Source organism: Rhineura floridana, chromosome 3 (assembly GCF_030035675.1).
Source record: "Rhineura floridana isolate rRhiFlo1 chromosome 3, rRhiFlo1.hap2, whole genome shotgun sequence".
Classification (NCBI taxonomy): Eukaryota; Metazoa; Chordata; class Lepidosauria; order Squamata; family Rhineuridae; genus Rhineura; species Rhineura floridana.
In genome coordinates this window covers 111014139-111302496 of record NC_084482.1, presented here as the reverse complement: position 1 = coordinate 111302496, position 288358 = coordinate 111014139, and the positions used below count along the sequence as shown (strand labels likewise).

Here is a 288358-nt window from a genome sequence, read left to right as displayed (position 1 = left end):
CTTAGACCCCTTACGTTTTTGGGAACCAGGTCCCAACAGGGTCATACTTCCAGCATCCAATGAGCCATTCAGCATGAAAGGGGAATGTATTAGCCACTGAGAAGAGTCTTCTAATTGGCTTCCTTGTACTTTCCTGATGATTGGAACCAATCAGAGTGAAAGGAGATGAGTCATCCATGGAGGAGCAGGAAGCAGTATTCAAGACTTGCTAGATCGTTCACAATCTTAGAAGGTTGTACAACCTTAGGAGGGGTATGGCTCAGCCTTCCTTGTTAGGTGGGGCAGTTACATTTGTAGGTGGGGCAGCCACATGTCTAGGTGGGGCATTTGGGGGAGGGTTAGGCACATAGCACCAAGCTAATCCTCCCCCTCCCACTGGTGGAGAGAATATGAGGATGGGGCCTTCGGAGTGGAGGGAATGTGAGGGCGGGGCCAGAGGAAGGGAAAGGCAGTTACCTTCCTTGTCACTTCTCCATCCAGAAAGTATGTTAACTTACATGAATGAAGTTTAACTGTTGAACTGTCTCACCTTTTTTGAGAGATCCACAGGAATACTAGACTTAAAAACTTGACTTTGCCTATAGCTAGAGTCCCCGTTCACCTGCAGTCTGTCCCTGTGTTCTGATTCTTCATGAATGGAACTTCTTTTATAATTACAGTGAGCTCCTGAGCTTGGCTTTGATGCTGCATTAGGTATCTCAGCTTTAGATTCCATTTGAAAAACAAACTCGCCGATACTAGAAGTTTAGGGAAGGACAGAGAGAAAATAAATACTATAGTGTGTGTTTGTTAACTTCTCCTTGAGAGTCCTTCCTTCTAGTCTTGTTCCTGGCCTTTAGATTTTCCTTCCTGTTGGACAATCAAGGGAAAACGTTTAAACTGGTTGCTATATAAAAGATGAACTAAGCAATTGGAAACTAATTGTGGAAAGCAATTGGATTTTTTTTTACTGGTTGCAGGATTGATTTTTCTGTCCAGAAACCCTGAAAAGGCCTTATGCTTAGCTGCACATATTGGGGAAATCAGAAATTAGGTCTGAGTTACAGCGTAGGTATCTAGCCAGCCAGTCAGCCAGCTAACTGTAGTGTACACAGTAATATTCCTATTCATCTAGGGCTGTTTTCATCCTTTGCTATCAAATAATCAGGAAAACTAAGGAAACATAGCCACTATGATTGTGAATATAGTGAGTGCTTTAAAAGAGTAAAGGGTGGGCATTTTTTCAGATCACTTTAAGTTATCTCTTTATTTCATCCTTTAGCAATAAGCACCCAATCCTGCTCTATTCATTATAATAACTGCAGAATAAGCAAACTCTTTCTTCTTACTGTAGGCAAATAAACATGCTTCTTTATTGCTGGCTTGGTAGATCGCAAAACTGAAAATGAAAATGAAAAGCAGAGCAAAGGAAAGACCAAAGGGTGGAGTCTAGCCCATAATACAAAGTCCTAATATTTAATTCTTCAAAGGTCATGTTACTATACTGACTGTTGTTTTCAGGATCACTTAAGTAATTATAGGGTGCAGGTCTGGCACCACAGTTTGGGCCCTGGCTAAGGGCCCCTGGGTCCCAAGGGGCTCCTGAAGGGCCCCTCCTTAGGGTGGATGGGTAGCACTTGTTTCTGTGATCCGCAACAGCTTTGGCTCCCGACCCTGCCATGGATCACAAGAGGGAGCTCCCAGACACCCCGCTACTACTGGTCAGGCCTGCAACACTCACCTGCATGCCCCACCTAGCTCTCCCTTGACATAAATGGTAGTTGTGCTGAGGGTGCAAGGCTGCTATCAACCAAGATGGCAGCCAAGGTTTCCCTAAGGGGCTAATGCCCCTGCCACCATCTTGGTTGATGACAGGGATGCACGCGCATAGCACTCATGCGTGCCATCAACCAAGATAGCAGCGGAGGCATCAGCCCATTAGGGAAGCCTCAGCTGCCATCTTGGTTGATGGCAAGCATGCGCGCACAGCGCGGGCAGCATTCACCAAGGGAAAGGCAGGTAGGTGGGGCATGCGTGTGGGTGCCGGGGCCTAGAGCAGGCTGGTGCCCAAAGGCCCTGGCATGCCTGGCGCTGGCCCTGATAGGGTGACTGTGATAATTCACCCTCATTCAGGAAAAGTCTTGAGTGAGCAGACCTTTGGGGGCTCTTCAAGATGAGGCTTTTGTTGTGCACTTACCCTGCCTTATTCACTGAATTTTTCAGAGGGTCCCATTCTTAAATTGCTCTTGTTCTTAAAACAAGCAATCAATTTTTAAATGGACATTGTCATTGCCTATCATGTCACAAATTAAAAAGACAGTTTCCCCAAAAAATCCAGGGTGGGTGGGCGAAGCACTGCTTTAGGGGGGTGGTGCCCCAATTGTCCCCCCGCTACCGGCCTGGTGTGGTTGTGAGGGGCATGGCTGTGAGGGGATGTGGCTGTGACCCAGATGAAGGGACCAGAGCTTAGAAGATTACTTTTAAAAAGTAATAAATTATAGTTACAATTACATGGCCCAAAAAGTAGTAATTACCATTTTAATTACAACTGTTCTGACTGTAACTGATTACTTTACTTTTTTCTCAAAAGTAATCACTACAATTACATTTCAATTACTTTTTAAAAAAAAATGCCTACAGGGTGCTGGCCTTGGCTGCTGCACATCTAAGTAGCCTAAAACAACATTAAAAATAAACACACACATACAGAGGTAGTAGAATAATTCTTTCTATCCGTAAGATAGCAATGGTGGTTTCTCCACTGGTAAGGGAGGTGGGGAGGGAGGCAGAGGCCACTACTCAGATCTTTGCACGTCAAACAAAGTGCACCCCCCCTCAGCCAGCAAGCATCATCTCTCTCACTTAACCACCTCCCGGACCCGCCCTGCCACCAACTAAGGGACGCTCACTCAAGCAAACATTTTCTCTTGAGATGCAAAAAGTTTAAAAACTGCAAAAGCAGCACAGTAGGCAGAGAGGATGGTGGAGGCCACTTTGTGTGCCAAGTGCAAACACAGTATTCACACACACACACACACACATGTTGTAATCTTTCACTTCCACAGTTCTTTATCTCCATTCTGCTGCTGCCTCCTTCTCCTCCTTTATCCATGTTCTTGCCCTCCAGATCCTTTTTCCCTCCACTCCATTCTTCACCACCACCATCCATTTTTTTAAACAACTGTTTTCTCCACTCCACCCTGTCTCACTCTCCACCTCCTCCCTCGTCGCCTCCTACCTACCCACAGAGCATGAGGGAAGAGCAACACTGCACAGAAGCCCTGTTTGAGGCTCATGATTTTCATCGACAAATCAGAGGAGTAGAAGACTTCCCCTGCTCCCCCCCCAAGTAGTGCCCAAAAGTAATTCTGGAAACATTACAATTACTTCTCAAAAGTAATAAAATTATTCTTTGTTCTATTACAATCAAAATGTAAAGGAATTACCCACTCATTCCTCAAAAAAGTAGTGAATTTCAAGCTCTGGAAAGGACCCTGCACTTTTGAATTTGCCACTACACTACTCCTGAGGCCACAATTACAAGGACTTGGCTTGGTGCTGTTCCTTGTAGTTCTGAGATTAGGCATTTTGAGCTTCAAATGGGTCTTCGGCCAGTTTTGTTTTGCATGCCAAGCTTTGTGATCAACCTTACCTAGTGCTTCTTTCCTGACATAATTTTTTTTCTAAGCTACACATCCCTTTCTTGCTTACACCATTTGCAACTGATTATATTACAGTGAAGGCATTACAGAACATTGAAGACAATTTTGTTGAAATGTAAAGATAATTTATAAAGAATATATATAGTCTTTATACTGAGAAGCTTGACAGGAGGCTTTCTTATAAAGAGTAATTAAACATATATGAGTAATTTGGGGAATGGCGGAAGCTCAGTGGTAGAGTATCTGATTTGAATGCAGAAGGTTCCAGGTTCAATTCCTGGCATCTCTAAGGAGGGCTGGAAGTGTCCCCTGCCTGAAACTAGGGTTGCCATATTGCCTGGTTAGCTGGGTTTTACACAGATTCTTTGCATGCCGCCCGGCTAGCCCCTTAGGTGGCCCGGATTCTCAGCTTTAATTTTTTTAAAAAATTAAGTTTCTAGGTGGTCCGGTTCTCGAGATATACATAAAAACATCAGCCCCCCCAACTGTTAAATCTTTCTTTAAACATTACTGTACTATAGCACTTCATAGCTTTAACCCCGCCCATTCAGGATTGCAGCCAATCAGTGAAGCCAGGATTGTGTTTCTGTTTCATTGACCTGAGGCAGTGTCTAGAAAACAAAATGGTGGTTCCCCCCCCCCCCATTTATCTTAAAATCTCATAAATTGGGTAAGTATATACATTTCAGTTTCTTTTCCTCTTGTGTGCAGGAGTCAGATCTCAGGTAGTGTTTTGAAAACCTTCCCAATACTTGCTTTTGTAAAAGCAATGCTAATCCCATATGCCCAGAGTAAATCCCATTTAATTCAATAGGACTTACTTTTGAGTAGACATGGTTATGAATGTGCTGAAAATCAATGCGACTTTGGAGTGAATGTAAAAAAGAATTGTGTTTGTGTTCTAACTCTCTGTTCTCTCCCCAGTCCTATTTTAAAGCAAGTAGGCAGGGCTTACTTAGGTATTACAGTTTTTATTCTGTAGGAAAGTAATACTGATTTTTTAAAAACTAATACTGATTTTTCTGCAATGACCAACAGGTTTGACAATAAACTATTATATGGGCTATATGTATTTATACATCTGCAGTGTGTGCGTGTGCATGTATGGAGTCTTTCCAACAACCCTGTGAGGTAAGGTTGGAAACCAAGGCAGCTCACAACAAGAAATAAAGCCATTTAAAATCCAATAACCATAAAAACAGTTGCAAAACAGCGTAAAGTGGCATGATTCAGAATTTTGGGTTGTGTGAATGAAGTTGCTTATCACTTGAGGTTGCATTTCTGTCCCTGTTTGAGTAAGCCCCACTGAATACACTGGGACTTGCTTCTGAATAAATAAACCTAGGGTTGCACTATAAATATCTTTACAGTTTGTGTAAATAATAAATATATTTGATAGTCATGCTTATATAAATATTTCTTCATTTATCATATTTTTGGGTTTTGGTTAGGAATCCTGACTGGTTGTGAGATGCTTAGTTTTCTGCCTTACTCATAGGAATCTTGTTGTGGTTGGTATGGTATTGCATTTAAGAAATCACGGTACGAAATGACCTAAATCAGTATAAGGCAGATTCCTTGGTTCCTAAAAGTGGGAAGAGACTCAAGGGCCACAGTGACTCCAACATTTATTTATGTATTTTTATTTACAACATTTATATACCGCTTTATTGTAAAAAATCTCAAAGCGGTTTACAGAAAGAATTAAAACAACAAAATTATTGGCAAAAGCGTTAAGGACAGATACTTAAAAACATTCAAAATAATAAAACTAACAATGAGTTAAAAACAGATTTTAAAACACAATACCTTCCACATGCCTGGAGAGGCTTGCCTCAAGAAAACTGATTTTAGCAGGTGCTGAAAAGAGGCGTCTGCCTAATGTCAATAGGCAAGGAGTTCCAAAGCATAGGTGCTGCCACTTTACAGGACTGATTTCTTACAAGAGCAGAACAAGTACTATGTGGCACCCATAACATGGAAAGCACAGCTTGAACTTGGCCTGGTAGCAAATCAGCAACCAATGCAGATTTCAGAGCAGAGGTATTATGTGCTGATAGGATCTCACTCATGTCAGCAATTGTGCTGCAACATTCTGCATTAACTGCAGTCCCCAGGTCAGGTTGTGCTGCATGGGAATTTCTGTGACCTTGGCTGACTGCTAGGATATTTTTAGTTTGGGTTTTTGGTTATGAATCCTCACTGGTTGTGGGATGCGGAGTTTTCTGCCTTATTCATAGGAATCTTGTTGTGGTTGGTATGGTATTACATTTAGGAAAGTGATACTGCCTTTTGTGTTGTTTTTTTCCTATTTGCATTTCACTTATCTTTAACCTCACTCCGTTACAGCCATAGAAGCAACAGCAGCATATGCAAGATAATTAACTCCCATTAGTGATAAGAGCAAGAATTTATAATTATTATTTCAATTAAAACAAGAGGCTTATCAATACTTTGAAGAGGACCAGATATTTATTTTCTTTCTGAGCCCAGGATTGGGTCTTTCATGATGCCCGGTGGGGGGGGGGGAGCAGGAGAGTAGTCGATAAGACAGACATCCTGGCATTGGTAATCTAATTAGCAAGGTATGTGTGGGGTTGTTGCACACTTCCAGGCCCAGTTTCATTTTGAGTATGGAGGTGGAAACTCTGTAGATGTGGTTGATCAAAGGGAGAATAAATTTTGAGTTAAGCAAAGCTCTGCTTTTATAAAACCTAAGAAACATACAGATACTTTGAATGGCTGAGTGCCTGCACCAATGGAATACTGGAGGAACTTGTAAAACTTGCTGCAACAGTATTTAGAACTGAGCATGTGGTGTGAAAGACTCCTTTTCCTACCATTTTGGCTTCTTGTTTTTCTCCACCCACCACATCTTTGAAATATATCGTATATGGTTAACCATACTGCTGCCCTGACTTACTTTATGTTTGTTGCTATCTTGTGTTTTTATTATGTTTTTATATTGATTGTGTATTTTTATTGTTTTTATTATATTTGTAAGCTGTGTTGAGCTCTGTTTTTAACAGCAGAAGGGCAGGATATAAATCCTCTTAATCAATCAATAAATACTCCATAGTGTTGGAAACTAGAGTCTAGGCATTTAAGGCTGAAAATGTTGCTTTTTAAAAAAAAGATTTCTCACATCTTTGGTGGTAATTCCTAGGCACAAAAACAATGCATCCTTGGAAGAGGGTGCAATGCCATCAGCCCTCAAGGAGGCAGTGATAAAGCCCATTCTGAAAAAGTCCTCCTTGGATCCCCAAGAGTTGAACAACTTTCGACCAGTCTCTAATTTACCATTCTTGGGCAAGGTGATAGAGCAAGTGGTGGCCAAACAGTTACAGACACACTTGGAGGAAGCAGATTATTTAGATCCATTCCAATCGGGCTTCAGGACTGGACATGGAACTGAAACAGCCTTGGTCGCTCTGGTGGATGATATGAGGAGGGCGTTGCATAGGGGAGAATATTCCTTCCTCGTCCTCCTGGATCTCTCAGCGGCTTTCAATACCGTTGACCACGGTATCTTGTTAAATCGCCTAGAGGGTTCGGGAATGGGGGGCACCGTTCTACGGTGGTTCCATTCCTATCTCTCAGGCAGGTACCAACGGGTAGCATTGGGGGATGAGGTTTCAGACCCTTGGCCTCTTAATTGTGGAGTGCCACAGGGTTCTATCCTCTCCCCCATGCTATTTAACATCTATATGAAGCCGCTGGGAGCCATCATCAGGAGCTTTGGGCTGCAGTGTCATCAATATGTGGATGACACTCAGCTCTATCTCTCATTTAAGTCCTCACCAGAATTGGCTGTGGAGACCATGTCCAAGTGCCTGGAGTCCGTAAGTGGATGGATGGGCGAGAACAGGCTGAAGCTAAACCCCGACAAGACCGAGGTGTTGCTCGTGGGTGACAAGAGAAGGTTAGGAGATATCGATCTGGTCCTTAATGGGGTGAGATTACCCCTGCAAGACCAGGTCCGCAGCCTGGGGGTTATTCTTGACTCCCAGCTGTCCATGGAGGCTCAGGTTTCGGCAGTGAGTTGGGCGGCTTGGTATCAATTACATCTGATACAGAGGCTGCGACCCTACCTTCCTGTACATCTGCTCCCACGAGTGATACATGCCCTGGTCTCCTCTCGCTTGGACTACTGGAATGCGCTCTACGTGGGGTTACCCTTGAAAACGGTCCGGAAACTGCAAATGGTGCAAAATGCAGCGGCACACTTGATTAAGCGTAGCCGTCGCCGGGATCACATCACCGCGGTGTTGATGGACCTGCACTGGTTGCCAGTGGTTTACCGGGCCCAATTCAAGGTGTTGGTGTTAACCTTTAAAACCCTATACGGTTTCGGCCCAGTTTATCTGAAGGACCGCCTCCACTATCACCAATTAGGCCGCCTTACAAGATCAGCCTCACAGGACCTCCTCTCGGTTCCACCAGTCAAAACAGCTAGGCTGGTGCGGACCAGAGAGAGAGCGTTCTCGATTGTGGCCCCCACCCTCTGGAACTCTCTCCCTTACGACCTTCAACATGCCTCCTCCCTGTCGAACTTTCACCAAGCTTTAAAGACCTGGCTATTCAGGCAGGCCTACAGGAACTTGGGGGTGGAGTAGTAATTTTGATGTTTTAATTGATGTTTTGATGTTGGATAAATTGATGATTGTGTTTCGATTATACTGTATTTTAATTATTGTTGTGAGTCGCCTAGAGTGTCCATTAATTCGGACAGATAGGCGACCAAGAAATAAAATTTTATTATTATTATTATTATAAAACAACTGGACAATCCAAATATTAATATGCAAATATTTGCATAATATGCAAATTAGCCTGTGGGACTGGAATATGGCAACCCTACCTGAAACCCCTGGTGGGCCACTGCCACTCAGTGTAAACAACGCAGAGCTAGATGGATCAATTAACCTAGTAAAAGCAGCTTCCTGTGTTTCTGTTATTAGAAAGCACATGCATGGGAAAATAAATCATAAAAGCATATCTAACATTAAAAAGCACAACAATTTACCTGAATAAAAGTACATCTGAAGGGCTAGTGATATCTCATTAAACAGCATAATGATATTGCACAGGCTAAGCTCCCAAAATGTGAATTTAAGCACAGGCTTACAGAGGGAAAGAAAAGGACAACTGTTGCAGCATTCCTAAAAAATTTGATGCTAGGCTTTTGACAGTGTTCCCAATGGAGGGATTATCATAGCTGAGGGGCAGCCACCAATAATATCCCTGTTGCCCTCGGCCTAATTTCATGCAGCCCTTGGCGTAATTTTATGTGGGTGGCAAAGAAAGGAAGATTGAGAAAAATAGGGCGGCAGAAAGAAAAAGAGAAAAAAGGGGGTGGCAGAAAGAGAGAGAGAGAAAAAAGGAGTGCCTCCACACATTTTCTGGATTGCTCTACCCACTTTGCAAGATAATGTTCTCTTTTACAGAAAAAAGGTGCCCCAGCCCTGAATGGGTTCTTTTCGTCTTATCACATGGACCACTGATGGCAGGGACATTGCTAGATACTTAAAGGAATCAGGCACAGGCCCCAAACACAAATGTGCTAATTTAAGTCTACATAATTATTTATGCCTCTGGGAAATCAGGACAGTGGGTAGCTGAGGTTTCATCAGTGTGTCCCGATGCAATATAAGCAAATTATTATTTTTTAAAAGTTTGCAAAAACGGAGCGGAAAGGAAAGAAGATCCAGGGCCCATCCTAAAAGAAGCAGGGGATCAGGTGTCCTGGGCCAGCCCCTAATAATGCCCTAATTGATGGTACCGACAATAATGCAGGATGTGTGCATGTGAAATTCTCATTCCCAAAGGCTTGCATGTATGTGCCCAGCAGGTCTTTTTAAACTTACTTAACATAGGAAGTCCTTTCCATGTCATATAATTACAAATAGCATTTGAACTCCCCTGCAATGGGGTGGATGCACAAACAGTTACAAAACGATAAGGAGTGTATTTAAAGTACAGATATCCTTTGTAAAAAATGTCATGCTAAGGTCTCATGTCTTTCTGGTTCTCATGTGCCAGTGAAGCAGATAAGATCTAAACTGCAGCACTCAATTGCTAGATGCTTGCTTACAGACCCTCCCTCCATCCCTATGTGAATTCTCTCTGTGGTGAAAGTTTACTTTGGTGGGGAGGGTTAGACGGGGCAAGGGAGATGAGCTGGAACGACAATAGAGCCATAAAGATCCACTGATAACTTTTTGTTTTGCTCCCTTTTATTACAGAAGAGAATTACGTTTGGAAAAGTTTGTTTGTGAAAAACACATATTTCTTTTGTGGTCCTACTACAGAGCATCTCCTCCCCACACACACACACACACTGTTCTACAAAGAAGGGCACACACAACTTTAGGTTGGCCTTTTGTACCTTTCCCTTCCTGGCTGGATGGCACAACTCCAGTACAATGTCCAGTAAAGGGACCTTCCAACTCTTAGAAGTATATCCAACGCCACTTTCTTCTTGTAAGAAAAATAGCAATTGTCATATAACAACTAAAGGCTAAAAGTGTGTACAGTATTGCACTGGGAAGAACAAGCATGTTCAATTCATGAAGCTTACCAGGTATAGTCTACCTCACAAGGTTGTTGTGAGAGTCAAACGTGTGTGTGTGTATAGACTAAGAGTGTGAAGAAAATGCTTGTAGGTCATGTGTGAAAACATCTTTAGAGCCAAAAGGCATCTATATGAGCCTGCCTCCCTGTATTCAAGGCTTCCACATCTAGCCCATGCTTTCATTGCAGTATTCCACGAGTCTAAAGTTCCTTCCCAGTTGTTTATTTTCATCCCAAATGTCTCTTCCCTCCATTTATTTATTTAAAAAAAAATTAAAACCAAACTGTACATCTCTGCTCCAGATTTTTCAGTTGAGGATAAAGTATCTTGGCTACACTTACAGTTATGCTAATTATGCTGCAGAACACCGCCCTTAGCAAACTGAGGCCTCTGATGTAATTATCAGAGATTATCAAAGGAAGTTTCAGGATGTTATCACTCTGCTCCCTGTCCCCTGGGATCTTTTTAAATTCCCAATAGCTGTATATGAGGGGCTGTCCTCATCTCCTGATCTTGTTCATGTTATCAGCAAGGAAAACAAATTAAATATATATGGCCTTGTTTACAGAAATATGGCATATTTCAGCTAAAACATATGAGCAGTACAGGCAGAGTTGGTCATGAAAGAAGCAGGGTTCCAATATATTATTGTGAACGTAAAGAACATAAGAACATCCTGCTGGATCAGGCCAGTGGACCGTCTGCTCCAGCATTCTGTTCTCACAATAGCCAACCGGAGGTAGAGACACACTTACTATTTTAGCAATTCCAGTAGTTGACACCAATTGAACCCCACCCCTTTTTAATGTAAGACCTAGTGGGATCAGCTCCAGTGCATTTTTTAAAAAATTCAGCTTCAAACAGATTTCACAACTGATTGGCAAATCAACCCATTGCCCCTCCAGGTGTAGCCAATGAAAACACTTTCCTGTAGGTGGCTAGTGTGTGTGTTCATAGCCCAGATGGGAAGCCCACAAGCAGGACCTGAGCACAATAGTGCTCTCCCCTCCTGGAGTTTCCAGCACCTGGTATTCAGAAGCATACTGCATCTGACCGTGGAAGGAGAGCATAGTTATCATGGCTAGTAGCCATTGATAGCATTATCCTCCATCAGTTTGTCTAATCCTCCTTTAAAGCCATTCAAGTTGGTGGCCATCACTTGTGGGAGCAAGTTCAACAGTGCCACGTGAAGAAGTATTTTCTTTCATCTGTCCTGAATCTTCTTTCCTTCTTGTTCCACTTCATGGCTCCTTACACACTAGGGCCCTTTAGTGCTGCTGAGGGATTGTTCTTCTGTAGTTAGCTAGAAGCAGGTCTATTATTGTGGTTCCATAGAGCACTTAATATATTTCTGTGTTTCCTAGTAGAGCTCCACAATTCCATTCCCATGGCAAAGGCCAAAGTGGACAGTATATTATTGCACCGGCCACAGCAATTCCTAGATAAAGAAGAAAGTGTGAACATTTGCTTGTCATTTTAATGTTTTAAATCGGGGAAAAAGGCAGACCTGGGCTACTGAAAAATTATGGAAGGAAGGGGATACACTACAAATTATGTAATGGTGGAGATACAAGAAGCTCATTATTTGTAAATATTTTCTTTGAAAACTTGTGCTTTAATTTTTAAAATGAAATTAACATTTTAAACATGAAGAAAATCACAAATCTAGGCTGTTGAAATCAATGGATGGAAAAAGACCATGTTGTAGGACATCCAATGGCAGAGATGCAAGTTGCAATGCAGGTTCAAAATCCTGCCAATAAGCTGTTTGGCAGTCAGTGGTGGATAGTGCCCACTGGGACTGGTTGAGCACCAGACAGGGAGACCAACAAGAGGTTGACTGGTTGTAAGTAAGAAGGCAGGCAGATAGGGGCTGGCTGAGGGCAGACTAAGTTTGATGGGATAGTGCCTCAATTTCCCTGATAGTTCAGACTCAACAATTGGTAGTGAAGTGAAGGGCTGAATCCAGTCCTCAGCGTCCTTTCCTGAGCAGGTGATTTGTGGAATGTTTCATGGGTGCAGGGCAGAAAATGGTGGTGGTGCAATGAGGAAATGCAGAGCCTGCAGTGCAGAATGGTGGGGCTTCACCAGTGCCATCACCAACTGGATCATGAATGACTTTTAAAGATACAGAAGACTTCTTGGAGTCTGGGCATGACAACCACGAGGTCTTCTGTATCTTTAAAAGTTGTGCAGGGGGAAGGGAGAATTCCACCTTGTGGTTTTTCTCATTACAATGTTGCAAGAAAACCTGCACTTGGCTGAATTTTCTCTTCTCTTAAAGATACAGAATCATTCTCAGGCCCTGAGCCTGGCAACCCTAATCTGCTGCACCTCAGGTTCAGCCTGCGCCAGTGGAGGCAAAGGAGCCATCTGCCAAGCAATCCCAGTGCAAACGCGGCATGTGGTGAACTGGGGCTGACAAGGTTGCTACTGATTCCATCCTAGCTCAACTGGACATGCTTGAGGCTGGGCCCAGCATGGCCAATACGAGAACACCTAGTGCGGAAACAGGAACAGCCCCCACTTTGCAGTTCTCACAGGGGCCTACAGTGGATGGTGCATTGGGTGAGTCTGCTTTAACTGTACGCCAATGGGGTTGGCTGCAGTGGAACTGGCCCCACATGGGGGTTCCCGGGGGGGGATGTGGCAGACCTGGCCCTTTCCCCCCCAGGCTGGGGCAGAAGTGGACAGGCAATCAAGGTGCTCATCGGGGATCAAGGGCAGCTTGCCACAGCAACAACCTCCCTTATTGGAGGCCTGTGAACAGGTGTGGCAGTCCTCTTCAGGAACGTCGATGGAAGGGGGGACTCTGTCCTCCTTATCTGCCACCCTTCCTGCAGAGGCAGTTGATCCTCTTGGCTCTATCAAAGATGGTGCTATACCTTTTGGGGAGATGTCTGCCCCATTAGGTTTTCACTTACTGCCCGCCACCAAGGAGAAAATATGGAAGGGGAGTATGTGGACCTCTTCTTCCTTTTATACAGGGAGCTGGTTAAAAAGGATAAGGACAAGGGGGAGGATATGGAACCAAATAAACCCAAGCAGAGGCACATAGAGTGCACCTGGGCTAACTGGCTGCCTGCATACCTAACGTATAGGGGGTAGTGATGCAGAAGCAGCCATAGAAGGATTCAGTCCTTGTTAAATATCTGGACATAATCTATCAAGGTTATTCTGAGTTCCAAGGGGTGGCCTGGCTCGCCTACGATGAGGCGTTTCGTATGAGGGCAGTTTTCAATACTTCCCTCCCCTGGGATAACAAAGAGGCAGACCTGTGGCTACAGTTCATGTCACATTCCAGGCCTGTGGCTGGCAATAGGACAGATAGCGGCCACCTCCTGGCTAGGCAGGTGGCAGCAGCTCCTCCCTGTGGGCCTGCAGGGCAGGGGGTTCAACCCCACCTGCTTTGCTGGGAGTTCAGCTCCTGTGGCTTCTGCGGTCAGAACTCTTGCAGATTCAGACATGAGTGTGCAATATGTTTGGGGCCGCATGCCTGCACAAGTTGCCCCAGAGGCTGGCCCTTCAGAGGCAGGAACTGGGACACAGCCGGGCAAAGGAGGCAGGGATCTACGGGTACAGCTCAAGGAAAAGGTCCCCAGCCCAGTTAAGCTCATGGAGCTCCAACATTTGCTCAGTCATTACCCATTATTTCAGGATGCACAATTTTTGTTGGAGGGCTTCACAGTTGGTTTTTGGATCCAGTGCTCGGGTCCCAGGCGTGCCTTTATGTCACGCAATCTTAGGTTGGTGCTGGGCATGGAATCAGTTGTGTGAGGAAAAATTGAAAAAGAGAGGAAGGTGGGCCAAGTGTTGGGCCCCTTTTTGGCACCACCCATCCGCTCACTCAGAGTCTCCCCGCTGGGCATTGTCCCCAAGAAGGCACCAGGAGAATTTCGCCTCTAATCTGTCCTACCCTCGGGGCGAGTCTGTTAATGTCTTTATCCCAGAGGACCTGTGTTCCATCCGCTACACATCCTTTGATTGTGCGGTGTGGATAGTAGGAGCTGTGGGATTGGGGCCCTTATGGGAAAGTGTGACATCAAGTCTGCCTTCCATCTCCTCCCTGTCCACCCACAGGATTTTGAACTGTTGGGCTTCACCTTTTCGGGCGAATATTATGTGGATAGGGCATTGCCTATGGGCTGCTTGATCTCATGTTTGGTTTTTGAGCACTTCAGCTCATTCCTGGAATGGGCAGTTAGGAGATGGGCAGGCCTGCAATCAGTCATGTGCTATTTAGATGATTTCCTGTTTGAAGGCCCAGCAGATTCTGGGGTATGTCAGGTCTTTATGGACCATTTCGCTGCACTGTCAAAGGAACTCTGTGTTCCCCTTGAAGCCGAGAAATCAATTGCTCTCACTTTCCTGGGCATCAAGATCAATACCTTGGACCAGTGTTGTAGGCTTCCTCAAGACAAGCTAGTGGCCCTTCAGGAGAAAATCTGAAATGACTCATGGTGCCATGGCAACTGGCCACAAGGCTGGGTGCAGGTCGGGTTAACCTGGGAACTTACTTTCTTAGAGTTCTTTCCCATTGTGGTACACCTCTGGCCAGACAGGTTGTGGAATTCCTCAGTACACTTTTGGTGCGACAACCAGTCACAGTGCATGTCATCAACACCCTGTCTTCGAGAAACCCCAATGTCATGCGTCTTGTGCGGGCATTTCTGCTGCAGTGTCTTCACTATAATTGTTTTGTTCCTTGCATGCTATGTTCCAGGTATCGATAACACAATTGCTGATGCTCTATTATGGAACCAGATGGAGAGATTTCGCCAGCTGGCACCATTTGCAAGAGCTCAGCCGGACGTTGTCCCCCCAGCACTATGGGAGTTTGGAGGAGCAAGTCAGAAAGGGCTATAAGCCTGTCCGTTGCGCCCAGAACCATGGCCAGCTATCGGAGAGCAAGTAGGGAGCGATCAGTTTTCAGGGAGGCCAGGGGCTATGAGCAGAAGGGGCCCATCCCCGTGGAGCATCTTATTGAGTTCTGCGTGGAGGGGATAAGGAGGGGCCTTTCGGTTAAGATCATCCAAGGTAAGCTCTTCAGTGTCTCTTTTCTGGCCAAGGCACAGGGCTTTCAGGATTACTCTAGTGACTTTCGGTCCGCCGAATGTTGGAGGGTTGGTCTCGTGAGCACCCATGCCCCCCCGGATGCTCCCCTCCCCTTTTCCCTGGAGCTATTGCTGGGTCTGCATGACAGTGGAAGGACTTATGTTCTTCCCCTTATGAAGTGCTGCTATATCATGCAGCTGCCCCCACCCTATTTTGGGGGGCCTTTCGAATCAGGGAGGTGGTGGCAGGTTCTAAGACTGACTACTCCCATTGGCCCTTCTTTTGTCCAACTTCAGCTGGAAGGCCGAGCGGGCCTTTCTGCAGCTCAGATGGTCCAGGACAGACCAACATCATAAAGGACGCCTGATTATATTAGCCTCCTCCCAGCAGGAAGAACTCTGCCCAGTAACAGCCCTGTGGCGGCTTGGGGCTGCAGTCAGGGTACCTGTTTACACACAGGGATAGCCTGCTCCTCACCAAGTATAAGTTTTGGGCAGTGGCGAAGGCTGTGCTGCACAACTTCGGTGTGGACCCCCATAATTTCGGGACTCACTCATTCCGGATAGGTGTGGCCTCTACAGCTGCCCACCTGGGCTTTTCAAAAGAGATGCTACAGGCAGTGGGCAGATGGCACTCTAATGCATACAAAGCTTATGTTAGACCACTCACTGGGATCCATAAAGCCAACCGTTGATCTGTTATTCCTCTCCTCCTAAGTTGATGTTGTTTGTTCTGACAGGCCACTGGAAAGGAACGGAGCAGGAGTGCATCCTCCTCTGCTGCTGACACAGTATGGTATTCTGGGCAGGCCGCAGAATGGCAAAGTCGTTTCGGTACACAGCTGGGACTTAGCCAGTGGGCCTCAGTCTAGTGGCTCGGCCGCTGTGGGATGCATTGGGATGGGCTCCTCCCCGCATTGTTCCAGCCGGCCTTAGAGCAGGCTATGCCTCAGTTTCTTGTCATCCACCTGGGGGGAAATGATCTGGGTTTGTTGAAGGGCAAGGTCCTTATTGAGCAGGCATGTAATGACTTCTGGGCCACTGAATGTCACTGGCCAGGGGTGCACTTAGTGTGGTCAGACATCCTGCCACGTAGGAAATGGAACTGCATTAGTGACCCCAGGGGGATAGACAGGACCTGCAAGGAAGTTAACAGGCAAATCCAGAAGGCTCTAAGGGGCTCTGGCAGTTTTGTTATTCATCACCCAGAGATAAAACACAATAGGTTGGAACTGTTTCGACCAGACAGTGTTCATATGAGCGACGTGGGTAATGACATCCTGCTGACGGACCTGCAGAGGGGATTACACAAGATTCTTCTCAGGTGTGGGGTAAAGGGAGACTAAGCTGAGGCTTGTCCCCCTCTTGTGGCAAAGAAGTGCGGGGAAAGGTTAAAAGGGGAAGTGCAGCTAGGTGACACCTTTAAGCACCTTTGGGGGTAATAGGCGGTCTGGAGGCCTGCAGCTCAGGGCTATATGGCCTGGAGGCAGAATACAGGCTGCCTTTGGGGCCAACATGCCTCATACGCTCAGAGTTTCAGGGCACCGAGGGGTGGTGACACGGGTTGGACCCCCTACGCACCTTTAGGGTGTGGCCTGAGCTGGGGTCTGGCACAGGGGCAGGCCCTGTCTCAGGCAGAGTTTGGTTGCCCTACAGCTGCAAGCAGGCTTTGCCTGGTACATCAGGATGTTCCCACACGTAATTTCCCTTCTGCAGGTTCATTATTCTAATTGGATTCTGTTTAATAAAGCGGCCCATTATTTTAACCCAATAGCAGTTGTCTGTGTCTTATTTTGGCACTAGGCCGCAAATGCTTCTTGCATACTTTCTTCCAAGTACAATTTGGAGTTTTGAAGCAATGAATTCTAAATGTCCTGACCATGAAGGCCCAATTTCCATTAGGTCTGTGCTACTCCAAACAGTTGAGGAAGTGATTTTAAACACCTATTTATAGAATGGAAGGTTTGGGTTAGGCTATAACTGTCTGAATTAGAATAAATTGTTTCATAGCAGCCAGAAACCTAGTATAAACAAACATTGAACTCATTATCTTAATTGTTCACCCCTATGCTCTATCATACATCACTGAACCAGAATCCTTAACCCCTGCATTTAACAGCATAATAGCGAGGATGTTGTTATTATAACTGCTAATTCCAGCCCACTTCTCTGACCACCCCATAAAAAATATCCTTGAAAGGGTTTATTTATTATTTGAGTTAAATATAGAGAAGGAAGAGAAGAATGCAGTTAATGAAAAAAAGTATGTGATTGGTTTATATTCTCAGTTATATTGTTGATCTAAATGGTTATTGGCTGTTTTATGATGGTGATGAATATTAAAAGGGCATCTACATGTTTAAGAGTCCCAGGCTATGGTCTGAAGACACAGGAGGCCAGCACCCTGCTGAAACTAAGCAGCATCAGGTCTGGTCAGTGCTACCTTGGGTTTCTATCAAGAAAAGAAAGGCAGGGTATAAATGTAATAAATAAATAAATAATAAGAGCTTTTACCAGGGGTTGCCACTAGTGGACATTAGCTGTTAATAGTTATGGCAAGTAATAGATATGCATCTGATCTTGCCTGGACTCACTGTTTATCGCACATTGGTGCTGATTTTTGGAGGCATCTGTAACTCATCATTAGCCTGTGTCTTTGGCACTGGAACAGCTGTGGACTGGTCTTGAACAGAGTTTGGAAAAGTTACTTTTTAAAACTACAACTCCCATCAGCCCCAGCAGGCATGGCCACTGGATTGGGCTGATGGGAGTTGTAGTTCAAAAAAAGTAACTTTTCCAAGCTCTGGTCTTGAAGCAAGTTACCATGTTGGGGGGGAGGAGAATTACCATTTGTAGTGAAGCAAATCATTACCTTGCTTCAACGTAATGCTTCACACACACACACACACACAAGGACTGAAATGGACTGTTACAGAGTTGATCATGTTGTGCCCTCTCTTGTTCAGTTGGCAGGGATTTATTCAGTCGGAAAAGAGTTGGAAAAGGTTCAGAAGAGGGCAACCAGAATGATCTAGGGCATGGAGCGACTCCCTTACAAGGAAAGGTTGCAGCATTTGAGGCTTTTTAGTTTAGAGAAAAGGCGGGTCAGAGGAGACATGATAGAAGTGTATAAAATTATGCATGGCATTGAGAAAGTGGATAGAGAAAAGTTCTTCTCCCTCTCTCATAATACTAGAACTCATGGACATTCAAAGAAGCTGAATGTTGGAAGATTCAGGACAGACAAAAGGAAGTACTTCTTTACTCAGCGCATAGTTAAACTATGGAATTTGCTCCCACAAGATGCAGTAATGGCCACCAGCTTGGATGGCTTTAAAAGAAGATTAGACAAATTCATGGAGGACAGGGCTATCAATGGCTACTAGCCATGATGGCTGTGCTGTGCCACCCTAGTCAGAGGCAGCATGCTTCTGAAAACCAGTTGCCGGAAGCCTCAGGAGGGGAGAGTGTTCTCGCACTCGGGTCCTGCTTGCGGGCTTCTCCCAGGCACCTGGTTGGCCACTGTGAGAACAGGATGCTGGACTAGATGGGCCACTGGCCTGATCCAGCAGGCTCTTCTTATGTTCTTATGATTAAAAGCCTCCCATATGCTTTTAATCAACTGCTTCTTCCTATGCGTCAGTATTCAGTGATATCTCCCCTACCCCATTAATTTTTTTTCAGTCGTGCTGCCCTGTTACTGTGTGAATGTGTTACTGAATAACCTAACCAAAACATGGGGGCGGGGGGGAGGAAGGAAATAAGCACTGGATACCAAGGTATTGAAAGCAGCACTTGATTAAAAGCATATACGATGCACAGGAATATCCAGGTGGGCAAACATCGTAACTGTAGGAACAAGTTTCTTATTCCTAATTACAGGGAACAAGGAAATCACATTCCTCATCCAGAGAGGAAATATTGCATGCCTAAATACATCCTGAAGTGACAACCGTGTTTTCTGTCCCTCGACACAGCCTGCTCCTCTGTAACAATTTGTTTTGGGGAGTACCAGAACCTTCTCTGAAGAGGATTCCTCCTATGGGGGCATAACAGTTACAATATCTTAAGACAGGGGTAGAAAATCTTTTCTGGCCAACAGGCCAGATCCTTATCACCCCACCTCTGGATGTCCAAATTTGACAGGTGGGCAGGGTTACCCACCTGTCAGTCACGCCTGAAGCCCCAACTGTCGGGACTTGAAAGCGCAGTGTTGGCCTATTTGAAAGCCCTTTTGCAAATAGCCCTGAGCTGCTCTTTAATTCTCTCAAACCCAGAGATTTAAAGAGCAATGAGGGGTGGTTTGCAAGATGGCTTTGAAACAGTGCCACACTGCACTTTGGCTGCATGTACCTGTTCCCAGCAGGGAAAAAGGACCATCCAGGCAAACCGAACAGGACTAAACCCTCTGCTCAGCAACTGGCTGTTGGCTGCAATGATCTGCTTCGCTAGTGCATTCCCCATAGTATACACTGACAAACTAGACCTCAGCAGGATTGAACCCCAGCCTCCCAGCCATCAGCTGATGTTACCCAGTGATGTCAGTTGATGGACAGGTGGGCATGATTTAGGGAAAATGGCCTCACATGCCAACTTGGACCTCTGGTGGGCCAAGATTGGCCCACAGACCAGAGGTCCCCCCCTTGTCTTAAGAGATGTCCACATTTGGAAAGGTTCAGTCTCTCATCTTGATTCAAAATGGTATCCAATTGTAGGCAAACAGACCAAAACCTGCTCCTTGATCTCAGGAACTATTATGCAAATTGTGTTACAACATCTTAAGAGCTATCCAAATCAGTGCAATTTTCACAGGTTTGGTCTGCCATCTTGATCCAAAATGGCACATGATGGTATCCACACATAGATACAAAATCTGCTCCTTGATCTCAAAGACCATAATGGCAACTTTGGTTTAAATTGGTGGAGTTTTTAAAGGTGCAGTCCACCATCTTGGTTCAAAATGGTGTCCAACAGTATCCAAACATAGATGAAAAACTGCTCCTTGATCTCTGGAACCATCATGCCAAATTTGATGATGATGTCTTAAGAGATGCTCAAATGCAGTAGAGGACAAGCAACTTTCCAAAATATATAGTGGATGATGATGATAGAGCATTTCATTATCCTCAGAGCTCTTGTATTTTAAAATGTAGCACTAGTACACATAGCATATATAAGCCTGTGTGTGTTGTTAGATATGAGAACAGCAGCTCTGCTCCTCTCAACTCAAGTACCATGTTCTCTGCACATCTCCTATGTTCAGAACAGTTGAAGGGTGGGTGTGAATCATGGGTGTGTTTATGGGGGCATGTTCAGTGTAGGAGAAGCCAAGCCAGTGCAAAAGGAAGAGCAAATAGTGTCTCATGTTTTGTGGATTTTTGAGGGGATATCTACTGATATCTTTTGCAGGTGTCATAGGGGGTACTGTTGGGCACACTGGTGCTCATGAGCATCATGTTGGTGATCCCTACTTCAGAAGCTTGGGATCAAGGCTAGGAATTTTGGATGCCCTTTGTTGAAGTAGTCAGCAATGTGGGACACAGCAGCGGGGGAGAAAAAGCAATACCATCATCCATGTATTGCATAGTTTTATGTTCCAACATTTCACTTCTCCCCTCCCCCATGAGGTATTATATTAGTGGGATAATATGCATTGAATGGGCACACACAATACCTCAAAAGGGTGATATGGAGGTGCCCTAACAAGAGAAAATGGATATCCCTTTCTATATTTTTGTGAACTTCCCTGAAGGTACCTACTTGACAACTGTTAAAGATGGAATGTGGAATGAGATAGACCACTAGTGTTACTCAGTACACCTGGAGTTATTTATTATTACAATCTCTCTAGGAAATCCTAGGCATAATCTTAGGCTGATGCAATACAAAACAATAAACACATCTCAATTTATCTTCCTATCTAGCTTCTCCTGAGTCCTTGAAAGAAGAATACAACACTAGTCACTGCCTGAAAGCAGTGGGTATAGTACTGAGTCACAATGTTGCAAAGCTGCTTGAATTCAGGAGTGCTGAACCATTCTACCATAAAGCACTACAGCTACTTGGGGAAAAAATGCAGCGGACACATCCAAGCAAAGTACTGGAATTGGGAGAAAGCACAAGGAAAACTGGCCTTAGGTCTTCTTTTCCTCCTCCTGTCTTCATGCTTGTGTTAGAAACAGCTTTAATCTGTTTGCATGTTTGTACTGAGGGGGCGATGGAAATTCTTTGGCCACATTTCCCTGTACTTTTCCAGTGGCTGCGCTCATGGCAGCTTTGCAGAAGTCTCCCGCCCAGTCCTTCTACAAACTTCTCAGGGCAAGAACTACTGCAAACAATGTCTGCTTTGGAATACCCTCTGAAAGTCCTTGAGCCACCCCTCCCTCACTTGATTACAAGTAACTGAATCAAGAGGGAGTAGCAAACGAAACAGTTTATTGTCCCAGAGTCAGATGCATCAGTCTTTTCCTTAATCTTTTCCAGCCAGTCAAGGGCAGATTAAATAAAAGGCTTGGGGCCTTTAGCTCTGTAATCCCTTGCAGCCTAGATGCAAGAACATGGATCAATGGAGGCAGAGATCAAAGGGAACACAGAATAATGAAAAGGAAAGGTGCAGGGAGTTATTTATTTATATCCCGCTTTTCAGAGTTACTGTTGTATCCCATTTATCTGTGCTTCACATAAAAAAAAGATCAAAATATGCTAACAAGAAAACACAAAGAATAGCAAGTCAAAATACATTAAAACCAGCAGAAAACAGACAATCTAATCAGAACATGTCTTTTGGAATAAAAAAAAATGTTTTCAGCATATATGGTAAAGCAGGGGGAAAAGATATTGCTGGATCTCCTGAGAGGAAGAGTTCTGTAGCTGTGGTGCCATCACTGAGAGGGTCTCGTCCCTGGTACAGTCTCACCACTGCCCTGACCTACCCCTGCCGTGTTCTGGCAAGTGGCAGTGACTTCAGTGTCAGGAGGGTGGCTCTATGGCATTGCCCCAGTGGGCCGGCCACTGCTGTCACAATCTCTCAGCCTCACTAACCTCGCATGGTTGTTGTGGAGATAAGATGGGAGAGGGGGAACTTATGCATGCTGCCTTGAGCTCATTGGAGGAGAGGTGGGATATAAATGTAATAAATAAATGAATGCAACCACTAACCTTCATGTGATACCTAAGCAGGCATGCACATTACAACATGGCTTATGTGTATCCTGCCTTCCCACTGTTGACTACAATCATCTTCCAATTTGGGTCGCACTGGCCAAAGGAGCCAATTCTGGCCAGTCCTTTACAGTTTTGTCTTGATAGCAGCTCTGTAAGTGAGCTAGTGAGAAGAGAAGGCAAAATCTTCCAGTGTCAGTCTTCCATAAGAATAGTTTCAAGATGGGGTTTAGAAATTCTGGCACCCTGGGAGAAACAGACCTCCCTGCGCTCACAGCTATTCATTTATCACATTGGTTACATACTGCCTTTCCAAACTCTCATGTTCCTTGCTCTCCACTTAGATAAGTTGCCTGGATGCAGCAGCTGCTAGCAGCAATGCTTCTCTTTTAGTTCCAGCATGTTTGCTTGCAGAACCTGGCAAGCTCTAATGCTGTTACAATGTAGGCAGAATGGAAGGCCCAAAGTCACATTAATCTGGTCTGCTCTTGCCACTGCCTTTTAAGCACTGCCCTAGACATTTGCTTAGTTGTGCCTAGCAATGTGGTGAGCTCTGCAGTGTTCGCTTTTCAGGGATATTCAGGGCAGGTACACAGAGATCAGGAAACTTTTCTCAGGCTGTAAACACACACTAGTTGCCAGATCAAAGTGTTTCCATTAGCCATACCCAGAGGGGGAATGGGTTTATCTGCCAATCAGTTGTGAAATCTCTTAGAAGGGAATTTTTAAAAAAACTCATTCAAGCAGCTTCCACCTGGTTTTACAGGGAAAAGGGGTGGGGCTTGACTAGCATTATGTGCCTCTGTTTTCAGAAGAGAGAGGTGGGGCAGCACTGGAACCGGTAGAACAGTGAGGGCTTATCCATATGGGAGCATTACTTTATACTAAAGATGCTGTTTTCTATTTGCACTGGCCACAGTAAGGGCTCAATGTCAGCTGCAAACACAGTGTTTTCTATTCACACTGAGGGGAAGGCTCAATCACACATTTTTGTTATGACCACGCCCTCTAACTTAATATTTTCAGTCCCTCTGGTTACTTGGTAACTGAGCATGCTTAGTTTGTAATACCAGCTGCAGTAGGTTTTATTTAAAACAACAACCCGGAAGTGCAATTATTTGTATTTTCTCTGATACAATATAGCTGAAATACAAATCTTTATTTGAGTAGTGTTATGCTTTTGCGTACAAGTTAGGGGGAAAAGAAAAATAAGGCACCATTTGCAGCAACATAAAAAAGGCCGGCAGAACGGAGAACAGAGGGAAGTTGCTTGTCAGCCTACAGGAAATGAAATGAAAGAAGGGAGGAGGAGATAGTGGGCATGGAGAGGGGAATTATTGACACACCCACCTAAAAGCGTTGGAGCAAAGCATCTGCAAGCACTAGAGATACGGAGTGAGTTCCCCCCCCTTTTCATATTATGAGAGGATTGGGTTAGTACTGATTTACAGGGGAAAAACTGTATGCTAGCTTCTGTTTCCCGGTAACATCATGTGAACCATGTGAATTAGACGGAGATGTGAGTAGCACCAAACACACAGTAAACCACCATTTAGATGAGCCTTGAGTGGGTTTCTACCTTCAGATATAGTATAAAATGTCAGTGCCAGGCATATGTGAAGAAAAAGATGCTGCAGAAGTCACATGGTATCACAGAAAGGCAGGAAGTCCTTGTTTCCTATTTGAAGAGTTTTATTTATTTGCCTTCTCATATATCAAGTGGAACAGTGCTTTATTTTGAACCAGTTTGATTGTTTTACTGAACTATTATTTGCCTACAAATTTCCTACCTTGTGTTTTTGAGTTTGATCTGTGTGGTGTGTTAGTGTGTGTAATTATTGTAGGAGATTGGGATCACATTCACACCATAGATTTATTCCATTGTTATTCACTTTAATCAGTCATCATGGCTTCCTCCAAAGAATCCTTGGAAGTGTAGTTTGTGAAGGGTATTGAGAGTTGTTAGGAGCCTCCTATTCTCCTCACAGAGCTACAGTTCTCAGAGTGGTTTAACAGCCAGCCCCTCTTTCCAGACAACTCTGGGAATTGCGGCTGTATGAGGAGAATAGGAGTCTCCTAACAATTTTCAGCACCCTTCACAAACTACACTTAGGCTGTAAACACACTAGTCACCAGATCAGAGTGTCCATCAGTCACACCTGGAGGGGAACAGGTTGATCTGCCGATCACTTGTGAAATCTCTTTGAAGCTGATTTTTTTTAAAAATGCACTCAAGTTCCTACCAGGTTTTACAGTAAAAAGAGGTGGTGTTTGACTAGAGTTGCGTGCCCGTTTTCAGAAGAGAGAGGAGGAGACACATTGGAACTGGCAGAACAGTGAGTGTGTTTTTACCCTTACAAGATTTCTTTTGGGGAAGCCATAACGACTGTTAAAAGTGGAATAATAGTGGAATAAATGTAGAGTATGAATGTAGCCCTAGTATGTGTATATGGTTTTTATTGTGGAATGGCTCTGTTTTGTTTTCTGTATGTTATCTCTAGAAAAATCTTTTGTTGGATTCATGAAAGAGAGAGAGAATGCAGAAAGTGAACTGGTAAAAGACAGTCTAAGCTTTTAAACTGCATACAGAGCTCTGGGCAGAATAAAGTAGGGAAGACTTCACTTGGGGTGCTAAACAACAGACAGAAAATAACGAAAAGATATCACATTGTCTACATTCCAAGTTGCACAAAAAATAAAGGTAGCCATGTCGGCCCATAAGAAAAATGCCAAAATCCACATTTGGGCAATACCATTATTAGTTCAACAAAAATGTCACAAAATAGTGTCCAAGCTTGAGAGTTCTCAAGAACATCAGGCTAGATGGTAAAACAAGCAAGCAAGCAAAGAAACAAACAGGACCTAGTTGTAGAATGACTTTTACCTCCTCCCAGACTGTGACCAGATGCTTCAACATCAGCCAACGTCCTTTCCATCCCTTTCCTTTGTTTGCAATCAAGCCTGATGAAGAGTTCTGGAGAACTCAAAAGTTTGCACCCTATTTTGTGGCCTTGTAAAACTATTGCCCTAAAGTGGAGATTGGAAGTATATATTTTGCATCTGTCTGCAAGGCACTTTTTCATATCTCTGTTAGAACATTGCCATCTTGTGGGAATTGAGAAGAAAACATTTTGTTGTATACAAGTACACAGAAGATAACTAGGATACAGGGAATTATGGCTTATGATGATGATGATGGTAAGGATTGTGACAGCTGTCATAGAATTTGTTTCCCTCTCTACAATGATCATTTGCAGAACGATCTGTACAAGAAAAGGTCTGAGGGTTGTTTTACATAGTAACGTTGATTGATTTGATTTTAGATATATGGCCTGCTTTTTCAATTTCAGCAAGTTCCCAAAGTGGTTGATAAACCACATTTAAACACTGCTACAAAAAATAAGCCCAAATAGCAAGAACTGAAAATAATAGTATCAACAATACATTTAATAAAAGGAGCAGATAATACAATTTAAAAAATATAAACAAGAATTATTGGCAGGAGAAAAAATTCAGTGTTTGCTAAAAACTTAATAAGAACTTTAAAATTTCAGCTGAGACAGTCAGCTTTGGTTTTTTTTTAATATGTGAGGAGAATGGTGTGTGGAGTGTGTGTGTGTGTGTGTGTGTTTTGGGCTTAGACATACACAAAATCACAAATATTAATGCAGGCACCTGCAGTTAGAAATGTACAACTTTTTATACACTATCATAATTTGTTATTTATAAATCATCGTAGTCATATTTCCAAGGCAATGTTTACCATTTAAACATGACATTGTATAATGAGGCTTATACTTTTTCTAACATAAAAAGGAAATTGTTCTTCCAGCCAGCAGATGCAATCCGTGAAGTGACTCTAAGAGCTTATGTACACAATTGTCCAAAAAAACAGTCCGACGACACTGCATTCACTCCACAGTTCATATACCACACAGTCCACAAAAAAGGTAACCTATATAACAGTGCATTACCCTGTCCTCACCACTGTAATGTAAGGATACTAAGGCTGACGCCCCATACTGATTTAACTGGGAGTAGGCCACATTGATTGGAATGGGACTTACTTATGAGTAGAAATTATTTGTTTAATTTATGAATTGCTTCCCATGAAAACACCTCAAAGTGATTAACTATAACAAATATCAACAATAAGAAACTATCAACAATAAAAGCAATTTCAAATCCAATACAGATACTGACTGGGATAAAAATCCCCATTTAACCAGCTTGTAGACCTGTATAGGATTGCACTGTAATCATTCTTTCTGATGGTGATGGAAGCCTTACTGTTTGTCACTCCCCTGGCCTTCCCACCCGTCTCCCAAAATCTTATACAGTGTTGTTGTTGTTGTTGTTGTTATACAATGCCTTTCGGCCAAATGCCCTCAAGGCAGCTTACACAGAAAAATAAACACAAGTATAAAAATACATCAATGAAAGCAATACAATTTACAAAAATAAAACTAAATAACAAATAACATTATTAAAGGGGAAAATGTCCAGGAAAGAAACTCAGAATTGAAGGCCTTGTCTTAAAAAGACATCCATCATTTTTCCTGCAATGTTTTGCATCTCAATGTCACAATGTGCCAACTCCCACAGCTTGAGTCCCGACGCCCACCAGCGGTGTGTGGTGGGAGCCAGTGAGGATGAAGCTGCGGCTGGGGGAGGACACGGGGCTGCCAGGGGAGGAACACAGTGCCATGGGTGCAGACCGCACCGCCAAGGAAGAGGAGATGGTGTTAGCGGGGGCTGCAGCTCCCAAGAGGCAGGAGGGCGACTCTGGGCACTCGGCGGGCTCTGGCAGCCCGTCGAGTTCCATGCTCTGCACTTTGTGCAGCTGCTTCCACTTCCAGTCTGAGCGCGGTTCCCTACCGCTGCCACCCGAGTCTCTCACCAAAAGCCCTCCAGCAACGCCTCCTCCTCCTCCAGCACTCCCAGTCCTGCTGGTCCTCACAGACTTTGGAGCAGGAAGAGGCAGCAGCGGTGGCTTCCTTACCCGAAGATAATCCCACCGAGGAGGAGACGCAACCTGCTGTAGCGGCAGCCACCGCCTTCCTCCTGCCAGTGTTCATTACTACACTGCATAAACCAACACATTCAAACCATGTACACACACAAACTGCGTAACAAAAGGAAGGAAGGAAGGAAGGAAGGAAGGGAATTGGCCAGCATGCTAACATTTTTCAGGGATATTCTGCCTTGTACCATCCAGATGATGTTGGACTCCAATCCCCATCAGCTCCAGCCAGCATGGCCAATGGACATAAATGATGGGAGATATTGTCCAAATAACATCTGTTGGGTCCAGGTTGGCAAAGGCTGCTCTAGATGATGAGACTGAAGAAGCCCATGATCAGGCCCCATGTGGTCCCGAAGATGATGCACTCTCTAGGCAAAGCTTGAGGAAAAGGCTGGTAAGCAACAATAACATGACAGTCCATTTTTGTTATTCAGAAATGAATCCTCAGGAGATCTAAATGATTTATATGGAGAGGAAAGTCCTGATATTGGAGTCTAGGGCTTGATTGGCTATCTACATCTCTCTATAAATTTCTCAGTTTTTAAAGGCAGCTTCTGTTTGGGCTGAAATAATGCTATAGTTACCTCCTGTGATCAGCAGGTGGTGCAGTAAGTAGGGAATTCACATTGACAGCCTATGGAGAATTGAGGAGAAAACAATTGACTGCTCCTCATTTCAGGCATAGTTAGAAATTTATAGTGCCTGGTGAACATCCAAGTGATTCCTGGATAGTGGGGCATCTTGATGTTCAATCACTTGTGCATCAATCCCTGTATTTAAAAAAAGAAAGTTGGGTTGGGAGGGAGAGGAGGCAGGCATAAGAAAATGCACATCATCGTTTTCAATATAAGTGGGTAGGGGAGGGGAACCAGGAGGCTGCCATTCATGTTTTGGAGGGCAGAGGGAGATACAGAGTGGGGAGACAGTTATGTCATCGGGGGAGATGGAAGCGTAATAGGGTGTTGGTTGCCCCCAAACTGTCTCCCCATTCAAATAGTCTGGACAGCTGTGGTGACAGTTCCTCTGGGTTGAAAATTCTGCTTGTGAATGCCAGGTCGGTGAATGGTAAAACAACAGCCATTCAGGATTTGATCCTGGATGAGCACGCCGACCTGGCTTGTATCACAGAGACCTGGTTGGATGAAGCTGGGGGGGTTAATCTCTCCCAGCTTTGCCCGCCAGGTTTCTCCATGCAACAGCAGGTGAGACCTGAGGGACGGGGAGGTGGAGTTGCAGTGACCTATCGTGATACCATCTCCCTGACCAGGTGCCCTCTCCCACAGTCTTCAGGGTTCGAATGTGTATACTAGGATGGTCCGCCCCAGACGCTTGATGGAGCCCAAAGGATTCCTGAACGCGCCGGGTGATTTGGAGCTTACTGAAGGACACCCGGTCGAAACCCTGGTGATGGAGTGGAATGAGGAGATCACTAGGGTAATAGACCGGGTGGCACCGAAACGTCCTCTTCCCCTGAACAGAACTCAGACTGCACCCTGGTACACACCACGGTTACGCGGTCTGAGACAGGAGGTGAGACGACTAGAACGCCGATGGCGGAAGTCGCGCGCTGAAGGCGATCGAACACTGGTTAGAGCGGCAATAGCGGCCTACCAGCGGGCAACAAAGGCAGTAAAGAGGCATTTTTTTGCTGCCTCTATTGCGTCGGCAGAGTGCTGTCCCAGGAGGTTGTTCCAAGTGGTCCAAAGCCTGGTCGGTCCAGTTGCGCAGGAACCTATGGAACATTCAAAAGCCTCCTGTGACACATTTGTAAAACACTTTGCCGATAAAGTCGAGCGCCTAAAGGGCAAGATTCCATACGTCGTGGTTACAAGTAGTGGTCCAGAGGCGGCCAGTTGCAATCTGGTCTGCTGGGATCGGTTTCAGCTTCTTCTCTCTGATGACGTGGACAAGGTGCTCTCTACTGTGAAACCAACCACTTGCTTGCTTGATCCTTGCCCTTCATGGCTCATTGTAAGCTGTAAAGAGAGACTGGGCAAAGGGATCAGGGCAATGGTAAATGCATCCTTGGAGGAGGGTGCAATGCCATTAGCCCTCAAGGAGGCAGTGATAAGACCTATTTTGAAAAAGCCCTCCTTGGACCCCCAAGATTTAAACAACTTTCGCCCAGTCTCCAATTTACCATTCTTGGGCAAGGTGATTGAGCGTGTGGTGGCTAAACAGTTACAGGCACACTTGGAGGAAGCAGATTATTTAGATCCTTTCCAATCGGGCTTCAGGACTGGACACGGAACTGAAACAGCCTTGGTCGCTCTGGTGGATGATATGAGGAGGGCGTTGGATAGGGGAGAACATACTTTCCTCGTCCTCCTGGATCTCTCAGCGGCTTTCGATACCGTTGACCACGGTATCCTGTTAAATCGCTTGGAGGGATTGGGAATGGGAGGCACTGTTTTACGGTGGTTCCGTTCCTATCTCTCCAACAGATATCAACGAGTAGCGTTGGGGGATGAGGTTTCAGACCCTTGGCCCCTTAATTGTGGTGTGCCACAGGGCTCTATCCTCGCCCCCATGCTATTCAACATTTATATGAAACCGCTGGGAGCTATCATCAGGAGTTTTGGGCTGCAGTGTCACCAGTATGCGGATGACACGCAGCTCTATCTCTCGTTTAAATCCTCACCAGAGTTGGCTGTGGAAACCTTGTCCAATTGCCTGGAGTCCGTAAGTGGATGGATGGGAGAGAACAGGCTGAAGCTGAACCCCGACAAGACCGAGGTGTTACTGGTGGGGGATAAGGGAAGGTTGGGAAACTTTGACCTGGTGTTTAATGGGGTGAGATTGCCCCTAAAGGACCAGGTCCGCAGCCTGGGGGTCATTTTGGACTCTCAATTGTCCATGGAGCCCAAGGTATCTGCAGTAAGTAGGGCAGCCTGGTACCAACTTCATCTGGTACAGAGGCTGCGACCCTACCTTCCCATACATCTGCTTCCACGAGTGATACATGCCCTGGTCTCCTCTCGATTAGACTACTGTAATGCGCTCTATGTGGGGTTACCCTTGAAGACGGTCCAGAAATTGCAGCTGGTACAGAATGCGGCGGCACGCTTAATAAAGCAAAGCCGTCGCCGGGATCATGTCACCCCAGTGTTGATGGAGCCACACTGGTTGCCAGTTGTATACTGGGCCCAATTCAAGGTGTTGGTATTAACCTTTAAAACCCTAAACGGTTTTGGCCCAGTTTATCTGAAGGAACGCCTCCAGTATCACCAAATATGCCGCCAAACAAGATCGGCCTCACAAGACCTTCTCTCGGTCCCACCGGTGAAAACAGCTAGGCTGGTGCGGACCAGAGAGAGGGCCTTCTCGGTCGTGGCCCCCACCCTCTGGAACTTGCTTCCTTTTGACCTTCGACATGCCTCCTCCCTGATGGCTTTTCGTCGAGCCTTAAAGACCTTGTTATTCAGGCAGGCCTACGGGATTTCTGGGGTGGGTTAGGCTATTATGTTGTATTACTAACGGGTGGTTTAGATGTATTGTTGTTTAATATGGTGACTGTTGTATGAATATGTTTTAAATTGTATTTTATATTGTGTAAGTCACCCAGAGTGTCTGTTAAGTCAGACAGATGGGCGACTAACAAATAAAAATTTTTTTTATTATTATTATTATATATTTGAAGTTGGGTGGCCGGGACAGAATAGGGAATCTGTTGGTGTACCGCCCACCCCGCTGCTCAACAGTCTCCCTTTCTGAGCTAGCTGGGGTGGTCTTGGGGTTGGTGTTGGAGTCCCCACGACTTGTGGTATTGGGTGACTTCAACATCCATGCCGAGACTGCTTTGTCGGGAGTGGCTCAGGACTTCATGGCCTCCATGACAACCATGGGTCTGTCCCAAGTATTATCTGGCCCCACTCATGCCGCTGGCCACACTTTGGACCTTGTTTTCTGTGTGGGTTGGGATGATGGTGATCTTGGTGTGGAGGAACTCTCTGTAGTACCGTTGTCATGGACAGATCACTACCTGGTTGGGTTTAGACTCACTGGGACTCAGAACCTCTGCAGGGGTGGGGGACCAATTAGGATGGTCCGCCCCAGGAGACTGATGGATCCGGATGGTTTCCTGATGGCTCTCGGGGATTTTCCTGTCACCTCGGCAGGCGATTCTGTCAAAGCCCTGGTTGACCTCTGGAATGGGGAAATGGCCAGGGCGGTGGACACGATCGCCCCGGAGTATCCCCTCTCATGGAGTGGAGCCAAACCAGCTCCTTGGTTTACCAGGGAGCTGGTGGCGATGAAACGAATAAGACGGGGACTAAAGCGATGTTGGCGGAAGACTCGGAACAAGTCTGACCGAACACGGGCTAGAGCCTATTTGAAGGCCTACTCCGTGGCAGTGCGGGTAAAGAAGAAACTTTTCTTTTCTGCCACCATTGTGTCTGCAGGGAGCCGTCCAGCGGAGCTGTTTCGAGTGGTCAGGGGTCTTTTACATTCAGGCCCCCGAAAAGGGTAATATAGACCACTCAACAGCCCGCTGTCAAGAATTTGCACAGCACTTTGCAGATAAAGCTGCTCATATTCGCTCTGCCTTGGACGCTAAAATTGATACAGTCTCAAGGGATGTAACTTTGGCTCCTGCTTGTCCAATAACAATGGATTCTTTTCAATTTGTACAGCCCGAGGATGTGGACAAGATCCTTGGAGAGGTGAGAGCCACCACATGTTTGCTAGACTCTTGCCCTTCCTGGCTCATTAAGAGTGCCAGAGGGGGACTGGCCGACTGGGTGAGGGGAGTGGTAAATGCCTCTTTACAACAAGGCAGAATTCCAATGTGCCTAAAAGAGGCAGTTGTAAGACCTCTGTTGAAAAAGCCCTCCCTGGATCCCTCTATAATGGGTAACTATCGGCCAGTCTCCAACATTCCATTTCTGGGTAAGGTAATAGAGCGTGTGTTGGCTGCCCAGCTCCAGAGATTCTTGGATGAAACGGATTATCTTGACCCATTTCAGTCTGGTTTCAGGCCCGGCTATGGGACAGAGATGGCTTTGGTCACGTTGGTGGATGACCTACGCAGAGAGCTGGACAGGGGGAGTGTGTCCCTGTTGGTTCTACTGGACCTCTCAGCAGCTTTCGATACTATCGACCATGGCATCCTTCTGGGCCGCCTTGCCAGGATGGGACTTGGGGGCACTGTGTTGCGGTTGCTTAGCTCCTTCCTGGAGGGACAAACCCAGAAGGTGGTGCTGGGGGATTCCTGTTCGACTCCTTGGCCATTGACATGCGGGGTCCCTCAGGGCTCAGTTTTGTCCCCCATGTTATTTAACATCTACATGAAACCGCTGGGTGAGGTTGTCCGGGGGTTTGGGGTTCGGTGTCATCAGTATGCGGATGACACCCAACTCTATTTCTCCTTTCCACCTAAAGCCAAGGAAGCTGTCCTGGTCCCAAACCGGTGCCTGGCATCAGTGATGGACTGGATGAGGGCGAACAAATTGAAATTAAATCCAGTCAAGACAGAGGTGCTCCTGGTTAGTCGAAAGGCAAATCAGGGAATAGGGATTCAGCCTGTGCTGGATGGGGTTACACTCCCCCTGAAGACACAGGTTCGCAGTTTGGGTGTGCTCCTGGACTCAGCTTTGAACTTGGAGGCCCAGATCTCTGCAGTGGCCAGGACTGCTTTTGCCCAGCTAAGACTGGTGCGCCAGCTGCGGCCGTTCCTGGAGATGCCTGATTTGAGTACGGTGATGCATGCCTTAGTTACATCCCGTTTAGATTACTGTAACGCGCTCTGCGTGGGGCTGCCTTTGAAGACTGTTTGGAAACTTAAACTGGTACAAAGAGCTGCAGCCAGAGTGCTAACTGGAGCTGGTTACAGGGACCATACAACCCCCTTGTTGCGACAGCTCCACTGGCTGCCAGTTTGTTTCCGGTCACAATTCAAAGTGCTGGTTTTGACCTATAAAGCTCTATACGGCCTAGGTCCAGGCTATTTGTCAGACCGTATCTCCCCATATGAGCCTGTCTGGGCATTGAGATCCTCAGGAGAGGCCCTTCTCTCAGTCCCAACACCTTCGCAAGCGCGATTGGTGGGGACGCGAGATAGAGCCTTCTTGGTGGCTGCCCCCAGGTTCTGGAACTCTCTTCCTAGGGAAGCATGAATTGCCCCTTCCTTGCTATCCTTCCGTCGGCAGGCAAAGACTTTTTTATTCCGACAGGCTTTTGGATTAGAAGATGTTTAAGATAGGACCTCATAAGGTCTGTTGTATTGTTCTATGGTCCTATTCTTAATGTTTTAAATTGTCTTAGTATTTTAAGTGTATGTTTCATGATTTTAATGTTACAAATAGTTTAATTCTATTTTAATTGTATATTTTTGTATGTTTTTTACCTATGTGTAGTTTTTATTTGTAAGCCGCCCTGAGTTCCAGTTTTGGGAAAAGGGCAGGGTAAAAATAAAGAGTAATAATAATAATAATAATCGTTCAAAATGACAACAACTTAGAATATGTACAAGCCTAGGCAGGGAGCACTTGAGCACCCAAATGTGCATAATGTATTACAATTGCATTTAGAAGCTGATGTTGAAATGGGGGGGGGGATTTGGTTAGCATTTGAAAATGCACATTCATACTTCAGAAGATGAAACTACAGATGCATGTCTAAGAAAGTCCTGTGCAGTGGGATGCTTAGAGACTCAAGTACCAAGCATGTGATTTGTATAATAGAGTAAGACTGGATAAAAGAAAGGATGTGTGTGCTCAGTATATAATGGAATATAGCTGAACAAGGGTATTTGTGGAAGGAGGAGCATTGCTGCCCTACTGAAAACTATCTCCATGGAATCCCAGTAACATTTACATACCTACAGGATATGCTGCCATGACTAAGAAGGCAATGCATTATTTAGTTAAGGTGTTTCATTTTCCCTGATAATGCAAGAGTGACTTGATTTCTAGAGGGGAAAAGTGTATTTATCTATCCAGTCTATGGCAAGATGCATGCAGACAGTGGTCTACACACAAAAAACAAACATGTATTGATTTTGACTTTTAAGTAAAGGTTATATGGAAAAGCCTCTATATTTCTCCATTCTTTTTCAAAGATGAGCACAGTCTCCCTGAAGGCTACCAGAAATGATACCAGCAGGGCTGGCCTCAATGATAACCAGTATGTAGTTGGTTTAGGCAACAGATTTCAGAGTCTCTTGCCCCCACCCCCGTCATAGAAGCATAGAATAGTAGAGTTGGGAGGGGCCTACTATAAGTCCATCAAGTCCAACCTCCTACTCAATGCAGGAATCCAGCTTAAAGCATACCCTATAGGTGGCTCTCCAGCTGCCTCTTGAATGCCTCCAGTGTTGGAGAACCTCCACATCTCTCTAGGTATTTGGTTCCGTTGTCATACCACTCGTAACAGTTATGAAGTTTTTCTGATGTTCAGCCGAAATCTGGCTTCTGGTAATTCGTGCCTATTATTCCTTGTCCTGCACTCTGGGATGATCAAGAAGAGGTCCCGGCCTTCCTCTGTGTGACAACCAAAAGAAGAGAAGACCAAGGGGGAGATATGATAGCACTCTTCAAGTACTTGAAAGAGTGCTATTATATCTCCCCCTCAGTCTTCTCTCCTCAAGGCTAAACATGGCCACTTCTTTCAGTCTCTCCTCATAGGGCTTTGTTTCCAGTCCTCTGACCATCCTTGTTGCCCTCCTCTGAACGTGCTCCAGCTTGTCCGCATCCTTCTTAAAGTGCGGGGTCCACTCCAGAGCTGGACGCAGTACACTAAATGAGGCCTAACCAGTGCTGAACAGAGGGGAACTAGTACTTCACATGATCTGGAAACTATACTTCTGTTAATGCAGCCTAAAATAGCATTTGCTTTTTTCTAGCCACGTTGCACTGCTGGCTCATATTCAGCTTGTGATCAACAGCAATCCCAAGATCCTTCTTGCATATGGTATTGCTGAGCCAAGTATCTATCCTAAAACTGCACAGTCGGTTTCTTTTTCCTTGGTGTAGAACTTTGCACTTATCCCTGTTAAATTTCATTCTGTTGTTTTCAGCCCAATGCTCCAGCCTATCAAGATCGCTTTGAATTTTGTTTCTGCCTTTCAGGGTGTTAGCTATCCCTCTCAATTTTGTATCATCTGCAAATCTGATAAGCATTCCCTGCATCTTCTCACAGAGCTTGGGACTTTTAAAAAGGAATAAATTACAATTACAGGGCCTCAAAAAGGAATAAATTACCATTACAATTACAGTTGTTCTGAAAGGAATTGATTACTTTACAGTTACTCAAAAGTAATCACTACAATTACACTTGGGTTACTTTAAAAAAAACTTAGAGTGCCTACAAAGTGCTGACCTTGGCTGCTACACACCTAAGTCTAAAACAACATTAAAAATAAACACACACACACAGAGGGGATAGTAGAATAATTATTTTTATCCATAAGATAGCAGTGGTGGTCTCTCCACTGGTGAGGGAGGTGGGGAGGGATGCAGAGGCCACCATTCAGATATTTGCATATCAAACCAAGTGCAACCCCCCCCCCACACACACAGTCTCAGCCAGCAAGCATCATCTCTCTCATTCAACCACTTCCCAGACCCGGCCCTGCCCCCAACTATGGGACACCCACCCAAGCAAACATTTTCCCCTGAGATGCAAAAAAGTTAAAACACTACAGATGCAGCAAAGTAGCTAGGGAGGGTGGTGGAGGCTGCTTTGTGTGCCAAGTGCAAACACAGTACTCTCTCTCTCTCTCTCTCTCTCTCTCTCTCTCACACACACACACACACACACACACTTGTGTGTTATCACCTTTCACCTCTACAGTTCTTTATCTCCATTCTGCTGCTGCCTCCTTCTCCTCCTTTATCCATGTTCTTGCCCTCCGGATCCTTTTCCCCTCCACTCCATTCTTTTCCTCCACCTCCTCCCTCATCGCTTCCTACCCACTCACCGAGCACAACAGAAGAGCGATGTTACACAGAAGCCCAGTTTGAGGCACATGATTTTCATGCAGAAATCAGAAGAGCAGAAGACTTCCCCTGCTCCCCCCCCGAGTAATGCCCAAAAGTAATGCTGGAAACAATTACTGCTTAAAAGTAATAAAATTATTCATCATTCTATTACTATCAAAATGTAAAGGAATTACCCACTCGTTCCTCAAAAAAGTAATGAATTACAGGTAATTCATTCTTTGTAACTAAAAGTCCTGGGCCCAGGACCTGTGGTACTCCACTTGTTACTTCCCCCCACTTTGAGGAGGAACCATTGATAAGCGCTCTTTGAGTACAATTCTGCAGCCAACTGTGAATTCTCCTGATAGTTTTTTCATCCAGCCCACATTTAGCTAGCTTACCAATCAGAATATCATGGGGCACTGCGTCAAAAGCTTTGCTGAAGTTGAGATACAGTAGGGCCCCGCTTTTCGGTGGCCCGCTTTTCAGCGTTCCGGTAATACAGCGGTTTTCAATTAGAGTAAGGCCCCACTCATACAGCGCTTCTTCCGCTTTTACGGTGTTTTTCAGGTGTCGGGCGTCATTTTATTGATGGAGTTCTGCTTTTCAGCCAGTTTTGCTTTTCGGTGGGGGTCTGGAAAGTAACTCGCCATATGAGTGGGGCCGTACTGTAAATTATGTCCATAGCACTACCACAGTCTACCAGGGAGGTTAGCCAATCAAAAAATGAGATAAAATTAGTCTGGCAGGATTTGTTCTTAACAAATACATGTTTGTTGTCGTTGTTATGTGCCTTCAAGTCAATTACAACTTATACATGTTGGCTTCTAGTAATCATTGCATTGTTTTTAAGGTGTTTACAAATTGACTGCTTTATAATCTGCTGCAGAATTTTCCCAGGGATTATGTCAGGCTGACTGGTCTGTAGTTGCCAGGTTCCTCCTTTTCCCCTTTCTGGAGATAGGGACAGCACCAGCCCTCCTCCAGTCATTTGGCATTTCACCCAACCTCCACAGTTTTGCAAATATAGTAGAGGGCTTGTTCACACAGTGACTTACTGTGAGATTGGTGCTACTTGCATTGCCGCTTAATTCGCATGGTTCACATGACGTTGCAGGCAAGCAGAAGCTAGAATGCAGTTTTCCCTTTTAAATCCATATCATCCCAATCCAATTGTAATCCAAAAAGGAAAGGAAACACTGTCTCAGCTTCGCTGCACTCCTTGCCCTATTGCCGTCTCCCTCTCTCTCTGCCACCCATAAAAACTGCCTCAGCCACTGCTTACTTTGCCTTTCTCTCACTCCCCCATCTAATCAGTTTCATATAGTTTCATGTCAATTGCACCCCAAAGCTCTTGGCTTCAGCTGGGAGAGGCGTGCAATTGACAAGAAACAATGAAACTGACCAAAAAAACCCTCCCCTTCTCCATTAGCAATGTCAATACTCCGGAGGGAGTAAACATGTAAAATTGGGGGCGAGGCCAAAAGGAATCAGTGATACTAAACCTTTCGAGAGGAACACTGACTAGTGTGAATGGAAAACAGCGGATTGGAAGGTAGGAAGTGTGAACTTTGCAAATTATTGTGATGGCAAAAGGTACCTCTTTAATACAAAGTTCAGCTCCCATGTGAATGAGCCCAGAGAATGGTTCTGAGAGTTCTTCAGCCAGTTCCTTCAAATACTCTAGGATGCAGTTCATTGGGCCCTGGAGATTTGAACTCATTCAAAGTAATTAGGTATTCCTTGACTATTTGTCTATCAGTCTCAAGTTGTAATCCTGCCCCTTCAACTTAATGTTTGCTAAGAGGGTCATAGACCCTCTTTTGGGAGAAGACTGAGCCAAAGCAGGAGTTGAGCACTTAGTTTTAGTTTAGTTTAGTTTAAGTTTAATTTCATTTATAAACCGCCCATAACCAATGGCTCCCTGGGCGGTGTACAACATAAGATAATACAATAAATCAACAAAAATCACGAAATATAAAAATACAGATACATAATAACAATAATGTAATATTAAGATCACTAAACCATTAAAACATTAAAATACTTTAACATGAATTAAAATGCCTGGGAGAATAGAAAGGTTTTAGCCTGGCGCCGAAAGGATAACAACGTAGGCGCCAGGCGTACCTCCTCGGGGAGACTATTCCACAATTCGGGGGCCACCACTGAAAAGGCCCTGGATCTTGTCACTACCCTCCGAGCTTCTCGATGAGTCGGTACTCGGAGGAGGGCCTTAGATGTCGAACGAAGTTGAGCACTTCTGCCTTTTCTTTGTCATCTGTTATCATTTTGCCATCCTCATTGTGTAGCTGTGCCACCATTTCTTTTCTCTGTCTTTTACTGTTCATATACCTGAAGAAAGCTTTTTTTGTTGTTGCTTTTGGCATCCCTTGCTAACTTCAGCTCATTCTCAGCTTTAGCCTTCCTGATGCTATCCCAGCAATTCTGTGCTGCCTGTCTGTACTCTTCCTTTGTGGCCTGGCCTTCCTTCCACTTCCTGTATGTTTCTTTTTTGTTTTCAGATAATCTCTAAGTTTTTTGTGAAGCCACACAATTTTGTGAAGGCTTCATCTTTGTATTTCCTTTATTTAGAAAAAGATATCAGGGACCCCATTTCAAGTTTCATTCAGGCAAACAAATTTCAGCAGGGAAAGGCAAGATTCAAAGCAAGGCTCAAAAGCTTGGTTATGAATATATTTACATTTAAATCTGGAGGAAAAAAATAACTGCCTCCATGTATTTTAAAAACATTTGTTGTGTGTATGTTTTATATATATCTTAATAACCAGAGTTGTAGGTGCTTCTATGGAATAATCACATGTAATCAGAACCACCAGGGACAGGAGCTACCCCCGCCCTCCATTAATGCCACCAAACCTGCTGAGGGGCATCATTTTGGTCTTCCTCTTTAAGCATCAAAATTACTAAGGTTGCCATCCTATACATGCAAGTAAGGGGGGACATGTTAGAAGTGTATACAATTATGCATGGTGTGGAGAAAGTGGTTTTTATCCCTCTCTTTCATAATACTAAAACTTGCAGCCAGTGCCATCCAATTAAGTTGAATGATGGAAGATTTGGGCTGACTTGGAAAGCTCTAAAAGGTGGTTAGACAAATTGTTGGAGGATAAGGCCATCAATGGCTTCTAGTTATGATGGCTATATATTACTTCCTGTATCAGAGGCACTTGCTGTGGAACAGAGGGAAAGTGCTGTTGCACTTTGGTCCTGCTTGTGAGTGTTTGGTTGGCCAATATGGAACAGAATGTGGGTGTGATGCAGGAGGGCTCTTCTTATGTTCTTGTTATACAGACTTACCTGGGGGAAAGCCCAAATGAGACAAGAATTATAGCCACCCTCACCAGTTATATGAATTGTGTGTCCAAGTCCATGACAGTTCTTCCTACTCTGAAGGGCCCCTCATACAGGTGGGAGAGTAGTGCTCCCCTGCCACGGATTGTAGGGAGGGAGCTTCCAGGCCATCCGCCCGTTCGCTTGCTCCACCTACCTCTCTCTCCTTTCTTCTGCAGCTGCTTGTGCTGAGCATGCAGGGCTGCCATCAACCAAGATGGTTGATGCCCCTACCACTTGATGCCCCTACCACCATCTTGGTTGATGGCAGGCATGTGCGCGCACGTAGCATACTGTGCATGCATGCCATCAACCAAGATGGCAGCAGGGCCACCAGCCCCCTAGAGAAGCCTCCACTGCCATCTTGGTTTATGGCAGCCCTGTGTGTGAAGTGCAAACAGCAGTAGGAGACAGGAGAGAGGTAGATGGAACAGGCAGGAGCCGTGCGCCTCGGCAGGCTGGTGCCCAAGGGCCCAGTAATGCCTAGCGCCAGCCCTGTGTGCTGGGATCCTTATCTTTTGAATCCTTAGTAAGAAAGCGTCATTCAGACTCTGAGTGACTGCCCCTCCCCCCTAATCTACTTGAACAGCTTTAGTCCCTCTCTCTTTCCTTTCTACCACATTAGGAAACCACCTGAACACTGGACAGGTAATGAGGAAATGTATGGCTTTCACATGAGTAGTGGCTTTCACTTATCCACCAAGCTCCCTGTATCTAACTCACCTTATTCTGTCTGCCTGAGGATGATTTCTTGGGATCTAGGGTTTCTTTTAAAAAAAGCAGTCTTTGTGAAAACAAACAGAGGTTACACTGCTGAACTACAGTTTTGCTTGGGACACTATGATTGTATTAATAAACTATATATCTTATTAATCAGTTTATAATAATCAGTATGTTAAACAGCTTATAATAATCAGCAGGTAATAAAATTTGTGCTGAGCTGAAACAGGAGGGACATGTTTCGGTGCCTTTTTTTTTTGCACCCCTTTGTAAAAATGTACAAAACTATTTGCAAGGGGGTGGCTGTCAAGGAGACATCCCCATTGCTAAGATAACTGGGTCAATGCACTCTTAGCCCAATCCAGCAATATGTGTTTTACTTGTTGGGGCAGAATGTGGATAGCAGTATGCATTCATTTGTGCTTCTGAATGCACACATGCCATTTCAAATGGTGAACATCTACATCTGGGTGTTTGTGCTCAGTGGCATTATTATGTAGCCAATTCTAGTTGGTTACATGGCATGGTGAAATAATCATGATCAATGTATGATCCATGGTTGGCTATGATCACACAGTGAAGAAATACTGTGTGTAAAGTGGAGGGTAACGGCGTAGAAGTAGCAGCAGATTGGGAAAGAAAATAGCTGCAAATGGACACCACAAAAATAGTGTGAAACAGTAGAATTTAAGGTTATTGTTTTTAACACCCTCCCCCAAACATCAGCTTTCATATGAAAGCTGAATTTGGCACAGCACTAAACAAAATACAAGAGACATTGTAATTTGCAAATTACAGCATGTGGTTTACTCCTGGTATGAGTCACACTGAAGAAACCAAACAGATCCTGAATGAGGCTACATAGAATAGCTACTCCACTCTAACCATCCTTGTAAAAGGAAATGTGTAGAGCCCGTTTAAAGATGTCTTTGGGACAATATAATCTTGTAAAACACTAAGAACAATGGGGTCAATGGAGGGGCAGGGAGGACCACTGGTGGGAGCAAGTGGAAAACCCAAAAATGGGGCATTCCAAGGGCAAGCGGGGCAGAGCCATCCTGGGATCTGCTGGATTCCCAGCTGGTCTCACTGTTGGCATTGGGCCCAATCCAAGCCTGATTGCTACACACAGCCTGGAGATGGCACAGCGATGAGCCCTGATGAGCCCTAATTGTTCTGCATTCGCACACACACACATACATCCCACCATGGGCACCATGAGTGGCAGGGCTGCAACTGTGGTGGTGATTCCACTGTTCTGCAAAGCCCTGCCAGTGTGTGAGTGCATTTGTGTGCAGAGGATTTTGCCCTAAGAGATGCATTTAAGAGATGCATTTAAGAGATATTTCTCATATTGTTTCAAAAACTGTGGATTTGACAGATTTGGCTTTAAATACAAACAGAATAAAATTTATCCCCCCTCCCTAGTTAAAACAATGTTATGTGTGTCCCAGAATATTGCTCACACAGCAGGAACAACTTTGGCCCATAAGAACAATTCCAAACTCCACATTAGGGCAATATCTTCATTAGACTAACCAAATGCCACAAAATAGCGTGCAAGCTTTTGAGTTCTCCAGAATTCTTCATCAAGCTGAATGCTTAACAAAGTAGAGGTGGTGGTGATGGAAAGGAAGTTGGCAGATGCTGAAGCCACAGAGTCTGCATTTGGTCACAGTCTTAAGAAAGAACGTGGGAGGAGGTAGCAAATTGCTTGAAGACTTCTGGATAATTTGAAAGCTGCTGCTATTTTGTGACAGTTTGTTGGACTAATAAAGTTATTGCCCTAACATAGAATTTAGTAGTTTAACCAGTTTTGGATTCAATTCATGTGACCATTGTGATGTGGCTGAACTAATGATTCACTCATCTGAAACATTTGCCATGAGCACACACCACAATTTGGCATGCCACTGCTGTAATGGCTGGCCAAGCTGCAAATTGTATTCATGAGAAACAGTTCAGATAGCCCCTTCTCCACAAGTACAATGCCAGTTGGATTCAGCAGTCAGCTCCAGATTCAGCAGTGGTGGTGGGAGGACTGGAACATAATGGTTCAAATGGAAGGCCCTCCACGAGTTGTCCTTCTTCCTTGCCACTGTCACCATTGCATTTTAGTTGCTCTTTACCTTGGGGCTCAATCCACACCACTACCCAGAAGGAGAGGGCAAGACAAGTAGATGCTGCTTCTTGCTCCCATTTCCCTTTGTCACAGTTCAAATGCTGGAGGGGACAGGTGAGCAAGTAGCAACAGAAAGGGAGGGAGGGTAGGAGGCTCTAGGAGTTATCAGTGCCCCCCCTGCTTGGACATGGACCTTGGCAGCTGCTTCAAAATGCCAACCACTTATGACAGGCACATAGCTCCAGTCACTTTTTTTTGGGGGGGGGTCAACATTGCAACCACCAGGGCAAGCTTCAGAGAATGTCAGAGCCAGACATTCAACAAGGCTTCCAGTTTTTAGTCCCAGGGATGCATGAAATAAGAAGACAGTACTTTTGGACAAGCAAAAAGTGTCTTTGCCTCATCAGTAAATAGCTCCCCAGCCCTACAAGGGGTTATTAGAAGGAAGGGCTTTGGGTAAGTCCCAGAGTTTCCAACTCCCCAAATTTAACTATTTGTCCTTGCTGATGGGTCAGTGGGTCAGTTATATTTGGCTGTCCTGATCTGATCCCTGCAGAACATCCAAAATGTAGGAGTACCCTCCCTTTAAAAGATACTGCTCTTAGCACTACAGAAATATATATTAGGAAGGCTCTCATAGAAGCCTTTGCCATTCATACCTGATGCAGAGTCTACAGCTTTCCAGTATTTACTTTCTTTTTCAAGAGAAACTATCCAGAATGGGCACTATAGAACTCAGTGCCTGGATTTGTGATATTTCCTGGCATCACTCCAGAACTTCCTGCCTCTCTTTGGACTCTATTTCAGAATTCGCTGCTATCACTGCAAATAAAATAAACCATTTGCTCTTTCATCTGGGGACCATATTGCACCAATTTCTAGTCTGCTAAAATGGTTCAAGATGCCTTCATCTCAGCTGTCCTAAAGGCAAACACTCTCTCCCAAGCTCCTGAAAAACCTGATGTCTCCTCCTATAGCCACACTGGGCTATTATTGCTCTCCTTGTTGTTACTGTTTGAGATGCCATCAAAGTTCAGTCATAGGCATTAATACACTGAGCCAATGGTTTATCCTATTTGGAACTCTGTCATTGTGATTCTACAAACTCTCCTTCCACTTAACATTTTAAAGAACATCAGCACCCTTATAACATGCTATATATATTTTAAAGTTTATTGGAGGATATGGAAAATATACTAATTTTTATGTCGAAAATGGACAACTGAAAGCTGTGACTAGATACAGCTCCAAAGTCATTTTATTCAGTCCATGATGGCCCTACTAAAAATCTTTAAAATATTGTTTTGAGTTTGGGGGTTAGAATGGATGATTCCTGTGGGTCCCCTTCCAGCCTCTGATTTGGAATCCTGTGCCTTGGGGTGAGGAGCTGGCTCTACTGGCCAGATGAGTTTCTTTTGTTAAGCTAATAGAGTGGCCAGTTTGCTAATGGGTCTTTCAGGTGCCCAGCAACTAATGAATGGGCTGGGAAGACCCTTTTGTCATTGAAACTCTTCAGGAGAGCCTTCCCCCCCCTCCTGACGGCTAGCAGAGGTTTGTGCTTTGAGTGTGTTTTGAGTGTGTCTAGAGAATGGCTGGAAACTGGAGGCAGGCAGAGGGACTGGCTTTCCGCACCATGGCTTTAGGATGCCTCCTGTAACACTGATGGAAAAGCTGGATATTGGACTGCTGATGCCTTGAACCCCTCCATCCTAAGCTCAGGTTGGAATGTGTGTAAATAAATAAACCATATTTCATAAAGACATCACAGTCTCCACTGACCTTCTTCCCAAGGAAACCAAACCCAGGGCAAGTACAGGGACCCCTGGAATCCCACCGCTCAGAGATTGGGGAGGCGCGCAACACTGGTGTTAGAAGTGGGATTGAATTTCCTGGGAGAAGCATTGGGGGCAAGGTGTGCCTGAGCCAAGATGGAGGGGATAACAGCAACCCTCCTGGAACAGATGAAATTGATGTTCCAGCAACAAGCAGAACAAATGGAGAAAGATCACCAGGCAGACCGGCAGCAGAGGCAACAGGAGCTCCAGGAGGACCAGGAGCAGAGGCAACGAGAGCGCCAGGAGGACCAGCAGCAAAGGCAAAGAGAGTGCCAAGAGGAACGGGAGCAACGAATGGGGAAGATCATTGGAAGCTTCTTGGGAGAGGAAAGGGAGACCCTCTGTGAGGAAGTGAGAGCCCTGCCTGATCAGATGCTACAAGGGGTCAAGAGTGACCCAGGAGTCCAGCTGCAGAGTACCCACACTGGGGTGGCTAAAGAGATCCAGAAAGTGGATGGGCAGCTGGAGGGATTGGACTGTGAGGAGTTGCAGTCACTAGTGGAGGAAGAAGTTTTGATTGTCTGGGAGCCTGCCAGGGGGGAAGACAGCAGAAAGCTGGAAGTAAAGCCCCAAGAGTTGAAGGAGGGCAGGCTGAAAAATGAAGAGGAAGAGGCTGTGATGTTCCTATATTAATGTATATATGGTAAGTGTTGTTGTTTTAGAAGATACATGGTAAGTGGAGTGAAAGAGGAGGGGGAGTGAATGGGCAGTAGAATGCGAGATGATTGGCTGAGTGTTTAAAATGGCTGAATGTATAAAAGGAAGAGTGAGAGTGGAATCAGGGGGGAGAAGAGAACTGAGTGGGTTGGTTGGTGGGGTTTAGAGAGTTGTTTGCCAGGAGGGAGGTGGAGTTCGGATTAGTATTGAGTAAAACCATATGCTTATGTGCCTTAAGAAGAAATCTTGTTAATCTTGTTAGCTTTGTTATCTGTAATAAATACTTAATTTGGTTTACCAAAGGCCTGATCCTTGGCTGGGGTTTCACAGACCAGAAGGGAGGGTAAGGTAATGACCAAGGCTGAAGGGGAACTGTAACAAATGGTGGCAGCGGTGAAGAGAATAACAATACCAGTATTCAGAGTCTCTGGGAATACTAGTATTGGGACGTTACTGGTGGTTGCCTAGCAGGGGGATCTGTTGAGATCTGTGCTAGAGCGGGGAGAGAAACCATAAGAGAAAGGACAGTCCAGAGTGGTGGAGTCCCTGGTGGTGCCTAGAGACAGGCAGTAGCCACGCGCAGGTAGGAACCTGACAGGGAGAGCCAGGGAAGGACGCCTCACAGAGGCCTTGGAAGAAAGTGGAGTACAGGCTGGAGAAGTGATGCTGCTGATAGATTTCTCTGCTCCCTGTGTGCCTGCTGTTGAAGATGTAGTGCAGGAGGAAGAAAAGGCCTTGGAGAAAGGTGAACTACAGGCTGGAGAAGAACAGCTGTTAATGGTGTGTGTGTGCCAGCTGTGGAAGAGAAAGTGCAGGAGGAAAAGTTGGAGGCGTGTGTGCAAGAGGAGCTGCCAGTGCCTGGAGAGATGGGTGAGACAAAACCCCCAAGTGACTTTGTCCCTTGGGTGCCCCATAATGGTCTTATAGGGTGGGATGCAGCTCCTATGATGGGTGCAGTCCCTGGGCAAATTCCAGCAGTGAGAGGCATCCAGCGCCCTGTGAGTTTGGAGGGCAAGAGAAACTGGGAGGGTTACCTGCCTCTGTTTGGGCCCATGATTCACACTGGAGATGGTGAGGGAGAACAGAGAAGATTTCTTTCTGCCAACCTGGGTGGGCTATAGGGTTGCCACGCTCAGGGTCTGAGACTGATCCTGTATCTTTAGGAGAAGAGAAAGTCAGCCAAGTGCAGGTGTTCTTGCAACACCGTAATGGGAAAAACCACAAGGTGGAATTCTCCCTCCCCGCTGCACAACTTTTAAAGATACAGAAGACCTCTTGGTTGCACTTGGCTGACTTTCTCTTCTCCTAAAGATACAGGATCAGTCTCAGGCCATGGACCTGGCAACCCTACCTGTGGGTCCCCTTCCAGCCTCTGATTTGGAATCCTGTGCCTTGTGGTGAGGAGCTGGCTCTACTGGGCAGATGAGTTTCTTTTGTTAAGCTAATAGTGTGGCCAGTTTGCTAATGGGTTTTTCAGGTGCCCAGCAACTGGTGAATGGGCTGGGAAGACCCTTTTGTCATTGAAACTCTTCAGGAGAGCCTTCCCCCCCCCTCCTGACGGCTAGCAGAGGTTTGTGCTTTGAGTGTGTGTTGAGTGTATCTAGAGAATGGCTGGAAACTGGAGGCAGGCAGAGGGACTGGCTTTCCGCACCATGGCTTTAGGATGCTTCCTGTAACACTGATGGAAAAGCTGGATATTGGACTGCTGATGCCTTGAACCCCTCCATCCTAAGCTCAGGTTGGAATGTGTGTAAATAAATAAACCATATTTCATAAAGACACCGCAGTCTCCACTGACCTTCTTCCCAAGGAAACCAAACCCAGGGCGAGTGCAGGGACCCGTGGAATCTCACCGCTCAGAGATTGGGGAGGTGCACAACAATATTGATTCCACACTTTAATGTCACATTATTAATATATTTGTATGAAATGGAAATTGACTGCCTTCAAGTCGATTCCTACTCATGGCAACCCTATAAATAGGGTTTTCATGGTAAACGGTATTCAGAGGTGGATTGCCATTGCCTTCCTCTGAGGCTGAGATATAAAATGTAAATATTCATATTTCTGTGTAATGCTGCATTTGAGCACGTGTGCTTTACTACTAGCTAGTGCCAAATTTATTATGAAGCTGACCTTATCCAACCTAACAAATCAGAGTGGCCTTTTAGAATACAAAAGCTACCCATTCTTATTTTAGACAAAAATGCCACGTACCTGTTCATACATGTGGTGGTATGACTGAATTTCCTATGTATCAAGGGTGGGAAACCTTTTTCAGCCTAAGAACTACATTCCATTGTAAACAACCTTCTGGGGGGTTGCACAGCATTGGTGAGCAAGGGCAGAGGCACAAGTGAGCAGAGCAAAGGATGTGACCCTTATCTTATTGTACAGTAGGCTACATTCCAGCCATGCAAAACACACACACACATACCTCCCTCCACCATCCAGGCAAGCAAGAAGCATTCACAGTTCAAGGGGAGACATTCTAGCCAAGCAAAGGCAGTCAAGGAAAGGGCATAGAGCAGACTCAGCTAGAGATGTGGAAGATGGGATATAGCCCAAGGAGGGTATGTGGCCCAGGCACAATCCCAGGGGCCACAGAGAGAGGCCTGGAGGTTCCCCACCCCTGCTATACATGAATGTCCTTGGGTTTATGCCTGCCTCTATTTACCGGAAGGACGCAGCAAGCCCTGAACTGGAAGTACATATGTACACAGTTATACACAACTGTATGAGGACCACAGGGACTGCCTATAAAGTATGTCACATGTTTATAGGCCCTTTTAATCACCACCCCTTTTGTCACTCCTTTCCTCATTTTATCTCCTCTCTCATGAACACGTGGCATACTTTATAGATGGACTTGTAGCCCTTTTGGAATTGCCATGGTTGCAGAATTGCAGTAATTCTGTGTAACTAGATGCACAAGCACTTCTGGTTCACACATTAATTTTTCTGTATGAAAGTGGGCCAATATAAGCCTGAGGACATTAATTTATGCAAAATTCAAGAGTAGCACCACATATGTGAACCAGTACTTTTAAAAGACCTGTATGAGTGTGAGAATTGCATCTGTCACATGCATATATATATAGAGAGAGAGAGAGAGACAGACAGACAGACAGACAGATAAATAGATCATGATTTCATTTATATCCCATCTTCCTTCCAAGAGCTCATGGTGGTGTACATGGTTCTCCCCCTCCCCATTTTAGCCTCAAATCCCTGTGAGGTAAATTAGGCTATGACTGGCTGAAGGTCACACCATGATACCCTTTGGTCTCCCAGATCATTTTCAAGATGCTATTCTCTTTATATTATCTTCCCTTTATCTTCTTTCTTCCATTTATATTTTAAAAGACTAAAAACTAGAGAACTAAGATATTTCACAGAATCCTCTGGGACTTTCATACTAATTTTTGTTTTTTCCTTTAGACATTCTGTCCCTAACTTATTTGGGTTTTTTGTCAACTTGATCTTTCTACTGAAAGCAGGCTGTTCCCCTAAAGAGCTCTCTGAGGATTAAGAACAGTTTTCAGAATGAGCACATTTGTAAAATTGCTTATACTATAAAAATACTCCAGTTGAGCTTGATATCTGCTTCAGAACTTGATGTTTTAGTGTGGCAGGACTTGTTATTTGTAACTCTCTAGCTATTAATATTAGGCAGGTGCATTTGGTGTGTTGTTTTGATGCTTGCTAAAAACCTTTTTGTTTAGAAGTGATTTTATTATGTACATTTGTTTTTAAAATCTGTTGATTTTCTGTATATTTGCATAATTGTATTATATGTGCTTGAAATGAACTAGTTTGGTTTGGTTTTGAACTGAATTAGTGCAAAAATCTCTGAACTACATCTGAAAGTAGTTCCCATAATTACTGGGTGAACTGAACATGAATTGTTTTGGGGTAGAACTTTAAATGATTTCTAGTTTATCTCCTAGTTCATTCTCCTACATGAGTTTTTTCCCACCCTTATGAGTCTTTGGGCCTTTAAGCTTAAAAATTAAAATTGTTGGGGGGGGGAATGAAACAATTCGCATTCCATTGTGTGTGTTTTGATGTTTTAGTGTTCTTAAGTTTTTTTATAGTTCAGTACAGCAACTTGTAACATTCTGAATGCTGAAAAAATAGCTGAGGATCATTTGGATGAATTTGAATTGAACTGTGGAATCAAATGGTAATCGAACTAGTTTGATTTGTAAAGGGATTAATTCCTTTTTGGATGCATTGAACTAGAACTAGAACTAGTTCTTTCTTACAATTATCTTTCCAACCTCTGGTCTACTGTTCTTAAAGTCTGCTTTTATTGCTATTTTAATTAATATTTCATACCACTTTGCAATTCTTTTGATTAAGATTTTTGATTCAAATCTTCTAAATAAAAATAAATAAAATAAGAAATGAATACAGATTCTGTGACATTGCATTCATGGACAGCTAAAAACAAGTATGACTTACAAGAAGTATTCATTCTAAGTCCATCATTTTGGGCAACGTTTTAAATGAACTCAAGTGTTAAAGGGCTCTGAATAAATATTTAGTATTTATTATTTCAAATTTTTTACCTGCTCTTCCTCCCCAAAGGGAAGGGACACAGAATGTCTCGAAATAATAGCATTAAAATAAAAACAATTCAAAACAACACTGTAATATACTATAGACACCAGTTAACACCAGCAGTATGAAAACTTCATAAAATGATTGGCCTAAAGCCTGGATAAATAATAATAAAAGTCTTTACAAGTTTCCTGAATGCAGGTAAAAAGGGGGACTGTCCAGTGATTTTCCCTTGGGAGAGAGTTCAATAGCCAGGGCACCATTGATAAGAATGTCTATCTCAGGTCCCTGATCTTCAAGCTATTCCTAGTGATAAGACCACAAGCAGGTCCTCTCCCTCAAATTGCAAATTTGGGGTTGGAAGGTACTGGTGAAAACACTCTTTCAAGTACCTGGGTTGCAAGCCATTTAGGGGTTTGTACACTAGTACTAACAACTTAAACTGGGTGTGGTAGCTCACTGGAAGCCATTACAGTACCCTGGACATAAAGGTGATATGATCTTGCTGCGCTGTACAAAAACTGGGTAGCAGCATTCTGCCCTAGCTGCAGCTTCAAGGGTAGCCCCATGTAGAGTGCATTGCAGTAATCTAACCAGGAGATTATTAGAGCATGGATCACTGAGGTCAAACTCTCTAGGCCCAAGAACAGACATAGCTGGTGAACCAGCTAGAGCCTCCAACAACAGCTTAGAATGAAGGAGTACCCTCAAACAATGTACTGCTGTCTCAGGGAGAATGCAATGCCATCTAAGACAGCCTGACATCCCAGTTCCTGAACCTGAGTACCATAGACCACAAGGACCTTGTCAGGATTTAACTTCAGTTTATTGATCCAGATCCAGCCCATCACTGCCTCCAGAAGATGAACAGCCTCTCTGGATTCTGGAGAGCTAGAGCTGGGTGTCATTCACATACTGATAATATTTCCCAACAGCTTCCCATAGATGTTAAACAGCTTGGGGAACAAGATGGATTCCTGAGGGACCCCATAGTTCAGCTTCCAAGTTCAGCTTCCAAGTACATCAGAGTTCACTTTTCCTTCACCTGAAAACTCAGAACTAGAGACATCTGTATTGGAATATTTATACCTGGGATAGGATGAACCTTTGAATGAGGCTGTTTCACCTGAGTCAGGGTGCAATTTTCAGGGAATGGACTGAATTACTCCTGAAGTGGCAATTACCTTCTTTCAGGCATTGTGTGTGTGGGTGTGTGGGGAAAGGCTGGTGGGCTGGAGGCACCATGCACTATTCTGGGGCTCTGGTACTGTTTCCGCTCATCCATCGCAGTACCCATGATTCCCTCCATGTGGAAGTATGTTCCCATAAAATACAAGAAAAATACAGATATATTTCATTGTGATCTCTCCACCAAAGATTTGGAAACAATTGTTTTTGTGATCTATATGGGAAATGAAGAAACTCATAAGCAGAAAGAGAGGAAACTGCCTGATTTCTTTGGTCCTGATCCAACCAATTTGTGAAAGTCAAAGGTGATTTAAGTAACTATGTTCCAGGGTACACTTGATCTATGAGAAATGTACCCTGCTAACTGGCTCTGCATTTGAGTTTAGTAATACTGAACTCTGCCTAGGAAAGATACTCAGGCTCAGGAAACAAAGACATTTCCTGGGTTTTACAGTCAAGCTATATTAGCCTGTTGCAGCAAAATTAAAGACATAAATAAAAATACCTCAAACCAATAGAAAGTGGGATGTGTTTAAGGATACAACAAGCTGTGAACAATCACACTTAAATTGGGTTGAATCCCTGTCAAGTGGAGGGTGGGACTAGGGGGGCATATATAAAGGACAGCATGGCAGGAGAGGGGCTCTTCATCTTTCTCCTTACTGTGCTTTTCTTCTCAAAGTTGCTTCATCAGCTGTTTTTGTTTTTGTTTTTAGCTGGGGCTACTTCCAGACATAGATCCCCATTGGGAAAAAAACAGCTAGAGAGAACCAATTTTAACGAGGAATGTGTGGGCAAGAGGAGGGTTCACCTCTCTCCTTCCTTCATTCCACCCACCCATTGCCATGTTGTTTTTTACATACACCCCCATATACACACACAACCTAATAGGGAATTCTAATTATTTCACTCAGATCTTCCACCATCATTTCTTGCTTGACAGACTTGTTTGTGGTCAGAGTCTTGTGAGACTTTTAAATACTCATTTATTGTGGCATATATACTTTTGTTTTGAAAGAACCTGTGTTCTTAGTGCTGCACACATGACATTTATAGTACATACCTATTGTGAATGCTAAAAAGACACTCGCATAATGTTTTAGAGCCATCTATGGACCAACAAATTATGGTACAAATACCTTACGTTCAATGCATGGTAGCAAACTTCTTAAAGAATCTATTGCACTGTGCTGGAAAGAGCATTACCACAACCTCCTTAATCGTAACTCTGTCATGGCTGATGAGGTCTTCTTGCAAATTCCACAACAAACTAGAGATGAGCTTGCAGTATCCCCTAATTTGGATGAAGTCAGTAAAGCCATCAATCAGATGAAGAATAACAAAGCTAGAGGACTTGATGGGATTCCTGCTGAAGTCTTTAAAGAAGGTGGGGCTGAATTTACACAACAACTTCATAAGCTCATCGAAAAAATCTGGATGAGGGAGGAGATGCCAGAAGACTTTAGGGATGCCATAATTATCACCCTTTTTAAGAAGGGTGATAGAACAGATTGTGGGAACAATCAAGGTATCTCTTTTCTTGCTACCGCAGGCAAAATCCTTGCAAGGATCCTCGCAAATTCCCTCCTGCCGATCTCAGAGGATGTCCTCCCCAAATCTCAAAATGGTTTCTGCCCTTCCAGGGGGACAGTGGACATGATCTTCACTGCACAACAGCTTCAAGAAAAATGCCGGGAGCAGAATCGACCTTTATATATGGCGTTTATCGATCTGACTAAGGCCTTTGACACTGTGAATCGAACCGCTCTCTGGACCATCATTCTGAAAACTGGGTGCCCTGATAAATTTGTGAATATTTTGCGACTCCTTCATGACAACATGACAGCAACAATTTTGGACAACAATGGCTTTCAGAGAGATCCATTCAGAGTCGGATCAGGCGTAAAACAGGGATGCGTCATTGCTTCTACCTTATTTGCTATCTTCATTGCTATGATTCTACACCTTATTGAGGGGGAAACTTCCTACTGGTGTGGAAATCATATATCAAACAGATGGAAAGCTTTTAAATCTCAGTAAGCTGAAAGCAAAAAGTAAGGTAATGTCAACCTCTGTTGTAGAACTTCAATATTCTGATGATAATGTAGTCTCTGCACATTCAGAGAAAGATCTTCAAACTATCCTAAATGTCTTTGCAGAAGCATATGGAAAGCTTGGGCTCTCACTTAATATTAAAACAACCAAAGTGCTTCATCAACAGGTGCGAACTAGCCCCTCTGTAGCACCATCAATCCAGTTTAATGGTGTAATGTTGGAGAACATTGATCATTTCCCCTGTCTCGGCAGCCATCTATCTGTAAAAGCTGACATCGATGCTGAATTTCAATATCATCTGAGCTCTGCGAGTGCCCCATACTCCCGAATGAAGCGTAGAGTGTTTGAGGATTGGGATATTCGCAGGGAGACCAAAATGCTTATTTACAAAGCCATTGTACTACTGACCTTACTGTATGCCTGTGAAACATGGACCATTTATAAACACCACTCCCAACTGCTTGAAAGATTCCACCACCACTGCCTCCAGAAAATTCTGCAAATTACTTGGGAACACAGACGGACTAATGTTAGCATTTTGGAAGAAGCAAAGGCTACCAGTGTTGAAACAATGACCCTTCAACATCAACTTTGCTGGACCGGCCATGTTGTTCGAATGCCTAATCACCGTCTTTCAAAGCAGCTACTTTACTCCCAACTTAAGGATGGAAAACAGAACACTGGTGTACGGCAAAAGAGGTTTAAAGATGTTCTTAAAGGGAATCTAAAAAAATGTAACATGAACATCGAGAACTGGGAAGTCTTGGCCCATGAACGTCCCAAATGGCCATTATCAAAGGTGCTGTGGACTTTGAAGAAGCACGAATATAGGGCGAACGGCACAAATGAGCTAAGTGGAAGGCACATTAAACAAATCCACATCGCGGCCATCTTCCATCTGGAAACCCATGTCCTCACTGTGGGAGACTGTGTGGATCCAGAATTGGCCTCCAGAGTCACTTACGGACCCACTGTTAAAGACCTTATCTTGGAAGACAATCTTACTTGGCCACGAGTGATCGCCAATGATACTTTTGTTTGGAAAGAACTTGTGTTCTTAGTGCTGCACACATGACCTTTATAGTACATACCTAGTCTGAATGCTAAAAAGACACTCGCATAATGTTTTAGAGCATATGTATGATATAGATACACATTTCAGGGCATCACAGTTGGCCACGGCAGCAGTATGCACCAGTTTGGGAAAACGTGTTTTCTTACAATGTAGGAAGCGTCTGTGATAGGGATGCATCTGCTGGTGTAGGTTCTTACCACCTAGTTAGCTTCTATTTTTCCAGAGGAGACTTTTCCCTACTAGGTAATTTTGGCATTTTACACACACACATACACCCCCACACACATACACCTATCTGTTGCTAAATGGAAATAGTTGGATGTTGTCATATCCTATAGGAAACACTAACATCAACATTCAAGATCCCTAGCCAGCTTTCTTAGTACGTATGATCCAGTTTAATGATTCAGGCCCAATTGCTGCCCTGAGCTCCTACCTGCCACCCTGAGCTCCTACTGAGAGGAAGGGTGGCATATAAATCCAATAATAAATAAATAAATAAATTCATATCTTACTGATATGATCTGGTAGCTATACATTGCATTGGTAATATATCACATTGTATAATAATATGGCATTGTGTCATATTGAAATGATTAAGGTATTTTAAGATGGATTGATTCCATAAAGGAAACAACAGACCTGAACTTACAAGATCTGAACAGGGTGGTTTATAACAGATGCTATTGAAGGTCACTGATTCATAGGGTTGCCGTAAGAAAGGTGGGGTATAAATGTAATAAATAAATAGATAGATAGATATTCACTGTATTTACTATTGTACTTTGATATATAATGTGAACCACCTTGGGAAGAACTTTATTCTTGAAAGACAGTTTAGAAATGTATTAAATAAATAAATACCATTAGTCTGAAGTTGAACAGTAGTCCCCCAGAGCTATTCAATGCAGGTAGAAGTGGAACCACAGCAATACAGTGCCTCCAACCTCCAGGGTTGTTCCAGGAAGATACCATGGTCAATGGTATCCAAAGCCACAGTGAGATAAAGGAGAATCAACAGGGTAGCACTCCTCCTGTTTCTGTCTTGATGAAGGGTGACCAAGGCTGTTTGGATACCATGCCCTGGCCTGAAGCCAGATTGGAATGGGATTAACTTCACAGCCAATGAAAAAAGACAATAAAAAAATTACAAGACAAGCTTGTGATGCCCTAATGGTGGTCCCCTGCATGGACCTAGATGTAACTTGAGAAGGGTATATAGCCAAAATGAAAACCTTATCAATAGCCTGGAGATGAATGTATACTTTAAAAAGATGCAGGAGGATTATTTTAAGCCAGGACTCAAGAGACTCAGCCCCAGAACCTGTGACACTAGATATCAGTGATTTCAAAGGGGGGGGGAACCTACATCTGTCTCATAGCTATTCTCATATTAGCATGACATTTTATCCCCACATCATGAAAGTGTGATAGTTTTGCTGTAAACCAATTGCCAAGCTTAAAAATAATAATAATAAATGGAGATGTATGCTACAGAACTGAAGAGCTGGAGTACATAGTCTTCAAAGAAGCATTTAAAATATAGGCAGAGTGATCCATAAAATGGAAGTGTGTTGCAGGTAGCATTGGGATGGAGTGGGACATGTTGTTCTTCATTAATGATGTCAAGCACTACCACTAGAGGATTGTGGTGCTACTCCAACCATACTTCATACAGTACTCCAATGCCTCCACCAGCATTTCCCCAGTATAATATATTGTGCTATGAGTGTTCAGAGACTGTAGCATCCACCAGATGGTCATGAATCTGACTCCCAGGCAACAAGTGAGCAACAACATTCCTTGGTTGTTTTTTTAAAAGACCAACTCAAGAAAGCTCCTGGATAGGTTTTATAAGCAAACAACTCAGCTGATTAGCATCTCAAATACACAGTACAACTGCCAGGGAGTCCTAAGAAATTTTTTAAACAGTTCATAAATTTTCCCCAAGCTATAAGATTTGCCTGCTTTTCTGATGTGAGATCAACAAGGGTGCAGCATGGCAAGGACTGTTTGCAAACTCTAGTTGCCAAATCCAGAGTATGACACAAGTATCTGAAATATGGAAGACATTGATGGTTTCCATCATCCACCACCACCATATAAATTATGATGACTTCTGGAGAATTTGAAAGCTTGCTCACTATCTCTTGTGATGTTTTGGTTGGTCCTAATAAGTGTATTGTAATTTGTTTATTTGTTTGTTTGTTTGTTTGACAATACCTGTAGTTAAAAAGAGAGAAAGTCCTCAATAGATGACTGATGAAACTCTTAAAATGGTTAAAGAGAGAAGGAAAGCACAAGCAAGGGGAGATAGAAACATGGTCACAACCTTAAATGCAACAATACAGCAACTAGTACGTAGAGACAAAGAGAACTATTACAATAGTTATTGTATAGAAATTGAAGAGGACAACAAAAAGGGAAGAACAAGAGCCCTATTCCAAAAGATTAGAGAAATGAAAGGGAAATTTAAACCACGAGTAGGGGTGTTGAATAATCAACAGGGGAACACACTGACTGACCGAGATGAAATAAAAGGAAGATGGAAGCAATACACTGAAGAACTCTGTAAAAGATATGCAAGGGTGACAGATTCATTCACGGAGGAACCATATGATGAAGAACCAGAAATTTTAGAATGTGAGGTGAAAGCTGCTCTTAAAATACTTGGAAGAAACAAATCACCAGGAACAGATGGCATACCAATAGAGTTGCTACAAGCTACTGAGACTGAATCTGTCCAAATTGTGACAAAATTTTTGAGAAATATGGAAAAGTAAACAATGGCCCACAGATCGGAAGCGTTCAATATATATCCCAATTACAAAGAAAGGGGATCCCAGGGAATGCAGTAATTATTGAAGTATTGCCTTAATATCCCATGCAAGTAAAGTAATGCGCAAGATTCTACAACAAAGGCTCTTACCATATATGGAGCAAGAAATGCCAGATGTCCAAGTTGGATTTAGAAAGGGAAGAGGCACCAGAGATCATATCGCAAACATATGTTGGATAATGGAACAGATCAAGGAATTTCAGAAGAAAATCACCCTGTGCTTTATAGATTACAGCAAAGCCTTTGACTGTGTAGATCATGAAAAACTATGGAATGCTTTAAAAGAAATGGGGGTGCCACAGCATCTGATTGTCCTGATGCGCAACCTATACTCTGCACAAGAGGCTACTGTAAAGACAGAATATGGAGAAACCGATTAGTTCCCCATCGGAAAGGGTGTGAGACAAGGGTGTATTTTATCACCCTATTTGTTAATCTGTACGCAGAACATATCATATGGAAAGCGGGATTGGACCAAGATGAAGGGGGTGTGAAAATTGGAGAGAGAAATATTAATAATTTAAGATATGCAGATTATACCATACTATTAGCAGAAAGCAGTAATGATTTGAAATGAATGCTCATGAAAGTTAAAGAGGAAAGCACAAAAGCATGACTACAGCTGAACGTCAAAAAGACTAAAGTAATGACAACAGAAGATTTATGTAACTTTAAAATTGACAATGAGGACATTGAAGTTGTCAAGGATATCAATACCTCGGCACAGTCATTAACCAAAATGGAGACAATAGTCAAGAAATCAGAAGAAGGCTAGGACTGGAGAGGGCAGCTATGAGAGAACTAGAAAAGGTCCTCAAATGCAAAGATTTATCACTGAACACCAAAGTCAGGATCATTCAGACCATGGTATTCCCGATCTCTATGTATGGATGTGAAAGTTGGGCAGTGAAAAAAGCAGATAAGAGAAAAATCAACGCATTTGAAATGTGGTGTTGGAGGAGAGCTTTGTGCATACCATGGACTGCAAAAAAGACAAATAATTGGGTGTTAGAACAAATTAAACCAGAACTGTCACTAGAAGCTAAAATGATGAAACTGAGGTTATCATACTTTGGACACATCATGAGGAGACCTGATTCACTAGAAAAGACAATAATTCTGGGAAAAACGGAAGGGAGTAGAAAAAGAGGAAGGCCAAACAAGAGATGGATTGATTCCATAAAGGAAGCCACAGACCTGACCTTACAAGATCTGAACAGGGTGGTTCATGATAGATGCTGTTGGAGGTCGCTGATTCATAGGGTCGCCATAAGTCGTAATCGACTTGAAAGGCACATAACAACAAATTTATATACAACTTAGTCATTAGCAGTTCTAAGTGGTATTCATAAAAATAAACCATACACAGAATAAAACAATAACAGTCACCATAAAACTGAAAATAAACCCTAACACTACCTTAAAATGCCTGCTGGAATAAGAACATCTTTGTTATGTGCCTTAAGTTCAGCAAGGAGGGTAATTTGTCTATGGACTGCCTGACTATGGATTTTGGAATTTCACTGTATGATATATAAAAGTACCAACTTGGAAGATAAGGTGACACTCTTTATTAGACTAGCCTTCTCTTCTGTCAGGATTGTTTCACACATTGTGTAAGGTCAAGGAATCAAGCTGTATGATACATGTGTTTGTTGCATTCATGTTATACATATTTATTGTACACTTCAGTTGTGTATATATCTTAAGATGTAATGTAGGAAGAAGCTCTAAGAATGCAGCAAGATTCACAATGGTGTGTGTGTGTGTGTTGAATCTACACTAATACATCCTGCACATTCTTCAGGTAGAGGAACGGCCCTTGGGGATCTGAAGACTGAAGAGCTTGCACGTGCTCAACATCTCACAAAAAGTGCCTGTCACTTCTTTTCTAGGCCTTCATCAGAAAATACAACAAACTCTGTAGATTACTTGGCGAAGGGGCCCAGAACTGGATGGATAAACAGCCTTCACTTGGCCCGCTAACAATGGGAAGCAGCCAATGCTGAGACACACACTTAAGAGCCCAACTCGGGCCTGTGAACCATTCCACAGCTCTATTGTTCGACCAAAACAAAAAAAACCACCACCCTTTTCAAAGAATGTGGTAAACAGCGACTCCGCCCAGCAAACAAAGCAGCCCTTTAGCAAAACGTTATCTCTGCGATAAGGGGTTGAATAAATCCCACGTCGACGGCCCTGTCAGAAACCCACACAGCCCCCCCGCATCCCACTCTTGTGTGCAGGCAGGGAAGGCTAGGTGCCAACGGGCACGGAGGGGGCAGGGGCGGGCAGGCACGCGCAGTGATTTTAATATGTGGAGTCAATTTTAAGGCACAGGCCTCCCTTCTTTAATAAAAACATGAGTCAGCGGCTGGCGTGGGCAGCGGATTTTCTAAACATCCCCTCATATCCTGAGAAAGGGGAGACAGAGGGAAGGAGGAGGGAAAGGATGGAAGCCTGGGGAGGGGGAAGAGGGAGAGAGGGACGTTTTTGGTTCCTCTTGTTTTTATTTTGTTTGGAACTTTCGCAGAGGCTCCGCTCACCCTTTCCCGCCCAAATTCATCAAGTGAAGTTCTGCTTATGTCAGTCTCCCCCACCTTGGGCTGACTGAGGTGTTTGTTGTGTCTACCAGCTGAAACTGTTTTCCTCTTCCTCAAATCTTCCCTGTGTGTCTTCCAAAAAGGAAAGGATTCAGTCTCACCCCTCCCCTCCTTTTTTTTTTTAAACACAAACACACTCCAATTCCTGGCGTCTTGTTCTAAAGAAAAAAGCTCCAGAGCTACGAGAAAGCAACCCAGTTAGTCTTGGATGCTGGCGAATGCTCTGGGGGGCAATAAAATGCACTAGAGGCAGTAGGCGCGCTGGTCAGCGGGGACATCCCCCCCCCCTCCCGCCTCTCCGGGGCTGCAGACAAGTTCTCCCTCCCGGCACGTTTTCAAAAAGACTGCGCAACTCAGCCGAAGGAAGCTTTCTTCGTGTACTCAAGGCAACCGGAGAAACTTCAGAAGAAGGATAAAGAGAAGTGGGGACAGAAGAAGAAGAAGAAACCCCAGCAAGTTCTGGGCATTCTTTGGCGAAAGCAGTTCTGCCCCCTGCCAAGTAAGGTAAGCCCTACGCGGTCTCCTTTGCTCTAACAGTTAGCCTCCTCTTCGCTTCTCCAGCCTGAAAGCGAGCTGCAAGTGGAAACTCTCTGTTTAACAAATCCAGATGTGGAGAGAGCCCGCAGTGCCGTTCCTTTTTCTTCATGTCAGTTTCCAAAAGACCAAACCCAGCCAGTTTCCTTTGCAAACGCCTGGATCCTTCGCTCTCTTTGCCCCTTGCTTTCTTTTCGCTGCTTTCCAAAAGGCATCTTGCACAATATATCCAGTGCGGGACCCCTTACTGTTTCAGGGGCTGTCTGCCGCGACTTGCAAACAAAACGGGGAAAGAGTTGAACTTTCAGCTCAACAGTCACAGTGAAGACGGTTCCGGAGATTTTCTCCTTTTCTAGCCGCCTTCCCACACCAATCCCCCGTTTCTGAGATGCCCCTCCAAAAAGCAACGGATACTGTTTTTTAAACGAATGAACTGCAGGATCCAGAAAAGAAAAAAAGGGGGGGGAGAGAGGGAAGCCTGTTGCTTCTTCCAAGGGCTTAGAGGGAACAACACTGCTCTGGCATCTCCTTTCTCCCATCTGTGTAACAGGCAAGCAGTTCTAAGCTATGGGATATGCAGAGTGCTATGACTGGATCTACTTTTTGTCAGCAAAGGAAAAGTCCGTGATCCTGATGTGTGGAAACAACTTTCTGGTGCTCAAAATTACTTGGAGCTTAGTGTCATAGGCTGCAGATGATTGGAGAGAGGAGAAGCTTTCCCCGTAATTGCCACTGTAACATCCATGTAGAACACAGGAAACTCTCTTACATCACATCAGATTATTTGTCCATCTAACCCATTTTTAGTCAACTGTGATTGGCAACAGCTCTCCAGGGTCTTCATCTGCATACACATTATACTTTTAAAGCATATTGAAAGCACATCCCTCCTCCCCCAATGATCCTGAGAACTGTAGTTTTACAGAGCTATAATTCCCAGCACTCTTAATAAAGTACAAAGTACAGTTCCCAGGATTCTTAGGGGAGGACATGCTTTCAGTGTATTTTTTAAAAAATAAATTTTATTGGTAAAGCAAAAAGAGAAAGGGAAACAGAGACCATAGATTTCCATGACATATTCCTAACAAACCTCTGAGTAGATCATGCGTTCAGTGTATTTAAATGTACGGTGTGTACGCAACCTCAGGACTTTCACACCACTTGCTTCATAAGTCTCCCTTTCTTTCTGTTTTGTAGAGAGAAAAACTGGCTTTACCAGTGACCTATAGCTCCTTCTAGGCATCCCCAGTTCTCATATATAGGTCTAAATGAACTCACACACTGGTGCTTCTCATGATGTAAAATGGATGCACTGTTCAATAAGAGGCATAATCTCTTGCTATCATACTTTGTATCTCTTGTCAGGAGCTAAACCAGTTAAGTATAAAGGAAGAGGCCGTAGCTCAGTGGTAGAGTTCCTATGTGCTTTGCATACAAAAAGGCCCATGTTCAGTCTCTGGTTTCTTGGCTGGGATAAACTCCTGCCCAAAGCCCTGCTTTCCAAAGGACCAGCTGGTGTTGTTAAAACTGAGCTAGATGGACTGATGGTCTTGACTTGGTATAAGGCAACTTCCTATGCAGCATAGTGGTTTAAGCACATCAGCGGTTTGCCAGAAATCCTCTGCTCACCTGTTATAACTCACTGGCAGGTCTTAGACAAGCCAGTCTGTACCTCAGCCTTATTGTGTATAATATGGCAACAGTAATACTGACCTGGTATACAATGTTGCCAAGAATATATGTTATTTAGAGAAAAGTACATAGACAACATCAGGTGCGGAGGACAATTTTCCCTGAGATGTAGCTTGTCCCCTTGTTAGATCCTTTTATTTTTAGACCCCCTGCTTCTGTAGTTTGATTTTGTAGTTTTTACTGTCTTCATAGTCCAGTTTAAAAGCTACATTTTTACTGAGAGTGATTTGCAGCTATGATCACAAAAGATGCTTAGCACTGTCTGTTTGAGATAGAAGTTCATTGTGATCTTTATTGGAAACAAAGTTTCCATTGTCACTTTCTTGAGTGCCTGTATTGTGGTTTCTTTATAATATTACAGTCATGATAATATTGTCTACAGTCATGATAATATTGCCTTCTTTCAAATTAATAAAAATTAAAAAGCAAATAGGATGAAATCTTACAGTGTAGCATACAGAAAAGTGTATGCTGTAACATTGTCTTTATGATGTCATCTACCTTTTATTTTGTCTTCTGAAGAGCAATTGGCTGTTAGGAGAGTGTTGATGACCAAGGTACTATTGTTGCACTTTTGTGTGAAGTCCTTGGAGCTGCAGGAATAGACACAAGTTGAGCAAGACAATAGTTGGGAGTTTTAATGAGTTTTAGACAAAATACCAAGTAGTTTCTCTAACAGTACTTGTGATGCTGAGGATCCAACACTATAGGATGGGAATAACCCAATCCATAGTCAATACACTGAATAGGAGCTCGAGCTCAGGAGACTGAGCCAGCAGCCCAAATCCAGTGGCAGAACAGGGCCCACTGTGGAGCTCAGAATCAGGAACAGGAAGATGAGAAATCCTTTAAGTTTTTGGCAGGTTACATGACTTGTGTAGGCAACAGCATTTTGGACCCTGTCAGGGGAATTGCTGTGTACATAAACAACTCAGGGCACAAGCCCATAACACAAATTTGCATAACATCTGTATATGCTAATTCATATGTATTGATGCTTCTGGAAAATTAATGTGGTGAGTAGCTAGTGTTTCACCAATCATCATTGTACTTTACCATGCACCCAATTGCCTTATAAACAACATTTTAAAAAGTTTTTTAAAAGGGGAAGGTGGAAGGGATTTAGGATCTGCTGCAAAAGACCTAGGGCTTGGTCCCCTGAGCCACCCCCTAATAACACTCCAGACCCTGGTCTGTTATAGCTGCTAAAAGCCAACAGTAATGGGCTTGATGGGCTAGGATAGTAAATGGTGAAAAGAGATGAATGACAGCAAGCAGAAGTTGAAACTACAAAAAGCCAGAAGTTATGCTGGTGAGACACTAATTAGGGATGGGTGAGAATTTCAATTCAGTTCGCATTTCAAGCAGAATCAATCTAATTCACAATTTCCAAAACAATATGAGAACTGAAACACAGCCATCCTGCAAAATTTGCATTTATTAGAATGTTGGGATGCAGTTTGCCAACTAAACAATATTTACAAAAATGCATATATTAGGGGAAAGTGTACATAAAAATGAATACATGATTGAAAATAACATGCAAAAAGGCATGAAATGATGAGAAATAGCTTGCAGAAATGTGTATGTTTGTCAAAACTGCCTACAAAAATGTATGTATTTGGAGAAATTTCTACTAAAATGGTGGAGAATTTTCATAATGTTTTTTTTTTAATTGCAGTTTGCTGCAGAAATGTAGAGAACTGAATTTAACTTTGGAAAAATGAGAAACTGAGAGAACTGAAACAGACATATCTTTCCATCCCTAACATCAATAGGCTCTGGAAAGGGGTGTTTTGTCTATGACTGATAGGGTTGTGATTTCCCTCATCTAAACAGGTGCAGTCTTGGAATTCTTTTGGACACAGACCTGCTTTCTGTGGTTGCTAGGGATGCTGGTTACCAGCTACATTTACTTAAGGCTCTGACCCTTCTCAGATAGAAGGGACTTTACTTTTGATCCATGCTTTTGTAACTCTAGACTTGACTGCTACAATAGTAGGGTTGCCAGGTCCATGGCCTGAGACTGATCCTGTATCTTTAGAAGAGAAAGTCAGCCAAGTGCAGGTGTTCTTGCAACACTGTAATGGGAAAAACCACAAGGTGGAATTCTCCCTCCCCCCTCCACAACTTTTAAAGATACAGAAGACCTCTTGGAGGCTGGGCCTGGCAACCAAGAGGTCTTTTGTATCTTTAAAAGTTGTGCTGGGGAACGGAGAATTCCACCTTGCGGTTTTTCCCATTACAGAGTAGCAAGAACACCTGCACTTGGCTGACTTTCTCTTCTCCTAAAGATACAGGATCAGTCTCAGGCCATGGACCTGGCAACCCTATACAATAGTGTATCTGTCCTTGAAGATGACCCAGAAGCTTCAGCTAGTGCAAAATGTAACTGCCTGTCTCTTTATGGATAATAGGAAGTGTAAACATATACAGCTTGTGTTGCATCATTTGCATCAGCTGTCAGTGTGCATCTGGGCCCATTCAAGATGCTTGTTCTCCTTTAAAGTCCTTCATGGCCTGAGGGCCACATGTCTAAGAGGCAGTCTCTTCCTATATCAGCCCCCTCCCAATAGTATTTCTTAACTGCCTTTGTATGCCGTCAGTACAGTGCTAAAATGTGAGGTGTGAAGCAAGTCTTTAGTTGCCTTGAGGAAGGGTTCAAGTCACAACAATCGATAGCTTTTACTTTGGTTGGCTATGTGCTAAGTACTAGCTGTTCTGTGGTGATTTGAGAGTTATTGGATACTGTTATTCTTTTTTATTGTATATTTTATTTTTCTTATTTTTTTGTTTTTTCAAATGCTACTTTATCTGTTTATAAAAGGTGTGGGAAACCTTTGGCCCATCAGAGATTGCTGAACTACAATTCATAAGAACATAAGAACATAAGAAGAGCCTGCTGGATCAGGCCAGTGGCCCATCTAGTCCAGCATCCTGTTCTCACAGTGGCCAACCAGGTGCCTGGGGGAAGCCCGCAAGCAGGACCCGAGTGCAAGAACACTCTCCCCTCCTGAGGCTTCCGGCAACTGGTTTTCAGAAGCATGCTGCCTCTGACTAGGGTGGCACAGCACAGCCATCACGGCTAGTAGCCATTGATAGCCCTGTCCTCCATGAATTTGTCTAATCTTCTTTTAAAGCCGTCCAAGCTGGTGGCCATTACTGCATCTTGTGGGAGCAAATTCCATAGTTTAACTATGCGCTGAGTAAAGAAGTACTTCCTTTTGTCTGTCCTGAATCTTCCAACATTCAGCTTCTTTGAATGTCCACGAGTTCTAGTATTATGAGAGAGGGAGAAGAACTTTTCTCTATCCACTTTCTCAATGCCATGCATAATTTTATACACTTCTATCATGTCTCCTCTGACCCGCCTTTTCTCTAAACTAAAAAGCCCCAAATGCTGCAACCTTTCCTCGTAAGGGAGTCGCTCCATCCCCTTGATCATTCTGGTTGCCCTCTTCTGAACCTTTTCCAACTCTATAATATCCTTTTTGAGATGAGGCGACCAGAACTGTACACAGTATTCCAAATGCGGCCGCACCATAGATTTATACAACGGCATTATGATATCGGCTGTTTTATTTTCAATACCTTTCCTAATTATTGCTAGCATGGAATTTGCCTTTTTCACAGCTGCCGCACACTGGGTCGACATTTTCATCGTGCTGTCCACTACAACCCCGAGGTCTCTCTCCTGGTCGGTCACCGCCAGTTCAGACCCCATGAGCGTATATGTGAAATTAAGATTTTTTGCTCCAATATGCATAATTTTACACTTGTTTATATTGAACTGCATTTGCCATTTTCCCACCCATTCACTCAGTTTGGAGAGATCTTTTTGGAGCTCTTCACAATCCCTTTTTGTTTTAACAACCCTGAACAATTTAGTGTCGTCAGCAAACTTGGCCACTTCACTGCTCACTCCTAATTCTAGGTCATTAATGAACAAGTTGAAAAGTACAGGTCCCAATACCGATCCTTGAGGGACTCCACTTTCTACAGCCCTCCATTGGGAGAACTGTCCGTTTATTCCTACTCTCTGCTTTCTGCTTGTTAACCAATTCCTTATCCACAAGAGGACCTCTCCTCTTATTCCATGACTGCTAAGCTTCCTCAGAAGTCTTTGGTGAGGTACCTTGTCAAACGCTTTTTGAAAGTCTAAGTACACTATGTCCACTGGATCACCTCTATCTATATGTTTGTTGACACTCTCAAAGAATTCTAATAGGTTACTGAGACAGGACTTTCCCTTGCAGAAGCCATGCTGGCTCTGCTTCAGCAAGGCTTGTTCTTCTATGTGCTTAGTTAATCTAGCTTTAATAATACTTTCTACCAGTTTTCCAGGGACAGAAGTTAAGCTAACTGGCCTGTAATTTCCGGGATCCCCTCTGGATCCCTTTTTGAAGATTGGCGTTACATTTGCCACTTTCCAGTCCTCAGGCACGGAGGAGGACCTGAGGGACAAGTTACATATTTTAGTTAGCAGATCAGCAATTTCACATTTGAGTTCTTTGAGAACTCTCGGGTGGATGCCATCTGGGCCCGGTGATTTGTCAGTTTTTATATTGTCCATTAAGCCTAGAACTTCCTCTCTCGTTACCACTATTTGTCTCAGTTCCTCAGAATCCCTTCCTGCAAATGTTAGTTCAGGTTCAGGGATCTGCCCTATATCTTCCACTGTGAAGACAGATGCAAAGAATTCATTTAGCTTCTCTGCAATCTCCTTATCGTTTTTTAGTACACCTTTGACTCCCTTATCATCCAAGGGTCCAATCGCCTCCCTAGATGGTCTCCTGCTTTGAATGTATTTATAGAATTTTTTGTTGTTGGTTTTTATGTTCTTAGCAATGTGCTCCTCAAATTCTTTTTTAGCATCCCTTATTGTCTTCTTGCATTTCTTTTGCCAGAGTTTGTGTTCTTTTTTATTTTCTTCATTCGGACAAGACTTCCATTTTCTGAAGGAAGACTTTTTGCCTCTAAGAGCTTCCTTGACTTTGCTCGTTAACCATGCTGGCATCTTCTTGGCCCAGGCGGTACCTTTTCTGATCTGCGGTATGCACTCCAGTTGAGCTTCTAATATAGTGTTTTTAAACAACTTCCAAGCATTTTCGAGTGATGTGACCCTCTGGACTTTGTTTTTCAGCTTTCTTTTTACCAATCCCCTCATTTTTGTGAAGTTTCTTCTTCTGAAGTCAAATGTGACCGTGTTGGATTTTCTTGGCAATTGGCCAGTTACATGTATGTTTAATTTAATAGCACTGTGGTCACTGCTCCCAATCGGTTCAACAACACTTACATCTCGCACCAGGTCCCGGTCCCCACTGAGGATTAAGTCCAGGGTTGCCATCCCTCTGGTCGGTTCCATGACCAACTGGTCTAGGGAATAGTCATTTAGAATATCTAGAAACTTTGCTTCTTTGTCATGACTGGAACACATATGCGGCCAGTCTATGTCCGGGTAGTTGAAGTCACCCATTACTACCACATTTCCTAGTTTGGATGCTTCCTCAATTTCATATCTCATCTCAAGGTCTCCCTGAGCATTTTGATCAGGGGGACGATAGATCGTTCCCAGTATTAAGTCCCTCCTGGGGCATGGTATCACCACCCACAACGATTCCCATCAACCCCAGCAACCATGACCAATGGCCAGGCCTGATGGAAGTTGTAGTTCAACAACATCTGGCAGGCAAAGGTCCCCTATATCTGGTTTATAAGCCACTTTGATTGTATGGATAAATAGGATAAACTGAGCCAACTGGGTAGTTTTTTTTAAAAAAAGTGTGGTGATGTTTTGCTGGGTGCTGCCCTTTGCCACACCCCCTACATCTGTTTGCTTGTTGCCTGAGCACAACCTAGCCACTTTGTTTCTATTGGCTCAAAGGAAAGGATGCTGTATGTGTATTTCCAGCAGTTGTTGCTGAAGGCACATTCACAGTACTTTTTAAAAACAGCTGTTTTATGCTGAGCTGCTTTTGCACAAAACAGCTGTATTAAAAATAAACATAACGTTGGCTCTTTCAGGAAGCAGAAAGAAAAATGGGAAAGAACAAGAAAACTGTCCTCAAATCCCTCTCCTCGTCCTGCCTTAGCTATGTGTACTTTTTGTGTGAAACATACTGTTTATGTTCTGCTCCAAACTGCACTGTGGCTTTCTGTGTTGTGGGGTGGGGAGGGTCTGCACATCAGAGGCACCCATGTATCTTTGCCCTGGTGATATGCTCCTTGGTGGGCTGCTGGCTCTCTACCTGGTGGGGTTGGGCACAACACCCAAATATGTTTTTATTGCTGAAACTGCCATTTTGTGCAAATTTGGTAAACCAAAAAAGATGTATTTCAAAATTAATTTGGAAATTCATCCTTCTGGCTGTTTTGCCCACTGTGAAACATATTTGAAACTTTGGCTTTTGTGAAAGTTCATTACTGCACTAACCCACGGACTAAACAATGTAAAAAGAAAAGAAAAAAGGTGAGTGTGTGTGCACAAGTAAACAAATACTAGAGCTGTGCATGTACCCCCCCCATCTGAATTGTGCCTCCAGTTTGTACATACAGATTAGGCCCAATCTGATCTGGGCAGACTTGGACTGGATCTGACCTGATTCAGATCTGAATCTGAATCATAATCTGGATATCACAAATATCCAGAAATCTCATTGACTTACATTGTAACAAAAAAAATGTTTTACTATTTTTAATTTTTTTTGTAAAAGTTTGAGGGTTTTAAAAAAATAGATTTGCGATACTAGACATGTGCAGGTAGCACCAGGTGTCATGGACTCTGCAGAGCATTCCTGGAATGATCAGGAAGGAGGAGATCTGGGAACCGGGGGAGGGATCCAGTGGGTTACAGAGGCAGGAGGCTAAAATAGAAAAAGGATCCAGAGCTTCAGTGACGGCTCTGCCCCCTTAGTTTCAGTTCCAACTGAAAAAATGCTGCTGTCGCCTATGAGCCTGGCCCCTGTTTCTCCTCTTCCTCCACCTTGTTGCCCCAGCTGCTGCTACCGCCTCCGCTTGGGGGGGGGGGGAAGAACTGGAGGCTGGACCAGAGACAGTACCCAAGGAAGATCTGCCTGACCTGCTTCTGCCTCTGTTGCCAAGGACACGCTGGCAGATGTGCAGACAGGTACAATTAGCACCCAGTAATCATCCTGTTCATAGGAGCATCCCTTTGCTAACCCAGTCCTGTTCAGAGATACCTTCCCCACACAAATAGAGAGCCTGCCCTGAGCCTTCTTAAAGAGTCTTAAGGGGCTTCTCTAGTTGCTGCAAACATCTTAGCTTCAGTAGTCATGCTCTGTACTGCTGTGTAGAAGTGCAGAATCCTGTGGAACCTGTAAGCTGATTGATGAAGCACTCCAAGCTGAAATTCCATATTAAATATAACAGAAAAACACACACCAGTGAGTCTGAGTCTGAATCTAACAGGGTTGGCCAGGATGTCTGGCAGGCATGGGCTGACAGCACCTGAAGAAAATATGCACATAAGGACATGAAATGTGGGGGCATAATAGCCCGTATAGAGGGGATTAACCCCACCAAATTTCAGGTGAGTAGCTCCAGGGGCTTTCATGCTAGAAAGATTTAAAATTAGCTTTTTCCAAGAAATATTTTTTTAAAAAAGACCTTGTCATATAGGGGGCAGATTGCCAACAGCAATAGTGAGTGTGGAAAAAGTAAAAAATACTATTTAATATTAATAATATTCACTGTGGCTAGCAATTGGAAATAATAACATGCAAATATAAGTTCCATGGATGTGATGGATAGTAGAGGTGTGCACTGGTCCAGAGATTCATCTAGTATCTGTGCTTTACAAAAAATCCAAACCTGTTTCTGGGTCGCTCACTGAATCTGTTCACTATGATATGTGATTCAGGTTTCAAGCTGCTGTGTATAAAACGAAGTTCTGTGTTCCCCATTCTCTCTTATGGGAAATCTAAAAATTACTATACTTTTTTCCCCTTTTGGCAGAAACACATCAAATTTCAAACAGAGCAGTGGATTATTTTTACAAAGTTAAATGAAGCTTTTAACTTTTTTGTTCTTAAATCCACTGCTGCTCTCTATTCAGGGCCGGCGCTAGGCATGACTGGGCCCTTGGGCACCAGCCTGCCCCAGGCCCACAGAGCTCACCCACACCTACCTCTCCTGCAATGGTAAATGCTGGCCACAGTGTGTGTGCATGCTTACCATCAACCAAAATAGCGGCAGAGGCATCAGCCCCTTAGGGAACCTTCAGCCACCATCTTGGTTGATGGCAGGCATGCAAGCAATGTTGTTAGCATTCACTCCAATGGGAGAGGTAGGTGGGGAGTGTAGGCAGGCGTTGCGGGCCTGCACAGTTGTAGGGGAGGGGTGCCTGGGAGCTCCCTCTCTGAGATCCACAGCAGGGTCGGGAGCAAACTTTGCCACAGATCACAGAATGGGAGTGCTACCCACCCACCCTGAGGCAGTGCCCTTCAGGGGGCCCTTGGCCATCGGCCAGGGCCCAACCTGACCACCCTCTGGTGCTGGCCCTGTCTCTATTAACAACAACAACAAATCATTCAGAGCTCTTCAGTGCTCTGCAGGCAGCAGACATCCTCATTTCTTACATAGCCCTTGGACTTAGAGACATAAAAAACATAGACATAAAAAGAGTACAGAAAAAAAGAATGGTGGGGTTCCAGGAGCAAAAACAGAATGGTGGAGTTCTGGGAGCTTGGTGTGAGGCCTAATCCAATTTGGGGTGCTTTCTTGACATTGTGATTTGACTCCGTGAGGGTGCAGGAGATTATCTCTCAATTCACCTCATTATTTGGCCCCAGCACAGAGAGGCTGCACAGCCCTAATGGATAATACCTCTTCATCATGGATCCAAATTGGAAAATTTGATTGAACCAAACTGGAAAATGTGGCTGTTATGTCTAAGGTACCTGACTGGGGGCCTGAAAATAACTAGTTAGGAAATGTTGTTCTGTGTCTGCTATGAAAAGATTAGCATACTGAAGGGCCATATAGTACCATGGATCTGGAGTTGGGTGGAGGATTATTTTTGGTTTGCACTGTTAGGTGAACTGACCTGATCTTAAGTGAACTGACTGATTTTCATTTCCTGGACTTGTATGTGGATCAAAATGCAGTTATTCTTCAATTTTCACACTTCCCTGAATTTTGCAATACAATTCTTGGCTAAAAAAAGAAGCACCAAAATGCCAAATTTGTTGACGTCTTTTAGGTTAAAATATGTACAAAAATGAATATTTTGTGAAAAGCACATTATTTCCCCCAAAGTATCCTGGGAAATGTAGTTTAAGGGTTCTGAGAATTGTAGCTTTGTCAGTGGTACACATTTCCAATGATTCTTTGCAGGAAATAAAGTGCTTTCAATGTGTTTTAAATGTATCATGTGTCATACTTCACAGTATGATGAAAGGGGGGAGGTTGTGAGAAAATAATGTGATGTCAGGTAATTATTTAACTGAACAGGCTATAACAAGAATTTGTAGCTGGTGACACATGGTTAAAAATATATAGTGTGACATCTTATGCCATGTTAGTGGGCACAACAGGATTCCTCTTCCTCTCTTTCCCACAGTCCCCATGTCCAACCCAGCCTGCTCCACAGAGCCCCTCAACTCTCTGTAGCGTATTTTGTGGATGCTCAGAGCATCTTCTTTGCATGCAGAAGGTCCCAGGTCCAATATCTAGCTTCTTCAGGTAGGGCTGGGTAAGACCCCTTCATGAAACCCTGGAGAGCTGCTACCAATAAGTGTAGACAATAATGAGCTGGATAAACTAATGGTATGGCTTGGTATAAGGCAGCTTCCTATGTTCCTATGGTGTGGCCCCACTCCCACCACCGCATTCCACATACAGAAGCCAAACAGACTCGTAATTGACTCTTACTTCAACACCTGTGACACGACAACTTTTTCCACCACAGCTGAGGGCAGCAAGTTAATTTAGGGGATGCCGGACAGGCCAAATAGTGGAGGACAGGAATGAAAAGTCCAGTTAGCACATGTGGAGGTCCATTGTGCAAGTGAGATGCCATAATCAAATATCACTATTAAAATTAAGGTTCTCGAATTTCAGTCAGTTTTTAACTATTGCCCTAAACATTTCTTATCTCTGAAATCACAGTCATAGAATTGCTCATTTTCACAGTGAAAATAGGAACCACAAAATATTCACAACAGATTTTTTTTAAAAAGGGTGTTCCCTCCCCCCATGCATGCTTGTGAATGAACAGGCATTAATCCACAAGTGTGAATATAATTCTCAAGGTTCTAGTTATTCCAGATTAATTAACACTGCATACTTGAAAGTGAGCTTGTGTGTGGTATAGGGCTGTTAATTAGCATTCTATCTAAGGGCTGGTTCATGCAATATTTTTCTTCTATATGTGAGCCAGGATGACCCAAATGCTTAAGATGTCATAGGGAAATACATAAATTCACTCCACTGATCAGGATATGACCAGAAATACTTCCTGTGGCAGTATTTTTTCTGCCACAATGACCATAGGAATTGCCACTGGCCTTGTGTGATATAACAGTTGGTTCACACATTACTTTTCTTCATGCAAGTGTTTTTTCTTCACAAGAAAAATAAAACTATTTGTTTCCAAAAGATGTTTTCCAAATGAGTAGATTGTGTACTAGTTCCATTGACTTCTTCCATACCCTCTGGCACCAGTGTGAAAGGACATATGATTTTATGGATTCCCAGCCACTGCTGATGTTTTTCACCCCAGGTTCACAAAACAGCCAGGGCAAGCTGTGACTGGTGACCTGGGAATTGAGTTTTTTTTCCCTTTAGCCCTGTTACAATTTCTGAGAATGTTCTCATTGATTTTAATGGATGTAGATATTGTTCTAACTTTGGAATTATTCTGGGCTGGCTTCTTCTAGCATATAAAAGTGAGGCAAAGGTTGGAGTCAAACACTGCTGGGAGTTTATCTCATTTAAACAGAGAGAAAAATTCCAAACATAATATTTTTGAGTGCACTGTTTCCTGAGATGCTGAAGAAGCTGAGTCTAGACAGTCTTTTTGAACTGATGGATAAATAGGGCATAATAAAGTACAAAGCTTATATTCTCCAGCTATCTCAGTGCAGTGATTGTTGCAATTTAGAGATCTCAGTAGATCTCATAAACTGTAATTCTGTTCTCTGTTCCTCTCATCCTTACACCAACATTGCTAACCTTGCTGCAGACACCATGCAATCCAAAGAGTCATTTCTAAAAGTACCGTCACCACCACTCCACAAGAATGACATCTAGTATAGTGCAAGCAGCTGGTAGCTGGAAGACGAACTTGGAAAAGGTTTTGGGCACAAATTGAAATATTTATGGTTGTGCAAGGGATTTAAATTCTGTCTGCTTGCATATTTCTGTTCAAGGTGCAATGCTGCTGAAAGATGTTCAGGGGTCTCTGGTAATAATCTGGATGCTCAAGAGATATACATCAGGCTCCATTCCAGCTTCAGTCTTCTAATCAGGCCTTATTTGTGTTCCTACACCATGTAAAGTGAGAAGCACAGCTAGAAGCAAAGCCTTTGCATCAGCTGCTTCAAGACTATGAAAACAAATCTCTGTCCAGAAGCATGTAGCTCCCTCTACTTGCTGGCTTTTGGGGATGGGAGATGGGTAAGAAAGGGGTTTGTAAGATATATATATATTTAATGGGCCTATATTCTTGTTGATGTGCTTATCATTTTCTTGCTTGGTTACTGTTCTGTGCTTGTTGTTATCTTGTGTTTTAATCTGTTTTGTTTTAATCATTTTTTTGGGAGGCCACCTGGAAAGGCAGCATAGAAATGTTTGAAATAACTAAACAACCTAGCTATATTTGTTTCAAACATCTACCTGTATAGATTGTTATCTTAAAAACCATGTTGGTTCCACAGTATGCATGAAACGAATTGGAGAGAAAGGAGAAGAATAGCTTCTTTACAAATGCAGTAAACACAATTTTCAATATCTTTTTTATATAGGAAAAAAACGGATTAGAAAGCAAACCTCCTATCAATGTAGTTATCCTCCATTCATCTCTAGTTTCCATGGACTGAGTAAGAGTTCTGGATGACTCAAAAGTTTGCTGTCAGCATTGTTTACATTTATTTGCTCCAATAAAAGCACTGTCCTATTTGCTCTATATTTGACAGCATTGTTTACATTTATTTGCTCCAATAAAAGCACTGTCCTATTTGCTCTATATTTGAAATGAAAGTTTACATTCATAAAAATCAAATGATAAAATGCCACTGGGGCTGCCTAGTCATAGGAATAGTGCTGTAAACTAAGTTGTAGGAAACCACCTGAAGATCAATTGCAAATTCATAATAATTTCAAAATAGCACAGGGCCATAATTCTCAAATACTGCCACTTCTATTATGATGCTAACAGGTAGGTTTTCAATACAACTTAAATTCATCCCAGGGTGCTGAGTTCATGAGCCATATGCAAACATACACACACACACATAATACTGTTTTAAAGCCATATTTATTTGCTCTTGAAAGCTACAAGAAGGGTATTTTGTCCAAAAACATATTATGGCGCACACCCCAGTCTCCAAGTGGTGAGAGACTTCCAGGGGTTCCAAGACTTACCCAGGGTTTGGTTTCCTTGGAATGAAGGTGACTGGAGACTGTGGTATCTTTAGGATATATGGTTTCACTTACAAATATATACAACCTGAGCATGTGATGGAAGGGCTCACAAGCATTAACATTCCAACAAATCCTGCTTCCATATTATACTTCTAGGGAGGCTCCCCAACACCATAGCTGTTTTGGAGAGTGGAACTCTCTCTTTTTCCAGCTGCCAGATCAGACTAAGTACCTAAAACACACAAGCTACCTCTTGGACCTAGCTGGGTGAGGGCAAAGAGCCTACCCGCCAAAAAGAACATCACCCCAGTTATTCTATGGCAACACATCTGCTCTTGACCATCCTTTGACTTGTAGATCGGGTACTTAACAGATTTGTCCAGACCTATTAGCTTAACAAAGAAACTGGCTTGACCAGTCAGCAGATGCCTTTACTACAAACTCCATACAGACACAGAATTACAGACTTGGAAGATACACACAGACATCATCCATACCATCCATACCAATCTTATAGCAATATACTTTCTTTTTTAACAAAAGTACAGGTTTTCATTATTTAGCAATATCATGAAATCCATGACAGTCTGCCTGATATGAAAAAAATGTCAAACCTATTTGTCACTCTGCTTTTGGGTTCTATGAACATTTCAATGTTATAAATGAAGCCTCTGTTGGTGTGATGGTTGTAATCACACATGGTTGCCCATATCCATGACTTTGTCTCTGTAAATAGTGCATTTTCTTTTCATTACACTGCCAAATAAACACAGATTCCACTAATGTTCTGTATTCAGAATAAATTATGCGTCATACATTTCACAAAATTTGTTTAGTTTGCACAGTTTCACCATTTTGTGAGTGTTTTCCCCCCCAAAATGCATAATATTTTGACAAGTCTGGGATGGTAAAGGGCAAAAACAAAACAAAACATCAACAGAACTGGGAAACAGTAGAGACAAGGAACAATGAATAAAGGAATTTTAACTCATGAGGATGAATTACACTTAAACCTCTCTTGTGTTATTTTTTCACATTTGAATGTTGTTATACTTGAGCAACATATACGGAGGATGATCTGGCAAGCAATGGGGCAATAGGATCATATAATTGCATAGGTATAGCAGAGGAGGGCATATACCAGGGATGGGGAATTGTGGCCCTCCAGATTTTGTTAGGCTACAACTCCCACCATCCATTGGCCATTGGGGCTAGGGCTAAAGGGAGTTGGAGTTTAGCAACATTTGGAGGGCACAGGTTCTCCCTCCGTGGCATAGACTAGAACTTAAAATCCACATATATAATTTCTCTCAGAGATACATACCATAAAACTATATGTATTTATCTTATCTGGAAGCCACCTTGAGTTACAGTTTTGGAAAAAGGGTGGGATAAAAATAAAGATAATAATAATAATAATTAATAATAATAAAATAATAAAATTAAACATAAACAGTAAACTCAAATTCAAAATCAAATGGGAGGATTTAGATCTATAGGAGAGAAGATCTAATAGCCTAATTTCTGTGCCTAGGAGAAGATAATCCTGGAATAGAGAAATTTCCAGTGGGATGGAGTGGTTTCTAATTGCTGATTCTTGTAATACCTTGCAATAACCTGGCCTCCACACTTGGATAAACCTTTCTTGTATCTGCTTGTTTAGCAGAAAACTATAGTCAGAAGATAGACTGCATGCTTAATAATGCTAATCATTTGTACAGGGCCATTTTTCTGAGCGCTACCTTCATTTTCTTGATGTTTGCAGCACTTCAAAGAGCTGTGACTAAATTCTTAATGCCACCGAGACACAGTAATTGGCACCAATTAAATTGCTACATTCATGTTTGAATTGCTTTAACTGGCGAGACACACTGTCTTATTTATACTGAAAGTATGTTTGTTTTGTGGTTTGTTCTGAATCAGGGCCAGGAGAAACTAAACCATCTTGAGCCTTTTTTTCTCTGAAGGCATATTCTCCCTTTGCAAACTGGACACCACCTCAGTTTCAGGGTATTCATTTTTTTATTGTATTTTATTTTGCCTTCAACAAGCTATAAAATAGAAGACTTGCTTGTCTGAAATGGTGTGCATTTTTGTGTGTGTGCTGTCACCCTTTCTTAAAGAACTGCAGATTTTCCCTTTCCAACCTTGGGAACTTTCCAAGACATAGTTTCAGCTAGAATTCTTTCAAGCTTGGGAAACCAGAGCATTAACTCTTCAGTCCCCAGAGATCTAAATCTCATATCTTGATTGAAACTCTCAAAGTATAAGAACATGAGAAGAGCCCTGCTGGATCAGACCAAAGGCTCATCTAGTCTAGTGTCCTGTTCTCACAGTAGCCAATCAGATGCCTTTGGGAAACTCCCATCCTGTTTAATATCTATATGAAGTTGTTGGGAGTGGTCATTAGGAGATTTGGAGCAAAGTGTCATCAGCATGATAATCAGTTCTGATTCCCTAAGACATCTGAATCAGGTGTGGATGAGCAAGCCCAGTGTCTGGATATACTGGAGGGCTGGATGAGGGCTAATAAACTGAAATGAATCCTGGTATGATAGAGATTCTGCCAGTGAGTGGTTTTACTGTCCAGGATATGTCAGTTACCTGTTCTGGATGAGATTGCACTCCATTTGAAGGAACAGGTATGTAGTCTGGGACTAATGGAGGCTCAAGTGGTCTCAGTGGCTAGGGATGCTTTTTTTACCAGCTTAAGCTGATATGTCAACTATGGCCATTCCAGGACAGGGATAGCTTAGATACAGTGGCCCATGCATGGATAACCTTGCAATTGTAGCAGTGCTCTATGTTGGGCTGCCCTTGTGTTTGATCCAGAAGCTGAAGCAGTCGCACCAATTTTATTTATTTATTTTTTATTAAGTTTTTATCCTGCCCTTCCTCTGAAAAAGAGCCTAGGGCGACAAACAAAAACACTAACACTTTTAGACGTCTTAAAAACAAAAGACTTAAAACATATTTAAAAATATATTAAAACAAAACATCTTAAAACATATTTAAAAAGCAACATTAAAAGCATCTTAAAAAGCAATTCCAGCACAGACGCACACTGGGATAACTTCTCTATTTGAAAGGCTTGTTGAAAGAGGAAGGTCTGAGGGAACTGCAATGCTGAGGGAACTGCACTGGCTGCCAAAATATTATTGGCTCCAATTTAGGATTTTGCTATAAGTGTATATAAAGCCCTAAACAACTTGGGACCAAGATATCTTAGGGATCACTATACCTGTTCATTCACTGCAGGGAGTCCTCCTTGTGTTGCTGCATGGGCTAGAGGTATATACTATGGTAGCTTAGACTAGGCCCTTCAGCACAGCAGCATTTGCACTGTGGGACACACTGCTCACTGAAGTCAGACAGGCTTGGATATTGTTTACAATTTGTCAGATGCTAGACAATGTTTTCTTTATCTGGCTTTCCCAGAAGGATGTGTTTATTCACAGGCAGTATTTGATGCTACCGGTTTATCCATTTTTACTTCTTTTATTTTTATTGTACAGTATTTCACTGTGGTATTATTGTGATGTTTAGTGGGTTTATAAATATGCCTAATAAATAAACAAACCCACAGTTTATGAGTGCAACTTGAGCGCAACAGCACTCTTCCGACTTGTGCTCCCCAGCAGCTGGTATTCATAGGCATGCTGCTCTTCGTTATATGCTTTCAAGTTGATTACAACTTATGGCAACCCTATGAATCAGCAACCTCCAATAGCATCTGTTATAAACCACCCTGTTCAGATCTTGTAAGTTCAGGTCCGTGGCTTCCTTTATGCAATCAAACATCTCTTGTTTGGCCTCCCTATTTTTCTACTCCCTTCTGTTTTTCCCAGCATTATTGTCTTTTCTAGTGAATCATGTCTTCTCATTATGTGTCCAAAATATCATTTTCATCATTTTAGCTTCTAGTGATACTTCTGGTTTAATTTGTTCTAACACCCAATTATTTGTCTTTTTTGTAGTCCATGGTGTGCGCAAAGCTCTCCTCCAACACCGTTTTTCAAAGCTCTCCTCCAACACAGTATTTCAAATGATTTGATTTTTCTCTTATCCACTTTTTTCACTGTGCAACATTCACATCCATAGAGATCGGGAATACCATGGTCTGCATGATCCTGATTTTAGTGTTCAGTGATACATCTTTGCATTTGAGAATCTTTTCTAGTTCTCTCATAGCTGCCCTCCCCAGCATTCTTCTACTTTCTTTATTGTCCCGCTTTCCATATGATATGTTCTGCGTATAGATTAAACAAATTGGGTGATAAAATACACCCCTGTCTCACACCCTTTCCCATGGGGAACCAATCGGTTTCTCCGTATTCTGTCCTTACAGTAGCTTCTTGTTCAGAGTATGGGTTGCACATCAGGACAATTAGGTGCTGTGGCACCACCATTTCTTTTATTTTAAAGCATTCCATAGTTTTTAATGATTTACACAGTCAAAGCCTTTGCTGTAATCTGTGAAACACAGGGTGATTTCCTTCTGAAATTCCTTGCTCAGTTCCATTATCCAACATGTGTTTGCGATATGATCTCTGGTGCCTCTTCCTTTCTAAATCCAGCTTGCATGTCTGGCATTTCACTCCATATATGGTAAGAGCCTTTGTTGTAGAATCTTGAGCATTACTTTACTTGTATGGGATATTAAGGCAATAGTTCGATAATTACTGCATTTCCTGGGGTCCCCTTTCTTTGGAATTGGGATGTATATTGAACTCTTCCAGTCTGTGGGCGATTGTTTTCTTTTCCATATTTGTTGACAATTTTTTGTCAAAATTTGGAGAGATTCAGTCTCAGTAGTTTGTAGCAACTCTATTGGTATGCCATCTATTCCTGGTGATTTGTTTCTTCCAAGTATTTTAAGAGCGGCTTTCACCTCACATTCTAAAATTTCTGGTTCTTCATCATATGGTTCCTCCATTAATGAATCTGTGATCCTTGCATCTCTTTTATATAGTTCTTCAGTGTATTGCTCCCATCTTCCTTTTATTTTATCTCAGTCAGTGTGTTCCCCTGTTGATTATTCAACATCCCTACTCGTGGTTTAAATTTCCCTTTCATTTCTCTAATCTTTTTGGATAGGGCTCTTGTTCTTCCTGCTTTGTTGTCCTCTTCTATTTTTATATAATAACTATTGTAATAGTTCTCTTTGTCTCTATGTACTAGTCACTGTATTGTTGCATTTAGGGTTCTAACCTTGTTTCTGTCTCCTTTTGCTTTTGCTTTCCTTCTCTCTTTAACTATTTAAAGAGTTTCTTCAGTCATCGATCCAGGTCTTTCCCTCTTTTTAACTAGAGGTATTGTCTTTTTGCTTTCTTCCCTGATAATGTCTCTGACCTCACTCCATAGTTCTTTTGGTTCTCTGTCAACTAAGTTTAAAGCCTCAAATCTGTTCCTTATTCTTCTGGGATGTTATTTAAATTGTATTTTGGCATTATGATTCTTTGTTGTTGTTCTTTAGCTTAATTCTGATTTTCAATACGATCAGTTCATGATCTGTACTGCAGTCTGCTCCTGGTCTTGTTTTTGCAGAAAGTATGGAACTTCTCCATCTTCTGCTACCAATTATATAATCAATTTGATTACTATATTGACCATTTGATGATGTCCACATGTACTGTTGTCTTTTTGGTTGCTCAAAAGATGTGTTTGCAAGAAACAAATGATTGGCTTCACAGAATTCAACATTTCTCCTGCTTCATTTCTATCTCCTAAGCCCATTTTCCCACAATTCTTAGTTCTTCTCTGTTCCCTACCTTTGCATTCCAGTCCCCAATGATTATCAGCACATTTTATTTTAGTGTGTGATCAATTTCTTCCTGTACGTCTGTGTAATATCGTTCCAATTCCTCTTCTTCTGCGTTTGCCTCTGGAGCATATGGTTTTCCATTCAATCTCATTGATATAAATTGCTCAGACCTTGCATTATAGTAATAATTGCTTTTGCTACATCACTTCTCACTATTAAAGCAACCCTGTTTCTTCTTAATTTCTCATTTCCTGCATAAAATATTTTGTAGTTGCCTGACTGAAAATGTCCCCTTCCTGTCCATTTTAATTCACTCATGCCAAGTATTGTAATGTTGATGTGTTCCATTTCTTGCTTGACATTTTCTAACTTTCCCTGGTTCATGCTTCTCATATTCCATGTTCCTATTATGTACATTGTACCATTCAGGACTCTCCTTTCGCATCTGTGCGCATCAGCCTCTGGGCTTCTATTCAGCTTTGACCCAGTGGCGTCATTAGTCACAGCACTACTCGTACTTGTCCTTTGTTCTTCCCCAGTAGCTTGGTGAGTGCCTTCTGACCTGGGGGTCTCATCTTCCAGCACTATCTCATGTTGCATTTTGGATAGTGTATTCATAGGGTTTTCATGGTCAGAGGTATTCAGAGGTGGTTTACCATTGCCTTCCTCTGAGTCTGGATGGATCTTAGTCTGGTGTCTCAGCTTTGACCATTGGGTACCCCTGCTAGGAGTCTAGCCTATTGGTCTAGACTCCTGACGGCATTGCTCTCAGCTTCTTCAACACTCTCAAACCCCCTCAAACTCCCTTACTGTTACTGTAGCCCCAGAGGCTAGCACATACATCTAATTTTGATAACTGAATAAACAAACAAATATAATGAGGAAAAGGAGGAAGGTTCATTGCTTAGTTATTAGTGTTTGATTTTGGTAATTTTACATTGATTTGTTTTTTTGCGCTGTATAATGCTTTATTACAGAGAAGAAAGTGTTTGCTTATCTATCTATCTATCTATCTATCTATCTATCTATCTATCTATCTATCTATCTATCTATCTATCTATCTATCTATCTATCTATCTATCTATCTATCTATCTATCTATCTATCTATCTATCTATCTATCTATCTATCTATCTATCTTTAAAGCCTGGATATATTTGCCCTGGTACTGGTGGAGAAAGGTAATGGAAGGAACTCTTACTTTTGTGCAGGAGGCTAAATTCCAACCACATAAAAGTCAGACCAGAAGTACACACACCAGAAGTAGCTTGCTTGGCGGGGTCAATCTGCAATGATGATTTCCTGGCAACAGTGTCTGCTTACTAGGGGAAAGTGAGGACATTGGTATGGTGCAGATGCACTGGCAGGAGTGCTGGATTGGCCCTACCAGTGTACCCATACAGCCCCAACTTCCCTGCCATGCTCTCCCTTCTGGTAAGCGACAGTGACGCCACTGCCAGGAAGCCAGCATCATGGTTCCATCTCACCAGTCAAACTGTTTCTGACACATGTAAACACACACACACATCCTTCATACAGGCAAGCAACAGGTATTATTATACTTCAAGGACACATTCCAGTCAGGCAAAAGCCCTCCAAGACAATTCAGACTACCAGGACTGGTGATGGGGGTGACCTGGGGCAAGAATGCAACTTTTGGGGGGTCCCAAGAGGCAGACAGAGAAGCTTAGAGGGCTACATTTGGTCTCCAGACCAGAGGTGCCCTGTCCAGATGCAGAAATGAGAAAAGTAGGTTTTTTTAAAAATTATAAATATTTTTATTCCACTGTTCATTCATATTTCCAGGGAGGTTTACCAGAGGACCTTGTTCTTTTGAAATACATAATTCATATGCTAGCTGGATTTACAAACCTTGAGTAAAGAGAAGGGGTTCATTGTGCTAGGCGCTGTGCATATACATAGTGAAAAACAGTAACTGACTCAAATAATTAACTCTGTAGAGTAATTTAAAGTGGAATGGGAGTTTAATATTTAATATGGAATGCGGAAAAGAATGACTCACTGAAACTCTTTTAACCAGAAGAAATGGATCTGGAAATGTACTCTTACTTCATTGTTCTACCCACTGAAGAAGACTCCTTGAAAAAAAATTATTCATATAATATATCTGTGAATGTGATATGGGGAAGTGAATGCTTGAAGAGAGCTGAATACTTAAACAGAGCTTACGTGTGTACAAGTTGTATGATCAAGAATCCTGAAAAAGGCAAAGTTCCTGTTCTGTTGTACAGATGTAGGCTTTGTTCAGACCTTTGGCGGAATGCACAGACATCAGTGGCAGATCGGGGTGGCAGGAGTGATATTTCTTGCTCCTCCTATACATGCATCAATATCCACAGTTGTGGTGTGTGCACAGGGTTTTAGAGCAACAGGATTCTCCTAACTCAAATCCTTTAGAATCCCTTCTTAGCTGCATTTACTTCAGCTCACAATATTAGCTATATTATTACTAGATAGATGTTCTTTTTTAAATCCATGATCAACATTCCCAACCTTCATTCTGCAATAAAGACAAAGAGCAGCTTAGCCACTGAGAGTCCATGCAATCAGGGACCCTGCTTTTCTGGGGTTCCCATTTGTACAAACAGAACCTACATGAATCTTGTACACATGTCACCCTGGGCTGCTTCTGGGAGGAAGGACGGGATAGAAATCTAATAAATAAATAAATATATTTATTTATAAAGAAATAAAATATAGGCTGTGTTTGGATTTTATCTAAGGAGCACACATAGTGGAAGCGGTGGGTCCAGCAGATCCAGTCCTATTCCCCACTATGTGTGGTCAGAGTAGCTATGGTTGTAAAATCTATACAGCCCTTGTGATGAATGCTAATCAAGTACCTTTTTAACCAGTTAAAATGCACTTCTTATTCTGAATAAGATGAGAACCCTGGTTAGTGTTAAGCAGTGTTAGTACCCATATAGATGTAATGTTAAATCATTAAGTTCGACAAGGTAAGGAAGAGAGTGAATTCATATTGAAGAGTGGAAGAGAGAAGGTGAGGGAGTGCACGTTCTTTATGTGTTTTATGCCTTCCCCTGAGAGTCAGCATTAACCCTGCACTGGGCTCCTCGAGATGACCTGTTTATTGCACATTCATCCTGATTTGTTTGCACAAAATTTGTGCTGAGGTTATGTGACATCACTGTTTGTTGAACATATTCAGTCCAATTTGTTTGTGTGGAACTTATATGATGTAGCCCCAATGTTGCCATTATCCCACATTTCCAGTGCACTTTACCATCACTTTCCTTACCACAAAAATGCCGGGTTGTATTGGAAGCAGGTTTGTTTGCAAGAGAGTTACATCCATTTTAACTATGAACTGAAATTTGCCAGTATATGATTGAATCATACTTGCAAAATAATGACAGTCTGGAAATGGCCATAGGTGTTGTTTTGTTTAAAGTACACAAAAATAATTTCCATTGTTACACAGATCCATTGTTACACAGAAGTTCTCCAGTTGTACTCAGATTAGTTTAGTACAATTCATGTTGAGAACATAAGATTTTTTGGGCTTGAGCAGGTGAATTAGCTTGACTTTAAATTCCCTTTTACTGTCTAGATTGACTTTGTTCTCATTCCTCTCATCCCTAGGTATTCTTACTGATGAAAATTCAGAGAGAGTGGATGTTTCCTCACAAACTGTTTCTTCTTTTCTTGACTTTAATCAGCTCCCTCCCTCTTTTCCTCTCCATCTGATCTATCTGTAGGGAACATCTGCAGCTGTTTGATACATAGGAGGATGTATGAATCTGCACCTAGTTTAGTCTTTACCACAGTGGCAAAGTTGAAGTGATTGTAACCAAGCAGCTGAAGGAAGCATCACTCCCACGTGCTAGTAGCATATTTGTCTCTCTCGCTCTCTCTGTTATTTCCTTATGTATTCTTTAGAAAAACATTTTCCTTTAATTCACAAAAGATGGGCCATAGTTTCCTAGCAGTTTCAAATTTATATGACAGCACAAAAACGTCTCTGTTTCTTTATATAGTAATGTGTGTTACCTTCACTTACTTCCAAGTGTGTTAAGCCAGCCCTACTGTGTTTGACCTTCACCCCCACCTCTCTCATTCTGCTGAGCTAGAGCCTAAAGACCTGCTCTAATGGCATCAATAATCTAGACTTCGTGCTCCAGTTCACCAAGGGTGACCCAGTCATACCAGAGCTTGGAAAAGTTACTTTTTTGAACTACAACTCCCATCAGCCCCAGCCAGCATGGCTACTGGATTGGGCTGATAGGAGTTGTAGTTCAAAAAAGTAACTTTTCCAAGCTCTGCGATATCTTTGACAGATTGTGTCTGTTGTGTGCATCCTCTAGCACAGAGATAGAGAACCTCTGGCTACTGGTGTCTGGTGCCCATTGGGAGGCCAACAGGAGATGGAGCCAGGGCCAATGACAGACAGAGCCAGCTTCTTCTAGATTTGTCCTCATCTTCTTCCCTGCTGAGTTCTGCAATGGCAACACTGAGTAATAAGGAGAAAACTGACAGCCAGTGCCAGCCCCTAGACTGTATGTAAGAAGACAGGCAGGTTGAGGCTGGCTGAGAGCAGACTGAGGTTGGTAGGGCAGTGCCCATTCATCCTAATGGATGAGCCTCCACTGCCTGTGTCTCTCTAGTTGTTGTTCAGTGCAACTCCATTGATTAGGCCTGATGTGAGTTGGAATCCAACATCCAGAGAATCGCAGGTTCCCCATCCCTGTGACTTTCCAGATGATTTCTATAATTGTGGTTGCTAGAAAAAGAGCTGCTGCAACCGTGGAAATTATTGCTGGCTATATTGGTGTGTAGCCAGTTTATACTAACTTTTTATCCATGTTATCAGAGGTATCCTCATGGCTCAGGGATGGCTCCAGACAGTTTGCATGTGCAAAGTAACTTTGTGAATCCAGGCAAAGCAGCTGTCCTGCTTCCTCATACCAGCTCTTCAGTTAGTGGGGGGAAAGGCGGTTGGAGTCTGGAGTGCAGACTCTGCTGATCCTACCAAGAGAGTGTGTCCCATGTCCTCAGAACTCTGACACATCTCAGATGGAGCAGAGATGCACACTGTCAGAATCACAGCCACAGACTGATCTATACGGAACAGAGGATGGGATCTTAGGGAACGGTTTTAGCAGTTTCATTTGGAGAGATAGCAAATCTGGAATTATGGGATAGGAGGTTTGTGTTAGAAGTGATGAACTATAGAAGAGGTCAAGTGATTGCATGTGATTTTACACACACACACGTGTGTGTGTGTATATATTTATATGTGTGTGTGTCTTAAAAGTGGACTGTAATAGCAGTGGCTACACTCAGTGCTTCCCTGCTGCACCCACCATTTTTTGCTCTCAGGTCCATTCTCACATAAGTCAGTCTGCATCCTCTGTGCTTGTCCCTTCCAGATACATAAAGATGTTTTCCCACAAACAGTTCCAAGATTTCTTGCTATTCAGAAGCAAGCAAATGCACTGTGGGCCTGTTCTTTAATATGAAGCAGAGGCCAGAGGAAGCATGTACAGTAAATGGGGTGAATAATAGCAATGCTCTAAGACTGAAGAATTATTTATAACACTGGCACCTTGCCAAACAGATGTTTCATTTTATTTTAAACTTAAACAACACAGGCAATTTCCCCCCCGCTGCTCCCATAGACCCCAAATGGAATGGGATGGGGGAGCATACTATGACTTGATCCACATCCTCTTGAACGCTTACAGTGGGGATGCTTTGTTCTCTCCAAAGAAATGTGGTGAATAAACTCATCAGACATTTGTATGGGATCACATGTGACTATGTCCATTCATATGCCCAGCTGTACACCAAGACACACTTCCAAACCTGTGACGCTGATCCACATGTATATGCACAACAGTGCAGAAGGCCCTGTACACACAAACTAATACTGAACTTTTGTGAACCTCAGAGGCAGTCTGTTTTTGTTATGAGAAAATAATTAAAATCAGAAATGCTGAGTCACACAACTGGGGCAATGCATAATACCAAAAAGCACCCATCATTGTTTCCGTAGTCATTTCCTCTATTGTAAATGTGTTGCTCATTACTAGCACTTGCCAAATGTTTTGAAAGGTCAAACCCAGCACTTAGCAATGAACATTTGGAAACTTGGGACCGCTTCACATGGATATCATTGCCTGTATTACAGACAAATGTATGTGTCTGTATCCACATGCTCTTAAGTGTGTTCTTGGTAAACAAAGGCATGCATTTACCTAGAGCTCACTTAAGAGCATATGGATATTGACAAATGGTACTTCATTGACTCCTTTTTACCTGCTATCAGGAACAGCCCATCGTAGTCAATGCTCTATGTGAACTGTCACCCTTCAAAGCTCCATAGACCACATGGCTGTCAGTCAAAACTGCTAAATCCCAAGAATGTGGCACTCAGCATTCACTCAGCTGGAGCTTTGAGACTCCATGAGGCAGGGAGATGGTGCATTTTCCCAGAATGGACAGCAGGGACTAATTCAGTCTGTTGTGAAATTGATCTTGGACATAGAACCCTGTGACACTAAGGGGCATTGAGCCTACTCTGTGAAGAAAAGAGCCATTTGTGTCAATCTGGATTATTCTATTGCCCCTGAAATTGAAGCGGGGGGTGGCAATAGAGGAGAAACAGGCACACCATGGACTTGATCCACAATTCTTTGCTGCTAGCAACAGGCCTGTAATGGGCATGGTACCAGAGATTATGTATCAGCAACTACATTCCAGTATATTATGAAAGCCTCTCAGCCCTCATGATTCAGTACCACATGTAGCCCATGGAACAAAGCTGTTTATTTTCTTTGTTTCCACTGCTAGCCTTTGTCTATAGCTAATGCTGCTATTTTATATTCTAGGCATTACTATATTTGCCTTGGGTTTTAGTTCTGAATTACAATACACAAATGAAAGTGTGTGTGTGTGTGTGTGTGAGAGAGAGAGAGAGAGAGAGAGAGAGAGAGATCTGCTCGCTTCTCTTTCCCCTTCCTCCACCTATAGGCTCACAGCAAATGTACCAATCACATACCCTGTGGGCCTAGACGCCAACCAAAATGGCAACATTTTCCTCTTTTTGATTGCACAGGGGTCCAAGATAGATAAGATGAAAAATATTATCACTCTACTGAAGGTGTCTAGAAAGAGGATCCCTGAGACTTTGTGTTTCAGTGTATGAATGCACAGAGACCACCAGCCTCTTGAGAACATCATTCTCAGTTTAGTTTCAGTTTTCAAACGTCTGTGTTTTATCGTAAATTGTTTATGCGTGTTCAAAGGCTCCCCATATGTGTATGCTGTTCTTGAGTTCAACTAGGGGATGAGAAAATGGCTTTCTCATGATAATCTGGGCTATGAGTAAACATGGTGTCATGGGATTCTGAAGACCCCAGAGGATAGATGTTGCAATAACGGATGTTTCCAGCCAAAACATAAAATAAAATGCTTTGATTTATTTAGATTGTAGAGTGGGAAAGAAATGGACTCAGAGAAGCCAGGTTGACAGGAAGAAAGATGGTTAGCACTTATTGCAAAGGCAGATTGTTCTGTCAGATGAGGGATTTTTACAGTTTACCTTGGCTTGTCCCAGGAAGAACTAATTGTTGCCAAAAAGTGTGAAATGCTTAGAACTGGTAATCAAACCAGAACCTGGCTTGAGACTTTAGTACATGCAAAAATAATACTAGGGCTCTAACAGTGCTTCTTCATTACACATGGGCATCTATGATCTCACTTAATGACTCAGATAAGTTTTTAAAAGAAGAAATAAAATGTATTATTTCTTCTAATTTACAACAGCTTTGCTTTGCTTGTTTGGCAGAGTCTCAGTCTAGCAAAGCATTGTGGGAAATCCTGAAAGAGCAGGCCAGCTAAGCTGCAGTTTCTAAAATAGAAATTATTTCAAGTAGATTGGAAGACGGCAGGATCCAGGTCCAAATTCACAATTTTTAAATGGAGTTAAATGAAGATTTAAATTCTAGCTTTTAGTGATATGTTTTCTATTTTTTCTATTGTGAATGTTGTATTTATGATTTTAATTTATCGCTGTTTTAATGTAAACCTGGAATTTGATAATAAATATTTAAAATAATAAATAAATTAGATGTTGTTATTCAGCCAGTAAAACTATTTATTTCTTATTTATTTATTAAATTTATATCCCACCCTTCCTCCCAGAAGGGCACTTTAGAACATTAAAACATATTAAAACAAAACATCTTTAAAAACATATTAAAACAAAACATCTTAAAATATCTTTAAAAAAACAACTTACAAAACATCTTAAAAAGCAATTCCAACACAGACGCAGACTGGGATAAGGTCTCTGCTTAAAAGGGTTGTTGAAAGAGGAAGGTCTTCAGTAGGCGCCAAAAAGATAACAGAGATGGCACCTGGATGGAGATGGAGAGGAATTCCAAAGTGCAGGCCCATGAGGTTGCTAGATGAACTTCCTGGACAGTTAGAGAGATAGAGAGTCCTGCTGTCAATTGGCTGGGGTTACTCAATATTGGTTCTTGAAAGTGCATATGGATCAAAGTTCTGCATTTCGTCCACCATCTTCTATTTCCTCCTGGCCACCACAATTGGCTGGAGAGGTCATTTTAACCTTTGTAATGAGCAACATTACTCTGCATTATAGACTTGGCATTGATCCATTTTTTTAATGGTTGCTGCTTAAGCTGTGGTTTTCAAAAAAACATATGTAAAAAGCATTGATCATGCCATCTTCATGTTTGTTAGTTCTTTGCTTATATATTTTCATCTTCCCTCTTGGACAGAGATTCTCAAGGGACCTAGCAACATTTTAAGAGAATAGACATCTGAAAATAGCTCAGTCAGCAACCAGTAATAGAACAAAAATAAAATCAAATGACATTAAAAGTTAGAGACCATAAAAACATATTTACCACTAATTAAAAGCAGTGAGGGTAGGTGCCTGAGAAATTGCCAGGAAGTTCCAACAGCAAGGCACCACAACTAAAAAGGCTGTGCTTTGCATTGCCATCCACCACCCTTCGGAAGGTCAGTGCATTTTGAGGAGGGCTCTGAAGAGGATCTTCATGGTTGATGAAGCAGGTGATCCTTCAAAACTGCAAGAGACTGTGCAAGACAGAGAAACTGAGTTGTATCCAAAGCTGCGTGAATGGACTTCTGCTCATACACCAGGACTTTCCCTTCCTCTCCTCTCCTCTGCATCCCTTTACATGATACAAAAATCTGCTTCAGAACTCTGGAGCAGATTTTGAGGGTGCATGGGTGGCTGCAGAGGGGGAGGAGAGGAAGTCCCGTCTGAATTTCTGAATCTGAATTCCCATCGGCAAAAAAGACAAAACAAAAATGCTGCTCTCGCACATTATAAGGATGAATGCAATAAGGATTGTAAACCATTGTGTACATTACAAGTATCAGACAGATGATTACACATAACACTGCAAAGGGATAAAGTAGGCTGTGGCCTATGAAAGTTCATTGGAGTCCATTACACATACACATTTAAGGTGTCACAGGGCTCTTTGAAGCCAAAAAATCCAGAGTCTTGAGGACGTCATTCAGGATTTGACTATACATTTATTTTTATTTTATTTATTTTATTATTTGATTTATATCTCGCCCTTCCTTCCAGTAGGAGCCGCATTACCACCAATTACAATGAACTAGCCTTGGCTGTAATGCTAGTTGGTTATAATTGATGGTAATAGTTAGGGGGCTCTGCAAAGTTGATTTTGGAGGTGGGGGCTGCAGAGGGGAGGTGGAAGTGCCAAATATTACCTCTGAGAGCACACCCACGACTTCTGTCCAACAGGCAGATAGTCGTACATGCTGCAGGCAGTGCAAATCACTGGAAAGCCCCTACACCCCTGCTGGCTTCTTACCTGCATAGTTTTGTTTAAGGTTTATTAAGTTAATGGGTTGGAAACTGTGGTTTAGTTGAGGTCAGGGAACAGACGGGCAGAGTGGGGGGCCCTGGCCTCCTTGCCCTGCTGCCGAACTCACTCCGCTGCTTAACTCGCCTTGATGCTTTGTCAGCTGGGGCCTTGACGCTTCGTCAGCTGGGGGCTCCCTCTAGCTCGTACAGCTGAAATTTATTTATTTAATTATTATTGCATTTATATCCCTATTTTAATTATTATTGCATTTATTTCCTTCAGAGTTGCACATGGTTCCCCACCTTTCCATTTTATCTTTACACTGACCCTGTGAGATAGGTCAGTGAGAGACTGTGTATGGTCCAAGGTCACCCAGTGGGCTTCATGACTGGGTGGGGATTTGAGCCTGGATCTTAGTCCAGCACTGTAACCCACTGGTGTTGGGAAACAGGACTATACATCTTCAGACTGTTGGGGGAGGGGTATACCAATTTGATTGGACCTTTGCAGAAAAGAAAGCAACACCTCCCTGTCTGCAGGGAGCTTTTAATGTAAAGGAATATTTGGAGATGTGATTTTGCCATGTACCATTTGTTTCAATTAACAGAGTCTAAAATTACAATTAGTGGGGGGGGTCATGAAATTTTCTGAACTTGCAAAGGGGGTCCTGTACTCATAAAGGTTGGGAAGCACTGGGCTAGCATGATCTGATAAATATAGAGTTGGTTTTGCACCTGGTAGATTCAATCCAGACTTCAGATGTGGGCTTATCAATTTGCCTTGGGCAAATCATGTGAAATAGAAAGAATAATGATAAACCTCAGAGAACCATGGCTAAGAATGGTTGAAAAATATCGTTGACTATTCTGCATAATTAAATGTTAGCCATATGGATAATTGTATATTAAAACATAATATACAAGGTTACAGCAGTCTTATTCATTTTTGACCATTATTATGTATCAAAGTGTTTTGCTGCTCTGAATGAACAGCAGATTATTAAACAGAAAATAGTCACAGGTGTAACAAAATAAAATTAACTTCCATTAACCTGGCCCAAAAACTATTTCGACTGTTGTGCCTAAACATATGCAGCCACTTTGGAGCATTAGCATTGACCTCATGCAAAATCATGGCAGACAGCAGGAGTAATAAACAAGTCAATTTGTGCATGTAATAAATCAATGTGATTTAGCTGTCTTATTTTATAATTCAATACTGGGTTCAGAAATCTCTGATTGGAAGGGAGGCTTGTGTTGGAACATATGCAGAGTGATGTCTTGAATTATTGTAGTATGTACAGTTATAATGTGTAACTGTGATGTGAGTGGCCAAATGAAGTGTGCCACATAAACACAAAATAAAATGTAAAAAATGAGCTGTATGCGCCCAGCATCTGCCCACACTTTGCCTATACTGAGGCTAGAATAATCTGCCCTTTGTTTACATTAGTGTTGAAAAATGCTGCCCCCCCCCAAACTGAACTAGTTACGCATCTCCCTCCTCTCATATCCCCTGTCTCTGGATTCCAGGTCATAAACTGCAAACTGACATCACCGATTGAAGGAAATTACTGTTACTGGGTGGTTTATCTGTTCGTGAGATGCAAGCATTTCTAAATTATGCAAGGCAGACTGAAAACGAGATTAGAAGACAGACAAGACATTACAGTTTGGACATAATATAAAGTGATGTGTAGAAGTGGATTATATCCATATTCTTCTCCTAGTGCTAACAACAATTCAGTGTAGCCCTAAGGCAGGAATGAGCTATGTGCCCACCTGCAACTCTTCCATTGAACTTTAGTGAATGTTATGGGAGAGATTTAGAATTCCCTTTAATGAAAGGAAAAGATATACGTTTCTGGCTCTCATTGACCCATGGATACATTTGAAAACTTATTTTTTAAAAACTGGAACGAAGTAAAAAGAAACACACTTTCCAGCTAGCTTGGTTTCTAAGGCTACGCCTCAAGACTGACTCACTTTTTTCACATTTCAAGGTAATAATTTTTTTTAGCATGAATAGAGTAGTATTAAATGTAATATTCTGAGCTACTCTATCATGTTTATGAAATAATGTATGTTAATTGTTGTTAATTGTTATTTGATGTTATTGGTGGGCTTGTGTTGGGTCCATATCAGGTGTTTAGGAGGAGTCTTAGTATGGAGGAACATGGATGATGCCACCCCACTGCTGTGCCCACTGGCCTGTTTGTGTTGTTTTTTAACGCCAGATCAGTACACAATAAGAGCACTCTCATCCATGATTTGATTGTGGATGAAGGTGCTGATTTGGTGTGCATTACCGAGACCTAGGTGGGTGAGCTGGGAGGAGTTGATCTGACCCAGCTTTGCCCACCTGGATACTCAGTGCAACACCAGCACAGGTTGCAGGGAATGGGGGGAAGAGTTGCTGTGATCTACAGAACTTCCATCTCTGTCACCAGGAAACCACTCTGTCTTGGAGCTGGCTATGAGGGCCTGCACCTAGTGTTGGACCAAGGAGACAGGAAACTAGGGTTGCTGCTGGTGTACCATCCACCCTGGTGCTCGGCAGCTTCTCTGACTGAGCTGGTGGAGGCCGTCTCAGCTGTGGTGTTGGAGGAGCCCAGAACGATAGTGCTGGGTGATTTCAATGTCCATGCTGAGGCTGCCTCTAGTGTTCCAGCTCGGGACTTCATGGCCTCCATGATGACCATGGGACTGTCTCAAGTTGTCACTGGCCCAACACATAGGGCAGGGCATACCCTGGACTTGGTTTTTGCTCCAGATGGAGGAAGGGGTGGTCTGGAGATGGGGGGATGGATGTCACCCCGTTGTCATGGTCAGACCACTTTCTGGTGAAGTTTAAACTTATGGCTCCAGTCCTTCCCTGCAGGGGTGGTGGACAGATTAAGATGGTCTGCCCCCGGAGACTAATGGAATCTACAGGATTCCTTAATGCCCTGGGGGAGTTCCCAGTAGATACAGCAGGTGACCCTGTTGAAGCCCTTGTCATGCTGTGGAACAGCGAGGCACATTGAGCTCTTGACACGGTGGCCCCCGAGCACCCTCTCCGGCATTGTGGAGCCCGGTTTGCACCTTGGTACACCTGTGAGCTAAGGGCAATGAAACAGGCTGGACGATGGCTAGAGTGCAAGTGGTGAAAGACGTGCTGTGAGACTGATTGGGCATGAGTAAAACATAACCATGCCTACTGTGTGATGGTGAGGGTGGTGAAGAAGGCCCACTTCTCTGCCTCCATCACATCCTCAAGTAGCCGTCTGGTGGAGCTTTTCCATATTGTCAGGGGTCTGTTGACATCAACTCCAAGAAATTGAGTTTTAGACCCTTCGGAGGCCCACTGTCAATTGTTGCCAAGGCACTTTGAGGGTAAAGTTGCTCATCTCCATAGCAGTCTTGATGCCCCATCCACATCTACTGTAGTCCCCAATGAGGTGTCCAGTGCAATGTCTGCTGCAACTTCTTGGGAACGGTTTCAGTTGATGCAGCCTGATGACGTAGACAAGGTGCTTGCGTTGATATGGCCAGCAACATGTCCTCTCCACCCTTGCCCTTCTTGGCTTTTTAAAGCTTGCCAAGTGGGTTTGACCAAGTGGATCCAGGGTGTGGTCAATGTATCATTGCAGGAGGGAGTGGTTCCAGCCGCCCTGATAGAGGCGATGATATGACTATTCCTGAAAAAGCCCATCCTGGACCCGTTGGTTTGTGACAACTAGCAACCTGTTGCAAATACCCCCTTTTTAGGGAAGGTGATTGAGAGGGTTGTGGCACAGCAACTGCAGGTACTCTTGGATGAAACAGATTGCCTTGACCCATTCCAGTCTCGGTTCAGGCCTGGTTATGGGACTGAATCGGCCTTGGTTGCTCTGATGGATGACCTTTATTGGGAGAAGGACAGGGGGAGTGTGACCCTGTTATTCTATTGATCTCTCAGCTGCTTTTGATACCATTGACCATGATATCCTTCTGGGCCGACTTGCTGAGATGGGTATCGGAGGCACTGTTTTACAGTGGTTCCGATCCTATCTCCAAGGTCGTTCTCAGAGAATAGCATTGGGTGACTGTCTTTTGGCCCCCTGGCAGTTGTGCTGTAGGGTGCCGCAGGGTAGCATCTTGTCCCCCATTCTGTTTAACATCTATATGAAGCCCTTGGGAGCAGTCATCAGGAGATTTGTGATGAGGTGTCAGCAGTATGCTGATGATACCCAGCTCTATTTCTCTGTAACATCTGAATTGGGAGCGGCCGTGCAAGCCCTTGACCTCTGCCTGGACTCGGTGGTGGGCTGGATGAGGGTCAATAAACTGAGTCTGAATCCTAGTGAGACAGAGGCACTGTGGGTTGGTGGTTCCCAAGCTGGGATCATTGGTCAGTTGCCTGCTTTGGATGGGGTCGTACTCCTTCTGAAAGAGCAGGTTCATAGTCTGAGGGTACTCCTGGATCCATCTTTGTCACTAGAGGCCAAGGTGGGTTCAGTGGCTAGGAGTGCCTTTTATCAGCTTCGGCTGGTAAGACACCTGCGGCCATTTCTGGACCGGGATAGCCTGACCACTGTTGTCCACACACTGGTAACCTCTAGGCTGGATTACTTTAATGCGCTCTATGTGGGGCTGCCCTTGAGGTTGGTCCAGAAGCTTCAGCTGGTGCAAAATGCAGCAGCGAGACTGCTCACTGGAGCAGGGTAGTGCCACTGCTGAAAGAATTGTACTGGCTGCCCATTTGGGGACCTGGCCAAGTTCAAGGTTCTAGTCTTGGTGTACAAAGCCCTATACAGCTTGGGACCAGGATACATGAAAGACCATCTTATCCCTTATATACCCAGTCAATCACTGCACTCTGCAGGTGAGGGCCTCCTGCAGATACCATCTTATCAGGAGGTCCATTCTGCACAACATAGGAAACGGACCTTTAGTGTGGCAGCACCTACCTGTGGAATTCCCTACCCTTAAATGTTAGACAGGCACCATCTCTGTTATCTTTTCAGCGCCTATTGAAGTCTTTCCTCTTTCAACAAGCCTTTTAAGTTGAGACCTTATCCCAGTCTGCATCTGTGTTGGAATTGCTTTTTAACATGTTCTTAAACTTTCTTTTTTTAAATGTGTTTAATCTTAGAAGATTTATTTATTTATTTATTTATTTATTTTCTTTATATCGCACCCTTCCTCCCAGCAGGAGCCCAGGGCAGCAAACAGAAACACTAAAAACACTTTAAAACATCATAAAAAGACCTTAAAATACATTAAAACAAAACAACGTTAAAAACATGTTTTTAAAAGCTTTAAAAACATCATTTTGTAAAAATAAGGTTAAAAACATTAAAAAACATATTAAAAGCAATTCTAACACAGACAGATGTTTTGATAGCTTTTTTTAAGTAACGTTTTTGAAGATGTATTGTTTTAATGTGTTTTAAAGTTTGTTTTAATGATGTTTTAATGTTTTTAGTGCTTTTAATAATAATAATAATAATAATAATAATAATAATTTGATCTGCCTTACACCTTGAACAATTTGCTTTGCTGCACCTTGATCAACTGAACAATGACCATCCTGCTTAGGAAGTATTTCAGCTATCAGTGCTGAACAAGTTTCAAACTCAATGTGTGTCAAACTCAATGTGTCAAAGGTATGTCAAATTCAATGGCATGGTTAATTATATACCTCCAATATGCACGATACTGATTTTATAGGACTGATTATTCATCCTGTTAAGAACAAGCAAAATGCATATTTTTACCAGTACAGAAATAACCAGTGGCTTTTAACTGCCCTGGTGTTTTTGATAGAAGCAGGGAAAATGTACTGGCCTGTTGAATGCCAATGTAAGTGGTCAGGAGCTGGAGCTGGTTAAGGCTGCCGTTTGGGGAATGCTAACTGCCACTAGTGTTGAGATAGTCCAAAACTGATCTGAGCTGTTTGCTACATCTGGCAGTGTGCTTTTCAGGGAGTGACGTGCCTGTTTCCCATTCAGATCAGAGTGTACCCCAGAGTGAAGTGACCTCTCTTCTCCTCTTCTAGCCACATTCCTTTTTTTTACAATAATAAACAGTGCTTTAAAAAAAACTTCCCATGATAGACTGCTAACTATTTCCCATTATGCAGTCTGTGGTAGAGGCAAAAAGGGGGACCAGAAACATTTCTGTTGTTACAGTATAAATCCTATAGGAATAGCAGTGGCTGAGGGAGATAAAATACAAATGGCCATGGAGAAGGGTAAGGGCTGTGTAAACACTGTGAGATTTCTTTGAGGTTTGTTTAGATATCATCATAGCTGGTCTGTGGATGAGTTATGAGGCAAAGGCTGACTTCTTGCATATATTTTTACATTCTCAAGATGGAAGAGGTTGAAAAATTGTGTGAACTGGAGGCTCAGGATGTTACTGTGCTTTTCAGGGCCAGGGTGGGAGAGTTTGGAACACAGAATTACTGAAACCTAAAACTGCTCACTGAGACCCTCTTTTTCAGCTCCAGATCAGTACTTTCCTAGTTCTTCTCATCCTTTAAATACTTTGGGTTTGGGTGGCAGCTGAAGCACATTACACAGGTGATTTGTGTACTGTGCTATTAAGCTGCATTGAAAAAGATGTTGCACTGCTGTCTGCTTCCATGAAGTGAGGAGTAGAGAGCTGAGGTGTACCCAGTCCATGGGGCACAGACACAGTCCTTCTACCACTGCACAGATGCTTTTAGTGGCAACTATTGATGCAGCCTAGTGATGAGCTATGGTAGAAATTACACCTGCCAAAATCCCCTCTTCTATAGAGCAACAGTACAAGTTCTTTGTCTTCAGTGAGTCTATTGCATCTGGTCTGAAGCCTTCCATATGTTTGGACTACAACTCTCATTAGACAGCTGTGCTGGCTGGGACTCAAGGCTGGCACCAGGCATGACTGGGTCCTTGGGCACCAGCCTGCCCCAGGTTCACAGCACCTGCCCGCACACCCCACCTACCTCTCCCATCGCTTCATGTTAACTGCTTGCGTGCTGCATTCTCATGCATACCATCAACCAAGGTGGTGCCAGGGGCTTCCCTAAGTGGGCTGATGCCTCCACTGCCATCTTAGTTGATGGCACGCATGCACACTACGGTAAGTGCAGGCACATGCCTGCCATCAACCAAGAAAGCGCCAGGGGTGTCAGCCCCTTAGGGAAGCTTCCACCATTATCTTGGTTGATGGCAGGCATGCACATGCAGGGCGCACAGCATTCCCAGCAACAGGAGAGGTAGGTGGGGCGTGCGTGCAGACTTATTGAAACTCACAGAGTCTGTCTGCGGGTGTGGGTGTCTGGGAGCTCTCTCTGCGATCTGCGGCAGTGTTGGGAGTTGACACTGCCATGGATCATGAAACAGGAGTGCTACCCTCCCATCCTAAGGAGGGGCCCTTCAGGGGCCCCTCTGGGCTGCAGGAGCCCTTGGCCAGGGCTCAACCTGGTTGCCCTCTGGCACCGGCCCTGCTGGGATTGGTGGGAGTTGTGGCCCACAATATCTTGAGGGCACCAGTTTTGGTTAGGCTGTTGTAAATGACAACCTTTATTGATAAGAATGGCTACAAAAATGGATTTTCTCTACGTATTTTAAAGATGCAAGTAGAAAGAGCAGAAACATAAACACCCACCCAACACGTGCATCTTGTTAAGACTGAAGGGTCAAGTGTGGGTCTGGACCACAGAACCTGCAGACCCTACTTAAGATATTCACAGCATCCATGTCACAGATTCATAGCTGATCATGTGTACATTTTTTCAAATAAAAGTGGATGTTATTTTTCCCTTTCTCTGCTTTCCTTTTGATGTAAGCAGAGAAAAGTGCATCAAAAGATACATATAGAGGTAGAAGGTTACACACTGTTTTGCAGTTCTGTTTTGGGTGGTGCAGTAGGACACAGATACGTGTGCATTTTCAGAATGTTGCATTGTTATCCCTGGACACTTAAGGACACACTTTACTTGGCCCTGCTGCACAGTTTCCATAGGATATAGCATTGCTTGCAAACACCACCATATTTTTTCACTGTGATCTCTCTCTCCCAGCCTACTTTAACTTCAGTTCACCATTTTAACCCTTTTGTCATCTCTTATTCATCCACAGACACCCCCCAATTTCCTGATATTCCTTCCTGTCTCCAGATGCAAATGTGTGATGATGTTAATTATTTGCATTCCATTTGGCGAGGTCAAATGTGTGGCATTTGATGGAATCCACATGGCTTTTGAATGAAACATGGAGTAAGCATTAAAGCCTTTATATGACTATGAGAGGCACTTTAGTGAGCAATAGAAAGATCTGTTCTCCATGGATAATGTGGTATATTGAAGGCCACGTAAAAGAAACAGGGTTAGTGCTCCCTTAAAAGAAGTGGGCCCCTCTCTTATTTTCTTTTTATCTCTTTCAGTTACCAAGTCATAACTTTACAGAGAAAGAGCTGGAAATAGCAACCATTTTCACAGGGATTGGAAAACCCCAATGTTTACTCAAGATCTGCATGTTTAACTCATTCTACCAAGTCAGATATACACCCACTAGCATTATAAGCACTACTTTACTGCAAATATAAATTCTGTTAAAATAAACTATGAACACCAATAGCTAGAGATATGAAAGGTTGTCTCAAATAACACTTTAACAATTGCCTCTTGCACTACTGTTGATTCTAAACTGCATTTTAATGTATATTTTCATATCTGATGCTAAAAAAGCATATTTAAACCTCTTTTGTGCTATGTGCAAAATGTGGATCTTGTTGATGTGGGAGAGAATGCAGCAAAGAAACTGAATGAATATTTTAGGCAACTTAGGTTCTGTGTGCACATTATTAGATAGATTTAGCATAATCAGTTTAAGCCTCATTTATGAAAGCTTCCTAAATCATGTCTAGTGCTGATTCCTGCAAATCAACAGTTCCTGAGATTCTGTAAGGTTTTGTTCACACCAACCAACACTCCACTTGTTTCATTTTTCTCTTTTCATGCCATTTTCTTTGTCATGCTGTGCCCTGTTTTATTCTGAAATAGCTTTTACTTTAACAGAGTCTCCTACTTCCGATATTATATGTATGGTGTGGTTTTTTTAAAAGGAGAGGTATATTTTTAGAGAGACAATGTTCAACCTCTTCTGGATGGGGTTGAACTTCTGTTAAGGGATCAGATTCAGAGTTGGTACTAATAGATCCAGCATTGCCATTGGATACCCAAGTGGTGTCCATACCACGCAGTGTCTTCGCCACCTACATCTGGTACATTAACTGCAACCCTTTCTAGACAGAGATAGCCACCATAGCCACAGCTGACTGGACTACTGCAAAATAGTGTACATAGGACTGCCTCTGAAGACTTATAAGACACTTCTGTTCAGTAGAAATCACAATGACTAGTTTGCTAACTGGGACTGACTATAGGGAAAATGTTTTCCCATTACTTTGATAGTTATACTGGCTGCAGTGCTAGTCATTACCTAAATGGCTTGGGATCTGACTATTTGAAGAACTGCCTTCTTCCACACAAGACTGCTTGAACCTTCTGTTTTTCTTTGGAGAACCTTCATATGAGATTAGGCAGGGGTGACTGTCAAAAGAGGGTCTTTTTTGGTCATGGTGCTATGAATGCCCTCCCCACATAATGTTAATCTGGCATTTATTCTGCTGTGCTTCTGGTATCAGAGAACCTTCTTTTTTGCCTAGGAATGTCAGCAACTTTAACAACTGTTTTTAGTTTTATGGCATTTCTCTGCAAGGTTTTATTGCCTTTATAGCAGCTATTTCTGTGCTTTTATTTTTGGTTTTTGGTTTTATGCTGTTTTATTGTAAATTTATCAATTGCATGCTGCCCTGGGTTTAGAAATTATCAAATGATCACAAGTCTGATTTATTATTTTTAAAGTATAGAGGTTGGCATTATTGAATCCCATGTCTCTTTACTCTATGAAGAGTCTTCATTCATAAATTCATAGAGGAAGGGACCATGAAGCTCCAACAAAAGTATTCAGATCTGTTTTTAGGTAATATAAAAGAATTACCAGATCTTCTGGCATACCAGCTCCTGTTTAAATTATTGCAGGATTTATCCTTTACATCTATTTTAAAATTGAGGCAACATATAGAATTTGTTCAAAAATTCAGATTGCAATTGAAATAAATTTAAGATGCCCTTGTTTTAGATCAGGATTATTTTCCAAAAGAGATGGATGCAGATACAACTAGAGTGCTTATATGGTATATGAGTGTGTTAAAAGCTAAGTAAACAGGAAGTAAATTCTTCATGTGAAAACACCTGGGAAAGCTGAAAAGAATTCCAAGGCTTTGGGAAAAAATGATGAGTAAATCAGAAACACATTGGGTTTTCTGGTAAATCAATTAATTCAAGCTGAAGTGATAGAATAAGAAAAATATCTGATGACCACACATAGTTTAAAAACACATTTCCCTCCTCAATGCTGAGCAGGCAACCAGGAGGCCAAGACACAATGTACTGGTTCACTAACATACAGTTCCTGAAGCCAGGCCTGGCGTAGTCTTTGAGAGTTGTGCTGATGCAGTATAAGACTTTGGCATGGGAATGGGACTTAGGTTTAGTACTTGTTTCTCTTGCCATCATAGAAACAAAACTGCCTTTTTGCACTATTCTGTCCATTCAATCCAGATTAGTGCTGACGCTAGTACCACTTATTTTAACTGCTTTAACTTTGACTGGTGCTGCTGCTGCTGCTGCTTATTATTATTATTATTATTATTCAGAGCTTGGAAGTAATTCATTACAAATAACGAATTACTTGTAATTCATTACTTTTTTGAGGAAGGAGTGGGTAATTCCTTTACATTTTGATTGTAATAGAACGAGGAGTAATGTTTCCAGCATTACTTTTGGGCATTACTTGGAGGGGGAAGCAGGGGAAGTCTTCTGCTCCTCTGATTTGTGGATGAAAATCATGAGCCTCAGACTGGGCTTCTGTGCAGCATCGCTCTTCCCTCATGTTCTGTGGGTGGGTAGGAAGCGAGGAGGAAGGAGATGGAGAGTGAGACGGGTGGAGTGGAGAAAACAATGGATGGTGGTGGAGAATAATGGAGTGGAGGGAGAAAGGAGCTGGAGGGCAAGAACATGGATAAAGGAGGAGGAGGAGGCAGCAGCAGAATGGAGATAAAGAACTGTGGAGATGAAAGATGACAATGCATGTGTTTGTGTGTGTGTGTGTGTGTGCACGCGTGTATGTGAATACTGTGTTTGTACTTCGCACACTAAGTGGTCTCCACCATCCTCTCTGACTATTGTGCTACATTTGCAGTATTTTAACTTTTTTGCATCTCAGGGGAAAATGTTTGCTTGGGTGAGTGTCCCTTAGTTGTTGGCAGGGCAGGGTCTGGGAGGTGGTTAAGTGAGAGAGATTATGCAGGCTGGCTGAGTGGGGGGGGTTGCACTTGGTTTGATGTGCAAAGATCTGAGTAGTGGCCTCTGCTTCCCTCCCCACCTCCCTTACCAGCGGAGAGACCACCATTGCTATCTTATGGATAAAAAGAATTATTTTACTACCTCTGTATGTGTGTGTTTATTTTTAATGTTGTTTTAGGCTATTTAGATGTGCAACAGCCAAGGCCAGCACCTTGTAGGCATTTTTAAAAAAAGTAACTGAAATGTAATTATAGTGATTACATTTGGGAAAAAAAGAAATCAGTTACTTTCAGAGCAATTGTGATTATAATGGTAATTACTACTTTTTTGGGCCATGTAATTATAACTGTAATTTATTACTTTTTAAAAGTAATCTTCCAAGCTCTGCTGTTATTATTTCAGCAACTTTAACAGCAGCTGCAAATGGTAGCTTCCCTCTTGTGCCAAATAGCAGTTCCATCAAGGGTAACTCTCATAGGGCCTTTGGCTCATGGAAAGTGTTAAAATCCCATATTTTGCACCACAGTCTAGATCCTGATCCCCACCATTCACCAGTGCTGCTGTTTAATTAAAAAGAGAGAGAAGAAGCTCACATCACCAAACAATACGTTTAAGTGTTGTTTGGCTCTTAGTTAAGCTAGCGCTATTGACATATTGTAGATTGGGGCTGAGGATGAATGACTAGTGGCTTGTCTAAATGTACCAGTTTATTTTATTTATGTAACAGAATTTATATATTGCTTGATGGGGGGGGGAACCTCTAAGCAGACCACCAGTTCATTGCTGAGGTACACTTTGGAGTCTGTAGATTGTTTTCATACTTAGCCACTGTGTTAAACAAGTACAACAGGTTTTGGTAGATTTTGTCCAGTCAATGTAAAGGAGGACATCAGCAGCATTTTTTATCTTATACAGTATTTTGAAAGTAATTATTTAGTCCAGTATCAGTTGCTCTCTATAATAAACTGAACATGGACAAGATAAGTTTTTTGAATTTGTAAGTTAGATTTGACTGAGGATGTATTTCTCTTTATGCTGTGACCTCAGACACATCATCAGTATGCTAGTGGATCAGCCTTTGTACCCATTGTGTGCACAGCCCTGGAGGGCAAAACACATGTAGAAAATCCAAATATTGTCACAAAACAACAGACATCCATAGCATCCCTGGAAACACCAACAGTGCCCACTGATCAGGGGCTGTGCCTGCAATTATGCCCATGTACTGCCCATGCGTGGAGGTAACCAATTGACACACCACAATGGGAACATTTACACACACACCATACAGGATGACACTAGAGTCCCCTCACTCCATCAGTTGCAGTGCCACAACTAGCAATGCCTCCAATAGTACCAGTTCACAGGAATCCCTACAGGCACAGTTCAAATGCTCTTATCCTCCTCAAATTTAGGAACATATGGCTATTTTAGGAGCACAACAAACAGAAAGGGAAGGAAGGAAAGCCCTCAAAATGCAGCACCCACATATCTCTTGGGGCAGGATGCTTGCAGAGAGCACACACAGTCTTGGGACAAGGGTTCAAGATCTACCCTGGGAGGGAAATACTTTTAATGAGGAGCCAAGGTGAGAGGTAGAGGTAACATGGACAGGGGTTGTTGATGTGGGAAGGGGGATGGCTATAGGTGTTTTAAAAATCATTTTTATTATTTAGTAACAAAACTACATAAAAATGAACATTAAAAAACAGAGAGGTACAAGTCATTGCTTAGGGGCTTACACAGTTCAAGATTGATGAACAAGACTATCCATAATTTACTCTTTCTTCCACAGTCAAAGAAAGGGTTTAAAAGGTGTGATAGTCCTTCTTGGCTCCAAGTTTCAGGTGTTGCCCTGTCAGTGGGGAAGGATGTCCATGGACTGAAGTATATGTGTTCCTCTCTTCTGCCTCCCATGACTCTGTTCCATTTCAGATGTTCCTCCAGTGTATTCTTGCTCATGGAATTGTTCCATTGGTGGAGTGTTCCACCAGTATATCTGTCATGGAGGTAGTGCATCTGATATTCTGCTGGCACAGTGTGGCTTCTGCCAAATCTTCAGCTGGTAAATCATCAGTAGATTTATTGTGGCATTAACTTTTATGGGCCTGCATCTGGTTACAGGGGCTCTAGGCTATACAACAGCATGACACAGTAAACATGTTAGGCTTTAAGGTGCCAGAGGATTCTCCGTTGTGTTTGGTATTTCCTGTTTGTCAGCCTTTTATCTGTACATTGGAGACAGCAACTCCCCACTTTTGTCATGAGCATGAAGACAATGACTGAGTTATAAAACACTATCATGGGCTGGATCAACATTTAATTCCTGAAAAATGTTGACAAGTCTGCTTGGAAGCCACATCCTGTGACCTAGACCATAAAATATGTGTGTGTGTGTGTGTGTTTTAAAAATCATAAATGCTAATGTTAGTATATTAACATAATGCCAGCCAGATTTGAGCTAGTGCTACAACATCCTGGTCCTACCATTCCTCCTTGCTGCAGTGGGAAATAGCTGTACTGTGCCTTTTTGCCATCCCCCCCCCATTAAAATAAAAAATGAAACCATGCATGCTGCAGTGGTGATTATTGAAGTGAAGAAATGCAAGCCCAAAGAGGAAATAAAGAGGAAAAACTAAAGGGGAAAAAATTAAAATGCTATGAAGAAAGATGCTGGTGTTCACCAGGATTATTTTTTTTTTAATGGAAAGGCTTTATGGGCCTGAAAGTGTGAATACTCAGCTTCTGGAAAATAATTAAAATTTGACAAATTTTTAAAAGGCTTTCACAATGGCATGAGCAGCAATGAGTAAGAGTATGTCTTTGGCCACCAATGATGCCATTGGCACCAAGCAGTAAATGCCCATGACACCCATGCCAGGTCCTTCCACAAGGCACACTAAATAGAAACAGAAGCACTAGTAGGGTGGGGGGCGAGGGCCAGGGGGAGGTTGCATTTCCCAGTAACATCAACTTGTGGTCTGAGTGCTGGCAAAATAGAATTTCCCCACGGCTGATGCACTGTCTGGAGGGAAAACATTTGGATTTCCTGTGCAGCTGAGTGATGACTGCACATTTGCTTGAAACAGTTGTCCGGAAAGATTTTTAATCTCAATTGTGCAGAGGGAGGGGTCAGACTGGGGCTACTTTGTGTGAAAAGAATATTTATTTTCTTTATTTTTCTAGCTCCCCTGAATCTGCAGGCTCAAATCGGTAATGAAAAAAAATATTTTAAGAATAAAATGTCATCATTAATAGCTGCCTTCCCCCCATATACAACTTTTATCACCTTCACCCTGAAAGCCAGCTTAAACTGATAGGACTCAACTTGGACTTTGGTAAATCTGCAGGGTGAGTGTTTCATATCTGGGGAACAATCACAGAGGATGCCACATGTGTTCTTGGCTGATCTTAGAGTCTAGCATGGGATACATGGTAGGAGATGGTATTGATGGTATGTTGAACTTAAGCCGTTTAAGGCTTTATTTATAGGCTAAAACCCAGGAAAGAGTAGGGAGCTAGTATGGGCATTCGATCACTGGTGCAATGTTCTTGTGCAAGGTGAGTTGTGCCAATTGCATAAAGAAGAGAGGAATCCAAATTTGACAGCAGAAGGGTTATGCAGGTGAAAGGTGCTGATTCCTCTCCACTGTCTCCTAGCTGATGAGAGAAGCATTCAGGGAGGAAAGCTGTGGGGAGACAAGCCACTGGTGAGCAGAGCGTTCTGCACTCCTCATCCATGCTCAGATCCACAAATACTTTTTCTATATGATACAGATCTGTGTTTAAATACACAGAGCTGCTGCTGTCTTCATGTGTAGTTTGGTCTAAAGGGATAAATTTGGTAGCATTTTCCCAAAAGCACACTCCCTTCCCAGCCAGACAGCTGTGGAAAGTGCTGCTGTTTGCTGAACAAGTTGACATCAAAGGGACATTGATAAGAACAATTAATTAATTCAAGAAATATGATAAGAAGATGGTGGAATAAGTTAAAAAAGAAGATGGTGGAATAAGTTAAAATCTGTAGTATTTTAATTTCTGCATGCTGGAAAGACACACATTTCATTTTGAAAAGAAAAACAAAAGTTCACCAAAACAGGATACACGTTCAGACAAATGATACCAATGGCCATTGGAATTCATTGATTCCTTCTGTTCCAGGCAATAGTCACAGCCAGATGGGGTTCTAGCCCAAGCAGTGGGAGAGGGAGCAGGATGTGTGTGCCAGGCACAAGTTTCAGATTCCAGCAAGGGAAAGTCAGACAAATCCCAGTTCTAGTAAGGAAATGTCAAAGATGGCAAGGGTCAAGTTCCAATGAAGCAAAGTTCAAGCAAAGCAAATAGCACCCTGGATAGCTCCATGTGATGCTTAGGCTGAAAGGTCATAAAAGCAAACTCAAAATGTTACTTCAATGGTAGACAAACCCACAGCCCTAAATAGAACTGCAGCTCTAGCCTCTTAATTTAAAGCCCAATTCAGCAACTGTTGACTCTGACAGTACAAGGGAAACTATGGTTCCCCTGGGGCTTCTGGACTGAAGTCCTCAGAGTCTGGCAATGTGAATTCATCAGACAAGAGAGGTGATGGCAACACAGGCTCCTCTTGTGTTAGATCATCTGGTGCAGTGGGAACACCTGGTGCTGGTTCTGTGGGCAAATCTCTCCCATTCAGATATTTCCTCTGAATCCCTGGGTTTATCTCCAGAAGATGGGAAGTCAGGCTCTGAGTTCATGACAACTTCCAAATAAGAATTTATTTATTTATTTAATTTGTATCCCGCCTTTCCTCCCAGCAGGAGCCCAGGGCGGCAAACAAAGCACTAAAACACTTTAAAACATCATAAAAACAGATCTTAAAATACATTAGAACAAAACAGCATTAAAAACATTTTAAAAAACAACCTTAAAAAAGGGTTAAAAACATTATTAAAAAACATATTAAACAATTCTGATACAGATGCAGAATAAGAATACAGTAGGGCCCCGCTTTACAGCACTTTGCTTTACGGCGCTTCGCTAATGTGGCGGTCTCCATTAGACGCAATTAAACTAAAGCCCCACTCATATGGTGCTTGTTCTGCTTTTATGGGTGTTGCGTGCCATTCTATTCAATGAGTTCCGCTTTTCAGCGGGGATCCAGAACGTAACCCGCCGTATGAGTGGGGCCCTACTGTACAACAAATTTCCAGTTGGCCACTGGAATGCATTTAAGCAAAGGAGATGGGTTGCTTGGATAGAAAATATTGTCATTCTGATGGACAAAGGACAAGATATGTCAAAGACCCAAACTTCTGGGTAACAAATAATGTTCTGTCAAAGATGAACCTTAGAATCATCAGCAAGAGCAAATGCCACTGCTGATGTTTAGGGAGGCTAGGAGTATTCTGGAACCGATCACACACTGTAGCCTATGCACTGTATGGTACACAGGCAATGGAAGACAAAAGCAAATCGAAATTCACTAATAGGCAAAAAACCTTGTGGTTTAAGAACATACGTATAGCCCACAGATATTTCTATCAAACTTTAAAAAGCAGGAAAATTGGGCAGCTATAGTGAATGCACCAGGGGAGCAGGCGACCTGACCTATTCTCTGAGATATTGTACTGCCCTACAAATTTGTCAAAATGCAAAGACAATTTGGGTTGGTCATTTGCATGCTTATTGGGTTCAGTGGGATTTACTCCCCTGTAATCATTCTTAGGATAGGTGAAGCTGACCACAGGGGATGGGATGGGGGGGAGGGAGGAGAGGAAGAGCAGAGGGAAGGAGGGGGAGGGGAGCAGGCAGGAGGGGGAGGGGAGAAGGACAGGTTTGATCATTTGCATGTTTATTGAGTTCAGTGGGATTTACTCCCATGCAATCATGCTTAGGACAGGTAAAACTGACCGGGGGGGAGAGAGGACTGAAATGGGCAGGGGAGGAGGAAGAAGGAAGCGGAGAGGGGAGGAGGAAGGGAGAGGAGAGGGGAAGGAGGGGAAAGGCAGGTCATCATAGGAAAGGTAAAACTGACTATGAAGGAGGAGGCGGGGGAGGGGGAAGGGGAAGGAGTGGATTGGAGGGGGCAAAGGAAGGGGGAGGGGAGGGCAGGTTTGATCATTTGCATGCTTATAGAGTTCAATGGTATTTATTCCTGTGCAATCATGCTTAAGATAGGTAAAACTGACCATGGGGATGAGGAAGGGAAGGGGGAGGAGGGGGAAGGGGAAGGAGGGGATTGGAAGGGGATGGGGAGGGAAGGGGCAAGAGGGAGGGGATAGGAGGGAGGAGAAGGGAGGGTGGGTTTGATCATTTGCATACTTTTTGAGTTCAGTGGGATTTATTTCTGTGTAATCATGTTTGAAAATGGAAATGGACTGCCTTCAAGTCGATCCCGACTTATGGCGCACCTATGAATAGGTTTTGCATGGTAAACAGTATTCAGAGGTGGTTTTACCATTGCCTTCCTCTAAGGCTGAGAAGCAGTGACTGGCCCAAGGTCACCCAGTGAGCTTCATGGCTGTGTGGAGATTTGAACCCTGGTCTCCCAGGTTGTAGTCCAACACTGACCAAGGGGAGGAGCGGGGAGGGGAGGGGGAGGGGGAGGGGAGGGGGTGGGTGGGTGGGCACTGGGCAGAGGGAAACATTGTGAACAGGAAAACATTGTGAACAGTATAATTGCTTTTCAGCGTTTCCTACTGAAATTTAAACCAAAGCTGTCCCTGGCCACATCCACACCAGGCCTTTATTTCACTTTGGGCAGTCATGGCTTCTCTGAAAGAATCCTGGGAAGTGTAGTTAGTGAAGAGTGGCGAGAGTTGCTAGGAGACACCCTGTTCCCCTCACAGATCTTCAGTCAGAGCAGCTGACTGTTAAACCAGTCTGGCCACTGGAGCTCTGTGAGTGGAATAGGAGTCTCCTCTCAGCACCCTGCACAAACTACACTTCCCATGATTCTTTGGGGGAAGCCATGACTGTCTCACATGAAATCAAAGTCTGGTGTGGGTGTGGCCCACTGATTAGGCAAGCCAAGCAGCTGTGAGTCTGGCTTTTAGAACACTGACAATTGGTTCTTACTGAGCAAGCTTGACACTATCATTCAGTTCAATGCAAAATCTATTAAACTAATTAAAAATCAGACAGGCATTTTTTTTTTACTTTTCAACTGCAGAAGATGAAGGCCAGAGTATGGGGCAAGGTCAGTAATAGGATAACAGGTACTCTGTGAACATGGCTGATTTTTAATGAATTTCAACAGATTATGAGAACTCTGACAGAAAAAAGATCCAAACGGGCTCTGAGTTTTTTTCCTCTCTTTGTAGACTTTGAACTCTCTATTCTCTCTGACTGTTTTGTGTATCACCATAAACGTTCAGAGGGTTGTTAAGTAAGAGTTTCTGAGTTCAGGACTATAAGTTTTGTAAAGTTTTGTTTTGAAATGAGCTTATGAGAAGCATCAGAATGGCATGGGGGTATTTTCAATTTAACATTGTGGAATGTGAAAAATCCATGCTAGCTGTAGTATAATGTTTAAAAATACCAGAATGATTTTATGTATATGTCTTCTGATTTTAAAGAAAGCAAATCCATATCTTAAAAAGTCAGAATCATTTTGTGCATATGTCACATGATTCTAAAGAAACTGTGAGTGTTAGAGATTATTCACACAACCATTTTGATATTATGGTGACCACAAGTTGCTTCTGCCTCAGAGTGGCATACTGAATAATATTATAATATAATCAATAAAAAGTACTACAACCAATTTCTAAATAAATAATGTGGCCTTGAATAAACCTCCATCTTTGAACTGTAAGATGGGAATAGTCATCTGTAAAATGGCAACAATAGGAACGTACTCCACAGATGTCTAATTTGCCAACTTGGGCACTTTGCAAAAAAAAATAGAAATGCTGTATAAACACTAAGTTGTATGATTAGTAGCAATTCTCACATGTACAGAGATGTGTTGTTGCTCAGAAGATGTGAAAATGAAAATGCTAGAAGTTGTATGTACCACATAAACCCCCACCCCAATGAGTTGTAGTGGTTTTATCCATATACACTCCATACATCCACTTTATCCAGCTAGTGAAAGTAAATTGGCCCACAGATGACACAGGAAATACAATGAGTGGTCACAAGATTATTCTTATCTCATTAAACTGGAATGTTGTAATGATCCTATACCTATCCTGTTCCAAACCTAAAGCTCAGGAATCATGAGCAACCCTTACAAACTCTGTTTGGATCCTCAGCAAGCAGCACACAGTCAACACAACCAATCTACAGTATAAAGGAAAATGGCATAGGCTGGCTATTCATCAACACTGATCTAATGTACAACCAGTCCAAGGATTTGCACTTTGCAGACTTGCAGACTGTGTGAGTCTGCTTCAATGTTCATAGTCAAAATGATGACAGCCTAAAAGCTGCTGGAACTTTTATGGCTACTTATGGATTCCCCTTGCTGATTTCTTCTGTTCACCTACACTGGTGGTCCTTGTCTGGGACTAAGGAAGGTGTTGTTTCTTACTAAGTCTAAAGGAAGAAGATGTCTTCTATAGAATAATTAATTGCATTTGTATCTCATTTTCTCCAAAGGAACTTGGGTTTTCTCCAGCTTTCTACTCATCACAGTTTGCTTTTTTAACAGGGCACTGACCGATATAAAACAGACTCCCATGATGCTACATCTGTTTCTGAAGATGCTCATCTTCTTGTTCCTCTTTCTTATAGGTAAGCAAATACATTGATAAGTGAGTCTGTATGAACTGCTCATGAAACTCCCAAAATGCACAGGATGGATGAAGAGAAAAGGAGGTGCAAATAGGCTGATTCACATGTTGAAACCTTAGCTGTGTACCTGCAGTGCCTACACAGGTACATTTAAAAGAATGGCATTTGTTTCTAGGATGCAACATGCCCATTTTCTTGTTCTTGTTTCAGGTAGGGCAGACCTGCACAACATGCAGCATAGTAAGACACAGACCACCACCCTATGTATAACAGCCACCAGGAACTAAATTTAGGTTTGATGCTAAGCAACTCAAGCGTGTCCAAAGTGTTTTGATATGCAAGGGAGAGGCCAATTATGGTGTTTACTGGCAGCCTTTGAAGTAAAGTTGGAGAACCTGTGGCTCATCATATGTTGTTGGACTTCAACTCCCATAATCCATGACAGAAGGCTAGGACTCCAGAAGCATCTGGAGGGCTCCAGGTACCCCATCCCTGCCTTAAAAGTTAGGGGCTTTCTAGAGCATGCACTGTTTTGATGGGTTTTGTGTTTGTTTGTTTGTTTGTTTGTTTGTTTGTTTACAGTTCTATATACTTTTGTTTGAATTTTGCATGAGCTGCCCAGAGGATGTTGTTAATGGGCAGTCAAATGTTAATGGGCAGTCAAACTAATAAATATTAGTTATTTTATTTATTTATTTATTTAAAATATTTATATACCACCTCTCATTAAAACAATACCAAGGTGGCTTGCAATAAAACAAGTCAAAACAACACTTCAAAACAATCCAGTATACAATTTTAAAAATCCAATAAAACATGTCACAAGAAATAGAGAAATAAAATGTTGTGGCGTGGGGTACTGCTGCAGAGGGCACCCAATCTTTTGGGAGATTTTGACGGGGCATACAAGGACTGCCATCAGAAAAGGGAAGTTGAAAATACTCTTGTGTGTGAGCAGAAGCACCCTCATTCTTCTCTGCAGCAAAACCAAATGATAGGGTTATGTTATTTTCCCCCAGAAAGTTTAAGGCAATTCTAAAGAAGGGTTGATTTTATTGGTTTGCTATACACTCTTCCCAATTTTTAAAATTTTTGATATTGCTTCAAAAATCTACAAAACCTGTTTTATCAGAAATGACAGTGGGATGAAAGAAATGTGTGTGTATAGTACCTTGCTGCTGTGTCCTTAAAAACAGCTTAATGTGCAGATATTAGCAGTCACTCTGAAAACAGTCACTCTGTGAAAAAGTCACTTGAAATGTTCATTGCTATTGGATGGGCTGTGTTCATCTTGGGCATTTGCAAGTAGGGATGTTTGAGGAATTCAGTATGAGCTGATATGCTCCACATCTCCTGGAGTGATATGCAGTTTGGAACACAGTTATAATTCAGATTTTGCACTTCTCCTAATTTTCAGCTCAATAACATACCAAGATGCATATAAAAATAGAAAATAGATTTAGGAATGTGTATTTTGAGAAAAATATGTTTAGAAACGCATATTTTGGTAGAAAATACATTCAAAAATATGAACTATGAATTTTCATGAGAATTTTTAAGAAGTGGAGATTACATGCAGAAATGGGATGGAATGGACCTGTGAATGAGCATATGTAAAACTGACACAAACCAAAACTAAACTATTTGTCCAGCTCTGTTCTGCAAATTATGTAGGTCTGCTGTAGTGTTCTCCCACCCCCTCTTCTACACAAATAGAAGTTTTTTAGCAGACATTCTCTGGCAGCTAGAGAAGCTGTCTCTCTGACATCCTTCAGGCAGGGGACCTGCAAAATAAAGATGCAGTGCGTTGGCACCAAGTGAATCAATATGAGCACCTCCACTTTCTTTTTTTTTTTTTTTTTTTTCCAATAATTTTTATTCAAATTTTCATAAAACATACAAGACGAAATCATAAAACATTCAAAGACAAAAAACAAAATCAAAAATAGTTAAACAAAAATAAAAAATAAAAAAAAAATAAAAATAAAAATAAAAAATAAAGAGTAAAATATTGACTTCCCATTTGTCAAAGATCAGATCAGTTATAAGTCTATAATATATAACAATCCTGTCTCTTAAGTCATATTATAAAATCACTTTCCTCCAATAGTTATCTTACTTAATCATCAAATCTCATAAACATTACTTTATTCTTTCCACAAAAAGTCAAAGAGAGGTTTCAATTCTTTAAGAAATATATCTATCAATTTTTTTTTTCCAGATAAGCATATCGATTAATCCATCTCATTACTAATTATGATAATCTTATTGTCATAACCATAGTCAAAATAAACATTTCAATTAATCCATCACATCAGAATCTGTTAGGTTCAGTAATTTCAGTAGCCATTGTTCTATTATCCCTATTAGTTCCATTTTCCATCTTCCATCTTCAGTAGTCTTGTTAAGTCCAGTAATTTCAGTATCCAATCTTCCATTATCAGTATTCCATAATAATCTTGCTGTCAAAGCCATAGTCATATAGTAAGAGTCTGATGGGAATTACCTCTATCCCAAATATTTTCTTGCCATCCATTCTGAATAGGTTGCTGAAATACTGCTGTAAAATCATATCTCTGTTCTTTTTTTCAAAATACACTGGGTCATCTCTTGAAAGTTTTTCCATTGTCACATGGCTGCAGTTAATTCCATAGATTTTCTCTATATTGGGCTCCATCACGTCATTCCAGTCCAGAAGATTATCCATGCCATTGATAACTTTATCTCTAGAATCTTCATTAATTTCTTCAGAGATAACATTGAGTTCCAAACAATAGATTTTATTTCTAAAGTCCATAGACTCCAAATCTTTTTCCTGTTCCACGTTTGTTCCAATCTCCGGGGTCTCCTCTCTCACAGGGACCCCTGTTCCAGTCTCCAGGGTCTCCTCTCTCACAGGGACCCCTGTTCCAGTCTCCAGGGTCTCCTCTCTCACAAGGACCCCTATGTCTTTAATCTCCTGTGTCTCCAAACAATAGATTTTATTTCTAAAGTCCATAGACTCCAAATCTTTTTCCTGTTCCACGTTTGTTCCAATCTCCGGGGTCTCCTCTCTCACAGGGACCCCTTCCAGGGTCACCTCTCTCACAGGGACCCCTATATCTTTAATCTCCTGCGTCATTTTACTCAATTCAATTTTCAACTCCTTACAACCCTGTCGCAGGTTTTGTTTCGTTATCTCAATCTCATCCATTATTTTCTGAAACATAGTTATTTCCAGATTCTCAGCCACTTTCTTAATTGCCATTTTAAAAGAAAAATATAGGAAAACCACTTCTTATTTCAGCAACAATTGGGTTAATACTCCAAACTTGGTGACATCACAGTATAAACAGAGCAGACAGCCTTATCTCTCCATAGTTAAGTAAACAAAATGCAGTTCCCAGGATCGAAACAATTAATGGCAGTCGTCAGAAAACAGATTCGTCAAAATAAAATAGACCAAAAAGAGAGTAGTCTCAGACAATATAATATTCTTCAAAATAAAAATCTGGAATAGAAATCCCTCTTCTGTGTATATCTTTAGAATGCAAATCCAGGACAGCTTTTTGCAACAAAAACAGAGATAAGCTATTAATTAGTGCGTAGCAGAGAGAAGTTATGGCTCCCCAGTGAGATGTCAAAAACCGATCAATCTGGCAAATCTCTTTTAAACAGCAACAATTTAAGTCAAGTAAAAGAAAAATATAGAAAGAAGGGTGCTTGCCTGTTAGTGCGTTCTCTCTTAGAAGATAAGGTGAACGTTCGCTTTATCAGATAGAGCTTGCTGTTGAAAATCCGTCCCACCTTCGTCGGCTGGACCTCGTCCCATAAATTAATGAGATCTGGTCGTCCCAACAAAAATAGGCTTTGAGGTTAATCTCTTCGTTTCTCCCTACCCGGGAGAAGTTTAATCAGTCAAAAAAAAAGAAAAAACTGACTGATATATCTGAATAAGCTTCTTTTGAGGCAGGAGCCCGTCTCAAAAGCAGGCACAGGCTAAGTCACCCTTCCCGGAAGTCGCGAGCACCTCCACTTTCTTTAAGCCCTGAGAGCAATACCAGGGCTGCTTCCTAGATGCCCACTACTAAACCATACTGCTTCAAAGTCTGCATTGCTAACTCTCAACATCCTGTTTTATTCCTGAAATAATTACACCGTTTATTTGTGTTATTTTATAAACGTACCAAGCATAGTGAGTTTCTGTTTCGGTATTTGCAGGGAACATTTTGTAAAGAAGCCTGATTTGTTGACAAGCTTATTTTGATTTGGGGAAAATATGTTTAAAAATCAAATCAGGATGGGTGTTTGTTTTAAAACAACAACAGAAGTCTTCACATATTTTGGGCCCTTTAACATTATATTTCATCCATTTTTGTTTTGTATTATTGCTGTTTTTGTAATTCATTGTTTTCAAGATTTGTAAGCTGCTTCTGAATGGAAAAGCAAGGCTTTTAAAAATGCCATAAATACATGAAATCATTTATGTTTTGGAAGTTCAGATTATTGAGTTCTGAAAGCCTGAGATTGGCCCCACTATGTGGAGAGGCAGCGTGGTAATAATATCTTTGCAGAAATGTTTCCCTCTTTCTAAGGCCAAGCTACAGTGCACATTTCTAAACTGAAGTGCTTTGCCTTCCTTCTTGATTGTCCTATGCAGTGAGAACTGGCTTATGGCTGAAAACAATGCTATGTTTTGCTTCCATGGCCAATGTAATACCTATGTGAGCAGAAGTACACACTGAGAAGGAGGACAGTGAAGTGGAGTATAGCACATCCTTCTTACATGGCTGTCTCCATTCACTCTAGTAACACTGGGGCCAGTGCAAGAGCTAGGAAGCTGGCTGCTCTGATGGGCTCATAGGAAGTAATTCAGGAAGACATTACCGACTTTATCATTTCCCAAAGATTTCCTGGCAATTTTATTTTTAGTTCTCCTGTGATTTTCCTCTCACATCCGAAATGTGGTTAAATCTATCTGTACAACCTGCTAATGAAATCAGATCATAGAAATAAGTGCTGTGGCAGACACATCACCTTTAAAACGTATGATACAAAACCGAAGTAAAGTCCAGCCCACTTCTGTGAAACAGAAATACTTTTGTTTGTAATAGCCCCCTGTAACTCAATTTGAAAAAAATATATGTGGTGAGTTCTAGGAAGGAAATGTATCCCCATTATGCTGGGGCTTTCTAGTGGCCCTGTACATGATGTCTGACTGAGCAATCTTCCTATATATTTTTATTTTTTATTTTTTTATTTTATTTATTAGATTTATATCTTGCCCTTTCTCCCAGTAGGTAGGGTTGCCATATTGCCTGGTTAGCCGGGTTTTACCCGGTGCCCGTTTAGCCCCTTAGGTGGCCCGGATTCTCAGCTTTAATTTTTTTAAAAAAAATTAAGTTTCTAGGTGGTCCTGTTCTCGAGATATACATAAAAACGTCAGCTGCCCCCCTGACTGTTAAATCTTTCTTTAAACAGTACTGTATAGCACTTAAGAACATAAGAACATAAGAAGAGCCTGCTGGATCAGGCCAGTGGCCCATCTAGTCCAGCATCCTGTTCTCACAGTGGCCAACCAGGTGCCTGGGGGAAGCCCGCAAGCAGGACCCGAGTGCAAGAACACTCTCCCCTCCTGAGGCTTCTGGCAACTGGTTTTCAGAAGCATGCTGCCTCTGACTAGGGTGGCAGAGCACAGCCATCACGGCTAGTAGCCATTGATAGCCCTGTCCTCCATGAATTTGTCTAATCTTCTTTTAAAGCCATCCAAGCTGGTGGCCATTACTGCATCTTGTGGGAGCAAATTCCATAGTTTAACTGTGCGCTGAGTAAAGAAGTACTTCCTTTTGTCTGTCCTGAATCTTCCAACATTCAGCTTCTTTGAATGTCCACGAGTTCTAGTATTATGAGAGAGGGAGAAGAACTTTTCTCTATCCACTTTCTCAATGCCATGCATAATTTTATACACTTCTATCATGTCTCCTCTGACCCGCCTTTTCTCTCAACTATAAAGCCCCAAATGCTGCAACCTTTCCTCATAAGGAAGTCGCTCCATCCCCTTGATCATTCTGGTTGCCCTCTTCTGAACCTTTTCCAACTCTAATATCCTTTTTGAGATGAGGCGACCAGAACTGTACACAGTATTCCAAATGCGGCCACACCATAGATTTATACAATGGCATTATGATAGCTTCCTAGCTTTAATCCCGCCAATCAGTGAAGCCAGGGTTGTGTTTCAGTTTGATTGACCTGAGGCAGTGTCTAGTAAACCTCATTGCAAGGCCAGAAAATGGTGGTTTCCCCCCCTGTTTATCTGAAAATCTCATAAATTGGGTAAGTATATACATTTCAGAATTTTTTCCTCTTGTGTGCAGTAGTCAGATCCTGGGCAGTGTTTTGAAAACCTTCCCAATACTTGCTTTTGTAAAAGCAATGCTAATCCCATATGCCCATAGTAAATCCCATTGAATTCAATAGGACTTACTTTTGAGTAGACATGGATATGAATGTGCTGAAAATCAATGGGACTTTGGAGTGAATGTAAAAAAGAATTGTGTTTGTGTTCTAACACTTTCTTTCCCCCCTCCAGTCCTATTTTAAAGTAAGTAGGCAGGGCTTACTTAGGTATTACAGTTTTTATTCTGTAGGAAACTAATACTGATTTTTTAAAAACTAATACTGATTTTTCTGCAATGACCAACTAGTTTAACAATAAACTATTATATGGGCTGTATGTATTTATACATCTGCAGTGTATGTGTGCGTGCGTGTATGGAGTCTTTCCAACAACCCTGTGAGGTAGGGTTGGATACCAAGGCAGCTCACAACAAGAAATAAAGCCATTTAAAATCCAATAACCATAAAGACAAGTATAAACAGTTGCAAAACAGCGTAAAGTGGCATGATTTGGAATTTTGGGTTGTGTGAATGAAGTTGCTTATCACTTGAGGTTGCAGTTCTGTCCCTGTTTGAGTAAGCCCCGCTGACTTACTTCTGGGACTTTCTTCTGAATAAATAAACCTAGGATTGCACTATAAATATCTTTACAGTTTGTGTATATAAATATTTCTTCATTTATCATATTTTTGGGTTTTGGTTAGGAATCCTGACTGGAGATGCTTAGTTTTCTGCCTTACTCATAGGAATCTTGTTGTGGTTGGTATGATATTGCATTTAAGAAATCATGGTACAAAATGACTTGAATCAGTAAAAGGTAGATTCCTTGGTTCCTAAAAGTGGGAAGAGACTCAAGGGCCACAGTGACTCCAACATTTATTTATGTATTTTTATTTACAACATTTATATACCGCTTTATTGTAAAAAATCTCAAAGCGGTTTACAGAAAGAATTAAAACAATAAAATTATTGGCAAAAGCGTTAAGGACAGATACTTAAAAACATTCAAAATAATAAAACCAACAATGAGTTAAAAACAGATTTAAAAACACAATAGCTTCTACATGCCTGGAGAACCTTGCCTCAAGAAAACTGATTTTAGCAGGTGCTGAAAAGAGGCGTCTGCCTAATGTCAATAGGCAAGGAGTTCCAAATCATAGGTGCTGCCACTTTACAGGACTGATTTCTTACAAGAGCAGAATAAGTGCTATGTGGCACCCATAACATGGAAAGCACAGCTTGAACTTGGCCTGGTAGCAAATCTAGTTTGGGTTTTTGGTTATGAATCCTGACTGGTTGTGGGATGCTGAGTTTTCTGCCTCACTCATAGGAATCTTGTTGTGGTTGGTATAGTATTACATTTAGGAAAGTGTTACTGCCTTTTGTGTTTTTTTTCCTATTTGCATTTCACTTATCTTTAACCTCACTCCGTTACAGCCATAGAAGCAACAGCAGCATATGCAAGATAATTAACTCCCATTAGTGATAAGAGCAAGAATTTATAATTATTATTTTAATTAAAACAAGAGGCTTATGAGTACTTTGAAGAGGACCAGATATTTATTTTATTTCTGAGCCCAGGACTGGGTCTTTCATGATGCCCGGTGGTGGTGGGGGGAGCAGGAGAGTAGTCGATAAGACAGACATCCTGGCATTGGTAATCTAATTAGCAAGGTATGTGTGGGGTTGTTGCACACTTCCAGGCCCAGTTTCGTTTTGAGTATGGAGGTGGAACCTGTGTAGATGTGATTGATCAAAGGGAGAAGAAATTTTGAGTTAAGCAAAGCTCTGCTTTTATAAAACCTAAGAAACATACAGATACTTTGAATGTCTGAGTGCCTGCACCAGTGGAATACTGGAGGAACTTGTAAAACTTGCTGCAACAGTATTTAGAACTGAGCATGTGGTGTGAAAGACTCAGCCAGCATTGCCAATGGTCAGGAAAGATGGGAGTTGTGGTCCAACAACATCTGGAGGCACACTGGTTGGGAAAGGCTGGTCTAGGCATTTAAGGCTGAAAATGTCAAGTTTTTTTAAAAAAAGATTTCTCACATCTTTTCCCAGTTTTTGGTGGTAATTCCTAGGCACAGAAATAAAACAACTGGACAATCCAAATATTAATACGCAAATAATTTGCATAATATGCAAATAATATGCAAATAATTTGCATAATATGCAGATTAGCCTATCTGGATTTGTGGAACTGGAATATGGCAACCCTACCAGTAGGAGCCCAGGGCGGTATATATGTCCACTGAGACATAAACCTTGTTTAATTTAATGGGATTTTCTCCTGAGAATGTAAAGAGGATTGCAACCTTAATTATCTGTTTACATTATATAATCATAATTGAACAAATAATGGAACTCTGTAGTTTTGCTGTAACATAGTACTTCAGGACCAGCACCAGGGTTTCTTCTTGGGTGAGATGTTTCTTCTTGCGTAAGAAACATTAGCTGGAGAAAGAGGTCAATTATTATTTTTCTTTTTAAATCATTTTTATTATTACATCATGCAAATAGATTGATATATATATTTAAATCATATACATATAAACATTGTATAATCCAAAATTTCTACCCTATATCATAGGTTAAGTATGTATTATCGAGTTTTTCATAAAGCTAGTCTTTGTCCTTGCTTACTCTTTAAATAATATTAATTTTGCCATAACAGCATATTTCCAGACTTTTTCATACTAATCAGTTACTGAGGGTATAGATGGTTGCCTCCACCTCTTTGCATAAATTATCTTAGCTGCTGTTAAACAGTAGTGTAGTGGCAAATACAGAAGTACAGGGTCCCTTCAAAACACTCCTCCCCCCTTTTTTTCTGCTGGGTTAAGAATGAGATCCTTGTTAATGCTTTCTCCCACAACAACAGGCATCCCTTGAAGCCCATAAGCATGAAAGGGGAGAGTGTTAGCTACTGAAAAGAGTCTTCCCAATGGCTGACTCATGTCCTTTCACTCTGATTGGCTCCAATCAGCAGGAAACAACAAGGAAGCATGCTAGAAGATTCTTCTCAGTGGCTAACAACGCTCCCCTTTCATGCTGATTGGCTCAAAGGATGCTGGAGACATAGAGAACCTTCTGAGACCCTGTTCCAAAAAAGGAAGGGGTCTAAGACACCCTCCCGAGATCCTGGACGATTACACCCCTGCTATTAACATGTATAATACTAATACTTTATGTTGAGATCCTACTGATTCATTTACATAGTTTAACAAAAACAAAGCTAGATGACAGGGAATTTATAGTTTCTCTTCAGAGCATATAAATCTTTCACCTTTTACTAATGAGGTCAAATTATTTCATATACACCAATGAATTTATTTTTTATGAAACGTCATTGATTGACCAGTGTTAGAACCACTTTACCATAAGGATTGCATTTGAGTTTTAAGGGTGTTCAAGCATTAATACAATGCATTAATGATTAATATGTTGCTTCCATTTCTGATCTTGCATCCTGAATTGATCAGTTCTCATTCTACCATTGTGTATTGCAAGTCTCTTGGAGATTTTTGGGTAACAAGTGACTAACAAGTTTAAACAACAACTTCTGAACTGTGGGCCTTTTGTGTCTCTCTGGTGATTTGTTTTTCCAAATAATTTCTTCAAGGATTGCCAGAAATCATCTCTCTGGAGATCTCTTCAAATGAACGAGAAGTCATCCTCAGTCTCTACAGTGATTTTTCCCTGACATGTTCAGCAAAGGATGAGGTATTCTGGAAAAAGGACAGCAAGCATATATTAGACACTGTGCTGGAAAAAAGGGGCGACACTTTTATTAACACCCTTACACTCAGGAATGTGACTGGCTACTACACGGGTGAATATTCCTGTACCTACAAACAATCCCCAGAGGAAAGAGCTATCTACGTTTTTGTACCAGGTACTAGTGATTGCAGTGCCTTGCTTCTTTTAAGTGTGCACCTCTGTGTGTTTGTGTGTGTATGCACGTACGTGTGGGTCTCTGGAAGACAAAAATATTTATTTATTTATTATTTGATTTATATCCCACCCTCCTCCCAGCAGGAGCCCAGGGTGGCAAACAAAAGCACTAAAAACATCTTAAAAACAGACTTTAAAATACATTAAATCAAAATGTCTCACACAGAGACAGTCACACAGAGGAGGGCCATGATCTCTTCTCGATTGTCCCAGAGTGCAGGACACGGAATAATAGGCTCAAGTTGCAGGAAGCCAGATTTCAGCTGAATATCAGGAAAAAAAACACCTAACTGTTAGAACGGTACGACAATGGGTATTGTCAGCATACCGCTGACACCTTGCCCCAAATCTCCTGATGACTGCTCCCAAGGGCTTCATATAGATGTTAAACAGCATGGGGGACAAGATGGTACCCTGCGGCACCCCACAGCACAAGTGTCAGGGGGCTGAATCACCAAATGCTATTCTCTGAAAATTACCTTGGAGATAGGATTGGAACCACTGTAAAACAGTGCCTCCGATACCCATCTCAGCAAGTCAGCCCAGAAGGATACCATGGTTAATGGTATCAAAAGCTGCTAAGAGATCAAGTAAGAGTAACAGGGTTGCACTCCCCCGGTCCTTCTCCTGGTAAAGGTCATCCATCAAGGTGATCAAGGCCGATTCAGTCCCATAACCAGGCCTGAACCCAGACTGGAATGGGTCAAGATAATCTGTTTCATCCAAGAGTACTTGCAATTGCTGCTCCACAACCCTCTCAATCACCTTCCCTAAGAAGAGGGTATTTGCAACCGGTCGGTAATTGTCTCAGACCAAATGGGTCCAGGAGTGGTAGGATCACCACCTCTTTCAGGGTGGCTGGAACCACTCCCTCCTGCAATGATTCGTTGACCACACCCTGGATCCACTCAGTCAACCTTCCTCGGCAAGCTTTAATAATCCAAGAAGGGCAAGGATTGAGAGGACATGTTGCTGGCCATATCAATGCAAGCACTTTGTCTACGTCATCAGGCTGCATCAACTGAAACTGTTCCCAAGAAGTTGCAGCAGACATTGCACTGGACACCTCATTGGGGACTACAGTAGATGTGGATGGGGCATCAAGACTGCTATGGAGATGAGCAACTTTACCCTCAAAGTGCCTTGGCAACAATTGACAGTGGGCCTCCGAAGGGTCAAAAACTCCATTTCCTGGAGTTGATGTCAACAGACCCCTGACAATACGGAAAAGCTCCACCAGACGGCTACTTGAGGATGTGATGGAGGCAGAGAAGTGGGCCTTCTTCGCTGCTCTCACTGCCACACAGTAGGCATGGTTATGATGTTTTACTCGTGCCCAATCAGCCTCACAGCACATCTTTCGCCACTTGCGCTCTAGCCGTCGTCCAGCCTGTTTCATTGCCCTTAGCTCACTGGTGTACCAAGGTGCAAGCCGGGCTCCACAGTGCTGGAGAGGGCTCTCGGGTCCAACTGTGTCAGGAGCCCAACATGCTTCGCTGTTCCATAGCATGACAAGGGCTTCAACAGGGTCACCTGCTCTATATACTGGGAACTCCCCCAGGGCATTCAGGAATCCTGTGGAATCCATTAGTCTCCGGGAGTGGACCATCTTAATCTGTCCATCACCCCTGCAGTGAAGCATGAGAGCCATAAGTCTAAACTTCACCAGAAAGTGGTCTGACCATGACAACGGGGTGACATCAATCCCCCCATCTCCAGACCACCCCTTCCTCCATCTGGAGCAAAAACCAAGTCCAGGGTATGCCCTGCCCTATGTGTTGGGCCAGTGACAACTTGAGATAGCCCCATGGTCATCATGGAGGCCATGAAGTCCCGAGCTGGAACACTAGAGGCAGCCTCAGCATGGACATTGAAATCACCCAGCACTATCGTTCTGGGCTCCTCCAACACCACAGCTGAGATGGCCTCCGCCAGCTCAGTCAGAGAAGCTGCCGAGCACCAGGGTGGATGGTACACCAGCAGCAACCCTAGTTTCCTGTCTGCTTGGCCCAACACCAGGTGCAGGCCCTCACAGTCAGCTCCAAGACAGAGTGGTTTCCTGGTGACAGAGATGGAAGTTCTGTAGATCACAGCAACTCTTCCCCCCATTCCCTGCAGCCTGTGCTGGTGTTGCACTGAGTATCCAGGTGGGCAAAGCTGGGTCAGATCAACTCCTCCCAGCTCACCCACCCAGGTCTCGGTAATGCACACCAAATCAGCACCTTCATCCACGATCAAATCATGGATGAGAGTGCTCTTATTGTGTACTGATCTGGCGTTAACACACACAGGCCAATGGGCACATCAGGTGAGCAACGAGGAACCCATCCATGAGAGGAGTGGGAGGGAGAAACAAGGTGTAGATAGCCTTGCCCTCGTCTTCTATGGTAATTCACCACCACCCCATGGCTATACTTCCCTCTACCCATGATCACTGAAATTGGAGTGGCATCACCCATGTCCCTTCTTACTAAGACTCCTCCTAAACACCTGATATGGACCCAACAAGAGCCCACCAACAAAACCTACCTGAGCCAATTATCCCAGTAGGCTTCTGTAAGAATTGGGAACAGTCAGACCCACTCAATATTTTTCACACAGGGCACATCTACCCCCCCCTCTGTCTCACAGCCAGGGAGGGCCAGTGTTCTGTCAGTTACAGACTCTCACTCTGAGGCATCTGGCGACTTTCTCCTATCATTCAGTTCACTGCACAGGCTCTCACCCTGTGCAGGAACTACATGTGAGCCATATGCCCTCCCCACTACCAATCTCCTCCAGATTGGTTAGTAAAAGAAAGAAAGAAAATAGAAGAGGGTAGCGCCCTAGCCCTCGGGACTCCCTAAGGAACTCCCCAAGGGACAACTCACTTTGGTCAGCATTTTATGCCTCCTGACTGAGCCAGGAGCTGATGCAAGAGGCTGCAAGATTAACTGCAGCCTCTCTCTGGAGCAGCACTTACCAGGGACTTCAGCTGTCTCAAAAGACAGCAACCCAGAGGAGCAAGCTGCAAGCACGCAGATGCTCAGATACTCACTCCCAGGGTAGGTCTTCTTCAGTTCCCCTAGTGCTGCAGCGGTTCCTATTTAAAAGAACGATGTTGAAGGAATGATGACAAGGTGATCCTTACTGTGTTGTGGCTTGGGAGTGTGAATGTGATGGATTTTATCTTTGTGCTGTATGCAAAGAACAAACAACCCAAACTCTTGCAGACAAGACAATGTGCTTCTAGTCCCACCCTTCCTCTCTTTACCATGCCCATTTAGCACCAGCCCTTAACATCTCTGGAGATGGCTCATCTTAAAGAACAAGGCAATTTAACTTAAATATATAGTACTATATATTATTTTGTAATAACTCCAGTCCAAGAAGAGAGAAAATGCTGTCTTGTCCAAACTACAGAGAAAATATTACAACAGTATTCCAATACCCCTAAAACTTATGCTGGTATTATTTATTTATTTATTTTATTTATTATGCTTGTATACCGCCCCATAGCCAAAGCTCTGTGGGCAGTTTACAGTAACTAAAAACAAATACAATTTAAAATACATCTTTTAAAAAACAATTCAAGACACAATTTAAAAATTTAAAACAATATAAAACACATGATAAAATGCCTGGGAGAAGAGGAAAGTCTTGACCTGGCGCCGAAAAGATAACTGTGTTGGCACCAGGCACACGTCGCCACCAAGATCATTCCATAATTTGGGGGCCACCACTGAGAAGGCCCTCTCCCTTGTTGCCATCCTCTGAGCTTCCCTTGGAGTAGGCACCCAGAGGAGAGCCTTTGAACTTGAGCGTAGTGTACGGGTGGGTTCGTATCGGGAGAGGCGTTCCATCGGGTATTGTGGTCCCAAGCCATGTAAGGCTTTATAGGTCAAAACCAGCACCTTGAATCAAGCTCAGAAACATACAGGGAGCCAGTGCAAGTGGGCCAGAAATATGTTCGGACCGTCTGGTCCCTGTTACCAATCTGGCCGCTGCATTTTGCATAAGCTGCAGTTTCCGAACCGTCTTCAAAGGCAGTCCCATGTAGAGCACATTGCAGTAATCTAATTTAGAGGTTACCAGAGCATGGACAACCGAAGCCAGGTTATCCCTGTCTAGATAGGGAAGTAGTTGGGCCATCAACCGAAGTTGGTAGAAGGCACTCCGTGCCACCAAGGCTACCTGAGCCTCAAGTGACAGAGATGATTCTAGGAGAACCCCCAACTACGAACCTGCTCCTTCAGGGGGAGTGCAACCCCATCCAGGACAGGTTGGACATCCATCATCTGGTCAGAAGAACCACCCACTAGCAGCATCTCAGTCTTGTCTGGATTGAGCCTCAGTTTATTAGCCCTCATCCAGTCCATTGTCGCAGCCAGGCACTGGTTCAGCACATTGACAGCCTCTCCTGAAGAGGATGAAAACGAGAAATAGAGCTGCATGTCATCAGCATACTGATGGTAACGCACTCCAAAGCTCTGGATGACCGCACCCAACGGTTTCATGTGGATGTTGAACAGCATGAGGGACAGAACTGACCCGTGTGGAACCCCATACTGGAGAGTCCAGGGTGCCGAGCAATGTTCCCCAAGCACCACCTTCTGGAGGCGACCTGCCAAGTAGGAGTGGAACCACTGCAATGCAGTACCTCCCACTCCCAACTCAGCTAGTCTCCCCAGAAGGATACCATGGTCGAGGGTATCGAAAGCCGCTGAGAGATCAAGGAGAATCAACAGAGACACACTCCCCCTGTCTCTCTCCCAACAAAGGTCATCATACAGGGCGACCAAGGCTGTTTCCGTGCCAAAACCAGGCCTGAAACCCGACTGAAATGGATCCAGATAATCGGTCTCATCCAAGAGTGGCTGGAGCTGGCCCACAACCACTCGTTCAAGGACCTTTACTGTATCTGGCCTGGCCATATTCACCCTTATTTGTTTTTCTCTTTACAGATATCTTCTGTCACGAATTCATTTCTTTTATTCTTTCTACCGAATATTATCCTTGCTATTGCATAACTAACTGGTTTCTCTGCACCTTCTTCCTATAGATCCCTCTTTGCCATTCCTACCTAGCACTCAAGAGGATGCATTTGTTTTCAGCACGGGCCACAGTGAAGACATTATCCCATGCCGTGTGACAGACCCCAGCACTACAGTGACTCTTTATGAAAAGAGGATTAATGACCCAGTCCCCAGCACTTATTATACACAACAAGGTTTTAAGGGATACTTTGATGACACGGCCTATGTCTGCAGGGCAACAATAGATGAGCAGGAGTTTGACTCTGAAACATATTATGTCTACAGCATCCAAGGTGAGCCTTTTAATAATATTTGCCCCATCTAATATGGGCAAAGGGGTTGGTTTGCGGTGTAAGAGCTACAATCTTTCTGCATTGAAATACAGCACCCTAGCTCTGTGCTGAGGTGGGATCCCACTAGGGGTGGGCAAGAATTCCACTGAATTTGGATTTAGCACCAGATTTTTCAATGGTCCATATATTCTCCATCTTTGTGGGGTGATCCTGTTTGCTCCAAACTTCAGTGGCTTTCACCGGACACACTGGGTTTCCCCCCTTGAATATTCCCTTGAATATAATGTGTTTTTTTTTATTTTACTTACAGCACAGCAGTACAGGTTTATCTCTCTGTGTGTGTGCCCCCTCCCTGCACTCAGATAATCAAAGTCCCAAGCACAAGGAAGCAAGCCAAGTCTCGGCCACTTTACGGACTGAGGGCTTGTTGAGGAGGAGGTGGGGGCACTGAAAGCTTCTTTCCTCCTTTCCTTTCCAAAAAGAAAAACAGTCGGTCTCTGCTTGCTAACATGAAAACTGACCACCCTCAGTCACAGTTGAGGTGACAGTGGCAGCACAGCTGCTTTCCTTTCCTTTATCAATAAAATATTGATATTTTATTTCAAAAATATTGATATTTTATTTCATTTATTGACATTTCCTTTCAAAATATTGATATTTTGAAAGAAAATATTGATATCAATATCAATATTTTGGGGGAGGGAAAAATTGGACAAGTAAAAGCAGCAGATAGTGGACAAAGAACGAACTCAAATCCATACTGCCTGTTAGGTGGACAGAATGCTTTTGAAGCAGCACTGGCCAATTGATCCCATCCCTAGATACCCATCCACTGAAGAAATGGGAGGGAAGCAAAATACGTAGCAGAGGAAGCCAGTCTACCTCCTTGTCCAAAATTCAGGACAACACCTTGGAATTGGACCTGTTCCGTGATCAGGACTGATTTACATGATTTGAAATTGACTATTTCCACATAGTGTTCAATGTGCTTTGCATCTTGAACAATTGTCTGATGTATTACTCCACTGTGTTGCAATATTGATTTTTCACACTGTTTGGGGGGACAGGGGGGAATTCCTCACATTATCATGACTTACTATGCAATGGAATAATCAGATAACAACCTCACCATGAAGCCAGCAGTATTGTGCACTGAATTTGGTACACAGCCTTTACACATTTTCAGTCATGTGAACTGGTCCTCCTGTAAATTGCTATAGTTTGGTTTCCTTTCATATCAATTTGAAATTTCTCCCTTTATAGTTTCCTCCTCTCCTACCTCCTTTATCAACATATCTATTAGTGCTGTGCAAACTATTGTGAAACAAGGGGAAAATATCTCTGTGACCTGCGCAGTGAGAGGCATTGAATTGATCAATTACACCTGGAGTTATCCTGGCCAGAAGGTAACCAAATGTGTGTGTCAGGGTGTTGGTGGTGCATGGATTCATTTTGACACTTCTTGTTATCTGGACATAACAAGTGTGATGGACTAATTGTCGTGCTGTCTTCACTAGAGTTGTGGGTCTGCATTATGGCAGACAGACAACCAGTTGAGTGTAATAATTGGGCTACAGAGCCAAGTGTGGAGTGGACACACCCTTCCTCAATCAGCATATGAATACCCCCAACACCATAGTCAAGTGAAAACTGATGCCCTCATTAGCATCAATGGTAGCTTATCTCTATATGGAAATAGCAGGTGGGGTGGGGGAGGAGTTTAGCTGGAACTGTGGTATGAAGGGAAATGGTTAAATCCTTTCTGCATATACGCTGTAGTCTGAATCCTAATCGCCTTCCCACCCTGTCATAAGTTATTTTGAAACTAAAAGACACCTAAAATAATGCACACATTTAACAACCTATCTAGTTTGGCCCTTATTCTCATCCTTTAAATCTTCCAGGCTTGGCTGTTCCTAGGTTGTGGAATTCCCTCTCCCGGAGAGATGTGTCTGGCAACTTCATTATAGTTTCCTTCGTATGCTGAAGATACACCTCTTACCTTGGCCTTTTACACTGTAGATACATGCTTTCAGGACCCACCCTATTCCTCTAATTTGTTTTTAAACTGTTTTTAATATTGAATTTTAAATTGTAGTAACCCACCTTGGGACCATATGGAGAAAGGTGGGTAAGAAATCAAATAAATAAATAAATAAATTCAAAGACAGTATATTGGACTTCATCAACTGTTAGCCTCACCCACTGAGGCTGTTTGCATGCTCTTATAGTAAAGGGACTTCATACCACCATCCTTCACCCAGAAATTTCACAGGCACGCAGATTTACTCTAGCACCATTATTTTTAAAGACAGAGACATGCACGACATATGGTCGCATGGTGTATCCCTGTATTTCCATAGGCCTTTTAATCTGTTTTTGCTTTACTTTCATATTTTCTGGGCTATCGTTTTTAAGTTATTGATTTATATAGGGTGATGCAAACATATTTTGATTATTTAATATAATTTAATTATTTAATACTTCATGAGCACCTAAAATAATGTAGCATCAAAATAGTAATGAATTAATTATTAAAGTGTCCACTCAACTTCAGACCCAAATGATCCAACTGTCAGATCCAGAATGGAGTGTTGCCTTCCCTTGAGCTATAATTGAGTCTGGTTTTTGCTTCATAATTACCATCATGGATATCCACCTGCAACTTACTTTCATGTGTAAAAATGTAGCATGGATGTTTTAATTTATGTTTACTTGGTTCTGAGAAAACTGTACAATTCGTCTTGCAAATTAGCAAGCTTCTATTTCCATTGCCATTGAGAGCTGCAGCCAGAGTTTTAACAGGGGCTGGTTACATGACAACTCCCTTGTTACAACAGCTCCACTGGCTGCCAGTTTGTTTCCGGTCACAATTCAAAGTGCTGGTTTTGACCTTTAAAGCCATATATGGCCCAGGTCCAGGCTATTTGTCAGACCGTATCCCTCTGTATAAGCCTGCCCGGGCCCTGAGATCTTCAGGAGAGGCCCTTCTCTCAGTCCCAACACCCTCGCAAGTGCGATTGGTGGGGATGCGAGATAGGGCCTTCTCAGTGGCTGCTCCTAGGTTCTGGAACTCCCTTCCTAGGGAGGCACGAATGGCCCCCTCCTTGCCATCCTTCCGTCGGCAAGTAAAGACTTTTTTATTCCGACAGGCTTTTGGGATTGAAGGTGTTTAGGATTGGGCTTTACAAGGCTTGTTTTATTGTTTTATATTATTGTTTGTATTATTTTAAATTGTTTTTAGATTTTTAAGTGCCTTTTAAGGTTTTAAGGTTGTGCATTGTTTAATTGTATTTTGATTGTATGTTTTTCTATGTTTTTAACTACATGTAGTTTTATTTGTGAGCCGCCCTGAGTTCCAGTTTGGAAAAAGGGCGGGGTAAAAATAAAGTTTCATTCATTCATTCATTCATTCATTCATTCATCCATTCATTCATTCATTGTTATCAGGTATTGCTTCTCATTCAATGAGGTGTCTGCAAAGTTGTTCATACTGTTTTTAATAGTGTTTTATTGCATATATATCATTGTACACCATCCTGATATTTTATAAATACTTTTATAAGTGGTGGTGTATAAATACTTTTATAAACAAATAATAAAAGAGAGAAGACATTCTGGTGCTTGAGCAGAAGAATGAGGAAAAGCATGCCAAGTTGCCTAATTCCTCATATTTTAGCCCACTGCCATGGTGTTTTCTGCTACGGACTTTCCAGATGTGCTGATTTGTTAGATAAGAAATAGATGCCAAGTACTAGCAAGGGAGGAGCAAGTGTCATCTGAAAAGCAGAGAAATAAGTTGTACATCCCTGAATGACTCTTATAGGTGTTCCTAAACCTATTTAGCTTTTAAACCTTTGGGCAAGGCCTTTGGCCATATTCCTACAAATAGCTATTTGGGTTTAACAAACCCTTAAGCATGCTTGAAAAACTCCTATACTGCTAAGTGCTACTTACATTGTGTATTCTCCTCACTGTTCTTTTGCAGGTGGGCAAGGAGGTAAAACCACTGACACATATTGTACCAGGGGTCAGTCACTATACTAGTTCCACTCTAACCATCCGCAACACAGAGGTGGAAGATGAAGGCCTTTATGTTTGTGAAGCCACTGATACCTATCATGGGCAAAAAGCAACACAAGACATCTTTATCAGAGTGATTGGTATGTTTGACAAAAAAAAATGCATTTCATCAGCTTAATGAGATTTAATTATATGATTCCTGATCTGACCCCATAACCCTATTTTTGAGCTTTGCTTATTTTACTGGACTATCACCCTGCAGAGGAATCACCAGTCATTTTGGGGTCTGTGGGCACCACTCCCCCAGTCACTTCTTATACCCCCCTCCCCAGGTCATACTGTCCCCACAAATGCACACATTTCCATGGAATTTGGATTAGAGTCAGATCCAGTAGAATTAAAATGTATACTCTTGAAATAGCATGATTTTACATGGGGTCCCCCCCAAACTACTATTAAATTAAAGTTTACACTGGTAGACTGCACAGTAAAAATCACAGATCTGGTGTTTTTCAGCAGCCCAAAACCATTGGCCCAAGACACATGTTCCCATGCATAGTCATTATTTTTACACAGAATGACAACAAACCCACCAATAAATCACAAAACACATCTGTGAATACAAAGATGACCTATGTTTTTATGGCAGTTTTGAGAGGAATTGTAAAAATTATGAGGATCCCTAAGGATCCATACCTCAGATCCATGATTTTGCACCATGGGGGTGGGTGTAATATGCAGTTACAAGAGGATCTGTTGTACTGTATCCAACATGCATGTGCACCTTCCCTGGAACTCCATTTTTCCCCTCCCTCCAGACTCCTGTGGCACCCCACTTTCTCCCCCTGCTCTCCCCTGGTTTCTCTGTCTTCTTCCCTCCAATCTCCCAACTCTCTCTCTTTTCATTCCTATCCACTTGCTCACTCTGCTTTCTGTTTATCTGCTCAGATTCAGATCTGAACATTGAAAAGCACATAGGTCTAAAAGGCCTCCAATCTCCTCCTTCAGCTCTATGTATTTTTAAACCACTACATCATGATGAAGGAGGAAGTGAGGGGTGGCATAAAGGCTTTATAAGCTTTAGGTGAAGTCCTCAAGGGCACAATTGTACCCAAAAGCACCATGTTGACAACTCAGACAAAGCAGGTTACCAAAGGACCTTTCTAGGGATTGAGCAAAGGTGATATATTGAAATATTAAATCTAGATCACAGTCCTCCTGAATTGGGATAGTCATGTTGATGTTCAAACTGAGGTTCTTTTATTTGAGAAAATAGATCCATACCTCATATTAAGGGGGCTAATTACTACTGAAACAATTACCCTTCCAAGAGCTAATTTTGGAGTCAGAACCTTGCTGCACACTTGTTTTTCCAATTGCTTTTCCCCACCAGCATTCACAGAAATTAAGCCTTCCTTAATTGCCATCCCACCCCCTGCAATCCACAAGAAAAGATGGCAAAGCCAAAAAGGTCACTCTGCTTCCCTGTGAATTTTCTCTTTTACTTTTTTTAAATCTAGAGCATGGCTTTGTGACCTTCCACACTATTCTGAATGACACTGTGTTTGCTGAACTGCACAAAAGTCACACCTTTCATGTGCTGATTGAGGCTTATCCAAGCCCAACCATCCTCTGGCTTCAGAATAATCAGCCCCTGACTTCAGAGAGCAACAGTGAATTTGCCATCAGCAGCAGGAATTCGTCAGAAACTAGGTAAAATGTCTGATGTTGGATATGCTATCAAAAATAGCCAGGGAGCTGTGACTGTGTTGCTCCTTCTGGATCTCTCAGTGGCTGTTGATACCATTGGCCATGGTATCCTCCTGGACTGTCTCTTTGAGGTGGGGGTTGGAGTTTTATGGTGGTTCTGCTCCTACTTGCAAGACCAGTCTCAGAAAAAGCATTGGGAGACTATGCCATATCCTGGCAAGTTAGTTATGGGGTGCCACAAGGTACTATTTTATCTTGATGTTATTTAACATCTATATCAAGCCATTGGGAACAGTTGTCAGGAGATATGGAGCACAGTGTCATCGCTATGCTGATGACACTCAGCCCTGTTTCTCCGTTAAGGCTGTGAACAAACTGAACCAGTGCCTGGACAGTGATGGGCTGGATGAGGGCCAATAAACAGAATCCTGCTAAAACAGAGATACAATGGGTAAGTGGCTCTCAGGTCTAGGAATTGGGATCTTGCTCTAGATGTAGTTGCACTTCCTCTGAAGGAACAGGTATGCAGTTTAGGGGTGCTCCTGGGACCATCTTTGTCCATAGAGGCCCAGGTGGTCTCTGTGGCAAAAAGGTTCTATACCAGCTTACGTTGGTGCATCAACTGCACCCCTTCCTAGACAGGGGTAGTTTGGACACTGTAGCTTGTGCACCAGCAACCTTATGTTTAGAGAGAATGTAATCTGCCAGGGCAGGCGAGGCCAATTTCAGGCCAAAACTAGGCCGGAACCCTAATTGGCATGAGTCCAGATAACTGGTTTCTTCCAAAAGTGGCTGCAGCTGAACCCTCACCACCCTATTGAGCACCTTGCCCCAAAAAGGGGTGTCAGTGACCAGGCAATAGTTGTCAGGTACCCCAGGGTCCAGGGAGGGCTTTTTCTCAAGCAGATGCACTAACCACCCACTCACCACAGCCTGCATTAGCAAGTCAGGATCTGTGAGGGTCAAGAGGGTAAGTAGTGGGACTACAACACAAAATGATGGGTTTCCTTTTCTGTATATAGTTTTAAAAGAATTCCTACCTTGAAAGAGAATACGTCTCTTTCAGCACGTGATGGCAATTTTCTGGATTACTCCAACAATATCATAAGAGTCTTCAAATCTAGCTTGATTGAAAGGAATAGATTTCTCTCTTGGTATAAATGTCACTTTGAATGTAGCACAGTTTGGGCTTCTATCTGTCCTGATTTTCTACTCCAGCATCTTAATTTCTGTAAGGTTCTCATTCCTCCAGGTATCATACTAGTCTAACCCTCGTGAGGGTGAAACAGAGTGAGGGAGGTTTATACACTGTCCGAGCATTCCATGAAGATGACTTGAAAGAGCTCTCCTTCTATTTACAGATTAATGGTGAGCATATTTCTTTGCAAAATTTATTTTGCGCTAGATAATTATTTATTGGCATGGAAACCCAGGCCATACAGTTTTAAACAAAGACAGCTGAAATGTCCAAGATAGGGAACAAGTATTGCCCACTGCCAAGAGGATTGACACTGCACTGAATTCTGTGCCAATGAACAAATGAGTCTTTTGTTGTTCTTGTAAATATGTTTTATTATTATGAACTACAAACACAAACAAAACCATATAACAGTAAACAAAAAGCAACTGAGAGAACAGCATTGATGACAGATGCACACTAATAAAATCATATGACTAGGTACGAGCAATAGCATTGCCATTCAGAGTAGTCCATATTTTACATCCCCGTGTCCTTCCCAGTTGCTGAAGAGTCACATGCAAAACAGGAGGATTAACCAAATGTAAGTGTCTATTGACCAAGCTTAGAACAGGAAACTACACTTTCTCAAATTGTTCATGCATAATCAAGTCTCTGACTGCTCTGCTGTGTTACATGAAGCTCTCAGAAACAGCTATCTTCCAGATCTGATGTGGACCATAAAAACATTTTTCATGCAAAATATACATCCATGCTTAGTCATGTTTAAATGCATTTACTCATTTACCATATATGGCAGCCCATCCATATGGAGTGCCTGTGATCAACAGGGCAGGTAGGTATGGCAGTGTTGCACATGAATGGGCCAGCCCATGTGGCAAGTGCATTTTCACATGGCAGGGCAAGCATATTAGAGCAATAGTTGTTGTTGTTGTTGATATTAATTGAATTTATAACCTGCCCTTCCAAAGGAGTCCAGGGCAGCAAATATAAACAAAAACAATTTAACAAGAAAAAGAAAAATATACTAAAAACCATTAAAAACATTCCAAAACACAATTACAATTAAAAACATTGTAAAACACAGTTAAAAATATTCTAAAACACAGCTTAAAAGTATTCTTTCATCAGTGATCTTCAGGATGTCCAATTCAGCCTGTGTAAAAACAAGACTGTTTTCAAATTCCTCCTGAAAGTTAATAGAAATGGAGACAGATGCATCTCACTGAGAAAGGCATTCCACAAATGAGGAGCCACCACTGAAAAGGCACTGTCACAGGTTATTGCCAACTGGGCAGCACCCAAGAAGGGCGACGCCACCACCAACAAGGCCTCACCTGCCAATTGTAGGGTCTGAGATGGTTGATACTGGGAAGGCGCTCTTTTAGATACTTGGGTCCCAAGCCATTTAGGGCTTTATATGCCAGTACTAACACTTTGAATTGGGCCTGGTAGCTTTCAGGACCAGTGACACATGATCCCATTGGGCTGCTCCACTTATCAGCCTAGCAGCCACATTCTGCACTAGCTGCAGCTTCTGGAACATCTTCAAGGGCAGTCCCACTTACAGTGCATTAGAGTAGTCCAGATGGGAAGTCACCAGAGCACAAATAACTGAGGCCAGGCTATCCCAGTCTAGGAATGTCTGTAGCTGGTGAATCAACCTCAGCTGGGCATAAGCACTCCTAGCCACAGAAGTCACTTGGGACTCTAGTGACAAGTTGGAATCCAGTAGTACTCCCAGACTATGAACCTGTTCCTTCAGGGAAAGTGCAACCTCTCCCTGAACAGGTGATACACCTAATTCCTGGACACAGGAACCACCCATCCACAGCATTTATGTCTTATCAGGATTCAGTCTCAGTTTGATGGCCCCCATCCAGCCCATCATTGCCTCTAGACACCTGTCCAACACCTTTACAGCCTCCCCTGATTCAGATGGAATAAAGAGAGAGAGCTGTGTGTCATCAGCTTGCATTAAATATTATACTGAGCCAGAACAATTAAAATATTATAACATCAAATAGGCTCAAAATATTGGAGAGAATATTCCAATGGACATATGGGAATATATTGGGGAAAAACATATAGATTTTCCCTGAATATGACAATTAGAGAAAATTGCTGTGAATGGATGAGTAGATGCCACATCACCTAAAATACTATTATCTTGTAATATCTGGAAATGGCAAAAAGAAATAGTTGATTTATTTCACATGTGGTGGAAATGTGATTGGGTATTTTGGAGAAAAATGAGAAATCATATAAATGAAATTATAGGTTATGACAGTCCATTACATGGTCTTTTTACTGAACTATGTGAAGAAATCTGTGAGCTCAGAACTTTGGCTTTCCAAAGCTTCAGATGGGGGAGCCTGTCATCCCTACCTGGAGATGCTGGGAACTGATGCTGGGAACCTTCTTCATGGAAAGCATGTGCTCTGCCACTGAGCTATTGATCTTTCTATTTTGCTCATAATATTTAAAACATCTACCATTGTTCCTTTCATTTATGTTCTGTTTTCAGAAAGACCGGAGGAAAATGCTGAAATTTGACTGAAACCCCTCTAATCATGTCCCTTTCCCTTTTCTAGACCCATTCAGTTCTACAATATCCTTCTGAGATGGTGTGTTCAGTTCACAATATTCTAAATGTGCAAGCATCACTGTATAAATACACTTGGGCATCATGAAGGTTCTGTCCCTGGCTTACATCAGCTGGAGGGGTATAGAAAACTGTCTGAGTTTTTGTTTTGTTTTTTTGCACTGACAAGATTCTTTAGAAACATAGATATTGGGGATCTATGAAGTATAGCATCACAGTTATGCCAAGAAAATTCTGGCACTAGTGCAACTTAGCCAGGGCAGAGGTCAAAAATGGGTGGAGGTAGGGGAAGGCTTAGTTGTATCCTATGTTCCCCCTGATCAATGTTATACCACCTCTTTCAGCAAACTTAAGCTAAAACACTCAAACTGAACTCAATAGAGAGCCAAAACCCTTACAGATAACTTCACCTCAGTACTCCAGAGACAAACATCCAACAGGAAACTCTATTTCACTCCTGCAGCAGAGAATGCAAGGATAAAGCTCTCCACACAGGTAAGCAAGGAAGTCCATGCCTCAAACTTTGAATTCTAAACCTGACATGACATCTCTTTCATGTTCCCCATTCCCAAAATATGGGAAACTGTGTATTGGTAAGCAACCCTTCGCAGCAGCAGGAGAGGCACATGTGGTGGGGTGGAGCTGCAGAGCCATACTCCCAACACCAGCGTTGCTGCAGCTTATCTGGACAGGCCTGTGGAAGGAGAAGCCCATGCCTGAGTGGCGAGTCAGGGTCACAGTGAGGTTGGGGCCATGTGGGTGCACTGTTGGAAGTGCTGGATTGCTGGCGGCAATCCTACCAGTGCAACTGCATGGCCCCAACCTCCCAACTGTCCCAGTTAAGGAGCAGTTATGCCAGTGTTGGGAGGGTGGCTCCACCTCTCCATATGCGTCACTACTGCTCAGCAGGTAGCAGAAATATGTCCCATATAGGGGACACAGCCTAAATATGCAATGAGGAAAAAGAACTACACATATACTCTCTCTCTCGGGAAAGCAACAGAAAGCATAGCCATTTCTGTTGAAGAAAACCAAGCACTCACTTCAGCCATTACTGCTGCTAGCCAAAAACTCATGACCTCTTTTTCTATGCAGGAGCAGGGCTTGGCACATGAAGAAGAATAAACCATAGCTGCAGTCAGAGTCTGGGATAGGTGAGTTTTGTCTCAGTAACTACATTTATTTATCACTGCCATCTCCAAATGGAGATGTCAGGGATCTCCAAAGAGGCGGGGGCTAAGACATGGGAACTAAAAGAGCACTTAGATCACAGCACGCTGTCTTACTCACTTCCATCTGCTGAGCATCTTGGCATAGGAAATATTTATTAGAATATAGTTATTACTGTTGGGTATGGAAATATTACTGACTTGATATAAAGTAGATATCGGTTTATTTCCTGATGACCTGACCCCAAACATTCCAGTGGCTAAGTGAATAAAAGCTCGATTGAACTGGAAATGTGCTCCCCTCCCATTTCCTTGTGCATATCTATACTCAATGTCTTATATGATGTTACCAACTGTATCACAAAATAATGCCTATGCTTCATTTACATGGTTGTAGACCTTGACACGCATACGCTTACAAATGTAGAAATGTAACCTGAGTGTATTCTTAGTTTAGCATTACCATTACTCATTACTATCTCTGTGTCTCTCTTTCCAGGCAGCCCTCCAACAGATGCAGATGCAAGCCAAGTTCCTGAGCCCAGGACGATACAGGCTGCAATCAAGCCCTACAGCACAATTCCCAGTGTGAATTTAATTGTTCCCTTGTGGAATTGCCACCATTGGCTTTCATAGTGTTCCTGTACCTGTGCAAGCTGCTCTACAGACAGCCATGCAACAGGTGCAACCAACCATATGCTAGAATAGGAATGCAGTAACAGTGAAAGCTGTCTGTCATGCAGCTTTCAAAGGTATGGGAACCCTGATGGAACAATGGGAAACCCATGCATCTGTCTAAATTTCAGAACTTATTCTGTCACTGTTTCTGTTCAATAAAAGCTTTGCTTGCTTTACAACTGTTTCTGTGTGATAACGAAGCTTAAAAGAAAGGGATTCCCCAACTTAGCAAAAAGGGTTTCCCTCACCTTCAGTATGGAGCTTTTAATGGGAGAGGATCTAGAGCAGGAATGAGGCACCTTTGGCCCACCAGATATTGCTGGAAAGACTTCAGCTTCTATCATCCCTTACTATTGGCCATCCTGACTGATGGGAGCTGGAATTCAGTAGCAACATCTGGGGAACCACAGGTTTCTCATCCTTAGCCCAAGGCATTTATCACTCCCACCAGAGCTTAGGTTCTGCACTCTATTCAGCCTCTAGCAAGGAAACATCCTAATATCTCACAACCCTCCTGGTTATTGCTGGTAAGCTATACAGTTGGACTGTATGCAGTGGGGGCTGAACAGATGGATAACAAGGCCTGCTGGGGCAATAAGCAGAGAGTGGCAAACCACATGACTGTGGTTGACCACATGTGGGTGACTAGTGTCATGAACCACTGCTGGTTCAGTCCCAGGACTCAGTTTCCCAAACCCAGGGCAATTGATTCTGGCAAGGCACAACCCGTGCCTCCCTTACCAGGGCTGAGTAAAACAACAACAACCGTGCAAGCTAGGTAGACTGCCACCACCTCTTAATCTGGTCACCCATTCTGGGCCAAGGGAAAACCCAAAGTGCCAGAAATAGACCTGCCAAGGATTCCAACAGACAAGAGCCAGACTACACTCCTTGTCGTGGAGCCTTAGGCAAAATATCCAATATACCGTAGTCTGTGGTTAATTGGCCAAGGTACTGGATTCAGAGCCAAATCCCCTCCTGCGATGAACACACACTGGTAAATAAGAAGTAGCTTTATTAAATAAAATATAAGTGTACAATAACAGCAGCAAAATAGTTAATTAAAACCCACACCCTTGAGGGCTAGGTAAAATACAGAGAGTTACAGTAACAAAACAAAATAACAAAACTGTCTAGTCTAGTCTATATTTACAAAGAGGAAAACAGTAAAATCGCTTTATGGTACTACATCTCCCCAGAGATGTATAGCCTGGATAGCGGATGGAAGATGGAACCCCACCTAGGTAGCATCAGCAACCGTACAGTGAGAAACAAAAGCTAAGGTCTGAATCCTATTCTTATGGGGAAATGCCCAGCAACAGCCAGGAATTAGTTAGCCAATCAACGGGCTTTCTGATGATGAAATATTTCTGGAGTTTTTGAGCCTAATGGTCACGCGCTCCCCAACCTTCCCAGGCCTGTGGCCTTGAATTACCAGTCTTCACTGATAAGCACGTGTTCTTGCTTGCAGCCTAATTAACTGACTTCAGCTGTGAAAACTGCAAACTCATGCCTCTCAAATGCCCCATCTCAGACAAGATGTCTTCCCCCACAATTCTTAGCCTCAAAGCCATTTTAGAAATCAGGCTTTCTTGACAACTAGGACAAAGGAGATAGGAAGAATGACAGGCATTTAGCCAGGCAATTAGTCCATTCATTACTTCCTCTGATTGCGTATGGCATTTCACTGTCTTAGCCTCTGACCTCCCAGCCTGTTCTGTAGGTTTTGAACTTGGGATCTCAAGTGTGTTGAACTTATGCTGATGTACAGGGCAGCAGTTCCATCTACTGTCTTCTTAGGCTTGGTATATACAGCTAGGTTCAAGGGTTGGGCAACTGGAAAGTTACAAAGGTCCTGTGATGGATGCTTTTCTGTCTGTTCTTGTCGCTGAATGGAGTGTGAGCTCAGAACTGTACTGCTGCCTGCCTGATCCTACTGTTATGGCCCATGGCATGATCACTTGCCAAAAGGTGAGCTACCAGAAAGATCATTAGGTCATTTCCTATGAATTTCCATTATTGATTGTTCTTAGTGGCTCCTTTCCAGGGACCCCGGAACTGTTTTCTGGGGGGGGGGGCTCAAGACTGGCAGGCAGGTTATGTCATGATGACCTACTTGCAGGTGCATTTTTACCTCTGCTTATTTAACGGGTTAAGTAAACAATAAATCTGTCATATTCTAGCACTGTCACAATCATAAATACACTGTTAATCTGTTAGAATTCCTGGTGTGGTCGCCATAGATTACAGAAGGGATTCTCATGCTCTGAAGACCTCTTTGTAGTAGCAGTGCAGGAAACCATTTTTTGCCAGAACTTAAGAACACTGTTGTACCACTGTCAATTTTGCCTGGTCATTTCAGGGGGGGCTCAGCCCACTCAAGCTTAGTCTCAGTGGGGGCTTGAGCCCCCCCCCCCATTCCGGGGTCCATGCTCCTTTCTCCCTCTCTGGCAAAAGACTCCTTCCCTTACCGAGACATTGTTTCCCCAGCAGAACTTGAAACCTTCTCATAAAGAGCCCAGAGGTTCTCCATTCTGTTTCCTGACTCCTAACTGAGCAGAACAAAGAGAGCTGTGTCAGCTGGTCCAGAGGAGATACAAGCGAGCCAGCTCTCAGAGATTGAATGAACAGGGAGAGCTAACAGGAGTTTGGCAGGGGAGGTCAAGGGGGAGGTCCCTAAAAATTTTTCCCTTGTACGATGCACCACATACCAGTGAGACTCTCCTATTTAACCTGAAGAAGGACAGGACAAAGCACAGGTCATTCCTGTACAAGTAAAAGAAAGAAAGAAAAGGCAGTAGAGACTATGGACAGGAAGGATGCTCCAATGGTGTTGACCTGCAACGTTTGTGCTATGCTTGTTTTCTTGTCTGAGAACAACAGGGCGTACACATGCAACAAGTGCAAGCTGGTAGCACTGTTGGAAGAAAAAATGAGGGGCCTGGAATGGAGGGTGGCCACATTGGAATGTAAGAGAAGATGAAGGGTTCTTAGATAGAATGCTGGAATAGTAAAAAGAAGTACAGGAGGTGGAAGAACAACAGCATGCTGAAGCAGAAGAGGAGATTGTAGAAGTGGAGGAAACTCAGCGGAAAAGGGTGACAGGAGCAGAAAGGCGAGAAGACATCCATCACCGGTGGAGCTATGGAATCGCTTTCCAGACATTTGAGGATGAGACTGGAGGACAGCCTGCAAGGGAAGAATTACAGGAGGCTGAAGTTCAGTCAAGCAAAGGCAATGAAACCACGCCCCATGACAAGAAGAAGAGAAGATTAGTAGCGGTGGGAGACTCCCTACTGTGTGGGATTGAAACCCAAGTATGCTGAGAAAATCCATGGAGTCGCCAGGTATGTTGCCTCCCTGGAGGATGGATGAGAGATGTGATAGAAGGGTTGCCATTGCTCATAAAGCCCACTGACAGATATCCCTTTCTTCCTATCCATGTGGGAACAAATGATATTGCCAAGTGGAGCTATGAAGAAATCACATCAGACTTTGAAAGACTGGGAAGGAAACTCAAGGACTTTGGGGCCCAGATAGTTTTCTCATCTATCCTTATGGTTCTTAGAAGAGGAGTGGAAAGGGAAAGAAAAATACTCCAGGTGAATGACTGGCTATGAAGGTGGTGCCAATGTGAGATATTTGGATTCTTGGACCATGGACTACGCTTCATGGAAGATGGACTGCTGGCAAACGATGGGTTGCACCTCACAAGGACTGAGAAGAATGTGTTTGGCTGCATCATGGAGAATTCATCTGGAAAGCTTTAAACTCAATCCTAAGGGGGAGGGAGACATAAACTTGGTGATAAAGACTAACAAAGGCTTATGCACAGTAAGAGAATTAAGGGAACGGCTCTAATATAGCCCAGTAATAGTCTTCATAAAAATGTAGGAAGGAGGCCGTAAATCCCATGGTCTTCGATGTCTGTATACTAACACCCAGAGTATGGGGAAACAAACAAGACAAATTTGAACTCTTAATACAGGAGAGTAAATATGACTTGACAGTAGGGATGGAAAGATTAGTCTGTTTCAATTCTCTCAGTTTCTCAATTTCCCAGTGTTAAATTCAGTTCTGTACATTTCTACAGCAATATGCATATTTTTTTTAATAAAAAATCCTCATGAAAATTCTCCACCATTTTAGTGGGAATTTCTCTAAATAAATACTTATTTATTACATTTAGATACTGCCCCATAGTCGAAGCTCTCTGGGCAGTTTACAGCAATTAAAAACAATAAAAACAAATATACAAATTTTAAAACACAAAAACAATTTAAAAACACAATTAATTTTTTTAAAAAACAATTTAAAAACGCATGTTAAAATGCCTGGGAGAAGTGGAAAGTCTTGACCTGGTGCCGAAAGGATAACAGTGTTGGCGCCAGGCACACCTCGTCAGAAAGATCATTCCATAATTTGGGGGCCACCACTGAGAAGGCCCTCTCCCTTGTTGCCATCCTCCCAGCTTCCCTCGGAGTAGGCATCCGGAGGAGGGCCTTGGATGTTGAGAATAGTGTACAGGTAGGTTCATGTTGGGAGAGGCAATCCATCAGGTATTGTGGTCCTAAGCCATGTAAGGCTTTATAGGTAAATAAACACATTTTTGTAGGCAGTTTTGACAAATGTACACATTTTTGCAAGCCACTTCTCATCATTTCATGCCTTTTTGCATGTTAATTTCATTCATGTATTCATTTTTATGCACAGTTTCCCCTAATATATGCATTTTTGTAAGTGTTGTTTAGTTGGCGAACTGCATCCCAAAATTCAAATAAATACGAATTTCAAGGGATGGCTGTGTTTCAGTTCTCATATTGTTTCGGAAATTACAAATTTGATAAATTCTGCTTGAAATATGAACTGAATTGAAATTCTCACCCATCCCTATTTGATAAGTATAACTGAAACTTGGTGGGATGACTCCCATGACTGGAATACAGCAACTGCAGGATATAACTCATTCAAAAAGAACAGAAGGAATAGTTAGGGAGGCGGAGTCGCACTATATGTTAAAAATATATATCCCTGCACAGAAATACAGGAGGATGAGCTTGGTAGCTCCACCGAGAGTATCTGGATTAAAATAAATGGGGCAAGGAATAAAAAAAAACATGGTAGCTGGAGTGTATTATTGACCACCTAATCAAGGAGATTATGAGGATGAAACTTTTGCAAAGCAAATTGCCAATTTTTTGAGGAGACATGATGTAGTAGTAATGGGAGACTTCAATTACCCTGATATCTGTTGGGAGACAAATTCTGCCAAACACGTCCCCTCCAAGAAATTTCTGCCTTATGTTGGAGATAAAGTGGAGGAAGCAACTAGAGGGTCAGCTAGCCTTGACTTGATTCTTACCAACAGAGATGACTTGGTAGAGAAAGTGGCAGTTATGGGAACTCTGGAGGAGAGTGGCCATGCTATACTAGAAATCTTGATTTTAAAGGAAGCAAAAGCTGAGAGTAGTCATACAAGTACCCTGGACTTCAGGAAAGCTAATTTTAATAAACTCAGAAGCAAGGTTCGGTGGCAAGCAACCCTAATGAGAAAAGGAGTCCAAGATGGATGGGAATTTCTAAAAGAGGAAATTCTAAAGGCACAATGGAAAACAATTCTGTCAAGGAAAACAGGGAGAGACAGCAGACGAAGCCAATGTGGCTTCACAAGCAGCTTAGAGATTACCTGAAAACAAAAAAGGACACATACAGGAAGTGGAAAGAAGGCCAGGCCACAAAGGAAGAGTACAGACAGGTAGCACAGAATTGCAGGGATGGCGTCAGGAAGGCTAAAGCTGAAAATGAGCTGAGTTAGTGAGAGATGCCAAAAGCAACAAAAAGCTTTCTTCAGGTACATCCATAGTAAAAGACAGAGGAAAGACATGGTGGTACAGCTACTCAATGAGGATGGCAAAATGATAACAGATGACAAAGAAAAGGCAGAAGTGCTCAATTCCTACTTTGGCTCAACCTTCTCCCAAAAGAGGGTCTAAGACCCTCCTGAGAAGTTGAAGGGGCAGGATTGCAATTTGATATTGATAGACAAATGGTCAAGGAATACTTAATTACTTTGATCGAATTCAAATCTCCAGGGCCCGATGAACTGCATCCTAGAGTATTGAAAGAACTGGCTGAAGAACTCTCGGAACCACTAATGGGTAAAGTCAGATGACTGGAAGAGGGCTAATTTCTCTTTCTTCAAAAAGGGCAAAAAGGAGGAACCTGAGAACTACAGAGCAGTTAGCCTGACATCAATCCCTGGGAAAATTCTGGAGCAGATTATAAAGCAGTCAGTCTGTAAGCACCTTGAAAACAATGCAGTGTTTAGTGGAAGCCAAGACTGTGGGAATGCTGTGGATATAATATATCTCGACTTCAGCAAAGCTTTTTATGAAGTGCCCTATGATATTCTGATTGGCAAGCTAGCTAAATGTGGGCTGGATGGAACTATCAGGTGGATCCACACTTGGCTACAGAATCGTACTTGAGTGCTTATCAATGGTTCCTTCTCAAACTGGGGGGAGGTAACAAGTGGGGTACCGCAGGGCTCAGTCCTGGGCCCAGTGCCCTTCAACATTTTTTTAATGACTTGGATGAGGAGGTGCAGGGAATACCTATCAAATTTGCAGATGATACAAAATTGGGAGGAATAGCTAATACCTTGGAAGACAGAAACAAAATTCAAAAGGATCTTGATAGGCTGGAGGACTGGGCTGAAAACAACAGAATGAAATTTAACAGGGATAAGTACAAAGTTCTACACCTAGGAAAAAGAAACCAAATGCAGTTATAAGATGGGGGATACTTGACTCAGCAATACTACATGCGAAAAGGATCTTGAGAATGTTGTTGATCACAAACTGAATATGTGGCTGCAAAAAAGGCAAATGCTACTTTAGACTGCATTAACAGAAGCATAGTTTCCAAATCACGTGAAGTATTGGTTTTCTTCTATTCAGCACTGGTTGAGCCTCATCTTGAGTACTGTATCCAGTTCTGGACACCACACTTTAAGAAGGATGCAGACAAACTGGAATGAGTTCAGAGGAGGGCAACAAAGATGATCAAGGGACTGGAAACAAAGCCCTATGAGGAGAGATTGAAAGAACTGGGCATGTTTAACCTGGAGAAGAGAAGATGAGGGGAGATATGATAGCACTGTTCAAGTAGTTGAAAAGTTGTCACACAGAAGAGAGCCAGGATCTCTTCTTGATTGTTTCAGAGTGCAGGACACAGAATAATGGGCTCAAGCTACAGGAAGCCAGATTTCGACTGAACAGCAGGAAAAACTTCCTAACTGTTAGAGCCATATGACAATGCAACCAATTACCTAGAGAAGTGGTAGGCTCTCCAACACTGGAGGCCTTCAAGAGGCAGCTGGACAGCCACCTGTTGGGTATGCTTTAATTTGGATTCCTGCATTGAGCAGGGGGTTGGACTTGATGGCCTTATAGGCCCCTTCCAACTCCACGATTCTATGATCTCTCCCAAGTACACTAGCTGGATGTTATGCTAAAAGGCCAGTCCTTCCTTTGCTCTGTGCTCCCCAGGATAGGGGCATCTTTGTGTTCTGCCATTGTTGTGTCCTGTATGTGCAGTGCAGTGGGCAGACATCATGGAGATGTTCATTAATTGCCACACATTGATTGGTTCCTCGATGCATGGCTACTGTGGAAGGGGGGACACAGCATTCATGCATCCAAAAACAGTAGGTACAGCATGCCATGACTAATGGATGTCAGAGCTGTTGCCATAAGATGCTGTGGAAGTGCCTGATGTTTAAAGTGATCATCATTTTGCTATTGACTATGCTGCTGGAAGCGTACAGAATCACAACTATAATATGTTGGTGCTTATACCAGCTTTAGCAACCTGTAGTGCAGCAAAAGCACAGGATTTCTCTGTAACTGATTGACTCACAAAATTGTTACAGTGCTTCCTAATGAACTCCTGAAATTCAGTACCCATCTAGATTATTGGAAAAAATAAGAAAATGGGATGTTTGTGTACTTCATTAAATTTGGGGACTATTCCTCAATAAGTTAAATAATATCATTTGTATTATAAATATTTCTGAGAACAGCTTATTCCTACCACCTCCTTTCTGTCTTTTAAGCAGCTCCTTGTTTTCTTGTGTTCTTTCCTCCAATATAACCAGTCCCAGCGAAGGTGACTGATTTGAGAGAGAATAGCAACACTACCAGTGGAGAGCAAACAGTGACCTGCATAACAGAAGGAATGCCTCAGCCAGAGGTCGCCTGGTTTACCTGTAATGATGCCAAATGGTAAGAAAATCAGTTTCAAGAGCCTATTCAGTGCATTTGTGCTTGGAACTATGCGTAGCAAATAATGGAATTAAATATGTTCAGATGGGATTCTCACTAATTGCATTACACAGTTAATGGATTCCGATGGCTATGTTACTCGTGACTCTGAGAAGATTGCAATAGCCACATGATAAGTGGGATCTGCAACAAAATGTTGCAATGCTTCCTCACTTCCTATGAGGACAGAGTGCTCCTTCTATTCAGGGTTCCTGCCAGACAGCCATCTATGTCCTTTTTCAGCAGGGTATTCCATCCCCTCTCTCCCATTTTTCTTTTCCAAATTGCAGTCAACATTCTGTGGGTAGGTACTGAGTATACTCAGTGCTCATTGGGCTGTTTTTGTTTTACCTTGCCCCCTTAGGGTTTTTTAAAAATATATTGTACTTCTGTAAGCCTCCCCCAAGCATGTTGATACCTCACTCTTTTTTTTAATAGATTTTTTATTTTTTATTTTGTTTCTTCACATGTATCTTTATATGACATGAATTTTCTCATTTACATCAGACACCAGTATAATTAAGAAGCAATAGTTATTCAACAACAACAAACAAAGAAGCATTCAAATGCTAACAAAGAAAATAAAATCTCTCAGACACTCAACCTCTGACTAAACTGATATGCAGTCTAAATGATTGTGAATAAATTCTGTTTCCTTTCTGTTAGGCCATTACATCGTTTATAAGTGTCTCCATATCTGCCAGGCTTCCATTGATGGACGATGCATAAACGTATCTTCCGAAGTGTATTCAATAAAGGAGTGCCAAGTTAAATAAAAGGAGTCTGGTTTTTCCTTACCCTGTCTTAGTTTTAGTTCATGTGTAAGTTTTTCCGTTATGGCTATATTCCAGAGGGAGTTATACCATTGTTTTATTGAGAGGTCATTTGCTGATTTCCACTGCGATGCAATTGTTAATTTTGCTGCTAAGGTCATGTAGATGATCAATTCTTTGGAGAGCAGCTTTGCGTTTGTAGCATCAAATATGTTTAATAGCAATAATTTTGGCGTAAAATCAAAGTGTTCTTTAGAAATCAACAACATTTCATCATAAACCCTGAGCCAAAAAGCTTGTATTGTTTCACATTCCCACCAGAGATGAAAATATGTTCCTTTGTTCCCACAGTCTCTCCAGCATAGTGGAGAGGCCGTGGAAAACATGTGTGATACCTGGACAGGTGTGCGATACCATCGATGTATCATTTTCAATGAATGTTCTTTGACATAGCTAGAGACAGTCTTAAACGGTTTTGTTTCCCATAACCTATCCCAGTCTCGAAGTTGTATTTCAGAGCCCAGATCTGTCTCCCATATTTCCTTGAGAGAAAGAGTGGATTTTAGAGATGAGTTAAGCAAAATGAAGTAAATTTTAGAGACCAGACCTTTTTCTCCTTTGTGTGTATCTTGGAGTAAGTGCTCACATTATGTTAGAGATCTTGTTGCTTGTTGTTTCGTGTATTTTAAAATAATAAAGCTGCGGACCTGGGCTAATGTTAGCCAGTCCAGTTTTATTCCTCTCAATTTCAGTTTTAATTGTTCAACTGAAAGGGGAAGAGAGTTTGCAAAGAAATCACATAATCTATGGAGTCCCCTCATACTCCATTCTTTTAGCTGATATTCCCTGTCAGTAGTATAAAATTTGGGATGAAAGGCAATAGGTATCAAAGGTGAAATTATGGGGGCCAATCTGTTCTGCCATAATTTCCAGATCTGAAACATACATTTAGTAAATGGATTGGCCATGTTATTGATAGTTTGCTGTCTTACTGAGAGAAAGGGTAAGGACCTAAGTGAAGCATCAGCGGCAAGGTTGATTTCCATCTCCACCCAGTGTTTCTCCTTTATGTTTTTAATTAAGTACACCATTTGACGAATTTGAAAGGCATTGTGATAATATGTTAGATTTGGAATGCCCCATCCCCCTAAATTTGATTTTCTATAGATTAAAGTTTGGGCTAATCTAGATTTTTTCTGCTGAAAAGTAAATTTGATAATTGTACGTTGCCATGATTTTATGACATCGCTAGATATATGGATAGGTAAAACCTGAAATAGAAATAGGAATCGAGGAAGTAGCATCATCTGTAATGCAGCTATTCTGCCTAGCATTGAGAGAGAGTTATTTTTCCAAGATTTGAGATTACTTTTAAGTTTTCTAATAATTGGGTTATAGTTTAAATAAAACAATTTATTTATATTTTTTTGATATAATGACCCCTAGATATTTAATTTTTTTAGCACAAATAGAGATTCCCAATGCTGCTTTAACTAATTTTTGTGTATTAGGACCTATGTTTATAAACAGGGATTCGGGTTTGGTGTAATTAATGGTGAATCCCGACATGTCCTTATATTTTTTAAATAAGTTTTTTAAGCTATCTGAGGATGCTAGTGGATCTGAGAGAAGGAGGGCCACATCATCAGCAAACAGGCTTATTTTGTGAGTGGATCCATTAAAGTTGTATCCTTCAATGGTGGATTCCTCTCTCACTGCTTGAGCCAAAGGTTCCATGGTTAAGGCGAATAAAAGTGGCGATAGGGGACATCCTTGTTTCATTCCCTTTTCAATTTTTATAAATCCTGATTCATATGTGTTAATTCTGATGCTGGCTAAGCCTTGTTTATATAAGCCTTGTATAATGTTAATGAAGATATTTCCAAACTTGTAGTGTTGCAAGACCTGAAAAAGAAAGTCCCAGTGTAGCGAGTCAAATGCCTTTAGGGCATCTAGTTTAAATATTGCTAATGGTTTATAATATTTTTTGCTATGCCAAATAATGTTCAATAGCCGTCTGATTGGGTCTGAAATTTGTCTGCCTTTAATAAAGCCAGTTTGGTCCGGTTTGATAATAGCGGGCATGATGAGGCTAAGCTTGTTTGCTAGAACTGAGGTAAAGATCTTTTGGTCTTGGTTCAACAAGTTAATTGGTCTATAGTTATTCTTGTCATTCAGATTTTTCCCTGGTTTGGGAATTACTATTATGCGTGATATTTTCCAAGTTAATGGGATCTCTTTACCCTCCCAAATAGTGTTAAATAACCGTGATAGATGGGGGACCAGTTGTGCCTTGAATTTCTTATAGAAATCTGTAGAAAAGCCATCTGGCCCAGGGGATTTATTATTTTTAAGTTTCTTGATGACTTCATTAATTTCAGTCTCGGTGAACTTTTGGTTTAGAATAGATTGTTGGTCTTGATCTAGCTTTGTAAGCTTTAAGTTTTGGAGAAAAGGCTGTATATTTGTATTCTTAGCTTCTGGGGCTTTGTATAGTGTTTGGTAGTAAGACATGAATTCAGAGTGAATCTTTTGGGTTTTATATGTAAGTTGGCCATTATCTTGTTGCACACACCATATTTTGTTTGAAGAAAGTTTATGACGTAGTTGATTAGCTACAAGTTTGGAATTTCAATTACCTTTTTCATAAAAATTTTGCTTGAGATAAATCATGGATTTTGATATTTTTGAGATTTCTAGGGCTTCTATTTTTTTCCTTATGGTGTCTAATTCATGTCTAATTTTAATAGAGCCTGATTGTTTATGTTGAAGTTCCAGCTTTTGTAGTTCTTCGTATAGGTTATTTTTTAGGATGGATTTTTGTTTTTGTAGTTTATTTTTCTCTGTAATAAAGCATCCTCGTATTACCGCTTTCATTGCATCCCAAATGATATTTTCTTTAACTCCTATCCCTGTATTGTGTGTAAAGTAATCCTTAATGGCCAATGGGATAGCATCTGTTGCTAATTGATTGGTAAGTAAAAAGTTATTAAATTGCCAGGTAGGTGTTATTTCATCTTTCTCTCTCATAGTTAATATTGCCCATACTTACTCACCCCCTTTTCCGATGCGGGTTTGCTGTGGAGAGGAAGTAGGAGTAGGAGCAGGAGCAGTGGCGGTGAAGGAGCGTTGTGTTCGGCTTGCCTTTGCCTTGGGTGCCGAAGGCCGTGCCGAGCATCGGTCTGCCGTCAGTGGTGAGAGCACTGAGGAAGGCGGACGAGCTCGGGGCATTGCGTGCAGAGGTCTCAGAGAGCCTGAGACCAACGGTGGTGAGAGCACCGTGGAAGGAGACCGGGCTCGGGGCGTAGAGGAGACCGCGTGGAGTGGCATTGGAGGAGCAGGACGGCCGGGGTGCGGAAAACAATGTGGGAGCCTGAGTGAATGCCCAGGGACGGTAGAGCAACCCGTTGGTGGTGAGAGCACTGACGAGGTTGGTTCAGTTCGGGGCGCGCCCCGGCGCAGCCCGGCACGGAGTAACGACAGTGAGAGAACATCGCACGGAGTGATTGAATGTGAAGGGCCGTGGGAAACATCCTGCCCAGCAGTGGTGAGAGCACCGCAGGAGGAGGCCAGGTTGTTGATGGCGGCGGCAGCGGCGGACGGTAGGAGAACACTGCGGAGGGTGAGAATGCCGCGAGGAACAGTCAGAGTGTGGGTGTGACTTGGAGCAGCGGGAGAACGCTGTGGAGAATGATTAGAGACTGAATGTGATTGCTTTCTCTCTACCCCCCCCCTCTTTTCTTGGGATACGGTTTACATTGGGGGCGGCAAATATAACCTCGCTTTATAACACTTACTGGTTGGAAGTTTTTATTACTTAATTGGGGGGAGTGATTGGCCGCCATTTTATAAGTGGTTGATTTTGTTTTTGTTTTTTTGTGTGTGTTTTTTTGTTTTGTCTTGACGTGAGTGTGTGTGTGAGTGTCTGTGTTTTCTGTGTTTTATTATGTGCCTGGGAGAGAGGACTTTGCACCGAGTGGGGGGACTTGCGGGGGCCCCAATCAGCGTAGCGATGGGTAGCGGGAGGTATGGTGATGGGAGAAGGACATGCCAGGTAAGGGGAACTCAGCCCAGACAATTAGTGGCTGTGCCCTGTTCTGGTCCTTTTCACACCCACAGGGTTGCTGGATGTCCTCTCAGCCAGCTCTCAGATCTCCAAGTGCTGCTTTTAAATGCCAGATCGGTACATAATAAAACCTCCCTTGCCCATGATTTAATTGTGGAGGAGGGGGCTGGTCTGGCATGTATAACCGAGACATGGTTGGGCGAGCAGGGAGGAGTTGCTTTCTCCCAGCTCTGCCCACCTGGGTATATGGTTCAGCACTATGGTAGATCCGAGGGCTGGGGAGGTGGGGTTGCTATGGTCTATAGGAGTTCTCTCTCTCTCATCAAGCACCCTGTCCATGTGACTACTGGTCTGGAGTGTCTCCACCTTGTCTTGGGCCATAGGGACAGACTGGGAATTCTGTTGATGTACCGTCCACCCTGCTGCCCAACAGCCTCCCTAGCTGAGCTGACAGAACTGGTCTCGGAGGCACTGTTGAGATCCCCTAGACTATTGGTACTGGGGGATCTCAATATCCATGCCGAGACTACTTTATCAGGGGCGGCTCAGGACTTCATGGCCTCCATGACAACCATGGGGCTGTCCCAATTTGTTATTAGCCCAACACATGTGTCGGGACATACTCTTGATCTGATTTTTGCCACTGGACATGGAGAGGGTGATCTGGAGCTGGGGAATTTTTCATCTATTCCTTTGTCATGGACAGATCACCGCTTGTTGAAGTTTAGACTCGCAGCGGCCTTTCCCCTCTGCAAGGGTGGGGGACCCATTAAGTTGGTCCGCCCCCAGAGACTGATGAATCCTGAGGGTTTTCAAAAGGCTCTGGGGATTTTTCCGGCTGAGAAGACTGGAGCTCCTGTCGAGGCCCTGGTTGAACTGTGGAACACGGAAATGACCCGGGCCGTTGACACGATCGCTCCTGCGCGCCCCCTCCTATGTAGAGCTCATACAGCTCCGTGGTATACCCCGGAGCTGAGAGTGATGAAACAAAAGAGGAGGAGGCTTGAGTGCAGATGGAGACGAACTCCTGGCGAATACAATCTTGCACTGGTGAGGGCCTGTACTAAGCAGTACTCAGAAGCGGTGAGAGCAGCAAAGAAGCAATATTTTGCTGCTACTATCAAGTCATCTCTCTGCCGCCCAGCAGAGCTTTTTAAAGTTGTCTGAGGGCTATTACATTCTGGCCCTCGGGACATTATAGAGTCATCGGAAGCTCGCTGAGTTTGCCAGGCACTTTCAGGACAAGATTTTATGTATCTGCCAGGACTTAGACTCCAATATTATAGCAGCTGAACCTAATGAGGTATCCAGAACACAGTCTTGTACTCATTTATTGGATGAGTTTCAATTGGTGCAGCTTGAGGAAGTCGACAAGGTGCTTGGACTGGTGCGTGCGACCACTTCTGCTCTGGATCCTTGCCCCTCTTGGCTAGTAAAAGCTAGCAGAGATGGAACAGCCGGCTGGGCCAGGGAAGTGATAAATGCCTCTTTACGAGAGGGAGTGGTCCCCAGCTGCCTGAAAGAGGCGGCTGTTAGACCACTTCTAAAGAAGTCTTCCTTGGACCCAGAAAACCTAAATAACTATAGGCCGGTAGCGAATGTTCCATTCCTGGGCAAGGTCTTAGAGTGGGTGGTTGCTAACCAGCTCCAGACACTCTTGGATGAAACCGATTATCTAGATCCATTTCAATCCGGTTTCAGGCCCGGTTTTGGTACTGAGACAGCCTTGGTCGCCCTGTATGATGACCTGTGTTGGGAGAGGGATGGGGGGAGTGTAACCCTGTTGATTCTCCTTGATCTCTCAGCTGCTTTTGATACCATCGACCATGGTATCCTTCTGGAGCGACTTATCGAGTTGGGAGTGGGAGGTACTGCTTGGCAGTGGCTCTGCTCCTACTTGGTAGGTCGGCTCCAGAAGGTAGTGCTTGGGGAGCATTGCTCGACACCCTGGGTTCTCCAGTATGGGGTCCTGCAGGGGTCAGTTCTGTCCCCCATGATCTTTAATATCTATATGAAACCGCTGGGGGCGGTCATCAGGAGTTTTGGAGTGCGTAGTCATCAGTATGCTGATGACACGCAGCTCTACTCCTTTTCATCTTCTTCAGGTGAGGCTGTCAATGTACTGAACTGTTGCCTGGCCGCAATAATGGACTGGATGAGAGCTAATAAATTGAAGCTCAATCCAGACAAGACTGAGATGCTGTTAGTGAACGGTTTCTCTGATCAGATGGTGGATATTCAACCTGTTCTGGATGGGGTTACACTCCCCCTGAAGGAGCAGGTTCGTAGTCTGGGAGTTCTTCTAGATCCTTCATTGTCACTTGAGGCTCAGGTAGCCTCGGTGGCACGAAGTGCGTTCTATCAACTTCGGTTGGTAGCTCAGCTACGTCCCTATCTGGACAGCGACGACCTTGCTTCAGTTATCCATGCTCTGGTAACCTCAAGATTGGACTACTGCAATGCGCTTTACGTGGGGCTACCTTTGAAGATGGTTTGGAAACTGCAGCTCATGCAAAACGCTGCGGCCCGATTGTTGACTAGGACCAAACGATCCGAACATATAACACCTGTTCTGGCCCGTTTGCACTGGCTGCCTATATGTTTCCGGGCCATATTCAAAGTGTTGGTTTTGACCTATAAAGCCTTACACGGCACGGGCCCGCAATACCTGATGGAACGCCTCTCCCGATATGAAACTACCCGTACACAGCGTGCAACATCGAAGGCCCTCCTCCGGGTACTGACTCATAAAGAGGCCCGGAGGATGATGACAAGATCTAGGGCCTTCTCAGTGGTGGCCCCTGAACTACGGAATAGTCTGCCTGACGAGGTGCGCCTGGTGCCAACTTTGCTCTCTTTTCGGCGCCAGGTTAAAACGTACCTCTTTTCCCAGGCATTTTAATATTTTAATATTCTTAGTATATTTATTACATCTTAGTATACTAGAACAATTATGTAATATGTTTTTAGTCTTTGGAATTTTGTTATGTGTGTGGCATTGATATGTGATTTTATTATATTGTATTTTAAATTTATGCTGTTCACCGCCCAGAGAGCCGTTGGCTGTGGGCGGTATAGAAATTGAATAAAATAAATAAATAAATAATAATGATCTGATATTAAGAAAGACCCAATCTGTGATTCCTGTAAAGTAGTTTGTAAAGTGTCAGTTATGAGGAGGTACTCTATTCTGTAGTAACGTTTATATCTAAAGGAGTAAAAAGAGTAGTCCCTGTCCATTTTATGTAAAGATCTCCAAGCATCCACTAAGTTGAATTTAGATAGGATATCTTGAAAGTTAGTTTTGTTGGTAGACTGAGTAGGTATAGCTGAAGCGGAGTTTACTGATTTGTCCCATATTGGATCAGGAGCCCAGTTTAAATCTCCCCCCACTATCAATTCACCTTCTGCAAATTCAGATAATTTTGATAAGGAAGAGGTAAGGAAATGCAATTGTTTTTTGTTGGGTGCATATAGGGATGCTAAAGTCAACTTTTGATTTCCTAGTTGTCCTTTAACAAATATTAGACGACCTTCTGTGTCTTTATAGGTCTGTATGTGTTTAAAAGGGAGAGACCGTGCTATCAGTATAGCTACTCCTCTGCTTTTGGATGAACCATGAGAGGAATATTGCTCTTTATAATAGTTATGGGGTAAGAGTTGTGAAATCTCTTTGCTATGGTGTGTTTCTTGGAGAAAAATTATGTGTGGCTTATCTTTTAAAATAAAATTGGAAATTCTTCTTCTTTTGACTGGGTTGCCCAAACCTTTAGCATTCAGAGTGTAAATTTTTACATTACCTTCCATAATCAGATTAAGGATGATATGAGGGATGCATCAATCCCCAGCTTCGGCCCACATAACTTATGTCCCATAGTATCAGCAAATTCAGTTTGCCAGATATGTGCCAGAGAGAAACAATAACAACTGTTAACATCATACAAAATACAACCATTGAACCCACTTTTGGTAGAGTCCCTATTTCTTGGTGGGACTCTGTAACACCTCTTTAAGAGTGTGTTATCCTATGCAGGTAAAACCGTTATAAAATAAAAAACCACTAGTTAACATTATTTCCCCCCCCCCGTTCCCACCATTTATAATTTGACTTGTTTTATTTATTTATTTATTTATTTTTATTTTTCCCCTCCCCTTACTTCTTCCCCTTTTTATAATTGTTGTATATTTAATATTGTTAAATAACATATATATTTTACAACAGAATGTCTTAAGCCCTAACATGGCTAAATTGAAAAACCAGGTCGCATTTAAAAGAAAAGGTGACCTGTAATAATGAAATTTGCTTAAGTGAGGTGTTAAACATGACACAAACCGTGTTATATTAGACCTGTGAATTTGGTTATGAATTTCATTTTCCTCTCTGAGTGAAAGAGTTGGATTGTAAAGGACATGGAGTGCAGAGTGGTTCTGTTTGTTTGTTGAGTCTGAGGCGTTTTTTCTTGGAGAAGACTGTATTCCATTTTTCAGAATCTTGGAAATCTAGCTGTTCCTCTTCTTTATCCAGTTCTTCAGTGTCCCAAGGAATTTCTAAGTTTAATAGGCGAAGGATGTGGCATGTTTCTTTTTTTGTGGTAGCTGTGTGTAATATGCCATCTGCTTCAACGAAGAGACGAAAAGGAAAACCCCAACGATATTTGATTTTAGCAGTTTGCAGTTTTTCTGTTGCTGGCCTCAGTTCTCGTCTTTTCCTCAGAGTTTCCAGACTCAGGTCTTGGAGAACCATGATTTCTTTATTGTCGTATCTCAAGCCTCCTTTGTCTCTAATGGCTCTCATACATCCGCCTTTTAATTGAAAATGAGTAAAAGCCACTATGATATCTCGTGGCATTGCAGTACTTTTAGGTTTGGGTGCTAAGCTACGGTGAGCACGCTTCAAATCTAGTGCGGTGACAGGGACTTCAGGGAGTGCTTTGGACCACCATGTTGTAAGAAATGTAATCATGTCTCCCTGTTCCTTTTCTTCGGGGACCCCACGAAAACGTACATTCCAACGTCTTGCTCTGTTCTCCTGTTCATCCAATTTTGTGTTTAATTCTCTATTAGTTTTTAAAAGTAGTTGGACTTTGTCAGAGGTTTTAACACTTAATTCCATGGCTTCATTAGCTGTCGTTTCAATAGCCAGGGTTTTTTGTGCTAAATTATCCAGTGTATCCTTTGTGGATTCAAAGGCTTTTTACCATTCAGCTATTAATAGGGTATGCATGCTCTGAACTCGAGTCATTACTGTTTCCAACAGGTTTTCTATGTTAACAGATGCCATTTCCCCTTGCCCTGCTTTTCCGTTTTCACCGCCATTTTGGGCCTTTGTTAGGTGCAATTTTTTAAAACACTAAATTAAGATAGTAAAAGGCCTTAAAGCTTAGCAAATTGTGCTCACAAACGTGCTACAGGGCTTCATTTAACAGGGGTCGAAGAAAGAAACAAGGAGTGTTACCACAAAGTCATTGTAGTTGCTGTTAAGCGCTTGGCGGGAATCAGAGCAGTCGTTCTAAGCTGCAGCCAGGTTTCACGCGCCCCCTGGTAGTCCGATACCTCACTCTTTATTCTGTTTTGGCCACAATTCTGACAGCACTCACCACCTGAGTTCATTATTAGAAGGAGAAATAGCTTCCAATGATTTTGGTTTCCCTGTAGTCACCCTCAGAATTTTATCCTGTGACTGCAGCATCAACAATACCCTCACAATATGGAATTAGTTAAATGATTCTGATTTTGTTTTTCTTTGACTTTTTCCTAATAACCTACCTCTTTTCACAGCCAGCTGCCCCCTCCTCTCCCAGGAACATATTCAGTAACAGGTACATTAGGAAGCAGCTTTCAGGGAAACAAATGTAATTCATAACCCATTATTTATTGATAGATATCTGAAGGGCCAAACTAAACCTTATGTAATCACATGTTATCAGTGCTTGTGTTGGGGAGGGGAGAAGGGGCTGATCAGAGTAATGGGGCACAGGGCAGATTTTTTTTAATCCTTTCCCTTCACATAGGAAGAGGGCTTATGCCAAATCAGTCTACCTGAATAGTTTCTGCACTGACGGGCAGGGGCTTCAGGCAAGAGTCTCCCCTGCCCCTACCTGGAGATGGCAGGAATTGAACCAAAGACCTTCTGCATGTAAAGCAGATGCTGTGCCACTCAGCTATGGCCCTTCTGATATCACAGTCCTGATTATTATCTCCTCCCACCGTCCCACCCCTGCTATTTGCTACTGAGTATGTACGTTTACTCCAATTTGGGTAGATTTTTCAGTTGCATACAGCATCACAGTCTGTGCCTGAGAGAAACTATTAAAACTTGACTGGGTCACTCCAAACACATTTTGAACTTGAATTAAAGATAAACCTAAATAAAAATGCTTTTTAAGATATATATCCTGCCTGCCTTCCATCATGCAACTTAAGGTGGAGTACATGGAGTTTCAAGGTGGTTTCCCATCCAGGCACTGACCAGACCCAGACCAGGTTTGTTTAAACAGGTGGTTGCATCATGTGCTTTCAGGCCATGTTCTGTGTTGTATTGATTGCCCCCAACTGTAAGACAACATTACTTACACACACTGTACACACTTACCCATCTTGTACTCATGTACACATCCTGTACACACTTACTTGTGTATAACCCTTACTTAATTCAATGGGACTTACTTTTGAGTAAGGAGGCATAGGATTGGGCTACAGCAGTACATATGATGCACAAATGAATCAAACATCTGAAGATACTTCTTCAACTGGGTTGTCCTCCATTGGCTGATGCCTTCAACAACAGGTGTGATAAGGAAGCCACCAGAATCCTGGGGAATGCCTCTGAAGAGATGGATCTGGAAACAAACTCTACTTACCGAGATGACATGAAGATTTATATTGTGACAAGCAAGCTGCGCCTCCACAGAGTAGATGAACCGGTCTTTATCAGTTGTGCTACGCAAAACCTCTTGGGCACAGATTATCAGAACATCACCCTGGTCCCACACAGTGAGTTCCACAGCATGTCTTATATTTTGTGTGTGTGTGTGAGCAGCAATGTTTCTTTCAGTACTGGGATTGTAAAAGCACAGCCCCACAGTATGTCCCATCTAATACCTCTATAATTATGTTTAGAGGCACATTCAGAGAAAACAAAAAGGCAGAGTTCCAAGAGCAGATAACATTAAATAGATAGAGAAGACTTGAGCAGAGTGGAATTAATGTGGTAAATGCATAGCACAGCTTCTCCTACAGGTCCAGTACCTCTCAGTTGGATCATAATCAGTATCAGACCCCAAGCTTTCTATTAAGGTTGCCATCACCTTTCTCTTTGATTGCAGTTACCCTCTGTGCGCCCAAAACCATAACAAATTTGAGAAAAGCAAAGGGGACAAGAATGTTCAATATTTTAAAAAGTTTCTTGTTTCTTCTTTCCACTATTCACTCATAGGAAGCTGCCGTATATGAAGTAAGACTAATGGTCAATTTAGTTCAGTATTGTCTATTCACACACTGAGCGCATCTCTCTAGGTTTCAGATAAGAGTCTTTCCCAGCCTTGCCTGGAAATGCCAGGGATTGAACCTGGGATCTTTTGCATGTACTCTGCCATTGAGCTACAGTCCTTCCCAAACTAGGCCAGGCAGTAAAGCAATCAGCAGCATGTAGCAGGGTTGTATTATGTTGCTGAATCCTTTCCTGTTCTCTATGACTCTTTTTCTCTTGCTTCTTTGTTTCACAAAACTCTGAAGGAGACCTAGAATGTGAACTGAGCTATGAGTTTGAATGTATGGGGAAAGTGTTGTGTGATGTACCCAAATCCCTCCATCCCTTTTTAATGTCCAATGATAATATATTACATAACTGCAGAGGCTGACCAGAACTAGCAGAGATGTCAGCCTGCATTGAGAAATTGGGAATTGGACATATGATGGTGGATCAGTCAATCAAACTGCTGAAATACAATCAGTATTGGCATTCTACTGACTCTTGAAGACACAACAATGTTTGTTTAGACAAGCATTCCCATGACTTGAACCTCCTGTTCTAGTTCTTTTAGCTGTTTTAATTGTTATGTTGGTTTAATGGGCTTGTTTATTGTACATTTTAATTGTTTTAAAAGTTTACTTTAATATTTTGATGGAATTGTTTTATTGTTTTTTAATTATGTGTGGCTATATTCTTTATAATTGGTTTTATACCTGTAAACAGCTTAGAAGCCATTTTGGCAAGTAAGCTGTATATTAAAATAATAATAATGATAATAATGAAAAACAATATGACTGCTCTACCGCACACCCATTTTCAGCCTGCATATACTCAACCCACATTTCAATTTTCCATCAGAGACATATGAATTGGCCTTGATAGGACCCACCCCTTTCAGCCATACATGGAGAGAAGGAAACAGGATCATGAGTGTTCAACCTCCATATGGTTCATTTTAAGGATGAAAAAGAGGTCTGCACATACACCTGCACATGCAGAGGAAAAAGCAGGAGGACCACTAAGGACTTGGAGAAGCCCTATACATGTACAGTTGTGTGTGTCAGAGGTGGTCTTACTCAGACCTTTTTATGAATGTATGGAGGTCAGGCACATGCAATCCCATTACACCTCCCTTCCATGAGCAGAGCAGGACCCCGCAGAATATGGCAGATATCTTAGGTGGCTTCCCATTAGGCAGATCGTGTTTGGCTGGAGTTGCAGGAGTTATCCAAGAAGACAATTTGCTCTGACAAGTCATATGCAGGCATTTGCCTGTACACACAATCTTTAGAAGCAGGGATGTGCACTTAAGGCCCACCCTCAATGTCCCTGAATGCCTCAGCAATACCTGCTCAGTCTTCAACCTTCCTGTGTTGAGTGGGTAAGGCTTACAGGGTTTTATAATTCATTTTCATTTGACTGTGAGAACCTGATAAAGCAGGGTCCTCAATTGTGCAGAGGTTGTACTTACATTCAGGTGAACACGAGTTAAAAACAACAACCACAGACCATTCCCACTCAACACAGGAAGGTCAAGTATAGGGATGTTGGGGGCAGAGCTTGAGTACATGCTCTTGCATCCATTCCTGGTTTTAAATATCACATGTTCAGGTGAATGCCTGAACATGCCTACTGTCTAGAGCAGCCTTTCCCAACCAGTGTGCCTCCAGATGTTGTTGGACCACAACTCCCATCAGCCTCAGACAGCATTGCCAATGGGAGGCTGATGGGAGTTGTGGTCCAACAACATCTGGAGGCACACTGGTTGGGAAAGGCTGGTCTAGAGCTTAACTGACGCCTTTTATTCCTCTTGCTGCAGACTGTCCCTCTAAGACTCCACCCCTTTCCTGATATGTGGAGAGTTCTAAAAGGATAGTCCTCTGGCCTGAAGCCTAGCTGTCAATCAGCTCTCATGGTAGGAACATATTACTGGCTTACAATGTAGTCATCCCTATTCTTTGGTAACACACAACATTACCCACAGTTACCCACAATCCACTGGTTTATTCTTTAATACTGTGTTTTGATGCAGTATAAACAACAGCAACTTCACTCTGACATTAAAACTGTTGGAGTGACAAATCCCAGGTGTATACAGTAGAAATGTATACATGTCTGACATCACTGGGGTCTGTGTGTGTATTGCAGAGACCATTTCCCACCCACTCACCCACTGCAATCCTACCCATATCTACTCGGAAGTAAGCCACCTTGAATTCATTGGGGTTTACTCCATGGTAAGTGGGTTAGGATTGCAAGTGTCATTCATTTTAAAACAAGAGGTGACCAGGGGTGGGGGTGGAGATCTGTGCACATCTCTGTCCATACAAGAAGGGAGGTGTCACTCTGTATAAATAAAGTGCCAACACCAGGACAAATAAGAAGATTATTTCCAAGGAGTTGGGGTAGGCAGAGGACTGGGGGAAACTGGGTACAGACACTGGGCAGAAGGAGACACTGGGATTTGCACAACTGAATTGAAACACAGTGAAAAAATAGCCTTGCTGTGTTTTAAGCCTGTAATGTATACCCTCTGTCAGCTCCTGCCTTGCACACTGCCTGTACTGGTGAGCAGGCCCTGGTGAGTATGTGGCCCATGGTGTAAAGAGTGCCAGTTCATCAGGGAAATCTGGCTCAGGGGGTGCTGCCTCTCCCTGGCTGAAGGGACTCCTGGCTGACAGATTCCAAAGACATTCACACCATAAATTTAAAGTATGCTTATACCACTTTAACTTTTATGGCTTTCCCCAAAGAATCCCAGGAACTTAGGGTTGCCAGGCTCAGGGCCTGAGAATGATTCTGTATCTTTAAGAGAAGAGAAAATTCAGCCAAGTGCAGGTTTTCTTGCAACACGGTAATGGGAAAAACCACAAGGTGAAATTCTCCCTTCCCCCTGCACAACTTTTAAAGATACAAAACATCTCTTGGTTGCCAGGCCCAGCCTCCAAGAGGTCTTCTGTATCTTTAAAAGTTGTGCAGGGGGAAGGGAGAATTCCACCTTGTGGTTTTTCTCATTACAATGTTGCAAGAAAACCTGCACTTGGCTGAATTTTCTCTTCTCTTAAAGATACAGAATCATTCTCAGGCTCTCAGCCTGGCAACCCTATTCACCACTTGTGTGAAATCAGGGATTTGCTTGAGTGCAGAGAGAGAGTGTGTGAAAGAGGTGATGGACAAGGCCTTCTCAACCATGTCCTTTTTTGCTAATTGTTTCTGATTTTAATACTAGATGGGCACCTGGTAGTGTTTGTGCATTTTTGTTTTATAAATGAATTATGATGACAACAGCTACTAATTATTATCATATTGTAAGCCTTTCTGGCTGAAATAATGGGTTTAAAATCTAAATCTAAATAAATAAAATGTGTTTGAGTATTCTCCAGGCATCAGTTAACAGAAGACCTAATGTTTCTATATACACTTAATGTTTCAGATTTGCCCTTTAAAGTGATCATCATCTCGGTCATTCTGGCCTTGCTGGTGCTCATGTTTCTTTTCCTGGTGATCCTTGTTGCCTTGTGGCGAAAGGTAAGTGTGCTTTTGACTCTTGTGGCTCAGTAAAGAATCTATAGAAAGACTGGTAGTGATATGACTTCCCTATACTTAAGCCTGTCTACATGGAATGACTTTGACAATTGCTTGGCTGAGCAACTATGAAGCTTTAACTCTTCAACTACAGGAAGTTAGAATGGAAACCACAGGGATTCAGAGGTAATAGCTGATAGGCTGAAGTTCAGTTACCACTATGAACTGTCAGTAGGCCAAGTTTTAGACAAAGACATGTAGAATAAGTGTGCAATACAAATCAAGAATTATTCATAGACAATCCACTAATGCAGAAAAGATCCCAGGTCTGTGAGAGTTTCTTACTAACCAGAGCTAGTAGGATACACACTAATATCTTTTCCACATTCTAAAATAATTTTTCCCCATTGTGATTTGTCATCTTTTGAAAAACAAAAACTAACCATTTAGCAAAAACAGGAGGTGTTATCAAATGAATTAACATTTTAATGTTTTTGAAAAGTACTTCATTTTGATAGTATGATAAGTAGCAATGGAAGTGTAACTGCTTTCAAACTGCTGTTCCATGGTGGGCGGGGAAATAAGCTACAGACCATAATTCAGAACTGCTGGGATCTCTTAAGACCCATGGATTTCAGTTCTGCAGGGATTTGTGTCCATACTGTAATCTCAATGTTGATCAGCCCTCCTGGGGGGAGCAGTGCCATCTTTTGGAAAGAGAACTTGATACATGGAGATCAAGGATAAGTGTGGATGCATCTAACAATGTGGGCACCTTCTTACTTGCCAAATCTCCTGGAATTCTTACATAGCACAGCCGTTTTTCTAACATCTTCCTTTACCTTTGTCCAGAAGCCCCGCTATGAAATCCGCTGGAAGGTGATTGAGTCAGTCAGCTCCGATGGACACGAATATATCTATGTGGACCCGATGCAGCTTCCTTATGACTCGAGCTGGGAGGTTCCTAGAGACAAGCTTGTGCTAGGTGAGGGGAAGAACAGGCCAAGGGAGAGTTCCAGTGCTTAAATGGTTAGTGCCACTAAGCATGAGAAAGGGCAGTTCTATTCTAGGACTACTACTACTTAATGTGTGGCCACGTCTTGCTTGTAGCTACTATTCCTTCTTCCAACACAGTGCTACGGGAGAATGGGAAAGAATTATTGTAGTCTTTAGTAGAGGCATCTTCTTCACTCTTCTCCATTAGGATGCTGGAGGACAGTAGACAGGAAAAGCTGGATTTATCACTTCAAGCTCCTACAGCAGATTTCAATAGCTGTGGCATCAACAAGCTCCAGGTAGTCAGTGCACCACCAGGGGGAACCAAAAGGCTGTAACATATTGTAGTACTAGCCCAGCATAATCATTAATGCACAAGTTGCATCTGACTTAGAAGGAGCAATATGGAGAAGCCACAAAACTAGAAGGGCATAGATAAGGAAGAAAAATGGAAATGGACTGCCTTCAAGTCGATTCCGATTTATGGCAACCCTATGAATAGGGTTTTCATGGTAAGCGGTATTCAGAGGTGGTTTACCATTGCCTTCCTCTGAGGCTGAGAGGCAGTGACTGGCCCAAGGTCACCCAGTGAGCTTCATGGCTGTGTGGGGATTTGAACCTTGGTCACTCTGACCACTACGCTACACTGGCTGTCAGATAAGGAAGAGGTGGGATTAATTTGGGGGGGTTATGAAGGCCCCCATCATGCAGGGAATAACAGGCAGATAGTGCCAAACTCTAGTGGATAAAATGTGAGCCACAAATACACTAATGGGAATAGTGAGGCCAATTATACTGAGGCCACTAGGTGCATATTCTTATAATTAGTGGATTTGTACATGTTGAACCTGCCTTGTGAATGAAGCAATTGATAAGAGACATAACTTTTGAATGGATCTTTGCATTTAACACACACTTCTTAAAACTGCAAATAGTAGCTGCTAAAGAGCGGTGGGTGATAATTATTTGGGATCACAACAAGTGGAGAAATAGAAAGTTTAACCCTGCTATTTGCATAGGAGGAAATCCCCTCCCATTAGTCCCGGTGAGTAGTGTCCCCCCAGTGCAGCTTCAAGGAGATGATTTTTATCTGTACTACAGCAGGTGATGAAAAGGTTAAAGTCCCACCATCTACTTGCTGAGATATCAATAATTACCACCCACCCCAGCAGCATTTAAAATGTGCATGTTAAATCCAAAGATGCATCATGTCTGGTTTGGTCCTAAACTGTGCATCAAGAAGGTTTTAATCTTACCTCTTATTAATAGATGGACATAGGCCATCTTAACCTCATCCCCACATCTGCAAAATTAATGCTGGCATAACCTTTGAAACAATAGAGAACTATATGAACGCCAAGCAACATCTATCTGTCTATATCACTTGATTGTAAAAAACCTCTAAGCAGTTTACAAATATGTTCAGAGGAATGTTACAAACAAATCAGTTGAACAGCAGCATATTAAGGCACACTGTGGCAGTGTGGACACATGGTGGCCCATTTGGACTCATTTTGGCCCAATTAAAAGATGAGTTGAACACATACAAATACATGGAGATAGGAGAGAATCAGTGTTGACTTCACCACATCAAAAATTGCCATGAAAAAAATATTTAAAATATTTCTGTACCACTCTTCGTCCAAATGACACCAGAGCGGTTCACAATTTCCAAGCCTACAATAAAAATTCACATATTAAAATATTGAAACCACAATACAGTTCAAATCACTGAAACCAATATAGTATACCTAAGCTAGGAATTAACAGCTAGCAAACGCATGGGTGAATAGATGGACCTTACATAGGCACTGAAAAGTCAGCCTGTTCCAGACGGCAGGGAATTCTATAAGCTATATGCCACCATGGAGGAGGCCATCCCCAAGGAATGCCACATAATGAGCTTTTGTAGGCTGAAGCACAACTAAGATCGTCCTCTGAAGATCTCAGTATATGGGCAGGTCTATATGGGAGCCAGACTTTCCTTCAGATATCCAAGCCCTAAGTTGTATAGGGCTTTAAATGTCAGCAAAAACACCTTAAATTTGGCTTGGTAGTAAATTGGCAGCCAGTGCAGACCATTCATTCACTATTTAATATCCCACCCTTCCTCCCAGAAGAAGCCCAGAGTGGCTTCAAAATTGGTGAAATATAATCATGGTAGGCCGGCCCACTCAGGAATCTAGCCGCTATATTCTGTACCAGTTGCAGCTTCTGATCCAGCTTTAAGGGCAGCCTCACATAGGGCACATTAACCCACTTTTGAGGTTGCCAATATATGGGTCACAGCCATAATAAATTTAATAAATAAATAAAATAATAAATAAAATAGCTGGTGCACCAGCTGAAGCTCTTAAAAGGCACTCCTCACTTTCGAAGTCACTTGTGCCTCCAGTGGCAGAGATGGATCCAGGAGCATCCCCAGACTATGTATCTGCTTCTTCAGAGGAAGTACAAGTCCATCCAAAATAGCCAGCCGGCCTGATTCCTGGAACCAACCCTGTAGGTAGCAGCAGAACCATTGTAACAGAGTGCCTCTCACAATCCACAGACTCTATTCAACAGGATACCCTGAAGAGCGGTATCAAAGCCACCAAAAGAGCTAGAAGGAGCAAGAGGGTCACACTTCTAATAAAGGTTATCTATCAGGGCAATCAAGACCAATTTGGTTCAAAAATCAGGCCTGAACTCAGACAGGGTTGAATTCAACATGGCGCTAAGGAGAACATTTCATCAGTGCAAGGAGAAATGCTTGCATGATTAAATGTTCTCCCCTTCTCATCTTTCTGCATGCTATCAGAATCTGTTCTGGGGTTTCCCCCCAACCCTCTGGAGTAGATATGGGGACGGTGTGAGGCACATACAAGGGTAGGAGCAGGGATGGCTGGTGCCCAAGGGGTGGAAAGCAGAGAGCCCAACAGTAGATGAAGCCACTGTGCCAATGACAGGCAGAATTAACTAATTCTACCTTTGTCCTCATCCTTCTCCCTACTAAATTCTACACAAGCAACACTGAGACTAAGGGCTTATCCACATGGGAGCATAATTTTGTTCTAAAGACTCTGTTTTTACCTATGTTTTCTGTTTGCACAGTCTACAGTAAGGGATCAATGCCAGCTGCAAACATGGTATTTTCTAGTCACACTTGAGGGGAAGCATCAATCACACAGTTTCCTAAAGACCCCACCCTCTAATTTACATTCCCACACCCTCTCCTTACCTGGCAACCAAGCATGCTCAGTTTGTTCTACCAGTAAGTTTGATTTTTTAAAAAAACAACAACAACAACCCGGAAGTGTGATTATTTGTATTTTAACTGGTACAATACAGATGAAGTCTTTGTTTGAGCAGTGTTATGCTTCTGTGCACAAGTTAAGGGGGAAAAGAAAATAAAGACACCGTTTGCAGCAATATAAAAGAAGCTTACAGAACAGGAGAGAGAAGCGGAGTTTCTCTTCATCCCACAGGAAATGAAGTGAAAGAAGGGAGGAGGAGGGAGTGGGCATGGAGAGGGGAACGATTGACACACCTACCTAAAAGCATCGAAGTGCAGTGTCTGCAACCCCTAGAGATACGGAGTGAAGATGTTTTTTCTTTCCCTTTTTGGATTATCAGCAGATTGGGTTAGTATGGATTTACACGGGGGAAACTGCTTGATAGCTTTTGTTTGCCAGTAACGTCATGTGAACCATGCAAATAGCACCAGACACACAGTAAATGACGATGTGAGGTGAGGTAAATCACCATGTGAGGAGGAGGAAGCTGACAGCGAGTGCCACCCCTGCACTGGATGTAAGCAAGAAGGCAAGCAGGTTAGGTAGGGGCTGGTTGAGAGCAGACTGAGGTGGGTGGGGCAGTGTCCCATTTGCCCAAATGGACCATCATCCACTGGGTAGGAGAGGGGGAGGAAAGCCCCGCTGCACTAGTGCTAATCCTTGTGCTCACGCAAATACCACCCTGAATCTGTTTCCTCTAAGAGTGATTGTCTGCAGCTGAACAGCCACCACCCTCTTGAGCACCTTCCCCCAAAAGGGAATGTTTGTGACAAAAAAGGGGGATATTTGTTACATACCCCTGGGCTCTCAGAGCAGACTTTTTAAGGAGCCTTTTAAAGGCTTTTTAACTGGCAGCATTCCTGAATAATGCACATCGTTATAAAGAGTATAGTTATTTATATAAATAAATATACATTTGTGCACCAACCAATTAACGTTGAAGAGATGTAAAGAGAAACTGAGCAGCTAAGAATGAGCTACTGTGGAATTTGCCATTTGCTTCCCACCTAGTGGTCATATGGAGAATGCATTCAGTGTTGTTTAGAAGAAAGCATGACTAGCACAGCAGCCTTAATTGTCATGCAGAAACCAGCTCTTGCCCAGACATCATAGCTCCCAACTTTAGTAATTCCCCAATGGAATAACTCATGCTATCTAATCGTTCAAGTAAAGACCTGAACATTTTCCATGCAGCTATTCTGTGGGCTCCTCCCATAAGTGGTAATAGTTTTCTTATGATGTTCTTGATGGAAAATATATATTCATCTTTCTGCTACAGGACGCACATTGGGCTCCGGAGCCTTTGGGCGTGTGGTGGAAGCAATAGCCCATAGTCTGAGCCACTCACAGTCCACCATGAGGGTTGCTGTAAAAATGCTGAAGTGTGAGTTTGGAATCTTCTCTCATACAGTCAAGTGTTTGTGTTGCTTTCCCACATCCCCTATCTTTCTAATAATGTTTTTGGTGTGCTACAATATGTTTTAGACACTCAGTGCTCTTTTGCCTGTTTGTTCAGTGTTTATTGGCCTTGATCACGTGGCATATATAAAAGATGCCCATTAAGCAACCTGTTTTCACAAAGGAAAAATGCAAGGTCAGCCATAGTAACCTTTAGTCAGCTGACTTTGATGTGGTAGGCACAATGTAACCCTCCACAATGTGGAACACTGCCACATGGAAATGTATTTTAGTAATGGCCACTGGCCAGGTGAGGTAAGTGATCATACTATATATATATTGTATTTTATGTATTTTAATTTATTTTAATGTTTTTGTGATTTTGCTGTTTACAATTTTATTATGTACATGTTTGATTTTATTTTTGTAAGCTGCCCTGAGTGCCCTAATATAGGGTAGAAGGGCGGGATGGAAATATTTTAAACAAATAAATAAATATTGCAATCTATACCCAATTAACTGGGAACAATCTCCTTGGAACCCAATAGGATCTACTTCTGAGTAGTCACATGTAGGATTGTGCTGTCAGCCCTTAAGTGTAGAATCCAGAGGAGGTTTGTCCACATCTGTGTTGTCAGCATTCTGTTTCTTCTCACTGGTCTCTTACTGATAGTCTCTCTTTGTCTTTCTGAAGTTAACATTTCTCTGAAGATAGGTGTGTCTAGATCACTCTTTTCCTCTTGTGTTTTTTTTAAATCTTATTCTGCATTTTAACATTTGATCCATCCATCCTACAGCTACTGCCAGAAGCAGTGAGAAGCAGGCCCTTATGTCAGAACTGAAGATCATGAGTCACCTTGGGCCTCATCTGAACATTGTCAACTTGCTTGGCGCCTGCACCAAAGGAGGTACCAGCTTTATTCCACCCCCTTCACCTTGACTGTATTCCTGTGTTCTTGCCTCTCTCCTCCCCTTCCTGCGCATCAAAACTTTTAATGTTGCATTTTGGCAGGAAGAGGGAGAGTCAGGAGACTTTTATGCTTTGCTGTTCCATCAGTTAATATACCGTTCTTTTTCTTTCATGTGGTTGTTTCCTGATGGGGGGGGGGCTGCCAATTCCCTTGTCACTATCCAAATCTTCATGCTATGTAACTGAGAAAAGGTTCATTCACTCTCTTTCCACCTTCTAGATTATACACCAGAATGATAGGCCCACTTTTGTGTACTTTTATTTTTAATGATTCCATTATTTTCAGAACCACATTTTCCTTTTTTTCCTATAGAGACTGTTCTCACAACAGGACAAATTAGATATTAGGGGAGGGGCAGAGGTTAGTTTTGGAAGCAAAATAGTTATTTTGATACAATGCCTAGTCCGCTGTTGTTTTATTACTGCATTATCACATTTTCTCCATTCTTGATGGGAAATAACATACCTTCTACAACTGGCAGTAGATGCTTGCATGACTTTCTTTATGACAGTCCCAGAATCTCTCCTGTAGCCCCTTTTCTGTCCCTTTCCTGTCCTCATATGTATTTAAAATATTTTAAATCACATGACACTTTTGAAAATAATTAGCTGTTTGTCCTGACTGACTGCTTGTGAACATTGATTAGTGCTATTGGGGTGGTGTATGTACTATGCTCTCCACAGCAGTTTGTACAATTTTACTTTTTTCTGTCCTAGAATATATGGCATAGAAATGGCATGGCATCCGTATTCTAAAATGGCACAGTTAAATCAGGTCTTAATAATGAGAGTTGAAGACACCTCTGATAAGTGTGCTGATATTCTTAAATGCTTATGTGATAAAATAAGATGACAAAGCAAGCAATGTTGTTTTTAACACTTATAAAGAAATACCTTACATAAGTGCACATGCATGCACACACACCTAGTTTTCAGATTCAGGTGGTAAAATCTCTGTCTGGCTGCACCACTGCAGGTGGGGATTCACATAACAGTATACCCCTCCTGACATGCTGGTTTTCAGTGCACAGGGATTGTTATTGTTTGAGGGACATTCAGTCAGGTGAGCCATACACTTGTAGTCTGAAGTGGCTTACCACTTCTATGAGGCTGTCGTTATTCTATGATTGAGTCATATGAAAGGAAACATTCTCAGACCTCACTGACTAGATCTGATCTTCTTCTCTACAGGCCCTATCTACATCATAACCGAGTACTGTCGCTATGGAGACCTGGTAGACTATCTGCACAGGAACAAGCACACCTTCCTGCATTGCAGCATTGATAAAGCCAAGCAGGAAGCAGAGGTGTATGGGAATGCCCCCAGTGAGGACAGGGTGCAGAGGTGCCTGTTAGCTGACACTCTTCTCTTGCTTCAGGGCATGCTGCTATTATTCGATCACTATCTACATACAGGGTCATGGCCTTTCTGGTACACTGAAACCTGGGGATTATATTCTCTTTGTAAACAAGGTTTAACAATGGCAAATTCAGCACAGAACTGGCTTTTCCTTATGTGTGTTGCTGTGCTTATGTAATTTTAGTCCTACATATCTAAGGCTGACTCTGGTGCAATCGGTATCAAGGGAGTCAATATCTAGATTCAGTACTACTTTGTCTAACGTATTTGTTTTGGTCAAAGAGAATTTACATAAGCATTTCCTCCTATCATGGAGTGATATCTGTAATCTCCCCAAGGTAAGAGCCATCTGGAACTCATGTCCACATAACAAAGCCACATATACATTCACCCCACATATGAATTTCATTACATCTTAACTAACTGCATTTAGATTATCATTAATTACAGCAGATATAAGATTAAAAGCAAACTGTTGATTCCATTCTGGATGTGCCTAAATAGTGCAAGGAATATTTTAGCAGAACAATGCAGATAGTTGAAGCAATACATTCAAGCTAAGAGCCAGTGTGGCGTAGTAGTTAGAGTGTTGGACTACGACCTGGGAGACCAAGGTTCAAATCCCCACACAGCCATGAAGCTCACTGGGAGACCTTGGGCCAGTCACTGCCTCTCAGCCTCAGAGGGAGGCAATGGTAAACCCCCTCTGAATACCACTTACCATGAAAACCCTATTCATAGGGTCGCCATAAGTCGGGATCGACTTGAAGGCAGTCCATTTCCATTTTCCCATGTACTATACTAAAAGGCAACAAAACAAAATAAATAAGCAAAAATGCTCACTGGTCTTGCTAGTCAAGAAAACTTCAGGAAAATTATTTCCTGACTCCAAATATGGTGACCAAATGAACTCTCAGGATGAAGCTATACTCCATCCACTGAGCATCTTTTTTCACTTATATTTTATATGCAAATTGGATTTGATGGACTAATTTAGCACCATATTTACAGGGAAAATTTGACATATCACTATACTTCATGAATGTATCTCCTTTTTAATATGTGAGCCTCCAGATATATACATTCTCTTACTAGCGATTTGTTCTTGAAGAGACAACTAATATGCTTTCAAGTTACAATCAGTCTGAAAGACTAGAAGCAAAACTTTCAGATAGCATCTATCATCCATTTAGATATCTGATAATATAGCAATAATATCATCCTATAACAACTCATTCAGGTATTATATAATTCTTAATAAGTAGTATTAATTTCCTTTCAGACAATGTTAACATTGTGGCCTATTTACTTTATTTCATCACCTCATCATAGCTTATTTCCATCTCCATCAAATTGCACAGCAGCAGCTGGATATAAATTATTTTTTGCGTTGCTTGGAGTAGTTTTGAATGGAATCTTTCTATGGAAATTTGAAAATGCAGGGCTAAATGTTCATGTTTAAGTGCAGGTATACACATACCATTGCATGTACCTAAACTGCTGAAATATTCAAGATGTTCATATACACCAGATGTTTGTTTATGTAAATCTGATGTGTGGCTGTTTTGACACTACACAGACCATTGTATGTGTGTATAAAATAAATAACTATACATATGCTGGGATCGGCACACCTGGTTCAAGCAGGTGCTTATATGTAACTGTGTAGCCCTAGATATCACATGCTACTTTCTTTTGCCAAAAGACTAATTTGTATTTTCCTTTTCTTTGTCTCTGATTCTGCTTGTCTTTCTAGTTCCTGTCTTTTTTATCTGAAGCCACTCTTTAACATATCCCTATCCTGATGGGACAAACTTATGGTCTGAGTAAATGTTCTCTTTCTTTACAGCCATGCTTCATTATCTGTGGAAAGTGATGGAGGCTACATGGATATGAGTAAGGATGAGTCATTGGATTATGTGCCCATGTCAGGCATGAAGGGTGAAATCAAGTATGTGGACATTGATTCCTCCAATTATGGTACTACCTATGAACTGGGCAGCTATTCACCATCAGGTAAGAGAAGTCATAGAGGAAGGCAACATGCATGGATATCCTGCTGTCATACCAATTTGAAATGGTTTCATTGCCTTAAAAGCCAATACATAGAATTGAAGGTTTTGTTCATGTCATTCTTTAATGTGGTTTCATTGTCAGGAGAAACAAGCCTCTGATCTTTCTTCCTGAGCCCTTTTGCTCATATGCTTTAAGCAAGGCCTTTATTGTGTGGGTGTGGGTGTTGTTAGATGAGTGTGATGTCTGATTGAATCTCTTCTCTTTGTTCTCAGCTTCTGAAAAGGTGACATTGATAAATGAGTCTCCTCTCCTCAGCTACACAGATCTTGTTGGAATTAGCTTTCAGGTTGCCAATGGAATGGAGTTCCTAGCTTCCAAAAATGCAAGTATTTTTCTACATTCAGAATTATGTAATTAAATCTAGGGATGTCTGGCTTCAAAGGAGGAAAAGTTGTTTTATGCGTTTGTGGAAAATAAAAGACACGGAAATGGGTAGAGGGGCTTAGATCAGTAAATTTCCTTATAAGCAGGGGCAGCACCTTTGTGTCATGTGGTATTAGACACCTTTACACACTACTGCTTGCTTGTTCGTGAGAGCAGGCAATATTTACCTAATCACATGAGGGTATACATCAGAGCTATGACATTTAATGAAGCTAGACTGCATGTCCTTGTATTACAATAAGTTTGTTATTCATTCATTCAGGTAATTTTATGTCCCACTTCACATTTTAGCAAAATCTCTAAGAGGTTTACAAATATAATGAAATATTACAAATGAAAATCAAAAGTTCACATATATAAAAAAATTCTAAAAATCCATCTGTGAAAGAAATGGACTGTTCTGTATTATATAGAAATATAGAAATTATATCCCACCAGAAATATAGAAATTATAGAAATATAGAAAATATAGAAATTATATCCCACCTCCAGAAGGAGCCCAGGGAGGCAAATAAGACACTAAAAACAACTTTAAAACAGCTTAAAAACAAAACATCTGTAAAACATCTTTTAAAATAAATTTTTAAAACATCTTTTAAAAAATCTTAAAATTCAAACACAAATGCAGACTGGGATAAGGTCTCTATGTAAAAGGCTTGTTGAAAGAGGAAAGTTTTCAATAGGCACTGAAAAGACAACAGAGATGGTGCCTGTCTAATATTTAAGGGAGGTGAATTCCAAAGGGTAGGTACCACAACATTAAAGGTCCGTTTCCTATGTTGTGCAGAAAGGACCTCCTGATGAGATGGTATCTGCAGGAGGCCCTCACCTACAGAGCATAGTGATTGACTGGGTATATAAGGAGAAGGAATGGACGAGAATTTTGACTGTTTGCATTTCAAGCCAAATCTGTCAAATTCATACTTTCTGAAACAATATGAGAACCAAAATTACAGCCATCCTTCTAAATTCATACTTATTCGAATTTTGCAGTAGAATTTGCCAACCGACCAATGTTTACAAAAATGCATATATTAAGGGAAGGTATGCATAAAAATGAGGATATGAGTGAAAATCACATGCAAGAATGCATTATATGATGGGAAATGGCTTGCAAAAATATTTACATTAGTAAAAACTGCCTACAATAATGTGTTTATTAGGAGAAATTCACACAACAATGCTGGAGAATTTTCATGAGGATTTTTTTAAAAAAATTGCGTATTGCTGCAGAAAGGTTGAGAACTAAATTTAAGATTGGAGAAATTAGAAACTGAGTAAATCAAAACTGACAGATCTTTCCATCCCTAATAAGATAATATTTCACGTATCCTGGTCCCAAGCTGTATAGGGCTTTATACACCAAAACCAGCTAATGGACAGCCAGTGCAATTCTTTAAATCTTGCATGATTTAGGGATTATTTATTTATTTATTTAAACATTTTATATCCCACTTTTCATCATGTGGGTCTCAAAGTAGCTTTCAAGGATAATAACATGCAATATACAAAATTTAAAACCTAAAAAAATTGTTGTTGTTGTTATGTGCCGTCAAGTCGATTACGACTTATGGCGACCCTATGAATCAGCAACCTCCAACAGCATCTGTCATGAACCACCCTGCTCAGCTCATGTAAGTTCAGGTCTGTGGCTTCCTTTATGGAATCAATCCATCTCTTGTTTGGCCGTCCTCTTTTTCTACTCCCTGCTGTTTTTCCCAGCATTATTGTCTTTTCTAGTGAATCAGGTCTTCTTCTGATGTGTCCAAAGTATGATAACCTCAGTTTCATCATTTTAGCTTCTTGTGACAGTTCTGGTTTAATTTGTTCTAACACCCAATTATTTGTCTTTTTCGCAGTCCATGGTATCCGTAACGCTCTCCTCCAGCACCACATTTCAAAGGAGTTGATTTTTCTCTTATCTGCCTTTTTCACTGTCCAACTTTCACATCCATACATAGAAATCGGGAATACCATGGTCTGAATGATCCTGACTTTGGTGTTCAGTGATACATCTTTGCATTTGAGGACATTTTCTAGTTTTCTCACAGCTGCCCTCCCCAGTCCTAGTCTTCTTCTGATTTCTTGACTATAGTCTCCATTTTGGTTAATGACTGTGCCGAGGTATTGATAACCCTTGACAAGTTCAATGTCCTCATTGTCAGCTGTAAAGTTACACAAACCTTCTGTTGTCATTACCTTAGTCTTCTTGACGTTCAGCTGTAGTCCTGCTTTTGTGCTTTCCTCTTCAACTTTCATCAGCATTCGTTTCAAATCATTACTGGTTTCTGCTAAGAGTATGGTATCGTCTGCATATCTTAAATTATTTATGTTTCTCCCTCCAATTTTCACACCTCCTTCATCTTGGTCCAATCCCGCTTTCCGCATGATATGTTCTGCGTACAGATTAAACAAATAGGGTGATAAAATACAACCCTGTCTCACACCCTTTCCGATGGGGAACCAATCGGTTTCTCCATATTCTGTCCTTACAGTAGCCTCTTGTCCACAGTGTAGGTTGCGCATCAGGACAATCAGATGCTGTGGCATCCCCATTTCTTTTAAAGCATTCCATAGTTTTTCATGATCTACACAGTCAAAGGCTTTGCTGTAATCTATAAAGCACAGGGTGATTTTCTTCTGAAATTCCTTGGTCCGTTCCATTGTCCAACGTATGTTTGCGATATGATCTCTGGTGCCTCTTCCCTTTCTTGGATGTCTGGCATTTCTCGCTCCATATATGATGATTTGTTTCTTCCAAGAATTTTAAGAGCAGCTTTCACCTCACATTCTAAAATTTCTGGTTCTTCATCATATGGTTCCTCCGTGAATAAATCTGTCATCCTTGCATCTCTTTTGTAGAGTTCTTCAGTGTATTGCTTCCATCTTCCTTTTATTTCATCTCGGTCAGTCAGTGTGTTCCCCTGTTGATTATTCAACATCCCTCCTCTTGGTTTAAATTTCCCTTTCATTTCTCTAATCTTTTGGAACAGGGCTCTTGTTCTTCCCTTTTTGTTGTCCTCTTCTATTTCTATACAATAACTATTGTAATACTTTTATTTGTCCCTATGTACTAGTCGTTGTATAGTTGCATTTAGGGTTCTGACTGTGTTTCTGTCTCCTTTTGCTTTTGCTTTCCTTCTCTCTTTAACCATTTAAAGAGTTTCTTCAGTCATCAATCCAGGTCATTCCCTCTTTTTAACTAGAGGTATTGTCTTTTTGCTTTCTTCCCTGATAATGTCCCTGACTTCAGTCCATAGTTCTTCTGGTTCTCTGTCAACTAAGTTTAAAGCCTCATACCTGTTCCTTATTTGATCTCTATATGCTTCTGGGATGTTATTTAAATTGTATTTTGGCGTTATGATTGCTTTGTTGTTCTTCTTTAGCTTTACTCTGATTTTCGAACGACCAGTTCATGATCTGTACCGCAGGCTGCTCCTGGTCTTGTTTTTGCAGAAAGTATGGAACTTCTCCATCTTCTGTTTCCAATTATATAATCAATTTGATTCTTATATTGACCATCTGGTGATGTCCACGTGTACAGTTGTCTTTTTGGTTGCTCAAAAAATGTGTTGGCAAGAAACAAATCATTGGCTTCACAGAATTCAATAAGTCTTTCTCCTGCTTCATTTCTGTCACCTAAGCCCCATTTCCCCACAATTCCTAGTTCTTCTCTGTTCTCTACTTTTGCATTCCAGTCCCCCATGATTATCATCATATCTTGTTTTGGTGTGTGATCAATTTCCTCCTGTACTTCTGCGTAACATCTCTCCAATTCTTCTTCCGCATTTGCCATTGGAGTGTAGACTTGGATGATGGTTATGTTAATAGGTTTCCCGTTTAATCTCATTGATATCACTCGCTCAGACATTGCGTTGTAGCTCCTAATTGCTTTTGCTACATCACTTCTCACTATTAAAGCAACCCCGTTTCTTCTTGATTTCTCATTTCCTGCATAAAATATTTTGTAGTTGCCTGATTGAACATGTCCCATTCCAGTCCATTTTAATTCACTCACGCCAAGTATTGTAATGTTGATATGCTCCATTTCTTGCTTGACAATTTCTAACTTTCCCTGGTTCATGCTTCTCACATTCCATGTTCCTATTGTGTGCATTGTACAACTCCGGACTCTCCTTTCGCATCTGTGCACATCAGCCTCTCAGTTTCCTTTCGGCTTTGACCCAGCTGCATCATTAGTCACAGTGCTACTCGTACTTGTCCTTTGTTCTTCCCCAGTAGCTCATTGAGTGCCTTCTGACCTGGGGGTCTCATCTTCCAGCACTATCTCATGTTGCATTTTGGATACTCTGTTCATAGGGTTTTCGTGGTAAGAGGTATTCAGGGGTGGTTTACCATTGCCTTCGTCTGAGTTTGGATGCGTCTTAGTCTGGTGTCTCAGCTTTGACCATTCCACATTGGGTGCCCCTGCTAGGAGTCTAGCCTCTTGGTCTAGACTCCTGACGGCATTGCTCTCAGCTTCTTCAGCACTCTCAAACCCCCTCACCACGTTAAGGTGTGCATCCTAGAGGGGGCTAAAAAATTAGAAAATGTAAAACTATTTAGTTATTATGCAAATTATAATCTGTTATACCTTCTCTGTCCAGGGCTCAACCTGGAAAGTGGTAGATTCATTAAAGATAGGATGGATTATACATAGACGCTGTCTGTACTTTGGAATTAAGACCCTCTAACTTCCTTGAATTTGCTGACTTCAAGGGGCATGCAAGTCACACAGCTCCAGGCTATATCTGCCAGTGACTTGTTTGATATTGAGACCAGGGAGGGTCTCATACAAAGGATATACATGCCTTGTAGAAGGGCTTCAGAAGTGCCCTTCCAAAATTGCAAGAACAGCCAATCCATCATAGATTGACAGGGAATGCTTTAGCTGGAGGGAAACCTGATGGCATTTAAACCTACATTTATTTGAGTGTTCTTTTGCTCCAACGCAGAAGGGGTTGTATTCTGTACTATTCCTTTAAACTTTTTTCCTAAAAACTATTTTTATCCTTTAGAAAACATTTAATCTTAATTCAAAACTTTGAGGTCTCCCTTAATAATCTACCCCATGTCTAAGCCAAGTTCTACACTACTTGGAGGTGTTCTCAGGAGACACGAGGGAGGTTTGAAGTTGTGTGATGGAAGGCAGCTTGGGGTAAAAAATAAATTCTTTCACCTGGTGGCAGTGAGAGTTTTAACAGGGAGGGTGAGGAAGCAGTGGGGGATATTCTGACTTGGCTGGAATGTCCTTCCCCCCCCCCAGCACAGGACCCAGGGAAGCTTCAGTGCTGTGATACCATCATTTAAAAACAGCAAAATCAGCGCTAAAATAGGATAACTCCCTTAAACAATAGAGTAGATCTGAGCAAACAGGTTTTTGAAAGTTGTTTAAAGCATCCAATTTATGGAGTTACCTGAATCTCTTTTGGGAGGATATTCTAGAAGGTAGATGCTACATCTCAAAAGGCGCATTCTGTGAGGTTTCCAAATGACAAACCTCTTGCCATGGTATAACTAGCAGAGCCTCCTATGAAGACTGTAAAGTTTGATTTGGCTTATAGTGATGTGCTATAGGAGAGGTGATGTGCTAGGTATCCTGGTTTAGGGCTTTATAAGTCAGTAATATTTTTTCTCTGCTTAAGTGAGTTTTCTCTTCTCTACTCAAGGCAGACAAGAGTTTAGTAATGCAACAATCAGTCCCTCATTTAAGAAGTTTCAGGTCTTTTCATTGCTAACTGGCTGCCCATTAGCTACTGGGCCAAGTTCAAGGTTCTAGTTTTGGTGTACAAAGCCCTATGCAGCTTGGGACTAGAATACCTTAAAGATCGTCTTACCCCTTATATACCCAGTTGATCACTGCGCTCTGCAGATGAGGGCCTCTGCAGATATCATCTTATCAGGAGGTCCGTTCCACAAAATATAGGAAGCAAACCTTTAATAATGTGGCACCAACACATTGGAATTCCCTCCCCTTAAATATTAGACAGGCACCAACTCTGTTAACTTTTCGGCACCTATTGAAGACCTTCCTCTTTCAACAAGCCTTTTAGGTAGACAGCTTATCCCAGCCTGCATTTGTGATGCTTTTTAGTTGCTTTTTTAAAAAGTTTTAAAATATGTTTTAAAATGCTTTTAGTGTTTTGTTTGCCACCTTGGGCTCCTTCTAGGAGGAAGGACAGGATATAAATTTAATAAATAAGTATTGGGAAGCTGGATAATCTCTTAATCTTCATCATGAACTATTCAGATATTATTAAAAATGCAGCTGCCAGTACTACTCCTGAAAGCAGCCTTTCTCTAAGCTGAGGGAGTACCTTTCCCAGTTCTGTTGTAGAAAGCATTATTCATGTAAAGTTGTGCTGAAATATAAATATTCTGAGTCAAAGTGACTCAAGGTCTGTGCCAAGAAAACCTGGAATTTGTGGCTGGTACAAATTTTGCAAGTTAAGAAATCTGCATACATTTTACATTGTTTATTTTGGTTCTAGTACTTTTTGCAGGGGGGGGGGAAGCTTTGTAGCCACTGCAGTCCCACCTCCTGGCCACTGCAAATACTGCTCTAGGCTGTAATGCAATAGACACTTACCTGGGAGTAAGTCCCATTGAACCCAATAGAGTTTACTTCTGAGTAGACATGTATTGGATTGCAGCTTTAGTTCCTTACTGGCTTCTGCAATTTCCACATACTTCCTCTAATTCTTAAAGGACTCAACTTGCTTTAAAAACAAATGAAGGAAAGGAAAAATTAGGTCCTTGTGATGGTTATTTTCCTAACCAATTTGGATGTATGCCCTTGCGCTGAATAGTCATGAGCTACACATAGCTGGGTCTATGTAGGACAGCATTTATTGGACCAACCTTAGACAATGTAAGTAAGTTTTAAAGCTGAATTGCAAAGTAATGTTTATTGCCACAAATTAATACAACTGCCATTTCACTGAGATGACTTTAGACTGCAAATCACCCTGCGCCATTTCAGTGATGCCATATTTTTCTTGATCATTGCTGAGATCCTTTTCATAAAAGGCATTTTTGATAATAGCTATGGGGAAAAGGAAGCATGGTAAAAGTAGTAAAAACTCGTGCAGACCAAGTTACCACTAAGAGTTACCATACACAAGTCCTGTGGTTATTTCCCAGAAAGCATTCCCACAAGGCACAGTTGTTTTGAAACTAATGTTTAGTTTCGAATGGAGGCACCAAAGAGAAAAAAAATCAAAAGAGGAAACAAGTTCTCCAGGAATGCCAAGGTCAGTCATATACAACACAAATGCCACAGGTGGTTAACAGTATCACAGGTAAACATACTGAAGTAGTTCTAGCATAAAGTTGAATATCTCTTGTTGGGAAATGGATATATGTAAGAGAAGACAGAAATAGAAATGGCAAGATAATGTTGTGCAAGAAAGATGTGATCCCTTGTGAGAAGTTCTGTCCAACGGTGAACTTCAAAAAGCACAAAGGCTTGAGATAAACACAGTGTTAGATTCTCAGGCTGTGTACAATTCTTTGGAACCATAGCATGGAATACGGAGAAACAAACAACAGAGAGAAAAATGTCTCTGACTGATTAAACAATAATGTAAACCAAAAAAGCCGAGGGTAACAAACTCAGATAAATATAATCAAACTATGTATACAAAATGGAGTTCTATACATTGACATAAAAAGCAAGATACCACAAGTCCAAAAAATATTAATTAGACAAACTCTGTAATACAACTGAGGCAAATACATTCATAAAGTAACCATATCACATGAACATAACATATGAAAAGCCTAATGAAAACCTAGCCAGAGGGAAATTTCTTTGTTCCACATACAATCATAAATTTCTTCAAACAGATTTTTTTGAAAAAGACTGAAATGTCATATAAGACATTTATATATCCTACTGGGAGGAAGGGTGGGATATATATATTTATTGGTGTTAATCATCATCATCTTGTTGTTGTTGTTGTGGTGGTACAGATCTCTGAATGACTGCAGTTGTCAAACACATTTCAGCAGATGCACCTTCTTCAGTGCCTATTATGTTTTGCAGCATTCTTTTACATGGGTTCCTCCAAATTATATTCTCTTTTCACATACACTTGTCTAAAATCAAAAGCCAATGTCTCCAATTGGCACAGGCTTCCAAAAATTAGCACCTGTCTACATAGAATGTTAGGGTATTATCCAAGTGTTAGTAATGGATAGTTCCTGCTTCCTAATTGCAAGTGCTTGCCTATGGCCCAAGAACAGATGGGGAATAAATTTGGTTCAGTTCACATTTTAAGGTGAATCTACCTAACCTGCACTTCCTGTAACAATATGCAAACCAAAATACAGCCATTATTCAGAATTCACACTTCTCTGAATTTTGCAATTCAGTTCTCTAGCCATGTAATGTATATAAAATTGCATATACTAAGGTAAAGTGTGCATAAAAATGCATACATTCATGAAAATAACATACAAAAATGTATTAAGGAAAATTGCATTAAAATGTATATATTGGAAGAATTCACACAAAAATGCTGGTGAATTCTCATCAGGACTTTTTATTTTTTTAAAAAAATACAGACATGTAAAAATGTAGAAAACTGAATTTAAGATTGGAAAAATGAGTAAGAGCAAAACCAAAATTGACAGATTTCCCTATCCCTAGTCCCAAGCAATTCAAAGGAATGGAGGAATGATTAACCCATTACTTTAGTCAATGCCACTAACACAAGGGACATTACAAAAAAGAAAATGATCTTGAATAACTGGCCTTACACTCTTTCTCCCCATATACTTTGTAAAGAACTGCATTACACGGGGATGGATACAGATTTGTATTTTCGCATAATTTTAAAACAGCTCTAAACCTGCATTAAGCAATACTGCAGTACTCATTTTAGAACATAAATTATCCTGCAGTAGGACTGATTGTATTCCTGGGGGCTTGTGTCAGCTTTTGCAGGGTTTAGCTTGAAGCACTACAATACTCTGCAAAACAAAAGACTGCAGCATGACAGCAGGGGGTGGGCACACACGAATGTATGAAGTGTAGGCAATAGCAGCCCTGTAATAGCGCCAGAGCCAGTCCAAGACATTTTGCTGCCTGAAGCGAAGGACAAGATTCATCCTCCCCCATTTCATGTACAAAAGCCAACTTCAGCTATCCGTTGAACCTTAACTTCAACACTGGTGATGGAACAGTGTCCTCTACTGCACAAAGGACAGCAGCCTAGGTTAAGGGGTGCAGGGCAGGCCACATGGCACACAAAATTCAGTATCTGCCACCTGAGATCTGCCTAATGGTAGAGATGACCCTGAACAATGCCTCCAAGTCTCTGGAAAGCTATTGTCTCAACAAATATTGTTTCACACAGGTTTCTCGTGTTGCTGTTTGGTCTAATGTAGCTTTCTGCAGAAAGCTGCAGATTTTTCAGAAACAATAACTTATGCACAGAATGTATACACAATGTCTTTTTCCTATAATGCAGTGTGTACACCGAGACCTGGCTGCAAGGAATGTGTTGATCTGTGAGGGGAAACTGGTGAAGATCTGTGACTTTGGTCTAGCTAGAGACATAATGCGGGATTCAAATTACATCTCCAAAGGAAATGTGAGTTGTTTAATTATATGGACTTCGAGTGTCCCTTTTCTCACATAGGAAGAGATAACAGTGTTAGAAATGGTTAAAGTTCTATACTCAGAATTTGAGAGCTAGCTTCCACCCCCAACTTTTATATTCATCAATTCCCACACATATGGAATGTAAACCCTAAATCATACCATTTTGAATCTTCAAACATACTAGGAGATGCTTTGTGTGCCTGGGACTTAATGAGGTTAATTAAACTCCTTCAGTGACACATGCTCAAAGTACTGTGCATGCTTAGAATAATACATTATAACAGCATCTTCATTGCTTCTATTGGCTTTTAATCAGACCTAGGCCAGGTAAGTTGGTCAACAAAGAGCATAGAAACTCTGTTTCTCTTTCCAGCACTGTTGTTGGTTCCATCTGATATTACTTTCATCTTTTCATGGGTTCTGTGCAATCCCATGTATGGGGATATGCCTGTACAGATCACAAGCTAGACCTAGAAAGTTCCAGAAGATTAGGAGTGCTGTCCCCCCATGTTTCATTGTATTTCATGCACAGGGTGAGATGGTGTAGCCAGTGCCATACTAGAGAGCTCTGTGGGTGTTAATTAGCTTTTATTTTGACATCAGGTCCAGGAAATGGAGTCTTAGACCCTTCAGAGGCCCACTGTGAATTGTTTGCAAGGCACTTTGAGGGTAAAGTTGCTCGCCTCTGTAGCAGTCTTGATACCCCATCCACATCTTCTGTAGTCCCCAGTGAGGTGTCCAGTACAACATCTGCTGCAATTTCTTGGGAACGGTTTCAGTTGATGTGGCCTGATGACATAGACAAGGTGCTTGCGATGATGCAGCCAGCAATGTGTCCTCTCAACTCTTGCCCTTCTTGGCTTTTTAAAGCTTACCGAGGGGGGTTGACTGAGTGAATCCAGGGTGTGGTCAATGAATCATTGCAGGAGGGAGTGGTTCCAGCCACCCTGAAAGAGGCAGTGATCAGATCACTCCTGAAAAAGCCCACCCTGGACCCACTGGTCTGCGACAATTATCGATCGGTTGCAAATACCCTCTTCATAGGGAAGGTGATTGAGAGGGTTGTGGTGCAGCAATTGCAAGTACTCTTGGATGAAACAGATTATCTTGACCCATTCCATTCTGGGTTCAGGCCTGGTTATGGGATTGAATCGGCCTTGGTCACCCTGATGGATGACCTTTATTGGGAGAAGGACAGGGGGAGTGTGACCCTGTTACTCTTGCTTGATCCCTCAGCGGCTTTTGATACCATTGACCATGGTATCCTTCTGGGCCAACTTGGTGAGATGAGCATGGGAGGCACTGTTTTACAGTGGTTCTGATCCTATCTCCAGGGTCATTTTCAGAGAAAGGCATTGAGTGATTGTCTTTCAGTCCCCTGGCAGTTGTGCTGTGGGATGCCGCAGGGTAGCATCTTGTCCCCCATGCTGTTTAATATCTATATGAAACCCATGGGAGCGGTCATCACAAAATTTGGGGTGAGGTGTAAGCAGTACGCTGATGATACCCAGCTCTATTTCTCTGTAACATCTGAATTGGGAGAAGCCGTGCAAGCCATGTACCGGTGCCTGGACTTGGTGGTGGGCTGGATGAGGGCCAGTGAAATTAGTCTGAATCCTAGCAAGACGGAGGCACTGTGGGTTGGTGGTTCCCAAGTTCAGATAATTGGTCAGTTGCCTGCTTTGGATAGGATCATACTCCCTCTGAAAGAGCAGGTCCGTAGTCTGGGGGTGCTCCTGGATCCATCTTTGTCACTAGAGGCCCAGGTGACCTCAGTGGCTAGGAGTGCCTTTTACCAGCTTCGGCTGGTAAGACAGCTGCAGCAATTTCTGGACTGGGATTGCCTGACCACTGTTGTCCATGCACTGGTAACCTCCAGGCTGGATTACTGTAATGCACTGTGTGTGGGGCTGCCCTTGAGGTTGGTCTGGAAGCTGCAGCTGGTACAAAATGCGAGGGTGAGACTGATCACTGGGGCAGAGTATCGCCAACATGTCATCTCGCTGCTGAAAGAATTGCACTGGCTGCTCATTTGCTACTGGGCCAAGTTCAAAGTTCTAGCTTTAGTGTACAAAGGCCTATGCAGCTTGGGACCAGGATACCTGAAAGATCATCTTATCCCTTATATACCCAGTCAATCACTGTACTTTGCAGGTGAGGGCCTCCTGCAGATACTATCGTATGAGGAGGTCCATTCTGCACCACACAGGAAACGGACCTTTAGTGTGGCAGCACTACCCTGTGGAACTCCCTACCCTTAAATATTAGACAGGCACCATCTCTGTTATCTTTTTGGCGCCTATTGAAGTCCTTCCTTTTTCAACAAGGCTTTTAAGTTGAGACCTTATCCCAGTCTGCATCTGTGTTGGAATTGCTTTTTAATATGTTTTTAACCTTTTTTTAAAGATGTCTTCAAAGCTTTTAAAAAATGTTTTTAAATATGTTTTAATGTATTTTAAAGTCTGTTTTTATGACGTTTTAAAGTGTTCTTAGTGCTTTTGTTTGCAACCCTGGGCTCCTGCTCAGAAGAGTGGGATATCAGTCAGTCAATCAATCAATCAATCAATCAATCAATCAATCAATCAATCAATCAGTCAATCAGTCAATCAATCAATCAATTAATATTTTCTTTAGTAGCTTTCCTTCTTTTGAAGATACTCCAAAGTCATCTTTTTCCTTTTTTGCCTCCAGGCCTACTAAGGTCCATTGAAAGAAATACAGTGGTTGCAGTAACAGGATTAAACTTCCAGGAGTCTTGTCTTGCTTATCTGGGCAAGGGCCATATGGCAGAAAACTCCAAACTGTTGGAGATTTACAAAAAAAGGTTTATGACCTTTTGAACACAGTATCTCCAGGCTATTTTGTAGGAAAAGGGTTCTTCAGGTTATATAGCCCAGCCAAACTTCCTGTGCTTGAAACAGGTACTTTGCCTTCTTTGTGTTTCTCTGTCTCCTTCTCTTCATCTCATTCAGCTCCTCCAAATTTCTTCTTAAAACCTCCCCTGAGAACTTACTTCTGTTTTCCCAATGATCAGGCTTAAGCTTCCTCAGGACTGACCCAGTCATTAGCCATGACTGCATCCTCTAGTTGAAAGTCCGCAGCTTCCAACTTTTCAACGTTGATGGCAACTTAAGCTCCAATTTCAATGGAATCTCTAGAACTTCACTTGATCTACTGGGCAGCCCCATAGCCCTCCATTATCAGAGCACGCTGTTATTCTATCATTGCTGCCATCCATGCATTTCATGTATATGTTGAGCCTCCTAAGTGTATAAAGCAAAAGCAACCAGAGCTTCCCACCTTTCTACAACTTCCAATCATTCAAATATTTCAGGAAGCCCTGGACCCTCCTAGGATATTTTTTACACACCAACAACTCTGACTTCATGGGAAAGAAATAGGTGATACTGAGATCATGGCAGTCATTGGTGATAAGGAACCTGGTCTCATGAACTTGCCTACATTACACAGGAAACCCAGCTAATCACAGTTCCTTCTGGACTCTAATTTTTCATCCATGGTTTCACACTCGTCATTAAATCCCAGTTTCTTGGCACATTCCCTTGGAATGCAGTTGGCTTTATTTGGCTTGTGAATGACATATATTCCATCTCTAAAACTGCACACCAGACATTATCTTTCTGGTTCTAAATACAAGTCTGTGGGTGCACTCTCCCCAGGTTTGGGTTCCTCAGCTCCTTTCCCCTGACATCTCCATTTGAAACTGCTCTGCCTTCCATCTCCACCTCTATACTATTGTAGCTCAACCCTACATTGGCTGGCATGCCATTCTAACCTCTATTGGCTCTGGACCTCTGATCTTCCTTACAACTTAAGGCACACATCCATTTTCTCAGCCTGCTCCACAAGCTAGAGGGAGCCCCAGCTGACGAAGCGTCAAGGCCCCAGCTGACAAAGCGTCAAGGCGAGTTAAGCAGCAGAGTGAAAAGAGGGTTAAAGAAAGGTCAGGCTGTTCTAGGTGGGAAAACAACAAACACAAAAGACTTGCCTGGAAGGCGCAGCCCCTTGCTGAGATTAAAAGCAGCCAAAAGCTTAAACAGCCCCGCCCCTCGCTCAGGAAGGAAGCCTGAGAGAATACTAAAGAGTTAAGCCCCAGCTGATAGCCATCAGCCTCAAGTAACACATCATTGGCTGGCAGCAGTAGCTGGGAGGAACCAGCCACACATATAAAGTCAGAGCACCCTAGCGAGGGAGCCTGCTCCACGAGCTAGAGGGAGCCCCAGCTGATGAAGCGTCAAGGCCCCAGCTGACAAAGCGTCAAGGCGAGTTAAGCAGCAGAGCGAGTTCGGCAGCAGGGCGAGGAGGCCTGGGCCCCTCACTCTGCCCGTCTGTTCCCTGACCTCAACTAAACCGCAGTCTCCAACCCATTGACATAATAAACCTTAAACAAAACTATGCAGGTAAGAAGCCAGCAGGGGTGTGGGGGCTTTCCAGTGTTTTGCACCGCCTGCAGCATGTACGACTATCTGCCTGTTGGACAGAAGTCGTGGGTATGCTCTCGGTGCAATGAGCTCCTGGCTCTCCGGGAATGACTTCATTTCCTTGAGGCCAAGGTGGCGGACCTGGAAAAGCTGAGAGAGGCAGAGAGGTGTGTGGAGGAGGCCTTCAGGGACGTTATAGCTGTGTCCCACTCCAACGATGATAGCTCTCCTGCTATCATGGACAATGATGGTCTCGGGGAAGGAGAGCATCCAGCTGAGGAAGAGGGAAATGATCCCTTAGAAGGGACCCATTCCTTGGGGGATGAGCAGCTATCCTCTCGTGCCGAGGATATATCTCCAGGGGGTGGAGGGATCCTTGTAGTGGGTGATTCGATCATTAGGAACATAGACAGTGGGGTGTGTGATGGGCGTGTAGACCGCAAGGTGTTTTGCCTGCCTGGTGCGAAGGTTGCGGATATCGCCCGTCGTTTAGATAGTTTGGTAGACAGTGCTGGGAAGGAGTCAGTGGTCGTGGTGCACGTTGGCACCAACGACATGGGGAAATGCAGCCGTGAGGTCCTGGAAGCAAAATTTAGGTTGCTAGGTAGGATGCTGAAAGCCAGGACCTCCAAGGTGGCTTTCTCTGAAATGCTACCGGTTCCACGCGCAGGACCAGCCAGACAGGCCCAGCTTCGCAGTCTCAATGCGTGGATGAGACGATGGTGTCGGGTGGAAGGGTTTGGATTTGTTAGGCACTGGGGAACATTTTGGGACAAGCCGGGCCTGTACAAAAGGGACGGGCTCCACTTGAACCAGAATGGAACCAGACTGCTGGCACTTAAAATTAAAAAGGTGGCAGAGCAGCTTTTCAACTGACTGAGGGGGGAAACCCAACAGGAGCTGAGAAAGGTCCGGTTCGGAATAAACCTCCCCCCTGGGATAAAAACCAAAGAAATGATGAAATTTTAAAAGGGGTAGGCCTAGAAGTAGGCATTGTGAGAGCAGGGGCACAGGATATCAATTCAGAAGGGCAAAATTACCACAGGCCAAACCACAAGTGCCAAAGACACTTGAAGAGAGACACTGCTTACAAGTGCCTGTACGCTAATGCTAGGAGCCTGCGAACCAAGATGGGAGAACTGGAGTGCTTGGTCTTAGAGAAGAGCATTGATATAGTGAGCATAACGGAGACCTGGTGGAATGGAGAAAACCAGTGGGATATGGTTATCCCTGGATATAAACTATATCGGAAGGACAGGGAAGGACGTATTGGTGGCGGAGTCGCTCTATACGTGAAAGAAGGCATTGAATCCAGCAAGCTCGAAACCCCAAAAGAGGCAGACTCCTCCACAGAATCGTTGTGGGTGGTGATACCATGCCCCAGGAGGGACTTAATACTGGGAACGATCTATCATCCCCCTGATCAAAATGCTCAGGGAGACCTTGAGATGAGATATGAAATTGAGGAAGCATCCAAACTAGGAAATGTGGTAGTAATGGGTGACTTCAACTACCCGGACATAGACTGGCTGAATATGTGTTCCAGTCATGACAAAGAAGCAAAGTTTCTAGATATTCTAAATGACTATTCCCTAGACCAGTTGGTCATGGAACCGACCAGAGGGACGGCAACCCTGGACTTAATCGTCAGTGGGGACTGGGACCTGGTGCGAGATGTAAGTGTTGTTGAACCGATTGGGAGCAGTGACCACAGTGCTATTAAATTAAACATACATGTAACTGGCCAATTGCCAAGAAAATCCAACACGGTCACATTTGACTTCAAAAGAGGAAACTTCACAGAAATGAGGGGATTGGTAAAAAGAAAGCTGAAAAACAAAGTCCAGAGGGTCACATCACTCAAAAATGCTTGGAAGTTGTTTAAAAACACTATATCAGAAGCTCAACTGGAGTGCATACCGCAGATCAGAAAAGGTACCGCCAGGGCCAAGAAGATGCCAGCATGGTTAACGAGCAAAGTCAAGGAAGCTCTTAGAGGCAAAAAGTCTTCCTTCAAAAAATGGAAGTCTTGTCCGAATGAAGAAAATAAAAAAGAACACAAACTCTGGCAAAAGAAATGCAAGAAGACAATAAGGGATGCTAAAAAAGAATTTGAGGAGCACATCGCTAAGAACATAAAAACCAACAACAAAAAATTCTATAAATACATTCAAAGCAGGAGACCATCTAGGGAGACGATTGGACCCTTGGATGATAAGGGAGTCAAAGGTGTACTAAAGAACGATAAGGAGATTGCAGAGAAGCTAAATGAATTCTTTGCATCTGTCTTCACAGTGGAAGATATAGGGCAGATCCCTGAACCTGAACCAACATTTGCAGGAAGGGATTCTGAGGAACTGAGACAAATAGTGGTAACGAGAGAGGAAGTTCTAAGCTTAATGGACAATATAAAAACTGACAAATCACCAGGCCCGGATGGCATCCACCCGAGAGTTCTCAAAGAACTCAAATGTGAAATTGCTGATCTGCTAACTAAAATATGTAACTTGTCCCTCAGGTCCTCCTCCGTGCCTGAGGACTGGAAAGTGGCAAATGTAACGCCAATCTTCAAAAAGGGATCCAGAGGGGATCCCGGAAATTACAGGCCAGTTAGCTTAACTTCTGTCCCTGGAAAACTGGTAGAAAGTATTATTAAAGCTAGATTAACTAAGCACATAGAAGAACAAGCCTTGCTGAAGCAGAGCCAGCATGGCTTCTGCAAGGGAAAGTCCTGTCTCAGTAACCTATTAGAATTCTTTGAGAGTGTCAACAAGCATATAGATAGAGGTGATCCAGTGGACATAGTGTACTTAGACTTTCAAAAAGCGTTTGACAAGGTACCTCACCAAAGACTTCTGAGGAAGCTTAGCAGTCATGGAATAAGAGGAGAGGTCCTCTTGTGGATAAGGAATTGGTTAAGAAGCAGAAAGCAGAGAGTAGGAATAAACGGACAGTTCTCCCAATGGAGGGCTGTAGAAAGTGGAGTCCCTCAAGGATCGGTATTGGGACCTGTACTTTTCAACTTGTTCATTAATGACCTAGAATTAGGAGTGAGCAGTGAAGTGGCCAAGTTTGCTGATGACACTAAATTGTTCAGGGTTGTTAAAACAAAAAGGGATTGCGAAGAGCTCCAAAAAGACCTCTCCAAACTGAGTGAATAGGCAGAAAAATGGCAAATGCAATTCAATATAAACAAGTGTAAAATTATGCATATTGGAGCAAAAAATCTTAATTTCACATATACGCTCATGGGGTCTGAACTGGCGGTGACCGACCAGGAGAGAGACCTCGGGGTTGTAGTGGACAGCACGATGAAAATGTCGACCCAGTGTGCGGCAGCTGTGAAAAAGGCAAATTCCATGCTAGCGATAATTAGGAAAGGTATTGAAAATAAAACAGCCGATATCATAATGCCGTTGTATAAATCTATGGTGCGGCCGCATTTGGAATACTGTGTACAGTTCTGGTCGCCTCATCTCAAGAAGGATATTATAGAGTTGGAAAAGGTTCAGAAGAGGGCAACTAGAATGATCAAGGGGATGGAGCGACTTCCTTACGAGGAAAGGTTGCAGCATTTGGGGCTTTTTAGTTTAGAGAAAAGGCGGGTCAGAGGAGACATGATAGAAGTGTATAAAATTATGCATGGCATTGAGAAAGTGGATAGAGAAAAGTTCTTCTCCCTCTCTCATAATACTAGAACTCGTGGACATTCCAAGAAGCTGAATGTTGGAAGATTCAGGACAGACAAAAGGAAGTACTTCTTTACTCAGCGCACAGTTAAACTATGGAATTTGCTCCCACAAGACGCAGTAATGGCCACCAGCTTGGATGGCTTTAAAAGAAGATTAGACAAATTCATGGAGGACAGGGCTATCAATGGCTACTAGCCATGATGGCTGTGCTCTGCCACCCTAGTCAGAGGCAGCATGCTTCTGAAAACCAGTTGCCGGAAGCCTCAGGAGGGAAGAGTGTTCTTGCACTCGGGTCCTGCTTGCGGGCTTCCCCCAGGCACCTGGCTGGCCACTGTGAGAACAGGATGCTGGACTAGATGGGCCACTGGCCTGATCCAGCAGGCTCTTCTTATGTTCTTATGTTCTTATGTTCTTGATTCTGCACTAGAACCCTTATTGACCTGTATTCAAGAGTGGATGACTTCATAATAGCTTATGCATTTCCTCTGTTCCTTTAATTTCATGAGTCATCTGAAATATACTAGACAACAAGACTCTTTGCATCCGAATTAGTCAATGCTGGCCTCGCCAATTTACATTTCCCAAACTACTGGACCCCACCAAGGGCAAAGTATGCCCTCTTCCGAGCAGAGCAATCCAATCTCATAATCAAGTCCTGCATAAAAATCTCCACTTGCTGTACCACCTCCTCCCACCTTACTGAGAAACAAGGTTAAATAAATCCTTGTCAACACAAGGAAACCTTCCAATTTAAAGTCAGGTGGGTCACGTGGTTGGTCACTATGAGAACAGGATGCTGGACTAGATGGGCCACTGGCCTGATCCAGCAGGCTCTTCTTATGTTCTTAAATGGAAGTGTTTCTCTGTGTAGGTGTCCTCTAGGGGCAGTGTCCTGGGCTCTTTGCCTATAGCTCTTGATTTGGAGATTTGGCTTCTCTCAAAGTTCAGGGGTTTTGTTAAGTTACACTTGGCAACCATCTTAGCATACCATGTACTGTCAGAATCTCCTTGTTTTCCCAAGCTGTGTTGGAGGGTTTCCTCACAAGTTTGGCTAATGTGATTTCTTGTTCAGCATTTCTTGCTAGCAGAATTCCCCAATGGGATTTAACTCTTTAATAGGGATAGCCAATGGGATTTGGCTTCTTTAATAGGCAGACCTTTTCAGCCCTGATGACTCAGTATCTTCACTGCTGTACTTATAAGGTGGTTACTCTGACAGCCCTGATCACAAGGTATATCAGTGAATTGACAACACTCCACTCAATTCCCTCCACTTATATTCCCCCATGCACCTGGTTGGCCACTGTGAGAACAGGATGCTGGACTAGATGGGCCACTGGCCTGATCCAGCAGGCTCTTCTTATGTTCTTATGTTCTATGCCTATCTCTGAAGTTCTTCATAGACAGTGGTCCATCTTAAACCCAAGATGATCTCCAGTTTCACATGGCACAACAGATTGTTTTCTATCTCTGGAGTCTCCAGGCAAGAAGGATGTTTGTTCTGGATTTGAGAAGAGCCTTGGAATTTGTTCTGGAAAGGACTAAATCCTTCCGCTCGTCCCTTATATGTATACATGTGTGTGTCAGAGTCTGTGGCTTGTTAGCGCTCAGCTAGAGGCAATCCTGCTTTTGCCCAATGAATTTTTAAGCATATAGTCAAGACCATCTTTTATGGATGCAACACTCCCCCCCCAATAATAAATAGTGCCCTGTTCAGCTATTTGCATACTCTGCAAAGTCTATGGTTGTATCTGCAAAATAGCAATGTAATCACTGCAGTATTTCCATTAAGCATTATACCCTTGACCTGCAACCACAGAGAGCTGTTCACAATAGTCTCTTCACTTGATTGCCTCCTACTCACATCTCATAGCCAGTGAATCCTCCTACAGGACTGCTCAGAACCTACAAAGAAGAATAAAATTTAGTTATTTACCAGTTGTTCTGTGGGTATTCCTGCTCTCTAACTCCAAAGCAGACAACTTGCCCAAGGACCATTACCCCACTTTACAGAAGCTCTTGTTAGACCATGCTCTCTGGGACAGTCAATGCATGGAAGTGAGCAGGGAGGCTTCAGAATGCATGGAAGGTTATGGTAGATGGGGCAGGAGAAGAGTGTTCCTTCATAGCTTTCTAGAAGGTCCAGCCTGCAGTCTGTGTAGGCACATCCCTTTATGTGGTATTACACCAAATGCCCACTAAGGCAACTATTGCAGTTACAGATAAGCAACTCTGCTTTTCTCTCCTTTATATGGCAGTCTTTGAGAAATTTAGTACTGCTGTCATCAGATATCATCTTGACCAAATAAAAATACCCTTATACACGAGACTCAAAGCACTCTCTGCAGCTACCCTCAGAAGTCACTTATTTTATTTTGTCTTTAACTAACTGTGTGGATGCACAGGCTGAGGTTTTCAGAGGCATAAATCATCTAACCAAGTTCCCACTGTGAGTCATTTTGCTCATCTCTGAATGTTCCTTACCAGATCGCTCTTCCAGAGGAACAGGGAAATGAAACCTTGGCCCTTCGCAATCCTTCCTGGAGGTTATTTTAGATGCTGGTTGCGCAAATGAGCCCACTTAGAGCTCAAGGAATGGTGATAGGAAAGCAGCACACAAGCTGCTAGTGAGAAAACCAGAACCAGACTGGTTTCATGTGTCACAAATAAGCATTGGCTGGGGACCAGGAAGACAAACACAGGAAATGAGGGTAGCAAGAGTGATATATTGGTCCCTCTTTCCAGGGCCTCCTGTCCATACTGAAAGTACTTCTGAATATTTAGCTGAGATTACTGGAAACTCATTAACTCCCTTCATGCATTACAGATGTGAAGAGGACTCAACATGTTGAAAAGGGTTCCATGTGCTGCTGCCCCTGGCCCTGATGTTGCACTGCTATCCCTCCCCTATCCCTCCCCCCCCCATGTTCACATGCACTGAGCATGGATGTCTGAGCAGGGGAAGTCTATGAACATAGACCTCTATGTGTGTAATTCTCAGGGAGGCTTATGTGTGCTTAGAGGTCTAAGTGCATATATCCCCCCTGGAAAATTCCCTGGAGTACCTGATAGCTCCTTCCCATGCTGCAGACTATGTTCCATTAAAAGTCACAAGGAAGGCCCTCATTGTTAGCAAAAAGATGAAGATTCATTGCAGATTACTTGAGAAAGGCTTGAAAGCATTTCTGCTGTGTCTTTTCTTTGTAGACTTTCTTGCCATTGAAATGGATGGCACCTGAGAGCATCTTCAACAACCTCTACACGACCTTGAGTGATGTGTGGTCATTTGGAATCCTTCTTTGGGAAATATTCACTCTGGGTAAGCAGCATTAGCCAGTGTCACCCAGGCTCCTTTTGATCCATCCTACTTCTTGGATTTCCTATGTGTTAAATGAAAACAATGCTTTCTGACCCTCCTTAATCTACACAAAGAAAGGGGCCCCTTGTTTCATACCAACTTGGTATATCTTCACCCTAGCCCTGAGTCCTTCATCTTTTAAACTGAGAATTAAACTGCACATGATATTGATCATGTAGTTTTTTAATTTTTTAATTGTGTATGTGTGTGTGCCATTCCAGATTGGGGCCAGAGTACGGGCTTAGTGGGGCTATAGCCCTTTGTGCATGCAATTTGCATTTTGAAAAAGTTCCTATTGAAATGAATCAAATATTTTTTTCAAATGCAAATTGCAGGCACAGGGTCCTCAATATGAGACTATGTGCATGCTAGTCCTTAAAAAGCAGTGAGGGCATTTTGTCTGGGTGCAGTTTGAAACTAATCTGCACCCCGCTGTGCACATCTTTATTGTTTGACTGGAATACACCCAGTCCCTCTGCTGATGTCAGACATTCTAGGACCACTCACAGCAAAGCGCTTCCATTGGACACACCCCAGAGTCATAACAGGTTGATTGACCAAACAGTTTTGAAGTTAGTGTGAAGCTGGCTTGAAGAGAAAACACATCCAATCTCAAAAAACCCAGATTATGAGTAAAAGGGGGCGGAGTTTGACTGATGCCATGTGTCCTTGGATTCACAACACAGAGGTGGAGATGCACTGAAACCAGCGTAACTACAAGTGTGTCTGTAGCCTGAATCAGGACAACAGTGGAGGCACGCACGCATGCACACACACACACACACACACACAAAGGGTCCTGATGCAGACTGGAATCCCTATACAATTTGTGAACAAAATAGCTTGACTTGAAAGGCAAGGCTATGTGATAAACATCATATGTAGTTTGGCCCTCAGAGGGGGATCATAGCCATTTGCCAGTGCCACTACGGTGATGACAAAGAGATGGAATGGAGAATAGGGTGGTGCTAGCTTTGGCATGTAGTAGAAGGAAGTTTTCCCACTAACCTTTTTGTTTGATCTCTTTTGTTACCCCTAGGTGGGACTCCATATCCTGAACTTCCTATGAATGAGCAATTTTACAATGCCATCAAACGTGGCTATCGGATGTCCAAGCCTGCACATGCATCTAATGAAATGTGAGTGGTAACAGCATATATTTGCCTTTCTTATACTAAAAAAAAACACCCTTCCTTCCTCCCAGTACAGCAGTTCCAAAGCCATCTTTTTTCTTTTATGGCGCTCCAGCTATGAAATCATGCAGAAATGCTGGGAGGAGAAATTTGAGACCCGACCTTCTTTCTCTCAGCTGGTGGTACTCATGGGGAACCTGCTGGAAGACAGCTATAAGGAGGTAGGATTTGGTTGGGCTGAGAAGATAAAAGTGAAAGAAGGACTGTATAAGAGAATAGTGCCTTTTCACAACCAGATATAGTGCATGACTGTTGACTTGTGTAATAAATTGGGAGTAAATCTGATTAAGTCCAGATTTACGGTATGTTGGAAGATTACTTAGGGAAAATGGTGGGGAATGTGGGTTGTCCAGCACTGTAGTACTTTCTGATGTGATTCTGGCTTCTTCGTTACCTCTTTTAATTCCAGATCTGGATTTAGCATTTTTCACAGGTTTATGTTTTTAAAAGGGGGTAGATTTGCTGTGAAGTGCACTACATCCTGGAAATGCTGTTTGAATCGCCTCAAACCAGATGGTTGCCACTTTACATAAGCAGCTCATCACAAGATTTAACACCCATATTGTATATCTCCTTGGAAAAAGCCATGACATAATCATAGCTTGTCAACAGGGATTTATTTTCCTGCTTTGTTGGGTTAAACTGGACAAAGACAAATTGTTGGACACTAGGAAGTGTTCCAATGTTTCTTATGCAAACTGGTAGACTGAATACCTGTGCAATGCACAGCCTCCCTGTGCACTGAAGTTCACATTGGAAACTCTCCTTGAGGTGCCCCTGCAATCTAAGGAAAAGCAAGTGGTGACAGGAAACAATATTGTTGTAGTGGTATATTTAGAACCAATAAAAAATCATCATCATATTTTCTTGTGTAAGAATCTTATTCTTGTGTAACATGAAGGATCATGCCATTTGCAGGAATATTACATGTGGTCTTTATGTACTCACAAGTCATTTCTGTCCTCTTTACCTTGCATGAGAGCAGAAGTACCAACAGGTTAATGAAGAATTCTTGAAAAGCGATCACCCTGCTGTTGTCCGCACAAGGCCCAGGAACTCAGGATTCAACAATTCCAGGTCCACTGCTGACTATAATGCCAGTTTAAGCTCTGTCCTCTACACAGCTGTGGAGCAGAATGGATTGGACAATGATTACATAATTCCTTTGCCTGACCCTAAACCGGAAGGATCCAATGACAGCGCTCAGCAGTCCAGCAGTCGGGCCAGGTTAGAATCTTAACCTTTCTCCCATTGTGATATGATTCACTCTCAAATGCTGAATGCTGTGGCGAGGTTGCTAAGTGTAGCACCAGGATGTGTGCATATTACATGTGTGCTGAGGGAACTGCACTGGCTACTGATCAGCTACCTGGCCATGTTCAAGATCTTGTTGTTAACATATAAAGCCCTAAACAACTTGAGACCAGGTTACCTGAAAGACCACTTGCTTCTGTATAGACCTGTCAGATCATTTGCATCATTCAGGGAAATTCTACTCCTATCACATCCTACAGAATGTCAAAAATTGACATTTCCCACTATAGCCCCTGCACTATGGAATGCCGTTTCTTCTGTTGTACATGAAGAAGCAACCATCAGTTGCTTGAGACATCTTGTAAAGACATATCTTTTTGCCCAGCCTTTTCCTGACCCCTAAGATTGGATCCTCTTTTTATAAGCTTTTACATTATTTTTATTTTTTAATGATATTGCTTACTATTTTATTTATTTATTTATTTAAAATATTTCTATCCCGCCCTTCTACTCTATAACAGGGCACTCAGGGTGGCTTACAAAAATAAAATCAAACATGTACATAATAAAATTGTAAACAATAAAATCACAAAAACATTAAAATGAATTAAAATACATAAAATACAATTAAAATACATAAAATACTATATATATACACACACACACACACACACATATACATATACATATATATAGGGAGTGGTACTAAAGGGGACTACAAGGGCAAAATTTAATGTAGAGGGCATAAAATCATAAAATCAGTGTCAGGCTCTACCTTCAGTCCCTCCCAAAGGCTCTCCGGAACAAGATTGTTTTCAGAAGTCTCCGGAAAACCATCAGGGAGGGAGCAGAGCAGACTTCTTGGAGTAGGGTGTTCCAAAGCTTGGGGGCCACAGCTGAAAAAGCTCTCTCCCGTGTGCCTGTCAATCTGTCTTTCACTCCAGACACGCAGAGGAGACCAGAAGCAGATGATCTTAAATCCCGGGCAGGTACATATGAGCATAAGCGGTCCCTCAGGTACATTGGTCCAAGGCCATTTAGTGCTTTAAAGGTCAGAACCAGCACTTTGAATTGGGCCTGGAAGCAAATTGGGAGCCAGTGGAGTCAATAAAGCACAGGGGTGATATGCTCCCTGCGCCGTCCTCCAGTTAACATTCTGACTGCTGCATTTTGAACCAACTGTAATTTGCGAACCATTTTCAAAGGCAGCCCCACATAGAGTGCGTTACAGTAATCAAGCCTCAGTGTCACCAAAGCAAGTGTCACTGTGGCCAAGTCAACTGCCTTCAGGAACAGACGCAGCTGGTAGACCAGTTTCAGTTGTCCAAAAGCACTCCTGGCAACCGCAGCTACCTGATATTCAAGCAGCAGGGCAGGATCCAGGAGGACTCCCATACTGCGGACCTGCTCCTTCAAGGGGAGTGCAACGCCATCCAGAACAGGTTGCAACCCCGTCCCTAGTGCAGTTGATCCCTTGACCAACAGTACTTCCATTTTGTCTGGATTAAGTTTCAGTTTGTTAGCCCACATCCAGCCCTTCACAGCCTCCAGGCACCGGTTTAGGATAAGCACTCCCTCCCTGCAATCAGGTGGTAGGGAGAGATAGAGCTGAGTGTCAGCAGGAGATTGATGACATTGTACTCCAAATCTCGTGATGACCTCTCCCAGCGGTTTCATATAAATGTTAAAGAGCATGGGAGACAGAATGGAACCTTGCGGTACCCCACAGGCCAACAGCCAGGGGGTCGAGCAGTAGTCTCCCAGCACCATTTTCTGGGTCCTGTCTGTCAGGTAGGACCAGAGCCACAGTAAAACAGTGCCTCCCAATCCCATCCCAGCTAGACGGCCCAGAAGGATACCATGGTCAATCGTATCGGAGACCGCTGAGAGCTCCAGCAGCACAAACAGGGATGCACTCCCCCTGTCTGATGCACGGCATAGGTCATCAAGCAGGGCGACCAAGGCAGTCTCTGTCCCATGACCAGGCCTGAAGCCTGATTGAAAAGGGTCTAGATAATCCGATTCATCCAGGAAAACTTGGAGCTGAGCAGCCGCTACCTTTTCAATCACCTTGCCCAGAAAGGGGAGATTAGAGACTGGGCGGAAGTTGTTAATATCCACAGGGTCTAATGAAGGCTTTTTTAACAAAGGACTTATCACAGCCTCCTTCAACAATGTTGGCACAGAACCTTCCCTTAGGGAGGTGTTAATTAAATATGCCAACCGGTCAGCCACTCCCCCTCTGGCAGATTTGATTAACCAGGATGGGGAAGGGTCAAGAGAACAAGTAGTGGCCCTCGATTCTCCCAGAATCTTGTCATCATCCTCAGGCTTTACAAGCTGAAAAGTATCCATAGAAAAATGACCAGAGGAAACTTTTGGACATCTGGCACAACTGTAGTTAATGAGGAGTCCAAGTCAGTCCGAATGCAAGCAATTTTATCTGCAAAGTGCCTCGCAAACATGTCACAGCGAACGACTGAGGGCTCAGTCTAACGTAGGGCCCAAAAGACCCCGGACCACCCAGAAAAGCATCACCGGACGACACTGAAGAGATGCAATGGTGGCAGAGAAGTGCACTTTCTTCGCTGCCGTCACCGCCACATGATAGGCTCGAAAATGAGCTCTAGTCTGTGTTCGATCGGAAGCAGACTGAGTTTTTCTCCATCGTCGCTCTAGCCATCGTCCCTGCCGTTTCATCAGGCCCAAGGTTTGAGTAAACCAAGGTGTATTATGGGCCTTCCCTGGTAAGAAAGGGCGCTTTGGAGCAATAGTGTCCACTGCCTGGGTCACCTCCTTATTCCAGAGATTGACTAGGGCTTCAGCAGTATCGCCAGCCATGCTGGGAATATCCCCCTGAGCATTCAGGAAACCATCTGGATCCATGAGTCTCCAGGGGTGGACCATCTTAATCAGCCCTTTACCCCTGCGAAGGTTACTGGGGGCACAAAGTCTAAACCTTGTCAGGTGGTGATCTGTCCATGACAACGGAATCACTAAGAACCCCTCCACCCTCAGATCACCTTATCATAGAATCATACAATAGTAGAGTTGGAAGGGGCCTATAAGGCCATCAAGTCCAATCCCCTACGCAATGCCCCGAACAGAACACAAGATCAAGTGTGTGTCCTGCCACATGCATTGGTACAGATGATATTAGAGACAGTCCCATGGTTGTCATTGCAGCCATGAAGTCCAGAGCTGATCCTGCGAGTCTAACCTCAGCATGTATGTTTATTAATTATTATTTATTTATTTATTTATTTATTTAATTTGTATCCCACCCTTCCTCCCAGCAGGAGCCCAGGGCGGCAAACAAAGCACTAAAACACTTTAAAACATCATAAAAACAAATCTTAAAATACATTAAAACAAAACAGCATTAAAAACATTTTAAAAAAACAACCTTAAAAAGGGTTAAAAACATTATTAAAAAACATATTAAACAATTCTGACACAGATGCAGACTGGGATAGGTCTCAACTTAAAAGGCTTGTTGAAAGAGGAAAGTCTTCAAAAGGCGCCGAAAAGATAGCACAGATGGCGCTTGCCTAATATTCAAAGGGAGGGAATTCCACAGGGTAGATGCCGCCACACAAAAGGTCCGTTTCCTATATTGTGCAGAATGAACCTCCTGATAAGATGGTATCTGCAGGAGGCCCTCACCTGCAGAGCACAGTGATCGACTGGGTATATAAGGGGTAAGACGGTCTTGCAGGTATCCTGGTCCCAAGCTAGAACCTTGAACTTGGCCTGGTAGCATATGGGCAGCCAGTGCAATTCTTTCAGCAGCAGGGTGACATGTTGGCGATACCCTGCTCCAGTGAGCAGTCTCACCACTGCATTTTGCACCAGCTGCAGCTTCCGGACCAACCTCAAGGGCAGCCCCACATAGAGGTCATTACAGTAATCCAGCCTAGAGGTTACCAGTGCGTGGACAACAGTGGTCAGACTATCCCGGTCCAGAAACGGCCGCAGCTGTCTCACCAGCTGAAGCTGGTAAAAGGCACTCCTAGCCACAGAGGTCACCTGGGCCTCTAGTGACAAAGATGGATCCAGGAGCACCCCCAGACTACGGACCTGCTCTTTCAGAGGGAGTATGACCCCATCCAAAGCAGGCAACTGACCAATTATCCAAACTTGGGAACCACCAACCCACAGCGCCTCCATCTTGCTAGGATTCAGACTCAGTTTATTGGCCCTCATCCAGCCCACCACCGAGTCCAGGCAGCAGTCCAGGGCTTGCACAGCCTCTCCCAATTCAGATGTTACAGAGAAATAAAGCTGGGTATCATCAGCATACTGCTTACACCTCACCCCAAAGCTCCTGATGACTGCTCCCAAGGGCTTCATATAGATGTTAAACAGCATGGGGGACAAGATGGTACCCCATGGCACCCCACAGCACAGCTGCCAGGAGGCCGAAAGACAGTCACCCAATGCTATTCTCTGAGAGCGACCTTGCAGATAGGATCGGAACCACTGTAAAACAGTGCCTCCAATACCCTTCTCACCAAGTCAGCCCAGAAGGATACCATGGTCAATGGTATCAAAAGCCGCTGAGAGATCAAGTAAGAACAACAGGGTCACACTCCCCCTGTCCTTCTCCTGATAAAGGTCATCCATCAGGGCGACCAAGGCCAATTCAGTCCCATAACCAGGCCTGAACCCAGACTGGGATGGGTCAAGACAATCTGTTTCATCCAAGAGTACCTGCAGTTGCTGCGCCACAACCCTCTCAATCACCTTCCCTAAGAAGGGGGTATTTGCAATCGGTCGGTAATTGTCACAAACCAATGGGTCCAGGGTGGGCTTTTTCAGGAGCAGTCGAATCACCGCCTCCTTGAAGGTGGCTGGAAACACTCCCTCTCGCAATGATGCGTTGACCACACCCTGGATCCACTCGGTCAGACCTCCTCGGCAAGCTTTAATAAGCCAAGAAGGGCAAGGGTCGAGAGGACATGTAGCTGGTCGCATCATCTCAAGCCTGTAATCACTGCCTGTAATCACTGAAATTGGGGTGGCATCACCCATGTTCCTCCATACTAAGACTGCTCCTAAACACCTAATATGGACCCAACACAAGCCCACCAACAACGGCTGCCAGAGCGAATTATCCCAGCAGGCCTCTGCGAGGATTGGGAACGGTCACACCCATTCAAACACAGGGCCCATCTGTCTCACACCCAGGGAGGGCCAGCCTTCTGCCAGTTACAGACTCTCACTCTGAAGGCATCTGGTGACTTTCTCCTATCATTCTGTTCACTGCACAGGCTCCCACACTGTGCAGGAACTACACATGCACCACACGCCCTCCCCACCACCAATCTCCTCTAGACTGGTTTAACAGAAAACAGATTAAAAAAACAAGAAGAAGAAAAAGTAATAGTAGGGGGTAGTTCCCTCACCCTCGGGACTCCCTAAGGGGCTCCCAAAGGGCTGCTGGGCTTTTATGCCTCCTGGCCCAGCCAGCAGCTGTTGCAAGGGGCTGCAAGATTAACTGCAGCTTCTCTCTGAAGCAAGGGCCAGGCAGGGGGTCCCAGTCCTTGCGGCACTTACCAGGGACTTCAGCTGTCTGGACAGACAGCAGCCCAAAGGAGCTAGTAGCAAGCACCCAGGTGCCACTCACTCCCAGGGCAGGTCTTCCTCAGTCCCCTCCTGCTGCAGCTGTTGAAGTCACCCAGGACCATCAGCTTGGGGAACCTCAACACCAATGCCGAGGCCAGCTGCATCAGTTCAGGGAGGGAGACTGCTGGGCAGTGGGGTGGACGGTACACCAACAGAATCTCCACTCTGTCACCCTGACCCAATGCCAGGCACACACACTCAAAGCTGGAGGTGTTAGGGACAAGGTACCTGACAGGGGAGATAGATTCCCTGCAGACAATTGCGACCCCACCTCGCTGTCCCGTGGATCTAGGCTGCTGTAGTGCCACAAACCTGGTGGGCAGAGCTGGGAGAGACCTACTCCGCCTTGGTCATTTAGCCAGGTTTCGGTAATACTAGCAAGGTCAGCGCATTCATCCAGGATTAAATCCTGAATTAAAGTGGTTTTATTAGTCACTGTCCTTGCATTCATCAGCGGGACAGTAAGATCCAGGGAGTTCCCAGCATAACTACCAGTGTCCCAAGGGTTGGAAGGGGGACCAGAAGGGATGCAAGCACGAATATGTCTTGTATTCCTTTCCCTGTAACGGCTAGTCTGCCTCCCACCGCTATTACGTCCCCTGCCCAGTATTACCTCAATGGCAGGCCCCTGACCACTCCTACCCTGGCACATGTTAAAAGAAGCCTGACACGGGGGGGGGGGAAGCTAGAGGTGGCTCTTATGAAGGGGAGCTCTCTTCCCCACCCTCTGGCTGTTGTCTTCTTGTTAGCCCCAACTGGCTTCAGCTGGCACCCAGGCCTTGCAGGGGGTAGCAACTGACACCAGAGGAAGCCTGCAGATGGAATTTTGCAGGAGGCCACAGTAGCAAGGTGTAGGTTCTGCTGGGTTTCTCTCACCTTCCTATTTTTATGCTGTTTTTAAATGAAATAAACACCAATCTTCCATAAACACTTAAAATAATGGGGAGCAGAAAAGCCCAACGTAGTGGTAGGAACCACTGGCCCACTGGACTCTCCCCCAGCCATACCCCTCAATATCCCTGCTTCACTGACTGGATATTGGGCAGGCAAAGCTCTGTCAGCTAAACTGCTTCTGTACTCAATGGCCACTATGGAAGCTGAATGGTCTTGTTTCATCCTGATGTTGCCTTGAAGTGGTGGTTCCTGAAGGCCATTGCTTTTCCTGGTGAAGCACCTGAAATATCAGAGCACCTGGAACACTTTGAAGTAGTGGTTCCCAAAGATCCTGATGAGTATGGATCATCATGATGAATTGGAGAAAGGAATTTTAGATGGAATGACCACAGATTTTGAAACCCACCCTTTTTTTGTCTTGAGGACCTTTCATTATAATCATTAAATGGTCCTCAGCTAGTGTTCAACATGTTTATTCCATTCTGGAGACTAGGAAAATGACTGTCTGCAGCTTTTTACGAAGTTATTGGGTGTTTTTTTAAAAAAAGAGAGAGAACTGGATTGAGAAATCAAAATGGCAGTTCACACGGCATCCTGCTAAGACTTTCATAATGAATTAACTCCTTATTAAGCTGAAACTTAATTCTCTCTTTTTCCATCTTTAGTTCTTCACTGAATGAAGCAAACACATCGTCTACCATATCCTGCGACAGCCCTCTAGCCCCACAGGAAGAAGAACAAGCACCAGAACTAAAGCCAGACTACTAGGATTATTAGAGGGTGTGTGTCTGTGTGTGTGTGTGTGTGCATGGTGATGGTGGGGAGTTCTAGTCACAAATTGGTGCATCCCTGTCCTTCAGCCCTACCACAAAACACTATTCCCTTCCTTCCCTTTCAGCCCAAATTAGAACCCAGAAATTGCAACACTAAAGAGACTTTCTATGGCCAGGAGTACATTCATACCTATCAGTAAGACTGCAGACTAAATCAACATAATCAGTGTTGCACAGTAGTTTATATGGCTCCTCGCACTTCTTAATTGACATTGTTTTCATACTGTTGCCTAATTCATTCTCCTCCTCTAACTAGGAATATCACACAACTTCTATGAAATGTCTCTCTTTCTTTAACAGCCTCATTACCTGTAGGAGCGGAATGAATTTGAAGATAAAACCAGCCTTCTCACAAGTAAACCATGCCCCCATTGCATCAAGCCAAAGAGAAGGCCCCACTGGTTCTCTTGAAGAGTGCCTTTAATTGTTTTACTTTCTATTTTTGCAATTTAATTTTTGAGATCAAACACTGTTCAATGAATTTCCTAGTTACTGGACTATTAAAACTCATCCTGAAAGTGTGGATGGGGTATGCATATGTATGGACAGGGTTTTGTTTTTGTTTAAGCTTGCTTATAAGAGACATAGAAGTAGTCTGCCCACAGTTTTATCTAATTTGCAAACATTGAATGGATTCTCTATTCAGAGCATTATGATGATGACCAACAGAAGAACAACCTTGGACATTCAGTTGGGTTTTGCTCTTCCTTTCCTGGGTTTTTAGGTGCTTTGGCTGAGTAGTCCCAATGTTGCAATGGTGGTACAATTACAGTTACTGTACTCACAGATCTCAAGAAGCAGAGATTGCGTAGACCAGACCTAAAGCAGCAATTCTATTGTTCAAGGGCATACAGAGGAAATGGAAACTGACAGCTAATGACTAAACTGTGGCAACAATTGGACATTCCACTGCTGCATTTCTCTGCATGCGATCTTTTCATCATACTTCTAATTTTAAAAGGAACAAGTGGAATTATCCAAGGCCAGTATGAAAAAATGGCTTTCTTTTGTAGTGCACCTTATGAGAAAAGGGAAACTATACTATCTTTGTTTTACCTTGGAGGGTCACTGACAACAGCTGTTGGTGGTGAGTCCCATTCTGCCTCTAGGGGGAAAGGAGAGTATTGGCAGGTTCCTTTAGGAAAAATGCAGGTTGTACATATGGCAGGTGGCAGCCTTTGTCAACCTGGTGCCCTCCAGATGTTTTGGACATGCTGGCTAGGGTCGATGGGAATTATAGTCCAAAACAACTAGAGAGCACCAGCTTGGTGAAGACTGTCATATGGTATAGGCTGCATCTCATATCAGATGTATCTGGAGAACCTTGTTTGAGAACTAAGCGCTGGGAGATGCTGAGGATGCTAAGATGAAATGCTACCCCAAAGAGGAGCACTAGGTGGTGAGTGAGTTTCTTCCCAATATATTATGTTTAAGTGAATCATGAAAAATTCCTGCCAGTGTGCCTGAGAGCCAATCTACATATTTGGCAGAATGAGCTAGCAGACTTTTATCCCATGGTACTTCAAACTGCAGGTGGGATGTCTAAACTTTTTGATATTCCTTCACATAAAAAACAGCACAGAATAGCCATGTAGCCTTCTCTTTCACATGCTGGTTTATTACATGTAGAGAGGTGTTTTTTTAATGTGGGAGAATATTCAAAAATATGATTTCTCACTGTGGTTTAAAGTAGTGCATCCATCCATGCATCCTCTCAGGGCCAAACTAAATAATATGTGAAATGTAGATTGCATTTTGTGTATGTAGTTTTTTTTTAGTGTCCAGGGAAGGGGGTGATCTAGATTAGGACTATATTGTGGGGAGGGAGTGGATTAAACCTTTTGCCCTGTACTGTAGTTGTGATGAAAATCACTCCCCCCACTGAAGCCACTATTCGTTGCCAATAGAGGCAATAGCAGCTTTCCTCCCATGGCTAATATCACCACTTTGGGGTGGGAGAAATTTTAATCAGGGCCAAGACACTAGGGAAAGAGTAAACCACCTTCCTGTGCACAGACCACACTGTAATCACCATCCCCATTGGCTGTAAAGTTTTAAAAGATGCATCTTCTGCATTCACAGATTTCATATACCGTCTAGTTTCACGTACTATCTGGCTTTCATCCTTCATAATCTGTAGATTAGCTCCAATCTTGCCTCAGCCACAAAGGCATCAGTTGAAAAACTGTTTTTCCCTAAAGCCTTCCTCATCCACTTTCATGCAGAGTTGACTCTAACATCTCTTCCTGTCCATGCATTCTGGTTGATGTTAACAACATTTTGTGGTCACCAAAATGTTGTTTATTTCATTTTTATTAAAAAAACATGGATATATATGCAAGGGGGGCAGTATGGGTTTTTCCCTTTTAATCTGGTCAATCCCTCCCCCTCCAAGAACCCTGTGAAATGTAGTTTATGAAGGGTGCTGAGAGTTGTTAAGTGACTCCTGTTCCCCTGACTGAACTCCAGTGTGGTTTCACAGTCAGCCCCTCTTCTGGTGATTGCAACTCTGTGAGGAAACAGGGTGTCTCTTAACAACTCTCAGCACCCCTCACTAACTACACTTCCCAGGATTCTTTGGGAAGCCATGACTGTCTAAAGTGAAATAAAGGTCTGGTGTGGATGTGGCTAGGGACAGCTTCGGTTTAAATTTGGGTGGGAGACTACTTGTGTCTGCTGTAGAATAAAAAGGTGGGAGAAACCCCCCCCCCAAAATGATACTGTTCACAATGTTTTCCTTTTGGAAAGGAAATGGGCTTTTCCTCTGCCCAGTGCCCACCCATCATATCTCCTCCCCTCCCCTCTGCACCTTCCTCCATACCCCTACTCTTCCTCCCCTTCCCTTTTACCTATCCTAAGCATGATTGCAGGGAATAAATCCCATTGAACTCAGTAAGTATGCAAATGATCAATCCATTCTCAGCAAATTTGCAGGATTCTATTTCTTACATCCTGGATTAAAAAGCAGAGAAATTCACTAATAGGCAAAAAAACCCCACACTTGCTATTGAAGAACCAACATATAGCCAACATATATTTCTATCAAACGTTAAAAAGCAGGGAAATTGAGCAGCTATAGTGAATGCACCAGGGGAACGGGAGACCTGACCTCCTCTCTGAGATCATTGTACTGCCCTACAAATTTGTAAAAATGCAAACACAATTTGGGTTGGTCTTTTACAGTCCAATCTGCTTCCTGTGTAGCTCAGAAGAATTTGTTAACATGTGCCTCTGAGCATATGATGAGTGGTGGCAACACCTGCAATCAGCCCAAATAACAGAAATGTGACATGTGCTGTGCTGATCTTGTTTTAGCAGGGAGGAAGCAACAATATCAAGACAATTGATATAGTTCAGATAGTCACTTTAATTATGTTTGATCTACTTTGCAATTTTAGTGAAGTTTCCTATAGTAAATCATTTTCTTTTGCTTCTGTTTCTGTGAATATGTGAAGTACAGCAACACGTTGCATAATTTACACTAAAAAAAATCCAAAAACAATTGTGGAATAATGGCACTGACTATTGTGCAGAATAGTCTCCACTGGACATGAGGAGAGTCTCAGTGGGAGGTGAAATATATTCTAGCAAATTTCTAGGTGTGCTCTATGTTTTTAACTGACCATGCCCAACCTTCCTTAAGTGGAATGGTTTAAGCATAGCAGGCTGAAAACATGCAGCTTGGGCAGGCCAAGTTTGTTTTTTCCAACAGCTAGATTCATTGCTTAAGTAGCAACATATTGTAATCAGTCTGATTTTACATCAGACTGCAGTTTCAGATTCAACTGTTAATTCTCCCAAAATAGAAATAGAATATAACCTCCAATTTGAAACACAAAAGACTGTCTTCACCATCATAAGATATTTACCAATAAAAAGGCATTGAAATTAATAAAAATAAATTTGACACAGATTTCTAGGATGAATAATGGGAGAAACATAGTTTTCTAGGTTAGATTCTTGGTAGGAACAGTAGTAACACAGGAAAGAAGCAAAGCAAGAGCAATACCAACAAACATACAAAAATGTAATTCTCTCTCTTTGGAGATGCAGTCCTGATCACCTGTTTTTTGCCTGTTAGTATTACCATAACATGGACAACATTTAGGAATCTATTTTTAACCTGCTGTTTACAGCCTACCTTTCCATCTCGAGACTTTCTCTAGTTAATCTGGACTCACATCACACGTTTATCCCATCTGATTAAAACAGTATTAGCCCAATGGGCTTAAGATTTTTCCCTGGTCAGAGACTCGTAGTTCAGTGGTAGTCCTCAGGATGCTTTGCATGTAGAAGGTCCGGGCTCAGTCTCTGGCATTTCCACTTAAAAGGATCAGGTAGCAGGTACTGCCTAAGATGTTTACTGAGATCCTGGAGAACTATTGCCAGTCAGAAGAGTAAGTGGACAAATAGTCTGACCTGATGTAAAGCATCTTCCTATGTTCTGTGATGGAATTTTAGTGTAACCTGAAATATAGCCCAGCATTTTGAAGAGCACAGTTGTTGTTGTTGTTGTTATGTGCCTTCAAGTTGATTACGACATGGTGACCCTATGAATCGGTGACCTCCAAGAGCATCTGTCATGAACCACCCTGTTCAGGTCTTGTAAGTTTAGGTCTGTGGCTTCCTTTATGGAATTAATCCATCTCTTGTTTGGCCTTCATCTTTTTCTACTCCCTTCTGTTTTTCCCAGCATTATTGTCTTTTCCAGTGAATCAGGTCTTCTCATGATGTGTCCAAAGTATGATAACCTCAGTTTCATCATTTTAGCTTCTAGTGACAGTTCTGTTTAATTTGTTCTAACACCCAATTATTTGTCTTTTTTGCAGTCCATGGTATGCGCAAAGCTCTCCTCCAGCACCACATTTCAAATGAGTTGATTTTTCTCTTATCCGCCTTTTTCACTGTCCAACTTTCACATCCATACATAGAGATCGGGAAGACCATGGTCTGAATGATCCTGACTTTAGTGTTCAGTGATACATCTTTGCATTTGAGGACCTTTTCTAGTTCTCTCATATCTGCCCTCCCTAGTCCTAGCCTTCTTCTGATTTCTTGACTATTGTCTCCATTTTGGTTAATGACTGTGCCGAGGTATTGATAATTGACAAGTTCAGTGTCCTCATTGTCAACTTCAAAGTTACATAAATTGTCTGTTATTACTTTAGTCTTCTTGATGTTCAGCTGTAATCCTGCTTTTGTGCTTTCCTCTTTAACTTTCATCAGCATTCGTTTCAGATCATTACTGGGAAAAGCACAGTAGCCATATATACAGCAGTTCACTGAACTATAGCTGTATTTGGGCAGATATGCTGTACTACACCTGGGGTTCCTTGACAAGGATGAATAATCTGATTCACCTTCTCCACTAACCTGAACATTTTTCAGTTTCATATCTTAGTAAGACAGTGGCTCGCCAGTGCTGCTGCAAGAGAAACTGACTCCAGCCAAGACCAGTGGAACAGCCACTGTATCCCACCTCCACCTCTGGGTTGAAGCAGCACCAGTGAATGTTCCCATAGCTACTGTAGCATAGTCCAAAAACCATTGAAAACTGACCAAGGATTAAGGTTCAGTTTTTCCATGGAGCCAAAGTCCTTCCCAGTCAAAAGCTAAATGGGAACAGATTTGTCATTAGGAAAACAGAGAAAATCTAACAGTCTCAGGGCATTCTAATTTCTATTCGTTGTTCCAAAAGGCTAGGTACTGTGTTTTTCATATGCTGCAATTCATTCTTGCTTGCTAGACCCCAGTTGCTAGATGACATCAGACCCAATGGGTTCTAGCTAATAAAACTTTCACACTAGGTAGAAGAAAGCTGAACTTCACAGGTTAGACCCTTGACATTGGCAAGACTAGACGGACAGCAGAATATGGTTAACCAAAGAAACCTTCTGTTTCTATAACTTATAGCCATGATTTGGCCTATGATTTAAAGAGGACCAATATTTCTCATCTGTATTTTTACATTACTGTCATTTGGGCTTGCTTGGCTTTATTTTATTTAAAAGTACTGGCTAGAGATGAGTCAAAACCAAATCCCTACATCATGACTGAAACATGCTACACTTTGAAATGTCTCAAATTCAGTTTTGCAAGTTTGGTCTCATCTCTGGGCTGTTGTTATAACTTCTATAATATTTTAATCTACAGTTGTTTCAATGCTATCAGTTCAAATATAAGCACCTTCCTCCAGCCATTAACTACTGCTATGTATGTAGCCACAGTATACCAGAGGAATATTGTCACATTATAATGTTATGTTTTTAATTTTTAAAAAAATGCTTATGAGATTGATGTGCATGCAGTTTTTTATCTCTGTCTTTATGTTTCTCTTTGACTGTGTTGTTTTTACTAAGTGAGGAAAGTAGAGCAGTGTAGAGTTTTATTTTTGTTGTTGCTGTTTGATCCAGATTATGGTCGGCTGTAGTTGTAATAAATGAGTTGCTTTCTTCCAAGGACCAACAGGTCCTTTGTAGGTTGAAGGACGGGAGATAGAAGTGCAATTAAGCAATTTTATTGAAGTTGGCCAATGCTGGCATTTAAACTCACTCTTCGTTGTCTCACCAACTCCCTGAGATGAGCAGGCCATTCAGCAACAGTATGGAGTTTGGAAGCTAGTGAACCCACTAAAGTGAGGGTTGGCGAATCAAGCCAGTTTCTTTTGGTTTGTAAAATTTTATAATTGCCCCGGGAAAAAGGAAATCCTTTCTCAGATCGCTATTTACAGACACTCATCTAATGCAAATCTTATTGACAGTAATTATGGTCATTTTCAGCCTGTTTGTTCATACAGAACAAATAAAGAAAAACTCCCCCCTTTTTTCTTTCAAAGCATCTTTAAAGCAGTAATTAACAAACTGTTTTAAAAACCTGGTTGTATATTGTTAGGAACAATGAACAAAATGTAAATATGAGCCCAAAGCATTCATCCACAGAAAAGGCTGCCCACTGAGTCTCTGTATAATTCACTGGTGTAGTACTGTCTCATTGACTCAGCAGAAGCACAGGCAGAGGGTGGACTCCCCTTTTCTAAAGGTTTTGAGAATCAACCCAGAGGAGGAAATTTCACTGGGGATATTTCAGTATTAGGATCATTTGAACACCTCTAAAAGGGCTGATTGCATGTTATGTTTTTTTCTCTGGACTTAAGGAACCAGAAAGAAAGTGGCCAAATATGTTTTTTGTAATGCTGCCACTATTGGGCACAATTTTGATAAAGCAGGTTGAAGAACTTTGCTGTGCATCAAACTTTTTTTTGATGTTACAAAGGTTTCCATTTTCTCCTATCTTGCTACATGTATCTTAAAGTCACAAATAGGGAAAAGTTGAGATTAGAAATGGATCAGAATATATCTCTTCTCCTTCATCCCACAAATTTGTTCTCTGTGGAAAAATTGCTCCACTTTTCAGACACCTTTTTACCACTGCTGAAGGCTTTACACCAATCCAAAACAAACTCCTGTGATATTCTCTCAAAATGAAATAATTGGTGTCGATCAGTCTACAGAACCACTATGTACATACAGAGCAGACAAAACATTGTTCCTTGCCCTGATGTGGTTTTCAGAGACTATTGAATAGATGCTTGACTTCTAGGTCAATCCCATAGAGCTGGTGATCCTAAATAAGACGTGGGAGTTGTCTGTATCCCATTTATTTTCCATTCAGAGAACAAGGTTGCCCCATTTGGGAGGAACAAGATTAGGCTCTGTTTGGGTGGAAGGGCAGGATATTATTATTATATATTATATATAATAATAATGATAATAATAAACTGTGACTTTTGACATTGGCTTCCTGTAGGTAGCAAAAATGCTTCATGACATTTGGGAATAAGCTGGAAAAGTACTGAGGATATATAGCCAGACTATATAGCATGATTTGGTACTGGCAATAATTCAAAGAGTTGATTTTGTCTGAATCTTATATCATGATTTGTCCCTGACTGATCATGTTTTGTGTTTTGCTTCCTGAAGGTTTTGTAGGAAAATTAACTGAAAAAGACTTGCTATTAGCAGTTAGCCTGGGTCAGTGTCGCAAGAAGTCCCTCTTTCCAGCCAGAGTTCTTCCCTTCTATATTTTCCCTTTTTCAAAATAACATTTTGACTTTGTAACTTAATTTTGTGCAGATGCATCAGTTCACCTTGCTAATTTCTTCAGCTCATTTCCTGTTTGCAGAGGGTAGAGAAAACTGATTATAAGCCTATTCACTCAAATGGTCAGCAACCAGTATGCTCAATAATCCAGGCATTTAATTCAGACTTGACAAACTGAAGTCACCAATTAGGCCCCAACCAATTGAGAATGACTTGCACACTGGAGCAGGTCTCTGTGTGTAGCCTATGCTCACTGCCGATTGCACCCAGCAGCCCAGCTTGTGCCTGCAGAATGTGGTGCTGATCTAGATATCTGCATGCACAGGAGAGAATGTAGCTTGCTCCGTTCTGGAGGGGATCAAGTGCAGTCCAGCATTCCCTTCTCCTTCACCTACACGTAATCCATAGGAATGGTGGCAGATCTGTGGTCTATGGACCAGGAGTGAGCAAAAGGTTTTGTTCCTTTTTAAAAACTTGCAGTGCAACACTTGACTCTGAAACAAACTATTTGGAAGAAGTGTCATAGTAATGAATAGGGCTTACTTCGGGGAAATGTGTTTAAGCGTAGAACTACATGCAGGAGGGGAATATTTTCAGGGAGCTATCAGCTGGTAGGAAGGAAGGGTAACCCCTCCCACTCCTGCCACTTCTACCCTGCAACTGATTGTCCACCTCAGCTGCTTTTCTTTAAGCCAGCCTTATTTCTACTTTCAGAGTTGGGGGGGAGGATGCAGAGCTTGGCAAAGTTACTTTTTTGAACTACAGCTCCCATCAGCCCCAGCCAACATGGCCACTGGATTGGGCTGATGGGAGTTGTAGTTCAAAAAAGTAACTTTGCCAAGCTCTGAGCAACAGCCAGGGGATATTTTCAGAGAAGAATTGATGAGCAGGGGAAGGTTAAGCAACCCTTTCCCATTTCATAGTTTCTCCTGCAAGTTTCCCCTCCTGACTATTATTTTAAGTGTCTTTGTAAAATCAACCAATCCAGCCTTAATTGCAGGAAAGAAATCTGAGCCCAGGGTGTCCTGAGCTCTAGAGATCTATGCATCAGCCACACTATAAGATGTATGTTTCCAGAACCCACCCCATTCTTGTGATTAAAATATGTTTTAATTCTTTTTAATACTGTATTTTAGATTTTGTAACCCGCCCTGGGACCTATTGGTAAAGGGCAGGCAATAAATATAAATAATAACAACAACAACACCAGTTGTTGTATCTGGTTAGAGCTATAGAGACTTTAGCAACTGATAACACTCTCTGAATAGGAAGCAAAATCCATTTCTTTTCTTTTCCTAAGGCATTATGGGAGTGAAATACGGAAAGGTGTTTTGAACTAAGGTACCAAAGATTTTAACATTATCCTAGGTTTACAAATATATGCTAAGACTCCTATTAAGCCACATTTATACCAGTGAGATTATATTTTTATGCTGTAAACTTGTCATATGTGTTTTTTAAAAAGATTTTAAAAATTAAAATAGCTTCTTTTTAAAAACTTGATGGTTCTCTGTGATCTTACTGCAGCCTCTTCCTATGTCTTTGAAAACATGAGGGTTAAGGAGGTTTCTCATGAGTTTCTTGGCAAATAAATTAACAGCACTGAACAGAAGAATGTTAATATGATTAGGTGCCATAAGGCTCTTTGTTGAACATGGTGAGGGTAACCTTGGGGCTTAGGGGAGGGCTTATCTGTGGTACCAAGCAGAGAAAGCATGAGTGGGAGAGAGAAGGCTTATATAGCAACAATGATATGCCAACAGGTGTGACAAGAGAGAGAGAGGCTGTGAGTAGTTCTTTTATTCTTTGAACAGATGAAGACTTAGTGGGCTGTAAGGAAGAAGGTAAGTGGAAAGAAGAGCTGATAGGTGCTATCTATACATACAAGCAGGTCTGCCAATTGGGTCATCTAGGCCTGGTATGCTGTTTGTATGGTACTCTGAGAGGTATGATCCCCAGCCAAGACTTTGAGGACTCCCCAAATATCTAGAATCTTACCAATTAATTTACCTGGACCCTTCATGTCTGTGGCAGTGCATTCAAGTAGCATATAATGAAAATGCTTAACCTAAGAAAATCTGCAAGCAAAACCCTAGCATAAACCAAAACTGGAGGATGTGGGAACAATCAATCAATCAATCAATCAACTAGGTGCCAGCCAACAAAACCAAAATAACCACTTGAACTATCTAAAAGTGTACACGTGTCAATTCTAGACCCAGAAGACTGATCCTTGTCAGGGGACACAAAGATGCAGGGAGTATAGTTTGGTCTGAGAACATCTCATGCCCATTCCATACTTGCCACTGAAAAAAATATTTCCCATTTGCTAGGCAGTGTGAATGCTTTCCCTAGAGATAGCACTATTGTTGCATTTCCTGTGGCATGTTTTGACTATTGCAGATTGCCTGATGCAACAGCTGACTCAGTCTTTTGTCAGACATTTATATTATCCCTCCTACCCACCCTCCCTCATTTTACTAATTTAGTAAAATTATTTAGCCTTGTAAAACAGCTGTTTTAATATGTCTGCATGGATATGTGTACTAGCAGCCTGAGTGTAGGTGACTAATGAGATGATATTCTGAAAAGAGGAGGTAAAATGAGCACCCTTGGCACATTCAGTTAGCTGGAGCTCTTTAAATCCATTGCTTTTAAACCAATTTGCTGCTGCAGTGCTGACAGTTTTCTGTGCCTTTGTCCTCCCTCATATTTGTGTCAGCTTATAAGTCAAGTTAGCAGATCCAAGTTTGCTATGATGATTCATATGCATGTGTGAAATGAGCTCCCCCCCCTGTAATTCTACAGTTCCACTACTTAAGTTTAAGACCCTGAAATTTCCCATAAAGCTGCAGCTTTATTCCCAAAGAGAGAAGACATCCCAGCCACAGCTTCCTGCAGCTGATTTATCTGGATGCAGATGAAATTGCTACCAAGCCAAGTGGAATGACTTGATGGCTTTTTTGTTAGAGAAGACTTGATTCATTTGAGAGGCTTGAGCTGTTGCTTTCAAGACTGGCAAATTTGCCCATCAACAGTCAGTAAGAGTTGAGTCAGCAATGAAGGAAAAATAATCACCCTTCCCCCAGCAAGAAAAATTGCATCTTTACAAACCCTTTTTATGTTCGCTCTTTTTGTGAAAGAAAAGAACTTGAACAAACTCCACCAGCTATGGGGAAAATAACAGTAATCCATAAAATGTAAGGGGACATTAAGGTACCTGAGTATTAGGGCTGTGCAAAAAACAAAAAAAATTGCTTTAGAAACCACCTAGTTGGCTTGGATAATTAATCAGAACCTAGTTGGATAGGATGGGTTGGAAGCTTCGGCTGACATAGTACATTGTATCTGATGCCTTAGGTCCAAGAAAGAGCCTCACCTTACCTCATTTTCTGAAGCCCTTTGATGACTTGATTACCACACTGACCATAATGGAAAAAAATCAATACACCTATACATTTGTTATTTCTTGGAAGAAGTGGACATCATTTGCAGACATAGTTCTCTTGCTGAGGGGATGAAGCACACCAGACTTCAGACAAATAAGTTCAGGGGATTTTGTTCAAGCAGCTTGTAAATTTGAGGTTTTTTAAAAAAAAGGTAACATCAACTAACACCCATACCTTTTAATTTTCAAGCATAGTACATAGCCTTTTCTGAGGAGGTAAAGCCTGTCAAATGTCAGACAAAGAGGTGCAGGAGGGGTGTGGCCAGGCACCTTTAAAGGCTTTGGGGGGGATGTCCTCCTATGGTTTTGTTTCTGTTACATACACAGATTGCTTGGTGCACACTGTAAACCCGCCTGCTTGAAAAGCCCTCTGAGCCCCAACCCTCTCATCTTTCAGGCAAAGGCAAGGTTTGGGTCCTTGTCACTCTTCATTTCAGAGCTAAAAAGTCCAGCTCATTATGCTGGCTTTATTTTAAAAAACAACATGGGATGGGAAGCAGCAGCAAAGGTGGCAGATCAGTTCTTTTCCCCACCTCCAAATAAGGGTAGAGACACACTTACTGTTCTGCCAGTTCCAGTGCATCTCCACCTCTCTTTGCTGAAAACGGGGGCACACTACACTAGTCAAACCCTGCCCCTTTTTACTCTAAAGCCTAGTGGGATCAGCTTGAGTGTTTTTTTTTTTTTTTAATTCAGTCTCAAACAGATTTCGCAGCTGATTGGCAGATCAACCTATTGCTCCTCCAGGTGTGGCCAATGGCAACTCTGCTGTAGATGACTAGCGGGCTCACAGCCTAAGATGCATCTTCTTCAGGCAGATGCTGAGAAGTGTTGTTATCATGTTCATCTGGTGGTCTAGCACTGAGCCTATGCCACCGGTAACAATATGAATGAAGTTCAGAATAAAAAACAGCAATAGCAGAGGGAGGAGTTTGAAGGAGAAACAGGAAGTGAGGAATCAGAGAGTGGGGGGAGTGAGGAGAGGACATTGGTCTTGTAATGCTCTGTAGGAAGCAATCTTAATTACGTTGGGAGTTGCTCCTTTGATTACACAGTCACATGAAACACTACCTGCCTGATGAAACTAGAGCCCCCCTATTACAAGCTGCCAGCATACACCACTTTTAGCAGGAGCCCTGCCTATACTTGGCTGCTAGGGAGAAAGTCCTAGAGGAGCCATGGTAGGTACACTTTAGTTCTGATATCTGACTGGAGCAGCCAGGCTGCAGTGCACACACATACCTGTCCATAATGGGACTCTGGCAGGAGCCTGTAAGGACAGGCATATCCAGTTCTGGTGGGATACAAAAGGAACGGTACAAGTGTGGGACCTTTGCAGATGCTCCTGCTTCTAGAAAGACACATTAGCAAAAAGCAGACAAAGTGTAAACAGCTTCTGATATGTTCATTTTGCATGCCTCTCAAAAGTGCTGTGATCAGAAGTAAAAAGGAGAGCTTTTATGAAGTCATTCTCTGATTGGAAGTTAACAGCTGTCAGTCACAGTCAGACTTACAGCCCCATCTCTGCTCCTCCACCAACCCTCTCTTAGTATTTTCCATTTATGGAGAGGTGGGGGGCCAGAAGAAAAAAACAAAGATCTCCACTTCACTTCGGAAAGTTTGAGACTCAAGTTGCTTGAGATTTTGAAGTGGTCCAAATATCTCTAAAGTGTGGCTGTTTTCACCTCAGATTTGTACCTCATTCCAGGCTTTTACAGAGCCTTATTGAGTATGCTGGCACCTTTAAACACTAACTAGGTAAAGGCTTTGGGGCAGGATACATCTAGTTTATGAGCACTGTGTCAACATTGGCACTTCAATGACCTAGAATGTGGCCACATCCAAACCATAGATATAAAATACTCTTATACCACTTTAACAGTAATGGCTTCCCCCAAAGAATCCTGGGAACTGTCATTGTAAAGGGTACTGAGAGTTGTTCAGAGGACAGCTCTCACAATTATTTGGGGGAAGCCATAACTATTGAAGTGGTATAAAAGTGCTTAGAATTTATGGTGTCCACACAACTGCCATAGAAATGCAGCATGGTTACTTTGGCTGTTACATTCTGCTTGTGGGGTTCCCATATGCATGTGGTTGACCACTGTGAGAACAGGATGCTGGACTAGCTGGACCACTGGCCTGATCCAGCAGGCTCTTCTTATGTTCTTAATGGAAGTGAGTTCTGAACTATTACCAACACCCTGGGGATTATGAGCTGCTTCTTCACTTCCATTATTATAAATAATTGTTTGGCTCATCAGTTTCCCCCTGGACAAGATTTTTTTGCCCTACTAAAGCACATCTTTAGTTTCAGAAAACCAGAAGTGCAGCAGACGTCAAGTGCATTTATACAAGCCTTACAGTTAAAGTAACACATGAGCAGGTTATGCCAGTTTAAGCCTAATGTCTGCCTGGCACTCTTCTGTGGATAGAAACAACTAACACACCACTGAGAGAGAGTTTCCTTTCTGGGCAGATGATTTAATACTTGTTCAAGTGAGCCAGTTCTCTTTGAGTTGGCATTTGTTCCTGGAAAAATAAGTAAGTAGGGGGATAAATATTCTTTTAAAAAATCCCTTTGGTTAAAAATATGCATTGGTCAAGAAGATAAGCCAGGACTGTATTTTCAGCTGTATGCTCAAAAATATAGCACAGGGGGGAGGAGACCCTGGCTGGGAGTCCAGAGACTGTGAGTTCAAATCCCCACTCATGTCTCCTGGGTGTAAAGGGCCAGCTAAAGATCACCCCCACAGGAGTGGCTCAAGGGTTATGTGCCCTGCTACCTGTGCAGCTGTGGGCAAGCTGCATAGTCCCAAGGAGTCCAGTTGCCCCCCAGCTGGCAGTTGCAGAAAAGGAAGGGGCTGGCTTGTGCAGCTATGGCAAGCTGAGCAGGCCCTAGCCAGCTGGGGAGGACTAGCCTCAGAGGGAGGCAACGGTAAAGCCCCTCTGAATACCACTTACCATGAAATCCTATTCATAGAGTCGCCATAATTCGGGATTGATTTGAAGGCAGCCCATTTCCATTTTCAAAACAAAGTAAGATTTGTATCATTTTCCTCACAAAACACTCACTCTCCACACTTCTGGCACACAAATTCTTCAATAAAATAATGATGCACAATTCCTTTTGTGCAACTTTCCCTACCTCCATGTATTCTTTGTGTGGGTTTTAGCATGATATAACTGTACCTACCTTGTTCACACATTTCCACGTTTCACACAAGTTATTAGGCAAATAGCCTCTCTTTTTGTAATAAATGTTTAATTCTTTTTACCCCTTCAAGCAGCACTACAGAGATATCTGTTAGATTTCTATCCCACCTTTCCTCAAAGCAGCATATCTTGTTCCTCCGCTTCTCCAATTTTATTTTCACAACAACCTTGTGATCTAAGATAAGCTGAGGGTTGGTGAGAGTGGGCTTCATGGCTAAGTGGGGATTTCAACCTGGGCCTCCCCAGCCCCAGTTTAACACTCTCTAACCCACGGGCAGGGAACCTTTTTCAGCATGAGGGCCACATTCTCTTCTGGGCAACTTTCTGGGAGGCCATATGCCAGGGGTAGCAGCAGCAGAGCCAGGGGCAAAAATGGGTCTTGCAAGAAATGGCAATTTTGGCCTTTTGTACAGCAGGCGAGCTTCTTTACACTCACATATCCCTCTCTCTCCTTCACCCAGGCAAGCCAGAAGTATTATCAGATCTCAAAGATGCATTCCAGCCAGGCAAAAACACTCAAGGAGGGTGCAAAGCAGGGGTGGTGAGGGATGTGGCTCAGAAGGGTGTGTGGCCTGGAGAGAGTTCTGAGGGCCAGATTAAGAGGCCTGGAGGGCCATATTCAGCCTCCAGGCCTGAGGTTCCCCATCCCTGCTCTAACAGTTATACCATGCTGGCTCTCACATGTTGGCCAAAACGAACACTGACTGCTTCATTTTGCTTTTACTTGCTTTTATAGTATGCCATTATAGCCATGCAACTTGGTACATGAGCCACATGAAACCACTGGATTTTGTTTTGTTTTGTCTTTTGTTTTGGTATGCTTTTTGTTGGTGGAAGTTTCTAGCGCTAATGACCCAAACTAACAATATAATCAAAGATTTCCATCTGAATGTTCTGGTGTAATCCTATTAAGGATGGGAGAGAAATTTGATTCAGTTTGCATTTTAGGCCCAATCTATCAAATTCACACTTTCCAAAACACTATGAGAACCAAAAACAGCCATCCTTCGAAATTCACATTTATTTATTAAACTTTGCAGTGCACTTCTCCAACCAAACAATATTAATAAACATGCATATATTAGGGCAAGTGTGCATAAAAATAAACATATGAGTGAAAATAACATACAAAAACGCATTGGATGATAGGTTGCTTGCAAAAATGTGTACATTAGTCAAAACTGCCTACAAAAATGTGCTTGTTAGGAGAAATTTGTACTAAAATACTAGAGAATTTTCATGGGCAATTTGCAGCAAATTTGCAAATTGCTGCAGGAATGTGGAAAACTGAATTTAAGATTAGAAAAATGAGAAACGGATAGAACCCAAACTGACAGATCTTTCCATACCTTAATCCTTTACATGTCTACATCTGCGTGATGTGTATAGGATTGCAGCTTAATAGTGCCAGTTCCAGATTTGAGGACCCCTGGACAAAGCGATTTCTGGTGGACCCCAATGAGCTCACTGGCTGTGATAGTAATGCTCCATGCAGCAGTGGGCAACTAGGTCTAGCTGCCCTTTTAATTTCTCATTACGCCCCATAGCAACACTAGGTCAGGAGCATTGTGGGAAATAAAAGGGATGGCTAGATCCAGCTGCATGAGACTTAATGGAGTTCCCAGATTTAAACAAGGGCAGGGCTAAGGCAGAATCAGCAGTGGCCCCTCCCAAGGTATTGTAACCCTGGCACACACCCAAGGATATAAGATGCTGACACCAGCCTTGAGCCTAAATGAAAAGCACAGTAAGAGAGTGACTCTTTCAGGCTTAACAAAGTGATAATGTAAAATCCCTTGCTGACCTCTGGAACAGTGCAGTAACGGGTCAGTCAGGATACAGCTGACAAAGGAGTCCTCATTGAACTTTTCACAACAGTGACAACTCCCCCTCACTTGGTTGACTCATTTTTTTCATCAACATCAGACACAGAAGCACAGATTCCTCAGGGCCAGCTTAGGAATAGATGATACCCATTGCATTTTAGCCCTAGCAGGCATTGACAAGTGTTCAAATATTCCAAATTTGCTATTTTTTTCAAATATTGCCATTCCTGTTTGGGATGCAAAATCTGGCATCTGAAATTCAAATGCAAGTGCTTTATTATGAATGTGGCAACTTTATAGCCTGCCCTTCCTCCAAGGAGCTCAGTGTCTTCAAGCCTGTTTGTGCTTATTCTGGAAGTAATAGCTTACTGGCCCCAGCAAGGAAACAGGCTATCAGATGAAGAGGATATTTTTGTCTGATCTAGCTAGGCTCTTCTTCCATTCTTGGGGTAATATCTATGGGGTTAGCCCACTACATCCTTGCAACAATCCAGTGAGGTGAGTTAGGCAGACAGATGCAGGGACTGGCCCAACGGTCACCCAGTGAGCTTCAAGACTGAGTGGAGCTATGAATGCAGATTTCTCCCTGGCCCAAATCCAACACTCTAACCAAAGCACAACACTGTCACCATTTGATAGGGTATCAGCAACTGTCCCATAAAATTTCAACTGAAAAAATACCACTGAATACAAAATAACCACTTCATGTCATCTGTCAAATATTGAGAGATACTAAATACCACTGCATGTCAATTATCAAATGCAGAAGTGACTAACTGAGTGAGGTGGAGCTGCTATGCTTGCTTCCTGGCAGGTGGGTTGCTCACCATAGCTTATTGGGAGGCAGGGAGGTGGTGAGGAGGTGGATGCAGTCAGGCCTATCACCACCAGGCAGCCAGGTCAGGCACTACCCGAGGGCCCCTGAGGTCCCCCTCCTTAGCTTGGGAGGGTGGAGCTCCCACTGCAATCTGCACGAGTTTTGGGTCGAGGTGCCACCCTCCCAGGAAACATCCGCATGCAGGTGGTGCAGGCTTCAATAGTCCTGCTTGCCCCACCTGCCTCCTGTGTTGCTACGTCAGGGATGGGGGAAGGAAGGCAAAACTTGTCTTCCCTCTTCCTCTATTCGTGGAGGCATCCACTAGATCAAATTTGTCCTCCCATGAACAGAAGGGCACAATTGGGTTCAGCAATAGACCGAGTGGCCCCGAAACGTCTTCTCCCCCTGAACAGAGCTCAGACAGCGCCCTGGTATACGCCACGGTTGCGGAGCCTGAGACAGGAGGTGAGACGACTAGAGCGCCGGTGGCAGAAATCCTGCTCTGAAGACGACCGGACACTGGTTAGAGCAGCAATAGCTGCCTACCAGGTGGCAACAAAGGCAACAAAGAAAGAATTCTTTGCTGCCTCTATTGCGTCTGCAGAGTGTTGTCCCAGGAGGCTGTTCCAAGTGGTCCGTAGCCTGGTCGGTCCAGTTGCTCAGGAACCCATGGAGCATTCAAAAGCCTCCTGTGACAGATTTGCTAAACACTTTGCTGATAAAATCAAACGACTGAAGAGCATGATTCCGTGCGCCGTGGACACAGGAAGTGAGCCAGAGGCGGTCAGTAGCATTCCGGTCCGGTGGGATCGGTTTCAGCCTCTTCCTTCTGAGGAAGTGGACAAGGTACTCTCTACTGTGAAGCCAACCACTTGTCTGCTGGACCCTTGCCCCTCCTGGCTCATTATGAGCTGTAAAGAGAGGCTGAGCGAAGGGATCAGGGTGGTGATAAATGCATCCTTGGAAGAGGGTGCAATGCCAACAGCCCTCAAGGAGGCAGTAATAAAACTCATCTTGAAAAAGTCCTCCTTGGATCCCCAAGAATTAAATAACTTTCGCCCAGTCTCTAATTTGCCATTCTTGGGCAGGGTGATTGAGCGCGTGGTGGCCAAACAGTTACAGACACACTTGGATGAAGCAGATTATCTAGACCCATTCCAATCGGGCTTCAGGACTGGACATGGAACTGAAACAGCCTTGGTCGCTCTGGTGGATGATATGAGGAGGGCGTTGGATAGAGGAGAATATACCTTCCTCGTCCTCCTCGATCTCTCAGCGGCCTTCGATACCATTGACCACGGTATCCTTTTAGATCGTCTGGGAGGACTGGGAATAGGGGGCACTGTTTTACAGTGGCTCCGTTCCTATCTCTCAGACAGACATCAACGGGTAGCATTGGGGGATGAGGTTTCAGACCCTTGGCCTCTCAATTGTGGAGTGCCACAGGGATCCTCTCCCCCATGCTATTCAACATCTATGTAAAGCCACTGGGAGCCATCATCAGGAGATTTGGGCTGCAGTGTCACCAATATTCAGATGACACTCAGCTCTATCTCTTGTTTAAGTCCTCACCAGAGTTGGCTGTGGATGCCATGTCCAAGTGCCTGGACTCCGTAAGTGAATGGATGGGAAGGAATAGGCTGAAACTGAACCCCCATAAGACCGAGGTGTTGCTCGTGGGGGACAAGAGAAGGTTGGGGGATATAGACCTGATGTTTAATGGGGTAAGATTACCCCTGAAAGACCAGGTCCGCAGCCTTGGGGTCATTCTTGACTCCCAGCTGTCTATGGAGGCTCAGGTCTCGGCAGTGAGCCGGGCGGCTTGGTATCAATTACATCTGATATGGAGACTGCAACCCTGCCTTCCTGTCCATCTGCTCCCACGGGTGATACATGCTCTGGTCTCCTCTCACTTAGACTACTGTAATGCGCTCTACGTGGGGTTACCCTTGAAAACGGTCCGGAAATTACAGCTGGTACAGAATGTGGCGGCGCGCTTGATTAAGAACAGCCGTCGCCATGATCATATCACCCCGGTGTTAGTGGATCTACACTGGTTACCAGTTGCTTACCGGGCCCAATTCAAGGTGTTGGTACTGACCTTTAAAACCCTATACGGTTCCGGCCCAGTTTATCTGAAGGAGCGCCTCCAGCATCACCAATTAGGCCGCATGACAAGATCAGCCACACAAGACCTTCTCTCGGTCCCATCAGTTAAAACAGCTAGGCTGGTGCGGACCAGAGAGAGGGCATTTTCAATTGTGGCCCCCACCCTCTGGAACTCCCTTCCTTACGATCTCCGTCACACCCCCTCCCTGACGGGTTTCCGCCGGGCCTTAAAGACCTGGCTATTCAGGCAGGCCTATGGGATCTCTGGGGATAGGTCAGTTTTTAATGTTGTTTAGTGCTGTGTAATTTTAATTATTATATTTCTGGTTATATTGTATTTTATCATGATATTGTACGTCGCCTAGAGTGGCCATTTATTCGGCCAGATAGGCGACTCACAAATAAAGTTTTACTATTATTATATTATTATAACCCATTCTTTTGTCTTCAATGACTATTTGACAAATATTGAAATATGCAGAGAATATTCTTTATCAGGTGCATTATGGACCTTTGGAAAGTTTTTGGGTGAAAGATTGAATTTTGTAGCAATTCAGGCTTCCACCTCAAAGTCATTTATAGCAACTGTTTCTCTTTCTATGAAATGCCAAATGACCTACAGAAGTATTGCCAACCCACCTGTCTTAATATATGATTGGAGAAAAGAGAACAGTATGTGACTGGCCTATTATTACCAGAGAAGACTCTTGCTATGGGTAATCCAGGGCAACTGCGTGCCAGCACCCTGCTTCCCCCAGCCCCCCTGATTGTAGGCATTTCTGTGTTGTAGAGAATTGTATAAAACCGCCTGAAGTAGAAAGAAAGAGATCTTGGGGTTGTAGTGGACAGCTCAGTGGAAGTGGTCAACCCAGTGTTTGTCATCTGTGAAAATAGCAAATTCCTGCTATGGATTATGAAGAAAGGGTTTGAAAATATAACCACCAGTGTCATAATGTTTTTGGTGCAGCCAAGCTTGGAGTATTGTCAATTGCCGAGTCTAATATGAGACTTTGTTATTTTGTTTTTGTTTGTTCGTTTGTTTGTTTTTAACATTTGTTAGGCCATTCGTCCATCCAAGGGCTGAGTAGCAACAATTAAACTTTAAAAGCAGAGCAGCATGATCCAGTGATAAAATGATACTTTATAACACCTGAGCAACTAACAAGAATTTACCGGGCACAGAAAGGAAAACAGAGTCCTTGCCAGGTGAATCTCTTCAGAGAGAGAGTTTCAGAGTTAGGGTGCCATAATCCAGGTGGCCCTGTCCCCATTACCACCCACCTCCCCTCTAATAGTGGAGGGACATGGAGAAAGTTCTTTGAGAAGGATCACAAAACCTAGGCCAACTCAGGCAAGAGGGTGGTGATCCTTAAGGTACCCAAGTCCCAAAGGTAGGACTGCAGCCCTACTTTAAAGTTACATAATTCTTCTGTTGTCATTACTTTAGTCTTCTTGAGGTTCAGCTGCAGTCCAAAGCCCTACTAATGGCTTTTAGGGTAAAAACCAGCACTTTGAATAGTGCTCAGAAACACATCGGGAGTCTATTTTATATTTATTATATTTATTTATAACAGTATTTATATACTGCCATTTTGTAAACAGAACCATTAAAAGCAATACAAAACAATCATTAAAATGACTGGCTATGAGGGATGGAAAGATCTGTCCAGTTTGGTTCTCCCAGCTTCTCGTTTTTCCAATCTCACATTTGGTTCTCCACATTTCTGCTGCAATTTGCAGTGTTTTTTTTAAATCCTCATGAAAATCCTCCAGCATTTTAGTGAGATTTTCTCCTACTAAATACATTTTCGTATGCAGTTTTGACTAATGTAGATGTATTTGCAAGCCATTTCTCCTAATATAATAATAAATAATAATAATAAATTTAATTTATGTGTCGCCTATCTGGCCAATGGCCACTCTAGGCGACGTACATACAATAAATATGGCAGAATACAATATAAAAATACAGTGAAATATATAAATTATAAGAGCAAACAATACATAATAGGAGGCATTTAAAACAGAAGAATATTAAGCCTCCCCAGAAGTCCCGAAAGCCTGCTGAAAAAGCCAGGTCTTTAAGGCCTTGCAGAACATATTCAGGGAAGAGACGTGCCGAAGATCTTGTGGGAGGGAGTTCCAGAGTGTGGGGGCCACCACTGAAAAGGCCTTCTCTCTAGTGCCCGCCAACCTAGCTGCTTTGGTTGGCGGGACTGAGAGAAGGCCTTGTGTGGCCGATCTTGTCAGGCGGCATGATTGGTGGCGTTGTAGGCGCTCCTTTAGATAAACTGGGCCGAGACCGTGTAGGGATTTAAAGGTTAAAACCAACACCTTGAATTGGGCCCGGAAAACAACTGGAAGCCAGTGTAGATCGAACAACACTGGTGTGATGTGGTCCCGGCGACGACTGTTTGTGAGTAATCGAGCCGCCGCATTTTGAATAAGTTGTAGTTTCCGGACCGTTTTCAAGGGTAACCCCACGTAGAGCGCATTACAGTAATCTAATCGAGAGGTGACCAGGGCATGTACTACCAGTGGGAGCTGATGAACAGGAAGGTAGGGTTGCAGCCTACGTATAAGGTGTAGTTGGTACCAAGCTGCCCGGCTCACAGCCGAAATCTGAGCCTCCATGGACAGCTTGGAATCAAGTACAACCCCGAGGCTGCGGACCTGGTCCTTTAGGGGTAAACTCACCCCATTGAACTTCAGGTCAATGGTTCCCAACCTTCTCTTGTCCCCCACAGGCAGTACCTCGGTCTTGTCGGGGTTCAGTTTCAGCCTATTCCTTCCCATCCATCCACTCATGGACTCCAGGCACTTGGACACGGTCTCCACAGCCAACTCTGGTGAAGATTTAAATGAGAGATAGAGCTGAGTGTCATCCGCATATTGGTGACACTGCAGCCCAAATCTCCTGATGATTGCCCCCAGCGGCTTCATATAGATGTTAAATAGCATGGGAGAGAGGATAGAACCCTGTGGCACACCACAATTGAGAGGCCAAGGGTCTGAAACCTCCTCCCCCAATGCCACCTGTTGGTACCTATCAGAGAGAAAGGAGCGGAACCACCGTAATACAGTGCCTCCTATTCCCAATCCCTCTAGGCGATATAAAAGGATACCGTGGTCGACAGTATCAAAAGCCGCTGAGAGATCGAGGAGGACAAGGAAGGTAAATTCTCCCCTATCTAATGCCCTCCTCATATCATCTACCAGAGCGACCAAGGCTGTTTCAGTTCCGTGACCAGTCCTGAAGCCCGATTGGTATGGATCTAAGTAATCCATTTCATCCAAGTGTGTCGACAACTGATTGGCCACCACTCGCTCAATGACCTTGCCCAAGAATGGTAAATTCGAAATTGGGCGAAATTTATTAAAAACTTGGGGATCCAAGGAGGGCTTCTTTAAGATGGGCTTTACAATTGCCTCCTTGAGGGCTGATGGCATCACACCCTCTTTCAAGGATGCGTTTACCACCGCCTTGATCCCCTCACCCAACTTCTCTCTGCATCTCATGATGAGCCACGATGGGCAAGGGTCAGTTAGACAGGTGGTAGGCCTTACAGTCGAGAGCACCTTGTCCACATCCTCAGAAGAGAGAGGCTGAAAATGATCCCAGCATACCGGCATGCAACCGGTCAACTCCGATTCATTCACTGTATCCACGGCGCACGGGATCGAGCTCCATATGTGTTCGATTTTATCAGCAAAGTGCTTAGCCAAAGTGTCACAGGAGGCTTTTGACTGTTCCAAGGGTTCCTGAGCAACTGGACCGACCAGGCTTCGGACCACTTGGAACAACCTCCTGGGACAGCACTCTGCAGACGCAATAGAGGCAGTAAAGAAAGCCTTCTTTTCTGTCCTTATTGCCACTTGGTAGGCAGTTACTGCTGCTCTAACTTGTGTCTGGACACCTTCGGAGCGGGATTTCCGCCACCGGCGTTCTAGTCGTCTCATCTCCTGTCTCAGAATACGCAGCCGTGGTGTATACCACGGTGCTAACTGAGTTCTATTCAGGGGGAGAGGACATTTCGGAGCCACCCGGTCTAACGCCCCGGTGATCTTTCCATTCCACTCCATCACCAGGGTTTCAACCGGGCAACCTTCAGCAGGTTCCAGTTCCCCTAGCGCAGTCAGGAATCCATCAGGATCCATCAGGCGCCTGGGGCGGACCATTCTAATAGGTCCATCACCCCTGCGGAGAGGGTGTGGCAGCGTGAAGTCCATGTTTACCAGATGGTGATCTGACCATGACACAGGAGTGGAAAGAACCACTCCCAACTTCAGAGCACTTTTCTCCTCTCCCAGGACAAATACAAGGTCGAGAGCATGACTGGCTACATGGGTGGGCCCAGTATTACTGAGGTGCAGTTCCCAGGAAGCCATGGTTTCCAGGAAATCCCGAGGGGCTCCAGTGAGAGTGGTCCCGGCATGCACGTTGAAGTCACCCAGCACTAACAATTCTGGGGACAACGCCCGTACAGCCGAGACCACCTCCAGCACCTCGGCCAGGGAGTCTGCTGTGCAGCGGGATGGGCGGTACACCAGCAGGATCCCTAAACTGCCCTTCGGGCCCAACCTCCAGTACATGCAGTCAACAAACTTGGTCCTATGGAGAGGAGATCTGGCAAAAACAAAGGACTCCCGGTAAATGACTGCCACACCCCCTCCCCGCCTGCCCACCCTCGGCTGCTGTGCGCAGCAGAAACCTGGCGGACACATGGCCTCGAGAATGGGTGCAGAGGCCTCATCCAGCCAAGTGTCCGTAATACATGCCAGGTCTGCACACTCATCCAAGATCATGTTGTGGATGAGTGAAGTTTTTTGTACCACAGACCTGGCATTGCACAACAGCAGACAAAGGTCGGTAGGAACCTTGCGTCCCCCAGTTATCGTCTGGTTTTGGGCAGACCCGGAACAGGGGATGGGTATAATGCATCTACCCCCTGTTCCCCTATGCTGGTGTGGTCTGCCTACAGCACCTTTCCAGCGCCTGCCGCCCAGTCTTTCAATGACTTGGCCCCTCACCTCCCCTGTCACATCCCCTCCTGACTTGCACATACTCTATCCCTGCCCGCCAATCAAGAGGCCACCCAGTCTAAAACAATAATAGACCATAAACCCACCCCAAGTGATAAATAACAAAAATAAAACAAAATAAAATACAGTTAAAATCAATAAAATACAGTTAAAATCAATATAATTAAAAATAATATAATGCATTTTTGGATCTCATTTTCACTTTTTTTGCACACTTTCCCTGAATATATGCATTTTTGCAAATGTTGCTTAGTTGGGGAGCTGCACTGCAAAATTTGGATGTGTGAATTTCGAATGGTGGCTGTGTTTTGCTTCTCATGTTGTTTTTGAAAGTGCAAATTTGATAAATTTGGCTTTAAATGTGAACTGAATCAAATTTCTGCCCTCTTCCTACTGGCTAAAAAGAATTTTAAACAATTGCACAGGCCTGTTGGCATTAAAAAGAAACTCTTCAAAAGGTCAGTATGTGTCCCGTCCAGAGCCGAAAGAATGAGGCTGGAGTGTGTGTGCAAGTAAATTTCGTTTTATTAGAGTAATGGATACATCAAAGGCATTGCGCTTCATAGGAAACCCTATGCTAACTCACTAGAGTCCCTAACTATACTCTAGACATGCTCTGCAGCGTGTGAAGGAAGTTGACTCAACGACCCCCCCACTGGGAGCGGCAGGCTTATATAGGAAATGTTTTCGAACGTAATCTCTGACTCCTTCGTAATTCCTGTCTCTGCCCTGTCCGTTTCTCGCGGCGACGGGAACGAGGAGACAGGGGATGCGCATCCAACGGCTCATCTGAAGACACCTGCTCCTGAGCAACGGGCTCGAGGTCAGGGGGCAGGGCCACACTGGAATCCTCCTGGGAACTGCTTGGCAAGGGAGGAGCTGGCACTGTCTCTGAAGCTTCCCCCCACAAGTCCTCTGCATCAACTGGGGGCGGTGCGCTCGGCTCCTCGGAAAGGGCATTACTTGTGGGAACTGGCTGGAAAGCAGGCTGCCCCCCTCCCGCACGATCCTGCTCAGACACAACAATCCCCAACTCTGCTTCTTCTGGCTGCGGAGGCGCCTGAAACTCATGCCTCCCCCCTTCCTGTCCCTTCTGAGTTGGCTGCAGCGCAACAGTATGCCCAGTTCCAGTCAGCAGTCCAGCCACTGTATTTTGAACCAACTACAATTTCCAAACAGTCTTCAGGGTCAGGCCCACAAACAGTGCATTGCAATAGTCCAAATGAATGGATCCCTCTAGGCCAGCCTTTCCCAACTAGTGGGCCACCAGATGTTGTTGGACCACAATTCCCATCTTTCCTGAACATTGGCAATTGTCAGGCCCAGGATGTGACTCAGGAACCAGACCAACGGCTGTAGTTAATTCGTGTTTTATTAGGGTAATGTCCAAACAAAGACTGCGTTTTCTCATGAAGCAATACAGGGATACAGGTCCTGCGGCATTGGGAGAAAGTTGACAGAGCAAGGGACTTCTTCCCGCCTGTTCTTTAAGAAGGGGCCAAACGGGCGCGCAATCTTTCGCTCCTCCTTAACTGCCCCTCAGGTACTGCCCGCCTTCCCCCCCTTCTCTCCTGTCTTTTCAGCTGTCTGCGTGTGCGCGGTGAGGGGGGAAGCATCACCCCCTCCTCTTCTGAAGTTTCCGATTCCAGGATGGGGGATAGGGGAGGGGCTGATGGTAAACTGCCTCCCCGCTTTTCGGCTGTGAGCAGCCCTCCCTCTTTCCCCTCTTGCTCTGAGCCTGAAAGAGGGGGAGGCGTGAGAATGTCCAGGGAGGGCTCAGGCTCCCCGTCGCTAAGCGACCTTATCACTGGCAGTTCCTCTGTTTCGTCTTCGCTCCAAAGGGGGGAAGTTCCTCCCCCTTCCCTCTGCCATCCATCCGAATACTCTTCTCCCAACTCTCCGGGATCCAGCTCCCCGGGATTGGGACCCCAGCTCTGCCTTCCGACAGCAATGCTCGCTGAGGCTGATGGGAGTTGTGGTCCAACAACATCTGGTGGCCCACTAGTTGGGAAAGGCTGCTCTAGGCTATGGATCACCATGGCTATGCTATCTCTGTCCTGGAAGAGCCTAAGCGGCTGAAAGATACTTCAAGCCACAGAGGCCACTTGAGACTCCAATGACAATGACATCTAATAGCATGCCCAAATTGCAAACCTGATCCTTCAGAGGAAGTGCAACTTCACACAGAAAGGATTGAACACAATCTTCCGAATTAGAAAAAACCAACTATCATCTTGCCTGCAATTTCAGCTTCTTGGGACTCATCCAATCAATTACCATCTTCAACTTCTTGTTCAGTACCTCTACTGCTTCTCCTAAGTTTAATGAAAAGGAGAAATAGAACTAAGTGCCTTCAATGAACTATTGATACCTCGCCCCAAATCTCTGCTTAACTTGACTCAGTGGTTTCATGCAGATGTTAAGCAGTATGGGATAGAAAATAGGGCACGACATTCTGGAAATGGCCCTCTAGGTAGGAATGGAATCACTGAAACGCAGTACCCTCAATCTGCACTTCAGACAGGGCCAGTGATTGATGAGAAGTCCAGGATAATTAGTAGGAATGTGTGTGTGCGCGCACACACACCCCCATCCTTCTGGCAAAGGTGATCCATCAGGGTGCTAAGGCTGCTTCGATGCCAGATTCAGAATTTCTGCCCTATTCCTCTGTATTCAGAAGCAGTACATAGCCTTGCAACCTACATCTGTGCAGATTTACTCAAAAATAAGTATAAATGAGGACAGTGGCTCTTGCTCCTAGGTAGGGCTGGGGGAGAAATTGATTCAGTTTATATTTAAAGGCAAACTTACTAAGTTTGCACTTTTTGAAACTATTATGAGAAGCAAAAAAGCAGCCATCCTCTCAAATTCACACTTCTCTGACTTTTGCAATGCAGTTCACCAGCCAAGTAATGTGTACAAAAATGCCTGCTCTGGGATAAAGGAGAGTTTTTATTTTACAATCGCAAATGGATATGTGGAAAACTGAATTGAAGACTGGAAAAATGAGAAACTTGGAGAACTGAAATTGACAGATTTGTCCATCTCTGCTCCTAGTAAGTACACATAGTATTACTAGGTTACCAGATACTTAAAGAAACAGTCAAGGATAGTCAGAGCTTAGTTTAAAAACAACAACAGGCTTTACATGTAGAAGGTATCAGGTTTAATCCCTGGTGTCCCCAAGTATGGCTGAGAAAGACCCCTGACTGAAAATCTGGATTGCCCTTTCAATCAATGTAGACAATACTGAGCCAGATGGATATAAGGCAGCTTCCTAGTATCTGATGAACTTCCAGAGATATCTGGTTGACCACTATTGGAGTGAAGGTGCTGGACTAGGAGGAGCTTTGATCTAATCCAGCAAAGTAATAATTCTGATTTTTTTAAATGAAATGCACATTATTAAGTTCTTTTAAAAGAAAGCAACTGTAAATCCTTTATCTAGGTTTAGAAGAAACAAGAAGACAAAACCACGTTTGCATCTATTATTATTTTCCATCAATGGGATTCTCCCTCAGGTTTATCCCTATACTGAAATCCTAATGGGAATGGTTGATTTATTTTGGAGTATGCCAACCCACTCCAGGGTTGTCAGCATGTTTGTGTCTCACTTGCCAACAGACATGCATAAACACGTCCTAAATTACAATTTTAGCATAGGAGTGCTTCTTTGACTGAACATGTCAATGGGGTATGGCACCTTCTTTAGGGGCCAATCAAACTAACATTATGCTGTACAACCAAGAGGTACATTGATCCAGGTTTCCATACACATATTTCTATCAGGAAGAGGCCCCTTATGCAAGTCCTCTTTCCAGTCTAGCTCTCAAGGCTGTGCACCTGGAATCCTCTTCAAAAAGCAGCTCTTGCACCCATCAGTGGATTTGGAAGGGGGAACGGGGCTGGATTTAGTGTATGCCCCCCCCGACCTTCTAAATACCTTACTGGCACAATTACTGTTTTTATTTTTAAAGGGTTCATTATACACGCAATCTCCGCTTTTGTGCACCCACATAGACATCTCAGGCCCCACATCTATATTTATATTTATAAACAACGCCATTAAGGTTATTGTAAAGTAAAGATGCTTCCCCTCCCTTACTTCCCATTTTCAAATGCTGACAAAACTGAAAATTCACCGAGGAAGGTAAAGGGAGTTCCTGGCCTATGTTTTCCTCCCCTTTCCTCCCTATGTCAGCCTTTGCTTTAACCGCAAGCTGAGCAGAGTTTAACTTAACTAATTCATGAGTGACCTCAAAGCAGACCATAGATCATAAGAAGAGCCCTCCTGGATCAGACCCAAAGGCCTGTCTGACATACCTCATATTTCTGTAAAGACCAGTGGAAGCTGGTAGCTTCGATATCAGTGGGGCAGCTTTCGGCACCATGGACAGCTCCTTGAACATTCAGACGAAAACCCGGAGCAGCTTCACTGCCCCGCTGACATCGGAGCCACCACCCTCCACTGGTAATGACCACACGTCCTCCCAAGCCCTTCCTATAGAGTTTGTATCCAGCAATAAGTGCGTCCTGCTGGCTCTCTCTCCCTCCAACAGATTTTCAGTATTATGCCCACGATAGCTATGTTCTCTTTTAAAGCCAAGCATCCCATCCCCCCCCCGTCTCGGCTTGGAGGCTTCTGTCAATAGCATATAAAAACGGATGCATGATATCCTTCTCCAAATGTCTCTGCCATGGCCATTTTCCCCTGCTGAGCCTTGGCCAGCTGTTATGCTCTACTGTACACTCATTGCCTAGTTTTACCCTCACTCCCTCGCTCCCCAGCTCATCTCAGCCTTTCCCCAGGTATCAATTTCAAAGCTCCCTCAGCAGCATTTTTTATATGAAATGTCAGCAGTCTGGCTCCATTCTGCTTCAAGTGGATGAGCCCGTCCCTCTTGTGCAGGCCCAGCTTGTCCCAAATTATTCTCCAGCCCATAACAATTCCACACCCCTCATGTCAATACCACTAGCCCATCTGTAAGACCCCTCCGCTCCAACTGTTTAGCAGGCCCTGTGCATGGAATACATAGCTTTTAAGAGAAACCTGTCAAAGAATTGTCCCCCTGGGGTTTCTTATGCTCAGCACCCCAAGGGGGGTGCTTTGCTTCCGAGAACAGTCCCAACTCCTTTGGGTCTCTGCTTCCCAGGCAAAAACTTTCCCTCCTTCAGGAGTAATTAATTAGTAGTACTGTCATCACCCTCCTTCAGATTCCTTTCTCTGAGAGAAGGGGTCTCAGAGGCCTTTGTGAATATTGACGAGATTACCCTCATTAGTAAAGGTAACTAGTAGCATTCAGCAATCAAGGACTAGATTTAGAATCTTTAGTTCCAAGCCAATACACACCATTTATAACAAGATAGTTTATTTAAAAGTAAATGAGATGGTATATACAAAAGAGAACAGTTTGATTCCTTGAAGTTAATCACCCTCATGCGGGCTACACGGAGGTACATTGGCATAACAAAGGGGAGATGTTCAATAGGTCAAAGAAAACAACAAAGGTATATCTAAGCTGCGCTCCTATACTTACAGCAGAGTTGCCTGGTTCCCAAACAGCTTTCTTTGTCTCACTTCAGCGAGTCCAGGTAGATGGAAAAAAGGGAACTAACTTGAAAGATCATCCTTCCTTTTTTACGGAGTTTAACAGTCACCAAGGAGGGGGGAAAGCAAATAGTCATATTCCGCCCCTGCCAGGACCTATTCCTTTGAAGTCTTTGAAGATAAGGGAGCTAGACAGCATCACTCAGCGGTCCTGATCTACAGCACCCCCTCTTCCTGATTTCTAATCCCAGGAAGCTGATAAGGGATAACAGATAAGGATCAGTTGCATCTCCTTGCAAGGTTGCAAATTGTCTGTCTGACACTGAGCTTTGGATCTCCCCCAGTAGGGAGTCCTAGGGAACCACAGGCTCCCAGAATTCTCTCTGGTCTCTCCATTTCAGCTTGACCAAAGTTAGCTATTCTTGACAAAACCTACCTTGGAAGTCCCAGACTTCTACTTCCTACCTAAATGGGGTTCTAGGCTGCACGACCACATTTCCCCACATCATTGGTGCTGAAGTCACCATGACTGCTGACTTCTCCCCAGCACCATCTTCCAGCCAATCTAAACAAAGCCATAACATCCGCAACATTTGCATCGGCAGGCAAGCCACCTTCTGGTCTACACCTGTCATGAACTCATATCTGTAGCTCAGTGGTAGAGCAACTATAGGTTGCTGGTTTGATCCCTGGCATCTCCAGGGAGGACTAGAAGAGACTCCTGTCTGAAATCCTGGAGAGCCACTACCAGTCAGTGTGGACAATACTAAGATAGGTGGACCAATGGCCAGCATAAGGTAGCTTCCTGATAGTTCATATTCCATTTTACTAGCAGCCTCCCCCTCCCCAGATATTGAAAGGAGGACAAACAGATCTCTATCTCAATGTATAGGTTGCAAACAGTAACAGCATGTGAAAACATATTGATGAGACAGGCAACAGGCAAAGCAGAATCTGAGAGGGTAAGCACCATTTTGCATATTTGGAACCTTTCCACAAACTAATATATCCATGTTGGATATTACCTCCCTGTTCCTTAATATCCAAGTAAGTATGGTCAATGAGCACATTAAGAACACAGGAAGCTGCCTTATACTGAGTCAGACCAATAGTCTATCGAAGTAATTTTGTCTGCACTGACTGGCAGTAGCTCCCCAAGGTTTCTGACTTTCCCATCCCTACCTGGAGATCCTGGGGAATGAACAGAACAGATGCCCTACTACCAGGGCCGGTTCTAAAGGGCGGCCAGGTTGGGCACTGGCCTGAGGGCCCTGGAGCTACAGGAGCCCCTGAGGGGCCCCTGAGGGGCCCTCCGCTCCCCTTCTGTGATCCGCACCCCCCCACACACCCCACTTACCTGTAAGCTGGCTTTTTAGCATTGCCCTTAATGAAGATGGCGGCCGCAGCTTCCCTAAGGTACTGAAGCTGCTGCCACCATCTTAGTTGATGGCAGAGATGTGCGCGCGTAGCACACACGTGTGCCATCAACAAAGATGGCGGTGGAGGCTTCATTCCTGTTAGGGAAACTGCGGCCACCATCTTCATTAAGGGCAATGGTAAAGACTAGACAGGTAGGGGGGCCGTGCGGGGGGGGCACTGGGGGGCCAGGGCAAGCTGATGCCCAAGGGCCCCTGCATGCCTGGAGCCGGCCCTGCCTACTACTGAGCTACAGACTTTTGCATGATATGCCTGTTATGTGCTCCCAGCTTCCCTGACTCAAGTAGGTCCCATGTGCATGAAGCCTTTGCACATATATCCAAAACTGCATCATACACATGATCTTGTACTCTAGAAAATGGAAGAATCCCAGATCACTCTAACAGAAACTAATTCACATTCAGGTGCATATGCACATAGGCATCACACCTAACGGGCTCTTGAACATGTGGAGGCCAGAAGCAGGGTCAGCAGACATGACCCCTACTCTTCTCTCCATCTTTACTTATTACGTTATCTTATGGTTTATTTCTATGCTGCCGTTTGGCCAAAAAGACCCCCAGGGCAGCTCACTAAGAATACACAAGAAATACGAATACAAGTAAGAAAAGAACAATACAATTCATAAAAATTTAAGACAATAAAATCTTAACCTTTTAAAAAAGTAATAACTGAAAGCCAAATACATTCATCTTCCTAGTAAAGCACAGTCCAGGGCCAGCGCTAGTGGGCGGCCAGGTTGGGCACTGGCCAAGGGCCCATGAGCTCACAGGGGCCCCTCACTAACCTGAGCCCAACCCTGCCATACAAGTCCTTCTCCTCCTTTTGCCACCACCTCCTCCTCCTTTCCTCTCAGAGCTGGCTTGGCCACTCCCTCTTCTGTGCATGCAAGGCCCCCGGGCGGCCGCTACTCTTGGCCACACTTGCTGGGCTGCAGGAGTTGCCGGCAAACAGTGGACTTTGGGGGCAGGGAAGAGGTTTTCACTTGCACACCTCAGGAGAGGAAAGAGGCACCACCACTGTATGGCACAGTGTGACTTGATTGAGTGTGTGACGCGAGGCAAAGAGAGCAGGCACTCACTCATGCCGCGGTAGGCAGTGGCAACAGTGGCACCACCTCTTCCTTCTCCTGGGGTGTGTGGGCAGGGATCTCCCTCCTTCCCGCCCTCCTTTCTTGCCTCGGAGGCATGTTGTCCACCGGCAAGTCCTCCCTCCAGCTCAGTGAGTGTGGCAGGAACAGTAGTAGCAGCCTCTGCCAAGGAGGCACACACAGGGAAGGGGGCCCTAGAGGGGTCTGTATGCCCAGCCCCCAAGAAACCTTGCCCTGGAGCAGTCCCCAGAAAGGTGTCAGAAAGAGCAGGGGTGAGGGGGCAAGGCAGGTGGATACCAGTCTCACCCCTGCAGCAGTCGTCCCTCAACGAATGCCTGAAGAGGTTTACAAGTAGGAATGTGGAGAAATTCGCTTCAGTTTACATTTTACTGCAAACCTACCTAATTCACACCTTCCCAAAACAATATACCAACTGAAACACAGCTGTCTTTTGGATTTTGTGATGCAGTTCTCCAACAAAAATGGGGGAAATCTGAATTGGGTGATTGTCTTTCAGCCCCCTGGCAGTTGTGCTGTGGGATGCTGCAGGGTACCATCTTGTCCCCAATACAGTTTAACATTTATATGAAGCCCTTGGGAGCAGTCATCAGGAGATTTGGGGTGAGTGTCAGCAATATGCTGGTGAAACCCAGCTCTATTTTTCTGTAGCATCTGAATCTGGAGAGGCTGTGCAAGCCCTGGACCAGTGCCTGGACTTGGTGGTGGGCTGGATAAGAGCCAGTAAACTGAGTCTGAATCCTAGCAAGATGGAGACACTGTGGGTTGGTGGTTCCTGAGTTTGGATAATTGGTCAATTTCCTGCTTTGTATGGAGTTGTACTCCCTCTAAAAGACCAGGTTTATAGTCTGGGGGTGCACCTGGATCCATCATTGACGCTAAAGGCCCAGGTGACCTCAATGGATTGGAGGGCCTTTTACCAGCTTTGGGTGGTAAGACAGTTGCAGCCATGTCTGGACCAGGATAGCCCGATCACTGTTGTCCATGCACTGGTAACCTTCAGGCTGGATTACTGTAATGTGGGACTACTCTTACTCTATGTGGGGCTACCGTTGAGGTTGCTCCTGAAGCTGCAGTTGATGCAAAATGCAGCAGTGTGACTGCCCACTGGGGCAGGGTATCACCAACATGTTACCCCACTGCTGAAAGAATTGCACTGACTGCCCATTAGCTATCGGGCCAAGTTCAAGGTTTTGGGTTGGTATACTAAGCCCTACGCAGCTTGGGACCAGGATACCGGAAATATTCTCTTACCCTGTATATACCCCATCGATCACTGCACTCTGTAGGTGAGGGCTTCCTGCAGATACCATCTTATCAGGAGGTCCGGCCTGCACAACATAGGAAATAGACTTTTAGTGTTGTGGCACCGACACTTTGGAATCCCCTCCCCTTAAATATTATACAGATGCCATCTCTGTTATCTACTGAAGACCTTCCTCTTTCCACAAGCCTTTTAAGTAGAGACCTTATCCCAGTCTCCACCTGTGTTGGAATTACTTTTTTAAAGTAAGATGTTTTTAAAGCTTTTTTTTAAAAAAAGATGTTTTTAAAGATACTTTGTTTTAATACGTTTTTTAAGATGTTTTGTTTTATATGTTTTAAAGTCTTTTGTTTTTAAGATGTTTTAGAATAGTTTTTAGTGTTTTTGTTTGCCGCCCTGGGCTCCTTTTGGGAGGAAGGGTGGGATATAAATTTAATATTCTCCAAATATGTGTCTAATAGAGGAAAGTGTGCACAAAAAGGTATATGTTCACAGAAATACCATACCAAAATGGCGGAAATGTGAAAATTAGGAAATATTCCATACAAAATGTGTATATTAGCAGAAAGGTGCTCTGAAATGCTAACTTTATTTTAAAAATCATAAATTGATGCAGAAATATGGCCATCTGAAGATCGAGAAAAATGAGAAACCCTATCCTTACTCACAAGGGAGCCTTCCTGAGTGTAGCTAAAGAGCCTTACCTATGCAAACACAGGTAAATCTGACCTATGCAAGGGGTATCCTATAAATGGGGCATGATCATGCAGCTGCACCTCCTCTCCCCATCTAGTACTGGTGAGTTTATATGACACACACTCCCTTGCTCACTCGCTTTCATCTTTTTCTGACTTAAAAAAACTAGGAATTTCCTAACTTGTGGTCATTTCAGAAAAAGGAGAAGTTCCTACTCCAAAGAAACAGACATTCGACAGCACAGCTGAAGAAAGATTAGCAGCATTTTCTGCCTCATCTATCTCTTTTCTCCTAAAGAAGATCCACTGGGCCAAAGCACTGGCTTCATTCTAATACCACAGCACACCTGACCTGTGCTGGATGGACATCTTTGTTCCAGGGCCAATGGGTCCAGCTCTCTTGATGCTCTTGGTAGCAGCTGATATCTGGCATGGTAGGTCTGCTTTTTGTCAATTACATGTCGGACACAATGGTAGCTTGTGGCAGCTCAGGAATGGTCTAAAAAAACCGATTATTTGATGCAGGCAGTAAAAGGGAGTTTCTTATCTCAATATACATGTTCTAAATATCTAATATCTCTGAAATGGTACAATAGCTCTAAGGTATCTAATTGTATCGTTCTGTTAGACTGTGTTGCCTTTTCCCCAGTTAATTGGGATTTTGTTGCAAGTGCCCAAATGCTTCATATTTCAGATTTTGTTTTAACCTTGGTTTCACTTTTCCATAATTCCATAATCATTTCAAAGTTATGTCCATAAACTGACCAATCCCATGAATACTCAATGTGAAGTTTAGTTTTTCTGTATGATAGTCAGCTTTAAAAAGTGGATCTAGAAATTTTTACTTTTTGAATGGTAGGCATATTGGGGACATAATTCAACTCAGCATAGGCTCTCAAGTAGGATGAAATGCATTGGATCCAGCACTACTAGATTTACCGTCAGATAAGAGAGGTGGATGTGGTACTTCCCATCTGAAAGTGCTCAGAAGTGTTCTTTGCCCAGTGTCTAGCTATGTTCGTTTTTAATTGATTTTTTCAAAAAAAGCAACCACTGTAGGGACAAATAGAGCCAGTTAAAATATATTTTAAAAAATCTAAAACTCTTCTTAAATGAGTAAATTAGAGATGATCTTGAAAGATTCCCTATCACCAAGACAGGGAATTTCATTACTCAGAGTATCTTCCCAAACCCAACAATTGAAAGAGCTTGTTTTGACCTATAAAGGTGTACGCGCTCAAGATCCTGATACCTCAAGGACCACCTCACCCCACATGAACCAACCCAAAGCCTGCATTCATCATCTGAGAGTCTTCTCTGTGTGGCCTCACCAAAGGAGGCATGGAGAGTGGCAACACAAGGACAGACCTTTTCAATAGTGACTCCCTGCTTATGGAATGTTCTCCCCTGGGAAGCATGGCTGGCACCATTGTCTGTTTTTAGGTGCAAGGCCAAAAAAAAAAGAATTACCCAGGTCTTTGGTTCTTAATTTGGAGGGTAACTAGTTATGTCTGTGGCCTCTTTTTAAAAAAATATTTTTGATCAGTCTTTGAAGCAGGGTGGGTAGGATTTTTCCTTACATGTGTATATTTGTATGAGTGCTTTAGGTTCTGTTTTATTACTGTTTTGCTATTTGGTTTTCATGTTTCTTGTTATTTCCTTTGTTATCCTGTAAGTCACTTTGAGACACTTCAGTGCAAAAAACGTTGAGTAAATATAATAAATAACAATAGATTTCCCCCCCTTAAGTGACCTATTTCCCTTCAAATTTCCATGAACATCAATCTCCTGTCATGTCCCTAGTACAGTCCCTACACACACACACACACACACACACAAACAATTCAGAAAAAAATGGCATAGTTTCAAAATGCTACCTTCTACCAAAGAAAGCAAACTTCTGCATATTTATTTATTTTCTTATTATTAATCAGTTGTACACATTACTGTAGATGAGCCCATAAAACAGGAGCAATCAAAAGTTTCCTGTGAAAAATAGTATATACCAAGGGGGCTCATATCCAATAACAATAACAACAACAATAAAGCTAAGAATAACATTGGCAGCAACATAACCAATCATTACCATTTAAGCTTCAAAACGTCAACCATGTGTAGAAATTTGATTGTGCGGGTTTTGCATCCAAATGTAACTGCAGGGAATAGGGTGATGGAGTTACATGCCTGGTTAGTTGCAGTGGCTTTAGTGCAGGATGGGGGAGAGAGAGAGAATGGGCCAGGAGGACAATAACTGAAGGTAACTTATGCAATGTGGTAATGTGGTAAAGCTGATGGCCAGAAGTTACTGAAAGTCTAAAGGAAGTGGGTGAGGAACAGTGTCGGTGCCATTCTGAAGCTTCGTGTGAAAATTCATTCTGGTCAGCATAAGAAATGGCAGCAAATATATTTTTCCATATTTTAAATAAACTGTAGAAGCTGTTTTTACATTCTTATTGGTGTCCTACTACTACTACTACACACCAAAAAAACTTCATGTATCCATGATCAAATAATGACAGTACAACTGAATATTACAAGTGTTATTTGGTTGTGTGCGAACAGTAAACATTAATCATAGTTAACAACATTGCTATACAAACAATGTAAATTATATCTATAAGTATGTAAGAAGAAGGAACTATATAAGCACCCAAAAGTCAGCTCCTACCCATTACTGAGTTTGGAAAAAATGCAGGATTGCCCCTTTAAAAAAAAAAAAGCTTCTAAGCAAGAGAGATCAGTGGGACTATGAAGAAGTGCACTTCCTCCCCGACTCCATTCCTGCTGCCCCGGCTGGCCAGTTTTGACCTTAGCAACATGACTCCCTTTCAGCATCTTGAGCACTTGAGGTTCCTGAACTCAGTGTTGCAGCCCCACTTTCATATCCTTTGACATCAGAGCCAGGAAAGGGCAGCAACAGACCTCTGAATGCTCTCCTCTTTTGAGAAAGAATGGACAGAGATCTTTCCATCTTCTCTAATGTCCTCCCTCCTTGGGAACATCTGTGCACTCACCCCAAGAAGATTGGTGTGTGTGAACTCTCCCAATCTTCCCCATTCTCAAATTGTGAAAACTAATATATAGGTAAGATGTACCTGAACCAAGGATGGGTTTTATTTCAATCACCCACTAAAGGCCAATTCATATGATCATCAGGCAGATGGATAGATGAACAGACAGACTGCCCCATCTGAATTGGCTAACACAGATCACAATAAATTATGCTCCTCTATAATAACTGAGTCAACAGTATCTCATCTTGTTCCTCTCTATCCCTGATCACCTAAATCCAATTAAAATAAAAATACTTACACAGTTGCTGGCTATGGTGAGTGTCATGGGAAAGGATGTCTCACAGATGAGGTGTAGGGGTAACTCCAGGTTAAAGGAGGGTCCTGGCAGTGTAGCATCTACTGCTTCCCCCCTGCTCCCAGCAGCATAGTATTCACCCATCCAGCAGGCTTACTGGTGGCACAACCACAGTGGGGTGGGCCCTTGCAAGCTGTCCACCATTTTGATCTTCCTACAATGCCCTGATGTACCATCACTCCACAGCAGAAATGTAAATCTGGCAGCTTTCTAGCTACTTGCTGATGCTCAGTGGACATAGAAAAGAAGGGTGGGGAGAGCCTCAAGTCAATCAGTCAGTCTTGAGCACTTGACAGCTGCTTGCACATGATGAAAGACACTGTCTTCATTCCTGGTTGAGGGTGAGGCACCAAGAAGTTGTCTTTGTGCAGTCCTGATTTGCTGCATAGATAGTAAACCTAAATAATGCATTATCATCAAGGTCTTAATGTAACGGAACATGCTGGAAGAAATGATTGGGATTTAAACATGCTTGGGATTGGACTATGCAAACAAAATTGGGAAATTTGGAGAAGATGGGCTATGCTTTGGGAAGAAGAGATAGGAATGTTCCAGCCACCACAGAGCTGTCTAAACCCCTATAAATATACACACCTGATTTCTCACAGTCAGCAGCTAGAATGGTTTCAGTGGAGACAAAAGGAAATCAAAATGCATCCCTTCTACTTGCCTGGCATTGCATGTGTGCTTGTTTCTGCATGAGAAATGTGCAGTGGCTAATAAATTTATTTGTTTATTAGGGTTGTGCCCCGCCTTTCCTCCAATATGGCCAAACAAATGAAAACAGATAAGTGTGTGTGTGTACAAAAAATAAATACAAATAAAACCACATGAAATCACCAGTAAAATTCCATAAGCTACAGAGCAAACAACAGTAAACCAGATCAGCAAAATAGAAGGGTTTAAACTTGTGTTTCAAAACCATCCACTGTGGGGGTTGATCATATTTCCCCAGTGAGGGAGTTTCAGAGTCATGGGGAGGGGGGGAGAGATAAAAACTACAGAAAATGTCAGTGGCCTCCTTGCCTCTAATCCAGGTGGCATTCCCCCAAGTGCTTCCATTTCAGAGGAATTTTAATTTCCCGGCACTCACACTTGTTTAATCAAGTTGTTAGAAAAATACTGTTATGGGTCTGGGAGTTGAGATAGATGATTTCTGCGAGTCCCCTTCCAGCCTCTGATTTGTAACCCTGCACCTGGAGGTGGGCTCTGCAGAGGAGAAACCTGCTCTAGTAGTCAGATGAGTCTCTTTGGTATTTAATAGAGTGGCCAGGTGGGCTAATGGGTCTGTCAAGTGCCCATTCCGGTGAATGGGCCAAGGCAATTCTAGTGTTATTGAAAGTCTTCAGGAGAGCCCCCCCCCCAAGACCAAAAGAGAGGTTGGTGTTTTTAGTTTGGTCTGAGGAAAGGTTGGGAACTGGAGACAGGCAGAGAGACTGGCTTCCAGCACCATAGCTTTAGGATATTTCATAAAGACACCACAGTCTCTGCTGACCTTGCTGAAGACCTGCTCCAAAATCCTGACTCGATGGTCACATCCACACCAAGATGGATAACACTTTACCAGCCAAGTCTTCCTCCAAAGAATCCTGAGAACTGTAGTTTGTTAAGGGTCCTGACCTCACAGAGCTATAGTTCCCAGCATACTTTCACACTACAGTTCCAAGAATTCTCCATGAGTAGTATAAGAGTGCTGATTTATGTAATAGATGTGACTGATGACCCCGCTAGACCACAATTTCCAGCCCTTGATCCATAATGTCTAAGTTCTTTATTTAATCCAAATTTAATGTGTACAAGTTTACAAGTCCACCAGTTCTCATTCTGTTTTCTGGAGAACTCTGGGCTTCTTTGGAAATATAGCAGGGTTTCTTCAATGAGATCAACAGTAAATGGCAGACAAACTTCCCTAAAATATAGCTTGCTCACCATTACGTATCTTCTTCTGGTGTGCACAGCCACTGGGATAGCTGGCGTGTTCTTCCTAGGGCAGGGGTTCCCAATCTGTGGTCCCCAAGCTTCACAGGAGGTGGCACATCCATTCATATGGATTTTTCATTATATTTTAATTGCTTTTATTAGTTCTTATATTGTATTTTATTGTACAAAATTTAAATTCTATGGAAAGAAATAAAATACAATGCATAAGAAAGAAAAGAAGCAATGAAAGTATAATTAAAAATTATACAGCATTTAGCACAGTGTGTTACAATTGCTGCACGAGGCAAAAAAACACCATTAAGTGGTCTGTCAAAATCCTCAGCAATTTTCAAGGGGTCCATGAGAGAGAGAAAATGGGAACCACTGCTCTAAGGCATATGCTCTGCTCAGAAGAGGCTACAAAGAAAGGATTCCTTGGAAGAAAAAACAGGAAGAGTTGCCTGTAGGTAGAAAGATTTTATCTGAGCTTTTTATTTATGTATTCATTTAACATTCATTATGGAATCTGTAAAAAAATTTAAATTATATTTTTGTATTGTTCCAGTTGTTGCTTACACAGTAATCCAAACTCCGGGCAGGCAGCAGCAGAGCTGAAACCCTCTGGTTTTGCCTTCTTTTCATCATATATTACTTAGGCCTACTTATGTGATAACTGCAAGACTCAGAATGTGATATGAAAGAGTAAGAAATTCACAGCTGTCAGTCACAACCACATCTGTGATGAACGTACAGGCTGAAACTCAGATTGTAGTTAGAAAAATCTCATGCATGAAAAAAACAAACCTCTCTACCTTTGGGCAGCTTCACCAGACATGCAGAAAATCACCTTTAACTTGCATGTATTTCCAACACTTACCATCTCCATTCTGCATATCTTACTCCTTTATATTAGGGATGGGGTTCGGTAGCTGGTTGCTATCCATTTGAATTCTGGCAATCCAGCTTTCAGTACTGATCCGCCATTTTTTTCTTCCCAATTGTTTGCTTAATTGCTGATTCCTGTTTTTTTTCCAGTGAAGCAAATACCGTAATTGCTCACGGAAATGCTAACAAAAACGCTTATGCTGTCGCCACTTGTTCCACTAAATTAAGTTAAGAATGCAGCAGCTTAGAGGAATGCAAAGCCAATAACATAACATTCTGAGCAGATTTTTTTAAAAAAAAAATACGTGGCGATGAAAGCTGCGACCTGTCTCAAGAAATCAATGCCGGTCCAAAAACAATGAGGATTGTCAGATTATGTCAAAATCCGGTAATAAATCCGATTTAGTGAATATTCTCTCACCTCCCTAATTAAGATTAATTCTTTTATAATGCAAAATGTATATTAATACACAGTGAGTGTGCTGGACACTTGGCTGGATCTATTTATTTATTTATTCGATTTGTTAGATGCTCATCTGGCTGACTTCCCAGCCACTCTGAGCGACGTACAATACAGCAGATAACACATCAAAATATCAGGAACATCAAAAACTATAATAGTATAACAATAACAATAAACAACATAATTAACCAATGTCATAGAACCAAGTTCAGAATACAGTATCAGGGCGCCTCGCTTGTGTCAATCCTGAGGGTGCGCCTTTGGATAAAAAGTTCACGGTGTGAGTCTTCCTGCACCTAGCATAAGGGCAACGTAAGTGGTACTCCATTCACGAGGCCAAAAGTGGCACCCCCTCTTGGTCTTAGCGTCCAGCATCCAACAGCTCCAGCGGGGGCGGGGGGCAGATGAACAGCCTCTCGAGGTTGTAGACCAACTGAGATGCTCTCCCCGAAAAAGCCAAAGCCGAAAGCGGAAGCCGAAAGCAGAGGCGCTGGGGTGCGGGCACAGCTGATACCGGGACAAAGTGAGTGCAAGGCGAGTGGTAAAGCAACGGCAACGGCAGCTGCAAGGATGCTCCCCGGCCTTCAGAGCCCTCCAACAGGTCGCCAAAGCCAAGCAACGACATCTCCACATCTGGGGCCCACGGGAACCCAGCCGGGACCCAGCGGTCAACCAACAGGGGAAGGAGGCGCTCCACCACTCAACTCCAAGACAGGGCTGCAGCCCTATCTTCTAGACTGAAGATATTTCAGTGAGTCGACTCAAAGCAAGACTAAGTCAAGATCCAACCTGTTGTAGAACCGGATTGTCAAATATGATCTGTAGCTGGTATTGTCAGCATTATCTTCTCTCTTTTCTTAAATGAAGTGGCATCTCCAACAGCAAGTAGAAACTGATAGCAAGCCATCCTGTCTCTTCCTATGTAAACTAATTGGCAAGGAAATTTAACAACAACACACTTTAGTGGTACCAATTAGCACTGTAGTGTTTAATCAATCAGTTGATTAGGCAGATTTATTTTAAAATCTTTTTTTTAACTAAAAAGGTGCCCCAACTAATCAAGCAGCGGTTTTTCTGAACACTTACTGTTTTAGAACTTTTTCATTATATATAACAAACAAGTAAAAGGGTAATTACCATGACATGAATGTTACTGAGCAGTCACACCCTCATTAATACAAGTGTTTATAAATTCTTCCATGATGATGCTTGCTATGATGCACACACATTGTCTAAGTATGCTTCTCGCTTCAGAATTATTGTTTTGCCTGTGTTAAAATATATGCAAACGTAGTCAAGAGTTTCATGAGTTAATTGACTAATAGTGCAATCTAATCGCAATCTACACGTGTCTAAAGAAATCAGTCCCATTCAGTTCAATGGGATTTAATCCCATGCAGATGTAGGATTACATTTTAAGGCTCATGCAATCAATCATTTAAAATTTCTTTACATGGGTTGCATCCCTGGTACCAATGATTCCAACAGAGATGTTTTGTTTTGCAAAACCTAAGTGGAGGATTTATGACTCCATGACGACATTGAATCAGAGCTGATATACTTCCATGATTCAAATTTTCTTTTCTTACATTTTTTTTAACCTAACACTAAAAGAAAGTCAGAATTTGTTTTCAGTGGATTGTCATGACCATGACAAGATCATCATATATAATGATCTTGTGCTTGTTTTCAATCTGGAGTGAAGTATAAAAAAACCAAAGTGGAAGAACAGCAATCTGTAGGGGTTAAAGAGAGGAAGATCGTGGCAAGGAGTGCAGGGGGGTGGGGAAGAGAAGCCACATAGTCCAGAGCAAACAACCACTTGCAATGTGTTTCCTCTGCTACTGAAAGACATTGTAGAGTTTTTTCCCACCATTTTCCCCCAGTGCCTTCCTCAGCACATTTGAGGCACTGATTCCCTTCTCACTTCCCCATCTTTGTATTATGATTCTTGCTAGTGGTCGAAAAGAGTTGCTGACATTGCAAAAAAGAAATTGTCTTCTTCTGTCACAAGTAGAAGCCTGAAGATCTCTCTCTCTCTCTTGGTCTCTCTCCCTCCTTGTTAGTCCTTTGATTCCACCTGAAGAAGTCAGTGAGGATCCTTAATCATAAAGCTGGCATCTAGAGCTATGATGGACAGGAGAATAGGGAGACAGGGCTCCTGCACCTAAATTCTTTCTTCTGCATGGCTATTAAAGGAGCAAGAGCCCAGTCTTCTTATTCACCTGACCACCCTAATATAGGACATTGAGGAAGGGCGGGATAGAAATTTAATTAATTAATAAATAAAGACATGTAAACCAGCAATCAAGATTCTCCAGTCTTGGAAATTTCTAATGTAGCAGCAAATTGTAAAGTGGGAAGTAGACATTTTCTGACTACAAAAAGTCCTTACTGACGTATTTATTTATTATCTCAGGGCAGGATACAATGAGCAGGTTAAAACCTTAATAAAACCTTAATAGATGCAATCATACAATAAAACAAAGTCAAATTCACTAATAGGCAAAAAACCTTACGGTTTAACAACGTACCTATAGCCAACAGGTATTTCTATCAAACTTTAAAAAGCAGGGAAATTGGGCAGCTATAGTGAATGCACCAGGGGAGCAGGAGACCTGACCTCCTCTCTGAGATATTGTACTGCCCTACAAATTTGTCAAAATGCAAACACAATCTGGGTTGGTCTTTCACAGTCCAATCTGCTCCCTGTATTGCTTGGAAGAATTTGGTAATATGTGCCTCTGAGTATATGGAACCCCTTAGGGCCACCCCTATCACCATGTAGTGGGATGGCAGGCATTAACATGCAGCGTGCTGACATGGTGATGTGGGAGGTAGGTGGAGTGGGCAAGCTTATTTAAGCCCATGTTTCCTGTATCGAGGGGTGTTGCCTGGGAGCTCCTGCTCTGTGATCTGTGGCAGTGTTTGGTCACTGGGTCCTGCAACCCGATGCTGACGTGGATCAAGGAACAGGAGCTCCATCCTCCCAAGCTAAGGAGAGGCCCTTCAGGGGCCCTCAGCCAAGGCTCAACCTGGCCGCCCATTGGCACAGGGCCTGTTCATTTACTGCATGTTAACCTAAATTCCACCACCTGCAAGACAAATGATGCAGATTCATTGCACCCAGAAAATATACAAATATGCAAAACTAAAGAATGCATAGAGTTAATAAATAAAGTAATCATTTATTTATTTAAAAAACTGAACTGAGCATACTCAACATGGTATCAGGTATGTTCGGTTAGCTAGTCTGTCCCATTTGGGAAATCATACAGTAGTACAAGATAATAAATAATGTTACTTTTGTGGGTTTGGAATTCACATGAAGAGTCACTGATCACAAGAAGCCACTACCAGACATCTTCTACATTGCAGAACTAATTAACAAGCATTACTTTCCTCTGTTAAAGTTGGGAGTATGACAGCTGCGTTATGTCAGCTCCATCTTCTAGGCTACCGCTCTGCCTGGGAGCTGTTTTCCAGGGTATCATGCAGCTATCTTTCATCTGATCCTTTTAACAGGAGGTGCCCAGGATCAAATCTGAGAAGTTCTGCATTAGGGATGTGTACTCTAGCTCTGAATGAGGCCGTCCTCCTCCCCCCTCTTTTTAATGGAACCATGAGGACTAAAAAATGTACTGTATGTACTACTTTAAAAAACAAAAGCTAGGATTTTCAGTCATTTGGAATTAAACTGTGATTCAGTGTGATTGCAGCAGCGCAATAAATTAACATCCTTGATTTCTTTAGGAGCACTTAATTTCTCTTTATCTTGCCTCAATACCAACAATGAAACTTCTGAATACACGGTATATTTCAGGGGATAAGTTACATGCAGCTGAACCACTGCATGAAGAAGAGATCTGCTGCTGGAAAAAATGCAGCAGACTATGTTTACTTACCATATGGAGGTTTTTAAGCATACCAGAACTTCATTTGGGCTGGGATCTGGCAATGTGAAGAAATCACAGTACTCACTATTGGCTTGTTTTTTTTTCCCATACTCACATAATAGATACAAGATTTAGCAACAGTACCTGAAGATGTGCAGACTACTGCTCACTCTCTTTCTTCTTTCTAGGATCAGCATCTCCCATAATCACTCCTAATCTCTCCACTGTGATTGTGGACAAAGGAGACCCAGTAAGCTTACTTTGCTCTGGGAATTCCAGCGTAGAGTGGGTTGACATACAGAATGGATCTAATGTTATGGTGTACACCAATGGCACCCTCTATGTATCCAAGGCCAGTTGCAAGGATATGAGAAACTACCAGTGTGCTTACGTCAACGGGATCAAACAGGAGGTGGCATCTGTATTTCTGTTTGTGAGAGGTAACCAGACTTTTCTATAGAACTTCATTCAGTTTCATGCTTGGTTTCTGTTCTATGCTTCCAAAGCATAAACCAGGATTATGCACTTAAGGAAAGCCCCTTTGGGGCATTCACTCCATGTGGTTAAGAAAAGGGAAGACTGGAGCAACGTGTCCTGGCCAGCTCCCCCTGTTATCCATATATTGGGGTAAAATATCTATAGAGAAAAACTTGCTGTACATGTGCATAGTCTTTCCTCATGATCTGGAACTGTGTGTATATGGCAGGCTCCTTTCTATAGATGTTTGCTTCAATGCATGGTTGTCTATGAATGTCAGAGGAGCATGGAAGGTAGGGGGCAGTGCTGGCAATGGTAAGACCAGGACCAGTGGGTGAGACCTCCCTCCCTCCCTCTGAATGATTGCTAATCTTGTGTAGTGGGCATGCAAATAGGACTCAATTGTACAATGAATGGGCATGAAACAGTGCAATCATAGCCAGTTCGTACTGCAGTTTTCCAGCTGGGTGGAAAATTGGCTCAGCTAGATACCCACATGGACTTTGCTATATAAGTGTATTGGCAGAGGATACCTAAACCCAGGGTTATTCTCCCAACTAACTTGGTGTGAGGCAGCTTAGTTTGTTGTGATTGCTTCTAGCTGCTTCCAATGTGTCTGAAGAAACCATAGGCACAGCAGCTAAATGCTGAGAGGGGCATTGCCATTCATTTCTCACCCTTTCCCTCCACAGATCCTAGGTCAGCATGGTGCTGCCTTCAAAAGTACATTACAGCGACAGAAGGTAGTGATGCAGTGCTGCCATGCCTGATCACTGACCCAGACTTCACAAGTAATGTTACCCTGCTGAATGGCTCAAACATCATCTCCTCAGGATTCTCTTTCAGTGCTCAAGAGGGAATACGTTTGCACAAAGTAAACAAGAATGATGTGGGATGGTACAAGTGTCGGGCTCTGGTTCAAGGACAATGGGTAGAGTCACCAGAAATTGTCCTCCTTGTTGAAGGTAGGTTTGTGGCTGTTCTTTCTACAGCAGGCGTGGGGAACTTTTGGCTCTCCAGATGTAGCTGAACTACCACTCCCATTGCCCTGGCCATTGACCATGCTTGCTAGGGCTGATGGGGGATGTAGTTCAGCAACATCTGGAGGGCCAAAGTTTCCCCATCTCTCTTCTACCAGCGTCCCACCAGTGGGAATGGGCTGAGGTATTTCTAACTTTGTGATATAATTATTTTTGATAGTGTTGAAAGAGTGCTAAAGGTTTCGTCTTGTTTAATCTCACAACGACTTTGTGAAGAGAGCTAGGCTAAAATATGGGAATTCAAGATGATATTCATGTCTGAGCAAGGATTTTAATTTAAATCCCTTCTCGCATCCAGACTCCACTTCCTCTGTCTGCTGCATTATCCTGGGCCCGTGACAGAGATTGGGGGGGGGGATTTTATTGCAAAATTACAATAAATTACATTGCAAATTTATTGCAAAATTACTTAATTCACATTTTCTGAAACAATATATGGACCAAAATTCTGCTATCACAGAAATTCACACCTCCAAATTTTGCAATGCAGTTCTTGAGTGAAATAATGCACAGCAGCAGTATATTAGTGGGAACTGTGTACAGTGATTTATATACTAATGAAAACAACATACAAAATGCATTCTATTACAGAGAATTGTTTGCAAAAATGTGTACATTAGGAAATATGTGCCCTAATTTTTTTAAACTGCAAATTGATGCAGAAATGTGGAGAAACTGAAATTCAGAGCTTTGTCCATCCCTAAGCCGTATGAACATTTAGAGGGAGTTCTCAGAAAACAATAATGAAAAAAGCAACTCAGAATAAATGTTACTGATTGGTGTCTGTCATACCAGTTTATGCAACATGTAATGGATGCAGCACATAATAAACAGCAGTGATAACAACTGGCTTAAGCTGCAATCCAGTTCCCAAACAGCAGCAGTGGGGCTTGATGGAGGGATGTAACCATCACCACAGCCCCATCGCTCATGCCAGCAAGGGTGCAAGGTGGGCAGGCAAGTAAAAATTGTAATTTTACGTGTTTTGAAAATACCACCAGTGGTAGTTTGTGCCTGACTGCAGTTTGAGTAAAACAGATAGACCCTTGGTGTGTCACAATTAATCTTGATCTTCCTGTGCTCTTATGTTGATATGGCATCTAATTTCCTGAGTATATTTTCACACATTATGCAAGGACCCTGGATGTGGATTGAATATATGTGGTATACGTGTAAGAGAGATGCTAAAGTGATGCTTCCGCCCATTCTTAAAAAGTAGGTTGTATGATAACATGGTAAAAATGTGAGCAACACAGTGAAAAATCAGGATCTCTCCATCACACATTTTGAAAAGTAGGATAAGTCAAATGGTGCAGAAAATGATGGTGATAAGTAGAAGTTCTTATTAAGTATTTTTAGACAAGGATAAATGCACATTATAAGCAGACCCCAAAAAACATTCAGGGAAATGGCTGACCAAGGAAAGTAGCAATGGTGAATGCAAATGTGGCCGCAGGGTGTGTGTGCTTGCCCTTGCCCCCCTGGTATTCTAACTGCAATGGTGGGTGAAGTGGGTTGCCAATGACCTGTAGTAACAATTCATAGATCTTGCCCCCAGAAATATTTCTGCAGACACTCTTGGGTGAATGATGGCACAAAATGAAGAAAGGATGGCAGATGTCCACACCTGCAAATGCTGTTACTTCACTCAGTCTGTAATTAATTAAGAGACTTTTTTTTTATTCAGCAATTGTATCTGTCACCATTGAAAAAGAGGAAAATGTGAGAATACAGGGAGAACCTTTTGAGATCACCTGCAGAATAAGTTGCGCTTCTCATAGCTATGAGGGCAACTGGACCTATCCTTCCACTGTGAATGTAAGTTATTTTTGAAGGCCTTTAGTGGGACTGTCTGATGTGACTAGAGTAGCTAAGCCCTGAAATAACAGAGATGTGGTGGCACAAGCTAATTCATGCAAGGGTCTGAACTGGATGTCATTGAGTCTGGGGAGTGGTGAATACTTCCTTGAGGGATGGGTTGGTACCAGCCAACCTAAACAAGGTGGTGGTAAACCCCTATTCAGAAAGGTTCTCCCTAGACCCAGAAGCGTGTGATCTGGTTGGCACTGCCTGGTTGTGAATAGCTCCTTTTGGGGCAGGATGCTGGAGGAGGTGTTGATGACTGGGCAGCTCTTGGTGCTGAAGGATGCTGCAGGGACATTCTTTTCCCCATAATATTTAACTATATGAAACTTCTGGTGTCTGTCAACAGGAAATTTGGAATAAGGTGTCATCAGTATGTTGATGATGATCTAATTCTCTTTTTCATTAGAATTAGGTGAAAGTGCACAGGTTTTTATACCCTAATAACTCCTGGTTAGGCTACTATAATGCACTCTGTCTGGGTGCCCTTGAAGACAGGTCAGAAATTTCAACTAGTGTTGAATGCAGCTACAAGCATGTTGCATCTGAACAAAAACATATAACCGCCAGTTCTTAAAGCCCTGCACTGGCTGCCTATTTACTATCAAGACCAATTCAAGATACTAGTTTTGACATATAAAGCCTGAAACAGCTTACAACCTTGCTATCTGTCAGAGTACCTCTCCCTGTGCTCTCCTGCCTATGATTTGAGATCCATTGGGGATAAACCTTTGGTTGTACCATCTCAAAACAAAACAAAAAGTGCCAGGCCACTGGGACTCATAATAGGTCATTTTAGGTAGTGGCACCCTAGTTGAGGAATACTCTTTGCCCTGAGGTTAGGCAGGCATCAACAGTGTTTTCTTCCTGGCACTGAAGACTGACAGATAAAAACATTCCTCTTTCACCAAGTTTTTGTTCCTCGACTATCAGCCATATATTAAGAGGGACAGAGAGAGGAATTGGATTCAGAATGTAAGATTTTTTAATATTTTTATGGCTGTTTTATGTAGGTTTGTATATTGTGACCCACTGTATGATGAAGATTAGGATATCAGTTTTATTAATGAATGAACGGATGGATTTCATCCCACCAGTTTGTTTTTAGCAAAGGCATTACATAATGCAGTAACTTTGGACCGTTCTGCCAATATGAACCTCATTCATGACTTTTTCAGCCAAGGCCCTGGCAAATGGTAGGAAGACACAACAGAAGGACATACATGTACTTTGTTTGTAAGGTTGTCTTGTGACAGATAATACAGTTTCATATGCCATTCTCATTCATACTGTCATTCTCTAGGAACTGGCATAAGCATATATAAATATCACCACTTTCTATATTTACATTAGGATTTGAGCCTCATCCTTTGGGCAATGATGGAGCAATGCTAGGTCTAGGATGAGCCCTAATGACATGGGACAACAAGTGAAGACGGTGACACCTGAAACAATGGGTTGTTGTCTCCCAAATGTGTCATATCATTTCTAACTTTCCTGGCTACAGGTCAGCTTGACTAAAGTGGAAGGTTTTGATGACACCCTTAACGTATACTTCACAAACTACATCCTATCCATTCCAGCAGTGCAGTTACAAGACAGTGGAACATATACTTGCTTTGGAAGCAATTCTGCAGGAACCTTTAATTCTTCAGCTGTCCTCCGGGTGACAGGTGAGCAAGTCTTGATGTATATAACCTAGGAAAGTGAGCCTTTCTATCCTACTTTTTCCACAGAGGTTCCAATGGGAATCAAATTGGGATCTATATTGCTTTAGTGATGCAGTCATCATCCTTAGCTTAGCATGATGAAGGTGGCAATGCATGGGAAGAATTTCAAGGAAGGTTTTTCTATGATTGTTCACAACTATACAATCATAACCTCCCCTCCTTATTTAAAAATTCTAGTTTTCTTTTAAAATCCTGGTTAATTAATATTACTATTTGCATCCCCCCCCGACCAGCAGCGTCACTAGCCGAGTGCGGGGAGTGCAGACCGCACCAGGGTGACATCATGAGAGAGGGGTGTCACCCAGAGTAGGGTTGCCATATTGACCAGTTAGCCAGGTTTTACCCGGATTCTTTGCATGCCACCTGGCGCCCATTTAGCCCCTTAGCTGGCCCGGATTCTCAGCTTTAATTTAAAAAGAAAATTAAGTTTCTAGGTAGTCCAGTTCTCGAGATATACATAAAAACGTCAGGCCCACCCCCCCGTTAAATCTTTTTTTAAACTACTGTATAGCACTTCGTAGCTTTAACCCCGCCCATTCAGGATTGCAGCCAATCAGTAAAGGGTTTGGTTGACCTGTTGCAGTGTCTAGTAAACCTCATTGCAATGCCAGAAAATAGTGGTTTCCCCCCCCCCTGTTTATCTGAAAATCTCATAAATTGGGTAAGTATATACATTTCAGTTTTTTCCCATCTTGTGTGTAGGAGTCAGATCCTGGGCAATGTTTTGAAAACCTTCCCAATACTTGCTTTTGTGGGGGTAAAAGCATTGCTAATCCCATATGTCCAGAGTAAATCCCATTGAATTCAATAGGATTTACTTTTGAGTAGACATGGTTATGAATGTGCTGAAAATCAATGGGACTTTGCAGTGAATGTAAGAAAGAATTGTGTTTGAGTTCTCTTTCTGTCCCCCCCCCTCCAGTCCTATTTTAAGCAAGTAGGCAGGGCTTACTTAGGTATTACAGTTTTTATTCTGCAGGAAACTAATACTGATTTTTTTAAAACTAATACTGATTTTTCTGCAATGACCAACTGGTTTGACAATAAACTATTATATGGGCTGTATGTATTTATACATCTGCAGTGTGTGTGTGTGTGTGTGTGTGTAGTCTTTCCAACAACCCTGTGAGGTAGGGTTGGAAACCAAGGCAGCTCACAACAAAAAATAAAGGCATTTAAAATCCAATAACCATAAAAAACAAGTATAAACAGTTGCAAAACAGCATAAAGTGGCATGATTCAGAATTTTGGGTTGTGTGAATGAAGTTGCTTATCATTTGAGGTTGCAGTTCTGTCCCTGTTTGAGTAAGTTCCACTGAATACACTGGGACTTGCTTCTGAATAAATAAACCTAGGATTGCACTATAAATATCTTTAAAGTTTGTGTAAATAATAAATATATTTGATAGTCATGCTTATATAAATATTTCTTCATTTATCATATTTTTGGTTTTTGGTTAGGAATCCTGACTGGTTGTGAGATGCTTAGTTTTCTGCCTTACTCATAGGAATCTTGTTGTGGTTGGTATGGTATTACATTTAGGAAAGTGTTACTGCCTTTTGTGTTGTTTTTTTCCTATTTGCATTTCACTTATCTTTAACCTCACTCCGTTACAGCCATAGAAGCAACAGCAGCATATGCAAGATAATTAACTCCCATTAGTGATAAGAGCAAGAACTTATAATTATTATTTTAATTAAAACAAGAGGCTTATCAGTACTTTGAGGAGGACTTTTTCTGAGCCCAGGACTGGGTCTTTCATGATGCCCGGTGGTGGTGGTGGGGAGCAGAAGAGTAGTCGATAAGACAAACATCCTGGCATTGGTAATCTAATTAGCAAGGTATGTGTGGGGTTGTTGCACACTTCCAGGCCCAGTTTCATTTTGAGTATGGAGGTGGAACCTGTGTAGATGTGGTTGATCAAAGGGAGAAGAAATTTTGAGTTAACCAAAGCTCTGCTTTTATAAAATCTAAGAAACATACAGATACTTTGAATGTCTGAGTGCCTGCACCAGTGGAATACTGGAGGAACTTGTAAAACTTGCTGCAACAGTATTTAGAACTGAGCATGTGGCATGAAAGACTCCTTTTTCTAACATTTTGGCTCCTTGTTTTTCTCCACCCACCACATCTCTGAAATATATCATATATGTAATGGTTAACCGTACTGCTGCCCTGACTTATTTTATGTTTGTTGCTATTTTGTGTTTTTATTATGTTTTTATATTGATTGTGCATTTTTATTGTTTTTATTATATTTGTAAGCTGTCCTGAGCTCTGTTTTTAACAGCAGAAGGGCAGGATATAAATCCTCTTAATCAATCAATCAACATTCCATAGTGTTGGAAACTAGAGTCTAGGCATTTAAGGCTGAAAATGTTAAGTTTTTTAAAAAAAGATTTCTCACATCTTTCCCCAGTTTTTGGTGGTAATTCCTAGGCACAAAAACAAAACAACTGGACAATCCAAATATTAATAAGCAAATATTTGCATAATATGCAAATAATTTGCATAATATGCAAATTAGCCTGCCCGGATTTGTGGAACTGGAATATGGCAACCCTAACCCAGAGCCGCTCCGCCCCTAGGCACCCTAGGTCTGTAGTGGACAGCACGATGAAAATGTCGACCCAGTGTGTGGCAGCTGTGAAAAAGGCAAATTCCATGCTAGCAATAATTAGGAAAGGTACTGAAAATAAAACAGCCGATATCATAATGCCGTTGTATAAATCTATGGTGCGGCCGCATTTGGAATACTGTGTACAATTCTGGTCGCCTCATCTCAAAAAGGATATTATAGAGTTGGAAAAGGTTCAGAAGAGGGCAACCAGAATGATCAAGGGGATGGAGCGACTCCCTTACGAGGAAAGGTTGCAGCATTTGGGGCTTTTTAGTTTAGAGAAAAGGCGGGTCAGAGGAGACATGATAGAAGTGTATAAAATTATGCATGGCATTGAGAAAGTGGATAGAGAAAAGTTCTTCTCCCTCTCTCATAATACTAGAACTCGTGGACATTCCAAGAAGCTGAATGTTGGAAGATTCAGGACAGACAAATGGAAGTACTTCTTTACTCAGCGCATAGTTAAACTATGGAATTTGCTCCCACAAGATGCAGTAATGGCCACCAGCTTGGATGGCTTTAAAAGAAGATTAGACAAATTCATGGAGGACAGGGCTATCAATGGCTACTAGCCGTGATGGCTGTGCTCTGCCACCCTAGTCAGAGGCAGCATGCTTCTGAAAACCAGTTGCCGGAAGCCTCAGGAGGGGAGAGTGTTCTTGCACTCGGGTCCTGCTTGCGGGCTTCCCCCAGGCACCTGGTTGGCCACTGTGAGAACAGGATGCTGGACTAGATGGGCCACTGGCCTGATCCAGCAGGCTCTTCTTATGTTCTTATGTTCTTATGTACGGGAGGAGGTCCATGGGGGGGTGACACCATGAGTTACCGCACCGGGTGACACCAACCCTAGTGATGCCACTGCTCCCGACTAAATGTAGCACACTTTCTGCACTCCCTTAAAGCTCACTGGAGGATGTTTGTGTATTTATCCTGTGCTACAGGGTGTTTTATTCTAGGCAAAGGTCTCTGACCCTTGTACACTGGTAGAATGATTTCTCCTGCTCTAAGAAAGGTGTTATTTGGTGGTAATGCACTCAGTCTGACTCCAAAATTGCAGGTTTAGCTTCTCCACCCCACCCAAATCCCAGCCAGATAGAGGACAAAAGAATGAGTCATCTTCCTGCTTTTCTGATCCATCACCTATGTCTTCCTGGACCATCTTAGCTTCCACTGAAACACATACCTGAACATTAGTGGCTTGGGTAGAGGATGTTGTTTAGGGACAGTCCCAAGGGTCAGACAGACACGACAGGGTCACATTTGGCCTCCAGATCTAAGGTTCTCTATCCCTGCTTTAAAGAATGTGTTTATGGCATTGAAAGGTAGCTATATGGATTCTGAATAACTGTGATTATTAAAGTCACCCAACTCCACCCTGGTATCACTATGGAGAACTACACTGCTAACAGTTGTGCCCCAACCTTTTCTCATTGGAGAAAGGTGGTTGTAAACAACAATAAAACATTATGCAACATCTTCATTCTTTTTTTGTCCAGAGAATGGATATGTGCGATTGTCCACCTTGCAGAACAGAAGCCAGGAAACAAATTTGCATGGCAGCCTGAAACTGCAGGTGCTAATTGATGCTTATCCTAGACCTTACACATGGCGATGGACACATATGAACCCATCAAGAAGATCTGAGAATTCCACTTTCATAGGCCAAATCACTTCTGGTAACAATAGGTAAGAGAAAGTGCCTTTCCAAATCATAGCTTTCTTGCACAAGTGGTGCACAGTCCTCCTTGGTTGGTTGGTTGGGTCAGAACCACATGAACAGCAGCTTAGTACAAATGGCTTGTCACATGGAGGTATCTCAACACCCTTGCATTTCCAGCCATATGTGTTTTTCTGAGGTGTTTGAGTTTCATGAGAACATGACAGGATATGTTGAGAGACCCAAACTTGCCCATAGCCACCCATCCCAATTAACTTTTTTAATTGTTTTAAAAAAAATTAATTGTGTTTTTAAATTGTTTTTGTGTTTTAAAATTTGTATATTTGTTTTTAATGTTTTTAATTGCTGTAAACCACCCAGAGAGCTTTGGCTATGGGGTGGTATATAAATGTAATAACTAACTAACTAACTTTAGCTGCATAGGTATTCGAACCTAGGTATCTCTTGTGGCTGATTACCTATATGAATCAAGACTCAAACATCTGAACCTGTTAAAGTCTATAATCCCGGTGGGTTTATGTGGTCATTTTCAACTGTAGTTCTAATTTGTGAGCCCAGGAAGTCAGCAGACCACAATGCCATAGTGTGCTGGCAAATTCAGATGTGCAGGATCCCTTCCTGATAGTCACAGACCCTCCCCTTCCCCCTCCTTTTTTGCTGCTGGGTTGAGAATGAGATCCTTGCTAATGCCTTTTCCATAACAGCAGATGTCCCTAGGAGCCAATAAGCATGAAACCATAAAGAGTCTTCTCAGTGGCTGACTTACCTCCTTCACTCTGATTGGCTCCAGTCAGCCGGAAAGGGCAAGGAACCATGTTATAAGACTCTTCTCAGTAGCTAACATACACCCCTTTCATGCTCATTGGCTCATAGGATGCTGGAGACATAGGGACCCTGCTCCTCAAAAAGTAAGGGGCCAAATGCCTCCTGAGACCCCAGATGACTACATCCCTGCCAAAGTGACATACCAAACTATTCAATAGTTGAGCCTTGGTGGTTTTCTTCATGTTTATAAATTGAGCACAATCGGATTGCTGTAACTTTGATACCTAGCAAACTTGTACATCGATACATTTCAAGGACAATTAGATTGTATAACTGTGTTAGCTGAGGTGGCAATTAATTGACTGTCTAAGGTATGATACGAACAATACCCTCTTTCCTGCTTCTACATAGAATATTTATGAACTCTAGACTTGAACATAGTTCATGCAAAATTACCTCAGTTTTGAGAGGCCTCTATTCTGATTGCTGATGAAATGACTCTACGATGTGCATTTGTTCTCTCTTGTGAAAGGTACAACAATACACTTAAGCTGACCTGGATGGAGGAAAGGCATAGTGGAATATACACATTTTTTGCAGATAATGGTGCAGACAGCGCATCCATTACTTTCACTATCTCAGTGAAAAGTAAGTGATCAGTCCATTTCAGTTCTTCCAATGTTCTTTCAAAGAAATAACAGCAGAAAATTCAGCCTTAGCCAACAAGTGAAAGATCCAGATGATCTTGTAGCCAAATGAGATTCTGCAGAATAGCAATCCTAGTATAATACTCCTAAGGGAGTTCTGGTGACAATGATGCAAGCCAAATAGCTTGGGAGATCATAAGTAAACTATCACTGCCAGAAGTAGTCTTTCCTCAGGGACTGAAATAATCCACACAAAAGGAAAATCTTGACTGGGCTTTTGCCTGGATAAAGTGATGATCAGCTACAGAATAGCTAGGCTCCTGAGACACTGGCAGTGTCATGTTACTCCAAGTCCCATTAGATATTATTTCATGATTCAGATTTTTTTTCATGCTGTCTATATTAACAGCAGGGTGTGAAGTGAAAAGAGCATGTTCCCATGGCCGCTGCGCTTAACCACTCCTTTGCCTTTGCTCTTTAGCCCCACCTGCAGCTAGACTGACAGCCAACAACTCTAGCAGCCTTTGGTGTGAAGCCGCCGGTTATCCTGCTCCACACATTGAGTGGTATAAATTGCCCCGTAATCATCATGCCGACAGGTGAGTTAAGTTACAGTGTGATCCTATGACTATCAGACATAAGCCTACTGAGTTCAGTGGGGCTTTTCCCAGGTAAGTGTGCATACTAATAGGGGTTGTCAATCTATTAGGGTCTGTGGGCACATTTGGGAAGTATTTTTAACAAATATTAAAGTACCCTACTGGTGATGCCTCCCAAATAATGGGGGGGGGAGCATTTCAAAAGGTAGGCATCATCACAGAGAAGAACCACTTCCACATCCCTACCAGCTGACACTCTGCTGGTCACAGCACCAGCAGCAAGACTTTCTCTGGGCCTATATGGGAGATGGTGGTCCTTCAGGTAATCCGGTCCTAAGTTGTTCAGACCGTCATATGTTAATAACAAACCCTGAACATGGTTCATTAGCTAACAGGCAGCCAGTGCAGGTCTTTCAATACAGTGGTCATACACACCATTCAGCATTTACCTGCACCACTTGCAGCTTCCAAACCAGTCTCAAAGGTAGCCCCACAGAGAGCATGTTACAGTAAAGCAATCACAGGGTTATCAATGTGTGAATTATTGTGGCCAGCTGTCTCTGTTCAGGAAAGGATGCAGTTGGTACCAAATGAAATTGGTAGTAGGTGCTTATTGCCAGTGAGGTCACTTGAGCGTCCAGTAACAATGATGGATGTAGTAGCACCCTTAAAGTATGTGCCTGTTCTTTCAGAGGGAGCACAAACCCTTTCAGAACAGGCAAAACTCCCCAATTCTCAGACCTGAGAGCCTCTCACCCACAGAATCTTATCAGGCTTCAGTCTCAGTTTGTCGATCTCATCCAACCTGCCATTGTGTCCAGCATCAGTTTAGGTCATGCACAGCCTCTCCCAATTGACATGTTACAGAGAAATAGAGCTGGGTGTCATCAGCACACTGCTGATACCTCATCCCAAATCACCTAATGACCACTTCCAGTGGTTTCATATAAATGTTAAATAGTATCAGAGACACAATGGCTCCCCACAGCATACCTGCCAAGGAGACATGGTACAACATCCAACACCACCCTCTGGAAATGGACCAGTAAATAGGAGTGGAATCACTGGGTGGTCTTCAATGATAGTCTTACTCAGAGTAGACCCACTGAAGTTAACAGACATGACTAACTTAGGTTCATTAATTTCAATGGCTCTATTCTGAGTAGGACTTAATTGAATACAACCCAATGTTACACAGTACCCCCAACTCATGGAGACAGTCCAGGGGGATACCATGGTCAACAGTATCAAAACCAACTGGAGTAGCCAACAGAAGGCTTCTTGCAAATCTAATTGTGGCATTTTCAGTATATATGTGTGTAGAGAGTCACAGCTGGAAAGAGAGAGTTAACCCTTCCCTCCCTAACTGTGACCCTCCAAAACAAGCACCCACAGTAGGGGTAGGGGAGAAATTCTATTCAGTTCACATTTGAAGCCAAATTTATCAGATTTGCACTTTCCAAAACAATATGAGAATCAAAACAGAACCATCCTTCGAAATTTGGACATCTGAATTTGCCATGCTGTTCTCTAGCCAAGCACTGTTTACAAATATCCATATATTAGGGGGAAAGTATGCACAAAATGAATACATTGGTGAAAATAACATGCAAAATGCATTATGTTAGGATGAATTGCTTGTAAAAATGTGTACATTGGTCAAAACTGCATACAAAATGTATTTATTAGGAGAAATTGACAATAAAATGCTGAAGAATTTTCATGAGAATTTTTTTTAAAAAGTACAAATTGATGCTGAAATGTGAAGAACCGAATTTAAGATTAGAAAAATAAGCTCAGAGAACTGAAATTGACGGAAAATTCCATTCCTCACACTCCACACTACAATTACACTTGAAAAAAGTCTACTATTGGTTACAATAGAAGTCTTTCTTTCAAGCCTTGCAATGGGGGTAGGGCATGGGGGAGAGGACTTCCCAGAGCACAGTAGCAGACAGCAAGGTGGGGTGGCACTGCTTACCTGACCTCCTAGCAGCAGAGTCACTGGTGTTTGCTGGTAGTCAAGGTGGCAGTGAGGTCAGTCCTGTGCAAATGCACTGGCAGGAGACCTCACCACCACCTTGTACTTCCTGCTCTTCCTACTAGTTAGCGAGCAGCAGTACCGCCACTGCCAGGAGGTCAGGTAAGTGCCGCTGCTCCATTCCACTGTCTGCAATTACTGTAGCATCTGTTGGTGATTGTGAGAACAGGATGTTGAACTAGATGAGCCTTGAACCTGGTCCAGTAGGGCTATTCTTCTGTTCTTATGATCACTGCACATGCTGGTTGCAGATGGGATCTGACAACATTTGGAGAGCCACAGGTTCCCCATCCCTGGTACAGTGCTTTCAAGGTCAAAAGGCCTGGCAGTCCAGGGACTCTACCGGAATACATCTCACCCATTAATATAACAGTTATTTCATTTGTGTACTATAACAAATAAAGTAGATGAGAATCTACTGGCATATTAATAACTCTGTCTTCTTTGGTTGTCTGGCAGATGTGACCAAGGTGGAATACTGCTTAAGAACGACACCAGCCCAGAGATCATGGGTAAAATTCCCTTTGGAAGAGTGTCATTGAAGAGCATCCTTGAAATTGGTGATATGCTAGATAATGTGACATTTTGCTGCCTAGCAGTTAACAACATGGGGAATGAGTCCAGCTTCAGTTCATCAGTTCTTTCAATTAAAGGTGAGATAAATCTGAGCATTTCATTGGCTAAGAGCTAGCTTTTTACCAGGCATCTCAATAAATCCTGGTTGCCGCTGCATTTGCACTTACATGAAGGGGGCTCCTGTGCAATTCAGGGTCCATCAAACAAAACACTGTCTTGCTTTGCTATTTCATTTTTTTGAATTGCTTTTATTTCATTCTTCTTTCATTGATAGCTCATTCGTTTCAGTTTTCTATTTATTTCAGTGGGAAACCCAGCTAATCTTCTGCCGTTTATTACGTGGGGGTTCTCTATCCAAATGTGATAGGAGTTGTAGAATGCCTAATTCAGAGTAGAAAGAACCAAAATGCAGTTACTAGTACCATGGATAAAGCTGCCATTAAGAGCTATTATGTGTATTGTTGTTTAATTTTTGCAGATTGCATTTTGTATTGTTTTATTGATGCATTTTTATATTGTATTTTATATTTGTGTTTTTTGTAAGCCGCCTTAAGGGCCTTTGGCCAAAAGGCGGGGTATAAATAAACTAATAATAATACTACTAATAATGGGCACATAAGTTTGCTGTAAACCACCCAGAGAGCTTCGGCTATGGGGCAGTATACAAGTGCAATAAATAAATAAATAAATAAATAAGAAGATGGCCTGGGTCTGCCACTGAAGCCAATGGTAAATGAAAATAAAAATGAATAAGAAACAAATGGATTTTCATTTGAAACCCATTTGTCTCCATTCCTACTTGTTTTTGTAAATAAAATGAATGAAACAAATGGGGCTCGTTCATTTTGTTCTGTTTTTCATTCATTTTAAAATGAATGCGCATCCCAACTCTCAAATCCTTGGAGCATTTTGGCAATGTTATTAGAATGGATTGTGCTTTTTTCAAGAAAAAATATAATAAATGGCTATCTCCTTCAGTAAAGTTCATATAGAGCTTAACACAGAAAACCTTCATAGGGGGAGGAGACACTGATGAAGCACCCTAATCCCACCCTGATCCATGCTCCAGGCGGAAGTTACGACTGGGCCAGCTCTGCCAGCAGGGGGGCCCTTGCTACACTCATCCAAAGCATAGGCAGCTTGAAAGCCATTGCTGGTCATATTCCTACCGGCAGTAGCCAGTGTATGTCCCCCAAATGGGGCATGAGGACAGGGTAGAGGTGAAGCAGGGCCAGAAATGGATCTGCTGGATCCAAAGCTGGTCTACTGCAGAATCAGGGTCCCTCTGCTGCCCGAGTCTGGAGCTGGCACAGATATTTCTCAGCATTGGCACTCTGGCTTTGGAATACACTGTCCCTTGAGACTGAACTGGTGCCAACATTATCCACCTTTTGGCACTGACCTCAGACCTTTTTCTTCTGCCAGGACTGTTAAGTATGATCCTACTGGGCCTGCTAGGATAGATTGGTGATACTGTATTGTAATTCCACTGTTTTAATTGTATGTGCTTTTTGGGGGGGGGTCAGGTATGGGGAACCTTTGGCTCTCCAGATGTTGCTGAACTACATTTCCCATCAGCCTCAGCAATGGCCAGGGATTATGGGAGTTGTAGTTCAGCAACATTTGGAGGACCAAAGGTTCCCCACACTCGGTTTTGTATTGCATTTTAAATTAACTGTCCTGAGATCATCTATGAGGAAGGGTGGGATAGAAATTACATAACGAAATGAACAAGTAAGCAAACATGTCAGAAATAACACACACACACACACACACACACACACACACACACACACACACACACACACACACACACACACCTTCTGCCCCAGCTGGAGCAAGTGGCAAGTCTTTAGATGTGGTGGTGGCTCTGCTTTACTCTGATGCTCCCAGGGCTTGCAAGATTACTTTTAAAAAGGAATAAATTACAATTACTGTTACATGGCCCCAAAGAGGAATAAATTACCATTACCATTACAATTGTTCTGAAAGGAATTGATTACTTTACCATTACTCAAAAGCAATTACTGCTATTATAGTTAAGTTACTTTTAACAAAAAACTAGAGTGCCTACAAGGTGCTGGCCTTTGCTGCTGCACACCTAAGTAGCCTACAACATTAAAAAGAAACACAAAAAGAGAGGTAGTAGAATAATTATTTATCTCCATAAGATAGCAGTGGTGGTCTCTCTGCTGGTAAGGGAAGCGGGGAGGCAGGAGGAAGCCACCACTCAGATCTTTGCACATCAAACCAAGTGCAACCCCCCCCCACTCAGCCAGCCTGCATAATCTCTCTCACTTAACCACCTCCCAGACCCTGCCCTGCCACCAACTAAGGGACACTCACCCAAGCAAACATTTTCCCCTGAGATGCAAAAAAGGTAAAATACTGCAAATGCAGCACAGTAGCCAGAGAGGGTGGTGGAGGCCACTTTGTGTGCCAAGTGCAAACACAGTATTCACACACACACATCAAACCAAGTGCAACCCCCCCACACACACATACACACACTCTCAGCCAGCAAGTGTCATCTCTCTCACTCAACCACCTCCCCGACCATGCCCTGCCATTAAGGCGCACCCACCCAAGCAAACATTTTCACCTGGGGTGCAAAAAAGTTAAAACACTGCAAATGCAGCAAAGTAGTCAGGGAGGGAGCAGAGGCTGCTTTACACGCCAAGTTCAAAGACAGTATTAAGACACACACACACACATAACGCCATTGTCTCTCACCTCCACAGTTCTTTATCTCCATTCCGTTGCTGCCTCCTTCTCCTCTTTCATCCACATCCTTGCCCTCTGGCGCCTTTCTCCCTCCACTCCATTATTCTCCATCACCATCCATTGTTTTCTCCACTCCACCCTGTCTCACTCTCCACCTCCTCCCTTGTTGCCTCCTAGACACCCACAGAGCATGAGAGAAGAGTGACACTGCGCAGAAGCCCAGTTTGAGGCACAATAGTTTCATCCAGAAATCAAAGGAGCAGAAGACTTCCCCTGCTCCCCCCGCCCAGTAATGCCCAAAAGTAATGCTGGAAACATTACAGTTACTCTTCAAAAGTAATAAAATTACTCCTCGTTCTATTACAATCAAAATGTAAAGGAATTACCCATTTGTTCCTCAAAAAAAGTAATAAATTACAAGTAATTCATGTTTTGTAATTAGTTACTTCCAAGCTCCGGATGCTCCTAGCCAGGGGGTAAGACTGCTCTGTGAATCAGCTCTGCTATCACTGGGTATCTGTGTCTTTGTTTTATAGAGCAAAGCAGGAAGGAAGCCAGGCATTTCTTGCTTTAATTTTATGTTTGATCTGATAGCGTTGTTAACATTGATCTAACCAAAAACATTATCATCTTCTTTTTCAAGGAGAAATGGAAAACCTAAGTGGGATCTCCAAACCAGTTATAATCTGTGCAGCAATAATGGTTTTTCTTCTTCTGTGTATCCTGTTCTTATTCTACAAATATAAACAGGTCAGCTTTGTGTGCTTTGTCTTTGTGGAAAGAAAAGTAGCCAGGGAAGAGGTCCAGAGGCTGAAAGAAGCTCTGAAACTCAACTTCTGTCACGCCTCATGTGTACAATGGCTCCCCTGCCACATTCTCATTCTAACTAGTTTTCTAATCTGTCTCTTCCTGCCTCAAGTGCCATACTCTCCCAAGCATCCTCATTTTACTGTGCGTTTTCAATTATTTGTAAATAAGGGCTCACTATTAACTGCTTTGCCATAACTGGCGAAGTCTGTGACCCAGATTCCCCCATTCATTGGCATCTCCCAATTTTTACAGCAGCAGCCATCCTACAGGGTATGGGATTGCCTGGAGAAACATTTCTCATCTGTGGATTTCATCCCATTGTGAAAGCCTGGAGAAATAATATTATCTAGGTCATACACACACCAGTTGAAGGAGGAAACAATTAGGAATTTATCAGTTATATCACTTGCAACAGGGCAGGGAGATTACTGTTACTGTACCACAGGAACTGGAGAAAATGGACAGGTGATAGCAGACCCACATTAGTTGGGGAAAACGTACAAGCATCCAAGCTATTGCAGGCACTCATAAACCCTAGCAATAATTTGTCCTTTATATCAGATTTACGAACATGCAGACCAAGCACACTGCAGGGCCTCAAAGCTTTTGGGTCCTCAAAATCTCTGAAGGAAAAAAATAGGTCATGGGCAAAAACCATGGCAATCACCTAAATGTTTTTTAATCACAGCACAATATAGAAGAGGACCTTGCTGATGTTTTTTTTTAACCAAGTGTCATAAAAAAATAAAATCCAAGCTAAATTGTGAAGGAACATCTTGACCCAATCAAACTAATCTTTTTTTTTAATCATGAACAGCCATATCGAACAAATATATCCTCGGACAAATATATAAACTCACAGGCCTCTTCAAACTTAAATTTGGGGTGAGGTTTATTACATCAGGCATAACATCTATGGAGTAGGCTCTTGACTATATTACAGCCCAATCCTATGCATGTCTACTTGAAATTAAGACCCACTCAGTTCTGTGGGACTCTTTTCCCAGGTAATATGCTGAAATACAAAAATGCTATGCAACAATGGTTGTTTGATGTATGGATTATTTTTCCTTCCAGAAACCACAGTACCAAGTCCGTTGGAAGATCATTGAGGCCTGTGAAGGAAACAATTACACCTTTATTGATCCCACCCAGCTTCCCTACAATGAGAAATGGGAATTTCCTAGGAACAACTTGCAATTTGGTGAGAAGCATTCCTTGTATACTTGTTCCAATAGCAGTTCATACTGTCTACCCATATTTGGGGATGGTACAAATTACTGAATCGATACACCGCAGTCTTATAATACTATCTTGCCTATATGAAGGATTATACTTTTTTTCTCTTTGCAATAATTGGGATTTTACAGAATGAGCAAATAACCACCCCTGTGTCCCAATTTAAAAAATACTGCTTTTTACAAAGCTGCCAGTTGAAAATAGTTATTGTTGTTATGTGCCCTCAAGTCAATTACAACTTATGGTGACCTTATCAATCAGCGACCTCCAACAGCATCTGTTATAAAACACCCTGTTCAGATCTTGTAAGTTCAGGTCTGTGGCTTCCTTTATGGAATCAATCCGTCTCTTGTTTGGCCTTCCTCTTTTTCTACTCCCTTCTGTTTTTCCCAGCATTATTGTCTTTTCTAGTGAATCAGGTCTTCTCATGATGTGTCCAATGTATGATAACCTCAGTTTCATCATTTTAGCTTCTAGTGACAGTTCTGGTTTAATTTGCTCTAACACCCAATTATTTGTCTTTTTCACAGTCCATGGTATGTGCAAAGCTCTCCTCCAACACCACATTTCAAATGAGTTGATTCTTCTTTTATCCGCGTTCTTCACTGTCTAACTTTCACATTCATACATAGAGATCGGGAATACCATGGTCTGAATGATCCTGACTTTAGTGTTCAGTGATACATCTTTGCATTTGAGGACATTTTCTAGTTCTCTCATAGCTGCCCTCCCAGTCCTAGCCTTCTTCTGATTTCTTGACTATTGTCTGCATTTTGGTTAATGATGGTGCCAAGGCATTGATAATCCTTGACAAGTTCAATGCCCTCATTGTCAACCTTAGTTTCATAAATCTTCTGTTGTCATTACTTTAGTCTTCTTGATGTTCAGCTGTAGCCCTGCTTTTGTGCTTTCCTCTTTAACTTTCATCAGCATTCATTTCAAATCATTACTGGTTTCTGCTACGAGTATGGTATCGTCTGCGTATCTTAAATTATTGATATTTCTCCCTCCAATTTTCATGCCTCCTTCATCTTGATCCAATCCCGCACTCCGCATAATATGTTCTGCGTATAGATTAAACAAGTAGGGTGATAAAATACACCCCTATCTCACACCCTTTCCAATTGGAAACCAACTGGTTTCTCCATATTCTGTCCTTACAGTAGCCTCTTGTCCAGAGTATGGTGTCGCACCCCCATTTCTTTTAAGGCATTCCATAGTTTTTCATGATCTACACAATCAAAGGCTTTGCTTTAATCTATAAAGCACAGGGTGATTTCCTTCTGAAATTCCTTGGTCTGTTCCATTATCCAACATATGTTTGCGATATGATCTCTGGTGTCTCTTCCCTTTCTAAATCCAGCTTGGATGTCTGGCATTTCTCACTCCATGTATGGTAAGAGCCTTTGTTGTAGAATCTTGAGCATTACTTTACTTGCATGGTTGAAAATAGATACCACTGAAAATATCTGTTAAGTCTATAGGAACAGAAAATAATGAAGAAATACATGGGACTGTGCAAGGCACAGAAACTCCTCATGTTTTTGACTGAAAACCTTTTCATAGCCCACCCTGGCTTATTGACCTTTAGGAGATACAACTCACACGGTCTCAAGCATGTGTACATAGACACAGATGCACACCAATAGGGATCACTGAATAAATGTAAAAAGTCTTCCTCCTGATCCTGTTATGCTTCTAAACACTGTATTTCCTTTCATAGGAAAGACCCTTGGAGCTGGAGCTTTTGGAAAAGTGGTTGAAGCCACTGCTTTTGGTCTTGGGAATGAAGATTCTGTCCTGAAGGTGGCTGTGAAAATGCTGAAATGTAAGTGATGCGTACTAGGAGAGGCGGCTGTTGGCAGGAGAGGGCTAACCACTGCACACACAACTTGAAAGAAAGAGCCCCTTAGGGAAAACAGGTTCCACAGAATTCTCAAAGGCAATTCACACCCTCAGTTTTCTCCTCTAAAGCCCCAAACATAGGATGTATCTTCCTATTGGAGTTGAGGATTTCACACAGTTGGAACATGGCTAAATAGTATTGTGGCTACAAGGGCAATGCAGCATTACCTAGGTGGTCACAGGTGCAAACATCACCTTATACACTTGGTTCTCTTCTTCTTATGCGGAAATCATTGCAGTATTGTTCATACCCAGGGAGCTCCTATATCTTGAAGGATTGTCTTAAACTGTAGTATGTACAATATGTCCTATGGGAGTGACAGGAGAAGTTGCGACGGGCAATTTCCCCTCCTTCTACACAACCTTAAAGGTGCAAAGCTGACAAATTCTAGGCTTGTTCCATTATTCAAACTCTGTATTTCAAACTCTTTTATCTCTCTCCACCTTTATCCCTACTGTAGCTGCCCTCCACTCACCCAGCATCCCCTTTCCAAGAATTGACTGCCCTTTATTATTATTATTATTTATTACATTTGTATACTGCCCCACAGCCAAAGCTCTCTGGGCGGTTTACAACAATTAAAAACATTAAAAACAAATATACAAATATACAAATTTAAAAACACTTTTTAAAAAACAATTTAAAACACATGCTAAAATGCCTGGGAGAAGAGGAAAGTCTTGTCCTGGTGCCAAAAAGATAACAGTGTTGGTGCCAGGCACACCTCGTCACAGAGATCATTCCTTAATTTGGGGGCCACCAATGAGAAGGCCCTCTCCCTTGTTGCCATCCTCCAAGCTTCCCTCGGAGTAGGCACTCTGAAGGGGGCCTTGGATGTTGAGCGTAGTATACGGGTGGGTTCGTGTCGGGAGAGGGTTTCCATCGGGTATTGTGGTCCCAAGCTGTGTAAGGCTTTATAGGTTAAAACCAGCACTTTGAATCAAGCTCGGAAACATATAGGCAGCCAATGCAAGTGGGGCAGAATCAGTTTTATATGTTCGAATCATCTGGTCCCTGTTACCAATCTGGCTGCTGCATTTTGCACAAGCTTCAGTTTCCGAACCGTCTTCAAAGGCAGCTCCACGTAGACTTTAGTCACATGTTTCAGTTGTCTCCCCTTAATTCTCCTCTTCATGTATGTACAGCCACTATCTGTGCCATGAAGAATGCATCCTAGTCATGTAATGTTTAAAGCAGTTCTTGGCCAGTTCTCAATAGCTAACCATTCTAAAGGCCTGCATGTTGACAGCCAGCTCCAGCATTGGGATAGAGTGGGAATGGAGCAGGAAGCTAACCCATCTCATCATGATGTCATCTGTACACTTCTGTTTAAGAACTGGGCATACTGATTCTAGAATGACAACAGAAGATTTATGAAACTTTAAATTTGACAACTAGGACATTGAACCTGTCAAAGATTATCAATACCTTGGCACAGTCATTAACCGAAATGGAGACAATAGTCAAGAAATCAGAAGAAAGCTAGGACAGGGAGGGCAGCTATGAGAGAACTAGAAAAGGTCCTTAAATGCAAAGATGTATCACTGAACACTAAAGTCAAGATCATTCAGACCATGGCATTCCCAATCTCTATGTATGGATGTGAAAGTTGGACAGTGAAAAAAGTGGATTAGAGAACAATCAACTCATTTGAAATGTGGTGTTGGAGGAGAGCTTTGCACATACCATGGACCGCGAAAAAGACAAATAATTGGGTGTTAGCACAAACTAAACCAGAACTATCACTAGAAGCTAAAATGATGAAACTGAGGTTAAAATGATGAAACTTTGGACACATCATGAGAAGACCTGATTCACTAGAAAAGACAATAATGCTGGGAAAAACAGAAGGGAGTAGGAAAAGAGGAAGGCCAAACAAGAGATGGATTGATTCCATAAAGGAAGCCACAGACCTGAACTTACAAGATCTGAACAGGGTGGTTCACGACAGATGCTATTACAGGTCGCTGATTCATAAGGTCACTATAAGTCGTAACTGACTTGAAGGCACATAACAACAACAAAGCCCCTATTCTCCCTCTCTCTTTAGTAGCCCTTTCTTTCCTTCACGCCACCTCCATGATAGACTTTGGACATAATTGTTCTTATTTCTGGTTTCAGCAACAGCACATACTGATGAGCAAGAAGCCCTCATGTCAGAACTGAAGATTATGAGCCATTTAGGCCACCATGAGAACATTGTCAACCTGCTGGGAGCATGTACCCATGGAGGTAAGAAGTGGTCCGTGGCCCCACTACACTCCCCATCACTTCCATTCAAGTTCTCCTGGTTGTTTTATTTCTAGCAAAATCTTTCCTGTCATGGAAGAGTCAGGTTTCCAGGTCAAGATCATAATTATGACAAGCCTAAATATTTCTACTTTGAAAATGCCAAACCATCTACTAGCTATTAAGACCCCAAAGATTTAAAATGTACAGTCTTCAGAAAATTAAATGATTGCATGCCAGATGTTTAGAGTAGCCTGGCCTAAATTAGCAAGAGTCAGATTTAGTCAGAGTAGGATGAAGTGAGAGAGTGGGGTAGATCTCTTTTCACAACAGAAGGTGCATCATGTTCACTTTTTCATCTGCCATTATAAGACTCCTTCAGTCTACTTTCTCTTCAACTTCTTTCATCTGTTTCTGGTTCCATAACTGTCATTCAACACCTGAGAGTTGAACTGCAAAGTCAGTAGAATCATGAGATGCAGTTTTTGCTAGAGTGCACCACTTCCAACAGATTAAAAAAGCAAAAATAAAAAAACCCAAGCATGTCAAGGAGAACGGTTCTTCCAAACCTTCTCCAGATGAAGTTGGTTTTCTGTCTAAAGGGAGCCATTTTACAGGGAGAGAGCATTCAACCACCCGCATTTGTCATTTGAAATGGTACATCCCAGTAAGAACAGGACATGATTCTATTGATTGCATAACTTGCCTCTGAGGGTGAAACTACACGTTGCATTCCAGTTAGCTTTCCTCTGCTTGATTTTGTGGTGGGTTTTTTAAAACTCCAAACAGTCTTGGTAACCCACAAATCTGACTGGAGGAATGGCAGGACTGCTGCTTAACCCTTTTGAGTGTGTGTGTGTGTGTGGACAGTTTTCTACTCAGAATTCCTCCACCCATGCTGCTTTTTCACTTGCAGGAAAAAAGTAGCTTGAGTAGGTGCCTTTGAGTGGGGACTGGGGAGAAAAGCTGGCGGAGAAAGAGACATGCACCCTATTAAAGCTGCTCTGGGATACAAAAGAAATAGAGGGAAGTAACATGCATGTACCAGATAGCTTGGCTCTGTGTGGCATTCTGCCACAAAATCCTTTAAACTGTCAAGAGACCATGAAATAGCACAGTCTGATTAACACGAACTGTTCTCTAGCATTTATGTTTCTTTGTCATGTGTTATGTGCTGCTTTATATTGTACTGAGAACTGTAAACCAAAAATGAAAAAAAAATGTTTTGAGAAAAAAAGAAACAGAGTGCAATAATGCAGTTTTCTGGTAATGTTTATTTTCTGTTTTTTAGGCCCTGTCTTTGTCATTACTGAGTATTGCCCTTATGGGGACTTGCTGAATTTCCTTCGAAAGAAAGCAGAGTGTTTTATAATCCAGGATTTAACCTTGGAGTCCTCTCTTGATAGCATGGCAGCTGACTATAAAAATATCTATCTTGGGAAGAAATATGTCTGGAGGTAATAATCCAAGCCAGTCATCATTTGTTATAGGGCTAAAATCCAAATTAATAAGGGCCAAATTTGCAACCCAGTGAACCTTTAAAATATGATCCTCATTTGAGGAGTCAACAAGACTAAGAATAATCTTCCTAAGCTTTCATGTCTGAGACTTGTACACAAAGTAATAAGTTGAGGTGTAGTGAGTACATGATATAGGAACCAGACAAATGGCCATGGGACATCTTCTGTTCCAGTTCAATAGAATGTCCAATTCTAGCTTAAAAGGGGCTTTGTGGAATGGAGGAAGTTGACCAGAAGCTTACTTTACAGATGAGAAGGGCTGGCACCCACATTCCTTAGCTCCCTCTCTCCTACACATCATGGCTTTCCCATCTGGACATTCCATAGCATGCAGAAATTAGCTCAAGAGACAGAGTGCTTGTTGGAAGAGGCAGTGGAATTGATGATTGTCTTCTCCAAACCTGGTGCTAGGGTGCCTGCCAGTCATTATATTATTGGCTTACAGTCATTGGCTTTTACCCAGCATAAGAGAGAGTAATAAAGCTCTCGTGGCCCAGTGCAGCCAGCATGAGACTAGCAGCTAGTCTTGATGTTGCTAGTCCCATTTATGTATATATTTAACCAACCTATTTATAGCTCACCCTTCATCACAATGGATCCCAGGACAAGATACAAAATATAAATCACATAAAATCCACTAAAACAATAATAAATGATGAATCAATATTAACAGTAAGAGCAGTTGAAACTACAGAGTAGGTTCTTCAGTCTAAGTCACAATACTCAAATATTCTGCAATGGAGGCAAATTCATTAGTCTTTACTTGGTGCTGAAATGATAAAGGTATAGGCGCCAAGTGTGCTTCCAAGGGAAAGGCATTCCACAAATGGGGTGCCATGACCGACTAATCACCTGAGCCACCCAATCCCTTTGGGGAGCTTTGCCGTTACTCACTGAAAAGTCTTGAGATGTGGGTGTGTGGGGTTAGGGTTGTGGATCCCTATCAAATGGGAAAGCAGGCAGAGCTTGGAATTCATACAAATGACAGAATGTTTGCTGAGTGTACCATTAATAATGGGACCAGTGTGTACAGATTCTCCCTGTGACATGCATTCTTCACTCTGGGACCCATAGACAACCAAAGTGACTACAGAGTTCAGTATCTCTATGCCAGATGTCATTCTAAGCACTTCATTCCACATCAGTAATTTGAGGTTTGGAAAATTTATTTATTTATTTATATACCGCCCCATAGACGAAGCTCTCTGGGCAGTTTACAGCAATTAAAAACATTAAAAACAAATATACAAATTTTAAAACACAAAAAACAATTTAAAAACACAATTTAAAAAATTTAAAAACAATTTAAAACACATGCTAAAATAATGAGTGAATTGCTCATACACTGTACACTAGTTGAAATAACTGGATACAATGTGTTAATATGCAAGGAAAAGCCTATATGCTTTTTTAAATGGACACTGAGAAAGCATTTCATAGAGTTGAGTGGCCCTATTTGCAATTATTACATTAGTGTTTAAAGCCCTAAACGACTTAGGCCCCAAATATCTGAGAGACCTACAGACACTCTTAGGTGTGAAGATCAGCAGAGGAAGCCTTCTTGGTAGTTCCACCTTCCCTCAGAAGTTCAGGGGATGGTGGCCCAGGAAAGCGCTTTCTTTGGCCTTTGGCACTTGTGATGTATGTTTTTAAGACCCACCCTATTCCTGTGAATGTAATGTGTTTTAATTGTTTTTAATACTGTATTTTAAATTTCTGTAACCCTTCCTGAGACCTAATGGGGAAGGGCAGGCAATATAATAGTATTGATGATGATGATGTTGGGTGAGCAATTTAGTAAATGACTTTAAAGGTTCAATTGCATATTTAAAGCTAAAGTCATGATTGTGAGTTCTAGTCCAATTGACACTGGCTAAGTAAAAGTACAGCTTTGTACCTTCCTCAACACTCCCCCGTTATCTACAGACCCTTATAATTTTTCAAAATGTATTTGCTGTTCAGTAGACTGGATTTGAAGCAGGCACAGATTATAATGTTAATAACTTTTCTGCTATTCCCTCTGATTCAGTGACAGTGGATTTGGAAGCCAGGGTGTGGACAGTTATTTGGAAATGAGACCAGTGACAGCATCACTCTCTGTGCCAGCAAAAGGTAAATAAGCAAAGAAGGATGCTTCTAGCCATTATTTCCAGAAAAGGTACTTTCTGTTGCTGAGGTTTAGAGCTATTGCCACTATTTTGGCATTTTGCCATCTGTTATTTATTTTTTTTTCATGAAAGGGAGCTCAGTGCAGCATATTCAGTGTCTCCTTTCTCTTCACAACAGCCCTCACAAATTAGGCAGAGAGATAATGCATGTCCAGTGGCAATTTGGTTGAGAGGCAGATTTCCCCAGTCTTTCAACATGCCAGCTAATAAATCACACTGGCTGTCATGTCACGCTACCAACCTGTGCTTTCCATAAAAATATGTTGGCAGTAATGGACACCCTGAACATGATTTGGTGTGCCAGTCAGCTACAGACCCTTACACCAGAAATGCCTAAGAACATGCTGAAAAATAAATAGATATTTATAGAGTTTGGGAGTATGTTGCAGGCTGAAGACTGTAAAGCAGCTGACAACACAACTGAAATACAATGTTGACACAAAATTAAGTGAAATATCAAAAACCACATTTGATATTGAAGATCAGATTATTAACTAACACACAATTTCATTATGAATTTGTATGGGATTTTCTCAAATGTTATACAGTATACAAAAATGTCTGCTGTGTGTTATCGGAAAACACCATATCCAGTATTGGCATAATTAGTGCATTACCTCATAGGGTTACTCATTGCACCCTACACATATGCATTGTTGTAATATGTTTTAAAGCCTTTTGTTTTTAAGATGTTTTAGAGCGTTTTTGTTTGCCGCCCTGGGCTCCTACTGGGAGGAAGGATGGGATATAAATTTTAAAAGTCAATATGCACTAGACATTGGTTATCCACTGGCACAGCTGCATGAATGTGCACAACTTTCTCTTGCTCTTGTGTCCAAATTATGGTAATACTTTGTGTCCAAATTCAAATAAAATAGCCAGTGTTTGAATTATGATGGGGAATTGTGTTTGTAGGTATGCAGCTTTAAATCTCCACTATGGAACCCTATAGTGGAAGATTTAATTTTATTTATTGCATTTTTGATTCTAAATGCAGAATCTGAACACCTATTGACAGGATGACAGACGTTTCATGTATTGCTTTTTGTATTTGGAAATCCTTTCCTTGTAAAAAAAATAATCACACAAATAGTATTGTTTATGACATGCAATTATGACTATAAATTATAAATTGCTGCTTTTGCCTGGAAAGTACATGCAAACAGGTGCTCAGTTCATTCCTGTTTGCCACTTGTGTATATTATACAACCACATACATACATGGGTTACCATCATACATAATGCTATGTGTATATGTTTTGTACTGAATGAAGTGGCCCTGCTAATTGTAAGGACATGGAACAACCTCCACATATATGCCAATTGTGATTGACCAATGAGAACTGGACCACTGATTCTCTTCCTACGAACAGGTTTCCAGTTCAGTCCTATACATTTAGTCAAAACCAAGCTCCATTGAGTTCAATGGGACTTACTGTCAGGTAAGTGTGCTTAGGATTGCAACCTTCATTGTACACTGGCAGTTTCAAATTCTTTTCTCTCTTAAGATGTTTCCCTGTTAGCCATGATTCCATGTTAATGCTCCTCCTCCTAGACTTTATTCAACTCCTTGTTTTGGAGCTAAAGTTCAGTTAGCTTTAACATTTACTTTATCCTATTGGAGAGTTGTCCTGTGTTGATCACCATGAGCTTTTCCCCATTCCAGAGAAGCATTCAGTGTCAGGAGAGGAAACAGACAGCCATCCTGTTGACCTGCATGATTTGCTGCAGTTCTCCAACCAGGTGGCCCAGGGAATGGCTTTTCTTGCTTCAAAAAATGTGAGTACACTCTTCCCTGAACATAGTATATTTATTTATAAATATACCTGTGCCACCATATCATAAAGCATCAGGGCAGTTTACAATGGTAAAACAGAAAACATTTATAGCTGTTGACAGAAATGAATCTGGGTGTATGTGTGTGGGTATCCACATCTCCCTGTATCAGGACTGGGGAACTATTTTTCTGTTGGGGAGCGAGAGCTGTATGATAGGAAGCAGGGTGCCCCTTCTCTCTCTCCCACCCCCCTTTCTCCTTGTTTTTACCTCCCTGCACTCATATGAATTGAGGCCAGAGGCTCCATGTTGCCCACCTTGATCTGTACCTATGCATATGGATATTGTCAAATAACATGGATATTTTTCAGCTTGTGCCTCCCCTCTTCTCTAACAAACACAAGTAGTACCATTTTCACATTTTTTTGTCTAAATGTACATGCTTGTTTAATGGTTTAAGCTCAAAGATATAAATTTAGAAGCTCTAGGGCATTATTTATGCCTTCCCTCCCTTTCCAGGAATAAGGAACTGAAAGTGACGGTTGGGGTTTCTGACCCATCATTTTATAAATATAATTAGTGAGAGTGATTGCACTGGCTCATCAACACAGTATAGATTGTAAAGAACAGCAATCAGTGGTGGAACCAGAGGGCAGGGGCACAGACTTCTACAACAGATTAGCTCTCTACCTTTTTGAACAGTAAAAGTTATGCAATTGTGTGCCATATGTGGCATTCTATAGTTCAAAAAGATTTGACAAGCATTAAAGAATTAATCTTGTTAAACAGTGGAAGGTTTAACCTTGACATTACAGGAAAGGGAACTATGGACTATACGTAACATGCAAATATACGATTATCTGGTTGCCCTGACTGATATATATATATATATATATATGTATGTATGTATATATATTTATCCCGGCTTGATGCAAATTACTGTCAAGGCTGATTCAGATGTGACCGCTTCCATGTGTAGGGACTTGATGAAATGCTTAGTGTTTTATTATATGTGCATTATAGATATGTCAGCACAGTCAAATGACTGGCCTTCCACATGTGGTGTCCAAAATATATCATCTCCCTATCTGTATCGCTAATGGCTGGAAGCTTGCACTTAAACTCAGAATACATGATACAGGGATTACTTAGGGCACCACTTGGATGAGAATATGAAGGCCAAAATAAATACTCTAGCCCAGCCTTCGCCATCTGGTACCTTCAGATGTTTTGGACTACAGCTCCCGTCATCCCTGAACATTGGCCATGCTTGCTGGAGTTTATAGAAATTGTAGTCCAAAACATCTGGAGGACGTGAGGTTGTGGAAGGCAACTATAGCCTATAGTTTTGCTACTCCAGTCCAGCTGCCCAGACCATGCTGATAATTGAGACCTTGCTGAAGGTCACCTGACTACACTGGCACAAGCAGAAACTGTGCTGAGTCTATCACACCACCGGTCAACCTGCATTTCACATCTGTATATGGCCATATGTTAAAACAAGTCAGGAAGAACATAAAAAACTGATGTGCCACTTTCCCTCCAATCCAGTGCATCCACCGAGATTTGGCAGCAAGGAATGTGCTAGTGGCTGATGGACAAGTGGCCAAAATCTGCGACTTCGGCCTGGCTAGAGACATTATGAATGATATAAACTACGTTGTTAAAGGCAATGTAAGTAATTGATGCCAAGTGTGTACTGGGTATTCGGGAAGCTACTTTACACCGAGTCAGATCACTGGTCCATCTAGTATTGTCTATACTGACTAGCAACAGCTCTAAGGTTTTAAAATGAGGCCTTTCCCAGCCCTAAGTAAAAATTCTGGGGTTTAAACCCGGGATCTGCACGTGCAATGTGTGTGCTGTGTCACTGAACTGCAGTCCCTCCACTCAAAACAGAATGAGTGGAGTTACTTTTAAATTCTGGTTGAGGCTACTGAGTAGAATCTGTCTCAAAGCTGAAAGCAAAGGTACAGTGTGTATGTGTATTAAACATTAAATAAATAAATAAATACATTTGCAGGGTAGTGAGTGGTTTCCTTATTGCTTTTTTTTTTTAAATTCCAGGCTCGCCTGCCAGTGAAGTGGATGGCACCAGAAAGCATCTTTGAATGTGTCTACACAGTACAGAGTGATGTGTGGTCTTATGGCATCCTTCTCTGGGAGATATTTTCCTTAGGTAGGGAAAGATCCATTTACCCATCCGTCCCCAGCTTTTTACATGGACAGGCCTTTGTCAGAAATGGGGTTGGAAGAAACCCAATGAAGCCACTACTGGCTGTAATTTTTAGATCAGAGGCCTCCTATCCAGGTGGTGAACATTCTTCCCTAAAAAGGGGAAGCCAGCAGTGTTACTAGCCTCCAATTTCCCAGGGACAAGAAAGTCTTGCAAGAAAGCTGACTCTCTAATAGATCCTTGGTTTGACAAATCAGAGTAGGGACGGTTCTTCCTGCATTCTAGACCGCTTAAAAGTTTTGACTGGCATCAGAAATTGGCAGAAGGTGTCGAGTACTTTCCAGGCCCCAGATCTACAGAGAGCCAAAATCACCATCTTGGTTTTCACTTGATGTAGGGTCTGCCCTGCTGAGAGTGCCCATGCCACCCACTGTTCCTGCCATTTGCAGTTGAGCCCAAAAATATCTCTGATAACCCAAAGGCTTCTATATTTGCACACTTACTCTCCATTGCCCCTTCCTCTTCATTGGCCATTCCTCTGGTGCTTCCACACAGTTCACATAGGAGCACCTTCAGTCAACTTCACCTAAAAAGCAGGAGTCAGTTCTGTAGGAAAGTAACAATAGAACAAGCTGCTCAGTCTTCTCTCTAATAAAGTGTTGTGCTTCTTCTTGTTGCTATAGGCAGGAGCCCCTATCCTGGCATGAAAGTGAACAGCAAGTTTTATAGCCTGGTAAAACAGGGATATCATATGGGCAGACCAGAGTTTGCTCCAGAGGATATGTAAGTAAAAGGACCACCAGAAGTCCAAACACTGTAACTAGGCAACACACATGAGCATTAAAAGGAAGTGATGGGGTGTCAAGACATTGTCCTAGAGTGTCACTAACACCATCTATGATAAGTATATCTTGCTGCTATAGTTCTACCAAGGTGTTTCAGAGCCTGTAAAGTTGTGCACATTATTGGCTTAGAGCTAGGTGCTTTATAAACATTCTCCCAGCCATATGAGAGAGGCTTACCAGTGATTGGATTGCATGCACTGGGAGAATATTATCAAACAATGTGGGCAGGGATGATCACGTCCCCACCACTTGGTGTTCCTTTCAGAAAGGTATGTTAGTTGTGTGGGAAAAGACCCACATGGCCAAGTCATTTACAGCACAATCCTATACATGTCTACTCATAAGTAAGTCAGTGGGGCTTACCTCCAGGTCAGGGGGTTTAGGATTGCAGTGTTAGGCATTCTTTTAGCTACATGGGATTCACTCACCAATAAGCAGTTTCCATGTGGCTGAGAGAACATTTAAAAGGCTGTTTAGTGCTAAGTAAGGCTCAGCTTTATGGTATTAAAGCCTAGCTTGAGAAAACATTCTGGAAAGCATTATTGTGATTGTTATGCTTTGAATATACAATCCTATCCATATGAGAATTTTTTTTGTAGACAGAATCTTCTGTAGTCTTCTGGAAAAGGTCAGTGTAAAGAAAGGCATGGTGGAAAGGTTTAAATATTTTTAAATAAAAAAACATCTGGAAGTCCCAATGCCTCTGGTTATTGTTAATTGGGTGAAGGTTTTGTACAGTTTGTAAACAGCTCAGAAGTCCATTTTTTGGCATTAAGCAGTGTAAATAAATAATAGTTTTTATTATTGTTTGTATAAATGTGGCACACAGCACAATCTTAACCATATCTACTCAGAAGTTAACTCCATCTGAATTCTATGGGACTTGCTCCCAGACAACAATAGGAAACCTTCTATTAAGGGGCAGTTAAAGGAATTCTCAAGATTAAAGTGACTATCCCAATCACTTTTACACATGACAGTCCATATCACTGAAGAATGTGTAATATGGAGATTCTACTCCCCCACTCCACCCACAGATACAACATCATGACTGCGTGTTGGAATGTGGAGCCCACTCAGCGGCCTACCTTCAGTCAGATTTGCACTTTCCTTCAAAAGCAGCTGGATGCCAGCAAGGAACAGGTGAGATGCTTAAATTACTAGTTATAAAGAAAGATGAAGGTAGTTCATACCAGAATGATCTGTTCCTTCAAAAATGTTCTTTTAAGTTTTCACATAAATGCATTTCTATTATGGCCAGAGCTTGGAAAAGTTACTTTTTTGAACTACAACTCCCATTAGCCCCAGCCAGCATGGCCACTGGATTGGGCTAATGGGGAGTTGTAGTTCAAAAAAACAACTTTTTCAAGCTCTGATTATGGCTGGTAGAAACTGCACCTCCCCAAAGCATCCTTGGATAAGGATAATTTTCATAATTGTTCATTATTTGTTGAACATTAGCCCTTCCCCTGCCTTTCAAGGCCAGATATTGTCTACAGTCACAGTACAAAATCCTCTTGATGCCCAAATGACCAGTGGAGGCTACTGGCTCCAGTGTCAGTGGGGCAGTGAATCTGCTCTGTCCGAACTTTCAAGCAGTTGTTCACTGCTTCACTGACATTGGAGCCACCAACCTCTACTGCAGATGAAAGTTAGCTCATCAACCATCTAGCCCAGGAATAAAGAACTTGTGGCTCTCCAGATGTTTTCAGACTACCACTCATTATCCCTGACCATTGGCCATAATGAAGCTGATGGAGTTAGAGCCCAGCAACAGCTGGAGGGCTGCTGGTTTCCCATCTCTCATCTAGCTGTCCTATGACAAGCCTGGCATCAAAGAGCAGAACAGAGATGAGGAACTGGACCAGGCACAGGACCAGATCCAGAAATGTCCAAGCCTCTGTGGGTGACTTTGGCAGGTGGGTGGAGCTACCCATCTGTCAATCACTTGACATCATGTGATGTCAGATGACTGATACTTCTGATTATGGCTGCAAAGGAAGATTCTTGCATTAAAAAAGAATTCCTTTTTTAACGTTCCCGCATCTGACATCAAGTGCAGGAATGGATTACACAAATGACCTTGCAGGCCATGCTTGGAGGCCTGGCCTAATTTGGCATGTGGGAGAGAGGTTCCCCAGCTCTGTAGTAGACTTTCTACCCTGCTAAATATACGCTGAAATGGTGCATGTTGCTGACAAAATCAAAGCCCTGTTCAGGTGTTTGGAAACAGTGTTAACACATAAGGGGAAACGGAGGGGGGGGAGCACTGCCTCCTGGTCACCTTTCAACTCATGGAGGGCAACCTTGTGAAGTGGGCAGGCTCCCCACCCTGATTTTCCAAAATTCTAAAATGTGTGGGAATCCTCCATGAGTCCAGGAGGCGCCTTGCTTCACAAGGTCACCCTCCACGACTTGGAAGGGGACTGGAACAGTGGCAGGGAGGCAGAACTAGCACACTCATCTCCTCCCCTTTCAATGGTTAATTGAACCTGCTTTCCAAATGCCTGAACAGGGATCAAGAGTACCAAACATCAAAAGTTTAGGAGCTTCTAAATAAAAATGGCAGTATTTTCATCAAGACCATTATAAAGAGGGCTTTAGCTTCAGTTTAATACACTCCAGGCACTGAAGTGTGTTTGTCTTCTCCCTCCCCCACCCCCGCTCCTGAGAAGGGTTATACAAACCTGCCAAGCACCACAGAAGAAGACAGTGGATGTGAGCCTGCCAGCTACTGCGAGGAATCCTGTGACTCTGAGGAGATGGTCCAACCCCTTCTGAACAGCAACAATTACCAGTTCTGTTAAAGGGTGTATAATCGCAGCCTACCTGTTTCTTCCGTTTAACTGAGATGTAGATCTCATGCAGCCATTGCTTTAGGGGCACTTCAGATCAGAAAACCAGAAATAACGTGCACGTTGTAGCCTTACACTGGATTGGCAGTAGACTTGAGGACATGGACCTTTGCCTGCAATTACATTCCCCACTCCCACCCATGTCACTTGCAACTGGCTTCACCGTTATATCTAGCTTAGCTTGGAGTATACAGGAAGCTTGGCCAGAATCATCATATAAAGAATAATTCCTAAGAATTGATAAGATCAGTCAAAAGGAAATTGCCAAACCTTTATCCATTTCAACTCACACTCAGTGATTTCGCAGTGTGAGGCTGGGAAAAGAGCTATCTGTTAGTCACTTCTTAGAGGGGAAATTACCTCAGCTAGAAGAAAAATTTCTCTCTTCCTTTTCCACAGATAAGAACTTCAAAAAAGAAAGTAACAGCAATTTCTTTTCTCGCTTGTGATTACTACTACACCATATGTTAATCATGTAAATAGAAAATTAAGCATTTTAAACTGGTTTTCAGTAGTATAACCAACCTATTTAGATTTAGATTTTAAACGCTCATTACTAATGAGTGACTTACAGTGCAATACTATACATGGCTACTCAGGAGTAATTGAGTTCACTGGGGTTTACTCTCAGGCAAGTCAGTATAGGATTGCAACTTCTATTACTTAACTGATACAAATAACTGCTTTATTTTGGAGGGATTAAGGAATAAGTGAAAATTTAGTGCTGTATCTCCGAACTACTTACAAGATCTGAACAGGGTGGTTCATGACAGATGCTATTGGAGGTCACTGATTCATAGGGTCGCCATAAGTCGTAATCGACTTGAAGGCACACAACAACAACAACATCTCCAAACTGGATTGAGCTTTTTGGGGAGGGGGGAATCTCAGAACTTTCAGGGTGATCGATCACGATGCTACATCATCCTCAAGTTCGAAGGCCTCACTTTGCAAACCAACTTAAAACATAAGCATGCCCCTCACTGGAAAGTCATTAATATCTTCCCCCACCTTCATAGGGGAACAGATAATCTCACAGAAGGGGAGCATTTTGATCCAGCCTTAGCAAATACTGTTTAATACTGACTCAGATATAAATGCAGCCATCATTATAAGCTAATGTTTGATTGCTTAATCATTCTATAGTCTTTAGAAACTGGTAATTTATAAGAGTATTTGACAAATAAGTACTTTTTTGGTTAATGGGGGAGGAAGTAAAAGCTTAATTCATTCTTCCATTCAAATGGAAAAAGTCAAAAGGAGCACTAAGCTACTGTCTGCACTAATTAAGTTATTAAACAATACTAAAAAATAGCTACAATTAGAAGTAGCAGAATTAGAAGGAAAGCTGGTTATTAAAATCATTAAATCAGTGACAGCAAAACAACAAGCATTGAGATAACTAAAAACAGAATTTGAATGGCTTGGTATGGAACAGTTCAACCATATAGGGAGTGATCTAGAAAAGGAAGTATCTAAAGGCCCACTGATTTTAATGGGAGACTTATGAAATTGTGTAATGTTTTCCTATAGAAAACAGTGGGTTTTACTAATGCATGGATCATACCAATAGCTGATAAAGTTGCTACATTTACTGAAGCAAACACAGGTCTCAATTTCTTGAGACTTGACCCTTGGGTGCCAACAACACTAGTTGTGTGAAGAAAAAACACCCAGTCACATAATTCTTCTGAAACATCAGGACTTGATTAGTTATTAGCAAACATTTGGGCTTTGCTAAATGATAATTAAAAATGATACTTTATTTAGATCAGGGGTGGGCCTTCAGATGTCATTGGACTTCATCAACCCCAGACAGCATGGTCAATGGTCAGGGATGATTGGAGCTGGTAGACACACAATATCTGGTGGGGCAGAGATTCCCCATCCCTGATTTAGAGCAAGATCCTGATAAAGGAAGAGATAAAAAGCCTATCTATTCTGGTTAAGCTTTATAATAATTGGCTGAAAACAGTTACAAATAGCTTGAAATACACTAGAAATGGAAGCAAAGCAACATTAGACCTCTCAGGTCTTTGCCCCTAAAACTTGTACATATAATATGTTCAAAAACTCAGGAAAAGTCCACAAGTGATGTTTCCAAGAGAGGCTTTGTAGCAGAAGAGAAAAGCAACAACTAAACAGGTGCCTTTAATTTAAATCAGTGAAACAAGGACTTTTGTCAGTATTTGATCATGTGTGCATTGATAAGTTTAAAGACAGCCTCCCCCCCTTCAAAAATTGAGTAAAACATTCAGGAATATATCCAATAAAAAGGTAGAAATGCAGAGCGTTTGTGGATTGATTCACACATGCATATATGTAACTTAACAGTTCTCTGGCAGCTGAAGTTGTGAATTGATTCACTCCATTGAAAAGGGGATTGTTTGATAGGAAAGTTGTCTGTAGTAAGTTCTGGAATGGACTGTTCATAGTCCCATGTCTCATGACATGCAAGTATGTTTGACCCACCCCAACCCTAAGGCAGATTTTCATTGCTCTACTATGGACTAGGTTTCATATGACTGGATTCCACAGGCTGAAATAATTCCGTTTAGCTCTCTGAAAAATTAGGAGTCTGACCTGCTATCCAGAAAATTACTCAGCATTGCTGCTGTGACCTGTTTTGTTGGCACCACTATGAATGAAAGATGCTGTTTCAACGGAGCTTATTGTTGTGCCGGTTCCAGTGCGTCTCCACCTCTGTTTTCCAAAAATGGGGGCACACAATGCTAGTCAAACTCCATCCCTTTTTACTCTAAAACCTGGTCAGATCAGCTCAAGTTTGTTTTTTTTAATTCAGCTTCAGAGAAATTTCACAACTGATTGGTGGATCAACCTGTTTGCCTTCTATGTGTGGCTAATGGAAACACTGCTGTAGGCTCAGGCAGAGACAGTGATTGGCCAACACTTTCCTGTGGGTGGCCCTGAAAGGTCTGAAGTCAGCAATGGGGGAGGTGTGTCCAGCAGAGGGCAGACTTGTTTCAAAATGCAGCCAGAAAAACCAGTCTGCTTTTGAACAGACTAGTGTGCCCACAGCCTGAGTCTAGCAGCTTGGGGCCAGAGGCTGTTGGAACTGACTTTCAAAGTCAGATATCCTTGGAAAGAGGATAGCAGTACGCTTGGGTATGCTCTGGATTCCTGTGTGGATGTGTTCGCAGGAAAAGGAGATCTTTACAAATGCCCTGTCATATTGTAAGACACAGCTTTGTTATGAACTGAGCATTAAATTAATAAATCAAAGAGTGGAACTGAAAAAATTGATGCAGCAGCAGCAAAAAAAAAGCTAACCTCTAAATACCATTTGAAGATTTGTTACAATATAGAATGCTATGCAGTTAAGCTACTATACACTTGCACTAAGCATTAGCATAAGAAATGGTTTTCAGGCTGCTCTCAATAAAATTGCATATGTGTGCGCAAACATACCATGCAAATGAGAAGATTCATGGCTGGGGCAGGGTGTGTGTGCTGATGAATCCAGCACTGTCACGGGATCCCAGGCATTCAGTGCCTTTCACTAGTTAAGGCTGGTGCACTAGTTGAAACTCCTCAGGAAAGAAATGGCTTGGCCGTGATCACCTTTGCCTTGGTAGCCATCACATAGATGACTGCAGTGTGTAACATCTGAGGCTATCTTAGTGGACACTTCAGCTAGTCCAAAACCCAGCTGCTGGGTTACTAACTGGACCAGTCATAGCGAACATCTCACCATTCCTTAACAATTACCCTAGCTGCTGGCCCATTTCTAGGCACAATTTGAAACACCGTGCTTGCCTTCAAAACTCTACATGGCCTGGTGCCTGAAGGAGTTCTTTCTCCCTGTCTGGAACTTATTCCTTCCTCTGAATCTTCTAAAGTTAGGTGGCTGTAAACAAGAACAGAGCTTTCTAAGTTGTGGCCTCCAATTGTGGAATGCCCTCCCTAAAGGCACATGCCAGGACCTAAATTTGGAATATTTCAGTGCCAGGCAGACATCTTTTATTTGCCCAGGACTTCCAGCATGTTTTGGTAGGTGGTTTTAATTAATTGTTTTATTGTTCTTCTGGATTTTATCATTCTGAGGGCATTGTTCTGTAGTTTTTAACACTGAGTTTTTATTGCACTTGTTTTAACATGTAAGGTGCCCTGGGCATTTTATACTTAAAGGTGGCATATAAATGTGTTTATTAAATTGTTGCAATGTATTAATTTCTTGACCTCAAATGTGTAGCCAAATCCCAGGCAATTTTATGTTAAGACTACTGATGTTTGATATTCCTTCTGAGATATGAGAAAAATCAATATATTTTTTTAAACCCACTGCAGAATAGATGGGCATTCTCATGTGACTCATCTAACGTGCAGCCATTCCTCAATAGATGTTATTAAAGTATTGTAGCAATTGTGCATTTGGCATTGCTCATGCACAATTGTCATTACAAACGTTTAATGTATTATTTACACTGTTACTTTTTCCACACAGTAATTTAAAATTCATAAACTAGAAACAAACAGCTTCAAATAATGTTTTTTGTAGTATTTTACAAGTCATTGATTTATATACAGGTTTTATGTAAAGGTTGCTAGCTTTACTAAGCAGCCACCTTTGAAGTCTCATGTAAATGAAGGGGAGGTTAATGAAGGATGGCCCCAACTGACTCTGCAATTAGTTCATTATAAAATGCATTTGCACTGACATAAGGATGATTAGTACCTATTTTACTGGATGAGAACACAGAACTAGCAAAAATTACCACCACTCAGTTGTTGCAAGGTTGTTTTTAAACAGTTTTAACTGCTGTGTGTTGACAGTGTAACAATTCATCTCATTACATAAATAAATGTGTTCACATTTAACTGCCATGAAAAATAAATCAATTTGATTAAACAAAGTAAATAGTGCTCCAGAGTCCTTTACTCTCTTGTTGTCTTTTTTTCCCCCAAGTGAAAATATGATCTCTTCTATTAGGACATATATAATAAAGTTCTGTAAGCTCTGGTCAATTTCTATAAACGTCACAATTCCTCAGAAAATGTAGCTGCTTATGAACTATGAAAGTACAAGTTTAAAAAAGGCACATAACAACAACAAAAACTAAGAAGAGCCTGCTGAATCAGGCCAGTGACCCATCTAGTCCAACATCCTGTTCACACAGTGGGTAATCAGATGCCTGTGGAAATCCCACAAGCAGGACCTGAGTGCAAGAACACTCTGCCCTCCTGTGGTTTCCAGCAGCTGGTATTCAGAAGTATGCTGCCTCCACCTACAGAGGCAGATCATAGCTGTCGTGGCTAGTAGCTATTCAAAGCCTTATTCTCCATGAATCTGTCTAATCCTCTTTTAAAGCCATCCAAGTTGGTGGCCATCACTGCCTCCTGTGGGAGTGAATTCTCATAAGTTTAACTATGCGCTGAGTAAAGAAGTACTTCCTTTTGTCTGTCCTGAATCTTCCAACATTCAGCTTCATTGGATGTCCACGAGTTCTAGCATTATGAGAGAAGGAGATAAACTTCTCTCTATCCACTTTCTCCATGCTATGCATAATTTTATACAGTTCTATCATGTCACCTCATACTTGCCTTTTCTCTAAACTAAAAAGCCCCAAATGGTGCAACCTTTCCTCATAGGGGACTCTCCATCCCCCTGATCATTTTGGTTGCCCTTTTCTGAAGCTTTCCAGCTCTACAATACCTTTTTTGAGGTGAGGTGACCAGAATTGTTCACAATATTCCAATTGCTGCATTACTGTAGATTTGTATAATGGCATTATGATATCACCAGTTTTATTTTCAATACCTTTCCTAATGATCCCTAACATGGAATTTGCCTTTTTTCTCATATTGGGTTGACATCTTCATTGAACTATTCACTATGACCCCAAGGTCTCGTTCCTGATCAGTCACTGCCAGTTTAGATCCCATGAGCGTGTATGTGAAACTAAGATATCTTGATCCAATATATGTAACTTCACACTCGTTTACACTGAATTGTATTTGCTATTTTACCACCCATTCACTCAATTTGGAGAGGTCCTTTTGGAACTCTTCACCATCTCTTTTTGTTGTAACAACCCTGAACAATTTGTCAGCAAACTTGGCAACCTACTGTTCACCCTTAACTCTACATCATTTATGAACAAGTTTAAAAGCACAAGTCCCAATACCAATCCTTGGGGGACTCCACTTTCTACATCCCTCCATTGGGACAAATGTCCACTTATTCCTATTTTCTGCTTTCTATTTCTTAGCCAATTCCTGATCGACAAGAGGACCTCACCTCTTATTCCATGACAGGAGACTTTGGTGAGATACCTATGAGCTTCTGCACTAGTTGAGCATCATCTAAGACTCAGTTAAGGGCCCCATGTGCAAGCATGAAGGCACAATTCAGCTTCTCCATCCTGCTCTGGCACAGTTAGGAATATAGGAAGCTGCCTTATGC

General features: G+C 42.6%; 2 protein-coding genes and 1 long non-coding RNA gene across 5 annotated transcripts; 2 read left to right on the top strand and 1 right to left on the bottom strand.

The window, feature by feature from the left end:
- The first annotated feature begins 59229 nt into the window (after nt 1-59229).
- On the top strand, nt 59230-212053 carry PDGFRB (platelet derived growth factor receptor beta). Its single transcript, XM_061617357.1, has 24 exons — nt 59230-59895; nt 109879-109961; nt 119962-120234; nt 125335-125601; nt 126865-127007; nt 129590-129764; nt 131145-131337; nt 132587-132702; nt 145143-145269; nt 156935-157140; nt 161052-161146; nt 161996-162128; nt 166694-166798; nt 167610-167720; nt 168974-169127; nt 170992-171158; nt 171431-171540; nt 181079-181201; nt 192554-192665; nt 193744-193843; nt 193953-194058; nt 194883-195124; nt 202339-202453; nt 202807-212053. The coding sequence occupies exons 2-23, from the start codon at nt 109907-109909 to the stop codon at nt 202439-202441; spliced, it is 3216 nt and encodes a 1071-aa protein (XP_061473341.1). The 5' UTR covers nt 59230-59895; nt 109879-109906; the 3' UTR covers nt 202442-202453; nt 202807-212053.
- LOC133380312 (uncharacterized) lies at nt 191036-201447 on the bottom strand. The gene is made up of 3 exons (XR_009761421.1): nt 201393-201447; nt 194868-195021; nt 191036-191251 (listed from the first exon to the last, which is right to left on the bottom strand). It is a non-coding gene; the product is annotated as an uncharacterized LOC133380312 (long non-coding RNA).
- Nucleotides 212054-212431: 378 nt separating the features above from the next.
- On the top strand, nt 212432-286802 carry CSF1R (colony stimulating factor 1 receptor). Of its 3 annotated transcripts, none has more exons than XM_061617360.1 (22): nt 212432-212449; nt 237314-237550; nt 247838-248089; nt 248819-249091; nt 250854-250984; nt 252537-252702; nt 256877-257066; nt 258356-258471; nt 258952-259069; nt 261570-261763; nt 265054-265160; nt 266298-266424; nt 268183-268287; nt 270487-270597; nt 271886-272051; nt 274144-274226; nt 275949-276061; nt 277610-277732; nt 278126-278237; nt 278918-279017; nt 280117-280222; nt 281755-286802. In XM_061617360.1, exons 2-22 carry the CDS (start codon nt 237478-237480, stop codon nt 281884-281886), a joined length of 2898 nt encoding a protein of 965 aa, XP_061473344.1. In that variant the 5' UTR covers nt 212432-212449; nt 237314-237477; the 3' UTR covers nt 281887-286802. The 3 variants fall into 3 exon arrangements, with proteins under 3 accessions (XP_061473344.1, XP_061473342.1, XP_061473343.1); XM_061617358.1 differs by lacking the exon at nt 212432-212449 and adding an exon at nt 237038-237139 and having other exon boundaries at nt 237287-237550; XM_061617359.1 differs by lacking the exon at nt 212432-212449 and adding an exon at nt 237051-237139.
- The last annotated feature ends 1556 nt before the right edge of the window (nt 286803-288358 follow it).

Excerpts from the sequence above, each read along its gene's own strand:
- CSF1R (XM_061617360.1), top strand. The coding sequence starts at position 237,478 with ATGGACATCTTTGTTCCAGGGCCAATGGGTCCAGCTCTCTTGATGCTC. Across the intron at positions 258,472-258,951 it reads TTTCACTATCTCAGTGAAAA|CCCCACCTGCAGCTAGACTG; the intron begins GTAAGTGATCAG and ends TTTGCTCTTTAG. Across the intron at positions 266,425-268,182 it reads TAGGAACAACTTGCAATTTG|GAAAGACCCTTGGAGCTGGA; the intron begins GTGAGAAGCATT and ends TTCCTTTCATAG.
- PDGFRB (XM_061617357.1), top strand. The coding sequence starts at position 109,907 with ATGATGCTACATCTGTTTCTGAAGATGCTCATCTTCTTGTTCCTCTTT. Across the intron at positions 193,844-193,952 it reads GCACATGCATCTAATGAAAT|CTATGAAATCATGCAGAAAT; the intron begins GTGAGTGGTAAC and ends ATGGCGCTCCAG. Across the intron at positions 194,059-194,882 it reads TGGAAGACAGCTATAAGGAG|AAGTACCAACAGGTTAATGA; the intron begins GTAGGATTTGGT and ends GCATGAGAGCAG.